This window comes from Spea bombifrons, chromosome 6, assembly GCF_027358695.1.
Source record: "Spea bombifrons isolate aSpeBom1 chromosome 6, aSpeBom1.2.pri, whole genome shotgun sequence".
Classification (NCBI taxonomy): Eukaryota; Metazoa; Chordata; class Amphibia; order Anura; family Pelobatidae; genus Spea; species Spea bombifrons.
The window spans coordinates 7,133,378-7,421,735 of record NC_071092.1 but is presented as its reverse complement, the minus strand read 5'-3'; the positions used below and the strand labels follow the sequence as shown (position 1 = coordinate 7,421,735).

The following is a 288,358-nucleotide window of genomic DNA, read 5'->3' as shown; positions in this document are numbered from 1 at the left end:
TTTTTGCACAAGCTATATTTTTGGGGTTCAGTGATTATACTCTTGTTTACCCAGAGGACAAACGTCCTGTATTATCTGCATTCACTTTTTAGCATTGTGGACACCATTCAGGGATAGACTATTTCGATGTTTATCTGCCGAAGACATGTTAGGATGTTAGGCCCACTAGTGATCAAGGTGAGTAGGCCGTTGGAAATAAGTTGATGTAGAGTTATGGTAGCCATGTACAAGATAAGAAAGTAAAAACCACACTTGCTTTGTGTTTAAAACCCCTACATTCTATTAGGGACAAAACAGAGATGGGTGGGTGTGGCTACATTTACGCCCCACCCAGTTATGTTCATATGCAGATTTGGGCCATGGCGAGTCTGGCAGAGAAAAACGTCTATCTGTGCAAAAGTTCTAGAATATTCAAAAACCCCAAGTAAGCTATGCTAATCCATCTCCAGCAGGACCTCCCCTGGCACTGGAGAGGTTAACGAATTATCTCCTAGAAACGTTGCCTCGGTGATACGCTCTCCCGGATTTTGTGATCTTGGTCGGTTACAGAGGGTGGTAAGTAACCATAGAAACGGTGTTATAAAACAGCATGTTATCTGACGTTTAATAAACTGTGCCGGAGAGTAACACCTAAGATGAACCCGGCATTTCTGGTAATTACTCCAAGCTCGTTACAACTTTAAACAGTGGTGGTTTTTTTTCCTCCCTTTGGGGGAAAATCAAAGTCGCCGATAGTCATAAAAACTGCATTTCTGGCTGCCCAGACCCCAGGAACAACATTATTTTAATTGCCCTTCGATTTCATGGTGTATATAAATTTGAATGCGCTACAGTTTAACCCAGTAGCCCAAAGGCTTCCTTGCAACTCAAAACATGAGACAGTTAGATGCGATTTTCTTAAGTTAACCAGAAATTCAATAATGAATACAACTTGATGTCAGACACGTCTTTGAAGGATTTAGATATTCATAATAAATCCAAAATTGCTAGAGTGTATATCTTATGAACAAACTATATAATCACATAATAAAAGGAAAAAGTACATAAGTTAATAAACAAGAAAAACTTTAGGTAGCGAAGCAGAAGTCACAAAGGAAGCATCTATTCCATAAACCTATTCACTAAATTTGGATGATAATCTAAAAAATGTACAAATCCAGGCAATACGAGTCATCTACTACTAAAATCTCCTGTTTCAGTTCACAGGGGAAAAATGCTTAGTTAGTTAATTATATTTATTAATCTCAGGTACGAGATTCCAGCCTCTTGGCCCGGCAACGAGACTCACCAGAATTCTGGACTGTGATGAGTTCATTCAACGATACTGAACAAAGAGAAGGCCAAAGGATCAAGGAATGATTTAAGACAGAGAGGTGGAAGAAGTTCTTCTTCTCTACCATAAAATATGAAATTTAAAAACATAGAACGTAGAACTTGATGTCAACCCTTTGGTCTATCTAGTCTGCCCACGTATTGCTGCTGTAATAGACTTCAGTATATGTTAGACAGTCTCCTCTCTGTATTAAATCAGCGTCTGTAATCAACAACTCAACAAAAACAGGACACCAAGCCCACTCACTATTTAGCTTGGTGTTTTCGAGTGGAGAGGTTACTGGTCCACGGTGATCCAGTGGAACCCCAAGCCACCAAGGCATACAGCGACATGAGAAGTCTCTTAAATGAAGCATTATCCAGAGCCAACTCAACCTTCGTTGCATGCATAGTGACGTCATTGAGCATTTTTTATCTTATAATTTACCTAAAATTGACTGGTGAATAAATGGTGATTCGTCTACCTATTATCATCGATGATGTCCTGGATGTGGTGGTTCACTGTTGGGTGGCCCCTTGTAATTGCAACAGTAGATCAATGACGTATTTCAGTAGAATAGAGGCTGAGGATACAAGCAGGCCCTAGTCAGGGCCTAGTCACTGAAAACATTAATTGTATTCTCCTGTATGTGGTATAAATAAACCTTAGTACATCTATCATTTTTATTCTTTTCTCTAAAAGTATCACATGTCAGTTAAGTGGTCCCAACAAAATTATACTTGATTAAAAAATAATTTAAAGGGCATTCGACATTAGTAGACATCATGTTTCTAATGCTTCAAAATTACCTTAATGACTTAAGTTTAGCTTCAAATGTGTTAAATTCAGCAAATAGATGGAACGGCCCCTTTAACAAGGCTTCTACTTGCAATACACTAAATTTACTAACTCAGCGGTCTATTTTTTGCTCTGGCCCCGGGCATTATCCTGAATTGCCTCGGGCTAAATCTGGCTAAGTCAGAGGGCAAATTTATAATCATATACTGGCTTTTTTTTTAACAAAGGTTTATATTTTTCACGGACAGTGAAGTTTCAAATCCATTATACATTATATGCAGCGCAGGCTGTCGTGACACCTTCTGTGTATATAATACGGTCCCTAGAAAGTTAATAATACACTTTGTAGCCAGGAACAATAGCCCCAGCGGTTAACATCCATGCTGATCTTTTCTAGACACACCATCCGAGCCCGTGCATCCGATAATTGACTAATATGTTTATATTTTGTTATCAATGTGAGTGATCAGCTTCCCCTGGTGTGAACATCAATTCAATTTAAAGGTGGCAGAAGTACATATCCTGATATTCTTCCATAACCATAGAGGAATCCGGACGGACGCTCCCGAGGGATGTATGTAGACGACTGGCATCATGCATGGTCCAGAGTCTGGTCACCTAACCGATGCGGTGGCATTTGCTTGTAGAGAAGACCTTCTCCGTCTGGTAGTACATGGCACAGTGAGATCATGACGGATATTATGAGTTGCTCATAGCTTTCAGATCCCGGCGAATGCCTCTCTAATTCCTCCCGCCTTACCTTAATTAGGATGTAGAACACAATCTTACAAGCTTATGGCTGTGGAAGACATTGTTCGGAGCCGGGCTGCTGTCTGTGCATTTCCTTCATTTTCTCATTAACCCACTAAGGAGCGTCTCCAGCTTTGACTTTCTGTATTTCATTACATGCCGGTGATAAAGGCACAGCCTCAATCACTGTTCCAGAGGACCCGGCTACCACATACTGACACCCTGGTGCAATTTCACCCTCATCAATATTCATCATTTAGCCCCAGGATCAGCCTAATTTATTGTGAGTCCCATTGACAGGTTTGTACAAGGCCAGCTCAGCCCTTCTTGCAGGAGAAGCTTGCTGGAGTTAACCCTTTATAATGCATAATGATGTCACTACATTAAATCTTCTGCGTAAACTCACGGTTTCATGCATATACCGCAAATTCTCCTTAGCAAAATTGGCTCTTGGCACAGCACATAATTAGTCCAGTTTCACGTTATTAATGATGTCTTCTCTTGTCAGCTCCATCCTTTCACCTATTTGCGTTTGATATAATTTTCTTGCTAGAAACAAATGAAGAAATTGTTCCATGGGTCTTTGTTCTAAAAAAAAAATTTCATGCAATGGTTAGAAAAAAAAAAAAGAAAAACAAAAATTAATTAAGACTTTACTGAGATTTTACTGTCTGGAATACCTACTGCCATCCTCCACTAAATCAGGTGGGATTCCTGAAAAATTCCTGTACAAAAGCACACGCTGGCTTCTAGAAAGCCGAGACCGAAGACCCACAGAGAGGGAAATTGCAAACACTAGGATCGTGTGGAGAGATAACGCCCTGTCTCTGTGATCGCTTGTGTTTATATTCGACTTCCCAGCATTGTCATGCCTGAAACCCACTAGTGTTGTTTTCCACCTTCGCAGTTAGCCTGACCCACACTCATTGAGATGACACAGAGATAACAGCAGCTGGGATCACCCAACACTGCCGCCAGCTCAACAATTTTAGGGTTACTGTATGTCTGCTTCATAACGACTGTGAACGGCAACGCAAACAGCGTCTACTGTGTCCTCCGCGATCTACTCCCTGGAGCTCTCCCTATCCTGCTTCTTATGGGAGACATGGTTCTGACCATTATAAGAGGGGTAGAGCGAGCCCCAATTCGATTTTTAAGGGCTGGACCATGGGTAGGATTGGGCAGAACCTGGGTGGAGAATGGGCAGAACATGGGTGGAGAGTGGGCGGAACCTGGTGGAGAATGGGCAGAACATGGGTGGAGAATGGGCATTGACAAACACCGCTAACCCCTCCGTAAATTGAACAGCAAACCTCTGGCTGTATTTGTGTTCATATCTATCTATCTATCTATCTTTAATCTATCTATTTATTATAAAATCAAGAGTACGATATTGTATTTCTATATTGATCATTAAATTATATAGTCCACTCTAGCCTCAGATTACTGCAGAGGCATTATAAACTTGTCACCATTAAGTTAAGATAACTAGTCAGCCTCTGAAACCAGTAACACCAGTAATAACACACATATTGTACAAAAAAAAAAAATAATAAAGTTTACTTTGTGTTAGACGATAATACAGGGTTAACTTCCCAAAGATAATAAACCAATGCTCTGTTTAGCTAATCACAGAAAAAACATTCTATAATTTTCCCTGAATTCTCATGATAATGATGATGGAACGCTATGAATAAAATCAGATTAACATTCTCCCTGTCATAGCGTGCGCGAAGCCCATAATCTGAATCAAAAGTTCACATGAAATGATTACGACCTGCTCTCGTGTCAGCGCCGAGAATTTAATACCTATTGTGCATCTCCCAAGACAACAGAACGGTAACGGTCCTTACAATTTATATGCTAGATTTAGGATGATGTGGCCTTAGCGAAGTATACCTGCTGGCAGAGAAATCCTTGAGATTGGCACTTTGTATCTCATATCTGATCTTGCTTTGGCGGATTCTGTATTTATTTTGTTGTTTTTAGAGCAGCCTTTTATATAATGAGTTTTTTCCGGTAATGGAAAAGAGATATTGAACTCTTTTTGCTATAAAAATACGTGTGCAAAATGTTTGTTTCGTGTGTATTCTGCAAAGGAAATCATTATTTTCTTCTTTTTTTTGGTCTTCTTCTTTTCAAGATGGTGGTTTTTGACATATTATTTGACTCTTTTACTTTTGGAAGTATTCGAGTTTCACTCTAGTGTCATCTGCAGTCCTCCAGTACCAAAGTCTGAAGACCAAGACCAAGAAGTAAGGAAAGGATGGAGCCGGTATATCTGAAGTATGAAGTATGTAACCTACCAACTTTATGTTTAAAATAACAAAGCTATTGGTGCGTAGGGGTTTCTCTAGACCATTGAGCTTTTTTTTTTATTATTAAAGGAGACCATTGAGCTTTTTTTTATTAATCTGATCTTTAGTACTTCTGGATTACGTCATTAGGCTTTTTCCATGTCCTCTGGTTTAATTCTTCAGCCCTATTGATATTTTATTTCCTTCTACAAGGAATATTGTAGTAATATTTTGGCGATAGAATCAAGATTGTAATTGAATCATTTTTAATGAGGAACATGTTACGATCAACAGTGTAGGTGCCCAAATAAAATAAAGTGAATTAACCAAGAGACTAAAGCTAGTGGAGATCACCCGTAAGTCAATGAAAAGTGCCATCAAGTCTAATGAACAGGACTGGGACATAAATAAACCAGACAGTGCCAAAAAAAAAAGTTTTTCAGTGTGATTTTAATAATGCCAAGTCTAAGTGCCGAGCTTGGTCTTTAGATAAAGGTCAGACCATCCATATTTACAAACATAACATAGAAAGAAAGAAACATAACAAAAACTGAGCTGGTAAGCTGGAAAGGAAGCCATTTTGAATCTGCTGCTGTCAATCACCTGGTGGATAATTGGACAGTAATTAAATATTCATAGTTGTACCAAATTGGAAATATTTTTGGAAATGAGTGCTCCACTGGGTACCCGGTACCCTTAAAACATCCTTGATCAATAAAAAATATGTTTTTTACCTATCTTTTTGGGGCATTTACAACTATAGCCTCTCACATACATACATCGGGGGTCTCCATAACTCCGGGCACATACTTCTGTTGGTAAAATAGCTAACTTTCAGCAGGTTTTTTTTTTTTTCCTTAATGAAAACAGTTTCTAAATGAAATTGAACTGTGCGGAGAAAAGAACATTCATTCTTTTTATAAACCCCTGATTCAGATGAGTTCCAAGCTTCGGGGGAACGCGCTTAATTTGTTTCTTTACATACCCTTCAAGACGTTTCTTAATGGAAGTAAAACTTCCTACAAGCAGCTGCTGCCTGGATTATTTTTCCGAGGTTTTCCCCTGTGAATCGCGCATTCTCCTGTTTTAGTGCCTCAATCCTAAATTAGCAGGTTTAATAAACTTCCTAAAATGTGTTTTTTTTTCTCTCTTTCTCTGCCATTTCTTTCTCTCTCTTCATTCTATACCCCTCCCCCATGCGACTCCTGGGAGGTTTGGTTTACTAGACTTTAAGAACCTGTTTTTTTAACCAGTTCTTGGCCCGTTGTTTGTAGGAGGGCTAATTAAAATTACAGCTATATATAACATTTTTTTTTCCTGATTTACTCTACCTCCGATTAACTCTGGCTTGAATTAATTAAAAGCAGTTAGAATTTTACCATCAATCATGAAGGCAAATGTGTGTTTCATGCGCCAGTCCACAAGACTGAAGTCAGTAAGCAGCTAAGAAAAGCTGATCATTTTACTTGAAGACGGGAACCACCAGTTTGCTTTACCGACCCTTTAAAATGTTTGAATCAAATTTTAATAATTATTGTTGTAATTTATACAGCAGGGTTAGAATAGAATAAATCAATGTGTCCTCGAACTGCACTTAAGTCCAATGCCAAGCTTAGGCTAGTTTGACCGGAGCTATGGAGCCAAACCAGCTAAAAAATAAGGGATGCCCGTGATGATGTGGTTGAGTGTCATGAATCTGGCTCACCCCATGCAACCACCATAGCTGAGTTTCCTACTCCTTTGAAGGTTCTTCTGTACTTTCTGGAGAAGATGGTAGAGGGTAATACAGTGAGGGTATTAAACATGCATGGGATAGGCATAGGGCTCCTGAATCTAAGACGAGGCCAACGATTGATTAAGATCTGACTCGTTACATGATTCTTGTATGATGTGCGTGATTTTGGATTCTCATGACCTAAAGCCCATACAGAACCTGGAAATCTTATTCTTTCTGGAGGAAAAAAAGTACTCAATCTATGACTTCTGTTATAAAAGATCAGCTTAAGCAACCCTACGTTTGCACCAGAAACAGTAAAAAAAATACAACTTTTGACCTTTTGGAGAAGGTTTGACGGTGTAAGCACCTATAAAACCGTATCTTCGCCTGGCTCGACTTTGATGAATCAGCCGGAGGCTTGCTTTAGCACTGATGTAATGAGTGTGTTGGATTGGAAAAAAAAAAAAAAGAATCACTGCAGATATCTCTGCATTCAATTTTTCATGTTCGTGCTACACATAAAAATTGAAAGAGAAAACAAAAACACAAAATTACAGACAAAAATCTGACTTTGATGAATGGATACCATTGAGGTTTAGAGATGCACTCTATTATAATTGGGGCTGATGCACCATTTTGTTCCGCTATACAGTATTTTTAGAATATCGAATATGACCACGTGAAGTCATTAGACTTTTGCATGATTGGTGCATAACTCACGGTGAATTTCCATGAATCCCCATATACACAAAAACGTTCCCAGATACTGCTACAGATTTATACTGGCAGTCACTTTTTTTGGTGTATCAGCGAAATTGTCAGGAGATAAATTGGGGTCTATTCAGTGAAGAGAGAGTTTACAGGAGAATATTACATTTCTTTGCCCTGATATCACTGTGTAGTATCAACCCAGCAATCTTCTCCAACAAGAAGTCAAAGTTGGCCATATATAATACATACTGTAGGTAATGCATAGGTCAAATGGATAGTAGCCCCGTCTGTGGCCATAGCCACTGGACAACAAGAAGGGTTGGTGTCATTTGGAGCAACATTGAAAATGACATGGACATTTTTGTAGCCATGGTCTTACCCTGATTTGCAGTTTGACCAGGCATAATGGAAGTCCTCAAGAGCTTGAGTTGGGTGATGACTGAACCAGTCTGACACTGAATATGCCATATTTTATAACCATGTTCCAACATCATCAATGATCATAACACTAACCTCCATTCAGCTTGTGTAACTCAGGAGAACCATGAGAAGGTCACAAGAGCAAGACCAACCATGACCATGACCAACTAAAAACTGTCTGAGATGAGAACCATTGTAGTCATCTTTTATCGACACATGCAGAGCTACCTCTAACCTAGACACTCTAGCTACAGGTTTTCCGTCAGATGTGGATAGGCTAGCAGACCACAGAGAAACAGAAAAGTTGCAAAGTCCTGAGAGCTGACCTGGAACATAATCCCATGCTGTGCTCCTTGGGTTACTTCTCACCCTCACAATTAAATCATTAACTCCCGTCTCGCTAATCCTCGCTCTACACAAAAAGCTAATCCTTTACATGTGTAAATTCAGAATGTTTGGGCAGCAGGGAAGATCAATCAAGCTTTGTCAAAGATCGCTTTTATCTCGTCCTCTGAATCATCAAGCTGGATTTACATATGGAGTTAACTCACACTGTATGTACGAGATGTTTGTGCATAGAAATCCTGCCAAAGTGAAACATCTGCTTGAGTATTACATTCCCAAAGAATTGTGTGCACCAAACAATGAAGTCCCAAGATCATTTGCTAATGATATTTAACCTATAAGTAAATGAAAGAAAAACAATAGTGGGTGAAGGATGATTTTTAATCATAAGTATTAGCTCAGTCTACAAAATCAGCTTGGGCATGACCATGCCTGTAGATATAGATACAAATATTCTTCCCAGACAGCCATTACTACTCACTAATATTCAAGTCACTTTATAGAGGTATCCCGATTGAATAGACAGGCCGCAACTAGATTCATGTTTATTCAGACCTTGAGGGTCTCCTGTCAAGTTGTTCCAAGTTGCTGTCACGTTCAACTCGATCGCAGTAAAGATGTCAATTTAATCGGAAAAACCCATTGAGCTGATCGTTGGGAATTGAGTTGTTCATAGGAGTCAGCAGCCAAGCCATTCTGTTGAGCCAACTGTTAAGTTGGTCATTGTATTGGGGAGTGTTTTTGAGTTTAATGGCATTCTGGGTCAACAAGCCTCAACTGTAGAAGTTGAGTGGATTTTGTCAAGTCCCAGTGATAGAATTTGACTGCCAACTTGATTTAAGTCATAATTCAGTGAGGAATAATAGTGCAGATCATGAGAACAAGTAGTTAAGATGGCTGTGCAAAGATAAGGTTGGTTTCTGATATACATACAGCACTGTGCAAAGGTTTTAGGCAGAATGTGAAAAAAATGTCGATAGTTTATTTTTATGATTTAAGAAAATGCAAAGTGATTGAACAGAAGGAAAATCTAAATCAAATCAATATTTGGTGTGACCACCCTTTGCCTTCAAAACAGCATCAGTTCTTCTAGGTTCACCCGCACCCAGTTTTTAAGGGACTCGACAGGTTGGTCCAAACATCTTGGACACAGTTCTTCTGTGGATTTATTCCACCTCAGTCCCTTCTCCCTCTTCAGGTAATCCCAGACAGACTCGATGATAATGGAGATCGGGACTCTGTGGCGGCCACACCATCCCTTCCAGGACTCCTTGTTCGTCTTTACTCTGAAGATGTTCTTAATGGCTGTAGCTGTATGTTTGGGGTCATCAGAAAAGTGACGGATCTGTGTTAAATGTATAGTTATCCCTACTGACCTCTCTAGGATCTCTATGGTCAGATCCATCATAGCCTCAAAGGCCATCAATCCTCCAAATACAATAGGATTAAATACTTTATTATGGCTATTATGGAATGTTGGGTCTGTTACAACACTATTGATAGTTCACTTTATTTGCATTGACCCAGAGAAATATGAGACATGTTAAAAAAGAAAAATGTCTACGACGCTGATTTTATTAATATTATGTTAAAAGGTATATAAAATGTAGAAATTTAAACCAGCAATAACATCTGATTTATTGTTAATCAATAACAATGAAAACCCTTTTAATCCAATGTTAGCATTTCAGTATTTTCACCATTTCGCTCCTTTTTGAATGACCGTAGAAAATGTTCGCTTTCTTCTAATAAATGGTAACAAAGGAAACTGTCAGGATGTTTTCTGGTCATTCTGAAATGATTTTGTATTTTCACAAACCATCTACCATCATTCAATGGAATGGAATATTTGGAATTTAAGTATTTTTGAAATCATTCTTATTTTTTTCCTGGACCAGCTTGAACAAAATGAATCCAAAAGATTTAATGATGATTAGAACATGATTTTATTGTACATAGAATGGAATATTAATCCAACCAGGGGCGTAACTAGAAACCACGGGGCCTGGTACGAAAAATTGCACCCCTAACTAACTCCTCACACATACACACAAGTACACATGCATGCTCACTCACACACACATACTCACAAGTACACATCCATGCCCATATACAAGTACACATGCATGCTCACTCACACACACTCACAAGTACACATCCATGCCCACAAACAAGTACACATGCATGCTCAAACACACACAGAAGTACATACATACACACACATTCATGCTCACATACACACACAAGTACACATGCATGCAAACACATTTACATATATCCTACCTCCCATCCCCGCTTACCTTTCATCGCTCCTGCAGCTTTCCCTGTGGCTATTTGCACACAGGGTGAGCAGACTTGGTTTCACCTTGGGGTCACGTGACATCACATGACCCAATACGTTCCTGTTTCCCCGTGCCGGTGCTTTAGAAGAAAACCTTACAGAAATTATGAAGAAGTACTGACATATGTAGCTTTCCGAAAATATAATGCAATGTTCTCAAGTATGCCATAAGCATTAAATACAGAGTTTAGTGTTATTTTGGAATAACTGCTCACTGCCTAAAACAGGTAGAGAATTTATTTAAGTAACTTATGCGTTGAAGGATAATATAACGCTTTCAAGTCCGTTAACGTGTGTTGTTGTGTCAATAGCTCTAAATGCATTTACCTGTAGAGTCCTCCTTATTCTCCAATCAGCCAGCACTGTAGCCTTTTTGTCTCTGGCATTAATCGTGAGCTGCCAAGGTGTTTTAAATTAAAGAATAATAGAGCTGCAGAGGCATAAGCTTGCAATGATGGGGAAAGTGTTTGTCTGTTAAGAAGCAATTTCAGTGAAAATTAACTCAATTTCATGTGAAATAGCAAAGCTCGCCATAAGCTGTCAGATCCCTGGGGCCAGTAAAATTACTTCATCAGACTTGACTTGCTTAAATGAACCAAGTAAGCCTCCCATGTTATTGGCAAGATGCAGGGTGACGCTGGGATTAATAGCTTCTTCAGTCTAGAAAATGGGTGCCAATATTTATAGGGAATACGGATCAAGCAAAACATGGAAATAATATTATAATATCGCTAATATAATATGATGTGTGAAAATTGCATGCATTTCAATGCACGTTAATTGTATTGACTTCACTGTTAAGCATAATTATGAAGACCTCATAGACTCAGTATGGCTTTTGCAGCACCGACCTCAATCATAGCTGCTGTGTGGCCATCTCTTGACTTATTTACTTGGAATACTGGGATATAACATCATATCCTAGAGTTCAGCTTCAACGGATTGGAAGATGGTTGCAAATGAAGGGTAGGTTAATGGTCATGCACCCCAACCCTCCTCTAACCATGCCTCCAGCCCCTACTCTAGCCATGGCCCCCAGCAATAATATGGAACCTGAAATGTTGGGTGGAATACCTACATCTACAGCACAATAATCATTCATTACCTTCTCTTTTTACTTAAATAATATATTTTAAATATATATGTTTTTCATATGTTAAATTGACATGTGACCCTAGATTTTTGTTAGTAGCGTTACTGATGAACGGCATGATTAAAGGCTCATTTGGCTACCACTTGGATATTCTCACTGAGTGACTAGGCCATCTTTCAACGTAATGAGGTCCAAGGTAATGGTCCCCCCTTGAGTACTGCTACAGAACTCTTCCTTAATTCCTCCTCCATGGTGCCACCTGCTGCTGGGTGCGGAGATGTGGTGTCACGTTGTGGCACCATCCAACATTGTATGGTGTTCAGTGTTGGCGGGGAGATCTCTGCTGGTAGATGCCAACACCTCCTGCCACAAGCTATTAAGGACTGCCATTGGCTACCAAAAGGATCCTGGATCCAGCTGCCCCTTTTGCCCTACGTTGAAGATGTCCTTGCTGGGAAACCAAGGAAAAATGTCCACTGGCTAAACTTCTGAAAACACAAATTCTGAATAACTTAAGAACACCTCATTAAATAAAAATAGTACAACACAGGTCATTAATGACTTTCAGCAATTGATACAATAAATGGTTACCTCGTTCTTTATTACTCAGGTAAACAAAGCGGTTAAAACGATGGCAGCTTCCCAAAATTCTACAAATCATGGCAGCTCGATGAAAAGGTCAGCCCATCATGAAACAGATTAAGATAGATTTGGAGCCGTAAAAACGTTATTCAAATGTGTGCGAGGTGTACTCTCGAAAACGAAAGTCCTTTAGCTGACGCGTATTGTAGATTTAGACCAAATAATTATAATAATTGTACATTATGCTCAGGAAGACACCTGCTGCCTCAAAATGAGCTGTTTGCGAGTACTTTGTGCAGTAACTGGGGAATATTGCTCTTTGTTGATGTTGATAGGATCTTTGATTTGCTCGCGGCAAAAGCACCTTTAGCTGCTATCAAACACTTCCATGAATCACGCGACGCACACAATACCCAAAGCCCTGGATTCCGAGTGTTCTGCAGAACCTTGCTGTGAGCATTTAATTACTAGCTGTATAAAATATCAGCTGTAATAAAAAAAGCATGTATCTCCGAGCCTCCCAGAGCAAGACGCAGATCTATTGATAATTACTTCCACGCAACGCTAGTCATGAGATACCGCGCAAAAGGTTCATCCTGCTCGTCCGCGGGATGCTGCTGTCTCTTAAAGGTGTAAAGTCTCCCCCTCAAAAAAATAAATAAACAAATAGAAACAGTAGAAACGGAATTACGGGCAAACATTTTCAAAACAATGTATTGTGGGGGGTTTTCCCCTAATTAAAAATATAATATGGAAGCTATATGTAATTCTTGTGATCTACGGCAAGCCCGGTATGATGATACGAGTCCCCCCCGTCTAAGCAGTGATCTATATATTAAATGTCTAGCTGACGTAGTATGTAAGGCGCTGGGCACCAGGCAGTTGCACATACTTACATGCATTGCTTAAATCATGGGGTGTCCAACCTGCGGCCCTCCAGCTGCTGCAGGACTACATCTCCCATGCTCCTCAGCCAGCCCCTTAGCTGAAAGAGCATTGTGGGAGATGTAGTCATGCAGCAGCTGGAGGGCCGCAGGTTGGACACCCCTGGGCCTTAAATCATACACTTACTTAGAATATATTGCAAAAAAAAAAATAGTGTTGTGCACCCTCCCTCTAGTTGTCCCAACCAGAAATATAGACAAATAAATTCAATCAATTTAGGAAAATTTCAATTAAATGTGGGCAATGGCAACGCACTCTTTGTTGAGCTGTCCACTGCTCATATGTTTCGCGTGGAGACCCTTGGGGTTGCTGTATTCTTCTCTTTCCAGATCCAGTTCCTTCAAGTAGATCTGTGTTCAATGGAGGCAGAGAAGGGGTTTCATATATGGTAAAAATGGCATAAAATGACAATGTCCGCCAAAGACTTCATGGTCATTTACGCCATGAACAAATAGAGTTGCCAATGTTCTAAAGCTTCCATGCTACCTTCACAGTTGTTTGATATTCCAGCAGGATCATTCATGAAACGTCAAAGATTTACAATGTATTGGTGAATTCCCCCAGTTCTGATTTCTGGTGCACGTGAAGAATGGACTTCAGTGGTCCTGAAAGCTAATGTGACTCTACTGACAGTACTTACAAAATCAAGAGCTGGATCCTTCTTTTCTGAGGATCCATCTGTTAGATGGAACAGTTGCGTTATAATTTAACTTCAATATAAAGTTTCAAATGTCCACGCAAGAGCAGAAAACAAGTATTTCTACGCCTGCTCAACCCACAAGTCCACCCCCTGCTGAACAGAGAAGGTTTTTCTATTGTAAACGGCACAAAAATGTTAACTGCACTGAATAAAAAAATAGTTTACCAATCCATAGCATTCTGCAGCTTCTGATGTGATGTCATGGTAACTTGTCAAGAAAGACTACAAAATTGTAGAAAATGACACGATCAGATGAATTATCTCTTATGGATTCAATAAGGTGTGATAGAATACAGACAACTTTCCCCGCGGAGCAGAAATCGCAGTAACTACAGCATAATCGTTAATAAAGATAGCAAAAGACAGAAGTCTTCTGAGAATTGTTTCAGTTTGGATCAAGATGCAAGGACATATCTTTGAATAGCGTTCTTCATACATGGTGATAACCTGATGGCCAATATTAAATAACGCTGTAATACTCGTACTAATATACATGTTTCAAAAGTTATATATTATATATTATATATTATATATACCGTAATATTATATATTATATATACCGTAATATATAATATTTACCCCAGATTGTCTTATCCTAACCTAATTGTTCCATCTCATGATTCTGCACTAAATAGGCATTTTTGGGGTATGTATTTGGGGTATGTATGATGGGTATGTACGGTGGGTTTATCTATAAATTTAGGGGGTTATATACTACAATTACTTCATTGGGAAAACAAGTCATGACAGGCGCAGTGTCGAGATAAGGGCTTATGAAGGAACACCAAAAACATATACCCTACCATGAACCCAACAGATATGATGGAAAATAATTGTCCACAGCTTTATTATAAACCATAACAAGATAAATATATATTAACATATATATATATGATATAAACATATATACAACATACCAAACAATAAGGCATTGTCCACAACAGATAACATACAATATAGCCTTCACACATTCCCCACATGTCAACACATAGACAATGACCCCCAAATTATAACACATAAACCTCACCATACCACTAACACACCAAACCAACAGTAGGGGCATACCGAGATACCCCTACCACCCCAGGTTCTGAGTCACAGACCAGCTCGAAACCTACCAAACGAACCAACCATACAACCACAACCAACCGAAACATCCCCATTCTACCCTCCACCTAACCAATCCAGCCCCGCCGCTGTGACCAAGCGAAGCCAAAAGAAAAAAAGAAAAAAAGAAAAAAACAGGGAGGGAGGGTGGGACAAAAACAGGTAAGTGGCTCAAATTAAATGTGACAGGAATCTAAAATGTCCGCCCATTTATACCTCTCACAAAACCCCACCTACTAAGAACTGTCACCAATCCCCAACCATTAACACTCTAAAGCCCTCCTCCTAGCTCTGTCAAGGCCTGTTCCGCTAAGCTGCGCTGCTCCTCTGGCTACAATTGAAACGTTAAGAGAAATAAATTATATTTCATAATATGATACAACTGGACGAACTTTCTACCGTGAGTAGAGTTGGGCGGACCAGTTTGGTTTTTGAATTATTATATAACCTAAATTGAAAACCACACCGTTTTTGCTGTTTCTATACACATTTTTGAGACTTTAAGAGCAGTAGAACCCTGCGATACCCTCATACCCGGCAAACATTCTGAGCGCATAGAAAAGAGGGGCATCAGGAGAGGAAAGAGGGAGATGTGTGACATACGAGTATCTATTAGACCCACCACCTGGGCATTAGTAACATTTAAATGGTTATTCCAGGTTCTAGAACATGCGGCTTCATTTATCGGGGAAAGGAGATGGTTAATGTGGGGGGATCCTCCTTTTTTTGGCAGTTTTGATGTAAAATTAGGTGTCTGCAGAATGTTTAATGAAGCAATCGACTGAAAGGTGACTCTAGACCTATACACAGCAAAGCTGGCAATAAATGTAAAAAAAAATCATAATGAGAACCAATTTAAACCCTCTCCAGAAATAAAATTATTATGTTTCCTTTTTAAAATGTTGCACGCAAGATTAGTAAGCAAGCAAGCAGAAAAAGATCATCTAAGTGGAGGGGAAAACATTTAAAGCAATTAAATGCTGTATTACAAACACATTGGAGGCCTAAAAATCAAACTTGTCAATAAAATGAAACTTGCCATTAATTATTTGATTATGATCGTGTGTCATCACAGATGCCCCTCATTAAACCCACCTACCCCATAAACATTTAACAAAATACATGGTTGGATGAGTTTGGGGTGGAAGAACTTGACCGGCTGCACAGAGCCCTGACCTCAACCCCATTGAACAGCTTTGGGAAGAACTGGAACGGAGATTGTGAGCCGGGCGTCTCGTCCAACATCAGTGCCGGACCTCACAAATACTCTACGGGATGAATGGGCAAAAATTCCCACAGAAACTCCCCAATATCTTATGGAAATCCTTCCCAGAAGAGTGGAAGCCGTTATAGCTGCAAAGGGGGGACCAACTACATATTAATATTATATGTATTTAGAATGTGATGTCATCAAAGTCCCTGTTGGTGTAATGGTCAGGCATCCCAATACTTTTCTCTAAATAGTATATATGTGAATAGCTGAAAAAAAAACAGAAAAATCTGTCCAAGCACTGAAAGAGCTTTTTATTTTATTTTTTTTTTTATGCTAAAAGCAGTGAACAGAACAGTTTTCTTTAACATCTTAGGACCCTAATTCTGTAGTCATTCATTAAAACGGATTCTGTGAGTTAGGGAATAAGAATTAAGTGGATCCATTTCGAGGCAAGTAGTATGTTGTTTCGTCCTCCCCCCACCCCCCGTCACAAATGCATTTATTTTAATTTTTCCGTAATCTACAGAAAAGCAAGCAGAGGCTTTTACATATATTGTACGTGATCGAGACAAAATGGCATGTTTTAAGCAAAAAACACAAAGCTTCCCTCATCCACGCGTAGCTGAACAATGTATCTGGGCCGTCTATTTAGAGGAAGAGAAAAGTTCTCCCATTAATGTTGCACAGAGTGTACCATTGACTGCTTTTTTTTCTGTTCAATATCTTTTTATCACCAAAACTGCCTAATCAAAGTCTCTTGTTCAGTGGCCCCCTGCTCGCATTGGCCTGTCATTGATTTCAAATCGAAGAAAAAAAAAACAGAAAAAAAGGGAAAAAAAAACAAGTCTTTAGAAAATGTGAAGCAATTAGCACCCAAATTGCTTCATTTCACGGTGTTTTTCAGCCTTGTCTGTGTTGGTGGCTCCTTCTACATCCTTGTTTCTTTTTTGCTCCTGCTCACGCTTTTTTCTTTTAAGGAAGCTGTTTACCAGCGGGGAAGATTAAACTCCCCGCGGAGAGAGAAATAGGGTGCCTTTGTGTTTTGCGTCTTTAATCTGCCTTATTAAAATTGTTCCAGGGATTCTGAGCCTCTTGTAAAGTCTCGGGAAAGTTTAGCAAGCCACACAGCCCACGCGAATAGAAAAACAAGGGCACGGCGTTAATACCCGAAAAGGTGCCATTGTTATTGTGTATGCGCACGCCGCTCAACAAAACATCACAACGTATCGCAACTGACGCAAGACAGAAAGAAGGAACATTGTTTGATTATGTTTTTGATGTTTCTTGATATGTTTGGAGGACCCTTGACTTGTGTCTCATCCAAGGCACATTCTACATTTCAGTCCGTAGCATTCTCTGTTCTGAATTGAGAGAGTTTAGGGGCTTTTTTATATATATATATATATATATATATATATATATACACCCTTGGTGGGCGATGGAAGGGTGTGATGGAAGATAAGAACCATTCGGCCCATCCACATAGTCTACCCATTTTCCTCTACCTGTTGCGGGCTATTTATGTATTTTGAAGCACGCAGAAAATGAATAATGTCATTCACACTATTAAATTTGAAAACATGTTCATTGAGGTCTATCTTAAATGTTGAGGATCACGTGTTTTTCACATATCATTGAAGCTGATAAACATTCTGTAAATGCTGTAAAGTAACAGCATTTAGCAGAATGCAGGAAAGTAAACAACCAAATTTGTGCGTAAACCGTGGATATAATTCTTAGATGCCAAATTTAAATGGTCACCCTTCTTTGGCAAAGGTGGAGATAAGAAGCTGAGTCATTTCAATTAAAATAATAGAGAAATTTAGGGTGACCACACCAGCCATTTCATATGTTTCTCACCAGTATATGTAAATGGTTTTCCTGCCATACATGGGTAACTGATTGCAGTTAGTTTATACATTCCACATACTGCGGGGTCATCAGCATGTAAAATGTATATAAATCCCGGGAAAAATGGTTGATGTGGTTACCTTATTGCAACTGCATAGTTGCCAACTGTCCTGAATGTGTCAGGACAAGGATGAATGCATGCCCTCTATTTTGTTATATCGTAAACAGTGAAGGATTTAGCAACTCTATTAGTGCGCAATAAAAAAAATATAGTATACAATATCCACCCCCAACAAAGTATTTTGGTCAGATCTGTCATAACACCACACCTGCCCCATTGCCCCAGCGTGCGACTGCGGAAATGTCGTAAGAATGCAGAAATCCAGTATTTTTCGATACCGTATATTAACACACGTGTTCCTTTAAATAGAGACATATTAGTTGTTGTGCAGCCGCTAGCATTGAATTAACCCACGTCTATTATTATCCCTCTTGGACCAAGTGCTTGAAGTTCCCGATGCACGAGACACAACTGCATACTCAGCTGTATAACTTATCTCTCGCAGCACACACAATTGAATTTAATGGATTGTGGTGATTATGGCAGTTTTTGAAGTTATCGGAGAAGGATACAAGTCAAAGTAGGGGCAGCAGTTCTGTGTAATTAAATCTTATAACACATCATTCCCTTTTTTTTCCCCGCTTGAAAATAAAACCCAGCAAAATGACATGTACATTTTCGCCAATGCTGATGTATTTTAATGACCTCACACATGCCATATGCAGGTTATGCGTAATTGGGACTTTTTTCAGCTTAGGTCCGCTAATAATCATTCGGCGCTTGGAGCAGACACAGCAATGTTTAAATATTTACTTACTTAGGGAAGGCACGTCTAATAGGACCTGTCGCCTTTATTTCTTTTTTTTCTGGAATGCTGTAGATGGACATTTATTTTTTTTTTAGAGTTTTTTATTAAATTTATGCAAACCTATTTTTTTTATATTTTCTTATATATATATATGACTTCTTTTTTAAAGTTACTCCCCTACAACAAACTAATTAGTGCATTTAAGTATTTTTTTCCCATGTAAGCTCTTTAACTTACAAAAAAATAAAAACTGTATCCAATTTACATAAATAAATGTTGTTATTTCCACGGCTGTTAAGGTGACAGTTCCCCTTTAAGTCGATGTTGTATCTCTGTGGCCCTTTGCTGTAAATTGTAAATGTTGATCGTAATTTATATTGTGGATCATTATTGGGACGGTCTTGCATTACCAGGCAAGTATGGTGGCAGTAGATGGGCTCAGGGCCCAACAGGGCCACACAAGGGATCTTGAAGTTAGTAGATCTGGTTGGCATTAAGTGGGACTGAGTTTAGAGAAAGCGCCCACAATGCCTTGTATTGTTTTTCATCAAATTGGAAGATGGCAGATTTCAAGTACCTTGGGTTAATTATATCAATAATGACCGTTACATACAGTTTAATACACACAGCTTGGTTCTGAGCACAGAACCTTATGGAAAACCTCATTAAACCATAAGATGCTGAATTCCTTTAAACTTCATGACCGTTCTATCTATTAAATTCCATGTCGAGGATAATGGGATCTTACCTTGGTCTGGATAGGTCTAGGACCTTAAGGACTAATTGAAAAAGGAGAAGAAGGCTCCATGAGGAGCTCCGTTAATACCTTCCATTCAGAACGTAATGTTGATCTGATCCCAAAGGTAGGGTATGCTATAGGATTAAAGTGACAGGACCCATCACTGCCCAGACAGATTATGGAGTAATGGGATGACCCCGCTGCAGTAATGTTGGCTTATCTATTGTTATCTATTATGTTGAGAGCTCAATCATTAACCTTGATTTATTGTACACCATTGCAGAACTTGTTGGTCCCTTCTAAATGATAAATTACGATCACCGGTGTTAAGTAACTTTTTATAGATATGTTTGTCAGGAAGCGTTCGCTTTATGAGTAGGGTTCTTTGTAGGTTAGTAGGGGCTTTCAGTTATGAAGAGCCATATTTTCAGAAAGTACTCTCTTTGTTTAATGGCTGTTTACAGAAAGGCATTTTCTGCTTTATAAAATCCGCTCCAATTGTTTCTGTCTAAAAATCTAACACAGCCACAATGGTCAAAAATGAGAAAAAAAACCATCAACAAAGCAGTGAATGGGACACAGTCACACAAATGTCGGCCATCTTGGAATCAGCCATGTAAAAAGTCAGCCATGTTGAACTGCCAAGGAAAGATGCAACGGTATCCTCCACTGAACCAGGATCGAGCTGCATGCTAAAGCCAGTTTTTGATTTCCATATTCTTACGTGACAGATGAAGATAACATTGTTCTTGGTTGACTGTCTGTGTAAACTCCACAGGGTGCTAAGTCAACATCACAATATGAAAACTGAAGATAGCAATTCATTTATAATATGTAAATCTCCGCTAACATATGCATCAGACGCTCCGAAATAATGAATATACTCTGTAATTACTGGAGTTGTCAGTGATTTGAACAATTACACTATAATATCTCACAGTAATCTCCCGTAACTATGTTAAACTCACTCATCACAATATATGACATTAATTGCAGGGTTCTGAGTACCAAATGGGTTAACGGCTTCATCATTAAGTTACTTTTTTTACCATAAAAACCCATTTAGTTGCATTTAAAGACAGATATTCTCAATCAATGCAGATAATTAATAGATCTGGAATGCCTGACCTCAGCTTGTGTCTATCACCAAGGTTTGTGCATTTATTTTTTTACCCGATTAATAGGTCTGGAAAATTGATTGACAAAGTACAAATGCGCAGAAATATTATGATAAAATTCAATAGGTAAATGTTTTATTAATTTTTTTAAATTAGGTTTCTCAGATTCAAATGTTTTCCTTTATGTGGCTCAAAAAGTTGGTAGAATATTAATCACTTCAAAGCTGGGATGTTCTTGTTTCTGTCTATTTATGTTGCTATAACCTTACTCTGGCCACCACAACTTATACAGATCAAGGGCTTCATAACATTAGGTCCATATCTGCAGAAGAGTTTATTCCATTGATAATGAAACACATTTGAATTCATATTGTTTTCCTCAGAGATGATTTTAGTATGTTGGAGTTGTTATGTAGTAACTCTTAAGAGACACCATCTGGACAGCAACATTCTAGATAGAACCTAGAACCCAAAATATAAATGTACATACCAACAAGACTAGTGGAGCTGGTGATGCCCTACCTAAAGCATAGTTCAAGCCATGAGACAATTTAAGAACTATCTTAGATGCCTCCACAAAGAGAACTCGTACTTGGGTTGGTTCTTATAAGGTAAAGTGAAGTAGATGAGTGGAAACCACAACTCTACTGCAAGCATTCTTCTTTAAGTCTTTAAGTCTCTATGATGTCCCGTGTCTCCCAAATGCAGTAGAATTGTAGATGACCCAGCTCTAAAGCATTGTTCTTAGTTGTAGGGAGAACTTTTTTTTGGTATGGAATCAAATCACCCAACTGTTTTCCAAAAGTCATGTAGGCCCAATCAGGAGTCATGTTTTTCATTCAAGACCCATGAAATATTTACAGTAGAACGATTCCTAGAGTTTGATAATTGGGTCCATGGGGTTGACCTTTCTCCTTGGGTGCCCTTATCAGATTCTGTCCCAGTTTGCCCCCACTCTAATCTGCTTCTGTTGTCCATAATCTATATTCCTGAAATTTTCCAAAATATTTCATCCTCAACACTTGAGCTTTTAACCGCTCAGAAATCAATTTTTCTACATAAGTTTGCCTTGTGTACTCTTATTATTGTGTACGTTATTATGGAAAAAAAACGAAAAAAAAAACCTGTAGGTTTATATGAAGTCTGATTCGCTATATCCTGACTGCAGCCTCAGCAGGGAGTAAAGTCAACATTGCATCTTGTAAAGAAAAGACGCCAATTAATACATAATATAGAAGGTGTCCCTTATGCATCAAAACAACAAAGGATTCACTTCCAAATTAAAGGTTTGTCAAACATTTAAGCCAATTATGCTATCACATCTCTCTCCCTCATAATTGTAACTATGCCGACATGTCATATTTAAGAATAATTACACAGTATTAGGCGTGTAGCTACAATGTTATTATAATGGGAACTTCATATGGGAGCTCAGATCCACCGACACCTGCACCCTCTCTCTGCACGCTCCTCGTTTAAAGGTGATGGGCTAATAGAGATTTAGTCATCTTTATTTATTTTATTTATTTATTTTTTCACAAAGACCCCATCCAGTCGTGTTTTTATACCATTTACACCAAGCCGTGAGAGCTGTACTTTGCCATGGAAATGGTCTTTTTTTTAATCTTTAATAATTTGGAAATGTTGAGGCTTTTTTTTAAAATTCTACCCTCTGGAGTTTTAATTTTGGGGCAAAATAATTGTTATTGCCAAATCTAGGGAAACAGGTGAATATTTTACTTGTATAACACAAGTTTGAGGTTTTCTGGCAGATAATTTACACACTTCTCACTTTATATCACGAGCCCAGGAGACATGGCACATGCGGTTGGCTCCCAATCTTTATGGTATTTTATATGGACTGCTATGGATGAATTGTCTTCATGGCTCATAATATAAATGCGTTCATCTATGCATAACATGGATCTTACAGTAAATAGAAAGCATTTTCCCCATCTAGACAGGGGTGTAACACAAGACCCTGCAGTGTAAGGGAACCCAGGTCTAAGGGGGCCCAAAGCTTCTTGGTGTAGTGGTGGGCCATTTGAAGACTGGTCCTAATCTTCGGTTATTGACATTGGTAATTTTTTGTTTTGTTACCAATCAACAAGGTGTTTGTTAACATATGGATGGCTCGTATATTGAGCAAAATGTTTCCTTTTTATGTTTGCTCTGTAAACACATTAGCAAACACTATATTAAGCAGGAACAATTATAACTCATTTTGGACCAATACATTCTTTCACAGGAATCCCATCAGCTAGAAGAATACCGAAACCATTTATTGAGCTGTTTGGTTTATTGAGAACACTAACATCACTGTTTATATCTCTGATTGGGGACTGCGTGTAATCTAATTCGGTACCGGCAGTGAAAGAGTTGAAATAAATTCAATGACGGCTTTTGTACATTTGAAATACAATCACCTTCAAAAGCGCCATCCAGGGAGTAATGGGAATCAGGTATGTTCCAATCTGATACAGGGCTCCATGTGGAAGCACAATGGCTGGCTTCAGATCACAATCTCTACACAGAAAACCTGAGACTTCTTAATTAGATAGAGATCTGGGGAGAAAGAAATACAACGCTGTTCCATTGTAGCCTCCGGCAGACAACTCAACTGACCATTATCTAGGTCATAAGAAAGCTGCTGCTACCCATAGGTGGCGCTAAGGTATAGAAAATACCTAACACTGTTCTCTATCGTAGATCAGGGGTAAATTTTCCTGGCCCTCAACAAGCCACTTCATATAATCAATTACTATTCTTAAAGTGTTGCTTTTGCGGGGATGCTTTATCCAATGAAGTATAATAAAGGTTATAGTGAATATATATATATACGATTTAAGATAAATAGGAACAGAGTAAGCAAAGAACGAGTTTGTAAGTAAAAAAGAAGGAAAGAGAAAAAGAAGGCACGTTTATCGGCAAAGAAAGAAAGAAAAAAAGAGGAAAGGAGAAAAAAAAGGAAAAGAGAAAAGAAGGAGAAAAAAGATAGAAGGAAATAAAGATTAATTAGGTTACATTATGAAAATGTATCTATTATTAGTTGAAAAACCCAAAGCTGAAAAATATATTCTTTAAGTAAAAAAAGTATTTATGAATACGGAACAATGCTATGTAGGGTCAACTTGTATTTGACAAACGGTTTCTGCTTAAGGTTTCTAAATGGTAAAAAAAAATACCAAGACTGATTTTTAAAGATTTGTACATGAGTTGGGTCACAAATAAATGTAAAAAAAATAAACCTGTTAGAAATCAGAAACTCTCTGGTTTAGATTTATCAATATCACTTTATTACGGAGAAAAAAAGAAGAAATCTCCGCTATGGTTTCCTATCAAGCAGAGAGATTTTTTTAGATGCTCTGCAAATCAGCCCATGGAATAACACCGGCTCATGAGGGCTGCTAGAATATTTCTTATTTTGGGGAAACTAGCAAACATTATTATTTTAAACTTTATAATACAAGTAGAAATATGCCAGATCTAACTTTTCAGAGAAGCAATAATGTATAGATTTTACTGTAGCCTTAATGCGTTATCAATATTTTCAAACTAGTCTAAATTTTGCAGCATTACTAAATTACATCTTTATGTTCATGCCATAGAAAAGTTTTGCACTTGTAAAAACATAATCTCTGCAATAAGAAACGCAGAATATTCAAACACAATATAATAAGAATTCATCGTTTAACTTTTGTAATTGTCATATTACACTATTGATATTTTTACGAAACTACAAATATGTTTTGCTATCTATTTTGTATTATCTGTCATTTGCTGACTTGATGGTCACCATAATATGCTATGATTTGGTTACTTTTATTCTAAAACAGGCTTCATAGATTCTATTGAGTCTTTACAGCCTGTTCCATCGGTCAAATGGTCCTTCCTTAGAGAAGACAGCAATTGGACTTTTTCCCCATTAGTCTTCTCAATAGCAACGACTATTTGCTATCAAGGTACGTCAACATGAAGACCACAGGTGAAAGTCGGATCTTCTTCTTTGTCTGGTTTGTCTGGTTTTCTGTTTTAACTTAAAATAATGCATTTAGATCACAAATATACACAGGTAAAGTATTCTTCTCTTGTATATTATTGTACTTTTTTATTTAATCAGTCACACCTCGTGTGCAACTCAGTACTTTGACTATTTGTTAATCAGGGATTCTAAAATTAATTCAATTACTAGAGGTTTTGGAAGTATTTATTTAAAATTCAACTGTTACATGTAATCGTTTTGTCATCTTCTCCTTGAAGCAAGCACCACCAGACTGACCAACTGCTCTAGAACGCTCTTCTAATCAATACATCCGCTCAGCGTTCTATAGAAGACATAGATAGAGACACATACGGTTTCTCAGTATTCCTAAAATGATATAATGCAACTTAAAATATCTATTTGTATATCAATATATAACATAATTAAGATATCATTATTGGACTGAGAGTCTGATTTTCGTATCTGTCCCAGCTTCTACATAAACATAAGGACTGAAGGCATCGGGGGTTATGTAAAATGTACAGTTTAGGTAAAAGGGGAACAATGAAACGGAAGAAATGTGATGGTACTAATTTGTACTAAAATTGCTCTTACAAAACCCCTATTGTGGGCACTAGGACAAGCTAAAATGTATCTATGCTGGTAAAAATATGTTTTATAGGACACTTGACCTTGCTTAGTTGTCCTACAAGGAAAAATAAGAAAAATTGGGCTAGTTTTGACCTATCACCTTGCCAAATACCTGTTACCAAAATGCCTCAAAATGCCTCAATTCCCAAAAGGATAGAATAAATCGAGTTCATCAAAATAAACCTAATAACTCATTGTCTCGTCTTGTGGGATGTTCCGGTATCTGTGCAGGAACTGGATGTTCTTCTTCTGTTTTTTTGTTTTGCCTTGACCCAAAATTCAGTATCATTCAGATGAGCCCGCTGTTTGCCACGATAACCTGTCTTGTGTTCCAAGCGGACAAAATACCCATGTTCTTTAACACAAAAAAAAGAGAAGCCGTTAAAAATAATTCTAGGCCTGACAACCTGCTCGATGTGGAAGTGTTGGTAAGAATCACGGCTTGTCTCTGGGAGAGATAAGACGCGGTTAGTTCATCTTCGTAATGTTGTGTTTTATTGTTACGAATACGTAGCCCGGTCTTTGCAATCACCGATGTCTGTTTTCCTGCTTTATGGAGCTCTGATAATAGGAAGGAGTGAAAGGTACGATGCTTAGACAAGACTGCTCTCTGATACTGAATTAAAATATACCGTGTCAGGCTCCCCAGATTATATGACCGCATCAAAACCTGTGAAATATGATGTTCTCATCTTATTGTTTCAGATTATTATCAGTGCTGGGATTCTTTCAGACATCATTTTTAAGAATTTGCTCGGTTTCAGGACAGTAAGATGCATGAAAAATTGGCTGTTTAGTTTATAACCTGGGAGCTGTGTTCCCGCTGCTCAGAAGTCGGAATAACTCCCTTTCCTCTGTCGGTACAGATAAAACGATAGGAGGAGAAGCTGCTATATAGATATGGACAGCATTACATTTTAATATCCTGCATCTTGAGAGAACGTGCGGGAACTTTATTCACTAACTTCAACGTCGCCATCTTGAGATCCTTGGTTACATCCTCCTCCTTCCAACTCACTGTGTAGCGATTACTTTATAGCGGGTGTTTGTTTGGTCCTTTCTTGATAGACTTCCTCACCTTCTTGGTCATTTTAGAGGTTAGCCTTTCATTATTTATAACAATCCTGACACATAGAGAGTTTATTTACTGAACCAAGCATTCTGTAATCAGAAGTGTTCTCTGATTGGTGTTTTGTTGAAGAAGGCAGCCAGCGATAGTCCAGTCTTGAAGATACAAGAAGAAGGATTTTGACCTCACAATGAATATATAATGCTAAGTACCTGTATTGTAACTAGAATGTCCGTGACTAACCCAAAGGTACTCAAATTGACCTTTAGTCCATTTGACTCAAACACAATGGAGGCCTTCAAAAAGGGTCTGGATATTTTTTTTAGAAAAAAAAACAGAACCTACAGTGCTCTAAATAATAGAATAAACATTAATATTTCCGCATTTCTTGATCCAAGAAGAAATCGGATTGCCTTTTCAACTGAAGAAGGAGTGAGAAATAGCTTATTTGGGTTTTTTGCCTTCTTTTGGCTCAAAACCAAGAAGGATAGGTAGAAGGGTTGAACTTGATGGACTTTTTTAAACCTAAATTACTACTTCCAATAGGTAGGCGCTCTAGAGCCCACCATATTTTGGGGAGTGGCTTCAGTGGGAGGGAACAGGGCAGGGAACTAGTAAAAGTGGGAGGTGCATGGGTGGACAGTGGGCGTGGCCACACACCACTCCCCTGTCCAGTGAAAGAAGAAACTGACCTGAAGACCCAAGAAAGCAGAGCTTAACCCAAAGAATTCCCAGGTATATGTCACTGTTTTAGGAGTTACAAAGACTTATTTATCACTACACCACATTTACAGTCACTTTCCTGTAAATGGCTCCTTAATCATATGTTTTCACTTTCATCTGAATATTTGAGATATTTATTTTTTATAATTTAAACTGTATCGGCTGATATGGCGGCTGTTATTATCTGCATGCAACAGATAAATATAATTTAACAGAGTGGTAATAAACATCACACACACAGTGACTGTACCACTTTTCCTGTAATGAGCTTCTGCTGTGGCAATGACCTGCATTTCCATGAACTAGATGTTCCCCTTCAATGTTATCATTAGATGTGGAATCGGATCACTCTACGCTGTGATTGTGAGACAAATGCGTACCTGTATTTGAGCTAGAAATTGTATTTTGGATTTCTGCCCTTTTTTGTTAACACGTTTGAAGAATCCTAAAAGTACAGATTATGGTCAGTGATGATCAAGATTGATCAGTGACAAGGTTTTAATAGAAAAGAGATCAGCATTCTCCGTTGAAATAAATATATTTGGTATTTAGAAAAAGCTTTTTTTCATTTTTTTTGTTCTGTTTCTTTCTGCCCTTATGAGTTCAACTTTTGTGGTTATTTAAACCTGATTTGTTGCGGTTGTCTCTATAGTAACAGTATAGGTATTTTTCCATATTAAATATTGATGTAGTTTTGACAAATTATTGCGGTCAAAGTGTGAAGTGAGATTGCTATAGTAACTGTCTGGGCTTTGCTACAATCTGTGTTGATACATGTTAGCTAATAACATTGTTATACTATTTTTGACAAGCACCAGATTTCACTAAAACCAGTGAAATTTATAACAATGAATGCTTGTTGAAAAAAAAACTTCATGGTATTGTATCTAACCAAAACCAGAAACTTTGAGGGGTCCTTATTCTGCTGATATGGCAACATGAAATAAAGCCTACAGCTATTTAGTTCATATGACACGACTATAAACAATCCACGACCAGGCTCTAATTATTAGTTTATTAGTCAGGGGAATCAGATGTAATACAAATGGAATATTCATCATTTTTGTAGAAATAAAGCGCAGAAAAGTGTAAGCGTGTAATTTTGGAGGAATGATGAAACATAACAAGTAAAACAGTTAAGTCTGAAATTGTATACTAAAAATGGTACTTCCTACAATTTTATAAAGAGTGCATTTTTTTCAGATTTTCTACTTTATTAAAGTCAAATGCCCTCTGGAAAAAAAGACATAATTAAGTAAGTAAGTAAAATTAAGGAGAAATGTTAGAACGAGACGTCATAATGGAAAACTAGAGGGTCAAAGGCTTAGATGTAATGTAAGGAAGATTTAATGAGAGGGTAGTAGAGAAGTGGAACGCCCCATCAGCAGAAGTGATAGAAGATAATACAGGGGGGAATGTTAAATTGCATGGGATAAGCGTATGCCTATCCTGAGTCTAAGACAAGGGCCATTAAATGGGCCATTAAATGAAACGCATTTTGTAGCCCAGAAACCGCCAATACACTGACCCGCAAATAGTTAATATGCATTGCAAGGTTTTTAGAATTCCAATTACCCATCTAACGCTATCACTTGATATCATGTGTTTAACGAATTAACGAACTACTTGGCTCCAGGCGAAGCATCTCATTGGGGTGCAGACTGGATCCCTGAGCGAACGCATGGCTGCTTCTTAATTTTGGAGGAAACACCCTTCAGGGCAATTCTTTGGTCTCCGGAGGAAACTTTTCTTAACACCTGCTGTGTCTTAATGCTCAGAAACATCCTTAGCATGCGGAATGTCTCAGTAAAGTATCCCCAACCCAGCAAGTTTGGACTAAAGTGTCCCAGTGATCTTCCCGAATTTGACATTCCTCTTCGAGTTTACTTTTACCACTTTCTAGCAGAATTCTGAAGACCAACCCCCTGTTGACAAACACCAAACAAAATAACATAATACCCCCATTTTTCAAATATAAGTTCACATTTTATAGCTTCTTACCATCCCAAAAGAACACCAGTTGGTCTTTGTAAACTCTCTTGCAAAGAGGGAATAGCGAGATTTGGGGGATTTTAGATCATCTTGTAGACCCCCATGCATATTTATCCATCTAAAAGGAACACGGACATTTTATTAAATTGTATTGAGCCAATATGGTAAGAATTTGTTTAAAGTAAACAAAAAATGTGTAGGGCACACAGCACTCACTAACTGGCATCGTGTGTCCTTTTTGTCCACTTTGATCGGCAATAGTTTTTGGGTTTTTTTTGCTAGATAGGAGTAATATGCATTCTGTCAGTTTCCATGGTGATTTAGAACTTTGTTCCAGACTAATTTTTCATACATATCCACAAGAGAATGATACCCAGAGAGCAATGGGGGGGGGTTGGAACATGGAGGAACCTTCTAACTAGACTTGTGTATTCGTCTTCGGGCGAACATAAAAACGAACACGAAGAGTGCGTTTTCGTGTTCGTTCCAAAGACACGCCGAAGAGAAGACGGCGGCGGTAAAATGTAAGTGAAGACGAAGACACACACCATGAAGATCTTCGTGATCGTCTTCGTCTTCGTCTACCATTCTCCCCCCCTTCCAACTTACCTTGTCTTCGCGGCATCGCGGGAGTTCACGGAAGTGGAAATCCGCAGGTTCGCCGTCACGGGTTACAGGGCAGTGCGAATGAACCTATTGGTCGCCTACAGGGACATCCTCTGGCATCAACCGATTGGTTGATGCCAGAGGAAGACCCTGCAGGTGACCAATAGGCTCACTCGCACGGCCTTTGTAACCCCCTGACAGCAAACCTATGGATTTCCGCTCCCGTTAACCCCTTTGATGCTGCGTTAGATAACGGGAGCGGAAATCCGTAGGTTAAAGGGCCGTGCAAGCGACCAATAGGCTCACTCACACGGTCCCTTAACCCCTTAAGGAGCAACAAGTGCACCAGGAGCCTAAAAGTCTGTACGAGCGACTCTGTTGGTCCCTGAAGGAACTCTGAGGGTCGTAGTTTGACCATCTATATAGTGGAATTCAAAAGACATGGCATCAATCTTCTAAATCGTCTAAAGAGACAGGAGACATCCTCAAGCCTTTATGGAGAAAAAGCAAATATTACCCCCGTCTATCACAAAACACTTAGTGAGGTTTAGTAACAGAATTTTAAGTCTAGCGATTTGAAAGAACAGCAAGTGATATTGTTCATCTAAAACGTCTCCAAATCCTTTAAAAATACTTGTAAAGCTAATGTTTGATGTGCATCTACAAAGCACACCGTGGTGGCTTTTTTGTGAGGGCCCCGCATAAAGGAAACCGACTGATACAAGTTACAAAGCCTGTTGCATAGAACAGTTAGAGACTTTCCCTCCCGAAAGCCCAGAGATCCGGTTCTCATCACGCTAGACCTCTGGAAAGCTGTCACCGTTTGTGCCGAGTGCTTTTCGGGACCTGACATCTGCTCCTCAGTCTCAGGCTTGCCTCGGGCTAAAAAGCTAAATTTGTTATTCTCTGTGGCAACCTTGTCTTCGGGACACATGACTGGTTAATTGGAGCCTGAATTGTGTCTAACAGGATGCAAAGCAGCGAGTGAGGTGAATGATAAAAAACGATACTCAGCTGCCAATAATACGAGGGATTTATTCTCCTTAACTATTACAGGGGAGGCTAAAAGTATGTCAGTCGTGGTTAAAAACAAGTAACACATTAGCAATATAGGACAAAAAGGTCCGTTAGGTATACATTATACACTTTATGAGTATAGGGTAGAAAAACCATGAGTTATAACATGGCCCAGTGCACCCAAGCATTGCTTAATCCTTCCACAAGGTGGCGATGTGCTTTATGTATAATATTCATTGCGTCTGTTTACCTGCACAAGGAACCAGGTGGGCCATAGGACATCTAACAGACTGGGCCAATATGTCCGTCAACAAAATCAACAATGGCTATAACCATGATTTTCTTAGCCAATAATACGATTGCCAGTTAATTGCTGGTTTATACATAAAGGATATGTCTATTACTAAATAAAACTTGGGAAGTTACTTTTGGTGTGTGTGTTTCAAATAACATTACAGAGCAAAATGTGTTTCACCTAAAAAGTATAGACCAGGGGCGTCCAACCTCCGGCCCTCCAGCTGCTGCAGGACTTCATCTCCCATAATGCTCTTTCAGCTAAGGAGCTGGCTGAGGACCGCAGGTTGGACGTCCCTGGTATAGACCAAAATACATGAGTTTATTACCATTTACCGGAGCAATTAAAATACTACTGAAGTTTCCCCAGGCTCGCGATTTTTTTAATAGCATGATTTCATAATAAATTGGAAAAGGACAGGCCGGTTCCAGTCAATCTGTGGCCTACGGTACTATATATATATATATATATATATATATAATTACCAGCCTACGATCCTGATGTCTCTTCTAAAGAAGAGCAGGCTTTCTCGATTTCCTTTATGAAGTTACGAGCACTATTAATTATATAGAAACTTGTTTGCATTAAATGAAGTGCGCTTGCATACCGGCCCCATAAGGAGAACGCACAACTGAAATGATGATATTTTAATGACAGCGAGAGCAGATGAAAGAGACCTTCATTAATATTTCACATAACTTGAAGGTATGCAAAGATGAGATAAAGACTGGGGTGGGGGCCGAACACGAGACACATGTATTCCCACTGTTGCTCTTCGAGAAATAAACGGCCGCTCGGCATGAACGGCAAATTATAGGAGTTCCAAAGGCATTTCAGACATAGGTAGCATTAATTACTTAAAGCCACGGAGTGATTGGAAATTAACGGGATCTGCTACACACCCCTTAGGGCTCTTCCGTTGTATGTGTTATAGATAACTCAACATCAGGTCAATGTTTCTGCCCCCAAAGCGATACCCGCTGAAGACAGAGGTAATTGCACTGGTGTATCTTGGCTGGGAGATGTCCTTGGTCCTGAATAGCTTTGTCCGCCAAGACACAGTCCTCCCTGGTGTATATGCCCTGGTCACAAGAGAGATCTCTGATCTTCAGAACTGACCCACCACCATGAAGCCAGATCGCCCAAAGACAATCTACCACTGTTACGCTAAAGAGGGGCTGCCTTCCCCCCCAGAACTCCTTCCCCAGGTAGTTTGTTTTCATATGCATATTATTTACCCTATATTTTTTTCTTACGCATTTTCTTCTTTCAACGTTGGTTGATGTCCACTTCCAGGTTTCCAGGTGCCGACACGCCTTTGTCTCGGGGTTGTGACGTAATAGAAAGGTATAAAAAGATTATTTGTGTTTGTGTAGACCTTGTTTCTAAAGTAGATGGAATTGAAATCTGCCAGGAACACATACAATTTCAAAAATGTAGTTACAAGAGTGGGTATACAGCATTAGAAAGGCATTATCTACACATAAATGTCATTTTTAAAGTATTTAAAAAAAATATAAAATAATTTACCTTTTTTTCACTCTTAATTAGTTGAAGCTGATCTTGAAATCTCCCAACTGATAGTTTAAATAAACCTATATAACTTTGTCTACTGGTTAAAATGTCAATGTAATAATGTATATATATTTTAAAAAAATAACGCTCTATGTGTTTTTGAGTGCTTTCCGAATCTGAGTGCTTCTTCTTCCAGATTGTTATTCCTCCCCTGTTGTTAAACTGATATAAAATAATCCCTTAATTTCAAATTTAAATACCTCCAAATTTGCACTGGACGAAAGGCAAAAAAACAGACGCTGAAAGTCATTTGGATTAGTGCGTTTAGTTGCGTTAAAAGCTGCGAGTGTCTTTTGTATTTGTATCAGCTCAAAAATTGCGTTTGGAAAAAATTTAATATTTAACGACGTAGAGGTGCTCTTAAAATAAGAATGCAACGTGTTGAGAGCTTAGTTTGTCTCCTCTTTGCAGATAGAGGGGGTACTTCTTACTTTGCATTTAGCTGCAGGCATATACTAATATATAATATATATATATATATATATATATATATATATATATATATATATATATATATATATATTAATAGACCATTATATATTAATATATAATAGCTTGGCACCCAACATATTCCACACTTAATCCCAAATTCTGCAATTCCAACAGATTTTATTTCCAGGCTTCCTTCTTAAATTGCATCGTACATACACCGTGTGTCTTTTAATGACCTACATTAAATGTATGGGTTTTTTTTATCATGAAGTAGGCATTTAAAGGGAATTATTCAGCGCACCGCTGTAGGGAGAAAACCCGCATAATCTATATAAGTGTATATGTTTATTTATCAGGCTGGGAATAAGTGTGACAGGTGAGACTGGCACGCTCGGTCCCCACTGATTTAATTGCATAAAATTTATTTTCAGGGGATGTGTTTCAGCGGAGCTTTTAAAGCACCCATAGCGAGAAAAGTTCTTTTATGTATATTTTTTTTTTCTATTTATTTTTTTAATGATGGCAGAGCACACAGGGGATGTGAGAATTATGCTTGTAACATATTCAGTTCAAAAAGAAAAAATTCCGCCTAGGAATAATATTTGAAGAATTGTAAAGATTTATTAAAAAAAAACAAAAAACATGGACCGCCACGCAAAAGCCATTATTGGCATCTTCTGCATGTAACTGTCCCTGACCCATCCTGTTGCCTTAAAAATAATCAACACTGACGGCACTGGGATGATTAATGGTTAGCCACCAACTTGAAAGACCAAGCCACCAACTTGAAAGACCAAGAACATCTGAACAGATCAGCAAATTTACATTCTGTGTTCATTTGCAACCGGATTTAGTGTTCCCAGAAAAAATAAAAATGATCAAACCAAGAGAATTCATTAAAAAAAAAAAAAAGCATCAAACACAAAGGCCCGGGAACGCATAGCTCTGATCATTGGTGTCCACAGAAAATGTTCTGTTGAGGGAAAATACAAGATAACGTCCATCTTTCCTCCAATGACTTTAATTATCACTTAATTTCTCACCTACATGCTTGCCCAAAAACTGGGCTAAGCTGCCCCCCCCTTCACCTGTCTATAAAAATGTTCGCTTTTAATCATAACGTTGATGTTGCTAATAAATATAGACGTTCCTTGCTGTAAATATAGTTTATTCAAGTCTTTTTTATTTGATGGCCAGTGTCAGATTTCTCTCGCCAACCCACTAAACATCTATTCATCCTGACAGCAAAAGAACAATTATAGCCATAGAAGTATTCTTTTATTTATGATATGGTCATAGAGAGACTTATTACCCATAAAAATACGGCGACCGTTTTCTGAAAATGGAGCTTCTACTCGGTATCATCTTGGCTTCCATCAGATGGGATTTGGACGTCTGAGGCTGATCGTTGGCCGCGTCATTTGGAAGATCGTAATCAAACGGCTCTCTCAGTACAATGTTTTAATTTGAAAGATATAAAGCTGACATCGACCTCATCATTAGAGCGAGAAAAAAGGGAGTAATTGGTATCTACGTTAAGGATAATGCTCTGATAAGACAGACAATGACCTAGTTAAGTTTCCCTGTTTCCACAACCGTTTTTCCATTTAAGAGATGCACTTGTGTCTCATCATGTAAGTGATGTTTCTTAGTGATTTGTTAATGAAGCTTTTAATGACAAGGCAGATGAGGGCAAGTACCCTGACCTTAATTATAAAAGCAGTCCTGAGAAAATGCTATTGGCAGAAGAAGTCTTATGACATCTTATTGCAAGTCTCATGAGATTCCAAAACAATTACGTTTCGTCTCCTACTTAAAGTACCCGTCCCTTCGCTTAAATAAGACTCTATTTAGTATTCTTCATTAGCATCTCCATTCACCCTTGGTACACATTTTTGTGCCTATTGTTTTGCTCCGGAGAAATCTTCATCTGAATGTCACATCCTTGTAGGGTTTTTAAAGATGGCTGCTGTTATTGGCTCCATGAATGCGATCCTTCCAAACTCGACTTAGAAAAATCGTTATCTTATAGGTTTGGGTATTTTAGAGGCAGCATGGTACGGGCATTCTGATGGAATGTAATTCCGTGACTATCCCAGACAACGAGATATGGGACCGATCATTCCTGCTAATGTTGAGTTCAAGAGTTAAAACAAGAGTGCAAGCTGGAGCTCCAACTCAAAAAATCCGTGTTTCCAAACAATATTCCATTGCCATCTGAGGACTTTAGGACACAGTTCAAGGCCACCTGAATGCCCATTAGTATACGGGTCAATCATTACAGTTTACTTGTTGATAGTAAACAAGTTGAATGCACGCTGGACAGGCGCATACCAATGGTGCTTATTGCCTGCTTATCAGTTTCTTCTAAAATCTTGCTCTCTCCTTCAGAAATTCTGTTGCTTGCCTGAATCGAAATGCTGGGAATATTGACAACATTGTGTAACGTTCTTCTTTATTGCTTTATACTTCACATAATTCTGCCCACCTACCTACCTACCAACACAATGGAATGTACATAGTTTAATTTTTAAACACATTTTCTGTGTTATGTGTTTTAGGGCTGAGATACCCTCTTACCCAACAAACATTCTGAGCTCCAAGGAGAGATGGACATCGGGGGAGGAAAGATGGACATCAGCGAATCTGGCCCAAAGAAGGATTCATAGAAGTTATGAATTCACTCAGTTCCATTGCTTAAAAACCATATACAGCCGTTTCTAGTGTTTAGCTCTTTTTAGCAATGCAGCAAATTTCAGTCCATCCATCTGCTGACCTGTGGAATAGAGCCAAGGACCGGCCTGACTGCACCATTCTCAGTGATTAAGAAGAGAAAGGTGGAAATAATTACTTACAGATATACTTATACCTGTTTATCATTAAACTAAGTGTGTTTAATTACACCGAGGCATGCGATTCACCAGTGGCTGTATCCAATATATCGACGACTAACCTCAAAATTCATTTTGATGAAGGTGTGGCAAAGGGTATACCCTAAATCAGCGCATTGTATTCCGTGTTGGTGAATATGGTTAATAAGGGTCCTTCAATACAAGATAATGTGTCATTTACTTTCAAAAATATATCATAACGAACTTAAAAAGTATTATTTGCCTTTAAAAATACACCACAATAACTATAAAGACTGTGTCAAATATATCTCGTTTAGGCAGGTTCCAGTAATCAAGGGGGTAATTAAGCATGCATTGTGATTAGACATCCATTATGAGTGCTATATGGCGTTAACTATTCATAGTCTGATTATAATATCCTGTACACAGACAATTATTACTTTTTTTTCCCATAAAATGTGTTAAATACCACAAACGTATTAGGGGCTTACGAGCTTTTCTGACAGTGACGGATTTGACGAAAACAAGAGAGAATGATTAGCTAATAAAGCTATAGGAAAAACAAAAACCCAGTAATTGGTGATGAGTTTTAGAAGAAAGGCTGGATTGGCAGATAATTACAGGGTTAAATTGCCATTGTTTGATATGATCCAGTTTGGCGTAACAGCGATAAGGTGAAAGAGGGCATTATTGTATAGGTCAGACTGGCAACAAAACTATATTTTTCTTTGAAGCCTACACTAATACACTATAAATTACAGCATTGGAAAATGGTTTATCCACCAAGATTCTATATTTCAAAAGCTGTTTTTGTGTGTAAGAAAATCCATCAGTATGGTTAACCCTGTCCAAAACCAAGTGGCATCATGTCCGAAGATATCAGACACAGTGATTACCAAGTCATTTATTTAGTTTTTTTTCTGGATTTTAGGGAGTAACTCATATTAACTTCTGTCTGGAGATTGCTTTCTTGCAATCTACCCAAAGAGCACTGAAACGTATCTTGAGCTGCATGAAGGACTCAACTGGACAATTTTCTTATCAAATAAAAACTAAAGTTTTAAGTTGAAAATTGTTACAGTGGACGCCTAATGCTCCTGTCTTATTAATTGGTCACTCCCCCGAGGAACAAAGACAGGTGTGAAAAAGGGCAGAAACTGAAGCCTAAATATATTAACACTTGTGAAACAAATGTTAATGAAAAAATTAAAGTTTCCTCCATTTTTTGGATTTTAGTGACTCTCCCCCGCTCCAAGCTTTAGTAGAATCTCATACTTGATTTTCAACATAGACACATGCAAAGTCTATATATATATATTTTAATTCCTACTCACCCGTGTTGAAAAGTTTATCCAACTGCTCTTCCATGAATCCCATATATTCATCTGACTCTTCAGGCAATCAGTTTTCCCACTAAAAGAACCCTTCAAACCTGGTAATAATATAAATAGTCCTAGATTAAAAAAAAAGGGATGTACTTAGTGAATAGACTCCTTTTTAAAAAAAAATCCTTAAAAACTAGCATGGAAAAGAAGTTATAGGCCACAGGTAGACTGGCCATCAGGCACACTAGGCCAGTACGCGATGGGCCAATGACTGATACCCACTGACTGGAGATGTGTGGCCCTTATATGCACTAGGAGATTTGGTGCCCACTGTCCTTAAAGGGCCAGGACCCCTTATTCAGCCCCAGTCTGGCTCAGGCATAGAACGTAACAAGTAAAATCCTTCCTACTTTGTGTCTATAGCCTTCATCGGGACCGGCATAGAGACAACGGTTGTAGGACCACCAAAATATATCCCATATGTTGTCATCCTCAATGGTTTTTAAAAATGCTTTAATTTTCTAATTATTTTTGTTTTTGGCACCCCTGTACTAAAAGTACTCCAGTTACTGGTAATCTGTTTCTTCTAGAGGTCGGGGTAGATTGTAGTGCACTTATGATGGATTTCAAGCTTCACCTGAGTCCTGGCATATGGTAGCTTTCCTACACCCACCTCCCACTGACCCTCCTTCTCATTTCCATGCATAAAGCCTCGCTTCACAAATTTAATTAATGTACAAACAAGTCCCATATGTTTGATGCTGGCTTAGCAAAATGCACCATCCTGTTAGCCTGGTTTCATACCGTCGGTGCTCACGATTTGAGCTCTTCTGCTAGAAATCAGACCAAATAATATAAAAAAACAGAATGTCATTAACTCATCGAGCGTGAGCGAGACATTTTACATTTTATACCAGGAGTCAAGCTATGTATGAATTGTATCTGTAACAAATGTTAAATTGAGAAGAATAAGTAGCTTTCAATTGAAAAAAAACCCTGTTTTATTTAAAGAGGCATACGAGCAATATGAGCTTTCCTAATGTATCGTAGACACCTTTACAACGTGCGGTCCGAGGCTAAGATTGATTAATGCTTCAGTTTGAACATTAGTAAGAACAGGTAGACTAGGTGGTGTGAATGGTTCTTATCTGCCCTCAAATTCTACGTTTCTAAGCTCTATGTGATTTAACCCCTTAAGGACAATGTGCGGTCCCTAAACCTATTGAAAACAATGCATTTTGAGCCCGTACATGTACAGGCTTTGTCATTAAGGGGTTAAAAGCGGAACCGTATTCTAAAGATTTAAAGATCCAAAAGGAAAGTATTTATAAATTGATAGTATATGGTGTTCCTCTACTTTTAAACATTATATAGAACATATAGAATGTATAGAGTTTCATGAAAGTGACAAGCTCCAAAGCCAATCAGAGGCCTCCCTCTGAAAAGCTGGAGGAGCGTCTATCTAAGAAAAACTCCTTTAATGTGGGTAAGAACAGCAGTATGTTGGCTGCAAAGGTTATTTTTCCAATGATTTTAGCAAGCCTTGTCGCAGACATTGATGTCCTAATACTGACACTTTTCCTACCCCTGATGATAATCTGCCTGGTCCCTTCCCCATCTAGCCTACCTTATCTACGCAGCATAGCAGGGGTTAACGGGAGCGGAAATCCATAGGTTCGCCGTCAGGAGTTAAAGGGTCATGCGATTTGGTTGATGCTAGAGGAGCTAGATGCTAGAGGAGGCCCCTGCCGGCGACCAATAGAGTTGCTCTTATGGACATTTAACTCCTGGCGGCGAACCTACGGATTTCCACTCCATATACTCACATGCTAACACCATATGCACACACACTCTACAGTCATACAGTGATACATTCACACTAGCACATATATACAGATACACTCTCTAACACCATACACTAAGATTCACTCACTCTAACACCGTACACTTACACATACATACATATACACAGACTCTCTACCTCTCCAATAATCAGTTAAGTATAGGTGGAGAAAATTACAATCTTTTTTAAGCTAGTCTATGAAATAGAATTTAAGAGGCAGTACGAAGTGGAAGCATTCTAACTTATAAAATAAGTAGTTTTGGTTTTATTCATTATCTTTTACACATGTTAGGCAATTCTGGCTATATGTCCACTCCCTGATGCAAAAATATAGGAGGCAAATCCAGTCTTGCCCCAGAGAAGTAATAGAACACACTAGCTGCAATAATAGGAGATTTAAATACTTTTCTGGTGATGATGTCACTTTAAACCCCGTCAGCAACTCACTGCAGCCTTTAGCGACACTGATCAGAGATGACCCATTGTTCCTTCTTTCGAATCTTCTTACGCTGCATTATACATAAAACATCGGACAGCATGTAGAATTGTAATTAGTGATAAATGATTCATTTACTTTAATACCAATTAGTGTTTATTTAATTCAGAAACATAACTCAATTAAGTGGATAGCCCTTTACTACCTAATTACTGTTTGCATTGTTGGAGTAGCAATGATGCTGTTTATCTGTGAATATTTCACCATTGCTATGTACTCAACCCTCTGCTTGGAGGGGGTTATGTCGGGGGTGTTATAGGGTAGGTTGTCCCTGGCCAATGGTATTGAAAGGGATAGTAACAAGTTAAACAAAAATAAGTCATATTTCTATAGGTTTGACCTGCAAGTCTTAGATGTAATGTAAGGAAGTCTTACTTTACTGAGAGGGTAGTAAATAAGTGGAATAGCCTACCAGCAGAAGTAGTTATATGAAGATCCTATGGCCATACCTCTGGGACCCTATGGATCAATAGGGGACATAAGAAGTATCTGAATCTCCCTAAATTGTTAAACTACCAATGCACAGACAGGCTCAAATGCATGGAGTCATTTATCCACTTTGTCTTTGTTGTACATGCACCTGGGAACTTCTGGGCTCCGGCTCCCCGGAGCCTTCCCTTGCAGGACGCGGCCAGGACTGCCCACTGATGTCAGCGGGCCGTCCCGTGATGTTGGTGGGAGTTCCCCCTGACATCAGTAGGAGTTCCCCTGCCATCAACGGGCAGTCCCGCTGACATTAGTGGGCGGTCCCGCTGACGTCAGTGGGAGGTCCAGCTGATGTTGGGGGCATTCCCGCCGATGTCAGCGGGAAACACCCCCATTTAAATGGTAAATGAGTGGGGCGCGTCAAGACCCCGCTCCCGCGACCTGGAGGATTCGGGTCTTGACCCGGAAAACCGGTGCTTCACTCGGCAATCTCTGGGCAAACCCGGAGAGTTCCCAGGTATGGTTGTGCATATATATATATATATATAGTTGTGAAACTGGCAAAATGAAGACTTTCAAAGAAATGAAAAGAATTCTAATCCCCGTGCAATTATCTACATTATCGTTATTGTGACACACATTACTGGTTTGTATAAGCAAACAGTGATCTTGCAGAGCAGAAATCGTGTATAATTATATCAACAATTCAGCAAAGCCTTAAAGGTGCTGTTCCACCTATTGTGCAGAATTAAACACTTTTGCAACTAAATGTAGCATTAGAAACATCATTCTAAATGCTGCTGAATGTCCAAAACCCTTTTGAAATAATTCTGTAGTCATGAAAAAAAAGGGAAACATTTTTTGCCTTATTCATTCTTATTTTTTTGCCAGGAGCCCTTATTTGTCATGTGACAGAAAGTTTGCCAGGATTTGGCTTCACATTAGATGCTATACTTATTCATAGTAAATATTAAATATCTAAAGTGAATACAAGAAAATTAAAAAAAATAACTTCTTGAAAGTTTCTTTTTTAATGTGATTAAATAACAGTAATAGTAATAAAATAAATCAATAATAAAAATGTTGCATCTCATATGTAATGGAGATCATATGATATAATTTAGATACAGTACTTATTATATATCTGCACTTATTGTACCAACACTTTCATTACACTGTAAACTGTAAAGCCTTAAGTACATCTGCTTGCGCTTAATAAATACAAATATTCTTATATATATACGTACTGATTTTTTACACCATGTTAATAATGTTATATAAATATACATAAACATCTTAATAATGTGATATATATATATATACACATAAATAAGTAAACATGTTAATAATGTTAACGCAGAATCTACTTAATTTCTCTTATTTAGATTGCTTCAGCCACAGTGTGATATTTTTCCAAGAAAGCTGAAATAATAACGTTATTTTCTGATTTAACGCATATAAACACAAGGTAAAGCATTTAAAAGCGTATTGTGGGAGAGAAACTATTTTACAAACATAATTAGAAATATATCTTTGTAAGATATTTTCCCTTTAAGCAAAAACGCCTGTTTAGCGGTGAGGCGCATTAAGAAGACATTGGCCATTCTCCTTAAGGTGCTTCATCTGAGCACTAATAATCTGTTATACACTAAATTCACAATTCTCTCTTTCTTTTTATGACCCTGAGCAAATGTGTGCAATGTAGTCTATCCTGGTTAAGGCTGTTCTTTCAGCAAAGCACAGATATGTTAATGTTTTGTTTAAAGAATATTATCTATATATATACAGGGCTGCGAAAAAAAGCATTATCCCCCCTTTCCCAATTTCTTCGATATTTGCATATTTTCACACTTAAATGTTTCATATCATCAAACTAATTTTAATATTACACAAATGAAACTCGTAAACACAAAATGCAGCTATTAAATGATGATTTCATGTATAGAAGGAAAAAGCTATCCAACCCTACCTGGCCCTATGTGAAAAAGTAATGGCCCTCTTAGTTACTACCGTATTTCCCCAAGTATAAGACGCTCCTTAATTTTGGGGGCCGAAATAAAAAAATATATATATTACATAAAGTTATTGCACTGGCTGCCTGGGCATGATATGAGTGTGATTGATGTTAGCTGCTAGCAATTGTTAGCAATCACACTCCTATCATGCTCAGGTAGCCAGTACATACACATCACTTTCAGCCTCCCTGTGCCCCCCTACACACGCATTCATGCTATCACACACACATATATTCATTAATTTACTCCCCCACCCTTACCTGGACTGCAGATCTTCTGGTGCCGCTCGCAGACTTCCGTGGAGGCCGCTGTTTTCCTCTGCGTTGCTCAAACAGGAACAGCAACTGAACGGAGTCATGTGATGTGATGTGCATTCACGTGACTCCACTGGGATCCTATGATGCCGTGACGGATCAAGAGACGCACCCAATATATATATATATAGCGCCAACAGATTCCGTAGCGTTTTTACAATAAAAGGAATAATTTAAAGTCACAGACAATAACAAACTGGTACAAAAGGAGAAGAGGGCCCTGCTCTGGGGAGCTTACACTCTAGGCAGTAATTTATGGGGAAGTGAAACAATAGGATAGGACAGCTTGGATGGGGATGAGTATATGGGGTCAACAAACAAGAAACAAAGTAATTGACATCTGTCAGTCTGCAAAGGGTTACAAAGACTTCGGCGAACTATGGTGAGAGCCATTATCTGCGAATGGAGAAAACTTGAAACGGTGATGAATCTTCCCAGGAGACACCGACCTACCAAAACTCCTCCAAGAGCACATCCAGGAGGTCACAAAAGAACCCAGATAACAAGTAAAGTTAGTATTTACTATTCCACAATAAGAAATACACCACAATATCATATCAGAAAAAAGATCCATGCAACTCCTATGAGCGGAACTGAGTGATAGTACCAGGGGTAATAAGTAAGCAATTAGAAAAAGGTCTTGTTCCTGCAAACACAGATTGCTAACACAAGAATTCTTAGCGTTTAAATAATTGAGAACATAATTTGAAAATGGAACGGGCAGGATATTTGGCATTCTAAAATTGTAATCAACCTAAAATTGCAAATTGAATTACAGTATTTCAAATAATCGTTGCAAAGTACATATAACTTATACAGAGAGTACGTCGTACATAAAATGAATAATACTATATTCATGGCTTAAAATATAACGGTTTTCGGGTGCCACAATAATACATGTGGGGACCATCCTTTAGCTTTATGAATGTTTTTGGTATCTTGATACTTTAGTCATTATTTCACTGATTTGTGTACATACCAGGTTGACAGATCTGAATACCCCCTCGCAGGTTGTAGATTTTCCGAATAATCCTTCTGCTTCAATTAACATCGTGTCGTTCACTGCTCCTGTTCTCTTTGTAGCTTGGTTCATTATATTATACATACATTATATAAATAAACAACATGCTTTATGGCTGCAAGGGGAGCTCTTTAAACAAATTACAGACGACATTATTTTCCAAATCTGAAAAACAAGTTTCACGCAGTTTCACTCAATTGGAAAATAGCTCTTAACAACTTCCTCCTTGGCATTGTGTTAACACACACCTGAATGCTCCAAACCAGCAAACCACTAAAACTTCAACTTTCATAGAGGTGGTCACACTTGCTGATGATCGATTAATCAAGGGCATTTGATTAGCAGCACCTATCTGCTACTTAGCATCTTAACGCCTATGGAAGCAGTAAGGGTGTACTTAGTTTTTCACACATGGCTTCTCCATTTTGTCTTTATTTTTGTTGAATAAGTCAAGACAGTATAAATATGTCATGTGTCACTGTTCATCTGAAGTTGTTCATCACCATACACTGAATAAGAAATTTAGCCTCCTACCATATAGATTAATGCACCAACCAACAGTTTCTGTAACAATATTTGACTGAAGTGTAAATAATGCCAAACCCTTTTGCAACGGGTGACTTAATTGTTACCAATTGTTACTTCACCCCTTTCTATGCATTTATGTGCATCTCAATTGCCCCTAAGCTTTAAATACCAAAGATGTTTCTTCTCAACTTGATTGTGGAGGATCAAGTCTGGAATAAGAAGGCTCTTCCTAAACTGTTCTTCTTACATTAACATGTACAATGGTCTCACAGGATTGTGAATATGCCCCACCTTAATATTATATTGTGGCCCCCATTTCACTTAGGGCTATAGGTTCCCCTTGTGATCCTAAAAAACAGTTATTAAGCTTCTGGGATTTATGTAGAAGTTAATTTTGTAACTTATAACTGCACTTCTTTGGTAGATTCAGTATTAAATGGTCAACACAAGGCTCGCAAAGAACACCTACCTCTTTAAATGGACTGCGCCCAAGCGCTTTTAATCATTTTCAGTGCAGGTGTATCCGTAATACACGGTAATGAAAACAGATCAGTCTTAATTTGCGATTTATTATGTGACCCGTTCAGGCATCTTTCTTTGTCATACCATAATCTTACCAGAAGATGTTTGCTAATCGTGTTTATTCGATTCGTCACACATTGTTAATGTAGAGTGTTTCACACTATCTTGTTTTGACACTAAGTAATCCCGAACGGCAACAAAAGTGTAGGCGGCAGGATTCTAGATACATTACTAGTATGAAATATTATATATCCATGACCATCAGTATGCTTTATTATTTTTATTATTATTTATTTTTACCTCCATTGATCAAAAACCTAAGCGGTGGAATATTGGATCATGGCAACATGTATTTAATTGTGTTACTTGCTAAGTTAGATTTACTGATCCCCCCTTTAAGTAAAGCCAAGCAATGCTGTATTGGACCAGAAGCAAATACAATTTATAACCTTGACCTCTTTGTTGTCTTTTTGGGCAAAGATGGGCTATGAAGCTAATAGTTTAAATTCACTGTCACTGAGTTTGAGGATTCTCAGATATTTAATACGAATTTAGATATCCAATTGGATGTCCAATTAGATTGTCCTGGACTCTCCTGGACCAAGTCAAGTATTGTAAACTTCACGTTTTCACATTATTTTTGTTAATGCTTTAAGTTGCGGGTTAAAGCTGTCATCTTATTGAATGCCGAGGGCATCCCGTCTAATGCAGATCCTGGTCATTGAATATTCTCAGGTCAAATTATTAGCCAATAACCACCCCAGGAAATTCTGAAATAGATCTAGTAGCAGTCCTCTGTCATACCGGCGGTATCACTGATTGCGTGTCTCACTTACACGGTAATGACTTTCCAACCCCAGTCCAGTAAATATAATTTATTGAGCATAGCTGTCATGATTCTCTATTGTTATAGATACATTAAGAACATATGGAACGAGCAAATGTGTGTAAAATCTCTTTAACGTCAACACAACATCTGGAAAGAAAGCATTTCTTCTTGTATTCAATTTGTTATTGTGATCTGTGAAGTTCTTTGTTCTTTGATAGCACAAATTACCCCCTAGGTAATGAGATAAGTCTATAGGTAGCTTTCCAGAGGTTAAGGTATTTGTTGGAGGTCAACCGAGGCAACCCTCCATCACGCAGCCGTTTAACAGGCATGGATGATACCTAACATTACCGATTTATTAAATTTCTTTCTTAAATTGTTTTAAAGACGGGAAGCTTATCAAATGTCAAAAGCTTACCAATGACCTTAAACTTGAGCTCATTTGAGGCTTAGACCAAACACCCTTTCCTGGCTCCAAACCTTTCTTGATGGTTCCACCATCTTTATGATGATTTTAATGTTGTTTAACTTGATCTATCAAAAACTTAAGGGACTAAGGGCATGAAAAAGTCTGCACTCATGGACTAACAGACCATGTAGCAATATTATACTTCATTCAGGATGCTCAATGTATAAAAGCCAGCATTCACATAAAAAATGCAAATTAGCGAATAAAAAAAACACAATACATTACATAAAATGGGGAGAATTCACTTGCCAGGCACAAATAACTTACTCCCCTTTAATTTAGGCTGTTGGAAGCAAGCAGTAGATGGATTTATATATCAAAATGCATAGCGATTTACAATATTATAATCAGCGGCTTGCTTCATGGATTAGATATGAATTATCAGCATTGTTTCTGAGTCAACTGAAGTAACATAGTGAATTGAAAAACAAATGAACAATACACGGAAATAAACAGATGGTTACGGAAGACGTAGCAGTTCACATATGCTAATTTCTGTGTATGACAACAAGAGTGGTGAATTATTTGGTGTGGCTGTTACATTGGAATATTTAACTCAAAAAACGTAGAAACCCTACATAAGGTGTGCAGACGGAGTGACATTAAAAGTACCCCATCAATATAGAACACTCAAAACTGATATTAAGCCATAACTGAATCTAGAGCTGAAGAACATGTACCATTTGGAGTTCCCAGCTTGGGCATCCACCGAAGGCTTAGTCAAGGCATTTCAAGCCAACTCTCTTCATTGCCAATGATACCTCAATGAATGTTGATGGCTTACTAGACCAACATTGTGCAGAAACCTGTGGGGCTAGAGATTGTTTACAACGACGAGGTTCCTGTGTAAAGCTATTATCACAAATATCTTGGATGAGGCAGAAATGTAATGTATCAATACGATAATATGTTATATATATAGGCAGGTCCGGCCCAAGACTTAATGCCGCCTGGAGCGAAGTTTAAAATGACGCCCCCCCCCCCCGGCAGCATTTTAAACTTCGATGAAGGCATTATCTACCCTTAACCCCCCCCTTTGTACTTACCTTTAAACAGTCCTGCGGCGAGTCTCCCTGCTCTGCCATGGTGCCGGCTTGTAATGCTGAGCGCCTGAAATTGACGTCACTTCCGGTGCTCAGCATTACAAGCCGGCACCGAGACCGAACAGGGAGACTCGCCGCAGAGGAGAGAGAGAGGGGCGCCGAGCGGGTAAGCGAAAACTCCCTCTCTCTCCTCCGCTTAAAAAAAAAAAGCGCACGTTGCCGCCCCTTCAAAAGCGCCGCCTGGGGCAATTGCCCCACTCGGCTCCATTGTAGGGCCGGCCCTGTATATAGGTGAACAATTAAGAATCAAGCATAATCTCAAACCTTATCAGTTCTCCTTGTGGAGACCAATCCTAATACATTTCTGCTGCACAATGGCTTAAGTTGGTAATTCATAAATGATGTATCACATTTTTGTGTATGTTACTGAATCTCATCTAAAAATCTCTCTTTAGTGAATTGATCCCCAAACTGTATATCTTAAGAACCAGGCTCCTCCTAGCCCAGTTCTTCAAACTTCATTAATGATATATTAACTATTCTTCCTAAATCGAAGGGGCTTAAAAACGCTCCTTGGATCATTGCGACATGAAGAACGCTTCCATTGTTCAGGACCAAGCTTGCTAAAAATGTTTTGGTTTCACGTCTCTACATTTTATAATGACTTTCTAACTGAACTTAATCTAAATGATGTGAAATGTGGTTTCTATAATTGTATTAATTGTAATAAGCCTGTGAATTCTGTTACAAACGTATCCTTTTGCTGAAGCGCATTCATTAAAGCAAATTTAACAAGCACAAACCTCATTTTCAATAAAAGAAGTCATGGATCATATTAAGATGGTAAGATTACTTTGTTCTATAAATAAGCAAAAATCTTTCATTTGGTAATGGAAATATTTCTATAGCCTGCAAGATATTCTACTGTCTTTTTGTGTATTACTTTTTAAATTATTTTTCCATGCTATGTAAAAAAAAAATATATATATAATATTGTTTTTTAAATGTTTAAACCAAAACATTTTATTCCTAGTGCTGATCTCCCAGAATGCTAAATCTTACCAGCATGTTCTAGAGTGACCATATTGCCCGTATGGTTTCCAACCTTCACACATTGCTAGCCAGCACACGGGAGGTGAATATTACCTATATTCTTCAAAAATAAACCCTACAAACATATCTTGGGAACTTTTAGAGCCCTACTGCTTCTGGTCTCCGGGTCAGTTTGTTCATTTTCCAGGCAGAGAGTTGTTTGGTCCCACCCATGCTTAACTTACTCACGACCACTTCCCACCCACTAAGGGCTGTCTGGGTGTATCCACATGCTATAATTATCTAGCCCCACCCATACACCAAGCCACCCAGTTAGCATCTACTGCTGCTCCATCTTTTTCCAGGATTTTCCCTTTTGTTCCATATCTCTGGAACTCCCTGCTTCTGGACTTTCACCAAGATGCATCTTCCCACAACTTTAAAAGCAAATTATTTTTTTTTCTTGTAGCAACATCTGTTTAATTGCAAAAGAGGGACAATTTGGAGTAAGGAGGATTAATCATTGAAAAGAAGAAGACCCTCTTCCTTTTTCACTCAAGGAGAAAGGGGAACACATCAAATCAAGCAAATAGTATGTAGTTCAATATAGATTTTTTTTTCTGTACTTGTTCCATTTACGCAAGTAAAAAAACAGACTGAACCACGTCCTTCACCAAGAGCAAAGGAGGCCAAGGACAGCATGTATCAGAGGAGTGCAAGGAAGATGACAGTTTTTTTATGATGTCCATGAGACATTTCGGTGTTTGAGGTACCTGCAGAAACATAAAATATCTTTCCTAAACAGCTTCGTTCCCCCCTTCCACAAAAGAATGTTCTTTCTTGTTTTAAGATTACCACTTCTGATCTTTGCAGATAGTCTGTTAGATGGAGGCTTATAACACAGCTTGTTTTTATTTTATTTTTTACATTTTTGCATCCATCCCTTTCCCTTGCCAGGAGGTGACAGCTCCGATTGACTGCTGCATTTGATGCCTGGATGGGCAGAGACAATCTATTGTGATCCCTTCCCTAGGGTACGGTTCCTGATGGAATTAGCGGCAGGTGGTAAGGAAAAAAGCTGCATACAGATAACATATTTTTTTCAGGGGGATTTATAAAAAGAATGGAAGAAAAATAAATATAGTTCACTTAGACAAACTGGCATGAAAATTCTTAGCTTGAAAATTCTTAGCTTGATTATTCCGGTGGCATAAAAAAATGATGTGTTTATTAATTTGTTATTAAAATGAGTTATGAAACAACTGTCTTATGTTGTTGCCCAAGGGTAACCCACAAAAAGAATTAGACTACCCCCTTCTTACACGCCAAGATGGCAAAGTTAAAGTCTCAGAATGTCTTTTTGGCCCCTACAAAACCCTCACCCGCATTTGCATCTTTCCCAGACCCCCAACTACGCGGCATGCATATCTGGTTGAGCCAACGTGGTCGACCCACCACCAGCCAGCTCCAGGGCAAGGGTTCCGGCCAAGACCCAGCATGGGCATGCGAAACGGGACACCCCACTGATTCAATAGAAGCGCTTTCTTTCCAATGATTGGCTGTTACAGGCAGCCAATCAATGATGCGAAAATGGGACCATTGAGGACACCTTTACTAAGCCTTCTTACAGTCAGGTGGCAGAAAACCCAAAAATATTAAATTGCTAAACCCTTTTTTTTATTCAACTGCTATAGACTACATTTTAATTGTTTATAAACCCAGAACCCTAACAAAAAAAGCAGCAGAAAAATCGATATTATCTATTTCTCATGAGCTACTCTGCAAATGTTTACTCGCCTCACCCCCATTACTCAGGTAGCTCCTCGCACAGTTTTGATCTAACGCACCAGCAGAGGATTAGCGTTGCTTTGTTCGGATTACACTTGCCAATCAAGTTCAACTGCATTTTTTAATAGTTTAATTTGTGGCGGAGGGTTTCAAGTAAAATCATCAAGTGCAGTCCATTAAACTCATTAAGTCCTGAAGGACGGCCTGCGCGCTGGAGTTATCAGATTCCGAGACATGAGAATTAATTAGGCCTCTGTTATCTTTTGTCCGGATTAGGTTTTGAAGGCCCAAAGGCCTGGTCCTTTCCTGTGAATCCATAGGCTTGTAATCTCCTTACTAGCGCTATCCAACGTAGTCCGGGCCTAAGGAGATTTCAATAACATTTTTTTTATTCCACAGATCAAACAACGTGCATGACAGCCCCTTTGAACATTTGAGCATCTAACTTCTTAGCAGACGTTCATTAATTGAAAAAACAGTGGTTTGTTGTGACAGAAGCGCCTCGTACGATGTTAAATTCTACTTATTTAATTCCCTCCGTCGCATTTATACAACTTCCAACGTCGGAAACAAAAAAGTGTGGGCCTTCCAGCTAAGGAAGCTAAACACGGCCATTCTTTTTATTTTCTTAGTTGTCGATGCAGGGAGAAAAGAAAAAGTTTTCCCATTTCTCTTGAGATATACTTTGGGATTTATTGAGATGATGAAAACTGTTCAGAAACTATAAGACTTCAAAACAAATTGTATAAAAAGAAAAATTAGATTTGGAATTTTAATTATTTTGGAAAGCTGGACGGTGAAATATTTTAAAATTTCACTATTTAAATAAAAAAAAAAAAAACACACGCAGGACATACCATTTTTTCTGCTTTCATGACAGAAAGTTTCCAAAACTGCAGATCAAAAGTGGTCCAAGGAAGGCAAAGCGGTGAACCGGCGACAGGGTCATGGGCAGTAAAAGGCTCATCGATGCAGGTGGGGGAGAAGGCTGGCCTGTGTGGTCAAATCCAACAGACGAGGTACTGTAGCTCAAATGGCTGAAAAGTTAATGCTGGTTCTGATAGAAAGATGTCAGAACACACAGAGCATCGCAGTTGGTTGCCTATGGAGCTGCGTAGCCGCAGACCAGTCAGGGAGCTCATGCTGACCCCTGTCCACTGCCGAAAAGCTCCTACAATAGACACGTGAGCTCTAGAACTGGACCACAGAGGGATGGAAGAAGGTGGCCTGGTTTTGCATAAAGTTGCATCGCTTACCTGGAGAACACATGACACCAGGATGCATCCATGGAGGCCGCACCTCACAACTTACAGGACTTAAAGGATCTGCTGCTAACGTCCTGGTGCAGATACCACAGCACTCCTTCAAAGGACTAGTGGAGTCCATGCCTCGACGGGCTGTTTTGGCGGCAAAAGGGGGACCTACACAATATTAGGCAAGTGGTCATATATATTATACGACTTGCTCTACACCTTTCTATTTGAAGTTTTTAACCCAGTGCCTTAACATGTACAAGATGGGGAGAACAAAGAAGAGGAGTTCCCAGATAATCTTCTCACATATTCCAATTTGATGGTAATAGACGCTGTGAATTTGAATAACGTGATAGACTTAAATGAACCCTCTTGCTAAACAAAGAGTGATTCCTCAGTGTTCCTCATTTTCTGCCTGCGAGCTGTATCTGCCCTTTGGCTTTCTCCTATAAAACCCTGTTTTTGGAAATAATACAAGAACAGCTTGTAGTGTCTGATAGCAGATGCCAGTCCATTTTAATGTTCTATATTTTCCCTCTTCCCTTCGAGCAATATGGGCATTCGTGCTTCTTGGCGCGCCGTTTGGACTGAAATGATAATTGGAGAAATTTGGCATCGTTTAACCCCTTTCAGCCTGAATTTACAGTGCCAGGTAAATTGGACGACCTCGAAAAAACTGACACAAGAGGGAAACATATGCAGTAAAAACTTTGTTCACTTGTCAAAGGTATCTTGAGGAACATATATACGAATGGCCGTGATATACCAAATTATTTAAAGTTATCTCGTGCAACTGCGTTAATTTCAAAATAATTCTTGCATCCCTACCGGGAATTTTTGCTTGTTGAGAAATATACATATTTTTAATATATATAAAAATATATATAAAAAATATAAATAAATATAAATATATAAAAAAAGCAAGCTGATACAGTAGCCCTATGTAAACCACATCTTTTATTTTACTGTCCTTTTTACTCCTTATGTATTTTTAACCCTTGCGGATCCTGTAATATATTTCCTAGTTAGTCTGTACATATATAAAAAGTTATTGCCAATCGCCAAAAGCAATGAAATTTAACAAGGAAAAAAAACCGTATTATTTTCATTAAAAAAAAGAAGATCTTGTGAAATTAACTCAGTTCTTCATTTTGCATCAAGCCTCTGTGCGCTGTTTAAATCTTACAATATTGTGAACATATTAAATGGGGGTTTGGAGGCATTTTACGTTGTTTTCCAGGGGCAAAGTTCACTTGTCAAACCCTGTTATAGATGCACTAATCAGAAACATATGCAGAACCCATGCAATTAACCTGTGGTCCCCCAGCTGAGTGCTTCGTATACTTCTCATTATTTTACCCTAGACTTTATTTTTTTCCCATTAATTGATGCACGTGCTGTATAGGGACATGGTGAAAGAAAGAAAAAACACCCACGTTCCTTTTTTCCCCCCTTCTTTGTTTTAAGTTCCAAATAAGCGTCTACGTGACTTCTTTGCTAATTGCACAAATACATTAGGAAGGTGGTTGGGAAAGTGTTTCGATTAAACCGAGACACAAATTACCGCAGAAAGGGTACAGGACTATTAATGTTGTTAGCGTGAATTCAGAAGTATTAGATCGATTGCAAATGTGGAATAAATGGCATTATTATTAAGCCTACTTGTTATCTGTGACCACATCTGTCGTGGTAATATCTGTTTAATAAGTTACCAAGAATTCCTATGGGGAGAAAGAGATAAAAAATAATATATATATATATATAATTATTTATTTATTTATTTATTTATTTATTTTTAACCCCTTAAGGACAATGGGTTGTCCCTAAACCCATTGAAAACAATGCATTTCATTTTCATGACATGCACGGGCTTTGTCATTAAGGGGATTAATACTGGGTAGTGTTGAAAACAGTCATATAAAATAAATCATTTCAGTGGTTAAAACACATAACGCTGAATTTTAGGATATTATAAATTGACTAGCTCCATTACAAATGTGTAAGAGTAGCTATCTGATGTCTAGCTTGTTAGTCCAGAGGGCTATAAACTCCCAATTAATAGCTTTTTCTAAGCTATTTCTTTGAGACTCTTTAATAGGTGGTGTGGTCGTGGGCATGGTTTAATCAGTGACAGCTAAAATATTTAGTTTAGCTAAAAAAGAGAAAAATGAGAAGAGACAAGAAAGAAAGAAAGACAGAAAGGAGAGGGGAGACAGAAGATAAAGTTAAAAAAGAGAAAAAGAGAGAAGGGGGAAGAGAAAAAAGAGACACGTGGTGAGAGAAACAATAGAAGGAAAGGAAGGGAAAGCATAGAGAAAGGTGATAAGATAAAAGAAAGGTAACATGGGAGAACAAGAAAAAGGACAGGAGAGAAAATGTTAAAGGGGAGAGAATCTGGAGAAAGAAAGGAGAGCAAGGGAGTGAGAAAAGAAAGAAAGCAGAAAAGAGAGACAGGTGACACAAAAACATAGGAGGGGAGGAGTGAATGGAGAAAGGAGAGAAGGAACAATAAAGTTTAGGAGAGAAAAAGAAAAGTGCCTAAACCCAAAAATGGTGTTCCCAAAACTGGAACCATGAAATACTGGCCTGGTTTTCAATTATTTCCAGGGAAGGCTTTTATTTCCAGTCTGGCCCTGTTGGAAACCCTATGAGTTAGAACCACATATTCTGGTTGGACATGGTTATCAGACGGCCCCAAAGTCATCAGAACAGCACCAATAAGTGAATTGTGTTCTGAGGGTACACAACTTGATCATAACATGTGGGTTCTCACATTTGTAATCCATGAAAACTATGGATTTAGAGAGAAAAGAACACTGTTTTTGACTGACCAGTCTGTTGACCCTAACTCCAGATACCCATTCTTTGGTCTTAAGGGCTATGTAGGGGATGAGTATAATCTCTTTTTTGCTCTTGTTACAGTGTTGCTGAAAAGGTGAATTATAAAAACTATTTGGACAAAAATGGAACTTCGTAAACATCTTATCCTTGGATCTGATTCTACACTCACGGCGGTTGCAGAATGCCTTTTTAATGTCTGTCATTTGCACCTTGACTGAACTTCCTTGTAAATCAGATAAGAATCTGAAGGATCCTTATCTTGGGAGAGATGATTTAATTGCACTAAATGCTGTAAGTGAAAGGGGCTTTTATCACTTAGAAGAAGCAGGTGCAGAGTCTGTTTCCAATGTAACCCTTTCACAACTATCTTTCTTAGTTAACAATACAGTTCCGTTCTTTGCTGCTCAAATCTTTTCAACATGGTATTGATCTGTGGATACATTAGCACTAAGTCTCTGGGTTCCTTACTACCATCAAGCTGAGAAACACAAACATACAATCTGCAAACACCTGATTTTGAGTCTGTAGGTGATAGGAGGGATATATTTTATAGACAGAAAGTCAAGTTAACGCAGAGTGCCATAACGTGGCTATGTGGCTAATGTCACCAAATTTAAGAGCAACCTGTAAGGTCTAAACCTTTATATATTTCAAACAGTCATATTGAATCAATGTAGGTTATTCCAGTTTTGATTTGATAACCATAGGATAGAGCTGAATGAACATGACCTAGAAGGTAATTGACCATCATAAAGGAAGATGTGGTTCTGGACCATACTATCATCCTAAACAATGCTGGAAGTGGGGGGCAGTCAATATGGCTTCACATATTTCCATGTATTTCCAGTACAAAGTGCTAAGAGGTTCAGAAGTTTGATGGTCTTCCTGGTTGTGCCTTAAAAATTTACAGATATTTGGACAACAACCCAAGTGATAATTGCCAGATGGGTTTCTTTTGGGTGTATTGAGTCCCTATCAAGTCCCTATCAAGTATATCGCAGAACTGTATTCCGGACATTAGCACTGTCCTCAAAATACTGTTTCAATATTTGCTTCTTTATAAGGAGTAGAATAATTTAATTACGATAATCTTGTTTTAATAGGAGTAAGCTTATGGGATGAATAAATGATTAGCTTGGAGGGAGCTTAAGATCAGTGACTTGGTGAAAGCTTTATAGGAGGTATTTCCTCTGTAAGTACAATGGCCATGAGCTCAGAATAATGATTCGCCTAGAAAGAAGACTTCTTTGGATTAACATTCTCAGCCCTGGAATTATTAGCCAGAGCAGTTTAGGTAACACTACTAATGAAAGATTAATAATTTGGGAGATATGATGCAAGATGATGAAATGTACTCTCCTCTGATAAAGAAATAAAGAACAATGTCAGAATATTGTCTAGCATAGAATTCCATTCCAACCATTGGGTTAAAGACACAAAAACAAGAACTTGAATTGGATCTGTTACTTTTCACAAAACACATGTTTTTTTTACAATTAGGAGTTCTCAATAAACTATTTAATGGGGCTTACAGGTTAAAATAAGCACGTGTATCTATCAGAAACCCACCACCTACTGGTTGCTGTGTGTGTTTGTATTTATTTTGTTTTTAAACATGTGTTTTTTTTTTTACTATTTGGAAATAACTTACAGTTTGAGCAAAAGAAAAGGAAACACCAAAGATACATAACCTACCCCACCATGAAATTGCAAGCTTATTCTTCTAATCCTGAACGCTCAATGGCCGTCTCTTGTGGCCCAGTCCTTTCCCTGTACACTTTCACCCTAACACAAGACTCAATCATTTCACGCACAAGGATTCAATGCGAATTACGTCCTGGCTGGGTTACAAACTGACGTGTCATGTTCTAAGTTACAATTACAGTATTAAAAGCAAACATCACAGCGGCAAGCTAGAACCTCATACCGTGAGGCTAAAGTGTTGTGTCACACGGCAGTGTTCACTGTGAATATATTAATTACATGTAATATTCTGCAGAGCCGCAACGCTGACGCCGTTTCTTCTTGTCGTAGCTCCTAATTCCTTCACAAGTCTTAAACCAAATATTTTTGCATTGTTTATTGTTTATTACCAATGATATTCAAAGGAAAATAACAAATGATTATTATTTATTGTTCAAATTAACAACATATAACCAATACTTATCCTAAAAATGTTACGTTGTATTTTTTTTCTTATTTACTTTAGGCTCCCAGAATTTCCATTTCAAGTGGGGACCTCTATTGCTCCCAAAAGCCTAGGGTTAGATCACGTTCAATAATAGCCAATCTTCTCTTGGACCATCAAGAGTATTTTCTTATTATGCATATTTAAGATTTAATATATTAAATAAGAATATTATTAATTAATTCATATTCATTCATTTTAACTAAATTTAGAAGAGTAAGAGGTGCTTTCCGGTACATATGAATAAGTTGCAAGCACAAGGAACGTTTAATCCTACAAAAATGTAAATGCGTCATTAAATAACTTAATGTGTCAACAAAAAATCTAGATAGTTTTTTCTATCTCTAAGTGCGCGTGTGGTCAAAAATATTTACTCCAGAAAAAAAAATCAGTGTGTGCAAAGTCAGGGAGTGCCTGAGATTCATCTGACACACACACTAATATTATTTGGAATTTGGTTTATAGGTGGTAAACAGACAGTTATCTTTCATAAGAGGTTCTGTGTTATGATTTGCGATACTGGAATAAAAGCAGACAGGTTTATAGGTATAGAATTCTATCTCTGCGTCTCGTACGTTTCCACCCACAATGGTCCCTTTCTAAAGAGTTGTATATTTTAAACATTAATAATGAATGATATTCCACACTTAACACCAGTGATGCTTTCAGCGGGGATAAATCATATAATATCCTAAGAGAATCAAATTGATTCACAGCGCTTGGTATGCCCGACAGCTGACTATAACGCAGTCCCTTTCGGAAATTGTCTGGAATAAGCAAGCAGTGGACCTCCAGCAGACATGGAGGACTTTACCATAATGCTTATCTAGCAAACCAGCCATCCATACCAAACATATTGGGGGTATTAGAGTCCATACTGGCAAGAGTGCAAAGATGTTGGCCAAAATGCTGGCAATTAATTATGCAGCTGGAGTTCCAGAGATGGCCAAAACAAGGACTAAGTTGGGTAGTCATCTTCGGCAAAAACATCACTCGGCCTCAAAGGATGCTTAGGATGTATCAATAATGCAATAATATGTTACCATCTCAGATTTCAGGAAATCCAATGCGGACCACAACCCAACCTATTAATCCCAACATTTTCTGGGTTTCTGGGTTGGGGGCTTTTTTTCTTCTTCACTTTTAAAGAAAATGACTCTTCTCACAATATTTTTTTCCTTAAAAATCATGGCTTTTCACCTAGCATGAAATGTATGATGGTAAGTACGGCAATACTATATTTTGTGTACTGTCGCTTTAATAGTTCCTTAAACAAACATTCTATGTCGTCATATATTAGGATGTTATTAACAGGGCTGACCTTTCTTTGGCAACTTTTTCTCCAACACTGCCTCTGCACTTGCATGAGACCCTCGTGGCGGCACCCCTTACCAGCCCGTTGCCCTAGGCAGCTGCCCGATTTGCCTACATGGTAGGACCAGCCCTGGTCATCAACTATTACACACAGATTTAGGTATAGTTTTGCCAAAAAGCCTTTTTCGTACACTACAGGAGTCATACTAAGAACAGATAAAATTAAGTGTTATGAATGTTAATCATGATAAAGAATTCTATAGAGTTGACGGCTTTTATATGTGCTGTGAGTACTGAGATCTTGTCAGGCTGTTTAGTGGAAGAAGAATGAATGCTAATATACCCAGTCATTAACCTAGTGCTACTCTTATACTGCTTGGAATGAGTCTGTTGGGGTTCCGCATTGCCCCATGGGATGTCAAAGACTAAAGTATAGCGTGACCCTATTATTTTTTTATCCGTAGACGCCAATGACAAAAATTATCAGCTGCCGAAGCGGTGCGGAACATTTCTCAGCGGGAATTTATGCAACGGAGCAAAAAATTACAAAAAAGGATTTATTCTGCTATTGAATTAAAAAAAAAAAAAAAACTGAAATTCAATTCCAATGTATTTATGTAACATCTGATGACAATGTTATATTTGCAGGTTTTTTAGAATTTTTTTTTCTTTTTTTTGTAGACTCTATTTAGTCTTAAAGTACTTGAGGTCCAATATAGTGAAATAGAGAAGGCGCTTGAGCGTACGAATCCTCTTCATATTCCTATATGCTAGGCTTAGCCAACTATTAGGCCCGACCTAGTTTAAATTCCGCTTCTATAACTTTAGGGTCCCACAATATGGGGTAAATTAGGGTAATATCTTGCTGTATCATATATTTCCTTCTTTGTCTTCCAGCTACATCTTGCTCAGTGATACTTTGAGAAGAAAGTACAACAGAAGATTGCGTCCCCCTTGCCGTAAAAGAACACCTGTTACATCTTTAAACATAAAATTATTTATCTATGAGCTATTATGTATATTGCCCTGTTTTTATACATTAAATCACTCAAATGAACCAGGTTCAGATAGGGTTGATCTGCGTAATTCTCCCACCAGCCCGATGTAAACACTAAAAGCCTAAACTCTAGATGACGGTTCTTAACCCCTTAAGGACAATGGGCGGTCCCTAAACCCATTGAAAACAATGCATTTTGAGCCCGTACATGTACGGGCTTTGTCATTAAGGGGTTAAACCCGGGGATATTCTAAATACAATTTTTCCAGCAACATTTTTGAGCATAATAAAAAAAGACGAGTCTAACTTACGTAATTACGTAACATTAATGTGTCAGATTTGATCTATACGCGTGTGACTCATTGATTGCGCGTCGGCATAACTGATTTATTGCTTGACTAATAAGGGTTGGCTGACCCACGAGATATCGCCTTCAAGCTTGGTGAGAATTTAATAATTGCGGAAGACCGCTTTTCCGCCGCAGTCCAATAAAACCCGCAGATTGGTCTGGATTTCTTTGGATGCGGATATGTCAATCACTTTCTTTCTTCATGAAGTGGGTCTGCAGCTTCCTGGTGAACAAAATAAACGTGAAGGCTTTCTAATGTGACACTCTAATAAGAAATAGGCTTTCTCATAGCTCTGGAGTTATAAAAAAGATTTTTAAATGTCTTTTGTTTGTGATGGGAGTTCAAGCATCCGAGATTTCATTTCCTGTAGCGATGACTTGTCGATGAAGAATAGTAGGGATACTTAGTATCCCTTATAACAAAAGTTGCTAAGTAGAAGGTCCTTGTATTTCCAATCTCAGGGCTCTGCTGTAATAAAGAACAGCTCAAATGAATACGTTCGAATCTGGTTTAGCACAGAAAGGTACTAATGAAACACCTCGGAGATATGAGGTCATAGCACCCGGGGCCTGGAGGCAACTGAGCCCAAAGAATTCCAACCCGTACAGGACGGGCGTTGGGCTCGGCAGGTTAATGTGACTATCGGCTTCTGACAGTGTGTCAATACAAAGCAATTTAGGAGCTCGTGAAAAATCGACCTGAGGTAACAGGCAATTTCTTCGCTCCGTTGCCTCAATGAGAGGAACCCAGGACTGGAAACCGCCATAGATGAGCTGGGTGGATTGACTCCTCGCAGGGCTGAAAAAGGGGACATGGAAATGAAGCAGGCTATCCCAAGGGCAAAGAAATGTCTTTTTGTATGTCCTTCATAGGCAGGGAATTTAGCAGGTACCTTGAAACAGTTAATGATGTTGTTAATACGCACAACTGCTTTGAAGCAAAGTAAAAAAAAAAAATCCCAGTGAGACCAAAGCCATTGAAGGTTGACTTTCGGAGTTCATTGTGACCTTGGTTGTTTCAGACCGAATGGAATACTATATAAAACATTTACTCTGCACATAAAGGTTCATTTATTGTCGTCGTTAAAATTATTGCATTTGTAATATTTAAGCAACATGCATGTATTGTGCAATTTATGGATATGATCCACCAGTGAAAAGCACTTTCCCAAGTTAACCCATGAAAGAGACCAAACGAGGTGTTTCTTTACAGTCAATAGGGTACTAATAACCTTATGATGTAATAAGGTGGGACGTCTAAGGTGGGGGCACACACACAAAGCTTAGGGTTCCCATTCAATTAAACATGTGGTTAGAATACGGTGATGTTTTGGGTGTCACAGAAGGCAGATGGGAGAAGCTTAATGATAGTCCTGTCCATTTATGTGTTATGCAAATCGGGTTGGCCCCCTACAACCCAAAAAAGACCTTAGAGGCTGCCCTGCCTCATTGACATGAAGATTCTCTGATGCATTTTTCTATCTATCTCTTTTTTTTCTTTCTTATTTATTCCTTTCTTTCTTTTTTTTCTTATTCCTTTCTTTCTTTCTTTCTTTTTCTTTTTTCATCCTTTCTTTCTTATTCATTTCTTTCTTTCTTTTTTCCTTTCTTTCTTTCTTTCTTATTCATTCATTTCTCTTTCTTTCTTTTTTTCCCTCTTTCTTTCTTTCTTTCTTTCTTTCTTTCTTTCTTTCTTTCTTTCTTTTTTTCCCCTCTTTCTTTCTTCCTCTCTCAAACTCGGATACATTTAGCATTCTAAACCTCTGCATTACCCAGTATATAAAATAAAACATGTATATAAAATTTCACATAAAATAATTTCCGTGTAAATCTTCTGGCCTTTTACAGCCCAATTATTTTCATTGTGCTAGACAGGAACACAGAAGAAGTTCATATAATCGACATGCCGCTGATGTCTGATTAGATATCTAATTATGCAGTGCGTTTTCCATCATTAACTAAGAATTAATGTATTCTGTGCAGCGGCACCAGACATATTAACAAAAAATGATATTTAAATAACATTCTGACTTCCAGCTATAGGCCTGAAAAAAGAAAGTGACCATTCACATGCACGGTGTCCTCACACTGAATAATATTTTTAAATTATAATAATTTAAATAAAATAACACAAATTGGGACTTTTAGATCTACATATATGATTTTAATACAAAGCAAATGTCTTATTTTATACTACTTTTTTTTTACATTCACTTATAAGTTTTTCTATATTTTTATATATCTTTTTTTGTCCAGAATGGTTTTCTATCCTCCTCACATACCATATAATAACAGATCCCCGTGGTTTTCTATTATGAGTAGACATATCTGTAAAATAATATTTTCTTGGATGTGCGAAATAACCATTTTTGTGATTTCTTATATAAATGTATTTCAGGTTCCTTGACCTAAAAAAAATGGATAAATAAATAAACGCAATAAAAAAAAATACACAAACAAAACTTAAGGGGAACTCTGAAATTCAGGTCTAAAATTAGAAGAAATTGTAGTTTTTCCCAAAAAAAAATTCCCCTTTCATTTCTGCGGCAAATAACACCAAACATGCAGCTATCAGCATCAATTCCTCAGCCTCTCCAGGGAGTTTAAATGTTTAAATGAGATTGAACTTGAGGCTAGAGCACTTACGAGCCTCTTTGTATGGAGGACAAATATACAGTCCACAACAACGTATAGTACCCCACCAGCCCATCTCTCTGAAAGGCAGAATAAATGGCGTGTACATTGTGACATTCTTGGAGGACACACGACGTATATATATCAAAGGCATTAATCAGGGTGGCAGCAATGTTTAATCATCCCTGCATTACGCATTTTACAGGTGCCCCCCTGATAAAAGAGCCCCATGCTATACTAAAACTAGAGGCTCCGATGTAATACAAGGAAGATAAATGGAACAGCCTCCCAGCAGAAGTGGTAGAGGCTACTATAATGAATTTAAACATGCATGGGATAGGCATATGGATCCTGAGGACCGAGGACAAATTAAGGTTTGAGTCTTTAAAAAAAAATGTCAGTTCTTATCTGCCGACAAACTCTAGGTTTCTATGTTTCTAGAGGATCTCTAGGGAAAACTACCAAGTCCCTTTATATATATATATTTAAACTTAGAAAATGACTGGTTTTAAGCAGCATTTTAGTTATTGAGTTTTGCTCTAAAGAGCTTGCAATCAATTTTAGGTAGATCAATACACTATTTAGTGCAAGTGCGATGAAGAAAAGAGATTGGCTCGTGACCCTTGTGGCCGGCTTTCTCTGTTTGAGCTGCACTTTTGTATTGCAAAAAACTCAAAATCGCTCAGCCTTGAATCAAAATTTCCAGTTGGTTTCCTTGTTCATTAACTGGCACTTAAGGGATGCAGATCTAAATGGTGGACCTTTAGCAAAGAAATAAAGGCCTTTCTTTCCCAGACTAACAAGGTCCTGGGGAGCTGTCAGGGATGGATTTAATTCTTGAAGCGCCTATAAATAAATATTTAGAGAGATCTGTCTCTAACAAAGCATGTGATGTGTGTGTTTGAAATACATTTGTGCTGATTCTTGCTAAATATCAGTGGTAGTGACAAACAAACAAAGCTTGGTCGTTTTTGGACAACAAATTTCATTTCTGCCTTTTTTTATTCAGAAACAACCTTTGTTGCCAAAACATAACATCTCTCTGTGTCCTAGCCCTCTCCCTCGGTCCTGTCTGTGGCCCTGCACGCTCCCCTTAGGTCACTCTATGCGACCTGCCCTTATTCCTCTAGTACTCGCTCTACCCGTTCCCCACAGACTTCTCTGCCCTCCATGCCCTGTCTGTGCCCTTGCCCTCTCCCCCTACCCTGTAAGCAAGTCAGTGTGTGAGAGAGTGTGCAGCTGCAGAGAAGACATGGACAGGAGAGATGGGAAGGGGATCAAGAGGCTGGGAAGGGGAGGGTGTCAGTGTGTGAGAGAGAGAGAGTGTGCATCTGCAGAGAAGACACTAGCAGGGGAGATGGGAGGGGTAAAGTTTCATCAGAAAACATTATAGACAAAAAGACATTCATATATGCATACCTGGGAACTTCTGAGCTCCATCTACCAGGAGCTTTCCTTTGGGGGACGCGGTCATGACTGCCCACTGATGTAAGTGGGCGGTCCTGCTGACGTTGGTGGGTGTTCCCGCTGACGTCGGAGGCAGTCCTGCCAACATTGGGGACGTTCCCCCTTATGTCAGTGGGCGTTCCTGCTGATATAGCGGGAAACACCCCATTTAAAGGGGAAATGGGCGGGGAGGGGTGCGAGTCAAAACCCCGCAACCCGGAGGATTCGGGTGTTGACCCGGAGAAGCGGTGCTTCACCCAAAGATCTCCGGTTCAAACCCAGAGAGTTCCCAGTTATGCATATATATAGTATAGGTATGCATATATATGGTATTATATTTATGTTATATTTATGTTATATTATAGTATATATGGCACCCTCATACCAAACAAACATCTGAGAGCCTAGTAAAAGGGTTTAGGTCCCAATGGGGGACTGTCCCCCTTAAACAGCTAAAGTGGGTGATTGCTTCAGACAGAATTTGTTATTTTTCTGATTTTTGTTATTTCCACATTTGTTTATTATGCTTCTAATCTCTCTTTAACATCAACACAACATCATTCTCGCGGCAACTCTCAGTAAATCTCAGTAAACGTCCTAAAGATGGACCCTTTTTTTTTTTTCAAAAGGCCTGGTATCCTTTGTTCTCCGTTCAATTATTTTTCCAGGGCTAAAAAAATGAAAAACAGCTGCTCTTTAATCCTGTGCGGCTTATTAAAAAAGAATTAGATAACTCGAAGAGAGGCAAAGGGACGGGGAGAAGAAAAAAAAAATAAAACGATCCGAACGCTTTCTCCAAGAAATCATTTCCATTTATTCTCTTAAATCCCAGAAGGCGCAAAGAGCACAGATACACAAGAGGTAATTACCGAAGCTTTGGAAAAAGACAATTTCTCTCATTCCTCTGCAGATGATAGAAGAAGCCAACGCCGTGTCACCAGTGAAATATTTAGATCATTGTGATATATCACTATTGCCTCAATATAAACCACCTTGGTCCCAGTCGCTTGGTCTGTAGAGTACGTGATTTAAAACCCATTTCATTCCGCCATCTTTAGGACAACAGAATTCATTGGGGGAGCTCGTCTGATAACAGAAATTGTTTTGTGTATCAGAAGTGAAAAAGGAGGAGAAAAGTCGCATTGGCGTGGAAGGGCTTTTAGAATTTAATCCGATTCAAAGTAGACAATGTGTTGAAAAAAAACTGAATTTTTAGTATAATACATCCATTCAGTGCCGAAAGCCTCTTTAGAGCACCTGCTAAAAGGATTCATTGATATTATCAATTCATTTAGGGATAATAATTTTTCTATGTTCAATATTTTGTTTTTTAAGAAAAAAAAGCTAAGTATTAAAGCGATTCTAGTTCAGAATTTGGGAAGTGGTCTTATAGCCATGGCAACCAATCTTTTTTACTAACCAAAGCCTAGTGTGATCCCGTAGCACAAATATTTCTCTTCTGATCCCCTGTTGGATGAAAGCGTCGGCGCTGTGACCTCGCCAACATGTAACACAGAGAGTAGTTAAGATATTATCGAAGATTTATACTCTTTTAAAGGGAATCGTTAATTGTCTCGGCCATAGAGAAGATTCTAAAGACCCCATCAGTCCCACGGGCCACCAGATGGACAACCTCAACACTTACCATTAAATGCTGCATTTTATAGACTGCAGGTAGACATCTTGAAATTAAAATCCATCTTCCTATGTTTATCAAGAAGAGTCGAGCCATGATCGACAGCAAAGGACACGCATTAGGGTCTCCTACTTTCCCGTCATATTTGATAGAAAAAAATGTCTTTCCGTTCTCTTTAGTGACAGGTTAACACAGCCAGGTCAGGAAGCCAATCTCTTATTATGTGACAGCATGTCACCTAATACTGCCAGATACTTTGTGTCAGTTCCCAGAGAGACAATAGACGAAGGATTTTATTGTGTATTAAACTCTGTGGCCAAACGCAGAGGAACTGGAATCGGAATCAGGGTAAAATAACCAATGTGTGGCAATTATTGAAAAATATATTGCATGCACATTAATTAACGGTATGGCCACAAGTTGTTATGTATTGTTACGAGCTGGCGGAATGTCCCCGACCATTTGTATGATTAATTTTGTAATATCTACGGAAGAGCTATGCAAGCGATTTTCGTAAACAAATATTGCATGCGCAAAAACACAAGCCTCGGAAGATTTCATGTCACAAGTTCTGGTCAATTTTCTAGTATTTTATAGGCCGCTGGATTCAAGATGTAAAAATCAATTTGTTGATGATTGGTGGATTTCCCATCTATGTAATGAAGACTAAGGTCACCAATTGAGGTTGATGTCCCAAACATGATTAATGGTGACCAAGAAAAGAAGTTGAGGCTCTGCACTGCTGCTCAGTAGGTGCATTCGGGAAGAGATTCTGGTGATCAAGTGGGGAGAATTTAGATCTATGGTTTTTCCGTTGCAAATATTTCAACCCCAGTGTGTCACGAGTGGGTTACTGTATAGTAACTTGGTTCTCCCTGTGTCTGGTTCTTACACAAGGCAGCTCCATTGGTCACGTTCCTCTTCTTTGGCTCCCGACCAACCTTCCCCGGTATAGAGCATGAACATGCAACTTTCTTCCAGTCTACCGGTCACTAAGTCATAAACCTCCCAACAAAATGGCTCCTTTTATTTATAATTCCTTCGGCCAAGGATAAGCAAGCACCATGGGCCATGAATGGTGCTTCTACGTAGCATCAGCACCTTCAGCCAATCCATAGACAATTATGAATGTATACATTGGTGTACATCTAAGTATCCCTGAACGTAATACAAAACAAAGATCAAGTAAGTTTTAAAAGTCTTAGAGAAAGTAGAGAAATAGGCAGAGTAGATCAGCCATATATCCCACTTACCTGGCATTAAAGTCTATTTGTGGAATGGGGGCTGTTTATAATTTGATACAAAATCTAGAGTTTGAACCCAAAGGACGTTTTATGCACCCCCTGGGCTAGACTTTAAGCACAAGTAATAATGCCTTTCTATAATGTACAGAACAGCTGTAGGGTTTAATATTGTTTTAAATGCTGTGTCTGTTTTTAGAGGCATCTGAAGGGCCTACCATCTGTAACACAATTAATCGATTTAATTATGCACAAATAATGCAAATCAGGATCTTCACAGGTTTGTTTAAAAATATATACACTTTCATAGTTTTCTGCACTTGTGTTGGTTGATGAAATATGTCTAAAAATAATGATATCTAAGTTTATATTAACAAATATGTTGAAATTAACCCAAAGTGTAAATATCTGAAAGCTTCCATGTAGAGAGTAAAAGACCCAGGGGGGGAGGCGGAGTCAGGAAAAGACAAGATGGCTGCCTACTAGAGAAGAAAAAAGAATGTTTCATCAAGAATGTTCAAAAAATCCACAGTACTGCAGGATAAAACAAAGCAAATGCCAGCGTGCCCTTACTAACTGTATCACTAACCTTTATATTATAAGTGATTCCCTTGAAGTAGAAAACATAAAGCAAATATTTCACCTTTAAATGGCAATATTGCTCTGGCAGCCACTCCTGTAATGTGGCAGTTAGTTATTAGGCTGGGATGTGACAGGGTTAACATCACTGTGACCCCCCTCATCCTTTTTCCTGTTCCCCTAGAAAGCTAGTGTTGAGGTTTTTATTTTTCATGAAAGGCTCTAGTAGGTTGAGAGGCATTGAGGCGGAAACGAAGAAAGAGACAGCAATCTTAGAGGTTCACAGAAAATGGCAGATCTGAAGCTTCGGTGTCAGAACGGGAAACACCGAGGGGGGGAAACGTGCATCAACCACTGTGTCAGGAGATATGGAACAGGGCTCGGCTGCAAGAGGACATTTCATAGACCATTATAAATCGCATGACAAGGTCTACTGTAATATTTGGTTACATTATTACTGGTCAAACATAGGCTGACATCAGATCACTTGGTATCTCTTCATCCAGCGCCTGTCCAATCGGAAATATTATTATTCGTTATCCGGAGTAATCAGGCTTGCCGTAGTCCCTGAATCTCGGATAACCAATAATAATGTGACTCCAAAACCTGAGCACTTCATAACCTCAAAGAACTCATTGGGTCGTGTTTATAAAGTACCGTTCTGGGACAAAATTCTAAATGTGGAACCAAATGAATGTTCCTTCAGATTAGTTATAATTAGCACTTCAGAACCGCTGTTTATAAATATGTTACATCATGCTGATGTCATATGAGTTTAGACAGATTTTAAAAGCTCTTTTGGAGCGTTCTCTTTAATGTTGGGTAGTATTTATGGCATGGGGAGACACTTATAAGATCTCTTACGCACTGAAGGTACATCTGCAAAAATTCTATAATATACTGCAAAGTCTCCCTTTAGTGAATAGATCTCAGTGTGTTTCAGGGATCCCACTATAATAGTTATGTCCAATTAGCTCATCAAAGTACAGTTCACATACAATGAAGTGAAAATCTAAATCCAACTAGTTAATGGTTATACTGTATTTTTATTGTTTTTTGTTGTTTTTCCTGAAAAATTGTCTTAAGTGCCTAATAAAGCCAAACCATTTTGTCCAAGCTGTTGGACGTTTTGTACAAATCTAAACTCTCACAACTAGTTTGGCTCCTCTGCTTCCTAACTCTATGAAGACGATAGACATGATACCGGAAGGATTTAGACAAATGATGTGTCAGAGGTAACAGTATCAGTAGACTGTGCAGGACATGCGCGCAGCTCGATGTCACTAGACATCAGTACAAGACAAGTACCGTCCACTGGCTTGTGATAGACCCCCCCGGGGTTATGTGTTTTGGGTTTCACTTACTAAAAAAGAACCTGACTGAGAAAGATGGATGGGATGAGCCAACTTGACATGTGATGCTCGGGGGCTCCAGGCGCTTGAGATCATAAGTATGTTTTATAGTTTATCCTACGATATCAACGTCGATATTTTGAGAGCTTCTAGGGGATTTGGTTGGTTGCGTGAACTGAGTTCTATCAATCAATTAGAGAAAAGTTGTCACCAACAGTTATCCGGGGTCACTTCACAAACCAATTAGAAATTCTGTGCCACCTTAACTGGTTTGAGAGAAAGCGTGTGTGTGTGTGTGTGATGGTCTGGAAGTGGACTGTGGAAATTAGTAGGAAACAAATATCCCTGAACCTTTTTTTAGTTATGATCTCATACGTCAAGTTCTGGGAGGACTGTAACAGGTATTCTGTAAGCGGCCTGTCGGTGGCATATGAGGCTATAATGGGGAGGGAAATGACGTTCTGGCCAAATTGGAAATAAATAAAAAAAGATCAAAGAGCTAGAATGCCACAGAATGATAAAGGCTTCTGCTTCTCATTATTCTACAGTTACTGTCTCTCATCCACTCGTGTTTGAGATCGGCAACATGTGGATACAAACTGTTACCATTATCATTCTTTCAGCCAACTAAATAAGCAGAAGGAAATGGTTTTTTCCCCATCACAGGTAAACGTTTTCATCTGATCGTCATTAATGACTGAGAAATCCCTCTTTAACCCTTTAATGACAAAACATGTACGGGCTCAAAATGCATTGTTTTCAATGGGTTTAGGGGCCGCCCATTGTCCTTAAGGAGTTAAACAAGTCCATCCACATAAAAGACTGATCTCCCCCAAAACTGGGGGTGCTGACGCCACATAATTGTTACACATAACTAACATCAGCAATATCAATGACAAGACAACATAACAAAATAATGATTTCATTGTGAAGTTTCTCGAGGGGCTGTAATTTCCTTCCATCGTTTCTAGTCACGCTGGGTTGGCTTCCATGTCTAAAAGACATTGTCCTGGACATGGGGGGGGTACATTTGGGCAAATAAAGGAAGGTTGCCATGGCACTGGGTTGGTAAGGGGCTCTATCATGATTTTCTTTCCTGTTACCAAGCTAGTGGATGCTGGCGAGGGGTATTAGAGAAATAGTTTGCCAAGAGCCGGCCTTGTGTGTTGATCATGGTTGGGTTGAACAATCAAGCCTCGTAATATATTTTATATAGCAATCTGAGTTAACAAGTACATAATATAATTACAGTTTGATACAAATCTCCTTAATTAGGTTTATTTCTGTTTGCAAATCTATTTTTTTAGCAAATTATATTTTATGTGTTTTGCCGCAACAGTCAAATAGATGTGATGGGAGACACAACGTGCTGAAGGAGGAATAAAAGAAAAAAAGAGATTTATCTAAGTTACAAAGTGCTGTCATAGCAGCAAGACGACATTTGCGGGATTTGAATAATAAAATGAAGAAAGTAGTCGCAAAGCCATGTAACGCACCAGCAGTTCATTCTTGGTTTGGTGAGAATCTAAAATATTTTGGGTGTTCAGGCTGTAGTGTACAAACATTACCGGAGGACACTTACTGCCTGTTGTTTAAGTTCAATTAAAGGAATTGAGGCTTGGGTGTTGGCTGGTCCTGGATGGTGGAAGCTGGTGGGGTACGGTCAGAATGGGCTACTATCGGGGCCAGACTGGTGATCAGCAGCCGCCTGGTGGTGTAGATAAGGGCCCCAGTCTATGTTTTTATGCTTACTGGGTATATCCAACCGCATGCAATTGGGTTCTGCATGCGGTTGGATATACCCAGTAAGCATAAAAAAGGTTGAGTGAGTATAGGGTGGCCAGTGGCCCATTAGGCATTTGCCTGAATTGCAAAATGGCCGTTCCTGGCCTCGCTACTACTCACTTCTTTTTTCTAGTTTTTATTGCGGGTTTCTACTGGTGTACATTTTTAATGGACAGGTGCGTGGAACAAAGACACAAGACATGAAACAAAACTGAAATGCCCCATCCGAAACCACTCATAATTCTCCCTTTTTTTGGGACAGAACTGTTGTCTAGGGCTCCTGTAATATGAATTTCGCCTTAAGTACATGTGTTTGCCTTTTGCCGAAAAATATGAATGCAAAGATGGGGAAGGTATTGGTAAAGACAAAAATATTTCCATTCCTTAATTTCACGAATAACACTGACGTTCCGGTAACAGCGAAATGTATCCACTTCCTATAAACTCATTTGCACCCTGAATTGGTAGAGGTTTTGTTCACGAAAGTCTCAGTCCCTCTTCTCAAAATGAGCGATGAATTATGACATTGTCAGCTTTTTTATGCTGGGGAAAAAAAATTGGATATTTTGGCAGAGAAGGGACCAGTTCCCACAGCTGCCACTCATACGCACTCCAGCTGTCAGGAGCTATAGATCCATCACCGCTCTAACAACAACCTAATAATCACCGCTGGCCAGGAAGGGTTTTGCCGATTGACCATTTAATGGTTGTCAGAGTATCTATAACCACTTCCGCTGTCAGCACTATTTGTGCTGAATCCACTGGAATGAAATATATATTTAATTGTGAAATAATAATAATAATAATAATAATAATGTGCATGAATTATTGACCTTACATAACCCAGGTGACTTGGGTGCATGGGTAGCGGTATTAAGATTCTTCCACATTTCTAGGTTCTTCAGGCTCCTCATTGTGTATCAGAAAGTATTATTTTTTAATTAACCCAGAATTTGTAATTATTGCATTTTTATCAGGAATTATCAACATTTTGAACAACCCTTATTGAGTCGATGAATTGCAGGACCCCCTACCAACCTTTTGGGTCGTTCATAGTTTATATGGTCATTGTTAATATTTTACTTTAAAGGAATACAAAAACATCTGCTGTTATTTAGAATCCATAATTGTTTTGTTTCCGTCTTCTCTTTGGGTCGTTTAAGCAGGTTGTCTTCACATTTCAGCTCAGCCTGTAACTCTTGAGAAGTTCAACGTGACCTCCTGGTCTGCCTCGACTATGTCAGACACTCAAAATTCGTGAATGGGTTTAACGAGTATGGAGCTTTCTTAAATATCCTTTTTCTATGGTCTGCTTCCATATCAAAAGAGTAAGAATTAACAAGTTTTGGATAAGTGGCTTTCAAACTTGTCAATCAAAAAAGATTTCTTTTGAAGGGATCTTGTTTGCGTGACGTGTTCTATAAGGCTGAGAAAGGAATGGGCAAAGAACAACATCCCCAAAACATTTTGTATTCATGCATAGACTTATACACATTCATTCTCACACAAGTATAGAAACATACATTGTCTCACGTAAAGATGTGTGATAGGGTGTGATCTCTAGCCCCTCTACCCTGAGTCTACCACCCTGTTTTAATTGAAGAGGCTTAAAGTTAGTGAAGTAGGTAGAGCGTTAGGGAAGGAGAGAGGACTTTGTTTTGAGGTGGAGTACCTGGAAGAGGAGTAATTTAGAGAATAAGAGAGAGAGACTGATGTTTTGGGATGGGAGAGAGATAACCATTAGGAAAGAGACTGCTGGGCAGCTTCTACCATTTCTCTTTGGAGACAGTGACCGTTTTTTATCGATACGTTTTCTCAATCCAGTTATAGAATTCGTGTTTTGTTTTTAGTTGGAGGATTCCTGGTCTTCTACCAAACACCTGCCAACCATGTTGAAAAATGGTTTCCTAACACATTAGATTCATGTTAGTTTAGGAAACAAAGTAAAAGGAATAGATTTCGTAAAGGAGGTTTATGGAACCCTTGCGTGAAAATGGTCTACTCGGTTTCTAGGTAGTCACGTTTTGGCTCAGGGTGTCTCAAAGGACAAAAGTACGGCGACGTTGAAGGGCCGTTTAAAAGCCATAGGATTTTGTCTTTGCTATATTTTCTTTTCAATGTTTCACCTGAAAACCACGCGCAGAACATGTGTTATTCCACTGCCCACATTCAAATGCTCTTTCTTAGCCTGCGGTGTTTAATAACAAACTTTTTTTTTTTGCCTTAATTTGCTCGGTCTGCCTGCGTCACCACGGGAATGCAAAATCCAAGAGCCTAAATTGTATAGGAGCACGTTGAGAAATGTTTCTCTGTCGGAGACGCCCGGTAATGAGACACATTTTAACAGCGTAAATTGTTTCTTTTCCTCTGTTCTGGAGCTGGTATTTGACTTGTATTTAAGCAACCGGGAGGGGGAAAAAAAAGTGTCATAAAAGTAATTGTTTCCATTATTTTGCCATCATTCTTCCTGGCGGTCCTGTAGATCCAGAGTATGCTGGTTAAAGAAATATAATGGAATGGTCCAGGAACCATATGGTGGCGTTTAAAAATCACATTGTGGTACATATTAACCCTTTCCCCACCAAACTGGCATGTGCTATAAAGTTATCTCCCGTACTCTATGTCTGTGCTTTGTCATCCAACGTGGTCATCCTCCGCATTATATAATGTACTATACTATGTTCACTTTCATTCGGATACCAAACTATACCTTCCTAAAGGTATATTCTGATTAGGTCTAGGGTGGCAGTTCCCGAGAAGGGCGCCAGCCCCTCTGTGCAAAACATGGAGTCAATCACCCCCCTTAGGTGACCAGGCTTCCTGGAGCCCAACTCCGTCACTGGTCTCCCCAAATGGCCCATTACCGCTACAAAGGACTACGCCGTGTCGGCACAGCCTCCAAAGCTCATCGGGCTTTACCATAATAGCTACTTATGTAATTGTAAAGCATCTAGAAGAATTTCTTTTCGCTGACGCTTCATAAACACATCCTCTGCTGTTTCTATACACGTTTTTAAAACTTTTTAGATCTATAGAACCCTGCAATACCCGGCAAACCTACTGAGCGCCTAGAAAAGATGGACATCAGGGGAGGAAAGAATGACTGGGATATCTAAGTCCCAAAAAAGGACCAACGCTTGGGAGTCATGGAATCTGGGTTGGGAGGCTGGGTTGATCAAGGGGCACATGGAACCATTTCATCGCGGGGCCCGGAGTGGCAGGGGGTCCGGATTCCCCCATACTGTGGTTGATATGTAGTGGTCTGAGCTGCTCTGCTGCTGTCATAACCTGCGCTGGGTGTGAGTTCTGGATTAGTGTGATGGGCGGTCAGACGGTGACAGAGAGGAGCCGCTCTACAGCAGGTATATTACTGAGTAACTCAGCGGGGAGCCGGCTCCTCTCTCCCAGCATCCATCTGGGAGGGTTTAAGCGCACTAAGTGTGTTTTGATTGGCTGTTCAGTCTCCCTCCTCCTCCCTTGCTTTACTGCCCTCCCTTTCCTTCCGTGGGCTTGTGTACCGCGCCACAGACTGCGCAGGAGCTCGCCGACTACAGAGGAGAGGACTGCAGCTCCGCACAACAAGAAAATGTCTTCAAGGGCAACGGGTGATGGAAACTCTAGAGGAGCTTAAGCACCTATATTTTTCCACCCCTGTGTTGTGTGGTATATATCGTATTATCTTGTACCCAACATTATATTAACCCTTTAAGGACAATGGGCGGCCCCTAAACCAATTGAAAACAATGCATTTTGAGCCCGTACATGTATGGGCTTTGTCATTAATGGGTTAAATGAGGGTATAACGGTCTGATATATTGGTACTATTACTTATAGTTTTTATATAGCGCCATCATATTCCGCAGCGCTGTACAATGGGTGTATATGAGTAGAATATACAGGTGACCATCTACCCGTTCACCCTGACGCTCGGGGGCAATGTACCTGCTTCAAGGTACTGACTCGATATTTAGTTACTGCAAGCAGAAGCTTTGCTCCAAGCGTGGACTTAAATCCCATATGTTTTTTTGTTTTAGGTGAAGCCGTGAAGATTTTAATATGAAATATTCCGAGCCACGAGTGCCTCGACTATAAAGCCGCAGCGGGGAACCGATAAAAACACGTTAACTGCAAAATAAAACCTTTATGATCTGTTGTTTCGTGGTGGCAATCGCGGGCGAGCAATGAACATCTCGACTTCTCTATTCCAATATATGTAATTCAATTGTTCCCTTGCAATTTTTTTTCCTCCCCATTCACATACAAAGGTTTCATTGATATTAAACGGATACGAGGTACGGGTTCAAATGATGCTTTTTTATTCTAAGGTCGTTTGGTCTGCTTCCAAAAATAGAGAATAGAACTGCGCTTTCTGTTTCTTTCTCTGGGAGAAGGGTCCAGGCCGCAAAAGGACGATATCTAGGATGAAAAAATACATTCCTCTATAATTATAGGTGAATTTATACAGTATATATATATATATATATATATATATATATATATACACATACAGCCATATTCTTTGCCTGGCTGCATTTCAGTTTAGCTACTCTTAGCTCAACTGAGATTGTAGCTCAACTGATAGACAGGATGAAATGCAACGGACCTGTCTCCATGTAGCTTCATCTCATTTTTCATTGGTTAGCATCACAAGTTTGTCTTTAAAATAAAAGGGGGGAGGGGTTAATTTCCATGGGGCAAGTGGGGAGTAAGTAAGCAGAATTTAAGAAGTGTTCTTCCCCGCGTTCGATGGTTTGCACCGTTTTGTTAACTGTACAAAATCCTTTCTTGGGTTTTGAAGGGGTTAAAAAAAAAAATTGCATCCATGCATGTTCCCGAGGGTCTTAATGCCCCAGCTATGGGCCATGAACGCGTACCTACAACAGGAGCAGATGTGGATACCCCCTCGGGCACCTGCTGACAGTCACCTCTTTGGCTGGGAATAGCGCAGAACAGAAATAATTAGATCCAGGGAAGGTAACAAGCATGAAAGACATTATGTGACACAAAAAGGTTATTAACCCTACGGTTCCCTGGCGTATGTCACCTTCACAGGCCATTCATGTTGGATTCCGCGTCCCTTATCGCCGTGACGTCTGAAGGTGTTTGCAATATAATAAATTAACCCATTACTCTTTCGCTCGTCCCTTCTTGGACTCGAAGGTCAAATGAAAACATCGACATTTTCCGATGCTGAATGGCAAGCAAATGCATAGATCAAAAGAACGATGTTTTGCAGCTTTACTACATATGTTAGCGAACTGCTGGGGAATCATTCATTTGTATACCAAGAAATTGGGTCAAGACGCAAAGGGGAGTAAAACCAACGCGTAAATCGTGCGGCCATATATTTATGAAGACAGAACTGGGGCAAACGCGGGACAAACTGCTAAATTTAGTCATCATAGAATTCTCCTAATGATTACATTTAATTTTACAATATAAAACGGAATGACCACATGACTGCATAGCTCCCATCTGTCCAGAACAGCCCCGGAGGGAAAAGAAATTGGACGGAGGGGCCACATGAATTTAGTGCGGACAAGGTACCCATGGTCAGGCCTGTTGAAGGGGTTAAGGCATGACTAAGGGAAATTTTGGCACTGAAGGTGTTAAGCTAGTGACACGTGCAGGGCCAGAAGGGAGGGGGTAATTACCCTCCCTTGGGGGTATATAAGGAAGGGTCGTGGCCTATAGGGGCAACCATTTTAAAGAAAATTTTCCCGCCCGTCCCTCCCCTGATTTTGGCATTTTGCCGGGTACTCTGGTTTTGTTAAGCTGGTACGGTGCAGGAGTTAACCATCTAGGTATGGTTACTTGTGGTGCACAGAGGTGTAAGTGCAGGACACTCCAGGGGCATGCGCCTCTGTGAATCGTAAGGTCATGTGACTGCCGCGCTGGGGGACGCCGGCAGTTTCAGCAGGGCTACAGGTAGACACGCCCATACCAGCAGGTTACTTATGTGGTTATTAATTTGGTTATTAAGTGGTTATTAAAATGTTTACAATTGGTTATGTTATTTATATATATTGTGTCAAATTGGTTGTGGTAATAATATTTGACACTTTGTAACATGTTAATAAAGGTTGAGTGTCGCGGTGCTGAAGTTATTTCAAGTCCGCACCGCGGACAAATAATTCCATCTCTGACATTAATAAAGCTTTTAAAATAAAGAAGTGTCTCTTGTTTTATTTGTAAAGAGGTACCGAAACTGGACGCTACTACATTCATGGTTTAAACAGGACTGTCACAATTTGGCATCCAAATCACAAATTAAGGAAAACTGTATTTTTAATGCAGTGTGCTGGAAATGGGGTTGGTTTCATGGGCAAAAAATATTTCCAGTATTAATTAGATTATTACATACCGTGACGTAGTTAATAAGGGAAAAGTTGGTTCCAAAAACTCCCTTTGTTGCCATTGTAGGCGGCCATAATGTATTAGGGGTGACGTTTCCTACACAGTATATTGAGTTATGGCCAGGGCCGGCCTTTGGGGTGTGCGACCTGTGCGACCGCACAGGGCGCCACACTCCAGGGGGCGCCGCCGCCGCCGCCGGGTCCTCCCCCGCCGCCGCTGCCGCCGCCACGGGGTCCTCCGCCGCCGCCGCCGCCGCGGGGTCCTCCTCCGCTGCCGCCGCCGCCGCCGCCGCCGCGGGGTCCTCCTCCGCTGCCGCCGCCGCGGGGTCCTCCTCCTCCGCCGCCCCCTCTGCACCTAAATGAAAACGTTGTTTTTTTTGTTGTTGGTTTTTTTAACTTTATTTAACATGGAGGATGTTAAATAAAGTTAAAAAAAACCAACAACAAAAAAAACAACGTTTTCATTTAGGTGCAGAGGGGGCGGCGGAGGAGGAGGACCCCGCGGCGGCGGAGGAGGACCCCGCGGCGGCGGCGGAGGACCCGGCGGCGGCGGCGGCGCCCCCTGGAGTGTGGCGCCCTGTGCGGTTTGAAGGGGCAGAGGGGGGGTAGTTTGAAGGGGCAGAGGGGGGGGGGTAGTTTGAAGGGGCAGAGGGGGGGGTAGTTTGAAGGGGCAGAGGGGGGGGTAGTTTGAAGGGGCAGAGGGGGGGGTAGTTTGAAGGGGCAGAGGGGGGGTAGTTTGAAGGGGCAGAGGGGGGTAGTTTGAAGGGGCAGAGGGGGGGTAGTTTGAAGGGGCAGGGGGGGGTAGTTTGAAGGGGCAGAGGGGGGGTAGTTTGAAGGGGCAGAGGGGGGGTAGTTTGAAGGGGCAGAGGGGGGGTAGTTTGAAGGGGCAGAGGGGGGGGTAGTTTGAAGGGGCAGAGGGGGGGGTAGTTTGAAGGGGCAGAGGGGGGTAGTTTGAAGGGGCAGAGGGGGGGGTAGTTTGAAGGGGCAGAGGGGGGGGGTAGTTTGAAGGGGCAGAGGGGGGGTAGTTTGAAGGGGCAGAGGGGGGGTAGTTTGAAGGGGCAGAGGGGGGGGTAGTTTGAAGGGGCAGAGGGGGGGTAGTTTGAAGGGGCAGAGGGGGGGTAGTTTGAAGGGGCAGAGGGGGGGGTAGTTTGAAGGGGAAGGGGGGGGTAGTTTGAAGGGGCAGGGGGGGTAGTTTGAAGGGGCAGACGGGGGGTAGTTTGAAGGGGCAGAGGGGGGGTAGTGAGGGGGGGCGCCAGAGGAGTAGTTCGCACAGGGCGCCGGAACACCTAAGGCCGGCTCTGGTTATGGCAATGCAAATGAAGTCCTGTTTATGTAATGAAGTCATTTCCCTCAATAGACCTCAATGAGTCTGTGAGTCTCTCTGGGTAAATAAGACTGAGATATTCTATTATATACCATAAGGCAGCATGATAAGCAGTCAGGATGTTTGTCTCGTAGATTTGGCTAAGATAACAGAGTGAGAACTCATACCCGTGGCTAATATTCAGCAAAAAACATAGAATCTGGAAACTAGAATGTGATTGTTTCCATCGCAAAGCAGAAATTTTAGATGTAATGAACCCAAAAATGTGAGGGAAGCAAATGAAGTTCTGTGTATTTTTTTTCTGCTCAGCAGCTTAACTCTTGGGGAAAACACACTCCAGCTTTAAGTATCCAGGGAGCAGATTGGGGTGAAAAAACATCTATATGGGTTACATATAAACATTAATTATGGTGTAAAGTCTAAAATATAGTCTTATCACCCTGGCAACCGATTCAATACGAACATTCATTCTATGACGATAACATCAATATTTGCACAGAAACAAGTTCTTGTGGGCATCCTGAGTGTAGAACTTTATATTTTTTCAATTGCTAGAGAAGAAATGAGAAATATTACTGATATCTATGTTTTAGTGGCATTAAGCACTTTAGATTGGGCCATTTAATATATAATTTAATCAATGTGATGCGTTATCGTTCTTTTAACGCACTTTATTGGGGTGCGGAGGATAAACGGCACGCAGAGCTAGTGAGCGTCTGTGCCCGACTTCCGAGCAGATACCCCACACACCGTCATGGTTGGCACGTGGGCATATATGAACATTGTGTAGGCATTATTTGGGCCCTGTGCAAAGCTTACAGTCACTGAATTGTTCTGTAATTTCCAGCGATTGTTCTGTATGTAGATCCCCTCTAATAGTTAAATTGATGTCTCTGTGATACATAAACCCAACGCAGACCGCATCGTACAAATAAATATTACTCCTGGTGAGAATAAGAGCCACAGCACGAGCCCCAGATTTATCTTGGAATAATGAGGGTCTTCTTGGATTGATTTTTTATGCTGATAAAAGGACGCATTGAAATATTTTGAAAGCCCACATGCAATTTATCCCTTCGATAGCCACATTGCTAAATGGGAAGCAACGCAACTCATTGTGGTCTTCGTCATGTGTTGCCCACCTTGAATGCAGCATATTTGAGTTGGGGGGGACGGGAAGTATACTTTCTTACATGTGAACGTTGTCCAAGGAGCTTCATCTCTGTATATTGTTATCGACAGCAAACCCAAACACAGAGGCTGTCTCACTTTTTACCATATGTTTGGTTCCAAGTCTTGAACCCCAGGAATCTGGGCATCAACAGCTAAAAGCCCCCTTTAGTGAATAAACCCAAATGTCCTAGATTCAGTGCTTTCTAGCATAGACTTGAGACGTCATTTTCTTTGCCCACCTCTTATAACGCCATTTCTGTTGGTTTTATTCTGTATTTCACATCTCCCGTGACCCACTTACCGATTCAAATGTATTATCGTAAAATCACGATTTGGTTTTCTTTGTCCCGTTGGATAATCCAGATATCATTTCTGTAGGGTAGACGGCATACAGGGTAGGTTCCGCACCAACGTTAATTGTAAAGTGTATAACGAAGAAGAAAATCATGTCTTTTTTACTTTTTTTGTTTTTCTAGTGACAATGGCCAAAAGTGTTTTTGTATAACGAGAAGTCGCTTAACAATCAGTGACCAATAATTAAGAAAGCAAACAAGCAGATATGTAGCAAAAATATCTATTATTACGCCAGGACTTTATTTACGGGCACTAAATCTCATCAACATTAAAATAGCAAAATATATTTCCAGATCGCTGCTCTCCAGAACGTTGAGCGAGTCGCGGGGCTTGGTTTTGCCATTGAATTGCTGCTGCGATGGTCTTAAACAGGTGGGTCGTAATCCCGCTCTTTACAAGAGGGAGCTGAAATTCATTGCAAGAGGAGGTGCGACAATTGGGCTACAGCGTCAATTCATCTTTATTTCAAAGAATTCCATTTGGGAGTAGATACATGGATGGAGCATCTGGTCACGAGAATGTAATTGACGGGGAAAAAACTCTGCTTTCTGGGTAAAAAGGATAAAAAGACTGTTCATTTTGCAAAAGTACATCTGTCTCCCTTCCATTTAGGAGTTTATTCACTAAACGGCGAATTCAGCTTTCCCCTTGTTAACTCCATACTTAAACCCATTAAACCGTGATAGCAAAAATATATCGCCATCCTCATAGGAAAATCTTACAGTACATACAATAGAATTCTCACCGTAGCAAGCCCTGCATAATGCATAGTTATATCGATAAGATTAAATGGCTCCTGAAGTCACGGTCTATCATAATTATTTTTTTTTTTTTTTTAGGAATAATCTCCAGTATGTGGAATTAGAGCTTGAGTTATGGCGTTATATCTTCTAGCACAATTCCAAGGCTCTCCACCTATGTTTCCTTATCAATAGGTGCAGAATTGGCCCATAAAATCCATTAGTGAACATTACTTGGCCCCTCTGGTTCTGTCGGTATCGTCCAGCGCCCTCCACAGCGTGAGGATGGACATCTAGCCGTCCAAACATGAACCGCGAGGAGCAACTCTCGTTCCGAACGCAAAGCGATATATTATTTTCTGTTAGACAAATAAAATAACTTTGCACGAGAGGCACCTTTAGGACCTCTGCTCCTGATTTGTTTCTAAACTAAAGAAAATGTGCAGCTTGTGTCAAAAAATAAACACACCCATTTACAAAATAACAAGAAATTCTGCAAAAAAAACCCCAAAATTCTACATTTTTCCTGCAAATATCCTAAAGCGTTACATGAAAAAAAAAAAAAAAGAAAAAAAATAAGCTTTCTTAAATGTTTTTTCCCCTCCTCCTGGAATAAAATTCGATGAATTTAGTGACACACTGGGAGCACTACAGGGATTTCTCTTTCCTGTTTCATAATTAAACCACGTTCTTGCAACATGTTCAAAAATCTATATTCAACACATTTATATAAAAAAAATAACATTTTCTACACACTGGCTGTCGAGGCAGCTGTTGCCTTTCATATGAATGATAGAAAACCTCAGATTAGAGATGCTGCTTTTACAACAAAGAAGTGGATGAATGATGTTTATATTTTGTCAGAACGCGTTATTGAAGGTCATCGAGGATTAACTCTCCGAGCGCCGAGGGGCACCGATACTGGCGGTTGAGAATAACTCAATCTACTCGTTAGAACAATCTAAAACTTGGGCATTTCTCTCGGTCAGTTGGCTTGTTTCGGAGAAAGCTTTCACAATGTTAATATTTAAATGAGATGAGGTCAGTGGCAGCCTGTGGCAGAGCCAGCATTATCTGATTTCTGCCATGATCACCCCACCCCCCAATACTTTTACAAAGGCTGTCTGAACCAATCAGAAACTTAAGAATGAGGAATAATCACGCAAATCCTTACATGGGTTTTATTTGGTGTATATAGTGAAACGTGAGATTCGGAAAAGGTGACAGATCTATAAAACGACGCAGTCGGAAGAAAGCGAGGTTGGTTTTTGCATTAACACGCGTCACTTAGAACACGTCTCCTTTTTTTGTAGACTGCATTCTGGGTTGTAAACCGGTTTACTACGTGTTGGTGGCCATAAATCTCCCCTAAATCCTCTGAGTGGATTGTGAAAAGGCGCGAGCGACTCTAAAGTTATCCAATTGTTACGTGAAAACACATTCCGCGGTGAACGGTCCCACCGGTGCTGAGACACAACTATCCAGCTGAGGAATTATATATATGTATATGAATGAAATCAGTAAAAATGTTACGTTTCTGAAACTTAAGACAGACGCTTGGATCTCCATGGAAATGGTTGCCTATTTTTGAGAACATTCCTTATTTTCCAGTTTTATGTGAGGGGCTTTCTTTAATGCACATGGCACCCTGTAGCCCTTGGCTTTCTATAGGTTGGTAGCGCCAGTAAGCGATCAGCCAATAGCTTTCGGACTTCTATAGGAAGTGATGATGACAAAACAGGAAGTATCTTAAAGACTTCTTATCCCAAGTGGACATAAAAACCCTCTTTTTTTCCAGAATGAAGGTATAAAATGAGAGCACAAGCAGGAACATAGTTTGTCTTTTTTTTTGCATCATTTTCAACATGCTAATGTTGTGCTTTTCAGCAAAATCGTCACTTAGTTCTCAGGTTATACTTGGATAATTAAAATACGCCTCTTAGAGGGGGCAATAAATTAGCTACGCTGGTATTGAAATGGGATTAGGAATACAGAAACTAAACTTTTTCAATGTTGATGGACAGCGTGAAATGCTTTTTTTTTTTTTAGTACTTTTGTATCTACCATCTAGCAATAAGCAACCTTAGTTGACCAATCGCACTTCTTGAATAACAAAAATTGAAAAATGTGTACAATTTATGCAGTAGTTTAATTATTATACATTCAATTTCCAATAATCAGTTTCTACCCAATTGGTTACCTGGTACACGGCAGCAATAAAGCCTGTAAGGGGCAAGGGATTATAGGAACTGCTGGATTACTGGGTAGATTGTACCATTTTTTTTTCTGTGAGTGTTCATGGTGAGCAAGATTGGCTAATTATGTTTTACTGATGCAAGAAACCCCACCAATGGAAGTTACAAGTGGAATAATCCAAATCTTACTGGCTGCCTGGAAACCGTTGGAATTGGACTGTTCCATTCAGCCAAATACTCAGGGGTGGAGAGGTTGTTTCCTTATTTATTTATTTTTTTGCCATTGGATATACAGAATTCTGTCACTCCCAAAATAAGGGTCCTCATTTACAATAAATAAAAGGATAAAACCATGTTTTGCTGCATTTCTGTGGATCCTAGGTTAAAATGCCTACGGATAAATCATGGTCATAGAGGCGCCTATGTGGAATGTAAAAACCTGTTCTAGCAAAGAAGTGTAAGATTGCTCCTAAACCAAACCATATGTACATATGTGTGGATATGAATGTCTGCTAAATGTCAGATTTTTTCACACACTGCTAATCTAATTAATTAAAAAAAAATGTAAAAAAACAAATCAAACAAAAAAAAAAAATCACACGATTCATTCCGAAACAAAATACAGGGGTTTAGTAAGAAACTTGAAATGTATTTTCCATTTCTTCACCCTTTCAATGACTGAAAGCAGTCTGCACTTCCTTTTACATTTTTACATGTATTCCCTAGCCCCCACCCCCCCAACATCTTGCAATTATATGTTCCTTCTCTTTCATTTTTATTCACTAAAACAACATTCAAATTAAACATGGCACAGAACAGAAGTCTAGAAAAATATCAAAGGTTCCAGAGCAATTCATTCTTCTTGCAGGGGAATATGTGGAGCAGTTCTTCCTTGTTTTTTTTTCCCAAGAAACACCTATTTTTTTCTTCTTCCAGATGTTTTTTGTTTTCTTCAATCTCTCTTTTTTTGTTTTTAAAATTTCTTTAAAAATCACGGATATTTCAGTAAATTGTGCAAAATGTAGCAGTAACACTATTGGCAGAAAGCCAGCCAGAGAGAGGTTGTTTCAGGTAACAGGGCTGCCCTGGGGAGGAAAGGTGTGTAAGGGGGGGTGGGGGGGTTCATGGTGAAAACATATTGTTGTTCCTAGCGCATTCCAAAGTCCCATCCAATCATGTCATCACTGTGACATCATAACAACGGGCAAACAGTCTTTCCCCTGGAACATACAGCAGCTTCCCATTGTCTTAAATCTATAATTTTAATTTGTATTGAAATTTAAGCGTCCCTTAAAACTGTTTATTTTATAAAGGTTTCTATGTCATTCTTTGAAATTTTCTCTAAAGTCTTTATATATATATATATATGTACATTTTTTGTTCATTGTTTCATGAAAGTTCCAAAAACAGTTTATCAGGCAGCCTTTTTTCCCTCCATGGCCACATTTGATGGAGCACGATATGTCCTCTGGCTTCCTCTCTCTCTCTCTCAGTAGCCACTGCTAAGAGACCCATTTGCCCATAGGCCTTTGATTTCAACTGCTTAGAGCCATTGTGTCAATGACTTGTTCCAGTTTACTTCTTAGTCGTTGTCTCCTTGCTTGTTCATCTTTTTCCAATGCGGTTAAAATCTAGCAAAGGAACAAAAAAAAACCCAATGTAAATGCTTTGTAACAGTAGGGACGACTGTTCTCTAGTAGTGAAAGTGGTGTAGATGATATCCACATGCGAAGACAGTCTTGTGAGACTGACCCCCTGATAAGCGAACTATTACTCCCACCAAAAGCTATACGATGAAGAATGGCTTTACCTGTAAAAGTGGCAGCTCTTTCATATTTTCCTCCCCGCTTCCCCTCCCCTCCGCATATGAATATGTTTAGTTCGTCTAATTTGCTGCCCCTTTGACATTTAACGGCATTCATAGCTCTGACTAATGTCCCATTAATTACCAATACAATTATAATCTTGAGTTTAATAGCTGTAGCTCAGAGTTTGCTTCTAAAAATAATGTTTTAACTTTCCCCATTCTGCATAATTCATGGGAAAAATAAGTTCATCATCATACTTTTAAGTAACTCTTTTGATCTTGTGGCCAGGGTCTTCTATGCCACCTCTTGCTCGGCTTTTAATATATATAAACCTCATTGAGAGGTGCTATATAAACTTATTACACGCATAGCTCTTCTTACCTCGTCTCGGTACTTGGTTATATAAGAATAAATTTCGTGCAGAGCACTCATACTGTTGAACTGGCTGAGATGTAACCTCGACTGCTCGGCCAGGTAGGCGCTCATATCCTGGTCACTGATGACTGGCATTTTGGCGATGTCTGAGTAATACCTGGATTGGGGAGAAAAAAAAATCCTGAGTTTTGGGAAGCAGACAAACAATCAAAATGGCATCAACGTTACATTCCATATTGTGATCTATGGGCACCGTTATATGGGTTAATTCAGAGAACAGAATCATCCGGTTCGAACAAGAGGTCAATATTGCACCCTTCACAGTATGGGAATGTAAACATGCGTAAGAATATAGCTGCTGTATCTAAGATGAGACCAAGGACAGCAGTAAAAAGGCAGACCGTTGTATTGAAACACATTGGAAAGTCTTCTCACCGCTTGGCTGATATAGAAGGCTTGGTTGAAGTCAGCCACATACAGAGAGATACATTGTAACCCCGAAAGCACACTACATCCGAGTCTTACCTCTCCACCCAGCTCTTGTAGTTGGGAATGTCCTTGGCGTAAAGCAGCTTGTTGCTTGGGGAATCTTTACCCAGCTTGTGCTCGGACGTGGAACATGAATCCATGAAGGTCTGGGCCACCACCGAGAGGCAGGCGTCCGTGATGCTGTTCTTGTGAATGTCAAACACAAACTGTGGGTTCTTGATTACATTCACCCAGAACCTCAGCGGTAAACTGGAAAAAAAAAATAATAATATGAGTGCACCAACGCAAAAGGTTTATCCACCCACCATAAAAAGTGGATAAAGACGTTTCAAAATTAATAACTATGAGATGGACTATGAGAAAGTCATTTTGATGGAGAAAATAGAAAAATAAAAATAAGATATGTATGTGAAATGATAAAAATGTGCCAGAAAAGCACAGTTCAGGTCGGCTGAATAGAATTTGGAACAAAACAGAGATGTGTTTGGTGGCAGACAGTTAAACTAAGTTCATATATTCCTCGTTCTCCCATGCTGATTGCCATGGCTACTGAACCATACAAAGCAGTTTGTCTGACACATTATAAATGACATACAGAGGGATCCCGCCATTAGCTGGGAATAGCCCAAAGAGAATTAAAGTGAAATGATGTGTCCAGAGCACTGGGAGTGAAGGAACTCCAGGTGGACGGGGGTTTCGCATGAAGGTGACGGGAAGGTGGGAGACTCTGCTGGAGGACAGACCTTGAAAAGTTTAAAGAAACAAAGCTGAGAATCTGAGAGTGACTTTCACATGACCTTCTCCTACACACACGCGTCTTGAGGAAAGGTTTAAGGATAAATTCCATGGGAGATGGGAAAAGATTCCTTTCTAGAAGGCTCAAAACGTAGCAGGCCGTGGCACAGAGTCAAGGACGTTTCATACAACCCAAGACATTTCTTAAATCTGTCTTTCTAAAACATGCCCACAGTTTCTCTGTAAAATTCTCCTGCTCAGGGTTTGGCCATAGATTATAAGGGATTGAAATGAAAGGAGAATAGGGTGGAAGGTGTGTAGTTTTACGATGAGTTTCAAGAGATCGTCTCACGTAATCCATGCGTTATGCAGCGCCAGATCAGGCTCACTGGAGTGGCCCGTCATAGTGCATGGCAAAGCCACAACGGGTTTACTTACCAGTTACTCTTCCATGTGTGCCGTACGTCGTAATCTGTGATCTGGTGCTTGTCCGCCTGCTCGTCCAGAAAGTCAAACATGTACTTGATGGCGAGTGGTAGCGCGCTGCCCCGGTGAGCCGTGCTGAAGATTGTCTCAAACAAATCGTCCACGAACTTCTGCAGGGTGCCCTGGAGAGGGAAGAGATCTGGGGCTTAAGCCAAGGAAACGCTGGACACCATCACGTGGTTCTAAATGCAGCGAGCTGTTGGACACTTCTTAGTCCCATGGTCCTCCACCAGCACAAATATATAAGGCCAGGGCACAAGTTTCCAACTTATGGCCCTCAAGCAGTTAGAAACTACGACTCCCAAGATCAATGGCGGAAGAAAGATTGTGGTAATTGTAGTTCACCAACAGTTGGCTAGATGAAACTTTTGAGCACAGAACAAAAGCATGCGCCAAATCATATATATCGCGGTCTGTGCCCACAAGTCTCAAAAGTTACTTTAATCATTTACTACGAAGACGCCAGGCAAAGCTGGTTTCAAAGCAGCCACATCTCCCACAACTCCATGCATAAACCAAAAAGATAAACACATTCATATATGCAGCATCGCAGAGCGGGTTCAATCAGCTTCTTAACGCTCCGCTTTCGCTGCAGTGACAGCTCAATTTTATGTAGTTTTACAGATAGAAGATACTTAAAAAAAAACATGTCACCGAGAGGGGGAACTGAACTCGGAATTTCCTCCGGGAGCTCAACCACCGAGACGGGAATCCTTCAGAACCGCCTAAACATTTTCCTCTGCGTTTGCAGTTAAATTTCTTTGTTTTTCCCCGGCAGAATCCCCTTAGAATTACAAGTTATTAAGCAGGGAGAGACGTTATGCGGAGTAGAAGGCTCAGAGTCTGCGGAAAGCTCGTTAAACAAGAAAGAATCATTCCTTCCGCTAGCCATTAATACCCAAAGCAACTCATAAATACCAAGGTCTGTTAAATAAATATACGTCCTGCTAATGGGCCGGGAGAAAAAACGAGGGCACATAAATAACATTGGAGAATATTTACAGCTCTGACAATGTGCATTTTCATATCGTCATAAAAAGCACTAGGACTGTACTGAAGGGCTTATTACATATTTCTCCTAATGCGGCTATCGAGAAAATAATACATGCATAATTTGCGTCATTATCCATCCAGCCCAGCTGCGACCCCCGGCTTTCCTTTTGCTGATGCTAAGATGCTAAATTACTAGGAAAATCACTGCCATACAAGTCACCCTGGGAAACATGCGCGGGGTTAGCAGAAGGCAGAGATGCATTTTTTTGCTTTGTCAACATCAAAAATGCAAAACCAATAATAAAAAGTTACAGCTGTTTTCTTGGCGACACGCAACTTCTACACTTGGCGTAATCGCTTGGCGGGTTGGACACGAGTTGCAGCGTAGGAAATAATTGTTCTAAGACGGTGGATTTGGCTATACGTGCCACACGTTCAACATATAGATAGCCGGGATGCTCCACATCTGGCCGCGGTCAATGCTCCCTCCATATACCCGAAGACCCAACACTAAGCTGAAGGCCCTAGTAATCGGCTCTAAGCAAAATACACAGGGGTTCCTAGGTATGAACATTAGGTGACCTCTAGTTTCTTACCTTCGTGGCCAAGAGACGTGTTAGGTAGATCTCAGAAACCATCTTACTCCCCCTGTCACCTTCACGCTGGTCCAAGTGATCATGGTTCTTTACCAGGTGCCAGAGTTTGGTGCCGCTCTCTAAATCAGGGGTGATCATGGGAGTTCGGGACCGAAGGCTGTCTGGACTCGAAGCCGTCCGCAACATGCTTTCTAAAAGGGGAGACCGGTTTAAGAAAAAAGTTCAGCTTCAAAGCAACACTTCAACGGGAGATGCTACTGTATTATCTGCGTACATTAGGCAGACATGATGTCATATGAGGCGACAAATGTAGACATTTGTAAAATAAGTAAGCAACTGCACCATGAACTAGTTAACAATCTTTAAGTCAACACTAAACTGTCTCCTCATCAGATTCCAGCCTTCAAAGATGTCTCCTCCAAAGCGTTAGATCCGTTTAATGAACATTTCCCAAAAGCTTTACAGAATAATGTTTAATTTCTATGCTGATTTTTTTTTTCTTCCTAAACGACACCTACAATGCAAATTGAGAAGCTGTAGGCTGCCGCTCGTTCCACCGCTGACATTTCAAAGCCAATTATGTGTGATAATTAATTTTTGCATCACTATCAATTCCCTTTGATTTGAGATAGGTTCTACAGCTTTAATTAGTTACTAAAACGAGAATATTGTGTTGACCTGCAGAGTTCTTTATTAGAAAGTAAACAAAACGTACATACAATGACTTCTCCAGCACCCGGGCCTACAAAAAGTGTCCTGGTTGGGTATCATAGCTGCATTCACCCCAGAAGAGAACCCATGAGTAAACCCAAAGGTGATAAAATGGCGACCATGGGTTTTCTGGATGGAAAGAATGAGTCTCAGTTTACAGGAGAATAATTCTATACAGGGAAAGCTGTACTCACCATATCTACTTAAAGACTTTGTAAAGGTTGAGGAGTTGGAAATGTTGTATGCAGAGTTCTGTTTCGGCACCAAAGCAACGGAAGATCCATCTATCACCTGATGTAATGGAACAAGATTAAAGTCACCCGGTCAATCTAGAACCCCATGCCAACATCTAACCATCAGAAAGAAGTGTTAAAGATATTAAAGACATGAATACCTGATAATGGGCCAGAGTGTTGAGACGTTTCCAGTCGTTGTCTATCTTGGTTGTAACGTCCTCATCTTGCAGAATAATCCTGGCCATCCTACCCTGACGCCATTCTAGAGGAATAAGGAACATAAAACGTTCTTAATTTACACATGGACAACAAAAAATACTAAAACTTAAAGACCATACCAAGCCCAAATCAGCTAATTTAGGTCAAACCAGTAAACATAGAAAGGATTTAACGTTAGACACTAATAGTGGTTTAACGCTGTAGAGTGTAAGCATTGGTATAAGGTTATCTTACCGAGGTCCATGTCTCCTGCCTTGGGTCTCTGGGAGTACGGCACTCCTTTATACACCGCGTCCAGAAGCTTCTCCTTTACTTGGGTTATGGTGTCGCAATTCAGAACCTTCACGGGAATTTCGGGGGCATTTTCGTTTTCAGGATTCACGCAATTCAGCGTCTGCACAAAAAGAAATAATCATTGTGAACGGTTGCAACCATTGACCAACTATTTGAATTCCATTTTTATTTTGCTAATGAACATCAGCCCAACACGAGAAAAAAGTAGGCAATGGAGACTTTTTTCTTTGATTGAACCTCTAACAATTTGCCTGCTGAAAGCAAATACACCGTACAACGCAAACCATCGCAGCCGGTAACTTCACAGCCAATGCCCAAAGTTATGCAGGATGCCAGCAAATGACACACTTTGTGAGATGGCAATGCAAAGCAGTTTTTGTGGAGGGCACAAAGCATTCTAAAGCATCTAAAACTCCCCTCAAAATGAGGGATTGTGTCTACAACAGTTTAAAAGAAGGGGTAAATTCATGAAATGGTTTGAAGAATCCAGCCAAAGGCGCACTTCATGTTGGGGGGAAAGCCCTGCGCCCACAAATGTGGGAATGAGGGATGGAAGACGTTGCGAATTAACTTACTTGAGGCGAGCGGTAACATGTTTCATCGCTCAGCCCAACGTCTTCAGGACAAGGATTCTTCAATCCATTACATTGGCAAGCCATATTAATAAGAGACACAAAAGGGAGAGAGAGAGAGAAAAAAAAATACCAATGAAAACCAAAAGGCTTGCTGCTGATGGATGTGCTTCCCTATAGCAGAATGTGGGATTAGGGATATCCACAAGCTACCATGGAAATAATTTGGACTACTGCCTAGCATTGTCTGAACGAGAATGGGTTGCCATCTGGGAGCGATTGGAAGTAAAAGAAAAGGACCAATTAATTAATAAAGGGCAGGAGCAATGACAACGATGTGTAAAGTTTTACGTCTTAATCTGATATTTTAAACAGCAGGCACTATTTTGCCGGCAGACCGGGGGAAGCGGTTTTCAGCTGCACAAAATGATGAGCACTTCCTTCACAGGAAGTGAACACTATCGGATAAATATCAACTGTTAGGCCTTTGTTTGCTGACAAATGATGAGTGAAAACACCTTCATTACAGCACCGTACAACACGTAAATAATCACTAGTATGTGCCAAGCATTTGTTTGATCAGACACTTGTTTTATGACATATCAGTGGACGGATCAAACGCAAAACAAACAAAAAGATTGTTGAATATTTATAGGTTTTAAGTCCAGGAATTGTGCATCCCTTTTGCTTCTATCTTGGCATCCAAACCAAAAGCACAAAGTGCTTCTTTTCCCTTTATTGTCTCGGTGGAACTCCCTAAAGTATACAATTATGAACCCTCAAACACCGGGGTTAGACCTATTCCCAAAGGGAGAGGTTACAGTGAATAAAACATCCCGAGCTCGGTTTGGTTACCGTACGATAAACTAGATTTTCTCCACGAAAACCCGTAAAATGCCTTAATAGCCTCTCTCTCGTGTACTAACCAGCATCTTGTAGTCGATCTGTTGTCGGATCAGCTTGTCCTCGCTCAGGGAATAGCGGGCTTCTCCGGTGATGGCGTCTATCGGTCCTTTTTCCATCTGCTGCTTGATTGCGCAATACAGCATAAACAAGGGTTCACCGGCACATTCCTACAGATACGAAACAAAGCAGGATTACCGTCAGGGGTTCAGCTGTAAACATGGCTACAGGACCAGCATGGTGGCTTTTTGCTTTTGGTGAGTGCCAAGAGACCAAGTTGTCCCCCAGTACAGAAAACCGCATTAGGACGGTCGTTTTACGGCAGAGTTAAATGTTACCAGTAACGTTGTTTCTGACATTGTTACGAAGCAAAATAGAGATTGACACTTTTTATTAAAAGCATTTTTGGGCTTAAGGAGCTGGCCGCACGGCCCCTCTGATGAACGAAGTATCTTCTGGATGTCTGGAAGATTGACAGCCGATAGAACAAGCTGAACACATATGGTTTCCTCTGACCTCCATGGGTATCGAATCTGAAATCATCTCAAATAGTTTCACATTATGATTGATACTTTAAAAGCCACCCCCACAATCCGCTTCCAGCATCTCCACTCCCGCAGCATCATTTGCCGAGAAAAACAAAAACTGCCGCAAAAAAAATCCCGCAAAGTTTTAATACTCGTAAGAATACCCTATTCCGGGGAATTTTAATTGCCGAACTCACCGGCTGTCGGGGGAGTTTAAAGGAACAGGACCATGCGGTCAACGTCGGGACAACTTCTAAATACGCCCGCGCCCCAAAAGCACCTACATGTGTTCCTCTGCCACACGCATAGACTTTGGTGCAAATGCTTTCATGTCACCATATGCTGTTAGCATCTCGTTAGCATCTGCAGTAATTAAAGAGACAGCTGCTAACGAGCAGAAGCGGGCATACATCATCCCCAGACCTTCCAACAACGCGCTTGTCTTTGAAATTATGGTTCATTTGCAAACTTAGCTTCATTAATTCAGTTTGGGGAAGGGAAGGAGTACGGATCTGAGAGGAAGCAGACTGTGCTTGGCTAAAGTATGGATTATTAATGGTTTCGAAAATAAAAGCATCAGGATTTTGGGACCGATCGGCGGTTTGAGCGTCTAAAAAAAGTTTGCGGGCCACGGGAAAGCTGGAATAAACAGTTCGCTTTGACGCTGCTTAAAGGAGTCCACGGGCTTCCGAGATGGCTTTTTATTAAAATATCGGACATAATGATAAATGCCTGCCAGCTTGGGATATCAGATCTTCCGTAGAAGCCATCATTCTTTCCCAGGACAATTTTTTAAAAAAACAGTAATTTGCAAGCAATATTTTGTTTACGGACACAAAAACATCAATCTTGGACTGGATTCGTTGCACGACTGTGCGGAGAGCTGTTTACTGCTAGAGAACTGGCTTTAAATTCCAATTCTTCTAATGATCCGCATGAAATCTGCTCAGAACGTGTTTTTTCTTCAATCCACAAGTTGATTTTCCACTAATTAATTTCGGTATTTGGGGCACACGCACAACAGTAAGCCTTGGGGCAAGTAAGCCTTACAGCAAGTCTGTAAGCTCTTGGGGCAAGACAGGGCTGCGTCTTCTGTGTGAAGGTTTTTTTATTGTATTTCTTGAATGCCTACGCAGCATCAGGTGTCCTGTTTGTCTATTTCGCATACCCCTGTACAGAACTCGCCAACATCGCCCCCCCAGGAACTTGGATAGGTTATGTATGTAAATAGTTGGTCGCAGACACCTGTACAAAGCACCGCTTTTGCTTAGGCTACACACTTGGCCGCCATTCCTGCGGCAAATTAGACCGCGTTGTACGGCAGAGTTGCTAATGAAAAAATTAAACCGCGGGCGCTCGGGAAACCTTTCCGTTACGAGCGTCTTGCGTACGACCCAAGCAGAGACACCGGGGTCTTCAAGCGGAAAGCTGCAAATATCCAAAGAGCATTATTGACGAGATTTAGCTCATCAGGCAACTAATACTGTATGTTTTTCAACATATCAAGAGTTTTCTTCTCGTTCCTTCGCAGGGAATGTCTCATTAGCCGACTGATAAATAACCGCCAGGGCCTCGCGGTGCGTTGGATGGATGAAAGCCAGTCCTCAGCTAAGGTCCCTAATATTTTAAACATGGCCCAACCGCAAAGTAGGCATAGAGCAAAATACACACTTTCCGGGTTTCTGGAGAGACGGCATCTCGGCATCTCAAAGGGTTAAATAGAACTTTAATAATAATAAAAAAACAACACATATAACAGTTGCTTAACCCCTTTTATACCAGGCATTTCACAAAAGGCTTCTAACTAAAGGGTTAGAAAGAAACGGCGTGTGCATCTGGGCTGGAAGTTTGAATTCGGGGGGGGGGGGTTTAGGTTGTTCCGGCTGCTAAGTGGTTAATCAAAGTGAGAAGACCAACATTCACTCAATGTAGATAATACTTGGGATTCCAAGCCTCTTCCTACATGCAATCAGAACGTCATCCTAATCAAACACACCGGAAAAAAAAATACCCGCAAAACTGATTTATACCAAAAAGACAAGACAAGAAATCAAAAATGTACACCCAGCCCTCCTAAAGTATAAGGCTCTGATTGATAGCGTATCTGATTATCAGCGGACAATTCCTGAAACACTTACAAGCCGGTCTGGGCACCGAGTAACGGGTCACAGCCACGGAACCCCCCCCACACAGATTTCTGCCTTTGTAAACGTGAAGAGTTCCGATCCCGGCTGGATCTCGATTCATGAAGCCCCAACTGGCGGGTTATATTAGAAGAGGTTATTAAACGTGAAGTTTCCGTGCTTCGTAGAGAAGCGAGTGGATGGAAAAGCCCCGACGCCAAGCTTGTTTCCACCGAGCAAGATGCAGATTTAATTATTTGGCTGAGAGTGTTAAGAGTTGCATTCGATCAAACGCTGCAGAGGGAAACGTTGGCTGCCCCTCTCGAAGGGGAATTTAAACATTTCCGTGATGCTCTCGGGGGGCATAATGAATTTACAAACAAAAACCAGATGGATGGGGGCTGTTTTAACGGTCCGTACAGACAAAATATACAGGGCGGGGGGGGGCATGCGGTATCCGCTGCCATTAAATTCCATGTTTATCGCAAAAGACTGATCGTGTTTTGATTGCTCGAACGTCTTAATATTTCACTTCTCCCCATATGTTCCAGAAACCCACAGGAAATACAAGTATTTAGAAAAATATTTGCTCCGTTTGATAAAGCGGCATCGCCATCTGCATTTATTTTACTGTTAAAATCCGTCGCACACAGTCCGTGGCAGCCTTCGCTGGTTATTCAGTATATTATTCCCTGCGCCTGAGATGTCAACGACAGAAGACTGCGATTTTGGGGATCATAAAGTAGATCAATAGGGTCAAGGTGACAACAAATGGGTTGTCATCTCCGGAAAGCCCGACCTTTCATTTGGGGAATCCATACATGCCAAATAATTATACTATCACTCGCTAAAGTGACTAGGAGTGTTAGGTTGTATATCACCGCTACACTTTACCTATACATCGGCTTGAAGCTACGATAGGGTCTGGACCAAAAGCTACATTTTAAACTAATGGAAGCATCCATAGACCTTAAAGGAGTCAAAGAGGTTCTTACCTTCAAGAACTTGTACAGGAGAAATGTAAACCAGTTTGTCAGCATCTTCTCGGCTACCGACTCGGTTCTAGGGATGCAAAGAGAAACAGTTACTTTTATACACAGAACCGTCGGCTTTACGTATAGAAGATGGCGCACGGAAGACGAGAAGAGAGTTAAAGAGTACGGCAGGAGTTCTCAGAAGTTAACACTTATTTTTGACCCCAGGGGCTCCAGTCAATGTCCAGTTTTGACCCTTTGGGTCCAATAAAGCTGGCAATCCCTGGGGTCAGACCAGAAGGTAAGCAGAATAAATGGAAGATTCAGGTAAAGCTGCGTAAGAGACAATAGATCATTCTGCCAGCTGTAATGTAGTCGGGATATATTTTGCGGAAGCCAAAAAGAATGAAGAGAGTCAGTTTGCTTGTTTGCCTTTGCCAGATAATTTATCCACAAGATGCAAATTTGAAAACGCATGAACAGATGTTTCAGAGGTTTGACACAGAGTGCAAGCTCTTGGGATGAGAAGCGGCATTCTTACCACTCGGAGATTCATTTAATGAAGGCGTAATACAAACAATAAGCATTTTAACAACCAACGGTGGAAAGCGTAAGCGTTTCATTGATCTCGATACAAATTACATTCTCTCGCCTCCGCTCTGCCTCAAACACCCCAGGGAGCCCGAAAGAGCGGCCCGGAGTTTTTGTAAAAGCGAGGATGGATTCAGACATCAAAGGGAGGATCACTTTAACCAGCCCGGGAACTCTCTAATGAGCTGTATGCATGAGCCATTAAACGGTGTACTAGTTAGGGGCGCGCGCAGACCGCAGCGTAATGCTTTTTAGTCTTTGAAACCTGCAAACAAATAATACGCACATTTTCCCAATAATTGGAGACTTCTGGGAATTTAACTCATTCCACACAGTGCTACCTGTCTATTATTTTACATAGAAACACAGAAATTGACAGCAAATAAAAACTATTCGGCCCCGTACCGTCGGCCCGTTTCTGCAAACCTAAATCAGTCGCTGGTCTCGTCCGCCATATTGCCCACTTCTACTGGGAGGCTGCCCCATTTACCTAGCTCCTTTCAAACATCACATTACATTTAAACCCCCCCGAACCTCCTATGAGGCGATGGCACACGGCAGCGTTAGATTTTCGGGAGCACGCAGGCGTTGAAGGGATAAGCGAGTCCGTACTGCAGTGGTAGTAGCCGACACAGATAGGCCGGGAGAAAGCAATAAATAAGCGTTAAGAGCTTCATTTACAGCCAAATACGACGGTCACAGAGCCTTGAAGTGCAATTTATGTCACCAGCCTGTGATCAATAGAAAGAGGATGGCAAGGTATTGAATTAATGAAGATAATGTATTTTTTAGCAGAACCTCTGCTTTTGCATTCGGAAATCGATCTGGCTGCGTTTAATTCTTTCAGCACCGGCTCCGCGCGGGGGGATTGATTTTTTTCCCCCCTCTCTCTCTTTTTAATCATCTTCGTATGTGCAAAGCACTGTAGTCAAATGTTTGGGATGTGGAACCACAGAAGCGATGGGGTCTTCACGACGGCAACGCAAGCCTCTGGTGACGGTCTTGTGAGTTCACCACACGGGAAAACACGGGTACTAACGCCAGACCAAACCCGTGTTCAGGGTGTAAAATCCAAGACACGCAGAAAATCTGAGCACATGCGTGAATTAGGAACGTTCCGTTAAATTACAGGATAAGGGCAACAGTGTTGCAATCACTAAGTATTATTTTGTTCACCCTTGATAATGAATAATTAGCGACGATTAATGGTAGCGCCTGCGACATGAGACAACCCAGTAGACCGGAAGAATCGCCTATCCTACAGGAGACTGTTATGCCACTAATTAGAGCTAGTCTGGTGTAGCTGGTGGATCTTCATTCAAACCAATGAAACATAATTAGTGGGGCAGCTGAAAGCAAAAAATGTACCCATCTAATTGAAAACATGTATCTGGGGGTATAGGAACTTACCGTCTCAACAGTAGCTTAGGGTGGTTCTTGCTCTCGAGATTCTTCTCGATGAGGTCAGAGAGCAGCTGCTTCAGCACCCCTGTGGCGTATTCCATCTCGCCCTGCAGGGCCGTCATGATGAGGGAGGCCACGTTTCCACGGTCCCTCATGGAGAAGCTGCGCTGGGCTTCCAGAGTCCGGATGAAAGTGAGTAGGAAGTGCTTCTTATTCAGGAGCTGGCCGAAGAGGTTCAGGGCTTTCTCCACGTTGGCCTGAACCTAACATAAGGAGGCAAGGAGTGAGGAAGAGAGCCTTGGAACATACAGAACCAAACAAGACATTCCCATAATATGATACAGCCCAATGAACACGGACATTCCATGTGTAGAATGATACATCTGACGGCAGATCAGAACCCTTCGGCCCGTCTAGTCTGCCCAAGACTCAAACCTTAATCAGTCCAGGAGCTCTATGCTTATCCCAGCCCGGTTTAAATCCCCTCTACTACTTCTGCTGGGAGGAAGCGGACTTTTCAAACCGAACCAGAACCACATTTTATACACAAACCTTACTGTATCTAATGATGGATCTAACAAGATTCAAACGTTCACAAGAAAACAAGAGAAAAGGGGTCAAACAGAGGGAATAAAAACCTGTATTTACGCAGATTCGGAACCCAGGATACGTTTAATTATGATGGCGGAACGTTCCTAGAACAAACCACTTTGCAGCGCTTGCTTTATCCCACTCACATCCAGCACCTTTTATTCTTTCTGATTAATACAACTTTTAGTCAAAATTATCACTCAGGTTCATTGTAGTTCAAGAGCCCTCAGCCCATGCAAAAAAAAAAAAAGGAGAAAAAATATTCGACTAAAATCCACCGGCAGCTGGGATATTAATCACTGGAGTATTCATAATATATTCATTGGGCATTAAAGCCTGGATTTTCAAAGTGGGTTTTTTTGTAGGGTGCAAATTGCACATAACAGCCACTCCTGCGGAGTTCAGAAAAACGTAGCTTTTGGATCTGAACACCTCCAGCGCACCGGCACGAGGCAACCTCATTCAACGGGCTCTGATTGCTTTCGCGGCTTACAAAGCCATTGAATTGTTTCAATGGGAAATCCAGCCGTGTTTTCAAAAATCAAAAGTGCAAGTTTAACCCCGTCCTTACTTCTCAAGGTCACGGCAGGCATCTAACGCAGGATACACACTTGAAGCCATTACCCGGACTCCTATTGTTTAGAAGCACGGCGCGGCGCCCACAAAGTGCTGAACACAATGGAAATAAGAGGCAGCTTGGCGCTGCGGGCTTTAACGTAACCCGTGTCAATCCAGGCTTTGTCACAGAAAAGGTCCTCATCGGGACTGAAATGCTGTGATGGTGCCATGTGGTGCGAATGCACTTGTGGAGTTAGGGCCCCTACAGCTGATTCCAACCACCATATCTCACAACGCCCTAGCAATACCTAGCAATGCTGAGGTCTCCCTCTCTCTATAGGAGACAGAAGGGGTAGATCCAGAAGACGGGCCAAGCCTCTGGTTGCAAACTACAATCGAGCGGAGATTATTATCCTGCTATGTCTAAAAGTCGATGGAGCTGCAATAAAGAAGGAATGAGCACCTGCTAAGGGTCCCTGCTTATCTGTAGGACCCCAATAAGATGACAAAGGGCAAGGAAATATGGATGATCTAAGTATGGACATGATGTCATACTGCTATAATATATTTGAGGTCACAAATGCCTTCGGCTCCTAAAAACCTCAAAGTGTCCTTAATGATGAAGAAACTTGGCTCCAAAAGAGCCTAAATATGGCCATATTCTCTCCAAACAGGTGCTTTAATCAAACACATTCAGAGATTTGTTTCTTATGGGAATTGTTAAAGTCCTTGTTTTTGACGACACGGAATTCCACACTGGAGGATCGACACTTTCAATACATCCCGTTCCGCAGCTGAACGAGTTGGGGCAAAACACCGAAAAATCCAAGTTACAGTAGTATGCAGAAAGGCGATTTCTAAAGAATATATCGATTTGGCAGTGAGATACCCGTTACTAATCTATACACAGAATAGACAAACAGGGCCAGATCTACATGTCAGGTACCCCTAGGCTCAGAGGACTTAGCAGCCCAAAAAAGAGTTAAATATTATTTTAAAGGCTTTGTAGGAGGGGCATAGGCAAAATGGGTGGAGAATAAGTGGGAAATAGGCAGGGATTGGGCAATGTGGGTGCGGCTTGGACAGGACAGCCCTAAAACCATGCCCCTCCCCCTTTTGTCTCGCCGCGGCACATGTCTCAGCTACCTAATAGAAACTAAGCCCCGCAGAACTGACTGTTTTTCGGATAAGCACAGGCCATCCGGAAATTTCCTGAAAAGATTTAACTATTCCCAAATCGACAAGCAGTTTTTATGCAAATTTTACAGCACAGAGGCAGATTGAAGATTATTTAATCAGGGGAATTTGCACTTTGTTTTACAGGCTGGAGTTTGAAAGTAAATTTGGAAAGCTATTAAACATATCGAACTATACAACAAGAACAGAAAACGTTAGGCACTTAATCGCGTCCGTCTTTATGGGAAAACCTATTGACGTTACAGTGCGGAATATTAAGGAGACGGATGCCATGGCTGTAAAGATGCGCCCCGAACCAATCCATTAGGAGTTTAACCCCTTAACCGTCAGCGAGTCCACGTGTATCGCGCAGTAACGCACTGCTCAGCGATAAGACAGTAAATACAGAAAATAAGCTGCAAGCAAGCGTGCTGCTCAGCTCTCTGGCACTGAAATAGTTAAATATTTTGTATCTGACACAAACTTCTCTTTGGCAGATCACTCATAAAATCTGCCTCCAAAAACATTCTTCCCTTTAGTTTGTAAAGCAGACATTTGGGCTCCATATGACCAGCGAGTCATTAAGCAATTTTATGATAAGGGGGAAAAAATGCTCTAAAAATCAAACATGCCGTTGTTCTGGAAAGTGGAACCCGGGTTTAAATCTGCACCGAATCGGGTACATGAGGTGACCAGGACTTCCGTGTCCATCAAGGCATCTATTCTCTGGGGTACTTCTCATACCGAGAGCTAGAATAGCGAATACTGAGCTTACAGTGAGTTTAGAACTAATAGAAGAGGGGCAAATAACATCAGTATTCAACATTGACCATTGGCGCTTAAGGCCCCCCCCCCCCGATTTAGACATGGGTAATAATGCAATCACACGGAGGCTCTAATCTAACACTACGGCCCTTCATAATAATAGTTAATCCTGAGCTTTATGTTTTGTGCTGTATACTATCGTGATGGCACTTCATTGATCCGACAAATAGGTAAAGAGGAGGCTATTTCTTAAGTTACAGATTAACCCTTTAGTATCCTTAGTTTAAGTGAGAACAGAATGTTGAGTGGAGATTCTGAAAACAAAGATCCTGGTTTCGGATGCGGTATCTCAGCTGCATTTATTTTCCCCAACAATAGGGTTTTAATGAGCACAATATTACAGCCAAAATGCACAATTTAGGCTCGTTCTTTTTTTTCCTCTCTTTAAATTCAAACCGACTATTCTTATCTCACGGCTTCCTAGAACAATGCGGGGTAATATGTACGCTGCATTTGGGATGCCGTTCAATACAGACTGACGATTGACTCGGTGACTGTACCTCCATTTCTTTTAGCACGGGGTGGTCTTCTATCCCAGGGAAGAGGACCCTCATGGCGTACGTTCGATATTCGAGGAACGGGATGCCGGCTCCGTCGAGGTCGTTGGTCAATTCGTGGATGTCCGTCTGCAGCTCAGCAAAGGCTGTACCAAAAAGAGAGAAAGAATGGGGGCTGAGTTTGGGACAATCCTCAATACTACTAAATGTTTAGGGAAGACGGAGAAGAGATACATGTGGATACAATAACAATATGTAACAAAAATGAAAAGATCAAAACTAGTAACGTAGGATAGCGACGATGTACATTATTTTGATACATAATACCCATTATATCGATACATAATACCCATTATATCGATACATAATACCCATTATATCCGCATCTAACTCCGCTACAATCCAAGAAAGCACAGATTCGATGTTTGTATAGAGGTTCTGGTCTCCTGCAGTGCTGGGGATTCCATATCAGCTTCTGCCCTAAACAGCTTACAATCGTTTGTCGTCAATAAAACCATATTTCCCATTTTTCCATATCTCTAGGACTGATATGCAGCTGTCTATGGGGGCAGCCAGGGACCCCTAATGAAGCTTTGGTTTTAGGCAGTTGCTCTTATCGCCCACTAGCAACGACAAGCCTAGATGAGTTAACATTCGCAGCGAGCCATCTTCACCGTCACTGTTGGGTAAATCAATGGCTGAGTTATAAGAGGACCCTAGAAAGAGGGTCTCCTAAGCAGGCGTTTTGAATAAAGATATTGTGCAGCAGTTATAACGAGAACATACTATCACAACGGGGCTTAACGCCCCCCCCCCCGCGGCTTGTCCGATTACCTGTAGATGTTATTAAAGCCATATAAATATTTTGCCTGATACCTGGCTAATCCGAAGCGCTGATAACAGGGCGAGGATTCCTTTCCTGCTAATAACATAATCCTGAGCTTCCGGACGTAGGATTTGTGGGGGATGTTTTTTTTGTGCCTCGAATACGCAGCCCCGGCTTCTATACATTGAGATCCTAATTAATAGCCTAGAACTGTTCCACTACCCACAGTGTTTGTGTTATATCCCATCTGTGCATTTGGACAGCGAGTCAAAAGAAAAATATTCCAACTATAGGGGTTACGTGCAAAAAAAAATGTTATTCTGGTACAAAAACTTTGAAAAGTTCCTGCTGATTCGACTGTTCCATAGGCTGCTATGGCAACAATACCAGTTTTTATTACTTTTTTTGCACCAGAAGTACTTTTTATATATAACCCATTTGTCGGTGATTAACTAATCTTAGCTAAGACCTTAACTGCTTTGAAATAGTTGTTTTCCTTAAGCAACAGCATCCATTTGGAGCAATCGGCTGGCATTATGGACATATAGAATTTTATGGTAGATAGGACTCATTCGGCCAATTTTTCCTGCTGTAGGCTCCTTGGTCTCATCTTAGATTCAGGATATCCATGTGGCTACCCTATGCATGTTTAAATTCCCCTACCGCATATGCTGGGAGGCTGTTCCATTTATTAACCGCCCTCTCGATAAAACTTAATTCATAGGCTTTTGGTTTCAGTTTGGTTTCGCCTATATTAACTGCTGCCCAAAATACATTCTGACCCCCCTAAACTAATTAAAAATATCCGTAAGAATGTACGGTAAACGGCGAACGCAGTCGCAAATTATGAATAAACCAGCAGCCTGGCGTGTTTCTCGCTGCTCCGAGACTCGATACCCCCAGGAAACGTGGGTTTTATGATAATCCTCGTACCCAGTTATTTTACTCTCCGGCTATATGCACGATCACCTGCCAACGACAACCCGGCTTCAGTTTAGCGCCAGCGAACGTTTGCACGTCGTCGGCAATCTCCATTATTAATAGGGTTGCAGCGGCGCGGCTCCTAAGGACGCGCGGGCATCTCGTGACTCGAGCTGGCGCCGTAGACGCACATCTAAGCGAAATTCAATTAAAATAATACCGCAGACCAGAGACGGCGAGGGGAGGACTTTTTCGGAGCCGTCAGATGCTTAGAAAGGTGCAGCGAGAAGAAAGAAGCCAAGGAGAAGGGGCAGCCGGCAAGCGAAGAAATCCGAACGTGGCACGATTCAAAGGCACAGAATGGGTACAGATAATACGCTGCTTAATTAAAAAGCCTTTTCTTTCATCTGGCAGCTGTAGAATATTGCAGATGATCTTCCCGGTAGCTCGCCTGTCTCTCTCTCTCTCTTTATATATATTTATATTTCGGATTTTTTTTTTATCTCCTTTGCGGTGCCAGTCTTCTTCCCCACCTCTGGACCGGCTGCAGTGTGTTGGGTCGCGACCCCACGTTCTGGCTTACAGGAATAATGGGTAATTAGACTTTCTCTGCGGGATCTTCACAGACTGCCTGTCCCAATTCCGCGGACGCTTCCGTTCAGATAATGAGACACCCCGGGCTTCTTCATCCTGCGCTACCCGCACTCGCTAAGCTTTTATTTTTTCTTCTCTCTTTCATTTGGTCCAAATGGTGGCTCGGCGCATGACAGTCAAGGTGTCATATAAATGAAATGACAAGATCGTTTTAGTTCTCCTTCCTAGGGAATCATTCCCCCCTTGAGATATCAGAGAATAGCTTCTATTGCCATATATATATATATATATATATATATAAAATATACAGCGGGTGCAATTACACTGCAACCTAAAAAGCCCGTCAAACAGACCGTGACAAATTCACTACCTGCTTTACAAGTGACGGATGACAAGGAAACATGCAAAGTGGCTTATGGGTAAAAAAAAAAACTTGACATGTCGGGACACGAGTCACAACCACTCTTACAGCTTACATTAAATCTAATATTTCCAAAGCACTATGCAACAATTATCTTATACTAACAGCAGGAGGCAAGAAAGGGTAGACAGATATATATATATATATATAACCTGTACACAATCATGACTATAGTTCCCATTATCCACATTTGGATGCAGTTAAACAGCCTTTCCTATACATAAGAATATCCGGATGATGTTAGAATAACCAGCAGTTACCCCCACGTATGTTTTTCTTCTGTGTTATGAACGGACACTCACTCACTTTATATATCTAGGTAAGATCCTCTCTCTAAGATCCTCTCTTACCTTCTTTGCACTCCAGGGCCACACGGGATTCTAGATTGTCCATCTGGAGCTGCAGGCGCTTGAGGGTGCGATCTGCGTCCCGCGACTTGCGCTTGTACGCAATGAGAACCGCGATGATGGTAAGCAACAGAAGACCGCCACCTCCACCGATGCCGATGATGGCTGGTAGAGTCAACAGGCTGTCGGAATAAATCTGCAGGGTGCCAGGCGAGAATTCGAACCCGCCAGCTTTGATCTGGGAGACAATGGAAACGTCCAGTAACTCTTTATGAATAAAACACATTCGGCGTAACGCACACAGAGGCGAGGAATATTAAACTCACGGTGACTTTGTGCTGCCCCGTAAGGTTAGGCGACTCGCACAAAAGCTGCGTCTCGGAGACCGTCAGCGCGCATGGAGTATCCCCGATCAGCACCGTGTAATTAAGGCGAAAGTTTCCTGGAGCTGCCGGAATCAGATTACGACCCTATAAAGACAAGTGGGGAAAAGTACTTTGTTATACGCAGACACAGTTCTGTGTATAAAGTTCATGGCTGTAGTGACAGTCATAAGTAATTTTCTACATGACCTAATTTGAATGGAGTATTCTTGCTGACTTACTAGACTACGCATTAAAAACCATAGACGGCTCTGCCCATGGTTTGTTAACAGACCTAATCCAGGACGGGTTCCCATTAGACAATCTCAGATAGAAGACCACTCACTCACCTTAATGATCAGCGGGGAACTGGGCTTCAGTTCAAGGTTACCAGATGCACTCAGGGGCTCAAACACGGGATCCGGGTAATAAACGAAGTTGGTTGTGTTCACAATGAGCAGGGCTTGGACATTGTCCATGACAAAGCCGATCTCGTCCGGACGGTCTCCGTTCTCAGGTGGGATCCTGAAAGGGTTTTCGATGGAGGGGGCTAGGCACATCATGGTGGTGTCATTGTACACAGTACAGTTCTAGAGTGGGAACAAAGATTGGGAGAAGATTGTTTCATAAACTCATAGAAACAAACATAAGCTCATCCCTCACGACATAGGATGATGTGGCTCGCTCCTTAAGCTCCCGTAACTCTCATCCAATTTGTCGATATTAAGGGAATTGTAAACGCAACCAGATTCCAGACCCGACTGTGCTGCTCGCTCGGTGCCATTGCAAAGCTCACGAAGAAACCACACTCATGCCATGCGTTGGGAAATGCTTACATTCTCCCGTTCCACGTCTCCATACTTGGCCCGTATCTTGGGTTCCCGAATGGTTGCCAGGTTCATTCCGGTTACAATAAGAGGTGTTCCCCCACTGCAAAATAAAAGAGACAATCTGCATCACCCGTCCTGATGAAGGCAACAAAATCATTCGAAATAATCGCCAAAGCGCCTGTTTATCCAAGGAATCTACTAAATGATTGCTCTTATGAAGATGCTTCTATATTTCAGTTACTAAAGCTGCTGTTCCACCTACTCTGTTGAATGCTTCTCTTTTCAACATTTTTTGTAACTAAACGGAACTGGATGGAGGAATAAACGAATGAGTCTGCCAATGTCTGCTTAACGCATATAATTAATAATGAAATGCAAAGTGGAACAGCACCTTTAGAAGCATTACTGTTGTACAGCCGGAGTTTACCTGGTGATGCTCCATTCAGGTTCTAACTTGTGTACGGTTGGGTCTTCCGTATAATTGTACAACACATCCTTGTTGGTGAGCATCGCGCGGTTGATGTGGATCCGGATTTCTGCGCCTCCCGGGTTTTGTCCTTGCGGGGTCTTACAGCGGATTTCGTGAGCAGTTCGCCTTGGGGAACAAAATAATCACAATTATAACCCCCTCTCTCTTTTCAAAAAACCAATAACTCACCCTAAAATGCTATTTATCATAAAATCAGCATAAAGTATATATACATACATATATACACACACATTATATATATATATATATATATATATATATATATATTACAATATCCACAGACTGTTACGTTATATAAATAAAATGATGATAATTGGATCTTGTGAAGCTTGAAAGCTTACATTTTAATCATAATTATTTCTTATTTTGTGGACAATTTAGTCTCTATAATTAAAAGTAATGGAAACTAGAATCACATTAACTCATTAAAATGCACCAGCACCTTATACCAGCGTGTTATATACAGTAATGGTACTCGGGTTAAAGCCCTGTTAAAAAACAATTGATTTAGGTATTAACCAGAAATTAGCATAAATATCGGAGCCCAAAAGCTGTTTGCGGGGCCCGCAGATGGACAGAATCATTGCGAGCGGTAACAGGCGCCGCGGTGTCAGATGGTGTTTTCTATTAAGCGGCCGTAAAAAAAACGCCGGATAAAATACCAGCAGTTACAAAAAAAAAAAAAAGCAGGAGCCGAACTAACGCTCTGTATCACACTCTCACCCTGCAAACGGCAGCTATTAGCACTGATAACCGGCAATTACCACGGGGAAATATTTAAAGACCCGTTCTATTATCATTCGTAATCTAGAAATTATGCACTTGAAATCCTATGGAAGGAAGATGCGGGGAGAGAAGAAAAGGCAGATCTGGAAACGTGAAGGATGCAGCCTGCGGGCAAAAGGGAAGATACTTAACCCCGCGCCTGCCAGACACAACGCTGCGACACGGGGCATTACCGTAACACCGTGCTTAAACCCTTTGGATTCACAAGAGCACAGATATATCTCTCTCTCTCATTTTGAAGGCAACGTGGTATGCTGTTTGGTCACTCTAATTCAGGGGTAGCCAGCAAGCAACTTTCCAGCTGTCTCCAAACTTCAACTCCCATCAGTGTCAGCCAGAGCTGCCCGAGAATCAATTCTGCGTCGGACCAAGAGAAGATGTAGACTTCTATATCTTTGAGAGACCTCTAAACACCAAGACTGTCCCAGCCGTGCTTGCCTTTTTTTACACAGAAAGTCACAGAAAGATAGCTCATAATTTCTGGCATTAATTGTGTTAAAATACAATAAATCCTTAATTTTTAGCATGGATTCAGTATTGATATAAGCCGCTGCTGTGACCCGATTAACAACAATCAGGGACAGAAGTGGGTTACTGATCTCTGATCCATATATAAAAAATACATCTTTAAAAAGTGCATGAAACACCCAGCTTTATCATAAACCTTGCTTTAACTAAAATCTGCTTTAAGCATAAAAAGAGAAAGAGGTCGGCGAGGAGAATGTACAGCGATAAAGCAGCGGATAGGCTCCGCAGCACTCTTACCACGAGAAGGCACAGGGACGTCCGCCAACGTCAACCGCCACATCGCTGCCAGCGTTCAAGTTGCTGCCCTCTATGGATATCCACGTTCCACCTGACACCGGCCCGCGAGCCGGAACCACGCGGTTAAAAAAAGGAACCTGAAAGGTGGACAGAAAACATGAGATGGTGCTCTAGATAAAATACAAGAGAACTTAGGGTTCCTAACCCGTGGCTTTGCCGTTTTAGTTAGACTCTAATTCCTATTATCCAAACAGGGTGCTGAACATACAGCAATGGATGAAAAGCCAAAAAACGGTTCCTATCTTTGTAATAAAGCCTATCCATTGCCAACGCTGCTCGATGCTAAGCTGAAAGGATTCACTCTCTGGGTCTTAAAAACATGATGAGTGAGTCAGACGCCATATGTGATCACGCAGACATCTGGGCTACACCGTCTAAAGGGAATCCTCACTTCATCTGCATAACTCATCACTCGACGGCAAAGTTTTTGGGATAAAAAAAATATTATAAATTAATGTTTAAGGAGTGAAAAACCTCAGTCCTCCCGAGAGCCTAAGTGTTAGATTACTTCACACAAGCTGCAGGTACTGTTAATCTTTTAAGTGGTTACGGACTCACCACAAACGTGAAGGTCTTCGGGGAGAGCGCGCGGTAATCCTGCGAGCAGTCTCGGACACACACTTCTACGGGGACATCGTGGGTCTGGGTACTGCTGGCGTCTCCGATCTCGCACACAATCCTGCAGAAAGCCACAAAGTTTAACTCAGCGCCTCGATAATCTTGTGGGCGGCCAGCGGTTGACACATTGTTACAGCAGATCCCTTCCAGGTAGCAGTCCCACATTGTAACTCCCACCACACGCAGGTCAGCCTCTGGGGCCGGACATACATCTTGTATTCGCACTGAACTTTTGGAAGGCGCTAGGACAGAGTACATACAATCATCCTCTCTGTCCTCCTAATTCCGGAACGCCTTGCTCACCAGCTTCTGTGGACTAAGAGTTTGATGATGTTCCCCCCAAGAGGTTTCTAGATTGCCCTAATTACTGGCGACTGAGCTTTCATACCCGCTAAGAAACCCCCCTTCCAACATAACCAGTGTTTGTATAAGCTCCATGATGCAGGACGCTCGCTCAGATTGTTATTGTTCTTCCAAGTGTTCTTCCCACATTCTAATGGGCTGCAGATTGTGTTACCACTTTAAAGATATAAGATAACAATCATTTGTTGATTACTGCCTTGTTTATCAGTATGTACGGATAACAGGCAGTGGGTGTTGCAGAATGGAGCTGCCTCCAGTCTGCCAGAGAACATTTAATAGCCGACAGCAACAATCTCCTGGATGGATTTTGGGAGCTTCATCTAAACGGAGGCAGAATGGATTGGGCAGACTAGATGCCCCATGTTCAACAGACATTGAGTGATCATCTCAACCATTTATTCTTGGTGCAACCTGTCAACCCAAAGCTGGACAACGGTCAGACTTACTGCTCTGCGCTGATGTACTCGCTCTCGATCGGGAAGCACATAACTTGGCCAACCCTCACTCCGACCCGAATGTCTTCAAACCTCAAGCCCAGATTTTCACCGGTGATGGTCAGGCGGGTTCCACCTTGCTTAGGGCCAGTCTCGGGAAACAACTGCAGAAAAAAAAAACAACAACGGGAATGAGACGTTATTAAACCAGACAGACAGCAAAAAAATAACTGCCTACAATCCCAACTGCATACTGCCTGCCAACCATCATGGCGGCCATAGGCCTGGTTCTGACTTACATGACAATTCACTATATCGGGAGTCCTTTACAGAAAGTGGAATCAATGTTTTGGGGCCAGAATCCCTAATATTTATGCACTTAGATAGGCAGGTTTGTTTTAATGGTATTCACTGGGTATGTGCTGAATTCTTGCTTTATTTTGTGAATTGTTGGGTTGTATGAAAGGAAAATACTTGGGATAGATAGTCAGGGTAAAATATAGTTAGGTTCACTTTCTTTTATCTCTTTCTTTTATCTTCTTATAAGTCCCTAAGCAGCTGTTTGCGGGGTAGAGCCATGAATAAGAAAAATGTAAAAAAATAAAAGTTACTCGAAATGAAAATTGTTGAAATTAAGTCATTTTTAAGAGTTTTTTTTCCTCCTATCAGGAGTCGGGACGTGACAAAGTGTACGGGAAGACGGAGTTTAGCGCGTCTGTCCTTTGTGCTGCCGCAGAGACGGTTATGGAGGATGTAAAGTTCCCGCTGAGTGCTCTTTCTTACTGCAGGCTGCTGTGTTTTGTACGTTAATGTAAGCAGGCGGGGGGCTCCTTGTAAAACCACGCACATTCCTGTTGAGTTTGAACAGCAAAGTGAAACTGAGTCGTTAAGCCCCGGAACCCAAGTGAAACTGCAAGTACTTTACAAACACGAACCCAACTGTATCCATGAATATTTTACCGTCTGTGAAATTCACGAAAGCCATTTGCAAACGGAGACTGAAGCAGAATCCGGGATGAGACTGGGCTGAGCCGACATGCTCTAGGAATTACCAAATAGTGCAAGAGCGGAGCATCTACACGCAAACGGAGTGTAGAGAGAGAGATTAGGAGGTATTGAGAAGAGAAATAGATGGGCGCTCGGCACCCAAACGGCGCATACCCGGATCAATAACCAACAAGAGTATGGGTGAGTATTAGAGGACATCCACGGGGACACACATTGTGCTTCCGTGTGTCACTAAGAACGCGGCAAGCGGTTCCCAGCCAGGTCTCTGCTTTCTCCTTGGTCAGATCATCATCTCGTTCCGAGGGGAGACACCGCAGTCTGATGAGACCCATTTAGCAAGATTATTTCCAATAAGGCGGACAGGTGCAGTGTGACAAAGGCAGCATTATGACTGATGAGCAGAGGGGAGGTGGCTCGGCAACACCAATAACAAGCTAATTACGGGCAATTTCACACCAGATTTTGCTTGCCTTCGGAGCGGCCCATCACTCGTCACACACCTGCGGGCACTAAATGGAATTAATGTGTCCCCACGCTGGCTGCAGAATCTCATTCTCTGGAATTATGGGGCTCGTTACCGATTTGCCGTTGGGAGCAGGAAGAAGGAAGGGCGATTTATGAGAGGCCTTGCTTTAATTATATTTCACTTTGTCCTTTTCTTTTTTTGTATTTCTCAGAGAGCATCACACGGGTCACCAAGCAGAACCAACCCAGTGGTGCGGAGTTTCAGTTGCTCATTGATCTAGAACCCTTTCTCTCCCAAAACAAATCCTGGTTAACAAAAAAAACAAATCTTCCTCTCCACACAAGCAGTCTCTGCAAGAGCTACACAAGGCGTTCGTGGGGGACCCGGATACAATGAGTCACAGCGGGGTTTCTTTAGAACAGACGATAAGATCTAGAGGAGGTTGCAAACATTGTTGAATTCATTATCTTACCCTAAAGAGCCTGCAATCTTTAGAGACACTTCCAGAAGAGACGCAGCGGTCTAGCACCCAACAGTGAGACATTTCATGAAGCCTAGAACCCAAGCATCTCCCGCAGTGGGGTCAACACGTGCCCTGAACCTCCACTCCTCGCCTGGGCTACCCAACCTGACTTTCCCCCTGCTATATCACAGACAGACCTGTTTCCGTTCTGAGCTTTCTCTTTATCTTGCTGTCTCGCTCTCTCCCCCCCTCTCTCTTTCTCCCTTAATTGGTTTCACAGGGGAACTTTTAAATAAAACAACGAACATCTCTTCTGTAAAAAAAATCGAGGAGGAAAAAAAAAAAAGGGCTATGCCGTTAGTTATGCAAAAAGCAGGAGTAGAGGAGAGGATATCAGAGTTAAAACACAGGATTGATCTGAGCAGCGTCGGAGATCTTTGTTCGGTCTCTCTCCGCTTTACGTCTCAGATCTGCCCCCGTTACCATGGCAAAAATAAGATATCAGAACGAGCTAGACCACTCAGGTCACCGTGCCCACACGCCTCCATTATGGGGAACAGAGACGTGCGGTGGATCATGATGCAGGCATCTGCTTACCAGCCTACAAACAAACCTGAGAACATTGGGACTTGGAATATAGACGCACCCAGCATACCTCCAAACTATTTAAATGGCCAAAGAGGGGTGTACTTGTTTTATAGGGTGTGGTGAGAGGTGTGTCTAGGGGAGGGGCTTGATCAATATATTTTGATTTTCTGTTGTGACCTTTTAAGAGCTCTTTATGTTACTAAGACATTCTAAAAAGGAATAATGTCTTTGAACCCATATCATGATTTTACTAAATACATTATTGGGGCTTTTAGGGCTGTAGAATCCTGTGATGACCTCATACCCATCCGTGATGACCTCATACCCATCCGCGATGACCTCATACCCATCCATGTATGTGTTTGGAAGGTAGAAGCATTGCACGCTAGAATACATATCAGTTACCTTCGTGATCTTGGGATCCGTGCAGCGGCTGTTGGCTGTGCTGGCGTGCATCCAGGGGCTTTCATACACGGGGCAGTTTTGGCGTAGGGTGCATTTCTTTTCGTTCACACACCATCCACATTCAAATCGAGGGTCTGATTTCAGGCAGAGTCCACAACTCTCCCGTAAGGCGGAGCATTTGTACAAGTGGGCTGCAAGACACGATGATACAGTGTTACGGGTTCAATAATTCATTGTTCTAAAAGAACAGGTCCAAAGCATATGGAAAAGTGCCCAATGGGTGATGTTCTCCAAGCCGCTCACCTTGAATATTTTGTGGGTTGTCGATAACAAAATGTCCGTTCCACACCACAGACAAATTTACCGGAAGGTCACTGATGTCATTACCTTCATAGTTGTACTGGAAAAGAAAAGAAAAAACACAAGGGGTTAATCTTACAGGAACCAACCTGGAAAAAAAAACTCAATGGAAATACCCAAAGCATGAACTGCACATCACATCCAAGGAAAAATACAGAAAAACAAAATAAGCTTCCCCTTTAACGTACGTCATATTGCCCCAAATGGGGTAAATATATGTTCAAAGCATACAGAAAAAAACAGATTATACAGAAATAGTCGTGACGTGAACACAAAATGAAAAATATGGACTTTTGCAAAATTATGTCCCCAAGCAGTCAACTTTTTTGTAATTTAACCCTTTGGGGGGTATCGATGGTCTCTGGTTTCTTGGGTACAAAGCAAGGCTTTGCATCTTCTTATTGCAAACCCCTGTTCTCTAGAGCAGTCAGTAAGTCTGCGCATGCGATACCGTGTACTCTGGACATTTAAATGGAAATCACGCCGATGCGGTCTCCGGAATATCTGATCTTGTGCGAGAACACACAGCCCGCTATTACCCAGCCCAGCTCTCCAAAGAGGTTAGCAGCGGTGGCAGCGGTGGGATTTATCTGTACGGAGCCGAGAACCATCTTAAGTGAAATTGACATTTTCAATTTGTACCCTGACATGTCTCCATTGGGGCCCTTGCATTTCGAAAATGCTCCCCCCCCCACTCTGCATCCGTCCGCAAAGTTAATGTTCATCTCCGTACCGAGCTCTACCCCGCTCCGTGAAAAAAGAGGGCGCAGGTTGTATTGAAAAAGTTTGTCTAACTTATAGTATAATAGGAGTATCTGTTTTAATAATATACAATGTTACTACAAGGTGAAATAGTAATTGGGCAGCACCATGAATAGTAAAATCAATAGCCCTGCAACGAAACATACAATTCACTTTCATTCATCGTAGCCATAGGCTGCTTAGATCAGTAATGGACTAGTCGGAGGGCAATAACCCCCTCTGCTGGCATGATTTAAATAATTACCCTCCGAGAAAGCTCAAGACGGACGCCCCCCCCCAAAAAAGCTCAAGAGCGGGAACATCAAGAGGTTCTGCAGCAGCTGAGGAACTGCAAGGGGTCTTAGACATCTTCCACGGAAAAGGAAAATAATAAAAAAAAAATGGGATCTTTGTGATTTATGTAATTCCCAGAAATATAAGTGTTTGAACCTGAGATTAAGAAGTGAGAAAATATTCTAGCCTAGAGGTAAAATACCTGTCGCCGAGCAAATCGCAGCATCTAATTAAACCGTTCTTCATATAGGAGACACAACCTCCTTTTATATAGAAGTAGCATCATTTTAACTCTTTGCGTTGCGTTGCGTTGTTTTTTGTAAAGGGCACTAGTAATAAGTCTTCCATTTATAATATCTTTTTCCCCCCCATTAACCCATCGTCTACCGAGATCAGCGGTATAACTTTAAAAAGGCTTGCCTTCAAATCGCATTATTAAGAAATGACATGCGGTAATTCCGGGATAATGATGCTGAGAATTACTCGCAGAAAGACTGAGCGGGGCATTAGGTCGGAGCGCATCCCGGAACCGCGTCTCTCCATCGCGCCGGCTGCAGCGTCAAATGAGATTACAAACCTCCCGACAAGAACCCGGGGATTGCCCTCACTGACACGCGGAAGCAGGCAGATTAACACGAAAACGAGACCGGTTTGCCGAATATCCCCGGCTCGTGAGCAGACTGAAAAGAGGGAGCGCGGCGACAAAGGATAGATTGGAAGCCAGCCATGCTTAAGACTGGTATTTAATAAGAGCGCCAAGCATCTGGGACCGCCGTACAACGCAGAGGAGCTCAAAGCAGCGAGATTACTTATACCGAGAACAAGAATAACATTTGTTAGGAGCTTCATGCTTTTATAAATTGCTGTTTCTGCATTTTTGCCCGAATGTCCAACTTTTATAAGTAAATATAGCACCGGAAGCCACTTCCTTCCTACTGATGAAGAGCCGAACCTTGGCCAACAGCGATTCTCTAAACACGTTTCAGCCAAGTAGTATTTTTCAGGGAATGCTTAAAAAATGTCTTTGGTCACGTGACACAAGAGACGCCGCTTATAGGTTTCACGTTGCCAAGGGAACAGAAAAGGCTTCTTAATGTCTTAAAGTGATTAAACCTTCTAAAAAAAGACTCAATCGCCAGCTTTGCTTTTATTGCTTAACATGTTAAGAGCATCCAATTAGCGGTAATGCTTTCTCTTTATGGATCAGCACCTTTCAAATACAATAGTGATGGTTACGGGGAATCGGCGCTTTGCCGGAGATGTGGGCAGGCAGCTGTACATTAGACTTTCTGTAGGAATAATAGGAGTAGCGGTACCAGAACAGAGGATCACGCGTCTGCTTCCAAGAGATGACGGCATGTTCCTGAACGTGCCAACAACGCTCCGTACGCTTCGCTCGCTAGGGTAGCCATCCTCGCTTTTTTTTTTCTTTCCATAAGATTACTCACCGCAACGTTCTTTGACTCTCCCACAAGAGACAGAAAACTCACACACCCCACGGCGTGTCCTACAGATGGCTGCGATTAACACGTTTCACTTTCAAAGAAAAATCCAAGCCCGAATAAAGCTTTTGGCCCGAAAAGGATGATTAAAACCTGAAAGACTATAAATGGTTTCCAGATCCTTCAAGTATTTGTTTGTTACCCAGATCGCTCTTGCCAGTGTCTTCCGAAAGCTCTCTTTGGGGTTTCATGTTTGATAAATAATGGCTGCATTAAAAGTCTTCATGTTGCTGATTTTAGGTTAGCACTTGGGATGTGTTATGGCATGTGAACCAAGTGTCTTGTTATAATTACCATAGTCCTGTCGATAGCACGGTCTTCTACTGCCACAAATGTTGTTCCAAATCCCTCAAACATCCGCTCTTCAGGAAAACGAGCAGCATGAATGCGCAAAGTGGGCATGGATGGAACCCGAGACACATGAGAGATGATGGCACACAGCATGGGAACTCTCGAGGTCTGACTCAAAGCCTGGAGCTGACTCCTATATTATCGACTCTGATTTAATGATATACAAGTATCTCAACTGGTGCTGTTCTCATTTCTATAAACACAGCTGAAAACTCTGCTTGAATACAGGTGACTTCAAAATACCTTTACCTTCTAGGGGCCAAGGTTGTAACAAGGTACTGTTATGAGAACCACTTGGCTGCCACCATCACCGAGTCACTAGAACAGTATCTTTGCAATGATTTAGTAAAGGGTTGATAGCTCCAGAGTCTGAGGATCAGTAAGCAGGGATGACTATGACTCTGGCACGAGGCCAAGGATGTCTAACATGAGGCTGATGGCCCTCATTTAATAAGTAGAATTAAAAAAAAGTCTCCAAATGATTTGGCGTTTTGGTTGAATTTCCCACCATTCCAAGCTGAAAATATCTGCCTCATCTTTTATTTAACCCAAGAGCCATAAATCCAAGTAACCTTAATAAATCTGCTGTTGCGTGCCCCGGCATCAGCCTGCAGCATATGGCTAAATATCAGCCTCATGCTTTGAAGACATTCCGCAAGCCCAGCAGGAAGGAATAGTTTCTCCCCAGCACGGTCCATGTCGAGCGGCTCAGGAGGATTTCATTACGTTCCTTGTTTTACATGTAAAAATGTCTTTTAGTGCCCACCCACGGTGTATAAACATAGGTATGGGGTCAACGAGGCGGCCAGGTGAGGAGGGCAACTCTTCCCCGGGAGACAAATGGGGAGGGCATTTCTGAGCTACATGTGGCACCTCCGTGGCTCATTTGGAGGTGTTTTAGGCACCTCTTGGGGGAGTAGGTGGGGCTAAAATTAGACCCCACCTCTCATCCCATCTCTCATCAACAGCACCCCTCAGAAAGAGGCTCTCTACACACAGGAAGTGTGTTGCTTGACGAGTCCAGCCTTTTTTACGCTCCCCTGTAGATTCTGTGGGCAGTTCCCTTTCGTTCCTCCTCAATGTTTGATGAACATTAACAGCCACAATGTATTAATTGTTGTAGCAAAATCTACGTGTCACAATGTAGCGGGGAATAAAGAGGTGTCTGTCCGGCACGATATAATAAAAAAATAAAAAATAAAAACAGGCTGCCCCCTGAGCGGAGTTATAGAAATAAGAAGGGTTGTGTAAGACAAATACTTTGAGGGCAACAGCAGGATACACCAAGAATAAAGCACTTAACTACTAAACAATCTGGTCGGGGAAATACATTTCACGTGGCCAATGAGATGGGATGAAAGCTTCCAGAGAGGCTTCATTAAAATGGCAAAGCCGTACATTTTATTTATTGATTTTTACTATGGAACTTAAATGGTGGTTGTCATCAGCAGAAATGCAGCAAATGTTCCTCTGGGGAGTCCATCCTTGGAGAAATTTACTTGCTTAGCTGTCAGTGACCTCTAAGGATATCTCAAACCAGCATCCAAGATTACCAGGTTAACTATCACGTCCCACCCTACCTGTAGTCTGCGAATCCGGGTTTCTTTTATATGCGACGATAGCCATGGGGGTTTAAAAAAATATATTAGAACCTGTAACATAAGACATTCCGACCAAATAATAAATAAAAAAATCTTATTTATACAGTGTGGGTAAAACATTGTCTTCGGACCGCCTGAGCCGATACGAAGCCTGCGCCGGGTAAATAAAGGGTGCCAAAAAATATCAGCAAATTAAATCCATTACTTTGATTTAGCAGCTCTGTGTCAAGTTTCACTAGTGACGACTGCGGAATTAATTTTACGATTTATCGTGGCAGTGTTATAAAATCAGATAGGTGCCAGGGAGGATTTATCTGTGCGCAGGAGCCGCAAATATATTTGTCTTAAAAAAATAAAAATGCAAAGTAACAAAAAAAAAGTACGGAATGCAAAACACAAAATAGAAATATGTACATAATCTAAATGTGTTTCTCATGAATAGTTACAGCAAACACAACACGGTAACTTCGCCTCCTTCAGCTGCTGGTGGATTGCATTATTATTATTATTATTACTATCTTTTATTGATATAGCGCCAACAATTTCCGCAGCGCTTAATACAATCCATATATTCAAGGGGTCTGACAAGATGAGAATTGACAGACTAAGGCAAACCGATACATTAGGTGGAGAGAGCCCGGCTATCAACCACAACTAACATGTGGCTGAGGGTGGTGGGAGTTGGGGCTAAGGGTGTTTGGCAGGCCGCACAGTTCCCAGACCCTGATTTAATGATGTTTTTGGGATGGAAAAGCCGCTAACATGCTGCAGGCTCCTAGCCAACAAAGGAAAACATGATTCATATGAACGGCTAAAGAAGCTCGCGTTTGGAAGCCACATAGCACAGCCTCTGGCCCCTGCGGAAGATGGCACGAAGGCCACCATGGTGCAGCTGAGACCCTGACACTTTTGCCCTAAACCCCTCAAGGCGCAGTTTAACATTAACTCTTTCATTGCAGGTAGGTGTAAAAGACATTGCAAGGCAATGCGTCTCTTCTGTCATTTTAAGAGTTAATCTTGGAAGGCACTGGAAATTATACGCTATATATCCGATTTGGCTACTAAAAAGATGCACAAAATTGAGCATTTAGTAAGGACATACTTTTTATTAAAATATGTTATATTTTTCCTCTTTTTTGAGACTTAATTGGAAAAAAATGTTTTGTTTTCTTTTTGCCTTCTTCTGGATAAAGGTTTAATAAACTTGTGTCTTTTTCAACCTAGATTACTATGTTACCGAGTTACTATGTAAACATGCCACGGAACGTGAATATATTTGTGTATTAGTTATCCAGAATTCAGGACCCGTGGCCAAAAGATCCCTGCGGCTGCCGCAAGCGCGGTGCGGATCCATGCAGCTGCGTCCTATTTTCTTCTGCAGCTGATGACCTGAGCGTCTCGCGAGCTGTACGGGGCTGCCGGTAACGTACACCGTGTCTCTGTGGAGCAAGGCTGCAATTCATCATCATTTTATCTGGACCATTTTAATTGGATCCTATCAAATTCTCCCGATTCCCCCTCCTCACTTTAAAAGAGGCGGCTGCAGGCAAAAGATAAATGTGACACCCGGAATGGAAGAAGAAAGAGAGAGAGAATAGAAGGAGCCGGGGAGGGAGAAAAAAAACGGGGTCTTTGGTGGAATATTATGGGGTTACTTAACATACACAAATAAACAAATAAAAAAGTAAAAAAAAAAAAAAAAAAGATAATAAACAGAGAACTGGGGTTTTAAAGCCAAAAAAGTATTGAATTAAACAGTAAAAATGTTTAATTCATGAGGGTAAATTATATTTGCTTAGATGTAATATGTAAGATTTAATTATGTTCTAAAGACCTTTTGGGACATAATATCATTGTCCACCTTAAAAAGGGGCAAATTCTAGCCAGAATGGTACTTATTGCATTTAAATAATAAATTAGGATGACGTTGGACAGAATGGTTTTAGGACCTCTGAAAATCTCATTGTGCTGAAGCACGGAGTAAGCAGAGAGAAGGGGGTTTAACATACATGCAGGAGGATTAATCACCAGTATTGGTCGTTGACCCAGATGATCCTCCCATCAATAAAGGGAAATGGACGAGGATTAGGTGTTTATTCAACTATAAGGGGCGTCCAGGATGGGAGGCGAGGAACGCGTCCAGAGACGGCCAGGGAGGGCAGCGCAAGCAGCAATGCGGCTCATCCTTAGAGACACATTGTCCATCAATACATTGGATCTGTAACGTCTTGGCTGGAGAACTTTGTAAACACAATTAATCTACTCAGCTTGAATCTGTTTCAAGGATTTCACATTTTCATCGAACTGCTCATTGTAGTCTCAGATAGAGACGCCATCGCACTAATGCTAGCATATCCGTTGCATTAACATCCCTACCTACTCGGCATCTGCACACCATTCACCACCGACCTCACATACGCGAGATACAGATCTAAGCATGCGCTCTACAAGCAGAAGTAGCGCAACAAACTGGGTTTCAATCTCATATGAGATGTACTAATGTTTCATAGAATATTCCTTTACGTATGAAATATTATACCTGGGGAGCCTCTGAACGAGCTGATCCTGACGCATTTCACATTATTGATGCATTAAAACGCAGTCATGGCGATTTTATACAAACTGTAGAAGCCAATGACCCGTTCTTATACCATGACATGTCAGGTCACATCCTTTACTATGTGTTACCAGGGACAGAAGTAAGCACACCCTGGGAACTCGAGGTTTTTGCCCCAATCTCGGGTTCACACCATCTCAAGCAGATTTCTTCATATTCTTCCCCACTGTGAGCTTATATAAAACTCCCTCCCAGTTGGTGCTTCTGCTACCAGTATGTTATGGTTGGTATCCCTGCTTGAATGCAGGTGACACAAGTGTATCTTTAAATAACAGCAATTCACGCTTTCCTATGAGGAGCGGTATTAGAGCCATCTTATCAAATCACTACGTAAAATTTGCTATTAAAGGGTTAATACTGCAGTCTTGGGGGGTCAGCTCATTTAGACAGTTCCCAGGTATGGAGGTCAGTTATTTAGCTTCAGAGAATCACTAGAGCAAGTGACGGAGCGGGCTTGTTCTAGGTTAATGTGCAGAATCAGCGTGGCCTAACCACAAAAATCTCGCCCCGTGCGAGCAAACGGAAAGCAAACCATTACCGAAAGAGATTATTCTCATTTTCACAGCCCCCGACCAGCCTGGGGAGGAAATTCCGGGCTGCGTTTGGTTATGCATACGACGTTTATGAGTTTACAGTAAGATATGTGGAAGTGTTCTGCGATCTGAACATAGAATATGTATGAAAATCTTTTTGCTCTGGTATTTTCCTGCTTTTTTCATCTAAACTAATACTTTTCCTTCCAAGTCATCTCCGATTACCAGGACCGATTACCATGAGACCACCGGTGAAGCATCTCCTTATCCGCCATATTTGTTGTGGTTAAGGTTAACCATGGTAAAGGTTGGCAGAGCCTCTTACCGAAGTGTTTTGACACTGGATGCTGGTGCTGTTGAAGCGCAGGGCGGTCACCCTCGTCACGCTACCCGGGATGTGGAAGATACACTCGTAGTTGCGCTGTCCAGACTGGGGCTGAGGAAGGTTCTTGGCGGTCAACGTGATTGGTTTTACCACCCCCACCGGAATGTAGATCTGAGTCGAGGGCAGAATCTGCGGGCAGTCCTGTAACACAAATCGTACACAAAATGATTTAGAAATACAAAAATGTATACATATATTCTAAATAAACACGCATCGCAGCTACATCTGCATTACCGAGGAATACACAAGAGCCCTGACTTGGCATGAGGGATATCTAGACAATTGCCCATCTTTGGCCATTTAAAACATAAGGCGGTAACCTTCGATCACCCAATGAGTGTTAAGAATTTGATCAATTAATTCTTATTGGCTGCACAACGATCTAATTTGAAAAGAATGATGTTCTACCTCGGACTCCGTTAGGTTTTCTGATATGGAAAATGTAACACACACAAAAAAAAACAAAGAGAAGAAAAAAATCCAATTCGCAAACAATAGCGGCCATTTCAATTCAGATCCAGATTAATGCAGAATGTCAGTGTTGTATAAACAGAGTTAGATGGCAGAGAGACCCCCCGCGTAGAGAGAAGCCGACACGGGAACTCCTGGGGTGTCACCAGTGGGGAACCATCACACGACCGGAGGGGATGCAGCGGATGCGTTACTAAAGCGTATTACTGGCAGAAAATATCCTCGGGCAAATATTACTGCATACATGGGGGCAAAATCCCAGAAATCAGGTTTATTTAGTATTCTTCTTCTCAGAACACAACCGGTTAACAATTTCAAGCACCCAAAGAGTTAAATTATGAAGCGTTAAGAATATGCACAAGAAACGAGCCTGGGAATGTATGACATCGTACGTGCGATGTAACACAGAGGCCGGGGGCAAGGACTGTGTCAGCGAGCGCGGAGCACTGAATTCCAGCTCGGGAGATCACGGCTCCATTCGCCAAGTTCAAGGATAAGCTGTCCTCGTGCGCGGGGGGTCACGTGATTAGATGTGCGACTCGGCTGCTGTCCCTTATGGCACATGAGACAGATGTTCCTGAGCAGCTACAATTTCTGCCAACAGCTGTGTGTAGAATTGGCGTTCTCTTAGGTGCGCCATTAACTCATTTAGTAGATGAGCCCCTGCATAGTGTTACATTCCACGCAGCTACCTATAGCACTAATGGCACCAAACTATTCTGCCCGACGCTCCTCACCCCCCCCCCAATTTCATAACTCCGGGACCCTCGGGAGGAGAAGGGGTTTATGTTTCTCTTGTGCTCCTTCGCCTCCTATCCCTGCCGATGCCTTTATCAATACTGTGTTCTCATCTGCACAGCGGCGAAGCACAACATGATTAATCCTTTCGGACAGGGGCAGAGCGGCGGATCAAACGTGTGATCGAAGAAAAGTATGGAAACTTGGAGTCCAAGCAACGGAACTTCCAGAGCAAGAAATCCCCGACTGAAAACTCAAAAGGGTCATTGCAGCGCCAGGGCCGCAGGGGGTAGGAAGGATATTTCAAATTAGCGTGGTTTATTTTCATCTTTTATACTTAATTATTTATTCTAGGATATTCTATGGGTTAATAACAGGCAAGACTCCATGGACCCACTCAGCGATTAAATATCTTTCTGAACGGATTTGCATGGAATTCCGCCATGTCCATTTTTAACCATTACAGCGTCCTTTGGATGGATACAACTTATTAACGGAAACATCGTTGCGTATTTCGATATTGATCTGTACTGGTTTATAGAAGTGCCTATATGAAGAACAGCATGGCGACCTGAATAATATTTAAAAGACGGCAATTCTAATCTCTGCAGCCTTTGCGTTCATTTAAGGAGACTTTGCTGTGGTGGAGAATGATAGGTGGTTAATAAGACATTAATTAGCAGATAGTGTCAAGAATGGCTTTTCTACTTATTTGAGATGATTAATCAGAAAGAAACAAAAGTTGTTTATCAGCAGCTCATACTACGCGAGGCACCGGTGGTAGAACACAACAAAGCAATTTATCACATGGTAGTGTTCCTTTAATTAACGGCAAAAAAAAATGCATACATGTGAAATATTGGCTACTGGATGATGTGGAGGTGGGCGAAAAAATGAACACAAAAGAAAAAAAAAACAACTCTTATTCATAAGCCTGGAAAGCAAGTCAGCAGAGCAGATGGCGCGGCTTACAGCAGGCACAGTCAGCACATTTCTAATGGTTTCCCGTCCTCAAGGCTGGCTCCGGCATGTAAGGAAAGCGGAGAGGGGCAGGAGAAGAGGTCCAGATGTGCTAATGCCCTCTGTGTGTACTGTGGATCAGACGTATGTACTTTTAGATCTGGTTAGTGGACATGTCCATCCGGGATGTATACGTACATAGGGATGCGCTATTATATTGAAGGCCATGCTCACAGGGCAGGATTTAAATGGAGTCCTCCCTACGCTCAAACTCCACTGCCCCTGGGGTATTAAAGACTATGAGGGGAAATAGGCATGAAAAGGGTGGGCTTAGCAGAAAGCGGGCAGAGCTTGGTCAAAATGGGTGGGGCATCAGTAGGGTCACGCCCTCTTCAGCTCCCACAGTAGCCCCAACAAACATGGCGCTCTGGTGCACAGAAAGCCTATCCGGTAGTCCAGACCCTTATATTTACCCTCACAATGCGTGTTTCTGTAGCCATGTAGAATATATTTATGTATAAAAATCACACATACAGGCAGTTTTAGTTGACAAACAAGCTATTACAGTAAATGCAGGTGTTAGTACGAGTTGTAGCGTATACACTGCACATTTGAGTTGTGTGGGGTTTTTTTTTTTATAGTTTCCCTTACTCAGCATCTCTCTGCGTGTGGGTGTTTAAGAAATATAAATAACATTACCAAGCATCTAGACCGCCATGTATAAAACACACTTAGACTGCGTAGCTGCCGACAGTCCAATGTTTCGATATTCTATTTTTTTATATATTTTTGTACATTTTACATAAATGCCTGGGTGATAATGGAATTGCTTTTTGTTTCATTTTTGTAACATGCTGTATTAAACTGATGTGATTTTTACATAATCTCGCACTGTAAAGACCAGGGGTAATTAAAAAGGGCACAATTTAAACACTGTCAACTCTACATGGATGAGGGTGACAAGAGTCAGAGTTCAAGAGCAGGCAGATGGGCATCCAAGGAAGCCAGGTGTCTGGAGCTCGTAAGGCGATATGTCGAGATGGGTGCAATACCAGCTCCCTGACTCTAAATCGCACAAAAGATTGAGGAGGGAGGTGCAGGGAATATGTATAAATACATTCACTCCGTGATAAACACAACTCCTCGCCTGGGATTAACAATCAGCAACAATAAAGCCTGATGCAACCAGCAGTGCCTTATTGCAGGGTCAACCCAATTGGGACAAGGTCAGGAGAGACCAAAAAGACCTCCAGAGAGGTCCGGGGCGGATTGCTCAAGTGGAACTAATAACATGTTTTTGAAAAGAAGGCCTGAAGGTAACAAAATCAGATTCTTGGCTGCGGGAGAGCAAGTTCCCAGGGGTCTGTTATTTCAGACAGGACCGCCCGCCTCGTATTGATTAACCGAGTCCATGGAACAGGAGGCAGATCAAAATGGGATGTGATTTCTAGTTATTTGTATCATATATATATATATATATATATATATATATATATATATATATAAACTCTACAAAGATACATAATAAACATAAGAAGAAAAACAATAACATAAGAAGAAAAACAATAAGTATTGTTGTGAATAAAAAGGAATTCTGGTGGAAACTTCGAAAAGAACTCTCATCACCATAGCAACCAATGGCATGGCCCATCAGCGAGAAGGTTGTGTGGTTGGTATGGCGACAGGACCAATTTGTACCTGGTCACTTTGTTGAACATAAGTGCCTTCGTTTTTGGCATTTTTGGACTACAGTTTTTATGATGTGTTAGTAGTAAAAAAAAAAAAAAAAAAAATTGTTTTGGGTGTCATTTCGTCTTTGCTAAGATTTAAAATAACCGTAAAGTTTTGCCCCAGCAGGGCTGAAAAAGAGTAGTCTTCAGAACCTAATTCCCTGAACATTCCACGCTGCAAAACAGTTCCTGACACAGAAAAGACCTCAGCTTCTGCAGAACATCTTAAAAGGGCAGAACTCTGAGTAGTTGCCTCTTTGTAACGGTGTAACGGTTCACCAATTCATGGTAGGCTGTGCCGATCTCTATACATGTACATGTATCAGAGAACACACGCTGCGCGTGTGCACACACACACACACACACACACACACGCTAATCCTAATATGCTGTGATGCTGATCTCACAATGAATTAAAATATATAGAATTACGATCCAGCGGGTAGTGGATACCTTCTAGGCAAAACTGTCAGGGACACCCAAGAGGGATAGAAATACGTAAAAATCAGGACACAGACACACCTCGGCCCGCTGGGATGACATCTAATGACAGAAGAAAACCACAAGGGGGTTTGTAGAACTGCTGACAGAGCACAATACCCAACAGCACCTGGGGCCGGCAGCATCTGCGTGCCAATTTAGTGCCGGGGAGCTGAGTACACTCGCACATCACAGCGATGAATACCAAGCAGTGCTTCTAGAGAGCAGCTTCATTTATAAAGGTATCGCTACTCAATGTCGCTTTTTTTGGGAGACAAATCCCTCCGCCCTTCTTTCCTCCCCTGATGCCCCTCTTTTCTAGGAGCTCGGAATGTTTGCCGGGTATGAGGGGATCACAGGGTTCTACAGCCCTAAAAGTCACAATAATGTGTATAGAATCTTTACAAATAAAACTGTGTAAATACATTCCTTTTCTAATAAACGATATGGTTTTATAGTGTTTAATTATACCCGCCGTAGCCATGACGCCTACAAAGGAAACCACCCTTTATTTCTCTGTATAGAAGCCAGGCCAGGGGGGTGGAGCTAGCTGCTGATTGGTCGAGAAAGCAGGAAGTGGTAAAGGTTAACACCGCCACTTCTCCCACCATCCAGAGTCCAAAAGGACTGTCCCGGCAAGCAGCTGTCATACCGAGGATGCGCATGTTATGTATATACTGAGTCCGGGCTCTTGGGTTGCAGCCTGGTGTTTCTATGAGATCTCGGGGGAATGTTGGTAGAAGTCATCTCGTTTCATAGTAATTTAGCTGTATTTTTACTGCATCGTCAGAAAACACAGAACAGCATATTTTGCTCTCTAATGACTTTGGCCAGTCCCAGTCATAACATCGCTTATTATGTCTGCCATTGCCAGAGAGGCATTGTGCGGGTGGTGGCCCTTATCACCCCGATTCGAGCTCCTAGTAAAAGTGTCACAAGCCGGCATTCATGTTTGCACAGCGTCTCATCCCAAAAATATGTTGTGTCAAAGCCAAAACAGGAAACATCTGGGAGGAAGCCGCATACCGCCACCCAGCATCCGCTGCCCCCCGTGTACTCCGAGCAGCACGACTGCTGCACTCCACATTTCCAGGGCAAATAAAGTGGGTATTCGTGTGCCTGCTTTTATTATATCACCCTGGTCTCGTAATTGTTCTTTTTTTTATTAGATCCACATGTTTCCTTTGGGTGTTTTGCACGTGGTGAGCGCATCATCCTGGAAAAAAGGCACATAGCAGAACCTTCGCTTCATACTAACCTTTCTGAATGTTTCCATTTCACTATATCCTGTTCCCCGGGTGTAATATAAACCCTAAATGACAGAGGTCACTCCTTTTTTTCTGCCGCATTGGAACTGCAGCTTCTTCCTAAGTACCTAACCATTATAATATATTTATTACCATATTTTCCTAATATATACATACAATAAGATTTTAAGGCACTCATTTGTATTTCTCTTTTTGCCAAGAAGGACCAAATCTGTGCACTTCTGTTCTTCCTTTAATGTAAATGTGGCTCTATTTTCTTACTATTTTCATACTAATAACATGCAGGACAGCTTAAGACTTTGGACTTCTATTGTTCCTATTCTCATCGAGTCGTTATCTATTATGTTTATTGGAAGTGTTGCCTAGCGCAGGATACATAACAGGCCTGGAAATTTGTTTTCTACATTAAAATGTTTAAACGATCTGCGTTACAGCGCTGCCAGAGAAAAGGTTAACTTAGAGTTATTCCCGGACCAAAATAGCAAGAGGGGTCACAGGCTACGTGGAGTTGGCAGGGATCTGACACCACGTGCTTCCTCTCTTCTGTTTAAGCTTCGGGATTTTTTGTTTGGGTTTCCAAGAGACAGGAGTCATCCAAACTCCACATGACTTGTCAAACACACAAGGAATACACCCCAGCTCCCCTCGGTATTTCACCAAGACACGACACGAATACCAAGACTCTGAAAACTAAAATAAAAACGACCGGGGCGTAGCCAGGACGCTGCATGCAAAAGCGCCCTTCACTTCGCATGAACCCAAGGCGCAGAATGCCTTCCGATCCGACTATCAGCCCAAGACTCTACCCGCATTGTTTAGCAGATCGTGCCTCTAACGCTAGAGGCACGATCGGAAATGTTTCCGATTTAAAACATACGATGGCAGATCTCAAAGAAAAATAAATGACATATCAAATCAGAAAAATATCTAATAAATTTATTTTGAATAATAAAAGTTATAACAAATTATATTATTCTATAAGACTATATTCAGTAGGGATTTGACAGTTTTCCTTTTCGCTACAGTTATCCTTAAAATGAATGTATAAAATATGTAATCTTTGTGGCAATATACCCCGTGAAGCTTTGAATTTAATTTACTGCATTTATTTTTCCCAAATCATGCTTTTCTATGGCCAATCCAATAAAGCAGAGCGCCGCGTATATAACCGGTCCTGCTTATATGAAATAATATTCCTAAGTGTCTCAGGTGATAAATACCATGGAACTGTCACATGCCCCAATTGCGATAATTATATGTATTACACACACAGCCTGTGGGTGCACAGCTGTTAACACAATTAGCAGGGTTACCATTTCAATTTAGAAAATACATTCAAACGCAGCTTATCAAGAAAAACATATGAACGGAACGCTCCTACCATCTTATTTTCCATCTATTTGAGAATAAAGAAGTCTTAAGGCACTTAAAACAGGCACTCAGGAAAGTAATTCCCTTTCCGAAGCCTCCGTGACAGTGACGGCCGACGTGCCTACAACACGGGAAGGTCAGAGTAAGCCGAAAGACAACATTCTCACCCAAAAAAAAAAAGGTACGACGCAGACCCTCTGCAATGCTCTGCGTTTAATCAAACATGAAAGTGGAACTGAAGTTAAAAAAAATGACTTAGAATAAACAAATGCCACTATTCCGGTTGTTCAAAGTTTTTCGGTTTTGATCACTGTGAAGCCCCACTCCATTATGTTTATTCACAGCTTAGTGCTGGCAAAAAAAAATATTGCCCCCCTTTTATCGTTAAGCTTAAGTTTACTTTGATAGATACAGAGAGCTCTGCAAGGAGAAAGGTCGGCCATCTTGAACCTTCTGTTCGACAAAAAAAAAAAAATGCCAACTACGCCATCTGAGAAATTATTCACTAGGTGTTCAGGGCAAGTTCGAAAAACGTAGCCCATAAAGAGCATGGAAAGTCGGAAACCAAACAGGGACAGGGAATATTCTACAATTATTCATAGACGCCTGGCTTTATGCAAACACAGCGATGGTTACTGCCCGTCGAGTTCCAATACATATACTCTAGAGCTGTGACGGGGGTCCTATGTTGTATGCGGTCGAAGCACGGACTTCTCTATCATTCCTCGGTGTTGGTGGCTTCATTACTTTAGTCGCCATCGTGTTGAAATCTCAGATATAACGTAAGGAGCTGAGGCGATTTAAATCTCTCTCAACCCTTACCATGGAAGCAGCATAAATTAATCTTGAGATGCTACCCTCCCCAGAGATCGTGTTTCCTTTAGTAAGCCATGTTCCCGAGCATTTGTTTTCTTCCAAACGGATGGGAAGAATGTTTCTCTTACAGCATACCCCGTATTAAACCTCTTAAGCATATAATCTAAACTCCGCTGTAAACTATGACCTAAGACGGAAAACACTTCTCAGGCTGGGAGCCAAAATCTGACATTCTAAAAGGGAATCTTCGGGGGGGAAAAAAAGTTGTGTCCTCCGTTAATTACATACATTACATATATGCCTATGTTAATTAACTCAACCCTGTAATCTATAATAACATAGCATATGTGCCGCTTCCTCTGGTGATATGAAGGTTATTCATAAAAAGCTGGGCTATAAAAACTTCAGAGGTCTTCGGAGCATCCAGCTTCACGCGTGAGATCGGAATTTACATTCTACAGCCAGCCACATTTCACTAAATATTAAGGAAAGCGCCCAAAACGGAGCATGTCGAAAACTTGAAGACAATGTCACGAACGTGAATGTTTTTTTTTTAACCAATAAAGGATTTAAATAAAAAGCGGTCAATTTTTGTGTACATGATGAGAGTTTTGACGATTTCAGAAGCAGTGATTCTTATTATAATAAATTGGATTAAGAGAACATGGAAATTATTAACGAGGGGTTGGAAGAGGTAATGAAGAAAGATGGACTAAAATCACAGAAGATCAACGTATGTGCAAAAAGGACAAGATGTGCAAGCAAAGCCGATGGAGCTAGAAGCTTGAGTGAGAGACAGAGAGGACCAAGAAGAAAACAACAGTATAAAGGGGAGGAAAAAAGGGGTGAAGGTGGTGTTGGGAGAGGAAGGGACAGATGAGGATGGAAAAGGCAGAGTTGGTTACAGATCTGGTTGAAATAAACAACTTCTTATGATGAGTGAGGTCAGACCCAGAGTTCGAAAGAATTTTAAGTATTACCTAAATAATTCTAACATAAAATAAGTTAAATAAGCTTTACCATCACCTTCCCCTGAACCCGGCCTTCACTCCGCCAATCAGGCCAGACAATCCAATCCACCGAGATCAACTTTTTATTAAACCATAATTCATTTTTAATTGCAGGCAATCCGGAAAGCAGCAGAGGGAGAGAAAGAAATACGCAGACACCTCTCCTGCCCCCTGCCCTGCCAACGCGGCGGAGAGAACGTCTGGGGGAAAATCAAGGTGGATTTACTCGGCGCGGCAGCTGAATCCGGGCCCAATCAGCGCATCCTTTTATTACTATAATCATCATCTATTTATTGTGCAAACTCAACGGGACACAGAGATACAAAGTACTATGTGTATAATAACAGGTGCAGAACAAGCCGTGCCGCCGGCCTGCTGCGGAAAGAACACAGAAAAGGGTTCCTTTGTACCATAAAACAACCCCTCCGGCTGATGAGAATCTCAATCAAGTTAAGTCACAGCCTCTGGAACTCCAAAAGTTGCCTGCACCTTGCCTACAGCATCTTTTTTTTTATTTCCCATAAATCTCTCCCTCAAAACACAATGAAATACATGTATATATCGTTAAAGGAGCAGCGGACCTAATGCAGTCGCTACCTGAAGCTAGAAACGCACTTTATGGCCACGCGCCATACTCTATGCTGTGGAGCTGCAGGGGTTAATGCGAAGACCCTTTTCACAAACATGGAGACCCGAGAGGTGCACTCGGACGTCAAGACCGTCTCTCACGTTCTGGTCTCCTCTGCGGAGGAATGGGCTTGTGCTGCCTCTTTTCATTCAGCCTTCATCTAATCTATAGCCTGCTGAATCCTTTATTGCCGGCACATTTGGTCATCTGCAGACGCTGGAAGAGCCTGTCAGGGAGATGAGCGGAATAATGGCACAGAAAACAACCAGGAAATATTTCTACGGATTGGTTCTGGACACATCATTAATCACCGCTGAACCACTGCCTCTTCCCAGCAGTCCAGAAGGTCTCTTCCATGTAATGCATAGATAACAGAGGGTGTTCTGCGGCTGCTGCTTGCTCAGGTATACAGAACGCCTTCCCTTTCCACCCTCTGCCATTAACACTATCAGATCTGCTGTGGGCCCGGTACGAAAGGGGTTAAAACCCCTCCCTAGGTCTCTATTCTCCGCTATTAAAAACATCCAGAACAATCTAGTTGATTCAATATCTATTCTGACGAGTGCAACAAAGCAGCGCATGTAATTCTATCCACAGATCTGGAGGCAGATATAGGATTAACCCTTTTATTGACAGAGGGGACTGTACAGTGCTGTGGCACTGAGGGGGTTAAGGAGGACCTGATTACGGTTTAGCTGTGTGTCGCTGGTAACTCTCCCCTTTCTGTAGCTGTCAGTCACCATATATCTAACCAACATCCCCAGGACACAGATGACCTATATATTCTCCAGCGAGAGAGAAAGCCTAAGGTGTAGGGGGGTTTCATGCAGTGATGGGAGATTTACATTTAGAAGAACATAACAACTCGGTGGCTCCCAGCCCTTACTCTCCATTTGATGATCTATACTTTTTTTTCTCAAACACTTTGACCTTGAACCGATCAGCATGTAGCTTCTTCAGTGTAGACACAAGCCTCTGTATGAAAAGCAGGAAGTGAAAAGTTGCATTTTCCTTGGCGCATCATTGTAACTGCGGATCCCTCTCGCCTGCAAAGACTTCTCCGTCTTTTGTTACATTGTATGTGCCGATAGAGCGTTTGTGTGCAGTCTCTCCGCAGTCTACCTCTGCAGAAAGGTGTCTGATATTGGATTTCATGGCTAACCAAGTGTCCTTAAAAATCTACCTGCAATACACTAATCCCCCACATGCCTCCCGGATTGATGTCACAACTTTTTAGGAAAGCTAAAGTTTTTCTTTTACAAGTCACCTTCTCGACCTTTCTTCCTCGCCTAAATTTCGATTTTTAGGGTGAACCCATGAACTGGGCATTTTAAAATTAATGGCAATGGGGGAACAAGAACCAATGCGTATGTACTAGAAAATACAAATTAATTATTATATTAATATTGTTATTCATAACCTTTGATGGCTACAAATACATACATTTTACTCAGATATGGAAACACACACTAATATTCTATAAATATATATAATATACAAACACATCCGACAAATTAACAGGTCTAAGACTTACCTCCGACATTTTTACTCTTCCTTCTTGGAAGGAACAGTCATCTGCGTTGTGGGTACAGACATGACGATATTTGCACCAATGGCAAGGGAAAGATCCATTGACACAGGAAAGACAACTGCAAAGACAGACAGACATAATTAAAATTAGAATATCTGATCCTCCTTTCCTAAAATCAATTACAAAAATATATATGTACATCTATCTCAATAATGTTAGAACTCTTTAGTCAACAGGGTAACTTTATCCCCTCACTAGTCTTGCAGTCTCCAATTCATTACCTCTACCACTCAGATCGATTGCCCGACTGGTGGGGAGATGAAAAGTTTTGTTAAGGGTGATACAATTCATTGCTAGCCCCACCCCTGAGGATGGTTAGCCCCACACCCTCGTGAAGCCACTCCCTCGAGGTTCCCAGGAATGCAAATGGCATCCTCACAAATTATGTGAATGTCTGTATATAAACACTGATAGGTATGTGTGCTTTTCCTTAAGAAACCAAAGGAAACTTTGGCATATTTCATTCCATCTGAGCGCAAGCTCAATACAACGTCCCAGGGTTCAACCAGTAATCAGAGAAGATGATGGATTAGAGCACTTTGAATGGCAAAAAGGTTTTGCTGAGATGCACCAAAATTTAAGAAATAGCAACTAAACACAATTAGAAGGAACTGACAGCATTTCCAGGCTGTGTACATGTACGAATGAACCAAGCTGCCTTGCCTGCATTGGAATAATGCTCCCTCTTGACCCACTCCCACAGTCACCGGCAAACTGCCACCCGCATGCCTCAAGAAAACACAGCTCTGGGTCTGTGATCTCTGCTTCCCTCCTGGGTGAATTAATGATTTTTATAAACAGTTTTTTATCCAGCGGAGAGAGAAAAAAATGAAAAAGCTGTCCCACGTCCTGAACAAGAGCCCTATTGGCAGAAAAGCTCTGCATTAATTCCGATCCATTCACATGAAAATTATAATTGCACAAAGGTTGAAAAATTTACATTTGCTAAAGCTGGCAGCCCGATCCTTTTGCTCACAATAAAGAGAGCGCTAATCTCTGTACTGTATGGTACTTTTGGCCCATTATCTTGCAATAATTTCAGTTAATGACTTTTTTTTATTCTTGTTGGTAGTTGGAAGAAAATTTGGGAAAAAAAGCAAAATAAACAGAAAAATTTCTTTACAAATACGTGCCATATGCAAGCGAATGATCTTAAGTGTGATTTAGTAACGTGGAAAGCGGTACATGAAAAAACTGCTGAGCGTGGTCGGAAAATTAACCAGCGAAGAGCGTGTGCAATGTGGCCTCTGAAACAGGATAAAATCTTAAAAGGGATCCACGTTACCAGGGCTTAAATATAACTAAATAAATTTACTAAAAGTACTTAGAGCTTGTGCTTTTGGTTAATTGTGGAATTGGTTTGGAGATAGTTAGTATACACGTTTATTTTAAGAATCCCGTCTGTGGCAGAGGGTGGCACTGACAGCATATCTAATCAGGTCCGTGTTCTGAAGTTCTCTCCCTTTTACTCGCTCCACGTTTACAAAGGTTGTCTGAACCAATCAGCAACAATCAGCAACCACCAACTTCACAATGTGGGAGAGATACTTAAATCTCGTTGCTTTACTCTGCTATATTATGGATTTGTTTGCTGTTCTGAACTATAAAAGGTAGGTTTGGAAACAATGGCAGATGGGCTTTAAGGGTGATTTTTTTTGGGGGGGGTGCACAAGGCAAAGTCCAATCTCCTCTCCAATTGTTAGGCTAAGGTTGACTACTATGAGACCTCAGTTATTATATTACTACACCAAAGAACCCCAGCCAGCTCAGATACCTCCAAAGATAGCATAAAGACCACAGTTGCCACTGCTATGGGCAAGATCATTAAGGCTACACACTGGTTATCTGAGGGTCATGGTCATGTAGTAAAGTAATTATACACTATAAGCTAAATTGCTATATTATAAGCATAGGGTGTACAGTATCAATATAGTCAATGCCTTGTACGCCACTACAGCCAACGTCGGCATGACCTACGAGCAGAAGTGTGGCTGCTTAACTCAGTTGCCTTTTACGTTCCTTAAATTCCTTCCTGCGTGCCTGTTCCACTATTTGAATATGCAGATGTCATTAGTCATTTTAATAGAAGCGGATATAATTTTATTTACACTGGAGACTCCTTAAATGAACAGCCTTGACATTTGGTAAATGCGTTCGTTTAACGAATACGTTGTAGCTATTACACAAAGTAAATGGAGAGTTAATAAGGAGATGCATTTACAGCCAGGGATATTTCGGTGCAATGCTGACTGCAGCGGTATGGATGCTTACTGAAGCCTGCTTGGAACGTGGGATGCGTGATAGCCTTTAAATAAATAGGCTCAAACTCGAATGGGCAAAGTTAAAGAAATCATTTTACTAACACAGTCCAGATATGTCATCAAATATGGATTTCCCATAGGCTGATGGAAGTATGATATTCTGGATACATGGTTACCGGCAACCATTATGCTCAAAGGATTTTTCATGGATCTGCTGACATTCTGCTGATTTATATCCCCACTACATTGAAATCAGCAGCAGTTCATTCTATGAGTCGGAAACACACAATAAAAAGAAATGGCTTTCTTTACAGAAAGTGTGCATTCAAGATATTGCATCTGCTTTGATGACCACAATATACAGGTCACGCTCCGTCAGTAGCCACTGCAGGCGGTGAGCACCATAAGAAACCTTCTGTTCACTCCTTAAAATCATATTCAAGTAGGGCCATGATTTAGAACATTCAGTGCTCATGATGTTCTTCACCATTAAAACATATTACACGTGATCCCGTCCTCCTCAAAGAAACTAATACTGAGGGCCCCCATACTTCCAAATTATTTGGGGAATCAGGAAATATTACATCTTACCTTGGCTGATTTCCAATATAAATTGTTGGTTCGTTTTGGGGACAACCTGGAGAAGGCTGCATAGACATGACTACCTTTCTGTGCTGTCTGGCAGCATCAAATCTTACAAAAAAAATTACATATATATATTTATAAGCCACAAAACTGGTCTTCTGGAACCCTTCAGCCGCAAACATGATCATATAGATTCAGGTCTATATGTCTAATATTTTGTGTTCCTAAGATAACTGACACTTATTAGTTAATAGTAAATGTCCAGGCACCGGCTTGGACTCTTTGCAACCACACAATAAACTCTACTTTTAACCAACCTTACTATTTGAAGTTTAAAAAAAAAAATCTCAGCCAGACTATTCCATAAGGTCAAGCCGCAAGTTTCAAAATAACATCAAGGAGCTCAGGAACGACAGGACAAAAGTTCATCAACATAAGAGCTTTTACAACCCACAGGTCTTCTCATAACGAGCTGTTAAGTGCAATTTGTAAATAGTGCTCCTTAATAAAGCCGACGATTCTTGGTGTCAATTAGCATGCGTGACTGCTAACAATAATAGGCAATTAGCTTGATAACTCAAGTTCATGTTAATTTGTCTACTAGGTAATGGAGTATCTCGCCCATGAGCAAGACCCAAACACGGTCAAAGCACGTTAAAGTCAAAGGAGTCCTGTTGGTCTATTAAACGTCAACTTAAAGAAAAGAACAGACTATGGGCAAGGTGTTGGACTTTGATGACATATTGGGACTGGTTACATGCAAGCTGTCTAACCTGAAGTTGGCAGAAGTCTGACTGACGGCTGAAGGTGTTAACAAGCATTTTTGATTCAGTAACTGCCAAAAAAACAATCCTTAAAACAACTTGATAATACTTCTAGTATTTTAGATTATTATTGTAATCACTTTAAACAAAGGACCAGTAGGAGCTTTAAGAAAACCAAATATAAGGTATTAACAACTTAAATAAATGTTTTAAACACTGAACTGTAAATCTTGCAGCACGGTAATAAAAATAACAATAATCGAAAGTAACTGTTCAACAACACCTTTCTACTGTGAAGTCAATAATTCCTGGGAATCCATCCATACACATCTAATCTACGCCTACAGTTTCGTTTTTTCCCCCCCAGCTCAGGGGTCAGATCCCACACTCCAAACATCTTAAATCTCTTCTTTGACAAACCACAGGGAATTTGGACATATGCTAATTACTAACCATAGCAAGACACTGCCCTGACCCCCAACCCTGACTCCTTCCATCCCATAACAAAATGAGCCATCTTCTTTGAGACAAACAGCTCTCTGTGTTCTTCCCAGAGGTTGTTTTCCTTCCAAGAGAGAAAGCTACGGGGTAATCGCTCTTCCCAATGCTATTTAAATACTCAGACACGCACATCGTAACATTGTGTCTGAAGTCACTCTTGGAACCGTTGGCAATGGGAAATCCAAGCCACGTGATCATAAGCAGGTTTGAAACCGCGTCAGGTTTCCAGAATGGAAAAGTCCTTTCTACAGTGACAACAAATGGCAACTAAGACTCAAACCAAAAAGGCTGGCCCTACGAGGGCTTCACAACACAAAAGCAATATAAATCTTTACATGGAGAAGTGAGAAGCTACTGTAGACCTCCTTATGTATGAATTAACACCTATTTTGAAGAAGTGAACTTTTTGTAAATACTTTCATTAAGATAAATAATAAATTCAGTTCATAGCCTTTGCCATAAAGCAATCACCTTGCGTAGTTTCGGAGTGGTGGTGGGATTTTAGCTTTCCAATATCATGGAATGAATGCTCTTGATCAAGTAACTGACAAGATGGGACAAAAAAAAAGAAACCTACAAGAATCAATTAAAACCATGGAATAAAATGACCTCTTCTTCTAAAGATGTTCTAATTTGATGTTCTATTGTTCTTTGATTTGCCCAACGTACTCAAACGAGGAGACAACAAGTCTGAAAATCAGGTCACAATCACATTCTAATCAAAAAAACAAATTCCATGCTCTCGAAAACTCATCCAGAATAATAAACTAAATAAAACAAAATAAAAAGCTGAAGGTCTCCAAGGTATTGGAGGAAAAAGTCCTGGATGAAAAACTTTGTAAACAGGCTAAGAATTAACTTTAGAACGAAACGCAGAGTTACAGAGATCTGCATTTTAAATTCAAGGAATCTTTTCCAGTTCCCCCTCAGACTTTTAATATACCAAGGTAGGGCACTCTCGGCGGAGACGCGGCTCCGCAGCCTAAGGTCCCCCTTTGAGGTAGACGTTCAGCAGCCATTAAATATAAATTTGTATTACGCGAAAGACAGCAAAAACACACACACACATAACAACATTGAGGAAATGTTTAATTAAGCTGCACGCGCAGGAGAAAGAATTCATTTCCCCGTCTATGCAGATTCCTTCCCCGTGCTTCAAAATGAAAAGCCTTTAGCTTTACCTACAAACATGTTAATTGGCGTGTTCCGTATGCAAATTTATGCAGTTTGATTTCGACGGCGGATATTAATTTAGGGATTGCGCAGAGCCGTCACTCTCTGGTGGGTTTGGAAGGTAAGACGAGCGTGTGTGGAAGGGTAGGGCTGGCAGCTCCACCCTCTATGGAGCTAGCGGTTTTTCGGGGGAAGAACGCTAGACTATGAAGTATAACTTATTTATAATAAGCGCCGTGCTAGGTTAACTGGTCTAAATACCTAGACTTATGATGTAATGTAAGGAAAAGTAACTTTACTGGGAGGGGGGTAGATAAGAGCAACAGCCTCCCAGCAGAAGCACTACGGGTTAATATAGTGACGGAATTTGAACATGCATGGGACAGGCATATGGCTCCTGAAGCTAAGACAAGACCAACGACTGATTAAGGTTTGAGTCAGGAAAATGGGCCGAAAAGATGGGCCATATGGTTCTTATCTGCCAGCAAATTCTTTGTTTATATAGAGTAATTGGTGGAAAAAAAAGTTCTATGCTCCAGCAAGGAGGGGGGCTATAGCTTCAGCATTAAAGTGAGCAGCAATAGAGTCGCTGAAAGGCTTTTAGGTAGAAAGAAAGGATACCAGGGCAATTGTCAGCATCCCCTGGGTTTAAACAGATAGAAATGGATCTCGAACAGCCCCGTTTGAATGGAAGATAGATTGTCAGGTCTATTTTACATAAACAATATAGGTTCCATCAAACACTATACAACAAAAACACCCCCCGCTGACTCCCGCGGATCACAAACGCCTCCGGCAAGCTTTTCCTTTACAAGAAGCATCCCAAGGCAGGCAGGGCACAGAGACGTTCCATTAGCAAGTCCCGAATACGAGGCTCAATCACTGGAAAGGAAAAATCATATAGAACATACATGTTTATAAAGTAACAGATGTACAGAAAAAGCTTGATCACTCTCACACGCAAGAGTCCCCCGGAGCTGATTCCGTGTCCTCTCTCTAAACAATAACCGAGCACATTCCATTAAACCATAAATGGGCCCTGTGGTTATGAACAGAGACAGTGGCTTCCGAGGGATTGCATGAAAAGAGCATCCTCCGCTCGTGAGGACACGGTCACCAAAGCTCCCACGTGCCTTTTTCTAGGCCAGTGTGTGGAAGAGTCTGCGATCAAGAGCAAATTTAGGGGGGACACCACTAAAATAACCTTTTAAATCCCAAAAAGGACTGCAGTGAACCACGCAAGAGATTACACGGCAGTCGTCTTCTTCCCCAAACATACAGTTGTTTGCTAATGCAATGGAGACTTGTGTCAATTAAGTGCATTTAAAGCTGAATCTGTAACTTATTCCAGCAGAACACTGATGATTTAAACAGCAAACACCCCCAGTGAACTTCTCTTACAGCAAGGGCCACGTCAGCCCTTGCAATATTTTACTGTATCCACCGAGATTAAAATGATTATTCTTGTGCCGGTTGGGTTCTTGGGGAACAGACCCTGCAGTCTGCTTTTGGAAGTAGCTTACTACGCGCAGTGTTTTGTTTCTGCCATTATTCAAATTATCACACTAATTATCCCATTTAGGCACAGTAGTCTTTTGTGATGGGTAACAATTTAATTCATTTGCAAGTCTACGCTTCTGACTGTTACACATTTGGAATAAAGCCTTCTTTGTGAATATTTTCAAATTCTAAGGCATCTCCAGGCTTTCATTCAATGGTAACAGATGATGTCAATGGATTAATTTATGTGCCAGATAAGCCATGACTACTTTATTTATTTATAAGAAAAAAGGTCCTGCATCCCGAGCAAGTCATGCCTGGGATGATACCAAAACCTACCATTTTGTTGGACTGTTCTAGAACCTGTTGTATTTCATAATTAATTGTGTCTATGCCCAAAATCCATGCACTTTTATGTTAAGAATATACATAGTTTCTCCAGGACAACCTGCCATGCTAGGGCAATGCTCAATAACATCCAAAGTGACTTAACCCTAGGCCATATGATCTTGGACCAGCTCCTTAAAGGCGGAGCAGCCAGCTCCCCAAACCAGACCCGGACTGTGAGAAATTAAGCTAAGAACATGGAGATTTCCTCTTATAGAGCGTTTACAAGGCGCATGTTTCTGCTGTGATCAAAGTCAACAGTAAAGGCAGAAATCCAAAAACTTACGATTGATGGACACTGCAGTTATAGAAGACAAAATCCACGCTGGCAAACTTCTTTCCAGTCTCCTTGGATTTCAGGTAGAGTTTCACCACTCTCTTGTCACCTGGAAGATAAACCAGACAGGTTGAAAGCCAACGAATTGCGTAAAACAATCAAGTTCTAGGATCTGGAAGCTCATGGACGTAAAAAAAAAATGGCGAGACTTGTCCTTTAAAAATAAAACAAAAACACTTGAGGAGTGGACGTTGAAAATAAAAACATAAGAAGCTTCTGTTCTCCAACAAAAGCCGGTTCTTAAAACCAAGAATTAAAGGAAAGAGCATTAGAGCTGAGTGGGAGTTTTATGCCAGACTGGGGTCTTTTGTTGTGTGACTGTAGCAGCTATTTATGAAGTGGGAACGAACGACGCAAACAGATCGGCCCCTTCTGTCCCTTGGCTAAGAGAAGCCAATGCCTGCGGTTACTCACACTGAGTCATGTGTAAGGTCTGACCCTTTCTGATGGCCCGATAAACTGTGCCATCTATGAGGAGGAGGGTCCTTCGTTAGCATGGAACAGTAAACAATGCTTATCCTAGCACTACCGGGCATAAAAAAGGTTTTCATTACAATTGTTTTATATGTTTTATATATCACTTTGAAAATTAAAGTTCAGTTTGTGTCAATGAAAAGTTATTGTAATTTCTCCCCAATTCAGTCAGTAAAAAAAAATCACACATTTCTCTCCTGTGTGAATTAAATAATCTGTAACTTGTTTAAAAAAAAAAAAGCTTTACAACAAAAAAAAAAAAGCATATTAGAGTATAAGGGAGGAACTTACCATGGCCTCGTGTAATTGGGATGACATCCCTAGCCGAAGGTGAGCTGCAGTAAATCCTCCCATCCTCTAGGTGTCCCTCCATCTCTGTGAAATCTTCGAAGGAGCAATTCACCCCAGCAGAGAGGTCGGGGACATTCCAAGCTTGTAATACCATCTGAACAGATACAATAAGTGCAAACATGTTATCTAACGTTTAAACACTGAATGGAACCTTTGGGAATTCTATGATCCACGGAAACTATAATTCATTTTTTCCCCCCAGCAGATGTTCATGTTCTTTTTAAATCCCAGATTACAGTTACTTTCACTTGCTAACTAGGAATAAATCTATTTTATAGCTAGGCGAGTGTTTTTCGCTTAACCACTTTTAATTGCCCATAAACTGATCATTTTATACTATAGTTGAAAGCTTAAAATGTTATATATAAAACATACTATATATATAGTTGAAATTTAAAACTGTGAGCTCCTTTGAGCAGGGCCCTCCTCACCTGTTGTTTATGTAAGTCATATTGTTATGTTACATACTACTTATTATGTCGTGTCTACCCATTGTACAGCACTTCGGAATTTGATGACGCTATATAAAACAATAAATAATAATAATAATAATAATAATAATTAAAAAAAAAACTAAACTCCCGGAAACATTCTTAATTAGTTATGGTTTTGACCTCACTCACCGGGACCTCAGACATTGTAACAGAAATGTTTTTGGGATGCACTGTAAGCTGAACACACTGGTGCAGGTCAGATGTGAAACGATGAGGCTCATCTGCTCGCTCGCATTTATCTTTCCTGGAGCAACTGAAAGGAGAAAGGAATAATTTGTTGACTAGAGGAAAAGAAAGGGAAAAAGGGGCAGAAAAGAACTTAATACAAGTTGGAGTAAAGCCTGGACTGCTGGCGGAGATGAGGTCCACAGACACGGGCAAAAATAGTCGATGGGAAATCTACATGGAGAAACCCAGATTAACAGACCTAAGTATGACCCGGCATTTTAAGAATGCAGTGCGCCCATAAACCTTTAATAGGAAACAAAATAGCTCTTGAGTTTCCAAGACTTCTGTTTCCTAACGACACGCAACATTGCTTCCTCCTCAACCAAAGGTCTGAGTCAATCAAACATCCTCATACGGAAAGCAATAAACCAAAATATGAGAAAAAGAAATCATACGTAGCACAAAAATTGTTCTATTTTCCAAGTTCATATAGAGTCGGTAAGAAGGAGGACAAAAGGTAAATGTCCATATTCAAACTACATAAAATATATTAAGACATAGGAAGAATCCCAAATGTAATTGGCAACCATTGAAATACGTATGCTTTAACTTGATGGGGGAGATTTAAAGGTGGTAAGAATATTTTCTATAATTCGCTGAGAGCTCTGCAGGAGCGCTGACAGCTGAGAAATATGGCAGTGGAGGACAGCGGAATTAGCACTTAAGACTGACAGGTCTCTTGTCCCAAATATCCACGATCCCCTCTCACGCTGCGGATCAAACGGGGGCTCTCTGCCAGACCGGACACATGAAACGTTGCTTGCTGGAAAGATTGGCAGACGCGTACCTTAGAGGACTATCAACCCAATGGCTGCCAGACCTGTCCAGACATCCATAACCGAGGGGTAACCGCACCGACTTGGATGTCAGGGGTCCAGAATGCAAGTAATCAGGGCTACATTTAGCTCAGCAGAAGAAGTGGCAGAAGGAATTCACATCACTATTACCCTTAACACATTTATACCTTCACTGACCATACACCTGGGACCAGGCAGAGAACTAGAACAGCCCTTTTTGAATCTAACATTTTCTCCATAATATGGACTTAATTCTTCCTAGTGTTGTGCTTATATTTTATGAAAAGATTTAATTCCGGATGCATGCGGAGATTCACAATGCAAACCAATGCTATGCTGTACTTTACCTTTATGTGTCTCAGGACAGTTGGGTTTAGGCCATTCTTTCTGAAGCTGGAACCCCATAGTGTCCCTGCATGACATTGTTACGCACCCTGCTTTACCAAGTGGTAAATTATTTTGAACTGAACTCTAAAGACCGTGTGGGCATCTAACATACCATCCCATACCGTCCCTCCGCCACTTCTTCCCAGATTGCTTCTTGCGCAACACAGAGACTGCGACCCACATTGCTCATAAATCCAATAATGTAGGATCTATTCTCTAAACCAAGAGTTGAGGTCAGCTTTAGCCTACGTCAGGTGTCGCTGGGCTCAGATTATTTGTACCTTGGCATTAATGTTTTTGTCTATTCTGTAGCTAATGTAATAATTTAGTACTTGTACGCACAATATCCTCCCTAAACCTGGTCTAAATTATTATGCATGGCTTTTCTATGTTTCTAGCGGCTCTCCTGCCGGGCAGTGGATGCTCACAGGAGACAAACTTCTGAATTCCGTGCTATTTAAAGCAGAAGACGAACGGCGGCTGTCACCGGTGGCAGAGACAACCGCTTCCTCGGGATCCGTTAGTTGTACTCACGTGTTGTGGAGAACACACCATCCGCAGTGAGGGTCTCTGGAGCCAAGGCAAGTGTCACAGCTCTGGTACTGTTCGCAGCTCTCCACCGGCACACGTGTAACCTGGAAAAAAGTACAAATAAAATAAAGATTCTATGAACAAGCCATTAAAAATGATATCACCTTAACATTCACCCACCACATACGCATATATTATGAGAAACTGAAGTAGCTGTTGAGAAGTAAAGTATAGGAATAACTCTTTGACTGTTTTGGTTTTTTCACCAAAGAACTGCTACTACAACCTTTACAGATTACTTTTTATGATAGAATCCCTTTAAATGAGAAGAAATAGCCCAAAAAACATCAATCCTCTAAGACGTTTAGTGCAGTTGAAGTTCTGCAACGAAACAGAACAGTGCGTTCCATGGCCGCTCGCACCAGGAGTCACTGGCCCTGTAATCAGTGACCGTCGGTCTAAGCGAGAGCGTCTTGGTGCCAGAGAGAATTCCACAAGTCAAAGCCCTAAATATTCAAATGTAACGCACCAGAAAGGGGCTCATTAAACCCTTAATTCTCCACCTCGGAACAACATGTGCAGAACACTCTGATAACAACTGCAATGTGAATTTCAAATGGGAGAGACATGAGAGAGAGAAACACTAAGCGTATGCAGAGCGTGTTTGGAAAGCTGCCTAAGCACCGTGTCTTTAAACAATAGGTCTTGCAGCTCAGTTCTGCAGCGTGATCTCCGTTGACCACAACGGCGGGAAGGAGAAGCACAGGCGAAGAAGAAAGAAGGAATATTCAGAGAGTTAATGACAACATTAACATATTTAATGCACATCATGGATGTTATCAGAAATATGAATAAAGAGAAGATCTGGGTCTGGGTATAACAAAGCACTTTGAGTTCCTCAACATCAAAAGATGAGCACAAGGGATGTCCAACTATGGTCTTCAAGAGCCGCAAACCCACCAAGCTTTCAGAATAAACCAGAATACAAAGACCAGTAACGCACAGGGTTATCCATTTCATTACTTGGTAATTGGAGAAATCCTGAAAAGATTCTACTGCCATAGAACAGATAATGGCACCACCATGGAACATGCGCATCTTAACATAAACCACCAGCATTACTTAAGAAAGCCCCTGTCCTAACCTCAAGAAAGTGTTTGAAGCCCAAAATACCAGTGGCATAAAAGTCCATATAGTTTGGGTACAAGGACTCACCTTCAACGCCTTCCAAAACACTTCAGTTATAGGCAATATGATTAATAATAAATATACTAAAACCAACCATTTGTGGGCAGATAGCTACAAAAGGCATCAGTTAAATAATTAGGCGCGAATTATTACAAATACAGAAAAATAATTCCTTAAAATTATTCCAGTTCACCCAGAACTAAATGCTTATTTATTTTGCTTTGGGTAAAAGAAAAAAAATCCCCAGAGTGGCCGGGTAATTAATTATACATCCTCCTTAATATTAGTTAAAAAAAATGTTTAATGTGCCAATTAAACAAGAAACGCTTGAACGGCAATATCTAGGCAGGTGATAATTACATATAATGTCATATAGATACACATTACGAGGGCTATTAATACTAGATAAGCGGTAGTTTTCCAGATGCTACTGTTACAACACCCCCCCCCCACTCTCAAAGACTGGCTTTGAACTATGGGAGTTGTAGTTCAATAGCGGCGGACAATATTTCAAGAGTAACATCTTGAATGTTACTGTAATTCTCTGCAACTCTAACATACAGAGAGTGAAACGAACCAAATCTTCAAGCATCCTTTCATTTTCGGGTTGCCAGGCAACAGCACGGTGTGTTTGCAGCAGCACTAGTGGTTATTGTAAAAGGCTTTTAAAATATGGTTAGACGACAGAGGACTTTTGATGGAACTCAAATTCCCAACGCAGTTTAAAGATCCTGTCACTTTTGAGATTCCGCGCTCGTCACATTAACATGCAGAAAATGTCTCGATAGGATTTTGCTTTGTTCCAGAAGTCTTTGTCTACTGCTTGTAGTGTCTTTGTGTCCTAAATCTTGCAACATTTCTTGTGAGCTCACCTCGTCACTCCTTCTCAGGACATTATCGGTGTCCACCGCTGGAATAAATTAATCACCCAAACAGAATTGATGCCCCTGACCAAGGTGACCATTAGGGAAGGTCTCTTTAAGGTTGTCTACTTAGCTTTCATAAACCTGCGTCTTTTTCATTGTACATGGCTGAGTGGAAAAGATGTGTCAGACGGAGGTTGGAGGTACTTCAAGGAGTTAAAAAATCAAACAATTCTCAGAAACTGCTTTAAGAAGATAGAAATTGGCCTCGTTCAGCATCCGAGAGAACAAGAGAACGCAGATGCATAGCCCAAACATTGCTAAGATCACGGATCTGCTCCCCACTCAGCGGCATGATCAGGAACACACGCTGATTGCATTAGCATGGAGACTAGGAAATTTCTGAAGATGCACAGTGTCGTAGGTGCAGAACCTCTCCGTGTGAAGTCTAAGCTCCAGTACTATGATCTCTAAACAGCCATAGGGCTTCAAAGGCTTCTATAACCTACAGAGCGTTCCGATAAAGCGAGTAAACACCAAAAACGTTTCGACATTTACTCCAGTAGGTTTCTGCCAGCACTAATGGAAATGTCAATGGGGTCTAAAGGTAGAGTTGGAAGGAGGTGCAGCAGGTGAGTGGTGGTTTTTTGCACCCTCGAGTCACTATTCATTATGAAGCGCCAACGCTGGCATGATTCACCAGCAAGAGAGACAGAGCTGGCCGTGTATCATGCATTATCCATTGAGCGAGGAGATCTTGAAGACGTCTCGCTGTTTAATAATACATTATACGGGGCTAGTCAAGCTTTTCCTGCAGCAGAAGCTCACTGGGCTTGGACCTTCTTAAAGTATAGTGAAGGCAAGGAGCTGAAAGCACAACTCTCCTGCCAACTCAAATGTTTCCCAAAGGATACCTGTCCTGAAACACAAGTAATTAAAATAAATCAGGCTAAGTAGTCAGGAGTCTCTTTGATTTTGCTAGCGTTAAATTCACATTATGACCACGGATACCACGACACTCCATCCGACTGTAAATAAGCAAATTTGCGACAATGAGGGGCAACCTTTCAGAGAGCCGCCTATATCTTTCACAGAATATCTCCCTAAACACAAAGAAGTAAGTTCTGAACACCAGATGCTTTCATCTGATACACTAGAGTCAATGGCATTTATGAAATTTATTAATATTTGCCCGCAGGCCAGCAGGTAATTAAATTCCACATTGTAGGCTTGTGAACTAGACAGCTGTTTTCCCTTTAAGTTTTGCAGCTAGAAATCTCGCTAACACGGAGGACTTTACATGGAATTAAAAACAGGCAATGATTAAACCGCTGTGACCACGAGGCTCCCCCGTCTATTACCCTGAGAATCCTGTCCAAAGCCAATACAGACAGCAGAAGTATTTTCATCAAAAGGGCAGTAAAGGGAGCGCACCATTTTTAATGACTAAAAAATATCTAGTAGTTTTGGGCACAATGTGCGCCATGTAACACATGAGAAGAAAGCTGAACACGTTCGAGCACCATGAGTATCCTGATTTCTGATTGCAATTCAAAGCTTCGAGTTGACCAAAGATTCGAAAGGAGAGCAACTCAATTTTTACACCAGTATTTCCTTTAATTGATACAATTCATTTTAAAGAGGCCCTTTTTCTGGCCCTTTATGGACTCGGCCTATGAAGGTGTTCAGCTGACTTTCCATGTGAGATTGGTGCAGCGCACGCTCCTGTTTGCCTACATAACGTCTCTCTCACCTGCATAGAAATGAAGGATGGCATTATCGAGAGGACAACAGATTACCGGGGCGTTAGAAGGACTATTTAACGAAGCATGGGATGCACAGAAATAGAGCACACAGCTGGAGTCTCAGCCTTACTAGATACAGCAACTTCAATGCATCAGTGGTCCACAAAACGAGGCTACATCATCTATCATGTAAAAGACACCTTGCGCAGCCACCTGTCCCCAAAGCCAAGGGCATCACCTGGACATTATATTCCTGCCTCGGGACAAGCAGTAGACAGCCGTAATAATCAGACTGAACCGGTCGAACTATTAAAAGGGTGTGAAGATACCCCGGGAGACATTAGTTCCAAGGGCAGGGAATAAAGGACAGTAACGTCGCATTCATCTCAAACACACTGGAGAGGTAAACTCGAATGCCGACGGATCATAGATGCAGAGAACGCAGGTAAACCGGCAATAGCGGCTAAAAATTAAAGACTCATAAAAGGATTTCTAATGATATTAAAATGTTTGGCACCTAAATTTCATATCAAAGTTCCCCAACATTTAACTTGGTTGAACCGATACATTGTATTTAGGCGTATGAAAGCCGATAGGAGATAACCTGGAATGGAGCAGTCCCCTATATGAGTTTATTAAGGTCCACCTTAATCTGAAGAAATGACATCTGGAATTATGATACAAACAGATTAAACTATACCATACTTTTTTTTTTTATACGTATTCCACAAAACAAAATTGTCTGCACGCGACAGGGATCTAAAAGTATGACCGCATCGCCAAGTTAGTCTTACGGCTGATACCGTTCCAACAGCATCCTCCACTTAATCCGACGGAATTGGTCACTTTCCAAACTCCTCTCGGAGGGAGATAAGGAATTTCAGAGGAGTTTATTTCTGAGATTAAAATCAATGCACCGGCTGGCAGCTTTCTTCAAGTTACAAAAGACTCGGGGAAGGATGGGAAATCCGGCAAGGAACCCAAAACAGGATTAGGAATGTCTTTTCTACGGCGGTAGATAGCTGCGGCATTTATAATCCGCCAGGTTTACGGCAATTCAAACATGAAATTAAGTGTAAAATCTGTCCACTTACGTCAAGCACGCCTGGTAATTTTGCTGAATTAACACAGGACAACATGGATGGGGATTATATTGTCTCAATGTAAAGAGGGGGGGGGTAAGAGAAGCACCGACGGACAGGAATTAGTCGTTTTATTAAAAGAGACTTGGATGGAAAAAGCAACAACATCTACAGGTAGTTTTAATTAATAAATACAACTATAAAAGAGAAACAGACTTGGATGGCAGATCGGCCCATGTAGTCTGCCCTTTTTTCCTGCTGTAAAGACTCAAACCTTAATCAGTCCTTGGTCTTGTCCTTATTATTCATGATAGCTTTATTCTTACCCCATGCATGTTTAAATGTTCTTACTGTATTAGCCTCTACCATGTCAGCCAGGGTGCTGTTCCACTTATCTACCACCCTACTAACGCCAGTGTAGTTGCCGTTTAAGCCGTTCTGGCATTGTAGGGGTTTCTTACATCAGACTTGTCTTGAAGTAGCTTTTCATTTCAAGGTGTTGAACACACAGGAGTATTAGAGTGCATCATTCTATCTAATGTTCCGAGCGGACTTAAGACGTATTGGGAGCGTGCTGAAGAAATCTGTTTGGTTGGATCGATACCTCTTCCAACAGGCAATCCTATTTTCTTATTCCACCGGGAACCTCGGAAGATGAAAGGATATCTTATATCTCCCGCTATTCTCTGCACTCGGGGCTCCAGAGACCCAAGGTGCAGCAGTCAGTGTGTTAGGGTTACAGGCGGTTTATTAATTGCTCCCCTATGCTTGATTAAAATCCTTCATTTTTTTAATAGGCCTTCCAGCTCACTTACAACTGTGCATTTAATTACATTCTCTGCTGCTCCAAGATCAAATATTTTACTTTATTAACACAAGTTACGTCGTTACACGTGAATATATTCTCTCAATCCAAGCACCTTCAGGAGAGGTCCACACGAGACGTGAGGTTCTCCGTCTGGAGCAGCGACAGCTTCGGCAAAAACTCACATCTTCAAACCTACAGGCAGGGGGTGAAGGAATCCAGCCAAGGAAGAACAGACCGCAATGGGCTGTCACACACTGGTGGAAAATAGGTTCTTGAAACTTGTGATCCCCCCCAATCCATCACGTCCCCGTCAAGACGTAAACCAAGGCAGGGAGCTGTCACCCAACTAGCGTCTCACCAAGAATCTTGCATGCATGAATAAATAGAAGAAGCAAGAAATTCTCAGGAAGGATCCATCTCACACGGCGTCTTGTTCTCATTCCACTCTCGTCATGAGAAGAGACACCCAATCATGCCACACATCTTAACGATGTTCCCCGTGCTGACATTACCCTGTCACTTGCTTACATAGTATATTTGGTATCAATATTTTCCTTTTCTTTTTTTGGAGACAGCTCCTCCGCAGTGGAGGTGTTCGCTGGAAGCAAAGCTTTAATCAATTGAGATGGTTCCTCAAGCAGAAAGACAATAGGCAAAGTTCTACAAGTTTACAAACACTTGCAGAAGAAGTGTGTGTTGGGGGGGTGCCGTGATTTAATCTGTCTATCCGGGTTTGTTACTTTCCTAGGCTACTTCTAATCCATAAAAAAGTTAGAGCTGCAAAATATTTCAAATGTAGCATTTTTTTGTTGTAGAAAAGTTATTGTTTTTGAAATGCACAATATATTAGCTTTTCTGTTTTGAATAATACTTTGTATTAAAGTCTTGAATAGCACATACTGGATATAACAAAAAAAAGAATGGAATGGAGGGATTAAAAGAAAAAAAAACTGTTGCAAACACACAATGGAGGCATTTAACCAAACAATTCTCTAAGGCTGTCATAACCACAAATATGCAAAAGAGTCGCCAACAGAAATAAAACAAATTTAAATGCTCACATAATCCTAACAAAACATGCTGTTAAGAACAAAAAACACATTTAGCTGGATAGTCCCTACTTCTAAAGGGGCAGTAATGATTTCAAGGGAAAAAATATATATTATCATGCCTTCTACCTCTGAGAAGAAGACCGCACGGCCCTTTTCCGAGGAACCATCACTTATAATAATGTATGATGCTAAGACGGATTTAATAACCCGAGCTTTAAGCTGGCCCTGCAGTTTGCTCTCTCTAAGATAGATATAATCATATAGAAGCTATTTATTATAGTATTATTGGTTGCTATTTTTGTAGATGAGGTTTGATGAGCTTTGTGTACAAAAGCCAGTAGATGTCTTTGTCTGCTAAAAGCCACTGTTCTCCACGTGCGGACTGCGGAGTTTTGTTAAAAACAAAATACCCACGGTGCATAAAGTGCATTAGCAAAATACTTCCTTCGGCCCTGATCGTTTTATGCCAGTGTATTCCATCATCGGGATGAAATTAAGTGAGGACAACGTGAATTTACATCCGTCGGAGCGGCTTGGCCAAGTGCTCGTTGTTCTGAGGTCTAGCATGTCACCTATACATTTTTAAAACGTTCATTCCAGGATTTTGCCTCTTTGGAACCAGAATAATATGGATACAAACCAAAAAATAATGACATCAACCCCTATTCGTAGCTTTAATTGTACACCAGAAACCCTGAAGAAATTGTGTCTCTATCTATCTCCATCTAAAAACTCCCCGGGATCCACAGGTAGGTTTCCCGCGTTTGGATTATTTAATCACCCAAGTGGCAAAAGGGTGAAATATGCATTTTCCTATTCTGTATAGCTGGTGCCATGGGACCAGTATCATCATCTGCCGGGCAGCAAGCAAACCGCACATATTGGTATTCAAAAAGCAACAAAAACGTAAAACGTAAAGCTCATAAGATAAACATGTAAACAAACAGCTGAACGTTCGTATGAAGGTGTCAATGAGCTGTTACATCAACACTCCGCGTTAGAACGTTTCCCTGAATTCTTATCCTTCAGTCAAGATTCCTTCATGTGAGACTGTTTCTTATTCACCTGGCGACAGCACAAAACTGATAGCATTAGCATGACAAAAGCCAAGCGCAAGACAATCAAGGGAAAGCAACAACCACAATGTCCTACACATAAACTGATCCTACAGAGCCTGCCGTCCCTAGCAACAGTGAGCGCGAGAGCCAAAGGTCTCTTCTAACTACCGGCTGTATGAAAAAGACCCACATCACAGGCAGAAATGGGGGGGTTTACTAAAATATGAAGGCTTTTACTGGATTTATTTTCCTGTTTTTTTGTCTGTCCTGCTCTTACATCCTAACCAGGGGAGAATTCACAACCTAGACACAAACGGCAATGGCTTCAGTCATTAAATTCATGGTCTAGCTTAACCTTCTTGACTCCGCATCTACGTCCTCACACTACCAAAACGACCAAATATTGCTGCTTAAATGGCTGGAAAAGCACTCTCTTAGGAGAACGGCAGAATCAGACCATAGAGTGTGAGAGAGAGAGCGTGCGAGAGAGAGCGTGCGAGAGAGAGCATGCGAGAGAGAGAGCGCGCTGTCGTCATTCAACAGGGGGATGATGGCATCTTCTTTACCATTAAAATATTTGCTCTGATTGTGCTGGTTTGACTGCTAGAAACCATATAGATCAGCCTATACATCTACATAAGTGAGGAGGAATCACAAAATGACCCTGTATCATTCACATCCCATATCATAGAGAGTTTGCACGGTTTCGTTCCTTACCTGTTTTTCTGTCATAGCATAGATATATTGTTGGTCGGGACTTAGCACCAGGTCGCGCAAGATTGCGTATCCTTCATGAACCACGACGTTCTCGTATTGCTGGGTGGCACGGGACGGTCCAGAGAGGTCTATCAGAATCTGCGGAGAGAGGAAAGCAGCAGTTAGCAACCTCAGAAGACTACCATGGAAAGATATGACACATCATATGGATAATATATATATTAATATACGCTTTGTTATGGGTTCTAAAAGAAGAAAAAGGCAGACTAATAAATTGCAATGCATTTTCAGAGATGTGAAAGTCTTTGGAGCCAAGACCAACTAGAGGAAGGAGAATTTAAGCATAGAGACAACAATAGCAGAAGTCTGGATAAGGTAATGTAGGGTGTCTGCAAACGTTAAACATTTATACAGGTGGACTAGAAGGAAGTAGGTCGTTCAGTGCAGATCAGTCGGCCGGTGAAGCTCACATAGTACACATAGTTAGGCCAACGTGGTCTTATGAAGCATAGAGATGTTGGGTGATGTTGCCAGGGTAACAACAAATGGATAACCCCTATTGAAACCTGCACATGTGTTCTGAATCCAGATCTGATCAATGATCGATAAGAGGGAAGTATATCAAGAGGGAAGTATATCATGAAGGAAAATGCAGAGATTCAAGAGGAACTGATAGGGTGTAAGCGAGGCAGGTTAGAGAGGTGGAGAGACATGAGTGTAAAATAACAGACACCAAAAAGTGGGGGAAGAAACGGGGAGAAAAAAAAAAGGGCAAAATTCTGAGTCTGGTAAGAAATGTCTTGGAGATCATGTCCACCGTCTTACTCTTCTCAGTCACAAGTGAGTTATAAACAGTCCTTAATTGCATTTGGTTCTAGGAATAAACATAGGGATTTGGAATGAACTTTTCCACTTGATCAAATATTAGTTATGTTTTTTCGTGATTAAATCCTATGTGGCAACATGTACAGAAGGGGATAATTACGCGTAAGCCCGGGTTTAACCCTTTTCATAATCAGATCTCTTAATGGAACCAAAGCAGAAAATAAGGGGGCCAAAGGCAAGGCTGCACCCCCTTAGAAAACCGCTCTTGCAAAGCACCCCCGAGGGGTCCCGGAGATCATCCTACAATTGGGAGCAGAGAGCAGAGGCTCCCCTGAGCTGCTCATTAGGATGGAAATATATGCCAACACACAAACAAATCACAGGCCTCGTTTAATTAGAGCCACGGCTTTGATTCACCGCCAGCATCCCGATAACATCATCTGAGGATTATTTTTAGGCAGTTTTACTAAACAAATGTACTTAATTAAGGGAGAGGACTCAAGCAGATTTAAAGAAACAGAGACACTGTTTGCAAACAATTCTCGCTTACACAAATACTTCCTGAACTCCAAACATTCCAATGTAATTCTCTGTGAGCCGAGGAATCGATTTCATTATTTTAGTCCAAAATCTTGCATGATTTTGAAGAACCCTTTAAATATGGCCTCTACCCATCTTTGACCTCATGATCAACGCTCTATCGGCCATCAAAAAGCTCCTTACATGCCTAAGTCACTGTACAATAAGAGGGGATAACGGGACAGGCAATTTAAGGCCAGTGGCTGCCTAATGCTATATGAGCAGCCGACAGCTGGATACCACAGACTGCACGCTGCAGCACCCGATGTTGTTGGCCAGCAGCCCAACAGGCATTTGCCCCACGTATCAGACGGCCAGTCCAGGCCTCCCCGGGTCTCACGTTTCAAAGGACAGGGATGGGGTTATATAATTTGAACATGGAAAACAGGTCGGGAGTTGAAAAAGTTCTGAAACCCCAGAACCAATTCCGAATTTCTGCTTTTCAGAGTGTTTAATGCTCCACGGCAACATGTATATAAAAACTATACACCTTAATATCTTTATATAAGCATTGAGGTTCCAAAAGAGAGCTTAAGCCATATTGAAAAGGAGGAACGTATGGTTTATAAGTCGGTTCTGGAGTTTTAGAACTTTATTGAATTCTGACCATTTTCCATATGACGTAAGAATGTTAAAAAAAATAACACTGCTCCTATTCTTCGGATCATGTGACCCATCTAGAAGACCATGAAGGGCTAAAGCGGCCAATTAACAACTAATAAACAGACACGGCATCAGAATTATGTTCCAAACGGCTCCACAAATGAATTTTCCCTCAAATCGCCCTTCTGCGAGAAAGACATGTGTGTTTGTTTTTTTCCCCAATTACAGTCAGGATCAGCACAGCTGATAACAGAATAAAATGTGTCTATTAAAATACTTTTTTTCAGGCTGTTTGTGGTATGCTCAAATTCCGGGGTAATTATATAATTGAGCTATAAAAACTGCCAGGGAAAAAAAAATAGAGAAAAAAAAAAGAAACGGGAGAAAACAAGACTAGAAAAAAAAATAAAGTAACCCTTTGGCAAGAGCTGTCAAATTACATGTCCTAATAAGTGGAAATAAAGCATTTTTTAATGTGAGCAACTTAGTTAAGGCCTGAGATGTAGGTCAATATAGAATAGATATTTCAGAAAGAATGTTACAGTTTAAATTGGGATGTAATAATCTGCTGAAAAACACAATAGTCAGATCAAAAACATTCATTGGCCAAGCCATGATGTATTGGAATATACAACACAGTAAAATATCACCAATAACTCAAGACCGAGCTAGAAGACATCTGTGGTGGGACTTAAGTGTCGGACTGAACCTCAGCAAGATCCTCAGCAGGCTTTTGTTGAGGTCCAGTGTTTATTGGATGGTTAAAAGACATCGAAAAATAAAGCAACGCACCATGTATGGCTCAGCCTATAGACCTTTTAAATTGTAAAGCTCTACTTTCCCTCCAGTGTTCTCAGTGATGCCGCCATCTTTGAAGATGACCTTGCTAATGGTGCCATCCCTTCTACCTCCGTCCCCAAAGCATTTCCTACTCTTGTCAGTTTTGATTTGGGAGATCCAGGGCAAAGCATTAACTTTTAGTGACCGTAAGAAGAATACGCAGGCTGAACAGTGTCCTTTAATACACATTCTGTATGTGTAATGCACCAAATGAGAAAAGAAAAAATGAGAATGCACAAAACCTACACCAGCCGTTACCTAAAATAATCATAACCTATACGTCCTGTCCCTAAATGCTATCTCATTCCTTGTCTTCTCTGTATCAAAAGTGTACATATTAATGGAACAATATTGTTAATCTATAAGGGCTTGTTGAGTATTGAGTGTTGAGAATATTTATTTAGACTACATTTACATCAGTGCATAAAACAAATGTTGGACAAATGATTAATTTTATGTCTGCCGCCATTTTACAGGCAGCTCCATATGATTATGCACCTGTTATATCCCTTTAAATCCCACTTCAATGGTATGGAAAGGTGGATTTGATTCCGTGCTGGAACGTTCTATAGGGACAGGAGGCAAAGAAAGTTCACCCTGTTCCCTTGAAGGGCCAATATATTAATTTTTGGGGGCCACTAGCCAATGGTTTAAACTGGAGGAGAACAGAGTCCTTCTCCATGATCTCACGATCATGTGTGCCCGTAAGCATGAATCAAACCTTTTGTCTGTTTACCATCAATTAGTAAATGGAACATAACCCAACAGACCCAACACTTTTTCTTTCCGAGGATCGCCCTCCCAGATGATAGGCGCATTATAATACATACAGACTCATCCAGCTGCGCGCTATGGATTAGTTCAGGCTTTTCCGTTCTTCAGCCCCCACTTGGGCATCATGCCTGGTAATAATTCATTGTTTATTAGTTTTTGGATGTGTTGCAAACTCTTGGAGTCTACTTAATTATGATTAGCCGAAATGACTGAGATTAATCGCAGTCATTAGTAACGCGTCTTTACAGTAGGAATTGGTAAAAATGACGGAGGAAGGGTTTGCAAGTGTATGGGAAGAATACAAGAGGCTATCCTGCATCAAGGTGCCTTTTTATTACTCTTTCTATGATGGCGGCTAGGTTCCACCAACAAGAACCACTTAGAAGTACAACAAACTTATATCTTGTCATAACATAATGGTTGTTCACATGGGGCACTTGTTATACATACATGAAATACTCTGTATCCACATACCGACCTACTAAATTAAACCACTACGCAACTGGTGGTGGACACATGCTGGGCAGAGGCTTCATCTTCCAATCTAAGCATATCGGAAATCAGTCTACGCCACAACGAAGCTCTCCAACAATCATCTTCTAATTAGACACATATATATATAGACTTCTTATAGACTTCTTTTCTCGTACAATGATGGAATATTTAGATTTAAAAACAAAAATTTCAGCATTCTTGCCAAGCCTAGGTCACCCCAGCGTTCCACATATGCTGCAGAAGAATTGGGCCGGTAAATAGCTGAAATTCTGGAATATTAAGAGCGTAATTTTTTTTTTTTTTTGAAGGTGTGGGGTGGGCCGCCGTGCTTTTGGTTACTGCGGTGGTGGGAGGGGGGTCTGCATTCCCCCATCCTCCTGCGTTTACCAATACTTCTGCGTCCTTATCTCTCTGCGGAGGTGATTAATTCTCTGTGACTGGCAGCAGCAACAGGAGCGGGTGTTCAGGGCGGCCACACTTCAAAGCCAGGGGCTTATCTGTCTCGAACACACGCCGCAACCTTTTCAGAAAAACCCTTCACCGTTCTACAGGCAGGGAGCCGCCACAGAAAAGCGCAAGAGAAAGGGGGCTCTTGTGTGTCTGCAGCACAGCTCAGTTCCACCTACTTGGGCCAGAGGCATTTTTTGTGTGAACATGTATGTAATTCCATTTTGCCTCCACTGGGCACCTGCCCACTGTGTCTTTTGTCGTCAAACCTTTGACTGCGATGGAAAATATTTATACTTTGTGTTATCGCCCCAATGGGTACACAATAGACATCATATTAGTCCTGTGGGGAATTAGTGTGTGCTATAGGGAAATATGGGGCTTCCAGGCGCTGACAAAACGCTACTTTTATTTTTAAAAAAATCAAGGGTTTAATAGTCCACGAGTACTAGTGAACCAAATTGGATGAATTTGGTCCTGGTTATTGGAACAGCCAATCCAAGGTGGATGATAATTATAAAGAGGAGGTTAGGAGAAAGAGCGGAGAGTCGATGCAAACAGCCCGTCAGCCGAAGAGGTTGATGAGTCATATTAGGGTAATTTAAATTGGGGTAGATGATTATCCAGGGAATATGCTGAAGGTGAAAGTAGTGCTGAAAAGAAAAAAAAATGTGGAATTTCTAAGTGACCCCAAACTTTTGAACAGTAGCATATAAAAAAAAAATACCTGGTCAAACAGATCCACAAAATAAAAAATGATCAATGATTTACCAGCAAGATTTCTGGGGTGCTCCAGGGAACGTTGCCTACACAAAGTAGGTACAAAGGAAAGAAAAAGCAGGTATGGCAAAGGCTATAGCTTTGGACGTTTACTAGATTGGGATTTTTAATGGTTTGCGTAATCGTGGCACCCATCGCTCGGCACCTTAGTGGCGTTACATATGGTTATTTACTGCTGGCTGTCACGGGCAGAGAGGGACGCAGTAATGAAGAGTATGGCAGCCCGCGAGGGTCAGGCAGCCAGTTGCGGGACAGCTGTTGAAGCAAATGTTGGTCGCAAGCCACGGGACAGATGGAATTCCTTTGAACAGCTGGTGTCAGGAGGACAGAGGGTAAAGAAGCCTTAGCAGACAAGCACCTTTCCCTTGTACAGATCCGACTCCCAGCCAGGAGCACATACTTGGCATTTAAACGCCACATTCCTCCCGAATCACAAGGAAAAAAAAAAACCGCCGGCCTCGCATGATCCTCTTAATAAACTGTTTACTGGAAAAAAACACACAATGTGAATAAAAGGCAGTTTGTTCTGCGGATTTTTTTTTCAACTTTAAAATGTATCTTTAATATCTCTGATGAGTATAAAAACATAATCGTCAATAAGGATACACAGGACTCATTGGCCTCCTCTTTAAGCTCCAGGCAGGAAAGTTTGAAAATAAATAGTACTTTGTGTTTCTGCATGTTTGTCGGAGATATTTTAGGTCTGGTGAAGAATGTTTGATGTTGAAGCAGACAGCGGATAACACAAAGAAAAACCACAGGAAAAAAATATATAAAAAGATATAGACTGTGTCACGACCAGGAATGGCACATAATGACCCAAAGTAATGGCAGACATTGAGGTTTATTCACTAAATTCACACAAGCCATCTCAATTGATAATTCGTGATAAAGGGTAATGATCATAACACTTTTTGTGACTTTGTGATCTATTAATAAATAATAATAGGAATAAATAATGAATAATGAACAAAGCCTAGTTTTGTTAGATTCTAATATTTACAATAAAAAGCACTCCCCACCAAAACATTATTAAGCACAAATTAACATATAATTGTTGGAAATAATAATAAAACATATAATATAAAAAAAAAATAAAGAATACCATACTATGCACCAGGAAGTCTGGGTAAAATGCAAATGAGGATAATACTCAGAGATTCCATTTTTTTTTCTACAGTGTATTTAGCACGAGAGCGCGGAGTATTTGTTGTGTTAATAATGGCTTTATTTGACATCTCTTGAGTTGTCTCCAGCAGACAATTCCCAACGCAGAGCTGTGAACTCCTGTAGGAAGGACTCTCACTGCATAAATCCTGAGAGATCATTCCTTGTCAGAGAAGCTTAGCTCAGTAACATATTGATTCCTGAACATAACATCCAGCACCACGGTAAAAGGAGGAGAACGCAAACGGTCCAGGCTCGTTTCACATCTTATCACCGAAGTGCAAAGAAGAGTCGCTGGACATCATTTTCGAGCCTCCCTGATTCCGCTGTAGATAGGGCTGCATTCATCGTCATCTGAGAAAGTTGTTTACCCTGTTATTCTGAATCAGATAAATAACAGGTTGGTTCTAACCTTTTGTTGTCTTTATTTTGTTCCCTCGGCATCTGTCATGTTCCAAAACAGATAAAAATATTTATCTGTTTTCCGAAACAAGACACAAATCCTAAAATATTCTCTAAAGCAATGGAAACCGAGAGCGCCTCTGATGTCCGTATAAAAATCTGCGCTCTTACGGTAGGCCTGGCATGTCTTATGTATGGCATTAGGTCACAAGGTCTTGAGGCTCTCGTTTCACGTGCTTGATCTCCGTTTCATGGAGACATCACTGAAATCCAGAGTTCTGGAAAATGCATTTCCCCAAGACCTCCACAAAAAGATGAAAGCTTTACAGACCTCCTAAAAATCTTGACCCCCTCAAGAACATTTATCATTTCTGTCTTTGTTGGTGGAGACAGCGGAGAACCTTACAACAGGGTTGAATCTCCACACAAGTCTTCTTCTGCTTTGCCCAAGTGCCCAAAAACTGCAATGAGAAACTCTATTGGCTCCGAGCAAAACGATTCAGAAGACAAAATAGTTGTGCTCTAGGTCTTCTGAAACTTAATAAAATCAGCCTGCTGGAATAAGAGAATGAACTTTGCTGTATTTAAGAGTATGAGCCAAACATTCCAACACCTTCAGTTACTAGAGGAGAATACAATCGTTGATTTATTGAATAAAAGCTTTGGGTACTTGGGGGTAGATTCAGGACATAACAAAAACTATACTGACAGGCTGATTGTAATAAGGGCCCTAAACATATATTTCCATGTGAAACTGGCCCTTATAAGCTCTTCCATGAGTGTAGGGTAGAGGAACATATATATTTTAGAAAACATAAGACTATAAAATTTTCTAGTATTATTCTGTATTCTGGATGTTGCTTCTTTATAAATTATACCTAATTCTAGTAAAACTGCATCAGTAACCAGTCCTCAATTGGGTATGCGAGGCAGAACCTGCTAATGAGGCCAACAAAGGTTTCTAAACCTGATAGCCCCTCAGAGGAGGAGTCAGGAGGGGAGAGGAGCAGCCATTGGTTGTCATCGATTAAGCAGGTTCTGCTTCTCATAACCGAGATCGGCTAAGGCAACCTAGTCCCTTAGGTACAACAGTCTCTAAAGTTTAACCCAAATATCTCAGGCTGGTAAAAAAAAAAAAAAATATAGGAAAAATGTCCCTGCGGAAAAACGATAAAGATCCTGGGATATGCATACGTTCCATAAAACCATATTCGTTGGAACAGTAGTCCACACTCATTTTAATGTAAAGCAAATCCATAGTGAATAATAAACTTAACACGTCTCTATTTCTAAACAGCGTGACAGTCTATATTCACAATTTAGACAAAGGCTTCTTCTTAAGAAATAAATCCTAAAAGTAATGCCATGGCTGGCAGAGAAGCAGCAGCTTTATGGATCTTAGATATCCTTCTCTACTTCCAGCAGTGAAAGTGTCGGTGGAATGGGGGGAATGAGGCCAATATTCCGGTTTAAGACCCTATTAGTCTGTGTCTCCTACACCAACGAGAGGCGAGGAATGTAAATATGACAGATGTGGATGAGAAGCCGGCGCATGGAGAGAAATTCTGTTTACTCATGGAATAGGGGCCACATTTACCGCTAGATATGATCTGGTTTCACACCAACAAGTTGATTACAGAGAAGAGAGAGCTATAAATGATCATTTCCTTCGGTGCGGCACTCAGAGCCAGGCTAGGCCAAGTGAGGGCTATTTATCCCAGCCTTAATATCTTCTAGCCAGATTTAATGAGCCATTTAAGGCAATTGGACCTGATGGACTGAACCTTTTTTTCGTTAGTCAACAGCCCTTTTAAGCAGCATCCGTCCTTCACATTCCTGGAGAAAAATAAGCGGCTACAGCCCAATTCCCTCTCTATCTCCAGATACAAAGCGGCATAAACTCAAAACAGGCCCACATCACCACGAATTGCCCCCTACTGTGGCTCGCTCTCCTAGAGTCATTCCAACCCTTCTTAACCTTTTACATTGCTAGAGGGTCGAGTCATAACTGGGAGATCTACGCGTTGATCCACAACGCTGACCTCATTCTTTATTGGCTTTCATTAGTCAGGGTGTCCAGCTGAGCGCTTAAGACTGAGCCATTCTATTGTTGCCCCCAGGAAGTATGATAAGGAGTCATTACCTTTTAACCCTTTTTCTTCTTTACGCCACAACAACAATGTGGAATTATTAAGGGCCACGTGACTTTGTCCTGCGGAGACAACACGGTTGGAGAGATCCCCACAGCCTGCAACATTAATATCCCTCACTCCTTGCCTGCTCAGATTACAGTGTCAGAGCTGTCAGCGGCCGGGAGATGCTGTACGTTAGCTGGTCTCTCGAACATTGATTTAGATTAAGTATCTCAGTGTTTCCGCTTTATTATGCGGATATAATTAAAATCCCAATATTCTCTCGCTGGCGGCCACACTAGGTCCAACGTGGAAATCCTTTTTATATTAATCTTTATTAAATAGAAATGAGTGCTCTAAACACTGGGACACTTCACCCCATATCCAGAATTAACCCTTGCCTCACAGGCGTCACTCTCTGTATCAGTACTGTGTTAGAGCCCTAGGACATACTGGAGAACACGGACATCAGATGTCTAGGCATGAAATCAAGACTGGCCAAAGTAGGCTCTCATCTAGGAGAGAGACATTTTCTACTAAATTAAAACATCAGAAACTAAATTTTGGACGTTTTTTTCCCTTTAAGATCTTCTTTTAGATTTCATAGGAACTACAAGGTGTAGCGCTTACAATTGTTTCAACGATTTACTATTGTAATCAGACGTTCCACAATAGAACATTGGGGAAGCCGTGAAGATAAATGGCACAGTGGACTTCATCTAATAAAAATACCATCAAAGAAAAACACGGAGTATTTTGCTACTTTAAGGCCAGCGGAGAAGGTTATATAATCATTAATGGTAGGGGAGGCTTTGACACGTAATCATACCCGAGCACTAACTTTGGAACGGATCCTGTTAAATATGCTCCGCAGAGAAATTGGCAACAGCCGTACAAAAATCCTTTCACAGCTGCTTTCAGTCCACGGGCCAAAAGTTGGATAACCCTTACATGAACCATATTTATTCGGGCCTCACGTCCTTGTACCCTGTTAATTCCCAGCGAGGAGGGGGCCACAGGGAGTATGGAGGGCTCTGAATTCCTTGCGGTGACAGGCAGCTGGCCCCTGAGCTGTAGCCAAAGTTAACGTATGCTTCGTTGACTACTCCACTGATCTTGGTAATGCTTCACGGCGCAGCTCGTAAAAAATGCCGCTACGTTATTTATATTTTCGGGTATTTTGCGGCCAAGATTAAAATCTTTAAGCGTTTTTTTTGCTTCCCCTGTCAGGCAGATGAGGTTGAGGGGTTACATAAAAATGACTGCTTAGGACTTGAATTCTTCTCTATCCAGTGCTGGATGGGACTCTGCGATGTCTCCTCATTTTGACCTGGGAACGTGTTTAAGGCTCGAGGCATCGCGATCAGGAGTTATTGTTTACTCATATTACGAAAGAGCAGGGAGGCATTCCTGGACAATGTGTGTGTGTGTGTGTATGTGTGTGTGCGTGTGCGTGTGCGTGTGTGTCGCTGCGGATTCCCGTCTCCACTAATATCAAATTAGAAAACACACTGGTATGTACGTATCTGCCAAGAACGGATAGATAATGCGATACATCTCTTAGGCTCTTGGGCCAGGATGTTAAATTGTTGTTTGGGTATTTCGCCGAATTGCTTTTCATCACTCTAAGAGGTTAGAAGAAAGCTGCAGAGCCTCAAAGGCTACGGTGGAAAAGAGCGATGCTGGGTGACTATCCGGGATGCGGTGTTAATAAGAACACAATTTAATTAATAAACACAAAATATTGTAGAACTGGGTGAACACTCATACCCGGCAAATATTCTGATTTCGCTAGAATGGAGGGATATCAGGACAAGAAGGAAGGACAGAGGGGGGGGGTTGAGTCCCAAAGAACGACGGTCCTCCTTAAACAGGAACCCTTGGCAGGTATGGAACCCACGGAGGATAATGTATAAATTATTGTGCTTTGACAGGACATAAGATACTTGAGAATGACATAATGGATGGTCAACTTGTTCCTAGCTGATGGTCAAGGCCACAGGCTTCCTGACCTTGGATGAGACCCTGTAAAAAATTTGATGAAGCTTTATGGAGTGCTGATTAATGGACCTCAGATCTTTGTGAATCTATACAAAGATGTCTTCCAATGGCAATCTAGGAGAATTTTAATGCTTCAAATGCTTACAAGGGTTTATTAAATGGTTAAAATATAGCTTAGAATAAACAATGTATAATTAAACGTATGTACAGAGGAACAAAAGGTTTATTTCACAGAAAATTGGGGCTAGATTTAGTATACACAGATGCTGACTACTACAGACTCTTTCCCCAGAGGAGCTTGCAATCTAAGCTGGCCCTGCGCCCAAGCTCGGCTATTGTCTGCACCTTCTCAATTTCCCAAGACATCGCTTGGTATTCAGTTTTGAGTCATTGATTTCTCTGCCCTTCAAACTCCTCCTGGCTTTCTGCCTGGCTCATATTGTCTAGTTACTCTAAGCAAAGATCTCAATTATTATTTCAATTATTACCCAATCAGAGGTGCTTGAGCCGAGACAAATTCATTGCAGGGAGTCCCACAGCATAGAAATCAATGCAGAGCCAACCAACCTGTGCCACTAAATTGGAGGCTGCCTGAGGTCACGTACTAACAAGCATTCGAAGGGAGGATGGAGGCTTTGTTTCTAAAAAGCTTTGAGAGCCCATAAGGACTGTGTTCATACTTCATACTGTATGACGCTGCGAGAAGACATTCCTCTTACATATAAAAATACCTTAAAATTCTAGAGAGATCTGCCCTAGACCACCCATGGGGTGCCACTTAATTACCAGGCCTCTGGTCAGCCTTTTAACCTCTAAGAGGTGGGAGTGTCTTATAGCCCCACCCACTCTCAGCTGTTCTGCTTACATTCTCCATGTCTTTTCTATTAAAACCCCTCCGACCAATGTTGGCTCCACCTTTAACAGCTTCCATAAGAAATGGGAGCGAGGAGCTATGGGTGATTCCTCATGGGTGGCTCCCAGATTTGCATAAAACTGACCTTTTAATTAATTAACCCAACAGAGGGTCACGATTTAAGTTTAAATGTTAGCCTGCGCTGTATAAATCACAAAATATGCATTTAATTCCAAATATAACTACGATCTGCTAATGTAGTGCTGTATTCAGCCAAAAATTACCTAAAACTACCCTAGTGACCTACAAAACCCCAAACACAGAAACACAAACACTAATCATCATTGTTTTATGCAGAGAACGCACCAGATGTTTTCATTTATAGGAGGAAAAACAGGAAGTTGAGGCTTTTTAAATAAAAAAATCTATATATATTTTCCCTTTGCTCCAAGGCGAAAATCCTACCAGAATTCCCACAAGGACCGACTTGTGTATTAATTCTAACGTGTTACATCACGAGAAACAGATGACAAGCCCACTAACTCTTCCGTATTTTCTGTGGTCTCTTAAGGAGAACCATCCTACTCCGTCTGATTAAATCATAATACTGAATCTCGTTCAGCGACTCCATCTCCGGAGAAGCCCAAGATGCAGGCTTTATAAAAATAAATGAAAATAACTCTTTATTGTGACTTTACTTTCAGAAAATGCTAACATATGACCGTGAAACAGTCAGAATGAACACTGTATTTACAACTATATCCGTACCTAGAAACTCTCCGGGTTTCACCCGGAGTCTCCGTATAATTCTGCTCTTTCTCCGGGTCGTGGGAGAGTTGTTTGGTCACACCCACTCCTTGCCCAATTCTCCTCCCACTCTATCTGGAGCTATCCCTGCCCCTATCAGTGGCTAGCCCTGCTGTGAGCCCCACCCCTTGATATGCCACTGCCCCAGAAAGGGAAGGCAGCAGGACACAGAAAGGTCAGTATAGCAATAGTCCAAATGATTTAAAGACACATTGGTTTTAGGGGGGGGGGTTAGAGGCGTGGCAGGGGTGGAGCTTTCCAGAGACTATTTAAGGGACTCTGTGATTTATTGATATCTATTCATGGATCTGAGCAACTTATTTGATGTGATATTCACATACCCAGCAAACTCTGAGCTCCTGGAAAAAAAGGCACATCAGGGGAGGAAAAAGGGACACAGGCATTCGTAGGTATGCAGCACTTTTTTCCCCCTTCTTTGTAAGACGTGTATGGAAAGATTAAATTCTACAATAAAGTGGTGCACTTTATAGAAGACTGATAACACCCAAATTGCTAGAAAATGTATAGATCAAAAGTCAACTAACTCACTCAATACACATCTGCTACGGATATCGGTAGCACGACACATGCCTTTTTTTAACCTGTTCTAAATTAAATGGTCATCTCCAGAAGGCAAGTCCACTTTAAATGAGATATGCCTGCCAGCTGCAGCTATACGGCTATATAGCACAATATACAACACACATTATGGCAGATCCAAAGGAACAGAGTCCATGTACCGGCTATTAGGGTAATGATATCCGCCGTCAGATGGGAAATGTTTCATCTTTCCAACTCAACCCAATTTCTTCAGATCACATAAATCAGGTGTTTTCCACGACTTACATAATTACTACCAGTTCCCCGAGACTCCGAACCAACTGTCACTCATCTGGCCGGAGTAATTAAAACTTTCATTATCGTTTGACTCCTGTTGTTCTCGGGGAACATCTTGAATTTTAAACGCGAAAACAAAAAAAAAATGTCTTCGGAAAATGCAAATTTTACGATGTTAAGAGAAGACTGGTCACCAAAACATTCACCATTAAAACGCGTGGACAGACAACAAATATAAAAATTTTAAAAAAATGCATAAAAAGTACCAATCCCCCCTTAAATTTAGCAGCCAATTAAAATCAGCTTACTTTAAAAACAAGAAACTAAAAATATAAGGAGTCAATCAAGAGTAGAAAATAGGTAATGTGATAAAAAAAAACCTGTAAATTCTATAGATCTGCCCCAGAGGATCCAAGGGGTGCCGGGTAATTGCCATCAGTCAGTAGGGAATTATTAAATATTAATTTTTAAAAAGTATCAAATAATAACGATCCTTCTCCTCCTCTACCTGGAACTAAAACTTAAAAAAAAAATTAAGAAAAAAATTAAAAAGACGATACGGCGTAAATGAAGCGTAATTGCCCAATCAAGGTTAAAGCAGCCTATGTGCGAGAGCAGAGAATAGCAGTACATCATCGCCACAATTCATATCGCCGTCATTATTTATAATTAGGAGACCTGGTTTAAAAAACACATAAAGACGCCCGTGTAATGCACTAATTCTTTCGTTACGACTCCTCGAGGGCCCATTCGGAGCCTTAAATGCAAGCGCTCGTACGCAAAGGATCGAGACAAAGGCACCTCCATTAGCGATATAAAGAAAATAAAAGCGGGATCGTTATTGCCGTGAAACAAAAGGCAGAGAACGATAGAGAAGATTAGGGCGACTGAGTGGAGGTGGAACGCGGGGCTCAGAGCCGCTTGGACCGAAATTATCATCTGGAACGTTTTGTGCCGGCATAATTGCGTTTTAGCTTTTATTTCAATTAAGCTCTCTTCTACCCGCCGCTCGTCTTGCTGGGTTGCCCATCACGCTGGTCTGCGACTGTACTGTGGGAACGGTAAAAGACGACGGGGCCGTCAGTCTCCCCCTTATACGTCAGAGGAATGCCAACAGAGCTCTGAAAAGAGTTGAGATTTAATAAATCCTCATGCTAGGGTTTGTCTCCAAGTTCCTGGGTTTTTACCCCAATCTCAAAGCTTTGGGGTAAATGGTAACCCCTTCATAATATACTTTATTATATATAATGTTTTAACCCCTTAAGGACAAACGCAGGGCGGAAGACGGGTTATTAACGATAGGAGAACACATTTAAGAATAAAAACGTATATTCCAGGGAACCGCAAAAGTGATTTAGTTAAATCACAATGTAGAAAAAAATAGAAGCCATTAGTACCGGTTTTTAGAAGCACAATTAACCGTTTCTTGAGGCTTGTGGGAACCCCAAAAGGAGTCGATGTGCTGATCACGATTTAAGGCAATATGAGTAAAAAGGGCCAAAGTCTATTTAATGTGCAAAAAAAAAAAGGCTGGGCATTTCATTACTGGGATTCTAAATAAAATGAAAATTTATTTTTTATGCAAAAGAGTGGAAAAAGGTACGTTTATTGATTTATTATAGGACCTCGCTGGGTTACCTGCTTTTACATCATAAAAAATAAAATGACTTCCGGATTAGTCTGCCAAGGAAGCGCGTACTTTATGTTATGTCAATATTGTGTTTTCATTCAGGTTAAGTGTCTTCCAAATTACCAAACGGAGTCAGACGTTACGGGGAAATAGAAAAAAATTCATAAAAACAATATAAAGAGAGAATCGGTCAGTAGAAAGTCACATTATACACTATTAGAAAGCCAGTGGTGCGGTAAAATGCCGTGACTGTCCCAAGAAAAACAGGACACTCGGCACGTCTGCTTTTCCATTTTAATATGATAACTTATTGATTTAGCCGGCGCAGGCATCTCAGATGCTTTGCAATAAAGCCACGCCGGGGTAAAAACGACACCGACTAATCCCTCCGGCCAACACATCCGCGGGACAAAGAGGACGTTCTCCCGTCCCGGCTTCCCTTTGTGGCGCGCGGTAATCTCTGCTGGCCATTTGCTGCGGGATTTGCCGCTACAGCGGAGACTGAGGCATTTCATAGTCCAACGACTTCGTCGGCAGCTGGTAAACACAGTTTTTCGGATCAGCTGCCTAAACATACGCATAGAACGGGTCAAGTGCAGTCTACGCTGCAGAACTAACCGCCGGAAGAATGAAACGTTTCCACGGTGATATAAAAAAGCTGCCCCCTTATAAAATCACCCTTGCCATTTCCATACCTCCCAAGTGTCCCTCTTGTCCACTTTGGGACCCAAATGCCTTTTACCCCTCCCCTCCCCCCGATGCCCCCTCTTTTTTAGGAGCTCAGAACGTTTGCTGGGTATGAGGGTATCGGAGGGTTCTACGGTCCTAGAAGTCACAATAATGTGTTCATAAACAGCAGGAACTCTGTTTACAAATTAAAATATTCTTCTAAATAAACTACCCGATTACACAAATAGATACATGTAAAACAAGCACCCCTATCGAAAATGGCTACTAAAATGTTGGAATGTTTAGACGATAGACAGGTTTCAGCGGACAGACCCCATGAAAGCCAATTCCGAAGCATACCGTAAAGAATCCTTAGCTGAAAAAGGGATGCCTTCCGTTTTAATAACCAGCTAGTCGGTTTAATGGCTTTCACGATACCCGTGTAAAGAATGAAAACCCCATGTAATGAATGAAACGCTCAGGTACAGATGGCGAATGAGCTTTATGGCAGACAAGGAAATCGCCTTTCGGAGGGCGTGGAGAGAGCAGGGAGCTGGCAGCGGGATGCACGCCGTTTGCCAAGAGGAGACAGAAGGGGAATGGATTGTCGCTAGGTTTTGTGATGCTGATTACTCGCAGGCAATGACTTCATAAATAATAATAATAATAAAATACACATTTTTAATAAACAGTTTAATGTACAGAGCAAAAAGCAGGTGCAAACAGGGGACAGTTCCGAGATCTCATTTTAAATGATATAAACGGACAAAGCTGCAATGAACGGACATGCTGGCCACTAAACCCTCAGTCCGACCCCTAAATTCCAGGGTGGGTAGAAGTGGAGCTGGCGGCGAGGCATGGTTACAGGCAGGAGCATCCACTTACATCGCCACCGTATATTAAGCAGAATGCTGGGATATGATGTCATATTTAAGGGCTCTGTTTCAAAATACCCCACGATATCATGACAGTCCCTCACAAAGCAGGGCACTTGGGAGATATGCTTTGGGGTGCATTTACTAGACCATGAGTTATCAGGAGAGTTGAATACTTCCTTGACTTCACTCTGCGTTACGCCAGTGAGTGCGTCCTTCAAGAAGCTGCGCTAGCCCTGTATCATGCATAGTCAATATGGGGAAAGATCTTTATGACTTCAAGGCATTACACCAGTGGGTGCGTCCTTCAAGAAGCTGTGCTGGCCCTGTATCAGGCATAGTCAATATGGGGAAGATCTTCATGACTTCACCGCATTACGCGGGGCTGGCCCAGCACCTCCCGCAGGAGACACTCTCTGGCATGAAGCGAGAGCTGAAATTTTCCACTCTCCTGAAAACATCCTTTTGTCCGTTAATAGTATTTTTTGTCCGCTACAGAAAGCTCAGACGGCCGCCTCTCTACCATGTACCGCTAGACAACAATACAACAATTGAAAAAAGCAACAATTGCCTAAAAGCAAGCAAAAAAGGGGGAAACACAAAGTGCGGCACTAACAAAAAACCATGTTCAATTGGAGTAAGACCTCTGCCGCTTGGTCGGAGCGAGGTCAAGTTTACCAAACACTCTTGTTGTGTCGATCGCTCACATGCGACGTGTTACAAGTCTACGCTGTGAGTGTATTAGCCCTGTTATTTGCCCAGGTCCCCCACGGGGTCCACAGCTGTGCTTTTAACAATAAGCGCAGTCACACAGACGCACAGTACTGAGCACACTGGTTATAATCAGCGGGGCTGGAGACAAGATACAAATTACCCCCAGGCAAAAAAAAAAAAAAAGGGAGGATGTTGCTTGTCGGAGCCAAGGACAACACAAAGGGTCTGAAAATTGCTGAACCTTAAAAGACATTTGTTTTTTAAAAAAAAATGCAACAGTAACACGAAAGAGGGAAAAAGGAAAAAGAAAAAAGAGGAAAATTTTAAGCCACCTTTTAAAAGCTAATTTTTCCCGCTTTTTTGCATTTTTTTTGTTCTTCTTGCCAATATCCACACCTACAGGAAGGTCAGGATTGCTTCTGCAGTTGGGGGAATTGGATTTAGCAATTGTGCGGTGAAATCATGCAGAACGCGATATGCATGCGGGAGGGAGCGCACAAGGAGCAATTATACCCAGCGCTCGGTTGTCCGGAGAAAGAGATAATTGCAGTGTGTGTGACCCAACATCACAGTCGGCCGGACCCGCTCCTTCCTCTCACATCCTCCAGGAGAATGCAAGACCTGGTCCCCGCTTCCTCCTCACACTGAGAAAAGTACAGGGCTCAAAGCGAGCGCTTAGCGGCAAAAAGAATCACCTTCTCATTTCACGAACAGCTGCCGGCACAAAACGCAAAAAAAAAAACACCAAAAAAATCACGGCTATTCAGAATTTGGTTTGTTGGAAGGTTCTGGATACAATACCTGCCTGGAAATTGGGCTTGTGCTCAGAATTTCTTAATTTGCCTATTTTTACACCCAATCTTCACATAGAAGGCAACGCCATTTTTTATAGCATTCTAACATAAGAGAAAAGAACGTTCATGGCGTTTTCTAGAGATGATCCAAATGTTCTTCTGCTTCGCGGACTCACTGTATGAAAAAAGTTCAGCTCTCCCACTATAGCGTATGAAGTCCATGGTTTGACCCGAGTGGGAGGCAGATACGTGGAACAGCCTCCCGGCAGAAGTTAACATGCATGGGATTGGCATAAAGCTATCCTGAATCGAAGAGACCGGCAGCTCATTAATGATTTAAATCATTCTGTATTGTTACCTGAACTCAAGCAGAGATGGTAACCAGTAAAAAAAAAGCAGCAGCTGGAATGCTCAGATATGAAGGAGTGGGTTCCATGCTAGGTGACCCATTTACCGCGGCATTCGGGTGATGACGTACGCAGAGGATGCGCACTATTACGTTGTGTATTCGGTGGGTAATTGGAAGGGGGTGGGATAATACACACCGGAGTTCATTCATTTCAATGACATCGAGTAATCCGGAGACGGTTTGATGCCTGGAAGAGCGGGGCGCGCTGACACAGCTACTGACAGCAGCGAGACAGAGGAAGGTTTCAGAAATGAAATACAAGCCGGGGTGTAAGCGCGGCAGATAAACCTCTCCTGCGCGAGAAAAAATCCAATACCCTGCGTCTCGGAGACAGATGCTGAGCTTCGGGGAAGCGCGGCCACAGGAGAGAAATGATGTATCGCAGACAGAGAAGCCTCGAAACGAGAAACGCGTCGGTAACACCCGGCGTCCGCTCTCGCTTCCTATTCCGGGGCTATACAGTCCGTAATCCCATTTTAAGGCTCGGGATTTTGGGGGCCGTTTTCAGTGTATAAACGTTAAGCAGAGGGGCAGTTTATAAAATAATGAGACATTAACCCCAACTTGTGCTGTAACAATGCCGCTTAAAGGTTGTTGGGATATAGAATATCGCGGCACAGTCTACATGAAAATGATGTCACAGTTGGGACCTTATCGCCTTAGTGCGTATATATATCTACATCCCCAAGGTGCAAAAACTGTACATTAAGCGACCAATGGTTGCATCGGCTTGTGCTACGGACTAATCAATCAAAGTGCAGGCGGATGATTAATTAGTCAGCGGGTATTGGCTTACCTCTCAGGGATTTTAGGACAAGCAGAGAGATTAAAAATTCTGCCTGCGTTGCAATTAACACTTTCCTTACCGGCTGATAACAGAAAAAAAAGTGAATTAGGGATCGACTTCTTTGTTCGATGATCCAAAACCTCATTTTCCAGTTATGGGGGGTGGGGGGGGGCTGATAACCTATATCTTCAGGCTGGGCCAATATGCAGCACCGTGGAGACATTAACAGTTGGCGTCTTGTTAACAGAGAAAATGGTATTTTCACTGCATAGCCGCCGCAGCGAGCGTGCCAGATAGTTCCATACTGGGTCTGCTTGGCATGTCTTACCTCCCCTAATTAAACCCTCGACTGCATCGGCAGATGAGGCCGCAGGGAACAGAGATCCGGTTCTTCGGGAACATGTTTGGGCCTCAGCTGCCGGGTCCTGTTTGCGAGCAAAATTCCAAGACGACGGCGGCGACGAAGGGAGCGCGCCGCAAGCTTGCTGCAGCAAACAGGAGTAGCGAGTATGGTGTAATTATTGTCATTAGAGCGAATAGATTGTGTACATTAGACACAGACTGTGGGCATTATCTACTCGACAGAGAAAAGGGTAGTCATTAAATCCATTCTAGATGCTTTAATGAATAATAACAAGGGCTTGAGTCGCAAACATTGACCCATAATCATTGGTAACATACAACGGGAGAAAAAAAATCAAATGCAGATACAGAATAAAAATATGTAATAAACCCTTTGAGGGCCAGAGGAGTCGGTAACTGCTTTCCACTCTGGTGCACAGAGGGTTACTACACACAAGGGCCAACAAGGATACATTAAATTAAAAGAAACATCATTATAATTAATGAATATAATAGTAGCAATAATAAAAGTACTAACAGTAACAATTCTACTCATAATAATATACTGATAATATACTTGATTAAAAGAATATTGATGCATCAGTATACTGAGTATAATTTTTTAAGATATAAAATACATTTTTATTGTAAATGCATCTCAAGTTTTATTTGCGTTGAATTAATCTGATGTGATATTGTGGTCTGGCTCATTGAAGGTTTAAATACCACTGGGGAATAGCCAACTTATTTTCTGGGGGGGGGGGGAATATAAATTTTTGTAAATTAGTTAATTACACTAAATAAGCAAAGTATTAACCACTATAGCGGTTGACTAGTAAAAAACTTGAAATGGCAAAAACAGTCCGAGCCTCTGGATGAATTGGCAGCCGGCGAAGGTCTCGGCCGAGGTTCGCTCATACATCACACGCCTCTGCGGCCTTCAATAAAGCTGCCCTTTTAGGAAATTTACAATATCGCTCATAAGTGGATCAATAGCCTGACAGATGGAAACCTGCAAAAAACGGAGGGGATGCGGGACATCGGATGCTTTCGCCAACTCAGCAGGGGAGACAGGAAGCGATCCCCGGCCGCCGCCGGCGGACATTCAGGCTCCACGAATGTCACGACAAGCAATATTCTGCTAACTGCAACATTGTTTCACAAGAAAAAATAAATACATTGTTCACCCCGTGGTACTGCCCTTGTACTCCAATACTTGGCGTTCTACATTCTAGAGAGGTCAGAGAAGAGCGGCTAAAAGGGGGCGAATGGTTTGAGGGGTAAAAACGATTTATTAAAAGTACAGGAGGGAGAAATGTTGGAACAAGAGGCCATATTCTGAGGGCCAGAGGTTTAGGTGTAATGTAATTGTTACTTTACTGAGAGGGTAGTATATAAGTGGAACAGCCTCCCTGCAGTGCTAGAGGCTAATACAGTAAGGGAATTTAAACACAAATGGGTAAGCCATTCGACTCCTGAATCTAAGACGAGACCAGGGACTGATTAAGCTCAGAGTCTCTATAGCAGGAAAAATGGCGGATAGATGGGCAGAATGGCCGTGAAATTCGGTGTTTCTGCTGCGCTAGAAGCCCGTTGGTTACCAGTGATGGGCAGAATAATAAAGAGAACGAACACTCGAGTCTCACGCACACTGCAGACATCAGGGAGTTTCATCTCTTCTGATTTTAACACAGAAGCAAATCCCAGGTTTCTCCGAGCTTCATTTACACCCAACACTTTAGAGCTGGTAATTGGAAATCCACAAAAGGCATTAGAAGCACCTTGTGCATACGCCGTAAACCCTGAAGGAATACTCCGAGACCTAGCTGGCCTTTTAAACTCTTAATGGTGATAATAGGTCCCGGAGGAAGTTAGGCAGAGTTACCATGTTGCACAAGCTGCTTTACAAGTTCACGCCGGCGTTTCCATCAGTTGTCGGCACGCGAGAACCAGCCCAACGAGCTCAAATAAAAGGGGGATACAGCTTCGCTTTCTCAGTATACACAGCATGATACTGATTAAAATGCCAGGGTGCCATCGCTTCTTGCAACATGAGTGGGAGAGCTTGCAGGGGATCTCTGTGGTATCAAGGGGAAGGGTACACAGCTCTCCATGACACATATTGCATATTGAAAGGGTTGACTTAATAAATCAAAGAGGAGGCAGGTCCATGTAGTGATATGTGAACTTGACAGCTTACAATTGGTTAATCGGAACATAAACCCAAACATATAATGCAACCCACCACAAATTAACCCTTCTGAGTCCAGAGAGTTCAATATTCCAATGAGGATTGCCAGTAATCTGTGTGAATCACTAAAAATCGAGTCGTATTAATAAAGAAAGCTTCAGCCAGCATATTCACACCTGTTAAAAAAAAAACCTATATAGGTACCGGGCCCCTTAAAAAGTGAGCCAATCTCCTGTTCAAGCAACAAATGGCTATTAGCCAAATTGGTGTTCATTTCTAAAAGCTCTGTTGCCCAGAAGATACGTCGTCACGCGGCACAACGCCCCAGCGTCTCAATTACTCGCTAGATAGAATGCATCCTGGACCCATCATCAATCATAATCCAGGGGCATATGCAAGCCTGACATCTGATCATAAAGTGTTTTGTAATGAGAATCGCTCCTATAGAAAAGGATTTGTCCGTACGCTTTAATAAGAGAGCGCCAGAGCAGGAGGCTTAATTTATAGATCTGCTATTGGGAGTCGCAGTCTATTATTTCCTTACGTTTATGAAAACCTATAATGCTCACCGACCGCAACCAATTCTCTCCCTGTGTGACCCCTTCAATGCCTAACGCAATATAATGGATATCGCAGTGTTGGTCGCAATGAAACCCAGACAGCGGCACGCTCAGCCGGAAAGTATCCGCAGTGATGTCACTAACTGTATCCCAGCCTACAGGAAGGAAACAAGTGACATCACAGCGCCCATTCAACTGCCCAGCATCACAACAATGATGGAGAGACAAAGACAATATTAAGATCTTATTGTGTAATCAAGCTTCCGGGATTTAGTCTTTTTTCCATTATTTTCCATAATAGTTTGAGGTCACTCTTAAAATCACCACCTTTAATAAGACTGCTCTTTTGCCTTATTAAAAATGCACTGCGCAGGGCAGTATGGAGTCGCTATTAATCATATGCAAAATATAAGTGTGGCCACCGCGGCTGTTTATTAACTACTTCAGCGCTGAACCGCTCACCTTAGAGGGCTGCACGCTGCTAATTACAGCTTTGTTGGTTATTAGATCCGAGGATACATTGCATTCTGCTGCAACATCCAGTACACCGCAAGGATTCTTACAGGTTTCCTTGGCAACCAGGTTCCACGAGTCAAGCTGTCCATCAGCATCCACTAGTAGTACATGCACGGCTCTCAGGGGGGTAAAGCTGGCAGGAGCCCAATACCCTGGCTGCAGCGAGGTGAGAATGCGACTGGGTTTCCCCAGCGCCGGCTCGGCAGGTTATTGGCACGCTGGCTACAATTTGCTGCATCCTCTGCCATACACAAATCACCTCATTAAATTTCATCAGTTTCATGAATTTAACATTGTCCCTGGACTATTGTTTTGCCTGAAAATCAGATTAAAACAACTGTTTTTTGTTGTGTCTTTTTCTTTTTTCTTTTTTTTTGACGTGCTCACAAATGGCAAATCGACTCATTTAACCATTTAGCTCCTGGGCTACTAGAAATAGCCAGATTTACCACCATGCAGTAGAGTGTCAGCTCTTGGTGGCAATCAATAAGGACAAAATTGATATACGAGGTCAACATCTTGAGGTCTCAGGTCATACTTCCTCCTGTCAGAACAGAATTCTAGTACTTAAAAAGTTAAATCGCAAGCTCTTCTGCTCACAAACCGCTGGTTCCCAGAATCCTACACACAATGTTGCAAGCTAAATAAAAGTGAAATTCGGCAAGAACGCATGGATAAAGAGAGCGGAAATGAGTTAGGGGCTCCCACCGCAAGCAGCACGCAGTCTAGTCTTGCTCTGTCTATACTGATAACCTTAGCTGAGCATCCCTGCAGGGAGAACCCATCAAACCTAGAGGCCGGACGGATGCCGTTCAGATAGATGACTGTAGTTTTACGGTCTGCGCAACAGATAAATGAGGTCAGAGCTTCAACTTCTCCTGAATACCCTGAAGCCACAATCTCAACACTTCATCTCTAAAAGCGTTCATGGTCCCAATCACTCACTGTTTCTTGCCTTCTGCCATTTCCTTAGCGAGTCTGAATCGTTAAGTCATCCCGTTTTAATTACGAGGCCTGAACCACGGGCAAAGAGATTCTGGAAAAACTGACATTTTTGGCTTGTTTAATCCGACTGCTCCCATCATCCTCAGCAAGCTATCAGCTGGCTACAGTTAAGATCAGTTTGGTAGATCTAAAACTTGACTCACAGGAGACATTATTAAAAGCCGCTTTCCACGAACGGTTGAAACATCACGCTCGCCTTTTCCTGCTGGGGTTGGAGACAGGAGAACATCACAAGAAACACAAATTTGAAGCATCAATTAAAAGACAACATTGTTTCTATCAAGGTTAGCCACCTTTACAAAACGTCATGCTTTAAAACACTTAAAAAATCAACAGTCCTTTTCTAAAGCAGGTATTGGCAACCTTCAAGAGCCGGTGAGCCATCCCGCTTGTAGCAAACATTTTCGGTTCGGTGTTATTAGAAGATAAGAAACACAAGGCTTCCCTGGTCTCTGAAAAGCAGGTCGGTTCCTACGAAGTTTATTCACTACCAACATTCTACTCACTTGAATGATTGATCCTAGGGCATAGAGATCTCTCAGATGGGTAGAGTGTCCCACGCACACCGGGATTAACCTCTGCACTCTGGAACATAGTCTTCCAGAAGCTGTCTAGCTTGTCCAACTGGAACAACTGCCAGGACAACTGTTCTACCCACCCCCCCAAACAGGTGTTCCTCAGATTAATCTGTAAAATGGGTCCTATTGCACTTCCACAATCACCCTTTCTTCATGCCGTTGTGTCCATGCATTATGTGCTTCTCAATTTGCTCTCTGCTCCTTACACAACTAAGTCCCTGTTGTCCTGGATTCAATTTTCATTTGCACCTGTTCCATGGTTCTTCCGAGAACTGACAAATCTCATTTTTGTTTCCAGCTTCGCACTTGGAATTATGTGGACAAACATGGCTTATGCAATATGTAATATGAAACAAACCAATCATTATTTTTTCATAGCACACATTTCTTGACCGGTCAAAAAAACAGAGCCACCAGAAAGGTTGAAATATCTCTTAAAAGTTCTCCGGTCTAAAGTTGGTGGAACCAAAAGATAATTTGTTGTAAATGTCGTGACCAATGCTTTTAAGATTTAAAGTACCGTATTTGCTCGATTATAAGACGAGGTTTTTTCCAGAGCAAATGCTCTGAAAAATACCCCTCGTCTTATAATCGGGGTCGTCTTCTCAGACCCCCCAAAAAATGTCTGCTGGCGCCATGCTGCTTACCGGTCGCGTGCAGCGTCTCTTCTGTTAGAAGCAGGAGGACAGGAAGCTTGCAGCGTCCTCACAGAGCTCTATCTCCCCCTCCCTCCTCTGGGGGCGGGGCCAGAGAAGTTGCTCTACAGCCGGTCCCCTGCAGAAGTCTTCGAGTGAGAGATCTGCAGTTCAGGTAAGGGGGTGGGGGAGGGTTTTTGGGTAAGTATGTGTGATTAATGTGTGTTTAATGTGTGAAGTATGTGTGATTAATGGAATGAATGAGTATTTAAATGTTTGTGAATGTGTGTTTGTGTGTGATAGCATGGATGTGTAAGGGGGGTGGGGGTTGTAGCATGGCATAGGGAGGCTGTAATCCCACTACTATCACCCCCAGGTTCCAGCATGTACTGGCTGCCTTGGCTTGATAGGAGTGTGATTGCTGTTAGCAGTTTGATATATATCTATATCAAACTGCTAACAGCAATCACACTCCTATCAAGCCAAGGCAGCCAGTACATGCTGGGTTAAAAGGCATATCATGGGGCTGAGTGGCATATAGGGGGTTAAAATGCATTTCTGGACCTCCAGAAATGCATTTTAACCCCCTATATGCCACTCAGCCCCATGATATGCCTATATACCTCCAGAAATGCATTTTAACCCCCTATATGCCACTCAGCCCCATGATATGCCTTTTAACCCCCTATATGCCAGAGTGGCATATAGGGGTATAAGGCATATCATGGGGCAGAGTGGCAAATAGGGGGGTATAAAGCATTTCTGGGGGCAGAGTGGCATAACTGGGGGGGGCAGGTTGGCAAATAAAAGGAAATTTAAAAAATATATTTTTCTCAATCATAGCTTTTATTAAACATGAAAAAATAATTTACATGAATTAATATTTACTGGTAAAACTTTTTTCCTATAGGGTCGTCTTATATTCAGGCTTTTTGTTTTTTTCCTAAATTAATATTTTGATTTTGGGGGGTCGTCTTATAATCGGGGTCGTCTTATAATCGAGCAAATACGGTATTTATATTAAGCCCTCTGTTGTAAGAGTCTTTCAGAAGTCAAACTTTTTTAATATAGCCAATCATATGTAAAGGTAACATGAAGTTCTAATTCCCACATTGAGTTTGGAATAGCCACTTGGCCTTCCACTTCTGTAACTGAATCTTTTCTTTTCTAAATGGTTATTGGATTTGACTTTAAACCAGCAATTGTTACACTTCTAATGTAAAAGGTAGCCCAGCGCATTCAGTCAATTCAGCCTGGGGGTTCCAGGACCAGATCACTCAAACCCGGAGCTTGCCGGCCAAAAAGGTTTATAGATTGCCAAGTTGGAAACGCAGCTCATGGCCCCCGGAAGTTAACTATCCCTTCATTGCCAATGGGGCTTACAAAAGGATGTGCCAGTAGCACATCAGACAAATGCCTTCAAGATACAGTTCCTGATTAATGGGAGCTCGTCATACTCTCCAGTTCCTTGTGGCTGAAAATTTCCAATGGCCGGTCATTGTACAGTACATATTAATTACAGCCCGTTCTATTGAGCTTGGAACAAAAGTCAAAGAGCTCATCCACAGAGCAACCCCCTTGCTACATTAGCATTGATTTTACTCCTAAATTAATTAAGCCATATGTGACCCTCACTCCACTGTTATTAATATTATATTATTAAGGTCACCAAGAGCATAGGCTATTGTTAACACAAATACCGATAAATGTTCTAGTGTGTCAGCTCCATGGAAAATTAATAGTGTGTTATCTGTAATACACATAAGGACTTATAAACAGTAAGAGGGTGAGGAACATGCCTCTTCCCACTAAACATCAAACGGAATTTGATGGCGCTATATAAAACATTAAATAATAATGTTACGGTCACCTTCTCGCACCATATTACCTGGTTGACCATTGGTTTAAGCTTCTGTTTAAATGTTTCAACCAATATTTCTGTAGCCACCATCTTCAAACCCACGTGATTCACTAAGGTCAAAAGGGACACAAATAAGGGAAAAAATATCCTATGCTGTCCACACGATGGGACACGCGCACCAAGAAGACCCACAAGAGATTCACAAGTGTCATACGGGGGACTTGTATCCCTAAGCCTAAGCAGATCTACCAGCAGTGGGTAACTACTATTCCTAGGGGTAATTATCTCTGAGGCACTCGCACACTACATGCTCTCTGCATTTGTGATGAGCTGATGGAGGAGATTCGTGAGGCAGGATGATGTATGTGGCTGCAAACAGAGACCAGCCTCCCATTCCTTCTGCTGATCACCTGAAGCTCATCAGAAGAACCAGCACAGCATAATTCTCCCCAATTTGTCAAAGCCACTCTCCCTTCTATTCTACTTTATACCTTCACCCCCTCTCCCCACTAACACGCTTCGAGCGCTGCTTCTCTTCACCTGCCTACATTGTGCTTAGCGTAGAGCAGATGGGGAACTGGGACTGAGACAATGTATCAAAACCACATGTCGGGATGAACCCTCGCTCACCTACCCCGTCCTGCTTCACAGGGAATCATTTTGTTCGCAAGACAGCTGCTCGGGGGAAGAGGAGGGGGTCAAATTTAAAAAAAACAAGCTAATAAACCTATGAATTAGTGTTTTACGTATATCTACGGTACATGTACAGCCTATGAAAAAGTAACAATTCTGAACAATTCTGGAGAATCGGAAATGCCTACAGTGCTATAAACATGGAGAATAAGGGTGAAAACCCAGATCCTGCTCAGGTGAGCTTACAGTCTAATAATCATCAGATCTATTTCAGTATGAGCCCTGGATTTTTAATATAAAGTATCTCTCCTGTTCAGTAGCAGACACTCAATGAACAATGATGTAATATAATAGGGGCTGTTCTTGGGCAGACCAGGTAACACATCTGGCCAGCGTTCTTGGAGTCGCTCCGTCGTAACGTAGAACATCGTAAGACTGCGCATTCCAGTACTGTTGCCAAGTGATCTTCAGACTGAATATTGCCCTTGAATATACACCCTGCCGATTAAAGGCTCCGCTCTGTGCCGATGTGCGATATATTAACACCTAGACTCGGGGCATTGCCTGTGTTACCAGCCAGGAGTTTAGAAAAAGGTAACTTAGCCATGTTCATTTTATCAATCTACATCCTGATTCCCCAGCAACTTAACAAAAGCCCGTCCCAATAAAAATAAGCAAGTAAAACGTCCAGGATTATTAAAAGGGCTGAGCACTTAAAGGATTCAGAGTCAGCCCCCCGGGGATATTAAGAGTTAAAGCCCAGGGAGGGGTTATTCTAGCCAGGCAGTAACAAAAGCTGCTTGTGTAAAGCACACAGCTGTGTTAGCAAAAATCTCGAGTTTGCTGTCTCGTTCTTCTCCGGAACAAGTCATCTGAGATTTGCCCCACGTGACAACTTCCATATGACTTGGTAAAAGTACAGAGGATAGGCAATCTTTCGCACAGAGGCTACCACTGTCCGGGAACAAGGACTTAGGAGTCAAAGTAGACAGCTGTCTGAGAGCTCGAGACGTGGGGTCATCGCAGATCGGGTTCTGCCACTGGGCTATCATGTAAATTAAAGGAGAACCAACATTTGGTTTCAACAAACGAGGCTGAGTATTCAGCAACGCAGATTGTATACATGTTTTAATTAACACTTCTGCCCCACCTCTGCACTTCTACCCTAAAAAGAAATCCCAATACTAACTTTTGCTCCTTATCTACCACCCTATCAGTAAAGTAAAAGTTCCTTACATTACCTCTAAGCCTCTGACCCTCTAGTTTATGGCGTCTTGACAATAATGAATGAAATAAATCTCAGTTTCTAAATCCCTATATATATATATATCAAAAGCAGCCAATTAGTGGCATGAAAGTGATCCCGCTGAAATCCATGAGAGTCCTTTCTCAGGGTAGGTGGGTTAGACCGTTTTGGAAGAACACTTCTGCTGCATGGAAAATAGAGGGGCAACGGGACAAATAAACACTGGTGGTTACTGCAGAATCCCCCATTGCAATTGCAAGAAAGGGGCGCATGTCAGCTAGCATATACATTAATGTGCATACGATGGCTGGAGTGTCCCTTTAAGAGCCCAAACAACATGACTTCATACTGAAAACCACCGTCTACAGCAGAACTGCTTTTCTGCTACATGAAGCAGCAAACAAGTTGTTCGGCAGGGCGCTGAGCTGTCACATGCCTACCTACAATAAGCTTTATTGCATCTCCAGTGTAACTTGTTAAATGGGGCTGGTGCGATAACCAATTACCCTCCCGGAGAAAGGCTCATTGCAATCAGAGAGGGATATAAGCCTCAGATGCTTTGTTACATGCCAACATTACAAGATGCAGAATAATGTCAGAGTGATTCAACGTTGCCACTCTATACCTGCGCCAGAAGAAAGTGCCGCATGCTAAATCCCAGCGGGCTGCTTTTCCGGCTGAATCTGTGCTATTAAACCGTTAAGTGTGCGTCTTAAGTCTAACCCCCAATTTTACTCTTGCGGCACAGTTAATCAAGACTCCAGCTCCAATTCAAATGATGAAATAGAAGATTAGTGGTGTGGACCGGTGTATGTTTCTATCTGTACGGGAGATGCAGAAGAAAAGAGCAGAACGAGTTTAACAAAATGCTGCCACTTCTTCACAATTACCAAAATTGCAACCATGAGGCTGTGGATGACAATAACTAAAGCGGGTATGGATAGCATTTTAACAGCGATGTGCACTTTCAAAATGAGTCACGCACATAGATTACAATTAGTGCTACACAGACTCTGTGCTTTCCGTACAGCTCCTTCTCCAGCGATGGTCTAAACCACAACCAGCTTTTCTCAGCATAACAATGGATCATTACGGATCGAAACGCTGAGGGAAATGCCACAGACATTCATTTAAGTGAGGGTAAGGAAAATTTACATTTTTTAAAGGGACAAATGGCCAAATGGGGTCTCTAATACATTTGGCACCCAGAATACATAAACAATGAACAAGACCACCTTCTACTGTCTCGAAGGCTTTCGGTGGGGATCAAAGATCTTTGGATCTTGCCACTATCTTTCCTAGTTCTGCGTTGAGAACTTGGACAAACTGGCCTTCCACACAATCATCTCGCCCAACGGAACCCAGTTCCCGCTTCACCATTTATCCAACAGATTAACTCTCAGAAAGTTCAACAAAGTATCACCTTGTTGGATACGTTTATAACAGAAACCAACCGCACCCCTATCTGCAAACAACTGCCGTATTATACAAAGTGACATTGGCAAAGGCATCACAAGATCTCACATCTCACAGGCGCCAAGATCACAATGTGATAATTCCATTTCAAACCAGAATTTATTTTATTGCACCCTGGTAACAGTCGAGAGGAATGCGGACTGGGAAGAAACTCATCCAACAACAACAACCTTACCACCCGACACCGAGCATGAACGTTACACAGTGCACTACAAACTCAGAATTCCATAGAAACTTCACAAAAAATGCCTACCACGGTGAGCTGGTAGGTACGTGTCTAAAACTATCAGGTATGGCTTCATATAGAAACAGACAAGTGTCATTGAGGACCAAAAAGGCCACACAGTGATCTCCAGAGGTAGTTGAAGACATGCAAGGAAATCCTCAGACTGATTAGAACACTAAGGAAACTAGTGCCAGATCAGCAGAACACTAAGGATCTGCTGATCTGGCTTTCATAGCACAGCTATTCTAATCCTTATGGGGTCTTGCTGACCCTAGTCCCTTGTGCTTGGGCCAAGCCTTGGGGTGTGTGCATAACATCCCAAACATCACCAGAAACATATATGTTACAGATAATGTCCGAGGCATGCATATTGTAATAGGCTTCTCTTTCCATTTAGACAAACCTTTAGTATCAGAGGTGTAGGCTCAGCTTTAGGCTTAAACATCAGGATTAAATGGAGTACCTTCCACCAACGCTTTTGGTTGTCTAAGCTGCCCACGTGGAGCTCTGGGACATTAATGGAGGTAACTAAGCTAATTTTGACGTCTGGCTAGTATTATTTGTAACAAATATTTGCAATCTGATCATTAGCACGAAAAGTGTTGGTTAAACAAGACATTTATTACACAACATTCAATATGAATCAAGAGAGAGAGAGAGAGAGAGAGAGAGAGAGAGAGACGGGAGAGAGGAATAAATAGACTCGTGTTATTAATCAGTTACGCTTCCTTCTTCTGGAGAATTTCGGAAGAGGAAGAATGATAGATGAAAGTTTTATTTTGGGAGTTTTCTAAATTTGTGCAAAATTCCATTTAAATGTGTATGTTTTTAGTAAAATTACCCTTGTAAATGAAACTAATCCACAGGATTTCATTTGTAAATGAAACTAATCCAAGTTGTTACAAATGCAAAAAAAGTTAAATTATTAACCTATCCCACTCCAATTGCCGGTTTGGAGCTAAAGGGAAAAATCATAGGATAATCAGGCAGAGCGAGTCGATATAAAGGGCTTCCGGCTTCATTCATTTTTAATAAGGGAGAGAAATCAGAGGGAAAGCGAAGAAATTGCGTATCTGTTTATTTTGATGAATTAATCACAAGTTGTTCAGCGGCTGTCTCTCCCTACAAAAGAAACTCTGGGCGCGAGGAAAGGCGAGGGCTGAAATCTCCGAGCCCGTTCACCAGGGAGGCAGGAACTCGAACTACGCCGCGTCTACGCTTCTTATTCAGAAAGAAACCGATAAATAAATAATGATAAATATGCAAGAATTTTAAGAAACTTAAACCGTACTGAACTTTGCTGTAATAATAGTGTAATAATCACACTGATTAATATGATCCTTAGCCATACTGCAAACAGCCATATACTGGAAGAGGATAAGCTCCAATTATACCCAGGGACATGTTTCAGCCACATTTGGAAGGTCAGCGGATTTTCTGGGCACCAATAAGACCCAGGGAATGGGGACGAGACCCTCGTTAAGCAGCTTAGGGGTCCTGGCCCAGCTCTTACTGTCGTCGCATGGTGCTCTGTGCTGCAAGTAGACATGGGAATCGAAAGATTGTGTATGTAAAGGATTGTTGCTCCCGTCGTCCCTGCAGAGCTCCAGAGACAACATGCCATGAAGGGTGTGGGCAGCGGCATGGGGGTGCCAGGCGCCAAACAGTATTTTAATACATCGCTACATCCCACCTTGGCTTTGTACCTCGCTCTGTGGTTCTGAACAACGAGGCGTAACAGCTTCGCTGTTGCAGGAAAACTAGATAAATTCTATTACCCAGCAAACTGATACCGGAGCGTTTACTTATGTAAATTAGTGCACAGTAAGCAAAAACCGTGCCCACACCAGTAAGTTTTGTTTCACTTGAGGTCCCCGTTTCTCTTTTTATCCGGGGGATGTTTGTTTTGTACACTGTCTATATTCATAAAGAAACGGAAGCCGGTATCTGGAGTAACTGGTTTTGATTGTTATTACAAGCTGCGGGTTCTATTGAAGAGAAGGAATGTACCTGGCCAGACCAAGGCTATGCTGTCCCACCGCAAGGACTGATGGTGAACACCATAACGAGCCCGTATGGCAAACACCAAGACAAAGGACACAGCTAAAGAAAAGAAGGCTGGGGGGGTCTAATTTCCCAAGATGTTTTGCACTATAAACCTGAGCTGAAACAGAACTTAATTCAAATTAAACCAGAAATAGTTTAAAACTGTTCAGTTCCAGAGAGCGTACGACTCCCAGGAGCTTATTAAAAGAGAGGCCTGTGAAAAATAATTGATTTCTCATAAACCCCAACGCTGTATACAGCAATGTCGTTCGGCATCGACAAAAACCTGGTTTTAAATCATTTTGTTCCAATAAATTTGCTTTATCTGCGAGATTTAGGGTGACTTCCGCAGCACCATCACCACACCGAGCTGATGCTTTATGGCAATGCTAATGAAGTCCTTCCTCCACAGACCTTCATTAGTCAGAGTATCAAGCTGAGTGATTAAGACTGAGCCATTCTATTGCAGTATGATAAGGAGTCAGGGCTTGGATAACAGAGCGAGGAAACATTCAAACTGCTAATACGCAGCTGGCTGAAAACATTATATTCTGCAAAAACGAATCAAAACAATATTTTTGACAATTTATTTTTAATCCGATACTTGGAATAAAATAAAGTTGCCCTTTAAAGCCATCGTGGTTGACTATAGGTGTGTGACCTTACGTGGCTTGTTATGCGACACTGTGTGGCCCCAGCTCGCTGTCAGGGGCCCTAGGAAACCGGCTAGATGTTTAAATCTCCCAATGCAGGAAGCAGAAACGCTCCGCTGTCCCCAACCAGCCAGGGTGTCGGATTTCTCTTATGAGAAATGACTGTGTGAGAAATTATTAACAGCAAAGCAGATGTATAGTTTGCTTTTCTCTTTGTCTCTAGCGACATATTCCACTTTATTTATTTTGCCGCATAGTTTTCCAACAAAAACATCCCTTGTTTTCTGAGCAGGGGTGCAATGTGATGATGGCCGGAAAAATAGAATAATATTAAGTGCCAGCGGCAGACAGGAAAACTATGCTTCTTCGGTTTTCACCCCAAAATTGAGCCAGGAACACATTTTTTTATTACCCCAGTTACCTCCAGCTTAAAAAACAATTGGGTATGTGTAGAACACATGGGGCATTTAGCGCTTGGACCCCACTCTCCTGGGGTGAAAAGATTTGTACCAGCTTTGAACAGGTCTATTCTTGTGGGGAAAGAGGAGCGGGGGGGGGCAATAGTCAAAGTAAAGAACTAGAAGCCAAGGGGGGAAGATAACATGAACCTCAATTGTGTGTATGCCATGTAGAGAAATGAAGCGTGTCCCAATTTGTGGTCCCTTTCAGCAAGAAGCAAGTCTAACCGCGAAGTCATTCGTAACAACGGATCATTAAGACTCACAATTACAGCCAAGGACAGGTGGCAATCTGCCCACCCTGGGGGTGGTTTGATTTCAATGTCTTTGGCAATTCAAATAAGCGATGCAGACAAGTACTCTGTGTATTATGGGGTCTATTCTCCAAAGTGGGAGTTACACTATTAGATATGATAAAATATCATCTCCTGCAAGCTGGCCCTGTATAATGTATGGGTAATATGAGATTCCTTAAAACTCTCTTTACTGATTTAGCTATGCAATATACAGGGCCAGGTCAGACCTTCTTGTAGGAGAAGCTTGTTGGTGTATCTGGGAGCTTCCCAGGGTAGACTATCAAGATCTCTCGCTCTCCTGGGGGAGTGGCTTTGTTTAGGGGCAGGGCTAGTCCCTTAAAAGCCTGTGGTGGGAGAGAATTGGGCGTGGCCACATATTTCCCTGCCCCTGGAAAGAAGAAAGTGATCTCCGGGAAAGCATGGCTTCGACCGGAGACTCTGGGTTAAACCCAGAGAGTCCCCAGGTATGTGCATAGTGATGGTGAATTTCAAACAAACTCCCCTGCAAACTCCTACCTTAGTGAATAGACCCCTACGCAACGACATAATATTCCAAAAAATAATTTATATAACACGGTGGAAGCAAATTGGAGGAGCTTTAATGTAATTCAACCCACGTTTTATTTTGTTTGTTTTTTTATTTCGAAGCTGTTACAAGTTTGACAATTTTGTGTATTGTTAATTTTATCTCTGTCCCAATTGTAATCTCAATTACAATCCAATCCAAATAAAATCTTCTTTGGTATGCACAAGGCTATTTCTCATATGAAAGACAAGATGTTTTATATAAAAATATTTATAAAAAAAATAACTTGACATACAATATTAATCTGCGAAGGGTGAGCTAACGCGTAGAAGAGGTTCAAGGTATGAGAAAGATATTTGGGCGCAGAGGTATGAAGCTAGCCGTGCATTAGTAATAAAGCACAGGAATGATAAAGTATTTTCGGCCCGGGGCCCACCGTATTGTCAGCCCGAATACACTGCTATATATAGGAAAAGAAAGGCAAGGCTGTCCTCCTTCCAAAATATTTACATTCCGAAGACAAACTCAAGGGGTTACCAGAGCTCCGGGTTGGCAGTGATTCATGAGCTGGCTTCCACTGGCAGGTCCTCAAGAGGATGCAGTCCTGCTGACTGTAATTCTCTTTAAACCACATTATTCCGGCCATTCCCCAAGACCGGTCAGGGCCGATTTGCCGCATCTGAGGTTCTTCACGTACTTCCGCAATTCAAAAAAGGGAATTTTCACCATCAAAGCTTTTTACTATAGGATTGTTTATTAAAAAAGCTTTTTTTAAGGTGATTCTGGAGCCAACATCAAGAAGTGGTCACCACAGCCACCGATGGAATAACGCAAACAACAGGAAGAGGTTATTGGTTGCTATGGCGATAAAACCACTTTTCAAAAGAGTTACCCGTACCCACCCCTGTTTAAAAATTCACCTCCTCGTGTAAGCCCAGACCTGTGTTTCAATGTATCAGGACTAGAACGAGCTAATCAATTCCCGTTAGAAGGGTCACCAGAACCAATCGATAAAAAACCACAGATCCGGGCGCCAAGATGACTACCCCGCGACATGTATTTTTATAACCATATAATCGCTTATATTAATCCGTGAACACAATTTTATAAGTGTGTAAAATATAAGATTTACCCCTTCACCCCAGATCTGCTCATCAAAGTACCCCGGTGTTAACCCTTTCTGCACGATATAATAAGCGTGGCCGCATTGCATATGTCCTATCCGTCCAAGGACAGGTGTTTTGGACGGAGCTAGGTGTCCTGGTTAAGCAAGTAATATGTTTCGTATTTTTAATTGCTGCAGACAATAGGCTCGTGCGTAGACAAGGGAAGATACAGATATTAAGTGTGGATGCCCCTACCCCCCCATCCCCCACCTGCTCTCAACTGCCCCCCGGCAGGGGCGCAAAAGCCCTACCGAATCTGCCTGGTGACTCAGGAGCTTCCCTTGCAGAGGCAGGTTAGTGAAGCACGGATTAATGCACAGAGAAGCTTGAATTACTGCCAAATCATTTCATTCTAGAGTTCAGTGACATTATAAACGGCAAGAGAGAAACTCAAGTGGGTTCTGTGCTGCCGACAAGCCCTGAAATGGAATTAATTCCACGGCATCCACTTACAAAACATTTATCATTTCATATATTCAATGTTATTTTCCCTGCGCCGTCCACTGCAGGAGAAGCAGTCAACACGTAAGCGGTGGGGGGGTGGGGGGGAGACACGCTTACACCAACAGGGGAGTAACCATTTCACCGCCACAGACTCTCCGCAATAAATTAAGAATTTTTCACATATGTATTTTTATTTTTTATTTTTTTCTGGAGTAGTGTTTTATTTAATAAAAAAAAAACAAAAAAAAAAAAACTGTCAATAAACCACGGGAGACAAAGAAAAAAAAAAAGCCTACAGAGAGATACGGCCAGGAATAAATTTAATGTATAGTTTGCTAAATAAATCTTAAAAGGGAAATTAAAAGCCAACACATGAAACGTATCCCACACATTAAAAAAAATATGTATATTTACATATCGATATAGATTTAAGTGATCGGTGTTTGATGGAGTGACTGGTTTAGAAAATAAAATTAGGATTCTTGCCCTAAGAGCTTACAATCTACGCTGTGCATATATGCAAAAGAGACTACACGGAGGCATTTGCTGGTTTTCTTTTGTTTTATTGTTTGTTTGCTATGAGGCATAACGAAAAAAGGTCCCAATTGCTGCTTCCTAGAATAGGACATTGTGACACATTCCTTGTGACCCAGCTGCCTACGTGTAATTTCAAACTAAAAATATCATATGGGGATTATCTTGCTGGGGCAGCCCCTGACTCGTGGTCCGTTGTGGTCACGGGATTTTTTATTTTTTTTTATTTTTATTGCAGTACTTGGGTGCGTGACTAAGGTTTATCACAAGTGCACAATTACTCGTTGCGACACACTTCCACAGCAATTATTAAATAATTACTGCAGACAACGTTAGTATCACATTTTACAAAAAGTAAGCCAATCTACTGAAAAGGCACGCTAATTTGTAACGGGTACAGAGATAGACTGCGTAAGCTATCCGGGGATCTGCAGAACCAACAGGAATAATATTTATGAAGTGTGCAGACAAACAGCTCAGCATTGGAGGCTAATAAACCGTTCACCGGTCCTCACCAGCTGGGAGTCAAGGATCCTTTAATAAATGAATTATTAGCATTCCGCAGAAGGAAATGATAACGGAAAACACTGAAGACCCGAGTGCCATCACCCATCGGGCTCGCCCTTAAGGTAACCCTCCAGCCAAGAGGTCGGGGTACTAAATAAGGAATAATGACATCAGAATTGGCAGGAAATACAGCAAAGAATAACGTCCCTTTAAGCACAGGGGGAGGGGCAAACTCGACGGTGTCAGCAGCTGTATGGTATGAATACGGTGCCATTGTTTGCTATTTTGGCATAAAATGGGCACGGCGCAGTCACCGTGACCCGAGTACGTGAACCCATCATTTCACAGCCACAAACAGTCTAAAAACGGAAAGGAGACCATTGAGACCTCTGAACTGTAGAGATGGGGAGAGAGTCTGCAGGCAGCGGTCAGGGGGCTATTAATATCTTTTAACCCTGTTGCTGCTGCTGCTGCTTTGGGTAAATTCACTGCCACTAGATGTTGTCATACGGTAATTACCCCCTAATTTCAGAGAGTGTGAGATAAAGGGTTAAACTTAAATTCATTGCAGCTTTATTAAAGGGCCACAAAACTGTTCACGACATAAAAATCCACGGTAAATTGTAAGCCTAGGTGGTGACTTCAATTATTTATTAACGTCGGAATGTTTTTTGTTGATAATCACAGTATGTGCTTATCGCCCAGGAAAACCACCTTGGCCTTCATCTTTCCCAGTGTAAGCTTAGATAAATTAGACCTGGAAAATGATCATAGCCAAGTACACGTCATCCCTGAAACCCACCGGCACCAGAGATTGTCCTAAAACATCAAAGACAGGAACCAGGGAGATGGGAAAACCAAAACAGAGATGGACCAGGGATTAATTAGAGGACCTTCTTAGCTTTTAACATACTTCCAAGCCCATGGCATCTCTGTAAACTAATCTTCCAACCACAATTAATCCAGTTAACCTTTAATCAAGAGAAACCAAGGCAGCAAACCTTCAACGCTAGTGGCACTTAAAATGATGAGCATACGCCAAATGCTCCCCAGAACACGTGACAATTATACAGAGAGAGTGACCACACAGTCGGTTCCTTACAGCTACACGGGAAGCCATGATATACTCTAAAGACCTAACAGACAAGAGGACAATGCAGCTCAAACCACCATGGTCAACGTGCCATGGTCCCCATTTCAGTGAGGAAACCTCTGCCCGTTCTTCTCATGTTTTGTCTACAGGAGACACGTTGACATTTTGATGCTTACATGGGGGGGGGGCAAACTCCCTACTCATTAAAACTACCACCTTGGGGGCAGAAGTAAATCTTAAAACCAACCCTAACTAGTATCATGTTCTAAATCCTTAAATTCAACTGTAATCAAGATTCCGTGTGCCTGCTTCACAACTCCAACCTACCGCTTTCCAAAAGAAAGGGCTTCAAGTCCTTAGAAATGCTTGGGTTTTACGGCTTATAAAAATAGCATTGGGTTCAAAATAAATTTAAAACCATACAATATTTTATACTGCGTATTAAAAATTTCTATGGTATGGATCCTACATGCAAAGTGGTTAATTACAATAAAACATATCTAAGTATTATAAAAAATAATAAAAAAAATACTGCACAACAATAAAAATACCTGGTATAATTGGAGACATATGAACGCAGCGATATCATCTGCACAAGATTAAAAGTAATTACTGATGGAATGAAAACTAGCTGGGGAAATACAGCAGAAAAAGTAGAAACAGATGAGTATAGAAGATCCACAAACAAAAGTATACATATAAGGGGTAAAAGACGGGAAGAAGGCAGACCGCGAAGTCCGGGGGAATCACACATCGAAGGCATCGGCGCAGAAACAATGCATGGGACCCGATTTTACGAGGACACAAAGTGAGATGAAATGGGCCCATAAAAATTCTTGACATTTACGGTCTGGTTGTAGAGGCTGCAGTAACATCTTTAAAAAGGCTTTTCGGGAGGGGAGGGAACGCATCCTCTGCAGTGCCGATCCCAGGCATCTATCGGAGTCCACATGGCTGGATAATCTTTATCAAGCAGCGCAATAAAACCTAGGGGGGGTCCTAACCATCCTAAGCCATAAAAGCCAAAGAGATTTGACGCAGCAAGAAACTAGGTTAATATAACGTGTGGCTCCAAGAATCAGCTCCGACTTGGTGGACCTTATAAATACCCGAGACTTATCTTCAGCTTAATAAAACCTCTAAGTGCCCCGAAAGACAACGACAAAGGGACAAAGCATTCCTTCCGATCGCTTACAGAACTGTAAGAATTATTAGTGTTTCCCAACATCCCAATGAAGTATTGTTTGAGACCCAATTCTTACAGGTCTATGACAAAGTTTTGGCAACAACTACAAAAAAAAAAAGACATATAAATAAGCCTCGTCAAAGTGAAAATGGCCTACTTATTAAGCGCTTGCCACATTTATCACTGTTTACCATGCAAGCAAAGGCTTCATTAGCAGCGGAAACATGTAAAGTAACTCCGGTATATACCCATCATTAAGCACGCCTGATAGAAAGGTCAGACGGGGACTTAAATGTTAATAAACAACCTGGTCCAGCTTGAGATGCTTAAAGTACTAGAATTGACACCGTCGGCTGTAAATGTCACATTTTATACAGAGAGAATGGCACGGCAGCCGTGACTGGTAAAAAGAGTTACAGAAGTATAAATATTTGTGTTCCTATCTTAAACAAAATTTGAGAATTTTCTCTTGCCATATTCAAAGGTTTTAGCGTCGGAAGTTTGTGTAATGCAGGCAGCCCTCTATATAATGACAACCACCACCGTTCAAAAGTTTGGGGTCAATGTTGTAAATGACTATTGTAGCTGGAAACGGCTGATTTTGAATGGAATTTCTTCATAGGCGTACAGAGGCCCTTTATCACTCCCATCACTCCTGTGTTCCAATGGCCCTTTATCACTCCCATCACTCCTGTGTTCCAATGGCCCTTTATCACTCCCATCACTCCTGTGTTCCAATGGTCCTTTATCACTCCCATCACTCCTGTGTTCCAATGGTCCTTTATCACTCCCATCACTCCTGTGTTCCAATGGCCCTTTATCACTCCCATCACTCCTATGTCCCAATGGCACGTTGTGCTCGCTTATCCAAGTTTCAGTTTAAAAGGCTAATTGAAGGTTAGAAAACCCTTTTGCAATTATGTTACAGCTAGAAATTTCCTGGTTCGCCATGAAAACAGCTGAGTGACCCCAAACTTTTGAACGGTAGTGTATATTACTGTAAAACTATGAAGCAAGAAAACCATTACAATGACGACCATTGACCGCATCCATTTCTCTCAATATAAATCATCGCAAGCCTACAAAAAGTTAAAAAGACCGACTATTCTACTTTAAGCAGACATTTCCGGATGCCTTCAAGATGTATCCGGATATCTTTTCCCACCCTCGTTCACGACAGTTTTCCTGAATAGAACTCGCTTCCTGTTCCTGAATATCCAAAGTTCACTAGATCTGTGATTCACTTCCAAATTCTTCTTGTGACGTCACCGACATGCCATCTATAGATCAGATGTGGCCTGGAAATGTGTCATGTTTCAGGGCCACGATGAGCAAAAAACACAAATTAGCAGACATTTTCCATCCGAGAGCGAAGTATGGGGTAAAGGTGCGGTTCCATTCAAACAAAATAATTGTATTCTCTACTCAGATCTGTCATAAACCTTTCCAATGGAACAATACAATCAGAAGGAAAAAAAACATTTAAGAAGCTTTTTTCAGTTTCTATGGAAACAGCCTACCAGTGCCCAGATTTGTGTCACGTGACAATTAAGAGCACCCAGCAAAAATGGTAAATGATAATTTTTTTTAAGAAGGAATGGGTTTGATTGTTCAGCGGTACTAACGATGTTGCAGATACTGCGTTTGGTTATAAACCTGTTAAATTCAGCAAAGTAAGTGGAACAGCAGCATTAGTATTCCAGAAAACCTCTGCAGGCCACTTAGAATCGCAGCACACGGTCAGATTCTCGGAAAGGAACTGCTTTCTGGGCTTCGTGAGATCAATAGAGAACAAGAACGAGGAAGGGGGGAGGACTAGGTGAGCAGGCATCTAATGCCAGTGTCAGGAGGGCAGCACACAGACCGTCCACACTCCACCGCACTCCGTCTACTCTTCTCCGTAGGACCCTGGAGTCCAAATAACTTGGGAAAAGAGTGAAAAGGAAGAAAAAATAAAAAAGGTTTGTTTTACGGAGAAGCGCATCCGTAAACTGAGGCTCGTTCTCTCGGGACAGCCTTACCATATAACCGTATCTTCAAACGTCAGTTCACCGTCTCGCTTGAAGTGCGGGCGAAACGCGTTGAAAGGAGAATGCGGCCCCATTTCCCATCTTCTGTTTTTAAACTAGGGAACACGATCTGCATTTCCAAAGCGCACTTCGAGGGCACAAATTATTACCCGCTGTGCTATATTATCCAATAAATAATAATCCCGTTACCCAAGTGTTTAGAGGAAGGGGGGAAAAAACACTTAACTATTTCCATTTAATATATTTGTTTTTTAAGGTTATTTGTGCCGTGTGACATGTTAAGGCATACTCCCTCGATCAGAGGGACGCGCGCCGCATGCCGATTCCTTCCCACTTGAGCCGCTTTGCAACAAGGAGGACGTCGATATTGAATATTCTACGGCACCCTGATTAGATTTTCTTTGAGAAAGGTTGTATAGCTTTTAATAGGAGCTGCTAATGGACAGGAGCTGTGGATAGCACCAAAGATAATTAAATCGGGTCGCAACCTCCTCTTTCGTGAGAGAGCCGGGCTATACGTGCCACTAGCACAGACGCGGCCAATGAAAATAAGGCACCTCTGGTGGAATGAATGGGTTAAAAAGTAATCGTCATACCTATAGCTTGTGCTTTGTTGTTTTAACGAGTGGAATTTCTCTGGAGATATATAGGAAGCTTCCTTAAAATCGGAGCATTAACTCGGGTAAGGGAGGGTTAATCAAGCAGATTCTGAAAATGGGAAGTTACGTTGGCTGCTCTTAGGGTATATGCATAGGGCGGGTATATCTGTAGTGTTTATTTTAACCCATTAAACTGTCATGACGTTCCATGCCGCCATGGCACAAGTGGCCCAAAAACCTATCATGGCCGTATGGAACGTTCCCAAATAATTTTTAAGCTGCAAAACCTCAAAAACAAGATACTTAGTTTCATTACCTGAAATAAAACCCAAACGCCTTATTGTTATTCTCCATACGTTTCTTTCTATCGGGTTCCTTTTGTGTAACCGTTTGGGGAGTGCCTCGCGATTCACGTTTGCAGATGTCTTAGAAACGAACGCCTCGTGTCATGATTTTTTAAACAGCCCGACCGCGCAGCATGTAGGTTAAACATCCCACATAATACGGTTATATTATTTATTAGATATTGATAGGGTTTTTGGTTGTAACTCGTAATAGCCATATTGTGAAGAAGCGATATTAATGTTTTCAGTGCCGGGTAATGCAAAGAGCACTTCCGACTAATGTAACCCCCCGGCACAGAGAGGGTTAAACATCAGCCGTCACATAGCCCAGCGCATGGATAACACCTGTTTATTTAAAAGAAATGTTAGCCAGGGCTCCTAAGCTCCTATTACTAACAAAATGTGTGCCCGTGCTGCCCATTCCGTAGAAGGATCACAGTAAGGCAGACTGTCGCAGTAGCTAGCTATTAGTGATTATCGGTTGTAGTAGATATTGTAGAGTGATGGGAGTTGCCAGCCAACGGACACAAGAGATGCATAGACAGCCAAACCCGGCTTTGGAGAGCGAGAGACAGAAAGCAACAGCAGAAAAAAAAAAGACAGACATCAGCTGCCCATTCCTGCATTTAAACGCCCTCCTGGCCCATCTCCAGTTGTTTTCCACGTCTTCGGTTAGAGACATGACAGATCCTGGTGATTGATTAATGTCCTTGCGTAGCTTAAAAGTGTGAACAGACATTTGTTCATCACATAATGCTTGCATTGTACCCAGGCTTGCTCCTAAGTGCTCTGTCTTGGCACCACGCTAAACATCTCGCCAGGCCTGGGGAGGGCATTGCGTCAGCTAAGAGAGATTAGTATACCTGCCCCAGGGATATAGAGGGGTTCCTCCCCCCCAAAAAAGACTGCAGATAGTTGAGTTTTCAGCTCCGTTGGGGGACTTTGGGGGAAGAGCAAGTCTCTACCGATTCCCCAAACAGCACTATTGGACAGACCGCAATAGTAATAAGACATGTAATACAGGTTATTAAAAAAGAACTCTGGAACAGGGCAGGTTCTAGGCTTCATCTCTATGGTTTTTCCCAAAGAACTACATCGGAATTGCTGAAAGATTTCATGGTTCCAGTTTGACTTTAACCCATGTCCGGTAACGAAAGAGTTTGACGAGTAGGTACTGGCTGCCAATGCATGGTGTCATCTTTCTGCACAGACAACGGGATGACCCCTGGGAGGGCAGCAGAAAGGAAAAAAGAAGTTACACCAAGATCCTCAGGACTATCATATAACTGATGAGCCAGCAAGTAGCTCTTCCTCAGAAGCCGTGCCTGATGCTGGCCGTCACCCAAAAACGAGAGGCTGCATCATCAGAGTCTCGGAGAACTCGTGCTCTGCCCATCTTCGGGTCGAGGCACAAACCAAGAGCACGTAAAACGTAGACGAGCTACAAAGGAATCGGCAAACAAGTCCATTAGGAAAAAAACTTGACGCCATTTTTTGCCGATTGGCAGGTCGGAAAGGCTTGGGCAGGGGTGCTTCTATTTTACGCTATGCTACAGAGGGCAAAAAAAGTAGATGAAGCATCTAGAAAAAATACTGAATCTGTGATCCATCGAGGTATGGCAAAGCATCAGATTTCTTATCCTCATAATTGAAAGCATCACTCTCCCTCTCTCTGGACATTGATCTTGCCGCCTGCCCCCCTTCTCTTTATATCCCCCACTGACACCAGCTCAGATACACTAAAGACCTATTAAAAACCTGCTATTTGGAGTTCAATAGCTGGGGAAAGAATTGGCGAAATGTGAGAAGAGTCACTGCTTGTCACTTTACATCACTTATCGATCCTTCTGTACGACCCCCTCCTCCCCCAACTTATTCTCTAAACTATACAATCAAAACCATCTATCACACCCGCTGAGAATACATTATATATATATAGATATATATAGATATATATATAGATGGCAATTGCTTTTTCAGATCCAACAGTTCTTTTTCTTTTTATCTAGTAAATATATATTTAAGACCTTTTTTTTCTATAAATAAAAAGAAAAAACCCTGCACAAATACCAGCCTAAAGAGAGATCCAAGTGCGCGTGAATACTCTGTATCTTACAAATTTACACACTCGCAGATTCTCCGGTGAAATTGCCTGAAGTCTTCTTTATAGGCAGGAAAAGCTATTTCTGAACTAGGTGCAAACATTATTTGTAATGGCCTATTAACAATAAAAACACAGTAGTATTAACCCTTTAATAGCAGCAACAATTATTATTATTATTATTATTATAACAGCAGTCGCGTAAAATATTTTTCCATGCTTAACCATAAAGGAAGAGCGGCTTCTGGACCGGACTATAATATCTGGTATCGCCGGACAGGCAGGAGAGGAAGGGCTCAGGACAACATTTTCCATCCGCAGCTTACATTCCTAGCGCTCCTCTCCGGGTTAAATGCCAGTGCTATATTGAGATACTGCCTTCCTGCTACGTGCAGGCTTCCTGGCAATAAAAAGAAGGGGACACGCTCCTGTCTCGACACGGGCCACGTTAACGCTTTCGCGGTCGGGAGAATGGTGAACGCTTGGTAAACATGAGCCTGTTCCAATTTAACAATCAAAAGGAGTATGGATTTCTTTATTGGTGCACCTAGAACGTTCTAGGCAACCTAGAACACTATATCGGTAAAATAACGCTCTCTGGACGCTATACCACAGGAGTTGTCATTCATCCTCAAGAAACAAGTGTCCTGGTATAGAAACTAACCTAGGAAATGTATTAGGGTTCTAAACAGTGCTACTCAAAGAACACTGACATCCCGACACCCCCTCAAAGTCCCATGTTCAGCAAACAAACACTCAGTTTGAATAACATAGGGTGAGAATGCATGTTTGTTCCAACATTAAGCATATTAACGGGATGAATGTGCTACTTTAAAGTCCAACCTGAAATAACATGGATTGGGGGGGTTCATTCCCAGGGTAAAGTCCATGCCATCTTGGAGAACATCAGGGAACTTTGCACTGAGCTGCGCAGAACCCCCGCCCCCCCCCCCCCCGCGCAGGAAAGGGGTGTGAGAAACGCACGAAAACCAGAGATGCGACAGAATATTTAGGAGACAGGTGGACAAAAGAGGAAGGTGGCAATTCTTTCAGTTTTTTTTTAAAGAGTGAGTGATGAATGTATTGTTCTCAGAAGCCTTTACCTGTCACGGGAAGAATGAGAAGTGACAGGCGATGGATTTTTTTTTGAAGTTCCATTGTTACATCCCAGATCTGATTAGTGGAAACGCTATGTGCTGCTCAAAACTCAACATTTTTTTTAGTTTTATTTCCTATTAATGCTAGAAAGAACTGTCAGAGCGGGTTTTCCTGCTAGCGCTGGCACTTAACACTCTCAACACCAGGGTTCAGCACGGCTTTTAAGGGCATGAACGGGTTAACACTTTAGAGCCCTAAAGGGAACAGGAGGTTAATATATATATAAACGCATTTTAAATGACACCCATTGCCACTTTTTAAGGATGTTTCTTTATCAGGAAGTGCTCTTAAACCAAATTAAAAATAAATAAATAAATACATTTAAAAAAAAGTTAATTCCCGGGGGGGGGGGGGATCTAGAAATAATTTAATTCAAACCCCAGTGTAGTTGCCCACAAAATCTCACACGGAGAGCTTTAATGCATCTCCAACCACTTGATATTCTATGATGGCCCCCCCACACCTTAGTCCTGACACAGAACAACGATAAAACAAACCAAGCATTTTTTTTTCTTCTTACCTTTTTAAGTTTGCCACTGCGGGTTCCAGTAAACACGACCGTATGTCCGTGGTAATCGTAGGCAGCCACCGACGTCATGCCATCGTCCTTGTCAACGAAAAGCGGCGTCCCTTCGATGGTGACCGTTCCACCAAGGGGTTGGTTAAAATCCTGACCACAGAAGTTGTCATCAATTTGCAGGGGCTGTAAAGAACAATCGGAAAACAAAAATGTACATTGTTTAAACACACAGTAACAATGTCGGGTATATCCAATATAAAATGTATCAAACGACCATTTACGCTACAACAAGGAGCCTCATATATTTTAACTCTTTAGGCTGGTATATAAATATTTAAGTTTAAAATATTATTTGCTGGTTTGCTAACCTTAGGGTATGTTATAAACTAATTATTAGCTGACTGATACTCATCAAAAATGAAATCATGTACACATCGTTAAAATGCATATCATTTTTTTTTAACGATCCGTCGCTATAAGGAAAGAACAGGGAGGTGAAGAGATTAACACGTGGGGGTGCGTGCCGGGTGGCGCCATGGTGTTTAAGACAAGAAGAAACAGATGGCGCGAGTCAAGGGTCGGAAGGAGTTAAATATAAAGATGGGGGAAGAATCAGGTCTGCGAGGCGCTATAGGCAACATCTTCACTTTTGTACGCTAGCAAAGGAGAGAAACATGCTAAAAGTGCAAGTTTCTGATTTTTTTTTTTCTTACCCTAAATAGTATTAAATGCCACTTATGACATTTATCATAAAAACTAAACTCTGTGGAATTATGCAGAACAATTTGGGAATATGTGCAACTAAACCAACCTAAATACAACCTTTGAGGTCTTATCAGCAGGAATTATTATTTACTGTCTTATATAGCGCCATCATATTCGCTGTACGATGGGTAGTCAGGACGTTGGTACATAGCAAAAAATCTAGAGATATTATCTAATATATTGGTTCGTCTTAGTCCTCAATTCTAGTTTTGTCAGACCCCGTTGAGTATACGGCAGATACGCGGCGCTATATAAATAAAAGATGCGCACGTGTAAAAAGTCATGCCGGGAGAGTTAATACCGGCGTTGGCTTCCCCGTCTCGTCCTCCGACCAAAGGAGCTTTCTCCAAAAATCCCCAGCTGCCCCGCCAGCCGGCTTGGCTAATATTTATCATGGCTGCTGCAGTATAAAAGCTGCCAGCGGGATCTGGCATGATTTTTTTTTTTTCCGCTGACAATCTTTTGGTAAACCCAAAGGGTCTCTGGCAGGTGCAGAATGGGGGGGAGAGGGGCAGGTCGCATGCTCCCGGCATGGAAATTTGGATAAGTAGCTCATTTAACTTCCGATGACACAGAATATTCGACAAGAATTTTCTTCTATTAAAGAGACAATCAACGTGTTGGGTAACTGATCGGAATCGAACATGCACTTTTTTTTTTTTTTTTTGATGTTGTGATGTTTGGCTTAGTGTGATGGGAGTTGTAGCGATAAAGCTACACAGGCTCTCGTGCGCTGTCATTTTCCATCACAGACGGGGGAGCGGGGGGGGTACTGATGCAGCTTGGCTGGCGAGGTTCCCTATATCCATCTTGTCATTAAGTGCTCTGCTGACTGTATTAATATTAGGACATCAGTGAGATTGGTGGGAACGGCTCCGAGAGCCTGAGTGCCATAAATCACAATCCCCGAAGTGAAGTGACCCTTTGAAAGGTGCCAAAGGGAGCCCTAGAGGATAACGCATGCATTATAGTGAATAGTAAACGGGACAGAGGCTTCAAAATTGAAGAACACTGCCCAAAACATCTGTGACCAAAGAAGGGGCACCCAAGCCACCTCACGCCACTAATAAACCCCCAGCCGCCATCATACTGCTCAAAGCGACTCATTTACCAATTGTGTCCACAGGCCAGCACATTCCGGATATATGAATTCTTTCAATAAATAATGATAATACCACAACTAATAATATTTATATCACCGTAATATAGAATCTCAGCAACGCCTGGTGGACGTAGCTCACTTAGTCTGCAATCAGCATTTATAAATTGACCTGTACGTAAGGAACATTTGTCACAGCCGCACGAGCACAGCCTCTCTTTACTGCCGCTGAAAAATAATCCACTGACACGAGCAACGGGGCTGTAAAGCGAGGCTGAGAGACAGGAAGCAGGTACTGCGACTGCATGCAGACAAACAGGAAACGCTAAACACAGGTAAACAGGAAAAAAAAAAAAAACGCCAAGGTAGATCTCATTAAACAAAAAACCCCAAACTTTTACGCAGGTTTCTGGTTTCTAATATCGGTCAAATTGTCTACACATTGTTATTCTGTTAAAGTATGTTGTGTCAAACACTCGAGTGATACATTGTACTGGTTTCTCTCGCACCTCTGAGGCTCTACACAATTCCCCCCGCATCGTTTTAAGCCCAGGAGTTAATATTCGGCACAATCTCCGCTATAGCAGAGCTCCGAGCGACACGAGCTCATCCAGTCAGTGTTAAGAGGGGATGGCAGGAATGGAGTCGGGAGCTGGGAGATGCTGTGAACCGTGAAATCACTTTACATCACAGCCACCAAGGGATGAGCGATGTTGCCACAACAACCTCGGCTCCCATCAGCACCATCCTCTTAGGCTGGCACTTCAAAGAAGGGCTTAGGGAGCGGGTGAAGTGACTGAAGGAGGGGGAGAGAGGAATCGGGCTACACCAAGGGGTTATTCAAAAGTTCAGGACGTACTTAGAAGAAGAAAAAAAACATGAAGGGCACGTATGTCCCACCAGTGTCTGAATTCATAACTGAATTGAGCAAAAAAAAAACAGCTAGGCAGAGATTTCAAACTGTCGGTAACTACAGCGTACAATACAATGGTACAAGGGTGGTAGATAAGTGGAACAGCCTCCCAGTAAACATGCATGTGCTCTAACACAGGCATATGGCTACCCAGGATCGAAGACGAGACCAAGGATTGATTAAGCTACGAGTCTAAGGAAAAAACGGTCAGAACGGCCCTTCTCTGCTGTCGGATTCTACGTTTCTATGATTTAAAGGTAATCTATTGGAATGACCCTGCCAGTTGCATCATTCCACCGGTTGTTATGGTGATAAGACCACTACCGATATTACAGACATCATAGAAAGTGGCGATTTTCATTCACCGCCAGTAACATATAATTATACAGCCCCCAGTAAGCTTACAGCTGACACCGCAGTATAGCGGAGGTACGATAAATGCCGCTATACTCCTGCAAGGCATTAGATAACACCCCGGACGTCACACCTAATCTCTGCCTTCATCCGTAAATAAATGCAAGGATATTTCCGCGGTTGCACCACTTTTTTTTTTCTTTTTTCTATATATCGATTCTGTAAATGGGGCAGACATTCGGCTTAGGAGCTTACACTTATACATGCAATTAATACCAAGCAATGGCGTCAGTATCTGGCAGCGACGGAGAAACAGGATGCGATGAGGAAATCAAAGTCCTAAAAATGTGCCGTCCCAGGTCAGGGTCCCCATATCAGATTCATTAAACCGGCAAAATGTTGAAACGTATAGCAAAGCGTAAATGAATAGCTTAGAATCGGATGGTTGGAACGCGACCAGTAAAGTTATTTAAGTCTGGCAGCGCTTCCCACCTTGCGGCGTCGGAGCCAAAGTGAAATCATATCATCCGCTCCACGCTTGTACTCGGCAGATCAATTTTGAGTCTTCAGATTCCTCCCCGGCTCGTGCATATGCAAGAGGAAAAAGCGGCTGCTTCTGTTTACTACGCTCTGCTTTGTCTCAACAAACTCGCTGGGAAATGACAAATACAGCTGCACACTCGCGAAAAACCTCCACAGCAGCGAGCGCTTCCTCGCTGTCAATAAATAATTACACTGACAATTAGCTCATTAACAGGAAACCGCCTCGTTAGGGATTCTCCGGCTAAACATTCATACGGTTGCTATACCATCGAGGTCGGGAAGGAAAGTGGGATAGGGCTCGCATGGGAAGGGGGGTGAAAGATTGCTTTTTAACACTGTGATTGCACTAAGTATAGCTGCCAACAGTCCCAAATTTGCCATGAGGGTTCTATCAGATGGACTTGTATCCCTGTTGGCTATCCACGCCAATCTTCCCATTATCAGAACAGTTGGTAAGCCAATAATGAGTACAATGCATGAGGAAGGAACAAGCGTAATGACTCCTTCCGGGTAATCATTGGGGTGTATTCACTAAGTGCAGAGAGTCCAAGACGAACATTTTTTATCTATGGGTATTCATTAATATTTCCAGAAGACAACTCTGCTCATTTACCGGTAAAATCGCAGATTAAGCCTTTGTGTGTCCGACTGAAATGCTTCTAGAGCACCATGGATGGAGAGGGAGCTTTCAGAAGCCAGTGGATGGGAAATCCACAGAGCACTCTTCCTTTGCCACTGGTGTGCTTCAACAAATATAAAGCAGGGAAGCCAACCCTATGTTTAGCTCATTAAACACTTGAAAGAACATTCGTGTGATATAAAACATTCCAGGGTTTTCCGCTCAGAACAAAACCCGTGGATAGCTGCCACTACGGTTCTAGAGCATTATACCGCATATGGGCCATCACTACGCCACGTTCTAGAAACGATTTCAGGGAGCAGATTCTTCAGGGTGGATATGATTACGGGGTATTAATTGCTCTAATCAGCTTTCCTCTGTGCCAATACTACGCAGAAAGACAAACGATATATCTGCATTGGCCAGAAACTGTGTCGCTGCCCATTCCAGACCGGTGACAGAAGAGAAGGTCAGCTTCATGCTTTTGCAGGTTCTAGAAGCCTTACTGCAGACACGGCTCTGGAAGTCCAGCCCCTCCGCAACGGCCGCTCCATAACCCCCCTGTATTAGCATTTTTAGAGCAGAACGTCGCTGGCAGAGAACGTATTATCTCTGTTTATGTGCATTTAATGCGATAAAGGTTTACCCAATATTTCATCACAATTTTGTGTGTCAGGACATTTACCGCATGGCTTCAGTATTATTCTAGATATTAACGGTTAAACGGAAAATGTTTTTGATTATTTACAACAGTCTGCTTACAGCCTCAACAGACCCCCAACCTCCCCCCAATAACACTTCATTATTAAAGGTCCTGATTAGCAAGAGGGTCTCGGGCTACCCATAGCCCCCATATCCTTGTCTCCCTGATTACTGCTCCTATTTCTTTTCCTTAGCTAATTTCCCAGGGGGAAGCCCGCTGAGTGACAACATAAAGTTAATAAATGATAATTAGCTCCAGGAGAGAGAGAACACCACGAGGCTTTCGGTAAATCCTTCAGACCTCACTAATGATGTCCTAGCAGGAAAAGATTAATCCCAGCTCCAACAGCAGAGTTGGCCCTTCCCCACCGGCAGTTCATGGGGGCCCGATCCAGACAGACAGCTCTTAGAGCGGGAAGAGGAGTAATCATCCATAATATCATCTATCTACAGCTTGTTTACTTTGTAAAATGTATTACATTAATATATATATATATATATATATATATATGTATATATGTATATATGTATCTGGTTTTGGTCAGCATTGTCTATACCGCTCCATAAAAATAACAATTAATAATTATTTTAAGAAAAAATAATAAAAAAAGCTTGGATTGTGACATTCCAGAAGCCTGTTAATCCCTACAAAATGAGCTAAAGGTGGGTCGGTCTTTGTAACAGTGGGCTCTGAGTATATACCCTATACTATGGCATCTAGATAAAGCAACCTTGATTGCATGCATATTGAAATACTAAGATTCCCTCATTCCCTCCCGCGCTGATTACTGCAACAATCAACCTCACTCCGCTCATCCGCATTTGATCAATCCCGCAGCTAAAGGCAGCTACTGTTTTTCCCGACGTGTACTTGACCCGGACCTTCTTAAACCTGGCTTACAAATTCTCACCGCATAATTCACAATCCAAGTGATTGTCTGAGCCATATACAGCCCTTTTCTCAAGCATCTCTGCTTTCTTCCAGTCAAATCTGTTCAGTGCCAAAAAAAGGCTGAATATTTGAAACCATCACCTTGGGATTTAAACATTGTGGCTTTCTTCCAGCTATATATATATATATATATATATTATTATATATATATTATATATATATATATATTATTATATATATATTATATATAATTCATTTACTTTTTTTTTTTTTTGTTTTGTATTTTTTTTTTTTTTTTTTTTTTTTTTTTTTTACAGATGGCAGTCTGCTTTAGCGACAGCACCTCTCTTCTTTGTAATTCTGCAAAAATGGAATTTCATTTTTCAACATCATTAAATCCTTACTTAGTTCTAAACCATCTGATGATGTGGTGATAAATTAATACGCCACGTAACACAGGTCCACCGTCTGCGGCATTACTGGTGGGACTTTTAATTTTTTTTTTTTTTTATTTATTTATTTATTTTTTAATTCTACCGTTGGCATAGAAATAATTAAAACATACTAACTCAATTACAAATGCAAATACAAAACTGCTGTTATTTTTAAACATGTAATGGAATTGTAAAAGGTTGATTGTGAATTGGCTGCAGGGCTAACGGAATTCAAAATGAGAAAATATTAATTTGTGTTAATGGTTAATTTTACAAAAAAATAAAAAGGATATTACTAAAAAAAAATATGTTTGCCATGTGTTTTTCTCAGGGACAGGATTAAGAGGTAAATCTCCAGACGTGTGACCAAGATCAACGACGGATGCCCAGTCACAAGTTCTACAATGGAATTTTACGATCGTAATGCGCAGCCAATAAGAGTCGGGATTCTGGAAGGTTGCCTGGCTTTAAAGAATTTTCTAGATAAGCCCAGAAAAGCAGGATCTCATACCAGTAGTCTATGTGCCAAATAAGCGTTTTAAAATTATATCATTAATGCTATATAATTTATAGAATTCTATTATACTTTATAACTTAATTTAACAAATATTACATTAAATCATTTAATATATAATATAAATTATATATTATAATGACATCAAAATTGTTATATAACATTAAATGTATTACATTACATTAGGATTATGTTCATTTTTTTATAGCGGTTATATACATACCTAGGGAGTTCCTATGGTAGGCTATGGCTCTGCGTAAGCGGCTTAGGAAGCAGGTATGGATAGCCCCAGACAGCCTTAAACAGGCTAAGAGTAGGAGGAAGAACTGGACTGGAAATGGGGTCGACCAAACGCCGCTCCAATGTAGAAAAAGCGGAAGGTTAACCCTGAGACGCCGGGGAAGCATCACTTCGCCCAGAGACTCCTGATCAAACCTGGAGAGTTCCCAGATACCATCGTATATGAGAATTAAAATACTTTTAATAAAATATTTTAACAGATGTTGTGGGGTTTGGGTCACTCTTCAAAAACTGTCCCTATGATCCGTTACAAAACATGTTAAAACTATCTTAAAAAAAGGTCGGCAGTAAGCGTAAAACTTCTTTTAAGCAGAACTGTCAGGAAATCAAACTGTCGCAGGTTTCATTCTGGGCGTAAGCGCACACATAGTCTATTTGTGAAGGAACAACAAATAATAATTCTACGTCCACAATTTTTTTTCCTTTTTGTTATTTTTTTTTTTTTACCAGCCACCATATACCATGCACAATTATTATTGGGCCCTAGATAACTCAGCTGGACTATAATTCCTATCACAGCTAGCCACCATCATGAGAATTATAGTTCATTACAGGTGCAACAGGTTGGTCATCACTGACCAAGGGCCGCCGGTAAAATATCGGCTTGACGGCAGATAAGCCCACTTAGTCTTCACTATAACCCAAACCCGTCTCCTCTTCGTAATCTTCCGAAGCGTTTTTTTTTTTTTCCTAAACGTCTTTCGAGCCTTAGCGATGTTCTGCATGTCCAGCGGACAAGGAGTTAACGCATTTAAAAGGATGTAGCCACGGGGCCGCCCTGAGAGTTTCAATGCTTTCCGCTTGTCCTCCCCGCTCTGCCAGAGCTCATGTAACGATTCCATCATTCTCCGGCTAGATTGAATTAGTTTGAGAGCAAAATCAGATCTGGGAGCCCATAGCCCCTGCAGGATAAGTCCCCTTTAGTGTGTCAGCCAGCTGTTACCTGTCTGAGCGCACGGAAGGAATTGTATTCACAGAGAGGAGATATTCCACAGAGAACGAGAGAGATGCTAGAAAAAAACGGCCATCTTCTAAATACAACGAACATTCTATCCACCTATTTATCAGTAATACTAATACAGCTAATAAAAAACATTGCGAAAGGGAAGAGGCGCAAGGTGGAGGGCAACCAATAATACGGAATTATCTTTAATCAAACAAAACCTTCTAAATGAGCCGACCCTGACAATCTTAAGGTATCGACCCTTTAATAGCCCATGGGGAGGATTCTATGTAGTCTAGTTACCCAAGGGGCTCTAATAGGGGTCCTCAAGAAAACCTCGACTTGTCTTAATTTAAAGATACACGTAATAGGGTGACCTGCGCTCAAGCATGGATATCAACCGTAACATACTGGTAGCAAAAGCACCAATTGGAAGTCATATTTCTGATCACAACAGTGTAGACTGGGAAGAAGTCAGATTCAGTCTGAGAATTTGCCCCTTCACACGTACACCCTGAGATTGGGGTAAAAGAACCGTATCTGCAGGTCAGAGGTCTAATTTTGACCAGCATTCATTGGGTATTTCGGAAAGGCAGGGATCCAGTTGCCCCACTGACCAGTCTACCGAAACCCCTGTTACTAAAGACCCAGCAGCTCCAGCAGTGATCGATTCAAACCAGAAGATCAACAATTCCAGAATATATGTTAAATGTATATACGTATGTACGCACATATACATAGGAACGTCTATCCAGGCACATGCATCGAGCCGTTAATACTTTGGTGGACAGAAGAGGGATTCGCACAGTGGCAGCCCGGCACAATGCCACCTGTCCTCTTGAGATACAGCATAGAGATTGCCAGCGACACGGCGGGTAATAAGTATAAATATTGCTCTCTCTCATTGACAGAGTACTGGCCTCCTTCTAATCCCAGAGTCTGAATGCAAGGCTCTCTCAAGTATGTTATTACTGTGATCTGCAAAAAGATTATCGCTTCTGATAACTCCCGAGAGTGAATTAACCTGAGCCACAATCACAAAAACAATGAAAAACAAATAAGAGTGAAATCTAACCACCAGCGACTCATACCCTGACAGCAAAATAAAAAAATAATTAAAAAAAACCCCTTACGGAAATTATTGGAAAAGAAAGTCCATTTACCGGAATTTCTTGTGTTTTTTTTTTTCTTTTCTAAAGTAAAAATATTCAAGCTGTAAAAGCATTCTCAATGTGGTTTGAAAAAAAAGGAAAAAAAAAGGAAAAAAGCATATTAATGTGATTCAGGAGATATTATTTTGGAAGTTACAAAAGCCAATGACTTCTGGTGTGCAAGAATTCATCCTAATGGCGTCACGTAATCAAACCTAAATTACAAGATGTAGACGCTATAGATCTAATGACATAGAAATAAAAATTGTAAAGGCAAAGTAATGCAAAAATCTAAAGTTTTGCAATTTTTTTCAAGTTGTATTACATAATGTATCAGAGTTTGAAGGGACAGTAAATGATGTAGGAAATTAGCTATGAATGACTATTATTGAGTGGTTTGAAACAATAATTAACAGTTTACTATATGGTTTTTTTTAGACAGCAGTAACAAATGTTTTCAAAATGTTGGGTTTAAGTAAAATGGTTACATTTCAAAACCTAATTGGCTAAGTGGTCCTCAGACATTGCCTACTTAGAAATCTGAACAAGTTTAAGTCTGACGGGCATCTTAAATGCCTGGTAGAGGGTTTTTCCTCTTTCCTTTAAGTTTATTCTCTTGCTTGCAAAACTCTGTTACAATATGTTTTAGTTAAAAACAGGACTTCCACAGTAAAAGAACTTACCGAATTGATGCACCCCAATTCCTTATTTAACAGCCATGGAAGGGAGAGTTTTCCTTCCCCCCTATAGCAGGACTGGATGCGCTCCTTAATTTTGTCCTTGATCTTCTTTAAGGTGAAAAGGCAGAGGACAGACTCTTTGGGCGGTTTGACCCTATTTTTCTGACCCTGGGCAAAGACCGTGAACAGAATTTCATCCGTTTCAGAAATGCCCAGTTCTTTGGCCAAGCGTTTCCCAGGCTTGGCGAGGTAAGCATCCTGAATGAGACGATACTCCACACCATCCTTCATGCACCCAATGGGAAACTCCACATAGGAATAAAACTTGGGGTCATCTACACAAAGACGGACAATTTTGGAAGTGAAGAACTGTTCTCCGGTGGAGTCAGGTGAGGTTAACTGGGTGTCAAGCTGTAAGGTCAAATAGTACACAAACTGTTCGCTGTTGAAGCTATATATATAGTAAATATCAAATGCAGGGAACTTGGATAAAGTGTCAGAGGGGATCTTGAGCTGTGAAGATACAAACTCATCCTGGTAGACAAAGCCAAACATCTCAGCTTCTTCTTCATCTTTCAAAAGTTTACGACTGGAGAGGGTGGGAAAATACTCAGATTTGCCGTCTATAGGGGTTCCGACGAAGAGTTTAATTAGGCCATTGGGAACTTCGATGATGACTCCGGACATGGTTCCGGATTCGTTGACGCTGGAGAGATAGTGCTCTTTACGGTGGTGGGGTTCACCCAACTTGAACAGATCATCAAGACGGAGGAATTGGCAGATCCCCTGGGAGGCGCTGCCGCACGCGATCAGCCGATTGTCAGAGTAATCCACCAGAAGCAGTTTGTTAACGTTATTGGTGGTGATGAGGCCATGAGGGCAGGACTGAACACTCGGAGGGGGGTAACATTTCTCATTGTCATCCACTGGACCTGTGACGTGAGTTCTCAAGAGAGTCAGGTTGCTGGAAAGTCTAAAAATCCGATTTACTGCTCCCAAGTACAGCTCCCCCGTTACATTGTGTACCACCAAATGGGTTAAGCTCCAATCACTTCCCGTAAAAGTCCTGAAGGTTTTGGGGGATCCATTCCCTGGTAACATCCAGGAACATCCCAAAAACAAGAGGGTCCATAAATGGAGGGGTAGAGGCTTCTCAAGTTGAAGCATCATCTCCAAAAATATTTATAACAATAATAAAATTACGGAAAAAAAACAAAAATAATAAATTAAGGGTAGGGTTCCAAGGCAAAGGGGGATGGGCTAGAGGAAGGATATATCCAAAAAGATATCTGCTGAAAGCCTCATTTAGTGCCTGGTCCAGAAGGTCAGCAGGAAAATGCCTGTAAAGCACAATAAGACATGTTAGTATATTGCACAATTCATCATGGGACAAATTTTTCATTACTTTTTTTCTTATAAAAGCTAAAAAAAAACAGCATAAGCGAAATTTCTACAGCACAGCTATTGAAAGTTACAATAAAAATACTCAACTGAAAGCCTTAAACTCTAGTCTGTGAAATAAATTTCATTTATATGGACCATATGAGACCTTTCCAGCAGTCGGTATTTTCCATACATCAAAGGGTTCCAGAAAGCGATGTATTTCACATTAAAAACGTACTACTGCCCCTACCCCTAACATCTTTACACCTCTAAAAGTAGCACCAGGAAAGCAGAGTGTTCCATTTTGGGGCAGAGCTTGCTGAATATGCTGAATAGTGTTAAAGAAGAATTTTTGGATTTCCTGAGAATGTGGGACTTTTTGACCAATGTTTTGCAACTCTGCTCTCTGAGCTTAACTGGTTATGTTCACATAACCAAGAGCCAGACCATAAAAAATGACATTATTTGGAGAGACATCACTTTTTCAGCATTGAGTTATTAAGGTCAAGGTTCTCTACTCTAAAACATCTACTGTTGTGAATGCAAGGAACAATGTTTTCTTTGTCACGGCACAAACACAGAACAGCGGCCATCCCTTTGAAGCCAACGACTTCTTGTACCAAGGCCGGGGAGCCGCTCAGTCTGGTGAGATGAGCAGTCACACAGGAGCCACCAACGCTATCGGAACGGGACAAAAAAAAACAAAAATCGGAGAGCTTCCCGTTTGGAAAGAAGGCTGTCCCCACGGACACACGTTCTGCAGCCTCCTCCACGGGTTCCTCTCATTGTTATAACCGAACGTAGATGCTAAATGTCCAAAGACAGAATGGCACAGGAAGCAAATCAACAATCGTGACAACTAGATTTAAAATTTTATATATCATATATATATATATATATATATATATATATCATATATATATATATATATATATATATATATATATATAATAAATCACTCGTCGTATGACTCATGTATTTCTCCTTAATATTAGGGGACCACTAAAGGCACTTTTTTGTTTCCCTGGAAGTTTGATCAAAAGCGTACTCCTACATAAACACGTGACAGCAAGAAAGAACATTTACTGTTCCATGCTATTCTCTTACAGGTATCTGATATTTAATAGATTTTCTATTTTTTTTTTATTTAACTAAATGTCTAACCTAAAAAGTCCTTTAGCAAAAAGAATACTACTATAGTTTTTTTAAAAAAAGTCTAGGGTTCAATTAGTTGGGGTTTTTTTCTTCTTCTAAGTGGAACAGTGCCTTTAATAGGGCGACACATTTGGACCATGTGTCCAAAACGAGCATCACTTTATACAAAACGCCGATTATAAGTACAGGGAGTCATATTAGGGCCCCGTGGATGAGTGAAGGCACACTGCGTCAATATTTCCCTAAAAAAAAATTTAAAAAGGAGAAAGCGATATTGCATTTTCCACTCATTGGTCCTGAAGCTTCGCTGAGGAATACGCAGCTTTACCTTCAGATAAATGCCAAGAATTAAAATACCATCGCCTCAATCACAAAATAAACGATTTGAATTGAATGTAGAATTTATGAGAAGTTAAGGATCCTTTGAATTACATTTGAAATATTAAATCATATGAAGCAGTCTGCAATTCTCGGGAAAAGCGAAGCATTTTAATACCGAATCATTATCCTAACGGCGCCCCTTCCAAAGTTCCTCGGATGGGATGAGAGTAATAAAGAACGTATCACGTCGAGAAATTATTTCAATTGCTCTCCGGGTTTGCAATGGGTCCAATTACTCGTGAAATGGGCTTCCACCACACAAAAAATGAAAAAGGACCAATGTTTTGCCTAAACAAATAAGAATTTGCCGGCAGATCAGACCCATTGGGTCCATCTAGTCTACCAGTTTCTCCAGCTTTAAAGACTCAGACCTTAGTCAGTGGTTGGTCTCGTCTTAGATTCAGGAGCCATGTTTAAATTCCCCTACTGTATTACCATCTATAACTTCTGCTTGGATGAACTAAACTTCCCTCCTGTACTTTATGTATTTAAATGTTTCTATCACATCTCCCCTCTCTTCTTTCTTCCAATCTTTACATCTGGGGCGAGTCTTCATCATGGGTTATTGTAACAGCCCATGGTTTTAAGGTCTATAGAACGTTCACAACTTGTAACACTCTACAACGTGAACAATGTTACAGTCGCATCATTGTCATTTAAGTATGGCTTTCTCTGTTCCTTCTTTCAGAATAAAGCAGTTTAGATCCTGTCCATCATAGATCGCACGCATAAATAACGATAAAGTCCGAATTGGAATGGGTTAGCAATGAAGTGCAGGATACGGTGCAAACCATAAAGCACCAACCGAGATAAAATTGTGGAATTTAACTGTACAGAATTTTTTCTTTTTATTAAATTTTATTTTTTTTTACTTTAAAAAAAAAACGAAAAAAAATTTGAGAACATTAAATTTAAAAAAAAAAAAAAAAAAAAAAAAAAAAAGCGCTACTGCTTCTCCATGTGCTCGACACATGCTCTAATTCATGGAGATTGCAGAGGGATACAGAGTTTTCTGTAAAAAAAAAAAAGTGTCACTTGTCAAAGTGCAAGATGTGTCACTGAAGACAGCAGCCTGGAGGCATGTATAGACAGGCTCTGTACCCAAGGCTTAACTCCGGCAATTATACGAGGATGTGGAGAAACTCAGACCCGGCTCCCAGCTAATCATCAGCTCGACGTGTGGCAGGTAAAGCCACATCAGCAAACAAGCGCCAGCGCTACGGAATAAGATGGAAGCTTTATCAATGAAGCGACTATTCAATGGAAGAAAAAGGAAAGAATATGCCAAGGAAGAAGAGAGAAATATATAAGACAAGAAACTGCCAGGAAAACACCTAATAAGCCTGATATATATATATATATATATATAATGTGTGGCTTTGCGGTGCGTGGCCAAATAAGACACCAACGCACATTGATGCATTGTTAGTAGGTGAAATACAACTCTGATGACTCCCAGCTAGTATTCTGCTGGAAATCGGAGGTGAGGTTAGGTTTAACAATAGCCGAGCTGCTATTTATTGGCTATCCTGCTATACACCAAACGCTAAAGATCGTTGCCCTAAAGCCTATAAATAAAACCAAAATCAATATGGAAGGAAGAAATGGAGACAGCCATCCACGGTCTATACAGCATCAACGCGCATGTTTATTACTTGGTACTATCACTAGCTCCTGATGAGACCAAAACCCAGCTCCAGGGCACCCAAAGCAAACCAGATGCACTTCATCTCCATCCCACCATTCACTAAACTAGGCAGAGAATGTGACATCACAGATGAAACAGATGACCTGTACCAATTTATGACCCAAGCCAAAAGGCAATAGTAAAGGATTTCTATGCGCCAAGCTGGCATGGAAGCTGCGTAACGTCCCAACCTGTATGGCTGTCATGCCAATGTCATCGTCCACCTTTCCAGATGGGGGCAGATAGGTTATGCCCTTTTATTTTGCACATGGACGGGCTATGTCACTTGCTCCCAGCGGTGCCCACATTAGCCTAATAAAACAAAAACAGCCTAGGTTCCCTGGATCCTGGGGTTTGTAAAGCCCTGTGTTATGGCCGACTTCGGATTTAAAAGCAACTGGTTGGGAGGAGGTAATCCCAACCTACCTTTTAGGATTTAGGAGCTCAAACTAAGTGACGCTGCCAACACACAAGTTACTTTAAACACGGTTTACTGGAGCGCAGCCAACGTGAAACGACGGGCACAGGGCTCAATCCCCTTTTATAACCAGTATCCATTAAATGACTTTCCTGAAAGTCAAACATTCTTTTTTTTTATCTGGGTTGTACCCCTACAGGAAAAATAAATAAATAAAAAAGTTGATCACGTTTTGGTTTAATAATTAAATGTAATTTTGTTTACAAACTTGGAAACAGGATCTGCGATTAGAAAACAATTGGTATGAAAACCGCCTCTTGTAATAAAGGATTAGAGGTGCTTTGCCGGCTGAAAAGCTCTTAGCACACGATCATTTCCTGCTTTTGGGCTTATTTTGTGTCAGCTGAGGTCATGCCTTAAGTCTTCGCTCACACTAGGGGGGTGGAGGAAAAAAAAAAGAGGGTTTAAGTTATTTGGACACAAAAAAAAAATCAAGAGGAAAATTTATAAAATGTATACACATTTTATAAAAAAAAAAAAACACTACAGTAAATTTACGGTAAACAACAAATGAAAAAAAATTCATGCTTTAAGTCCCTGTAAGTAAGAGCCGCTGCGATCCGCTAGGAGAGACCTGGAACGTACAGAGAAAACGCGAATCCAGCTGAAAATTGCCACTCCCTGGGAGGTGTCCTACCGGCCGCGAATTCCACCCCGACGCTCGCTGTGCAATTACATGGTAGCTAGTACTTTATGAGCAATTAAAAAAATTAAATTATATAGCCTTGAGGGGTGAAAACATGGTTTTCTTTAAATAGATCCCGCCGCCTGTAACAGTTCCTTCTCTCCGGTCAGCTGCAGGCGAGCGGCATCATCAATCATTAACCCTCGACTGACAGAGGGCCTTGAAAAAATATTTACAAATACAGAGGCCGCCAGCGAGAACGACATTCCCTTACAGGAGCCCTGACACCCACTGCTAATACTGTTCTGGCGGGGGAAAATGTTAAATGCTTGCGGGGCAAGCAATTTCTACACTGAGGTGACAAACTGAGGTTAGGGTATGCAACTGCTTGAAAACAGTTGACCCAAGCACTCATTTTTTAATTAAAAAAATTAAACTCGTTGTGTGGCCTAGCGCGCGATAGACTCCTAACTCTAGATTCAAGAACGCCGCGAGCCGTTGCCAAGCGCACAGAACCGAACCATTTCCTATTGGCTGAGGGGACATCAATCTGACTCCCAGGCTACAAAATACCATAGAGATACTGCTGCATTGGACAGGAGACCTCCTATGTCCTGAACTTTGTCGTTCTCACTTGTGGCGCAGGAAACAAAGATTAAAATACCAATAAATATTTTCTTTTTTAAATAAATTCTTTAAAAATGCTGGTGTGTTTAGAGTAAACTCTTAAGGCAACAGCCTAGAGGGGTCCAATTTCACCGGGCATGTGGTTGTAATTTCCCCAAGCTGAAAACGTTTGATCCAGCCTAGATGTTTTCAGAGCCGGCTCCCCGCTGAGGGGTAATGGGGAATCTGCAGAAGTCAACCGGGTGATGAGGAGAGGGGGGAAGGGGTCCCAGGGCCCATGTGTCTCCTTTATCCTGTAAACCATTTGCTCGTTCAACTACCCCTTGTAATTTCCAGCGTCCGCACATCGTGCCATGATGATAAAAACCTCCAGCTGCCAAATCATCTTACAAACCAGCACAGCTGGCATGGAGACGCAACCGAGGCTCCGACACAATGGCCGCTCGCCGCTTTGACGTTATGGCCAGCGGAGTCGGCGGTGCCCCCCAAATCGCTCTGTCAAGGAACTATTGATCATCTCTGTCCCTGCTCATTAGCAAAAGAGAACACAAGCAACCCGATTGGAAAATCTAATTAATATTTCTCCAGGATCTAGACGCTCTGTTAATTACCAGATCTTCATTAATAACTTGGAGGAAATGCTGTTAGACTGCAAAGACGGGCAAAGGGGTTTGGACTGTGATGGAAAGGCTTAACCCTTTGAAAGCCAACAATTTAAAATGTACACAGCTGCCATATACCCCAGCCAAAAGGTCTACAGCTATGATTGAACTACAACTTCCATAATCTCTTTTAAATTGCCTCTAGCCAAAGATTAATCTGAGAATCATGGGAAATGTAGTTCAACAGCACTGGAGTGGAACCTGTTGTTGAAGAAGTCCGGCATAAACGAGGAGGTTTTGCCTTTCATCATTTTAGCTCTCAGTTTCGAAGATGCCCATTTTTCATGAGTTTTGTTCGCTGTTTGAGAGAGTTTACAGATTTTTGGAGTACCCAAATTACCCTGAGGAATTCTAAAAAGTATGTAACACATATTTATTACAGTATACAGTCTGGAAGAACTAACAGTCGGCACGAATGTATCACCGCCATGCTGAAATAACTGAAGAGCACGCAAGTCGGGTTAGCCAAGGTCCACATCCTCAATCAGAGGACCCGAGTATAAAAAAAAGAGCTAGACCAGGAGGTCAAATTTTAAGAGAAACACTACGTGTGATGACGTGGGGGTGAAATACCGCTGAGAAGCTGGATACCGTTACATGAACTAGTAACGCAGTAAATAAAACGTCTGGGTGATTATACGGAGACCCTGTAGGGCTGCCAGTTGGACGTTAGAGTCTGTTTTCCACAATCGGTTAATGATTCACGCAACAGCCCACAACAGAGGTGGCAGTGACTAAAAACAGGAATTCGTGTGGTTTTGGAGCCCTTACAGAATAACACATAGATTAGGTGTTATATGGGGTCCATTCTGCCAGAAGGTCAGCAGCGCCAGGGGTCCTTCGCCGGCGCCAACGTCTAGCTTTCCATTTCAACATTCTGACGTCAGCCAACGGCCAACAGAAAGACTGAGCATCTACGCATCATAGCCTCCATTTCTGTTGCCGCCGGTTACATTTAACCCTTTGCATGGAAGGGAATTTTAAAAAGGGACATAGAAACATAGAATTTGATGGCGGATAAGAACCATTCTCCCCCCATCTAGTCTGCCCCTATTTCCTGCTGTAAAGACTCAAACGTTACTCATCTCGTCTTAGATTGAGAAGCCATATGCCTATCCCATGCGTGATCAAATTATTAATTCTAAACTCCTATCAGTCTCTACACTACGATGCTGTTCCACTTATCCACCCCTCTCCATAAACTAAAACTTCCTTACATTACATTCAAACCTCTGACCCTCCCAGCTTTAGACTTCATCAGTTTTATCATCGGAATTCCCAGAATGCATTAACAAGCAATAATAATAAAAAAAAACCTGAATTCACCGAATTAAATGCAGCTTTTAATCCATTTTCCCTTTCTTATTTTTGAAACCCTGTTTCGAAGGCTTTAAAAGACTTTATCTTAGTTCCAAGAGCAAGTTTGGAAGCGGCGTGAATGAACCCCCTTCCAAACCTTAACGTTTAATTCCAAGTTGGGGTCATGTGAGGATTCTATATTGGTCTACATTTATAGCAAAATACTTGCTTAAAATGTTTTTTTTTTACATGTTTTATTTGGAAATGAAAATAAAAAACACTAAAACGTGCGTAACACAGTATCATATGACATTAGGCAGAGGGGGCGAGGGCTGGGGGCTACATAGTACCTACAATGTTACTCCTCTTTACGCTTACTCAATGCGTTTGTCAGGATAGCCTCATCTCCCTTGAACTGGTCAGTATGCTTTCCATATGTTCCAGGGGGGTATTTTTTAGTAACTTTGGGCAATCACCATAGTTACTTTCCAGAAAACCTCTAAAATTAAATAACCCTTATAGAAAAGAAACCCCCCCAAGACACATACAGACCTCATATACCCCATCCTAGAGCCCAGAGAATAAAGGCTGAAGCGGTTTGCTATTAGAATGTTATTTCTGTTAACTGGTTTTGATGGTCACCCATACACATCAGCCAGTTGAATTTGGAACGGACCTGGAAGGTTTCGATTCTAAAACGTGGTACAAATAAAGAGGGGAACGGGAAAGATAAAAACGACTTGAATAATGCATGTGGACGGCCGACAAGGAGCCGTACATGCCTCGTATCGGCACATTCTGCCTGGCGTGCGAGAACGGGAGAACGTCACGCGAGCTTCAAAGTGATGCTAAATATTTGATATCTCTAGCAAAGCGCAGCCGTCGCTTCACAAAATCTCTTACCCAGGACTACGGCTGTAATAAGGGGAAACGGCAGCATCGCCGCTCCCTGCCCGGCGACTTCTACCAGGACACCCCATGACCTGGTAATAAGGCACCCCATGACATAAGGAAATCCACACGTTCTCCATGGGCGAAGTTCCAGCAGCAGAAAATCTTTTTTGGGTTTTGTTATTTTTTTTTAATTATTATTATTATTTATTTTATAATTATTTTTTTATTTTTTTAGAAGCCACAGAAAAGTAGATGCACCCAAAGAGTCTTCAGAAAATAGACCTAAAAAGTTGAGCATTCAACTAAAAAAAACTAAGTTAGTGGCGCATGTGACAGTTTAAAGGGTTAACAGGTCACATGGCAAACGCACGGCCCTGGAATCCAAGAGCTCCCGCTACAAATTAGAAACAAACCGATCATGTGATTTTTATTAAAGTATTTTTTGGATTTATTTTTACTTTCAGTAAAAAATAATAATAATAAATAAATCCTGGAGAAGTGGGTCAGTAGATGACCAAATACTCACAGTAGTGAATGCAAGTTAGTGAACTAAAAACGTTAATTGAAGTCCTTTGAAGGTTTAATCACATAAAAACAACTTGAGCTTTTAAAAAGCTTTTTTCCTGTTTCTACGGCAACAACCTACCAGTGCCTGCTTTTCCGTCACATGACAATTAAGTGTTCCCGACAAAAAAGTATGCAGTATAATACACAGGTGTGGTTCTAACACCTGTGAGACTGAACAAAAACTAAAAGGTGAAGGCGTCTCGAGGCCATGAGCGAGCTGGGCAGGTGGCCGATGAATAACACGGCACATATTTTCACACGCTGGGTACACGCCAAGCAGGTGCTCCGTCTTCTGCTACTCTGCATGGAAAAGGAACGTGGTGGATGACGAAACAAACCTAAATATACCACCCAGGTGTTTCTTTACCTGATATTAAAGTCAGGTACAGAAATGTCCTATCAGCCCAGGAGAAGACCATTGATTGAGCCATACTTAAAGAGCATGTAGAGTAATATTAGGTCTCGAAGCCTCGGAGGTCTCTTTCTCACATGTAAAATCACTTGGATTCTGAAATTCTAAAGATACATTCTAAATGGAGTATTAAGTTGTAATGTTTCATCTCCCTGCAGCTTCAGATCTCGCTAATGAATGTAATGAAGATTGTGATTAATCCCTTCTTCGGATTTTCAGATTTTGTGCCTATCCTAAGAACGAAGAAAGACACTAAGGGCACTGAAAGAGATCGACCCGCTTAGAAGATGCCGCCATCCAACCACAAGCATTTCCTACAAAGTGGGTTTCTTCTCGCGGGGAACAAAGACAAAAAATGCCAAAATCTGCTATCTCCAGGACAAACCAAAACCTACGAATAGATTCTTCATAAATTTGCATCAAAACCATACATTTTATTTGGAAAACTAAATTGTCCAAAGGAAGCTGTGATTGTCTGTTCATTTTTATATGACTGTACATCTCAGAGGTTTGGTTGTAAGCTAGTTTTACTTTACTGGGAGAGTAGTAGATACCTGGAGAGCATCCCAGCAGATGTGGTAATGGTTAACACCAGGGTAAACCCATTGAATAGCCATATGGCTCCTGAACCCAAGACCAAACCAACAACTGATTAAGGTTTGAGTCTTAACAGCAGGAAAAACAGGCGGACTAGACGGGGGCCGAGTGGGTCTCCAGTTAAATTCTATGCCTTTGTGCGTTTCTTCTGTATTCCCGCTGTGAAAATGGGGTATTTGGGCAAAATAACAGCAAAGTGTTCATTTAAAAAGTCGTGGAATGCAGCAATACTATTGTCTTTAATGAATTAAAGAAGTAAAATAGGGGCTCCTCTCCTAAATAAGTCAATGGACGTCCCTGAACTTAGGGTCGCAACCCTTCACCTCTGTGATAAACAGGACTCTGCCCATTCAGGTCACACATGGTAAAGCTATCAAGAACCGGCGGGTAGGACTTTCCCGGTGACCTTTAACCTCCTCCATCAAGCCGGGACAGAAGTTAATTGCTTCGGTTCCCACAGTCACGCGGAGCAGGGGTAACAGACTGCGTGGGACAAAAGGGCCATTTAAAAGCCGGCGCGCAGGGTGGTACGATCAACCACAAAACCCAGCGCCGATACCACGTGGCGGCCAGATTACCGCAACCTGGAACAACAGCCATAAATAAAGATCATTCGGCTCAGGTCCTCCCCGCCTTAAAGTCATAATGCCCATGTCTGAGAGACAAAATCACTACCGAACACCCTATTGTACATCGCCACGGAATATGATAGCACTACATAAATCAACAAACGTACAGCGTCCCTAACAAATAATAATAAAACGCCCCCATGATGGCCGGCACCGTGCGTTTATAGGTACAAAACTATCTTACAGCGAGAAAATATATATATATTGTGTTATTTGAGAATTATTATTATTATTGTCCTTTATATATAAAGCGCCAACAGTTTACTCAGCGCTTAACACAATCCATATATTCAAGGGGTCTGACAAGGCGAGAATTGGCAGACTAAGACAAACCGATACATTAGGTGTTGAGAAGATATTATGTAGATATATTCACACGTGCGGAAGCAGGCAGAACACGGTTACACGTATGCACAAACAGCAGGCAACAAGCACACGCAATGGTTCCCGGTTACTCCGTGTAATGACTCAGAAGTCTATAGATGTCTGGGATGTAGAGCAGACTTTCCACCCGGTGCCCGGCAGAGCGATAATGCGTCTACGATATTAACTATTCATGGAGATATTCAATAAGATTTCCCCCGCAGGTCCAAACATGGAGAATCCGCCGGCTGGAAGTGGGCTTAATATGATTGGAAAGGGACCCCCCCATCCCTGGGCTGGGGGAAGAACACGTTAAATAATATAAACAAGCTTTTCACGAGTCAACCTCACTACTCAACATAGATACGGGGGGTTCAAACACACGCAACCCGGGTATATTAACAGCACAACCGGCCCGCTTCTCCATACTTACTATACCTAAAGAAACACGTACCCCCAATCCACAAAGGGGTCCCAAGCCACTAGGACATGCGTCACACGGTATTAAAACAAAAGCCCTTCCAACCATCGCCGGACTGCGAATACCATCACACTCAGGACAGTGAAACGCGTTGCCGCTGCAGAACCTCTTGGGGTTTTCAGCCGCTACGCCCATCGATGCATGCTGTAAGAATCAATTAATATCGGAATCTGGTCGAAGGATCCAATCGCATTAGATAAAACCACATATACCCGACGAAGGTACTTGGTTGCCATGGAAATGCAAAGGTTAACCAGAATTTGAGAATATTTCTAAATGAAACCCGATGTGCCTTAAGCGCGCTCATTAACTTACGAGCTAAAATATATCCCTCTACACAACAACGCGAGAGATAATTATCGATAATAATCCAGGACGTGCTGCACAGCCGAGCGCTTTCTCCGAGGGTTCCATTAACATCTAGTAATCCAGGCGCGGAGAGCGAGGCGCCTTCATCGCGTGTATCCCGTTCCACAGCGCCCGTCACCCGAGAACAAGCAAACACGTCGCAGGCAGACTTAAGACGAGGAAGGCTCGGTCACTCAGCCTAGTCGACTCTTTGAGCCGCAATCAACGTCGGTCCCGTGGACTTCTCTGCCGGTTGGACGGGCAACCAAACGGCTTAAAACTCCCCAAGCAGGTCAATCAGGTACCACAACTGGTCAACCCAAAGCCCCCTGAACTCAAAGAAAGAAAACGGCTACAGCTTGCCCTAGGGGCGTTAAACCGGTTTAAGAAAACACAGCTAATATCCAGAGCGGACCAAGTGGATTAAAAGCATAATGATCTTTCTACAGCCCAGTTCTTCTTAAAAAGCCCAAGACAGTTGGGAGCTATGATTCCTGAAATGATATTCGGAGTCCAACTTCATTGTTCTGATTTCTGTGAATGTATTCTACTAGAGGCGCATTACAGAACACCCAACGTTACAAGGGTCCCCGAAACGCAAGCGGAGACCCCGCTATCCCATTATCCCAAATCAACAAAAACACTTACAGAGCCCACAAGCAGAGAGCGTTCCCGGCATCTGTGTCAGGCATGGAAGTTAAACAGTCGCCATGTTAAATTCCTGGGGGGGAGTTAAGCGATGAGGGATATTATGGTCCAGAGCTCCGTGGCAGGACGCCAGCCGGGGCTATCATGTAGACAAATGCATTAAATATAATAACTCAATACCAGTAACGTAACAACACGCAGATCATCAAGTAATGAAAGCACTGCAACTCAAAAAAAAGAAACAGAAAAACTGATTTCCAGGAAAACATGGGAATAAAAACAAAAAACAATATATATATATATAAATACACACACACACACACACGTGTACATACACACACATACATACATACATACGATCGATCACTTTCACTGCTGCTGCTGTTGAGTCGGATAGCAAGGTGATGCATCCTTTCACCAATGGGAACGGTATTGGACTACAACACCTATCACGCTTATCCGCAGATTGCCAGCCATGGGTTAAAGCAGACATGCCCCACGGAGCCACGGTTTATAGAACAGACCATTATTCCGCAGACAGACAGAGGAAGAGACTCAGAACCTTGTGTCTACATGCCTCCCCGGCTTCCTGCGACGACGGAAAAGCAACTACAATTCAAACACAGCCTGGATTAACCCACTCGTTACTGGAACCCGCACATTGGGTTAAGTCTGCCACTCGCAGATGGGTATAGACTGCCCGGGCCATCCGCTCTGTGCCCTTCTGGATACCCACCACCGACTTCAAACTAACAGTCATCATTATTCATTAAGAGATCTATTAAAGTTATGTTAATTAAGCAATTAATAAATGCTTACAAGCAGATGCATCGAACTCCGCAGCCCGTCGGGAAATGCACTTTAACTCTTTAAAGTTCTCCTTTCACTCTGGTTTGCAGCGTGACTGACGGAGGTGCCCACTAGAACACACGCAGCGGCCACGACAGGCGCAGTAATGCTGTATGCCCGGGCTGTTCCTGCTAATAATGCTTTGCTCCATCTGTACAGCAAAGGGTTAAAGGGCACCGGGGGTCAGCCACCGCAACACAACAGCTGCGGATGGTTTGAGGCCAAAACATCCATTTGTCAGATAACATGTGAAAGAGTCCAGAGACCAACGACTGCCACACATACCCCACCCCGCAGATACATATGTGGGGTAATTAAATGCATTCATGAAAACTGCATCATCTGTGAGCCTACCAGGCGTTTTTTTTTTCCCAGGGAAGGCGGACCGGTGCATATTAAATAAGAAAAGGTAAAGAATGACATAAAAATAACTAATTTACCCCATTTCATAGTCATCTAATCCTTTTCTAATAGCAGCGAACATAAAGAATGCCCTATTATCCTGATGCAGCAATCCTATCTGCACCTGGGAGACGGGGGGTTAACATAACCAATACCAGGTATACACACATATATAATAAAAATATATATTATATATACACACACACGGAATAACGACCAATACGCTGGCCCAGGGCCCCAGCGCTGTCATCATTCTGGCACTAAAAGTGTTAACACACCGATGCTGTGAACAGAATCACAATATTGTGTAAAGAGACTTGTGTGCCGCAAACAATACTTACTGAAATGGTTCTTTTCGGACTTTTTTTTTGGGCACGGAGGTGAAAAAATAATAGATTTCAGCATCTTTCGCAGTTTATTTAGAAAACCGCTATGTTCTGCAGCATCATAAAACAAGCGAGGGAGACGGAGTCAAGACTGAGCGCGATCCTTCTGGCCGTCAACGGGCGAGAGCTGCAAATTTGGGAAATGTCACTTTCTTTATGGAGACCCCGGCATTAAAAGCCACGAAGGCATCAAGATTAAAAGGTGCCACCGAGTAAATCTATCCAGACCTCTCGCCGCGCATGGTTAAGCATTTTATTACCGTGCAGGGGGGGGGGTGGTTTTACTTTATTTACTTCCCAATAAAACCGGGAGGTGAAAAACGGAATTTATTTTAAATCTCACTCACCATTATAGATCTTGTCCCTTTTCTGATAACCTCGGTTGACCATTTGCCAAAAAAAAAAGAAAAAAAGAAAAAAAAAGAGTCCCTGCTTATTCAGGGGAGGAAAAACAGAAACTTAAATCTACCCAAGTGCTGAGAGATGCATCCACTGCAGAAACCCCATAGCTCTTGGATCTAGCAGCAGAGGTGCTATCGGCGGCGCAGGCAAGAACAGGTTAATGTTTCAAATTCCAGCAAATCATCCAGATTGCGAAAAGAACACTGCATGCATGTACAGCCAGCGAAATCTCCTCGCATATATATGTGCCGCCAAGTGAAGCATTGAATCACAGCTTATTATTTTTTTTTTTCTTTTCTTATAATTTTTGGCTACCGGCGCGCGTAGAATTAATGGGTTTTTTTTTTTTGTTTTTTTTTTTACAAGCCACGAATCGCAGGTGTCTTATTTACCGGATCCATTTACATGCAGGTCGTCAGCAGCGTCTCTATGTAAGGATGCTGCCTTCTATTATACGATGTTCTCTGGCCATGAATCCAAGGCTGGCTCCAGAGAATTACAGTCCTAGAAGCTTTGTAGCCGAATACGACCTACGGGCTCCGTTACACGAGACTAAATGGGCTTCGGAATTCCAAGCGCTACCTAGCCGCCTAACCCTGTCCAAAAACCCAACACAAAAGCATTCTTGTCTCAGGGTGAGATCCAGAATTCTCATCTCCGCAGTGGTCGGAAGAGAAAAAAAAAAAAATATTTCCACTCCATTAAAAAAAAGCCTGTTAACACCTTCCCTACCAGAACGCACACGGTAGAGTTCTATATGCCGCAGGGAACTTCTGGCAAGGTTGGGGTTAATGAGGCAAAAGAATGCAGATTTTCAAAAGCAAAAGACGGGGAGAAAGAATAAACACACCGGCCAAGTTTAAGGGATGTCTGCGGGGGTAAGGATTGGGGATAACGCTTTCTCAGAGGGAGGCAGAAGGGATATTATAACGATCACAAAGCCAGTTAAACTGGCAAAGAATGCAGAGCCGTGCCAGTTTCAACTATGCCACCGGATAAACTGGCACAGTATGTAGAGCCGTGCACTGGAATATAATATATAAATATATATTATTTATACACATGTACATACACACACGCATACACATACACATACACGCATACACACCGTACCAATGCCCAGTTGCATAGTATAAACTGGCACAGCTCTGTATCCCTTCTGCCTCCCTCCGAGCTTTAGATGATTGCATGTTCATTAATGACCATCTTTTATTGATGCCACAGAAGAAAAAGAAAAAAAAGCACAATTTTTGGGAATTTTTTTTGGGGAGGGGGATGAAAAACCACACAAGTTCTGTGCTTACATTGCAAGCACTTTGCTGAAGTGGGTTCGCTTGCATTCATGCCCCCGAGCGAGCGATCACCCAGACTCTGTGCTGGAAATCTCATCTCTCTGCTCCTGGCACAAGCCAGACACTTAAATGCAACACAAGTGAAAACCGGCGAAGCCTCTCCCAGCCTGCCAGCCCACTGCAGCATGATCAGGACCACTGCCGAGGGGCACAGCAGCCCTGCGATCTGCCCCCTGATCAGGATGCACTCAGGGGGTACATCTCACCAGCCCCGCAGCGCACCCCATAACAAGGGTCTCTCCAATACAGATATATACTGCCTAGTATATAGGTATCCATCAAGGGGTTAATATGTTAATAATCATCCCTGCGTGCCAGCCCTGAAACAATAATATTTTATAGATGTGTTTATTTATATGTAAACAATAACATACCACATGTAAACACAGAAGGGTCGCACAGCCCTGGTCCCTGCTCACTCTCTTTGGTCATTTAGAACCGTGATCGAATTCCATGCAGGCTTTCAGGAATAAGCAACATTTCCAATCTACCAATTAGTAGTCAATACAGGGCTAGGCTTACCAGAATATCCTGTAGCTGCCTCTAAATCTGAAATGAGCCCGTGCAGGACACGAGGTAAACGGCACCCCTATTCGGTACCCCCCTCTCGCCTCCAATCCAGTTTCTATATAGATCGTCAGCTCTTGGGGTAAGAGGTCCGCATTAAGGAGATTGATCGCTGGCTGGCAATGGAAGCCCACTGCATACCCACCCTGTGTGATCAGCCCCTGTGCCTACCACACCTCCATGCTCTCCAGTCCAAGGATCTCCTTGCTGGTGGAGGGAATGACACCCCTACTTCACGATCAGGGGAGTAAAAGAACCACAAGAGCCGCCCCCTCCCAAAAAAAAAGCCGCAGGGACCCGGGTGCCCCGATCCTGTAAGCAGGGAGATCCGATTCACCATAAAATCTCCGGATGCGCTCGCAATGCCGAGCACGTTGAAGCCCTCCGCGGACAGAGACTGCATCAGAGCCGGGAGACCTGCTTAGCCTTCCCGCTGCCCCTTTCTCCGGAGCCCGAGAGGGTGGAAGGCAGGAAAAGTTCCCCGAGAGACACGGACCGTGAAGGCGGGTTACTTACTGCGGGAGCGGGCGCTCGCTGCCATGGCTGGATCCCCCGAGTCTCCGGCTCAGTCCGCCCTCCTCGCTACAATGTATCCGCTCAGCGTGAATGGGATGGAATGCGGCGCTCGGTTCCACTGGAACTCCAGCCTCGATCTGACTTCCCAGGGCGATGCGCGGCCGGCTCTGAGCGGCAGAGGGCGCTCCAAGCGAGGAAGGGCGGGGCGTGAGAGGAGGGCAGTGCCAGCAGCCAGCAGTAACTCCTAATGTGCCAGAGCTGCAGCTCTCTCCACCAGCCGGCAGACCCTCCTGCCCTGTACTCAGGGGCAGCAGCATTCTGTGTCAAGGGCATTTCATTAACGCAGCAATAGCTCCCATAAGACTTGCCATAGACGCTTTTCCTACTCCTACCTGCTCTCTCTGCCCTGTTCCCCCTGCCTGCTCCCTCGGCCCTGCTCCCTCTGCCCTGCTCCCCAGCCCTGCTCCCTCTGCCCTGCTCCCTCTGCCCTGCTCCCTCTGCCTTGCTCCCCAGCCCTGCTCCCTCTGCCTGCACGCTCTGCGAAGCACCCTCTGCCCTGCTCCCCCGCCTGCACCTTCTGCCGTGCTCCCCTGCCTGCACCCTCTGCCCTGCTACCTCTGCCCTGCTACCTCTGCCCTGCTCCCCCTGCCTGCTCCCCCTGCCTGCTCCCTCTGCCCTGCTCCCACTGCCTGCACCCTCTGCCCTGCTCCCACTGCCTGCACCCTCTGCCCTGCTCCCACTGCCTGCACCCTCTGCCCTGCTCTGCTCCATTTGAAAATACTTAAAAAGTTTTTTTTCCTGCTGTAAAGACTCAAACCTTAATCAGTTGTTGGTCTTGCCTTACATCCAGGAGCCATATGTCTATTCTATGTGTGTTTAAATTCCCACACTAGTTTTAGCCATTAACGCTTCCGCTGGAAAGCTGTTCCAGGTATCTACCTCCCTTTCAGTAAAGTAAAACTTCCTTACTCTACATATAAGCCTCAGAACCTCTAGTTTTAGATTATGACCTCATATTCTAACATTTCTCCTCCTTTGAAATAAACGTCCCTCCTGTACTCTGTTAAATATTTCTGTCCCATCCCCTCTCTTCGGACATATTGAGATCTCTTCACCGTTTGAGCCGCCCTTCTCTGCGGCCGTTACGGATAATCAAGGACTCGGCACCAGAGGGGGGCTAGTAGCCAGAGAAATGCATGCCATCCTGCACCGTCCAACATGCATTTCCCACAGGGGTTTACGCAGAACGCTCTAGAACCGGCTCGGAAGCAATCAGGGTGTGTATTTTGCTCTAGACCCCCTGGTGGTTGTATATGGAATTACAATTAAAGCCCACGAAAGGCTCAGTAGATGCCCCATGCCTTTAAATTGTAGGAATCAAGGGGGCAATTGCGTCCTTCCCAGAGCGAACGGCTTACAAGACTGGCATCCGGAAAAGAGTGAAAATGATTTTAGGTAAAATGGATAGAATGCCAAAAAAACTGAAACATAACATGGATAATTTTATATGTATGACATCACACCGACCAGAGAGGGACACATTTTACTGTGACTTTTAGGTGACTTTGTGACCTACTGTTTCGGTAACTGAGGCATGTAGAAGAACAATCATGTATGTTATGTATCAACTCATTTCATGTTGTTTATAAACACATTATTGTCACTGTTAGGACTGTAGAATCCTGTATTTATATTGAATAGGGACTGGCCCTCCAAAAACAGGGATATTTGGGAGGCATGCCATAACAGATATTAGTGCACATGGGGCATTGGTGAGCAGGGGGGGGGCATAAACCTAAATGGGGAGCGCGTAAAACGGGTTTTTTAGATAATTAGCCCTGGGAGACCCGGCGGATCTAACTCAGAAAGTGCTGGATTTAAGTGTGACCTTTGCACCCCCCCCATGCGCTATTGTGAATCCCCCCATTCTATCTCATTGATACATTAGGCTTTGTTATGCTAACGCGTCTCTGTTCTTACTCAATGCTGGCAGTGAACGCAGATTCTTCTTCTCACAGCGGGACCTGACCCTTGCAAAGCCTGTATTTCAATCCATTGTTCTTCACGCCTCAGGCGCAGGTAGGTAAAGCAGTTAACGGTTGACTTAAAGGGGAACTCCCACTATTTTTTTTATATTACCTGTATCAGATAAAAAAATATATATTTATCTCATTTTATTCCAATAAACTGGAGGCGGCCATTGTTTTTGGTCATGTGATTTTGTGGGAGACCGACACCACACTGAGCTGATGCTTTATGGCAATGCTAATGAAGTCCGTTCCTCCACGGACTTTTCTTAATCAGAGTGTCAGGCTGGGCGATTAAGACTGAGCCATTCTATTATTTACCACGGGCAATGTTATAAAGAGTCAGGGTGTGTGTCTAGTTAGACTGGGCTCAGATAACAGAGCGAGAACAGACCCGAAAACATTATATTCTGCAAAAAACTAGAGTTATTTTAAAAAAAAAGGAAACAATTAACAAATATATTATTTTTAATCTGATTCTGGTAATAATAATTATAATAATAAAAACCATTGTAGACCCTATGGCGTAAACTGGGCTTACATTTTTTTTATTGAAGATGGATGTTACTAAGATTCGGATTGCAAGCTCTTTGAGACAGCGTTTCAAGTCATTTACCTTGCGGAGGTCACCTTACTGTATTGTGTTTTGTACTTTTGTTTTATTTAGCGCTCTTTTTATTTTATTTAGCGTTTATTAGCTAGTTAGCGCTTCGGGACACATTGATCTTTCCGCGGCCTTCCTGTTAACCCTGTCACTGCTGATTTCCAGGCCACCACAGGGTCGGACACGTTAATTATATGTAATTGCAGATGTTTACTGCACTGAACCAAAATTTGCAAAGTCAGCAGAAATCCAGCTTCTGTTTATTTAGCAAAATGGGGCCAGAGGCGACTGTTTTCAAGTTAAAATTCAGCTAATTGCAGCTGGTAAATACTCCGCTTTCAACATAACCTTGAAATGTTCTCATTATCCGTTTTCGCTTTGATATTTGTTTTGAATAAAATTAAAATATCATGTTTTTCACCACCAACACCTTTCCCTGCGGTATTTTACTCAAAATGCTGGATTTATATTATTTCTTCATTATATTTATTTTATTTTAATTTCTTTACAATCTTTAGCAAAGCAATAGGTAGACGCTATAAGCCGCTGTTAAACAATGACTCCATTTACTTTTAAGGAACTGAATTTGATGGCGTTATCAGCGGCTGTTAGAAGGAAACACGCAGGCAACCAATCAGAAACTAGACAAAAACATGAACTTTCACATCATTGGTTTAAAGGCAGGAGTCCCTATAACGATACTGTTTATTGCGTATTTCTCTTCTCGGTGCCCTGATTAGACATCATAACCCAGCGCGCTCTTTCTAAAGCATCCTACTAGAGGCTGTGGCTACTTGGCGCAGTTCTCCATAGTGTTAATTGGCCAGTTGGGGATATCAGTGATCTCCCTTTTACCAGCACATTGAGCAGTGGCGCTACAGGGGGTTTATAGCCCAGTGGTGGCAATTGGCTCCCTGTCATGAGCCATCCCTCTGGACATGCCACCCTTGGCCATACTTGTGAACTCTCCGGGTTTCGCCCGGGGACTCCAGGAGAAGCGCTGCTTCTCCGGTTCTCCAGGTGGACACCCCAATCCCCTGAGTCCCCGCCCATTTCCCCTTACACAGAGGCGTGTCCCATTACATCAGTGGGAACGCCTACTGATGTTGGCCCGGAACGCCCACTGATGTCAGGGGGACCACCCACAATGTCGGCAGGTTGTCCTGGCCTCGTCCTGCAAGGGTAGGCGGAGCCCAAAAGTTCCCAGGTAGGCCTAGGTCAAAAACATGCCACAGACTACTACATGCTCCCCCCAATGTGCCAAAAAGGGACACTTTTGCTTTAGGTTAGAGGCGTGATTAGGGCTTTGATAAGGTTTTGTGTTAGTATATAAAACATTTACAATTTTATTTACCTAATTTAGAAACATAATTTATGATGTTTGTAAACACATTATTGTGACTTTTAGGGCTGTAGAAAACCGTGATCCCCTCATACTCAGCGAACATTCTGAGCTCCCAGAAAACAGGGAGATCAGGGGAGGGAAAAGGAGCAGAGGCGTTTGGCCCCCAACCGGGGACTTTCGGTCTTAAAGACTAACACCTGAAAGTATGCTATAATCATGTATTTACATTCCTCCAAAACATTAGTTAAAAAGAATAGGGATAGGCATATGCACTCCTGGGAACTCTCCGGGTTTGGCCTGGAGAACTCTGGGAGAAGCGCCCCGGGTCAACACCCGAATCCTCCTGGTTGCGGGAGCGGGGTCTTGACACGCCTCACTCCCCACCCATTTCCCGTTTAAATGGGGGTGTTTACCGCGATGTCATTGGGACCACCCACTGATGTCGGCAGGACCATGCACCAACTCCAGCAGGCAGTCCTGGCTGCGTCCCGCAGTGGTCGGCTCCGGGTAACCGAAGCCAACAAGTTCCCAGGTATGGGCAGATGGCTCCTGAATCTATGACGAGACCGATTAAGGTTTCACCCAAAATCTGTGGACATCCCTTTAAAACACTCTCAGACTTAGTTAGAGTCATCAATCCTGACTTCTGTCTAAGATTTACCATTTCCCAACCTAAAATATCTATTCCTCAAGATCGTTTATTCGTGGTCCTTCTAAGAACCCCCAGCGTAGACCCAGGGACTTCCGATGACACAATGTGGATGACCAGTGGGGAGAAGGCGCTGGAAATCCATTTGGAATGTTTGGTGTATCGATGCTTAATCTGTGGGCAGGGAAAAATCTCCATTACGCTCTCGGAGGTTGTAGCTGACAGTTCGAGCCGTTTCTATGCTCCTGGGGAGGTGTAAATGAATCACAGGTTGTGCTACCTTTTAATTAACCTATATCCAGTTACTTCCGCAGAGCAAATCATTGTGAGCAGACTTTTGGGTACCTAATGTGCTTGTGAATGTTCTGTCCTCCTAATGTTTCGCTCTTTATTTTTTTAAATGATCAATTAATGTTGGCCAAAACAAAATATTTTTTTTTTTTTATACCAACCGCCACGAACGCACCCCCACAATTCCGCGTATTAAAGAAGAACTGACTAATCCAGCAATACTGTGTTCATGGTAAATAATTGATTCTATTAGCAATGCTTTTACCTTTTTCTGAAAAGAACGTAAAATGTATGTGCAAGCAGGGCATCTCAGCAATTTGCTGCATCACGGTTATCCCATAATGTATATGACGCACAGAGAACTATAACCCTGAATAACGGGGATCGGGAACCCCCCAATCTTCAGCCGCTGTTAAAGCACAGATCGCATGATCCGGTGCCAGCTGTTTGGTTTTCAGCTGTTGGCTGGAGAAGGATCATGGGAATTGTAGTTCAGTAAAGGGTTGAGGCATGGATAGCCCAACTTCAACTGTTAAGAACTACAACTCCCAGTACACCCTAGCCGACAAAGAAGTGTCACTTGGCATGGCAGAAGTTGCCTATTTTGGTCCGAATTCCTGAGAACCTTAGTAACGTAGACCACGTGATAGTGCTACTAAAGTTCTCATTTTCAAAAGATCTTATCTTGTTCTTATCTTTTCTTGATCTCATCAAGATGCTGGTAGGATACATTAAATAAAAATTTATTATACAAGAGATCCTATAAGATTCTCAGACAGTGCTGATATTCATTAATATATATATATATATATATATATTATATTTATTAATATATATAAAATATAAATATATATTATATTTATTTATATATATTTATATATATATCTATATACATATTATTTTTTTGTGTTTTATGATATGTCTTATATGTCCTGCAGGTAGGCAATGTGGCAAGTCAAGCTTTGTACAGTTATGAAGGTATTTCTCATTGTCAGCTACACTCGGGCAGCGAACAATAGTGAATGTTACGGCTGTTCCAACATTTAATACATTTAATTCTTAAACTCACTGTATGTGTTTTCTTTGCTGGAATTGCGTAGTCAGGTACAAGCGCCAGGTGTTAGGAAGTCGAGGTGTCAGTTCCAATCTCTGTAATGTATATATTTCTGATATATACCGTTTGGAATGCTTTACCCCCAGGATAAAAGAATACATTCCAGAGACGAGGGATAAAACGGTTTTAGTAAATCACTGGAATTATGGAAGTTATTGGACTATAATTCCCATAAACATCTAACCTGCTACAAGAATGGAAGCGTTCACATATAAAGGTATGAAAAGTCCTGTAATATAGAGGCTGGTCTCGTTCTACAGAGAAGGGACGGGCTGGTAAGTTATTAAACCCAGGTAAGTTTCAAGCAAGTCCAGTCATAGAGCCCAGGTATTTACAAAAAGCAACAAAAAAGACACATTTCAGGCAACGTCCCACAGCAAAATATATCTTGCTCAATTCTCACTAGCAACATGATGGAACACAGAAAGGATCTACAATTAGATAAAACAAAGGTGACCATTGTGTCCATGAATTACACCTGAAATTAGTCTTCAAATAAAAACTGTGGTTTTCATTCCTGCTTCCTTTGACAGCCCGTGGAATTTACCCATTCACCCCGATACAAGATATGGGCGATGAGATAGTTCCCAAGTATGTGAATGAATGTAATGTTGATGTCCCCTTTTTGTGGTTTCTGAACCTCTACTGAATCTTCCTGTTCTTGCAGATCTTCAGAACAAAGTTTGTGGTTGAGAATATATATATCTGTATATATACAAATATATATTATATAGATATACACATATTCATATACATAAATTCTCAATGCCGTAACGGTAGAAAGCAGGCATTGATGGTATTTGCATTGTAGAAAGCTTGTATGTATACAGTATGTTTAGTAGACATACCGGTAATTAAGAACTTCCTAAATTACCTTATCTACTATTGTTGCTGGAAACGGCAGATTTTTAACGGAATATCTTTATCACTCCCATCACTCCTGTGTTCCAATGGCCCTTTATCACTCCCATCACTCCTGTGTTCCAATGGCCCTTTATCACTCCCATCACTCCTGTGTTCCAATGGCCCTTTATCACTCCCATCACTCCTGTATTCCAATGGCCCTTTATCACTCCCATCACTCCTGTGTTCCAATGGCCCTTTATCACTCCCATCACTCCTGTATTCCAATGGCACGTTGTATTCCAGGTTTAAGTTTTTAAAAGGCTAATTGATGGTCAGAAAACCCCGTTTCAATTATGTTACAGCTAGAAATGTCATTATTTTCCATGAAAACAGCTAAGTGACCCCAAACTTTTGAACGATAGTGTGTATATATATATATATGTATGTATATGCATGCATTTGCTTTGCTTTAAAATAATAGCTACCAGCCACAGTTCATTTTCATCCCTTAATACGATCTCCGCTGATAGGAAAGAAAACATTATCTGCTTGAGTAAAAAACAAGCATTCAAGAGCAACTGAAAAAATTAGACAATTAGACTTTCATTTCATAGATTGCATCTTATCTATAATTTAAATGATCCTCTGGCGATCCTGCGATTGGCTTATTATTTATTTATTTATTTATTTGCGTTTATTATTATTGCTGCTGTTTGCTGTTCCGGGTATTTACCGGAATTATAGGAAATGGAATTTGTAGGGCGATTATTTCGGGGGGGGGCACATAAAGGAACATGGGTAAGAAGAGACGCAGCCGGGGTGGGGGCAATACTCATTGTGTGCTTTTATTACTTACCACTGGTTTATGTATATATGCCAAGTTTCTCTGTTTAAGAGGGGCAGTCCCTGGTGCCTTCCCAATGTCCCAGGGCCAACTCTGGGAGGTTCCCAGCTAATCTGAATGTCCACCGAGCGGCCCTCCAGCTGTTGCAGGACTACATCTCCCATAATGCTCTGGAGGGCTGCAGTTTGAAGACCCCTGTGTTAGACCATACCCACAACCATACCTGCCAAAAATCTCCAAGTGTCCAATGTTTGGAAGGAAAGTCCCACTGTCCTTCTGTCTATCTTTCTTATATGCTCGATGCATTGCCGTGGCTGGGTGAGTGGCACCAGACACCTGTCATGTATGGATATTTCTTGTGTGTGTGTGTGTATGTATGTAGTGTGTGTGCATGAATGTGTGTTTTTTCATGCATGCTTAGGGGTCCCCAACAGCTTTAGTTTTGCCTTAAATAAGAGGCCTTATGATCACTTCTGCAACTGTTTTTCTCCAGGCATTAGAAGGACATTAGTATATTGGTCATCATAGGGTTGGTATAACACTTTCTCTATAATATATTATACTCCTAAGCCGAGTTAGAAAAGCAAGTGTTAGATCAGAAGAATTACTAAGAAGAGAGGTCGCGATCTCTGGACAGAAAGAGGAGCGACGAAGGTGAATCTGTCACTGCAAAGAAAGGGACTCAGTAAATCACAGTCTATTTAAAAGTCTAAAAATATATTTGTTATATATATAGATTTATATTTATTGAATTGATGATTGTCATGATAAAATGGGGTCTTCTTCAGAACAAGTAGTTTGTGTCTTGCCCCTTTCAATTCCAGGTACTGACACTAATTATAACTTTCCCGCTGCTGACTCGCGTTCCGAACGACTGATTTTTATTTATTTTTTAACATTTTTTTATTTTTGTATTATTAGTAATAAGCCTTAATGTTCTTTGCTACGAGGCATTCCAAAAAAAAAAAAAAAACGAGAAAAAAAAACAAAACAAGAATGCGGTCTTGGCCTTCAAAAGCAAACAAACATACGACTGAATCCAAGGACATCTTATTTTCCTTTCTGCACAAATAAAAAAAAATGGCATAAACATGTAACAAAGAAACTTATTTCAGCAGCTTTAATGACATAACAATGCTGTTCCTTTAACCCTTTGGGGAGAGGATGGGGGTTGTGATTTGCATTATAGTGATGTGCAGAACCATGGCACTTAAAGGGTTAATCCATTGTGTCTCACGGTTTAAAAAAACAAAAACTATACCAGCTATCTCTTATGTCCAACACCACACACATGCACATACATACACACACACACGCACATACATACACACACGCACGCACGCACACACATTCACATAAACACATGCACCCATACGCACGCACATACACATGCACACGCACACGCACACACATACATACACACGCACACACATACACACACGCACCCATACGCACGCACATACACACGCACACACATGCACCCATAAGCACGCACATACACACGCACATACATACACGCACACACATTCACACACTCACCCATACACACACATACATACACGCACCCATATGCACGCACATACATACGCACACACATACACGCACACATATACACATACACACACACACACCCATACACACGCACACACATACACATACACACGCACACACATACACCAACACACATACACACGCACACACATTCACATGCACACAAGCACACACATACACACACGCACGCACATACACACACATACACGAACACACATACACACGCACACACATACACACGCACATACACGCACACACACTACCTTAAAAACATCTGCAAGCATGAAAGGAGAGGTGCTGCAGCCATAACCCATTAATGGGCAGCCATCTCCTATTACTTTATGATTAACGACGGATTCACTTTCCCAGGAATGTAAAAGGCCCTTTTGTCTGTGTCCGCGGGATATTCAAAAGCGATCTTTTTATGACCTCATAACGCCTCTGACATAACTCGCATAAAGGTGAAAAGCCTAAAGCGGTAACTTGAGATGGAAGCGAACCCGCCCTCCCTTAGGGTGACAGGTATCGGAATTCACACCGGCAGTATAAATCTTAGTAATGCATTATCCTATTGTCCTTACACATTTGGGTCGTAGAAGAGATTTATAACCCACTTGTTATGGGTGGCTGGTCGCCTCTTTATTTCAGGGGGGGGGGTTTAACAGAGGCGCCAAGGCTCCTTCCAATTAATGTGTCTGTTTAATTTTACAGGAAGTAACGGGGCAACTTTAGCTCTGTAAAAGCCCTACAAAACAAGTTGTAGCATTTTAGATGGCCCTGTTAGCCAGAAGCGATTGATTTACATGTACCCAAGCGTGGCACAGCACAGGGTGGTATTCTGGGCAAGTGTCTCATGTAAAATGTACCACGGATGGGTGTTGTCCTATGCCCATACCTGGGAACTTCTGAGCTCCGGCTACCCGGAGCCTTCCCTTGCAGGTCACGGCCAAGACTGCCCACTGATGTCATTGGGCGGTCCCGCTGACATCAGTGGGCGGTCCCATTGACGTCAGTGGGAGTTCCTGCTGACGTTGGGGGCGTTCCCGTCGACCTCAGTGGGGAAATACCCCCATTTAAGGGGAAAATGGGCGGGGAGCAGGGCGCGTCAAGGGCCCGCTCCCACGCCCTGGAGGATTTGGGTCTTGACCCGGAGAACCGGAGAAGCGTTGTTTCACCCGGAGATCCCTAGGGCTAACCGGCCTATGCCAGAATACCCCACTGGTGTTACGGAAATCCAACCATAGCTGGCACCGGCAGACTTTCACCAAATTTCTTTTCTTATTGCTTATTAATCTAAACCCGTCTTGCGAGAAAACATCCTCAAACCAAAAGCAACCTTACGAGAACCTCCGCTTTTCCCACCCAAGTCACAACAATCAGAATACGGAGAGATGCGCTATCACCGACTGCCGCGCCGGGGAAATACACGTTAAAGATGAAGTCTCTCCGCTTTACACCCGCAGACATTTTCCATTCGCGTTCCCCGACTTTCATGTGTCATGTTTGCTCCGTTTAGCAAGCAAAACAAGTCATTTTGTGGCACTTTGCTCCGCCGGTAACTCCGTCACACATTATCTCTTCCAATAATCGGGGTTGGGGGGGGCAGGTCGAGTTCTCTGCTCTCTGTCATCCGTTGACGAGGACGTATGAAGCCACGCGGATTACACGCGCGCGGGGAGGCGAGGAGAAGCTCGCTCTAAAAGCCTCATTTTTGGCCCAAATCGCACGCTGGCGGGGCAGAATAAAGTGGCAGCGAGGTGACCTTGCCGCGAGAGGCACGCGCATTCTAACAGACATCCGGGGGGGGGCCCACCAGCGCGAGAGGCTCCTACCTTATAATTAGGCTCTTTTATTTCACTCAAATAGCTCCCATTAAGTGTTAGTATGTGCGGCGAGTCACATTAACCCTTTACAAGGCTCTATAGCCTAAAGCAAAAATGAATATTATCCGCCGGCTAACGGCAACTACGATTTTACTGACAGACGTAAAGTGCTATATCATTAAACCTTTGTGCTCCGGATTAAGCAGTGTATCACAGAAAGGAATCTTTTGGTACGAAAATGCTTTGAATTTGGACAAATTACCGTAGAAATTGTACTATTTGAAATCTTGACCAAATCTGCTGGGGAGCCCTTCCACGAATCCACTACCTGCTAGGCGGTAATTTGGTTGTAATATCGCATTGTAATATTTTCGCTTTAAGATAAATCTTTATACGCCGGTCTGGAGCCCGGATGAGTCACATTCTCAGAATAATGCGATGATTAAACGCTCCGGAATTTCCTGGTAGAACAAGGTTCTGCGCGAGAGCCATCGTGGCCCCTGGGCTACCAGCTAGACAAGCTCTCCCTCTCAGCGGTTACTCGGTGTAATATATTCTTGATTGCCAACCGGATCATACAGCGTTAAATAAAATGCGACCAAACCTAAAATCCTGTCCTATAGGTGCCATGTACCCCGCCGCAGGAGAAACATCCAGCCACATTCCGCAGCCACAGACAAAATACTCGGAATAGTTTTCTTTTCAGGGGCGATGATAAGGAGGGCGTCACGACATTTGGGATCACGTTACCTTCTCTATTTTTTTTTTTTTTTTCCAGAGCTGTTCCCAGCCTGGCATACGATGCGCTATTAACCCTTTCCTACCCATTTACCGTAAACAGGAACTTCTGATCCTGCTGGGATCGGGAAAACAGCTTAAACTAACGGAATAATCTAAATATACGTGAATTTGATTTAAAAAAAAAACTTGCCGCACAAATCTTTTTTTCTGGTTTTTTTTGTGTGCAAAAGACAGTTTAAATAGTTACATAATAAAGAGGTATAAAAGGGCATAATATTAATATCGCCCGAAACCCACTTAATAAAATACCTTATAAGCCATGTTAACACAAATGTATAATATAAAGCATCCATCACTCTAATCCATTATAAAACGGGATTGTTGCTTGTGGCGATTTCGCAGGTTTATTTATCAATATGAAAAATTTGGAACTAAACGCATCACAAAGTGGGGAAGGGAAACCCCATACATTTTGTAAACAAAATTAATTGTAACTTATTTTGTTTTTCAATATTTTCAGTAAATAGAATTTTGCCGGAAACATAGAATTTGACGGCAGATAAGACCCGTTTGGACCCATTTAATCTGCGGGAAATATTCAAATCAGCCGTTGGTCTCGTCAGGAGCCATATGCCTATTCCATGCATGTTTAAATTCCCTCGCTGTGCTAACACCTACCACTTCTGCTGGGAGGCTGTTCCATGTATCTACCACCCTCTCAGCAAAGTAAAACTTCCTTCCTGTTAACCCCTTTAAGCAGAGCCGGCCTTAGGCATTGTGGCGCCCAGTGCGGACTACTCCTCTGGCGCCCCCCCTCACTACCCCCCCTCTCTGCCCCTTCAAACTACCCGCCCTCTCTGCCCCTTTAAACTACCCCCCCTCTGCCTCTTCAAACTACCCCTCCCCTCTACCCCTTCAAACTACCCCTCCCCTCTGCCCCTTCAAACTACCCCCCCCTCTGCCTCTTCAAACTACCCCCCCCTCTGCCTCTTCAAACTACCCCCCCCTCTGCCCCTTCAAACTACCCCCCCCCACTTACCTTGTTGCCGGAGTCCTGCGGTAAGAGCGGGAGGCATCCGTCTTCTCGCTCTGCCGGCATTTCATGTTGAGCGCCGGTATAGTCCGGCGCTCAACATGAGATGCTGGCACCGCGACGGAGTCACGGAGAGTAAGGGGCGCCGAGCGGTTGCCGAGAACTTCACGAGCAACCGATCGGCGCCCCTGACCGGGACTTAGATTAAAGCATCGTTTGTTTTTTTTAAACTTTATTTAACATCAATGATGTTAAATAAAGTTTAAAAAAAAAACAAAAAAAAAACCCGATGCTTTAATCTAAGTCCCGGTCAGGCGCCCCTGCAACCATGGCGCCCTGTGCGGTCGCACAGGTCGCACACCCCTAAGGCCGGCCCTGCCTTTAAGTAATAAGCAAACGCATCTCATGATTAAAAAATTATAATAGAATAATAGGTATTTTTTCTATTATTGAGATAACCAGGGACTGAATCGACTAATCTGTTAGATGTAGCAAGTTTTAAAAAATGAGGAGATGACAGAGAGGGAAGATGCGATAGAAGCGTTTAAATACTTAAAGGGATTTAACAAATTACAGGAGGGAAGTTTATTTTAAAAGAGGAGAAATGTTAGAGCAAGAGGCCATGATCTAAAACCAGAGGGTCAGAGGCTTAGATGTGATGTAAGGAAGATTTACTTTACTGTGGGTGGCAGATATGTTGGACAGCCAAAGGACAGGCATTTGGCTCCTGGATCCAAGACCGCTTAAGGTTTAAGTGGAAAAACGGGCAGACTAGATGGGTGGAATGGGCCAAATTCTATGTTTCTATGGAAAAAAAAAATCATTTCTGTATTAAGGATTATGGATCAGAGGTCTTTTGTATTCTCAGACTCATCATAATCTTTTTTGTGTCTCTAGCTCAGGGGGTGAGTGTTGATACTAGACAGTTAATTCTGGAAGATTAGATGTCTAACAAATCCGTAGCATAATTCCGTGAGCGATAGCGAGTCACGCAGATAGATCACAAAGGTCACCGGTGACAGCTCCAATATATTTACGAGCCTCTTCCCCTCTTGATCTATACACTTTTAGGTCATTTTTATGCTCTACACCCTCGTGTCAAGCGCTCTTTAGGTGGCTGATTGCCTTCAACAGCTGACTCAGTCATCCCGGTAGAACGTTGCCGGCTGATATTAGCGCTAACTTACACTTTATACGGTGTTTTCTGTAATACAATAAAACCCAAAAGATATTATCTAATGTACTCTGCGCGGAATTGTTCTTTTTATTCTGTTTTAGCAATAATGTTGGCTCGGGAAGATTCGGTTAGGAAGCCAAAAAATGTTTTTTATTAAGGGATTTCAGGGATTGTGAATTCTTTCATATAGTTTTATAATAGAAGTTCATAGCGCGATATTAATTCTTCATACTAGACCAGAGACAAGGAACCTCTGCTGCTCCAGCTGCTGTAGATATACTAGATGGCTTGGTTGGCTGAGCATTATAAGAGTCATAGTCCACGGGAGTATTTAGATCAAGGGGGTTTCTGTCCATGGGCTTTAAATCTTTCTTTGGGGTATGCGTGTCGGAGGTCCCGCTGACATCAGTGGGTGGTCATGCTGAGTTTGCGGCCCCGCTCGGACCCGGAAACCAGGAGAAGCATCGGGAAAACCCCCGGAGACTTCCCAGGTATTATCTGAATAAGCATAGGGGGCTAGGACCGGGCTGGCAATGATAGGGCAGCCTTGGCAGTTTACGGCCAATGGCTGTCTGATGATTTCAGTGCGGCCATTGGATATGCGCGGTGGCACGCTATGTTTTTATATGGTGTGGCCAGGCATATCCAGCATTGGCACCCGGGTAAGCGTGTGGAGCTATCAGCCAGCGGCCTACATGGCATTTGCCCGCTGTGCCAGATGGCCAGTCCAAGCATGATAAAGGCTGCGTGTTGAGTTGCATGTCATCATTGCATAACGTGAACAAACATAAGACATTCTGATAAAAAAGACAATGAGGCTCCTGGTCTTGTAAGCTTACAATCTATTATGCCGTTGGGAAATGGTGTCTCCGCTTTGTTATGTACGTACGCATGGAATGATAAGTTTCCCTATTACAAACTTGACGGGTAATCTGCAACGTCGTTTATTACACACTAGTTATTTTTTTATGTGCTTTTCCAGTGCAGAGCTTTAAAACGCAGAACAAAATCGCTCAAAATGGGTAAAGTCAAGAGAAAGCGTGTTGCAAAAGAGCTTAACGCGTTCCCAGGGACAATTTGCCACACGCGTATATAGGTTAATCTGTCTTTATTGTCATTAGTATTGTACTCAGTGTAAGTTATGCATCATTTGTTAATTTCCTCAGCCTCACATGATTATATATTGGAATTAATTGCTTTTATTACAATTGCGCTGTGCAAAGTCATGCTGGTCAGGATGACATTTAGGACTGACTGTCGCCTGTAGGCAGAGGTGAACTTGGGTTTGGATAGCTATTAAAGCCCTTGGAGACCCATATGCCACCTATGGCCAGGGGCCAACAGCCTGGCAGGGTATTCATCAGGCTGGATGTCTTCATGGAACCCTGCTGGAAACTCACGATACCCCAATACATGCATCACACCCTAGTGCGCATCGTGTGCATAGCGTCAGTAAGCAGGCGAGGAGAGTAAGCCCATAATCCGATGATCTGGGACCTTATGGTACTGAGTCCATGCCTTTTCTGTTATTAATTAAGTGTATGGTGGGTCATTCCTTGGAGTCCTCATCTGGCTCAGATAGGAACATCGAATTTTAATGTGGTGGCACATAAGAAGGCGATCTACTCTTTCCGCTGGGTTCCAACATGCCATCATATAGTATGGACAGCTCTGCATAGTGAAGAAAAGTTAAACAATGAGATTGTGAGCAGGCGCTGGAGACCTGCTGTGCTTCAAACAATAATGAAAAAATATCAGCAAGGGAACTTCTTAATGTGCCCTATGGGCACGTCGGAGTTTCTACTGAAAACTCCAGGTGGCCAAGAGTAATACTGGCCCTTTCGGACATCTCTTTCTTCTCTGGGTGGGGGAAGAAGCATTAGGGGCAAACCATGGTCCGATGATGGGATAACATCACCTTTGAGCTCCAACGAAGCTGGAGGAGGAGCGCTCAAGGAGAGTCATTCGATCAGATCCTCATATATGTGCCACTAAAATGATTTCTTCCTACACCACCAGACTTATAGAAAATACATGGTGCCACAACGGCTGGATCTATTTTACAGCCAAAGTACCATTTTTCCAACAAAGAACTTGGAGGTGGAGGGGCTGGCGTCTTGCACATCTCTTTGATCTGCCAACGTTAAATAAGAAGGCATTTTCAGTGGCAAGATAAAATTCATCTTATTTCAAGAAAAAATCATTAGGATCTAAATGCGATCATGGGAAGTAATTTGATAAATGTTCCTATTTATTACAAAAGACATTTTATTTCACAGCAGCAGATGGGCTTCTGGAAGTCATTATCCTCATCTTGTTAAGACTACGGTGTGGAGAAGGGGTTAAATCATGTAACATAACCATATTATACACACAGATTACAGATGGGAATAACAGCTCAGGTGTTTCTACAGAATGGAGATCGAAACATCAAAACTATGTGTTTATGCATCTACAGGAGCCGAACGCGATACGTTTCAGAGACAGACCCGAGACAAGAGGGATCTAACCAGCTGTTATTGGACTACAATTCCCATCATGATTACAAAACCGGAGCAAGAAGACTTCTTACTCTCAGATTCAAGTTAATTGGATACGCCGCACATCCCACACCGTGAATGCGATACAATTCAAGCCCTATAAAGTAACTGAACATGTTTGTTTAATGCAATAGTTCCATAAAGGTCTACTTTACAGGTTGTTGTGTTTATTTTGGAGAACAGCTCGTACTTCTGTACGTGACCTGCTTACATGTGCACTGGATAGGATAAATAAATAATAATAATAATAATAATAATAAATTGCACTGGATAGGATAAATAAATATGAATAATAATAGTAATAATAATAATAATAATAATAATATTAGAAGTGTGGTCTGTATTTGGAGAGAGAATAATTGAACATAATAATAATAATAATAATAATAATAATAATAATAATAATAATAATAATAATAATAATAATAATATTAATAATTATAATAATATTAGAAGTGTGGTCTATATCTGGAGAGAGAATGATTGAACATAATAATAATAATAATAATAATAATAATAATAATAATAATAATAATAATAAATTGCATTGGATAGGATAAATAAATATGAATAATAATAGTAATAATAATAATAATAATAATAATAATATTAGAAGTGTGGTCTGTATTTGGAGAGAGAATGATTGAACATAATAATGATAATAATAATAATAATAATAATAATAATAATAATAATAATAATTGCATTGGATAGGATAAATAAATATGAATAATAATAGTAATAATAATAAAAATAATAATAATAATAATAATAATAATAATAATAATAATAATAATAATAATAATTGAAGTATGATCTGTTTTTGGAGAGAGAGAGAATGTTGGAGCATTAAAGGGTAGAATCAGAAAATGAATAGATGTTATATTATTACAATCAAGTTATAATGTAACATTTTAATCCACGGGAATCCTTATGTAGAAATTCTGGTTGGACGGACACTTTATTAAATGAAATCATTTTCATCGCATGAGTCGAGTCCTAAGTGTCGGCTGGCTTCATGATATTCTTGTTAATGGGAAACCCAAATATAATGCATCGCGGTTTCTGCATGTCCTTCCTGGGAGTTGGAGTCCAAGAGCAATTAGAGAGCTATCATTACCCTGATCTGAGCTTCAATCGTATACCGGTCTAACACAAGCCGGGTGTTACCGCTATACGTGCAAATAATAGCCTCATTTGTGTCACCATCCAGAAAACGCAGTCTATGGGTCAGCGAAGAGCTATAGGGGGTCTAACAGGTTTTTCTCTTTCTTCCCAGGGAGCCTCACATAGAGGTAATTAACTAGTAGGGGGGCTAATAATACTTGCTTGTCTTTTGTCCTCATTAATGCATAAATCCAGTAGGAGGGGTTGCTGGAGGTACTTAGTGGCCACCAAACTCCTAACACATCAATGCAACGTGGCTCCAGGGTCATTATAACCTGGGTGGAGGTTTTATTGGCGTTAGTATGTGATGCTACAGGTGGGACTGGCGGGATAGGCTTCTTTCTCTTTCATTTATTGCATTGTTACAAGTCAAATGGAAAAGGAAACCAAAAGGGCCCTTAACAAGAAGGAGGCCGGGGGTCTGGCTTCCAAACCGGCCAGCGGTAGCTGGAGGAACGTGGCTGAGATCAGACAGACTTAACTTTGTCGCGGATACCGCCGAACTAAGTTCTAATTTAGATTTTTAACGTATCTAAGAAGGAACGGGGGAGCAAAGCCCCGCTAGCTCCAAGTAAGTTTGTCGTATTGGTCATTGTTTTCCGGGACGCATGTAAAGTGATGCCCCCTACAGTATGTGGGGCGAGCATGCGGAAGACTCAATTGCTGAATCTAGAGAGTCATTAGCATTATGTTAATTAAAAATGTGGGGTTTTTTAACAGTTTCTTGGCCCTCATATCTAAAGCAGCATGGATTGGAAATAATAATAATAAAAGTAATTATTATTATTATTATTGGTGATCGAGAGCTTTGGTTCCCAGTGGTCGTGAAGAAGCTTGGGCCAGGGACCTGAAGTATGAGGGTCTCACCCTGCGTCTCTTGCTATCTTTTCCGTTATACCGGTTTATAGCGCCTCGTCCTCTTCCCCAGCCTGATGAATATGGATTATGCACGAAGCATGCGCCTGTAAATTCTGTGGGCTGATTTCTGTCACTTCTCGAGCTCTGAAGTGTGCAGATCAAGAGGTTTTTGTGAGTGTGTTTTGTGCGTCACACAAAGCCCTACTCGGCTCTCTCCGCGCAGGTTTTTGAAAGGGGGGGGGTTGAAGGTTGTCATCTGTAGCTTTTACTTTTTAATATCGTATTTAGGGTGATTTTAATTTACTGAAGCTCCATGAGAAATATTGCCTCTACAGTCCAAATAACGCTTTGATCATAGCTGGGACATTTCCCCACCCTGCCAAAAGAAGTATGAGCTTCAGAATGCATTAGCCCTCGGAACACTAACAGGGAGAGTAACTTCTTCACGGCGGCTGCACCCAGATGCTACAAGTCCAAGGTCATACTTGCCAACTGTCCCGATTTGGCCTGGATGACCAGATCTTTCGAAAACAGTCCCACGATGGACAATTTTACCCCAGTTACTATTTATCCCCAGAAATGTTCTGAACCCCTCTTTGCATCATAATAGAAACATAGAACTTAAGGGTAGATACGAACCATCCAGCCCGTCTAGTCTGCCCATTCATCCCGTTTTGAAGACCCAAACCTTAATCGATCCTTGTTCTCGTCTTCCCTCGCTGTATTAGGCTCTACCACTTCTACTGGGAGGCTTATCTACCGCTCTTACATGACATCTAAGCCTCTGTCCCTCTAGTTTTAGATTATGATGACTTGTTCTTGTCTTGTACTGTAAATAGTTTAATCCTTTTATGTTTCTATCCCATCTCTTCTCTCTCTCTCCTCCAACTATTTCTATTGAATACCTATCTACCATGTTCTATGTCATTATTAACAGTCATAACATTTGGGAACACATCCACGTTCTGTCCCGACACATCAAGACAGATTGTTGGCAGCTATGTTTAACTTCTACGTTTACATCTATAACTGCGACAAATATCCTAGGGCCACCAGACACACGTGTTTAGCATGTGTCCCAAAAACTGATAGCAACAAACCAGACATGGTGAAAATAACCCCCAATTTGCTCTTTAACCCTGTACCCCTAAATACAAAGCAGGATCAATGGTTGCAGAAGCAAACATTTTTTTTAATCAAAGATTAGGCAGCTATGAGTAAAGTGATTTCAAGACATGAATTAAATTATGAGGTCACTAATATAGAACATTCACACTGAACACTGTTTAGAGGACAGAGACTGTTTAAACCCCTCACTCTTTAATAGTCCGGTGGAGCATCGGAAAACTATATTTTGGAATTGCTGTTATCCAAGGAAGCTTAGCGGACCTCTAAGGAGTGAAGACGTAACTAAAAGTGAGAATTCAAAGACATTTTAAGTCTAGGTATAAGGAGTATCCATTCACAACACACAGGATTCTGTCATTCCGAATTCATGTAACCAGAGATGCTGTCGCAGTCTTACACGGGTTTGTAACTGCGAAGCAACACCAGCTAATCTGGCTCCGGCGTGCATCTCCGGCAGCAACCGCATCGAGGCAATAAACATCTCGCTTGATAAAGTAGCTTAATCTCTTTGACACCCCTTCTTACCCCGTTCCACCGCCATGGTCTACCTTTCCCAATATCCTGTCTACCGAGTCTCGGTTCCTGCTACATACAGAGAAAGCAGGGCCCGGCGTTGGGGGCCCGAAGTCAGATGCCATCACGACCATCCGTGGACAATTGCCAGTTGTAGATTTTAAGTCACGGGGATATAGTTTTGGTGATATCGTTTCTCAAGAGGGATGATGCTCAAGGGCGTTTAATGAAAACGTTGGCTAGCAGAACATAACGCAAAATTAATATAAAGAGGGAGATTTTGTTGATCGATTATCTCCCCTGTGCTTTTTTAACTGTACGTGATTTGTGTTAAAATACAGAAAAACTTGCATGTCAAATATGGAAGATGAATAATGCATAATAAGTCGGACACCACTGGTTTTAGCTTCTGGACTGGTGGTCTATCATAAAGCATTTGTTACAATTTATAGAATGGGCCGGTAGCGAAACACGATGATGGACGAGGTTAACAACCCATTCCATTGGCCAATAACTTTGTTTTGAGTAGTAAGAAACAATTGAGGGACACAAAGTAACATACGATGTGATTACAAGATCTTCCTCCCAGAATCGGAAGCATATTCGTCCCTTCGCAAGAACAGTCTAAAAAGGAGAGTGCATATAAAATAATATGGTCAATTATTTAGGGAAAACTAAATATGTCAATTACTTTCAGCATTGCCCCCCCCTACAATTTGGGCTTTATAAGTGTCAAACTATCTCCATGGCCCCCATTAAAGGCTGGTAGAGAGACCAATAGATACATTTTCACTCCGTTACGCAGTCTGGGGTTCCGAGGCTGGAATTCTGTTCCGCAGCTTCTTCTGTCCATGGACTTTTTTTTGAAACCTTCCCAGCCTCTCGAGTGACCCTGCGGTATGAAACAAGGCACTAGGGGTCAGTGTGGGAAGATCCAGAAATTACTTCAATTTTTTTCTATTTTACCATATTCCGCAATCAAGACGCGATGGGATCCTTGACTAGCAAGGTGAAAAATAATTATGCGATTTAAATTAAAATTATTAGGTCTAGGCTAGCGAAAACAGCACGGCAGGAACAGACTGTATTTATTTTGTAACTTTTTTTAAAAAATTAAATTGGAGAATTCGCTAAAGGAAACATAAACGTTACATTGATCTATAGAGCAAAAATACTTTGTTATAAAAACTCTTTCAAATAGATCAATAGATTGCAGCTCTTATGGAGCTTGTTATGATGCTATTCCAGACAAACTTGAGTAATAATTAATGGTAAGAATTCCTTGGTATAATTTAGCGTATATTGTCTTAAATTATGCTATTTAACCTAAAACTAGACCAACTGGTTGAGGTTTGAGTCTTTACATCAGGAAAAATGGGGGAACTGGAGTGGTTCTTACCTGACTCCAAGTTCTTTGTCTCTATATCATCAGTAGATCTTAAAACTAATCCTTCTCATGTCTTATTTTTTATGTGTATGAATGAGAATATTAGCTTAACTGAATATTATGGCTATTGGAGATATATATATAATGTGTTCTCAATTTCATGTTTGACAAGCTGCCGTGTTCCAGATGAGTCAGAACCCACCAAGAACACCAACAGGACCCAGCAGAAGCAGCTGTCAGTGGGCTGGGACTTATGTATGTCCAAGTAAACTGAGGGGATCCATTTGAAAGTGGGCTTTTGGAAAAGTGATAACACCGTGGGTTCTTGTTTGCATGAATCATGGGATGCGCTGAAAACACAGATTTTCATATGTCTTTGGGTTAGTGAGTTGTTGCGTGAGTGTGCTGCAACGATGACGGCGTAGCTAATGAAATCTGGCAAGATTTTTTTTAAAAACTTTTTTACATGTTATTCCAGCAAGTTACAGGCAAAGGAGCAGAAAGTATACACTTTGACAGTACGTGTGTTAGTGTGTAAGAGTGTGTACATATGTGTGCCAGTACATATGGCAGGGGGCAGATGGGGCCACTTTGCCTTACTTGCCCCTACCCCTAGGACAGAAGGTGCCAGTCCTCCCCTGCCTTGGCACAAAGACTGAGGTCCTTGTACAAACACTCTGCCTACCACAATATTAACTTGATTTTTTTTCTTTTCTGAACTTCATTTCTTCTTTCTTCTGTTCGGTGGCTATAAGGTGCACCTGCCAGGATGCTTGAATCCACATTCAGAAGTGGAGCAGAAGGATCATTTATAAAACTTGGAACAAATCTCCTTAATTTGCTCGTGTCACTTTAGGAGCCTGGTATCATATGCTGTAATGGTGCTTCATTTTTTTGAGTATCGAATAAACTGCCATGTGAGAACCAGAAAAAACCAGAGCCGTCTGCGGGATTTGTGTTGGATACATTCTGAATGCCGCCTGTATGAAGACAGCATTGACCAACTCAGCAGAAAATCAATGCTTACAGAATGCTAGAAAAGAGACCGTATGATACATTGTAGCCTGGACTCTTTCATTCTTTTACTACTTAAGAAGACTCTACATTGTTTTAAATGCGACATTGTGCATTGAAACTGTGGAACTCATGCCCCTGTACTTGGATTTGTTTGGAGGCTTCAGGCGTTGTGACCTATTACAGAGCCTTTGATGGAAACCTTCTTCTGGCATAGAAAGGACTGAAGGACTGTTTTGCTCCATGCATGTTCTGCTTCCAATCCAACCAATTAAATACATCTAAGCGGCAGTCCCCAATGTCATCCACCATTTGACGAGGAAAAGGTAGGACCTCAGACAGGGCAAGAGTTGGCTTGTCTAAGCAGGCTTGACACTTTAAGGCCAAGGCCATCAAATAATGTATATGCCCAGTGTGACAGATTGCCGGTCCAGGCCTGGCCCCTTCTAAGCAGATTCGACATCCTTCTTCCTTTTATTTATTTTGTATTTAGCCATGATAATTCCTGAGTTATAATCAAGTTCACTCAGTGTGGCAACTACACTTGTTCATTGCGATTCATAATAAATAAATATTTTAAAGAAATTTGGCAGTTAATTCATAAGAAAGTCCAAAAAAAAAACGAGGAACAGCTCTGAATTTTAATTAGCATTTCGTTGTTTTTTCCACTCTCTCTTGCTCACTCTCTCTCTCTCACACTCACTCCCAACACTTCCATGCCCCCATCTCCTTCTCCGCAGCTTCATTTCTTGTCTTGCCTCTTTTTAGTTGTTCTGTCTTCTTTCCTGATCCTCTTCCCCCCGCCATCCGCTCCGTTTACCTCTGAGCACAGACTCTCCTACGATTGGAGGAATTGGGAGAGGCTCCCCCCTTTCTTAAGAAGGATTTCAAGAGGCCATAATAATGTAGATGGATTCGCAGAGAAAGAGAAGTGTTTCAGCACCTCTCTTTCTAAGTGAATCCATCTGCATTATTCTGACTTCTGCCGCACATCAACTAAAGGGAGGAGCCACGGCATGCCCCACGTGGACAACCTCTTCCCCATTCCTCCAATCAGTGTGCAGGGGCTCCGCCCGTTTGTGGGAGTGCTCCAGGAGCGGGGAGAGGCAGACCGATAAAAAAAGACAGAAGAAGCAAGAAGTGGAGCAGCTGAAAAGGAGATGGGGACATGGAAGGGGTTGGCGGAGAAGGTAGGGAGACATTGACAGAGAGCGAATGAGGGTTAGCGACAAAAAAACTTCCGAATTGAAAAAACCCTCCAAACCGAAAGGGTAGGAAACGAACGGAATTGTCCGAAAATGAATAGACCAAAAACGTAATGAAATATTCGTCTAGATCGTTTTACGTCCATGTGCACCGGTCTAATGGCAACCCAACACAAATCAACAAACAAAGTGATAAATAATTCTCATTAATAAGGAGAATTCTGCGTATAAAATATAAAAGAAACAGAACAGGTTAGCCCCAAAAACAACCAAATCCGTAAAGAGTTTCACAGTAGGTGAGTTAAACTGTTTTAGAGAAAATATGTAAAAAACTAGGCCACATAGGTTCTTTGTTATCTTCTAGTGATTTAATGGCACGGTCATTTTCGGGGACAGATCAGCTTTAAAGAATTGTATAAACTAAATAAACACTGTTACAGAAATGGTGACTATAATTGCGCCTTTTATGAGATCTTCTTATTAATGTTTTTATAAAATATAGCGGCATAATTGTTTACATTAAATGCCAAAAACTAATTATTTACATCAACATTGGTTGAATTATTAGATCGTATAACTGCCCTAATACCGTTTATCCTCTTGTGTTTTCTGCTTTATATTCAGGAAGGTTTGCTGGCTCGCTTATTATCTACTAGCCATAAATTGCTTCCAAGAACAAATAATCGTGCCCTATTAGTTCCCGCTGCAGGACCCAGGTTTAATAACATAAAAAAATAACACATTAGTCCTTTCTATTGTTTCTATTTCTATTGCGACAACCTATCAGAGCCCACTTTAACAGATGACCATTAAGCTTTCCCTGAAAAAATACGGATAAAACATTTGACATCATGAAATAATTATTTTAGGTGGGAAAAAAGAATTTTGGAACGTCCCATTTAATTATAAAAAGTGTTTCTTCGGAATAATAGAAGGGAATAGCACCCGTGAAAGGTTATCCATGGTGTCCATCAAGGTACGTGAGACATGGCACCCATAATAAAGTCAGAGGTGCTTTTCTAGCCACCTCTTTCCAAAGCCCGTTGAGCGGATTTTGATGTAATGAGCAGTCTGAAGGGTCCAGAAGGTTTTTAATCAGGTAAATAATGGGCTTTGCAAAAGATGCATTAACTGTTCTGGACAGAAGTGAGCTCGGTGATAAATCGGAGATGAACGGGAGTAAATCAGACTAAGTCTATTCAGGCTGGAATTACTGTAATATAACCTTCACATTCACACTGTCAGCGCTGTCACGTCAAACTCGGCTATTCCCTGGCAAAGCCCATCACATATACGCTGTCTCTTGGAAATTGCTCAATGCCCCCCTGACCTTAAATGAAACCTATCAATAAAGGGATGCTTTAGCGGTCCAGGCGTGGTGCGGCGGTGTCATGGATTCCCGCGTTACTGCGAATAGAAGCGCCGGTTTATGACTTTCAATGGTTTTATGGATCTGGATTCCCCTGTCGCTGTGCCAGTAACAGCCAGTTTCCCGAAACGCATCCCATTTTGTTTTTTGTTTTTTAAAAAGAGCAATGCATTTAGCTGATATTCCCATATTTGTTTGGCTCAGATTGGCCCGTGAGTGATTTTTCTGGCCCGTAGGTAGGAATTCCCATTTGTCTCAGAGCTTTTAGCGTAACGAAACGTAAAATCCCAGTTTGCCCATTCCTCTCGTTGCGATCGCTCTGGCTTAATGGTTAATGCTTTCCTATTAAAGAGTTAAAAGATGCATTGGGTACTAAAGAATGGCGCAGGCCCATTTTCTAAGCGGGTGTAAAATCCTTCATTTATTTGGCCATAAATAATTCCTGTATCATGATTCTTTGAGGGATGTGTGATTATACCGGTGCCGCTTTACGATTCCATTATGCTTTCCGTAGGTGCCTTTCATGCGCGGTCCTCGGCAGGGCATCGCATTGACTATGAGGCACGGGTCCTGGCGGTGAAAATGTGATCCTCTCTCAATTTCCGCTGCATTTAACTAGGTTTACTGCATTTGGCTCCCATTCTGACATTTACTGCGCGAGGTAATTTTCCCTTGAATTAGTTATGATGGGTTGTAAATGCCCAAAATTATTAAAAAAAACTGCAGCATTTCCCACACAGCAGGGTAACGGGATGATATAAGGGCTGAAAGGTAACTCAGGCCAGATTCAGTACAATGCGTGCGTCTCGTTGGCTCAGTGGGAGGATAGAAAATAGGAAAGAGAAGCCAAAGCTGGCACCGAGAGCGCAACAGAGAGACGTGGGCTGTGATGGAGGGTAAAAAAAAGATGGCTTCGAGAAGATGAAGTAAGATGAAAATGGCCACTCGGAAGGGGGAAGGGATATAGAGCATGACAGGGTATGGGGGGAAACATTAAAAAAAAATGACCGGACAGGCGCTGGAAACGCACGGATGTCATATTTGGTAGATTCGCCATTATGCATGGGTGGCTGAGGAAGGAACTTTAAATCTGCATTGTGTGGAGGTATTGCTAGCTGATGGGTATGAAATTGGGAGAGGATACATCGGGAGGTCAGTATTCGGAATTTAGAATGTCGTGAAGGCGACGGGAGATTCCGTTTCCCACACTCTTCTACTCTCAGTCCCGGCCATTGAGAATACCGCAATCATCACGAAACCATTTGAAGTTTTTAGTATTTATGTAGTAACGGAGAAGTGGGCGTGTCATTATCTTGAAAACAGAAGACTGTGTAGCCAATGAGAGGTAAGCAGAGCAGAGGTGTCATCTCCTATTGGCTGCATTCAGTTCATAATCTAAGGCCTATGCTCCATATCATGAAGGCACAATAGGCAGTTTATGTTTGTCGTGGACGTAAAGCAAAGCCAACCATCAGATGAAAGTTGAGGGTTTTGCTGTTGGAGGCCATATTTGATCGGCTTTTAGTTACTATCTAATTAGATTTTCATTCCTAACCAGGTCCAAATCTACACCTCCTTGTAAGGCCTAGGCACAGAATTTAATGCTGTATTTTATACTCACCAATTAACACAGAACTTAATAACCAAGCCTTGTTTAAACTCTTGTGAATAGAAAACTGCAGAACTTTACATAAATGAGGTGCTGTGCGATATGAAGGGTTAAAACGATAACTTTACCTAAATATACCTAAACAGAAAAAAATATTGTATCATAATTCCTTACATTTTAAGTCAGATGCCCTGGGCCTGTCCCTCTATCACGTAACGGGAGCTCTTGTCCTGTGTATAGCGATTAGATAGAGAGGAGGCATAATATTAGTCAGAGAGGAAAATGTTGGTTCAGAAATTTCGCAGGCAGCCTTTCCCACGACACAGAAAATGCGAAGAACGTCGGCTCGGAGATATTTCACTCATTCTGTCACCCCAGCCCTGTCCATTCCTGTATTCGGATCTCTTCGAAACTCTTCAATATTTACAAATTGCCAAAGTATCCTGAAACATTGAGTTATTTACATCTGACAGTACCCATTATATCGAATTTACCCTGAGAGCGATTAACATTACCTTTCTTCTAGATTAAATTCTTAAATGTGGGCTGCCGATAAAGAAAACTAGTTAAACAATTACTTTAACTATTATTTTATTATAATGATTATTTTAATGTTTAAAAAAATGGAATATTATGTTTAGACCTGCTTGTGCCTTTTTGGACTAAGGTTTTGGATAAATATATAACATCCTCCTTTATTTATCCTTTATTTAAAATCAAATAAATTAAAATCAATTTAGTAGCGGTTAATAGTGTCATCTAAGGGTCCCATCTCAAATTTCTGACCCATTTCATTAACAAAATATATATTTTTTAAGAAAATAAAAATAAACAAATTAGGAAAAAGAGATGTTGGGAGGTGTGGGTTTTTCATTAATGTCTCTCAATACCCCCCTGCATCTTTGCAGTGTTTCACTCATTTAGATATATATATATTTTTTTTTTTTAATATATATTGTGCTATTGTGCATGGCGGCCCAGATTTCCACACAGGCGCATGAAATTTGGCACAGATCAAAAATTCAACTCCATAAAATGAATCTGAATCACATTTTGATGACTCGCTCACTTCAAATATTTTATTGATCTGGAACAATGTTTTTTGGGATGCCATTAAATCTTTATAAGGACCATTCCGCTTAATTTCTCTTTTCTCTTTTTCTTGAGGGTGTTCTTGGCTCATCAGAAGAACCTCCTTTGGAAAAATTGTGCAACCAGAGCCAGACTGGTGTATCCAGAAGCTGAATATTAATAAGTATTAATAACATTAATAAGAACAATATACAAAACTGACAATACGTTGACACACGTTAAGATGTTTCAGTAGAGAAGAAGAGGAGCTTACAATCTATTCTATTAACGTCTAATCTACATTAATTGCTTGGATTAAAGTTGCAAGACCTCAAAGACAATGTTTTCAGTTTCGACCACGAAAGGTCTCAAAGCGGTCAGCCGTTGGAACCATAATGGAGCGTCCCATCCAGGATGAGAAATCCCCAAATATGCTTCCATTGTAAAACAGAACCCCATATAAATTCTTTTTAATTTCCCTTCTGATCCGGGAGGAATTAGACGACTTGATACCCGAGGTGTTGAGTGATTCATTTACGATGACTCAAATATTCTGTTTGTTCGGAACACTCGTTAAGTTCCCCGGAGAAACACAGCTACTGACAGCTACGCAAAAAAAAACAACAACAATTGTTTACTGCTTGTGACATGCAAAATAAATTATTGAAGAAGACGTTATAAGAGAGACAATGAGTGTGCAATGTAGTAGCGCCCAATGGAAATTTGTATTTTTTAACGCCCTCCTCACCTGTCAAATTGTTATTTTATATACTACTTGTTATGTCATGTCTACCCATTGTACAGCGCTACGGAATATGATGGCGCTATATACAACAATACATAATAATAACTTTTTTTTATTAGGATATAAAAATCTACACAGCTTCTATGGCAAGCAACCCTTATAATATTAGACATGTAATTATCTCCTTTTTGAGCATAAAAAAGTAGTTTCCAGCCATTAGGAATGAAATTCTGCTTCTTTTTACTTTTTTTTACGTAGTCCTGTTTGGAGCGTAATTAGCAGTTTTAATTATTTACTGGAACCTTTTTATAAAGCGGTAGTAATGGACATTGTCTCCTTCTTCAATAGCTGGCCGCGTTATTCCGCTTTCACTTATATTATCCGTCAGCTCTTTCTGGAATAGTTAGCAGATAAAGCCTTTTCTGTGGTTCCATTTCCCACATGAATCGGAAAAGTCAGTGGTCTGCAGAACTAATTCCAAGGGAAAAAAAACACCAAAAAGCAACAGAAAAATCACTATATGAGATAATACAATTCTAACATATTTCTGAATTATCTCCTTATATTAGGGACCCCAAAATCACCTTTCTGTTTAGGAAGCGGAAGCACAAACTATGTCGATCTGCTCAAATATTGTAGCAACTCAAAAATGTATATATATTTTTTCCAAAGGATAGGCAAAAATCCTTCTTAACTGAGACAGTAGGTTTCAGGGTTAATCAAAGCTTTATTAGGTGTTTTATAAGACTTGGCTTTTTAAAACCAATACAATGTGTCACTATTGGATACTTGAATGTGTTATATTCCAATTCCAATAATTATTATAGTAAATAAGACAAAGTATACATTTTCTTATATTTTATCTTATCCAAAATGTATCAAAAAGAGAAGATGTTTTGGCCTAAGGATATTCTGGCTAAAGTTATAAATCACAGTGGGGTTGTCTGCAGAGTACCCTCGCTTTCCAAACTATTCCCGTGTTTTATTTACAGCGTGAAGAATAATAATTATGCATTCTGTATTTTTATACATTTTATTTTGTTTTTGTCTGTGGCATTTAACCCCTTAATGGCTAAGCCCGTACATGTACGGGCTCAAAATGCATTGTTTTCAATGGGTTTAGGGACCACCCATTGTCCTTACTTGAATATCTTAAAGGGGAAAATCATTTTCTCCGTGAGCATAAAACCTGTTTTTATTTCACCTTATTCCAATAAACTCCCTTTATCCGCTGACCCGGTGGCGACCATTGTTGTCAGCAGGCCCGGACTGGCCATCGGGCACACCGGGCATTTGCCCGGTGGGCCGGGCCACGGCAGGGCCGCATTGACTTTAGGGGCTGATGGAACTGCAGCTCCAGGCCCCTAACCTACCTACGGCCGCAGTAACGCAGGGCATAAGGGGCACCTGCCCCTTAAGCCCGCCGCAACTGCGACCGGGTCCGCCACTCTAAGGGGCCGGGAAGTCCCCACCAAGGCCGGCCTTACGGGTCTGCGGCCGCACAGGGTTTAAATTAAAACAATGGGGGGGTTTTTTTAACTTTATTTAACATCCTCCATGTTAAATAAAGTTTTTTTTAACTTTATTTAACATGGAGGATGTTAAATAAAGTTGAAAAAAAAAACCCCGATGTTTTAATTTAAACCCTGTGCGGCCACAGACCCCTAAGGCCGGCCCTGGTGGGGGCTTCCCGGCCTCTTAGAGCAGGACGCCACACTCCAGGGGGCGCGACGGGGGGCGGTCCGCACCGGGTGCCGCCAATTTGCGGCACCCGGCACTCCTCCAGAGACGGACAGTAATGTCCGCCGCTGGAGGAGCAGGCTCGCAAGGGAGCGGTATCGGAGGTCTTTAACAGACCTCCGGTTCCCTTGAGTGATTTTAAGCCGGGTTCAACCCGGCTTAAAATCACTCAAGGGAGCCGGAGGTCTGTTAAAGACCTCCGATACCGCTCCCTTGTGATCTGCGCGACAACAGCTGTTGTGCGCCGGGGTTTGCTGTCAGATCCCGGCGCACAACACTGAAGCCGCGCCCACCGACCCGGTGACCCGGAAGAAGACAGAGAAGACAGAAGAACTGAAGAAGAGGAGCGAAGAGGAGGAAAAGGAGCTGTAAGGAGAAAAGAGGAAAGGTAGGAAAACATTCAGTGAGAGTGGATTGGTGTATATATGTGTGGATTGGTGTATATATGTGTGGATTGGTATATATGTGTGGTTTGGTATATATGTGTGGATTAGTATATATGTGTTGATTAGTATATATGTGTGGATTGGTATATATGTGTGGATTGGTGGATATGTGTGGATTAGTGTATATATGTGTGGATTGGTATATATGTGTGGATTGGTATATATGTGTGGATTGGTATATATGTGTGGATTGGTATACGTGTGGATTGGTATACGTGTGGATTGGTATACGTGTGGATTGGTATACGTGTGGATTGGTATACGTGTGGATTGGTATATATGTGTGGATTGGTATAGGTGTGGATTAGTGGATTGGTGTATACGTGTGGATTGGTATATATGTGTGGATTGGTATACGTGTGGATTGGTAAGTGCGTGAGAGTGATGGGTGTTATGCTGTACCATTTCCAATGTCTTTTTCATGATCTAATTATGCTCTAAAAGTACATCATAACTCCCATCACTCTATACTGTTCCATACAGTGGCAGAGCTGGGAGGCAGAGGCCTTGCACCCCCACCACAGGACTCCTGAAAGGTAAGTGAACTTCAAAGAGGGAGAGGGTAGATAGTTAGGAGGGGGTAGTTGTGGCAGGCTTAAGGGGCTCTGCGTTAATGCGGCCATATAGTACCAGTCAGTCCGGTCCTGACTGGACCTATTTTAAGGTGGGGGCCTGGAGCTGCAGCTCCATCAGCCCCTAAGTCAATCCTGCCCTGGCACAGGCGCGGTCGCTGTTGCTGCTTGCTCCGGCAACAAGGTAAGTAGGGTGAGGGAGGGGGGTGCAGTGAGAAGGGGCAGAGGGGGGTTAGATAGTGAGAAAGGGGGAGAGGGGATAGATAGAGGCGGTACATATTGAGAAGTGGGGAAGGGGGTTACATAGTGAAAAGGGGGAACATAGTGAGAAGGGGCAGATAAGATGAAGAGAGGGGCTAGTGTGAATGCGTATGAGAATGAATGAATAAATGTGTGGATGAATTGTGTGAATGCGTATGACAATGAATTCATGTGAGGATGAATTGCTTGAATGATTTGTGAGACTGCATTAATGAATGTGTTAATGATTTGTGTGAATGATTTAATGCAAAGATGGTACGGGTGGGCTTTAACAATAAATAAATAAATAAATATGGGCTGCTCAGGCTTAAATGCCCGGGCCTATTTTTTGTCCCAGTCCGGGCCTGGTTGTCAGTCATGTGATATATTTGGGTGACTTTCCCTGATCAAACACCACACTGAGCTGATGCTTTATGGCAATGCTAACGAAGTCAGTTTCTCCATAGACTTTCATTAGTCAGAGATAGTGGCTGGGTGATTAAGACTGAACCATTCTATTGTTCTTGTTCACCACAGGCAGTTTGATAAGGTTTCCAGGTGTTTGTTTAGTACAGATATCCAGATCTGGGCTGATACACGGCTGTCTAAAACATTACATGTTTTAACCCTTTAATGACAAATGGGTTTAGGAACCGCCCATTATCCTTACGGGGTTAATAAAGGACAACAGCACGATATTTTTGAAAACATATGTTTAACGTGATACTAGTAATAAAAAGACATGGTGAGAGTTTTCCTTAAGTTGGCTCTGATACCATCCAAGCCTTAGACCAACCGGTAAATTCAGCAAACGCTGTCGAAAGAAGAAAAGTGGGATCTTTTAGTTGGAACGACTAAAAGAACGATTTTCTTATATTTATCTTTTTTTTTTAAATTGAAAATTGTCCGATTGTAAATCATAGGCAAGAGATGGCGAATGATTTTAGCAGAATAGCTTTCCTGACCTCTAGCAGAAGCGTTCTTCAGACTAAATAAGCATCTCCTTTTAATACAATTGTGTTATCTTCTTTTTTTTTGCAGAATTTCCAGCTCCCCCCCCCCACCACAGCCCTTTTAACGCCTACTCTCTGGACAATTAGCATCAAGAATATAGCAGCAAACACAGCATGTTATAAGTGGGTAGCCACACATAACAATCGGGGGGGAAAAAATATATATCCAGACACTACAGTAGCACAGAGCTTCTCATCCACTTCATTTAATGACTTTAGAGAAATGATTTTTAAAAACACATTTTCAAGACGATAATTTGCATCGGCAATTTGAGAGACCACGCCACGTCAATTAGGGGGAATAATGATAATGGCGAAAATATCAGGATGGAATAGCAGAACAAAGCCTTAAGTACATATACGTACTGTTCAGCCAGAGCGGAAATTTATGACGGCAGCTGTGTTGAGAACAATCCACGATCGGTCATTATTGGAGCCTTCTGTGTCCTGTTATTACCACCCTTTCTATTGTGACTCTTATTGTGCTTCTGGGTTCAAGTACACGTTATAATTCAAGATGGCAAAAAAATCTTTTTTGAGTTAGTTGTGAAAATTGTCCAAAACCCGCCCCCCAAAAAAACCCAAAAAACTATTCATACTCATTCATTTCAGTTACTTTCTAAAGATGAAACTATCCAGAAAACCTCGACGCTGGAACAAAAGATGGCGGTGAATACATATTGGGAAGACCTGGACTTGGAACCCACCGGTTCCTCACATTAGTGTTTTAACCCATTCCTGTGAGCGTCCGGTTTACTAGAACCAGAATGTATTATTCCAGATAAATTGAAACGGCAAGCTCTATGTTGTGCGTTTCTATGACGATGGATTGTTGACAAACATGTACAAAGTCATGAATTCCAATTTTTTGGGCAAGTTGCATTTTTTAATTTAAGTTGCCAGACATGAGAACATTGGTGAGGAATATCCCCAAACAAGAAGGAAGGCATTACGACAATGAAATATATAAGAAAATAATAACTTTGGTGGGTCTTCGATTCTAAAATCTTATTCCGGACAAATAAAGCCCAAAAGTGATCTAGCCAGCTCTGAAAGGATCACGCGGAATCTTACAAAAACAGAACAATTCTTCTTCTTGGTCTCCCCAAAAAATCACAAGAACAGTCAGTAGTCAGAGAAATGGCAATGCTGCCTCAGAGTGTTGAATGTTTCGAAATCCAATCCAGTACCAATATTTTGGGTTGTAGTTTTATTATCCGCAGGTGAGGTTGGCTCACAAAGGGTATTATTAAAAATGTAGCTCAGCGGGGAGGTAGTTTTGTATAAGCGAGCATGAGGAGCGTCAGCTTTCTGCCCAAGCAGGACGCCCGGTCAAATCGAAGACTAATCTTATAGCTCAAAACACATTTATCCCTACAGGCTGCGTTGAGAGACCCTACAAGCAGCACAGAAAGCATCCGTGCCACCTAAAGTTGCTTCTCTAGACTGGTGAATATTAGCACTTTTAGAGCACCCCGTCAGGTAATTGCCTTCTGCTCCCCTTTTCTGTGAGAGTATGTTTTTTCTGTATGTTGCAATGGAATCATTATTTTTACTGGTTTGATTAGTTTCATAATCATAAATCACAGGTGAAGCATTTGGAGTTCTTAAATGATTTTTTTTCTGCCGACGCAGGATATATTATACAAAACAGATCAGAGATGCTCACCAAAGCCAGACCGCCGCTTTACAGCCCGTCCTATGGTGAATTCCCACTTGGGGGCATCTCAAGTCCTAGCTTATTGTGACATTACAGACGAGGTCAATGAAGGCCGAAACTGAGGTTGTTGGTTCTCTCAACGTATATTTTTCCTCCATAATGGCACAAGAGAGCTAAAACTCAAGATGCTCCCAAGAGGGAAGGCGCAGTAGGGCAGGCCATGAAGCGGCCGTCTGTTCTTGGTGACCATCTGTGAACTGTTTTGTATGAACTGTTTGCATGCCTGATATAAACCACATCTGTAATATTGGATCCGAACGGTGCTTCTAAAACCCAAGTATACCGGGAATGCTTTGTTGATGCAACGGAATGAATCTTCACTGCATGCCACAAAGCTGCACATTGTTCGGGTATCTCCTGGACTCCATAAGATCTCCGGAGATCTCTCTGTGGTTGTAGGACCTCCAAGCTATTGGACGTAGATCTGGAGACTGACGGTCAAACGCAACAATGAACACAAAAGTATCTCTGCTGCTAATACACATCAGAGAGATGGCTACCGCGGAGCTTAAAAGAGGGCCTTGGACCTGTGGACTTTTAGCAAGACCAAGGAAAATGCTTAACCTATGGCCCAGGTAATATTTATCTTTCTCGTGCAAGCAATGTGTAGGCAGTGGTCCACTTAGAGTTAACATCACAATAGCAAACAGTGCTTTAGAAACTTAAACAAGATTTACCCTAGCGGCATAGAGAAATATAATAGGCAGGTTTAATCCTCTATAATTCTGCTCTTTATCCGACCTGTACTTGTATAGCAGAAAACAAAACAAAAAAAAAACCGGCATTGTAACTGGCGCCAAACAATAAGGCAAGCAAATGAAGCATCCCCTTTGCCCTTTCTTTCCCGGCGTGTCTATTGTGCTGTTATCACCGTGCAAAGCTGTATTCCTAAAGAAAAGGACTCAGCCTCTGCTTATGCAACAAAACATTGCCTATTTCTATTCTAGGTCCAGAGCGATAGGAAGAATTCTAAAAAAAAATAGAAAAAAAACAACAAAAAAAGAAAAAAAAAAAAACAAGCACAATTGGGTCTACAGCTCACTGAGTTCACGAGCCGCAACAAAACATTCCCGTAATATTGTTTAAGACGTCAGGGGGAAAAAATTAATCTCCATAAAATAAATCCCTAACTTGTGTAGATGTAATATATTCTCGCGCTGGAACTGTATGGGAGGATGTTTTGCTTTTTTTTTAAGACAAAGGAAAAAAATTATACTTTTGTGATTTTCTGCTCTACTGGATTCTGTCACTTCATTTACATGTGTAACTTAATTAACATGATTTTTAATTTTTTTTGCTCTAGCATGTAATTTGCACTATAAAATAATGATTTCAAAATAACGAGTCATTCCGATTTCACAAAGTCCCAAACTTTTTTTTTTTTTGTAAAAGTGAAAAATAACAGGAAAAGTTCCGCTGCGGAATTGAGAGATTTGCAGAGCTCTGCTACTGATGTTTGTGACATTTTGTCAATAAGCAAAGAAAGAATTGGGTAGGACAATGAAAGTGGTTACATGATGGGAAGCGGCAGGGAAACCAGAAGGAATGTCAGGGTTGATCTCAGCATGGAGAGATGTAAGGCTCCTCCGGCTTGTCATAATTCTGATCAGGGGTCTAACAAAAAAAGAGATTCCCTCCCTCCATTCGCTCGCACGTACAGACATCAAAGAAAAAAAACATTTGAAATCTTATTTCTTGTGGAGACCGAGGGTGATGTACACCCAGTGTACTTAAAACCAAACTTTAGTTTTTAGTTCAGTACTTTAATGTTGCTATATATAAATCTCTCTCTCTCTCTTTAATGTCTAAATGACTATTGTAGCTGAAAACGGCTGATTTTTAATGGAATATCTTCATAGGCGTACAGAGGCCCTTTATCACTCCCATCACTCCTGTGTTCCAATGGCACTTTATCACTCCCATCACTCTTGTGTTCCAATGGCCCTTTATCACTCCCATCACTCCTGTGTTCCAATGGCACTTTATCACTCCCATCACTCTTGTGTTCCAATGGCCCTTTATCACTCCCATCACTCCTGTGTTCCAATGGCCCTTTATCACTCCCATCACTCCTATGTTCCAATGGCTCTTTATCACTCCCATCACTCCTATGTTCCAATGGCCCTTTATCACTCCCATCACTCCTGTGTTCCAATGGCCCTTTATCACTCCCATCACTCCTATGTTCCAATGGCTCGTTGGACTCAGATCAAAGAGTCTCCGAATTTTAAAGCAACAGTGTATAATTTTGTTATGTTATATTTATTTTTTAAAGAATACACTTAGTTTTGATACATTTTCCATAGGTTTTGTTTATTTGTTCTTGTTGTTAGTAACACACACATATATATATATAGTGGTCACAGATACATCAACCCTTTCAGAGCGCAGCCCGCGAAGAACTTTGATGGTGGTTGGCATGGATACAGTTAAGCGTTATTAAAGGGCCTTCTCTATAAATAACCATGTGTTCATTACCAATTAATTAGGCCATTCTGGTAATGGAAGTATTAATCATGATGGATTTGTTTGGTTTTCATGAGGACGGGACATTTGAATTCGATAAGAACTTCATTACTGTTTAGGAGTTCATTATTCTGCCATTATGGGAATGACTTTCTCCCTCATCATGCCGCACACCGCGGTGACAAAGTCAGTCAGTAAATCATACTTATTTCCTACAAACATTACTGGCGTTTCTGTTTGCCAAATGTTTAGAGGATCCATGCGAAAACCCAAGAGAAAAATCACGTCCAACAGGGCCAAGAGGGTTATGGTTTCCATCAAAACCGAATGGTTGGAACAAGATGAATGGCGCCACGAAATACCTTTCCTCCAGAAAAGTTTGTTGAAGCTTGGAATGCTCTTCCATCAAAGGTGGTCTACATTGGCACAGTCCAAGAAAGCATCCGCCGGACACACCATCAACGGAGGTTATGTTATTGGACTGGTTTCACCATTAACTATAGAAATAGGGTCTTTAAGCTGTATATGTTTTATATGGTGCAGTGGCGGAACTACCGGGGTCGCAGGGGTCGCGACTGCGACCGGGCCCTGGAGTTCTCCCACTCAAGGGGGCCCAAGCAGGCCCGGACTGGCCCACCGGGATGCCGGGAAATTTCCCGGCGGGCCCGCAGATTTGGCCGGCGGAGCGAGATTGGGAGCCGACTCCGGCGCCAGGGGGACAATTGCCCCCCAGGCTGCCCGAAATCTAATCTAAGCGGCCGCTGATGCGGGGTCTGTACTTTTATGCTTGTCCGTGCTATCGTTAATTTTATCAGTTTCCACGTTATTGTAAATTTTGGATTTTGCCTTAATTGTAATAGCTCGTCAGGTCCTCTATAAATAAAATGTAAAAAAATAATAAATCCAAAGTACATGAGATTTTGATGATGTCACACTTAATTTGCAATAAAAAGATAAATTAAATAAAATAGATAATAAATAATAAATTATGATAAAATAATAAATACAAAAAATAATTACATTAAATAAAGAAAAAAAATGTCACGATAGATATCAGGTCGGTTTTGTCTGATCCCTTAAGCCATCGTCTCGTTATTTGTTTTGGAGACTCATTATGGAAAATGATTGCAAATTAAAATATAAGATCAGGGATCAGATGAGGCTCGGATTTTTAAACCGGTTAGGGAGTAAAAGCTCTCGTCGTTGACCAAATTATTCCTATCAGGGTTTAAGCAGCATGTGAATAATTCGGTCTGCAAATTGATTCCATGTTTTTATGATCAGCACACGTAGATTCTACAGCTTTGCGGGGGATAAATAAGAGATATTTACATGAAAAGCAAAGCTACGGTTCTGTTTCCACCGGTTTGCGGGGTCATGCTGTGATTATCTGTATAAAAACACCCGTCCTGTCTTTCGTCCACCATCTGTAATCTGAAGCTGAAAACCTGTGTTTCTGATGCAAATCCCAGCGTCGCTCCCCCGGTGGCACAAACTTGGCTTTTTATTGTTTTTTTTTTTCTTTCTTTTTCTTTAATATATATCTGCGAGGAGATCAATAGAAGACATTATCATGTGAATAAGCCATTTCTAGCGGTTGCTCTGACTTCAATCATTCCGGCGAGATGAAGGCAGGATTAACCCTGACATGGTGGCGGGGCAGTATTGAGTCCTGCTCTCCCGGCACAGCGTGTATCTGAGAGGCATGTATAAATCAGTAGGGGGAAAAGGCTCCTGTCCACACGCCGTCTGGAGATTCCATCTGTAACACTTCACAGTAACATGTCGTGAAAGGAAGCTAATGGGCATTCTACGAGACGCCACGGGTGCCAATTTATCCATAGCAATAAATCTGTATAATGCATATACTGAGTTCCAACCGGACCGGGTACCGCCTGTCTTCTTCCTTTGCGATGGATTGTTTCCCAATTTTATGTCAACTGGTAACTAAGCTTAGAAGTTCGGGGTATTTTGAGAAGACCGTCCCGATGAGTTGTTGTCCCTAACTATTTAAGAAGTGATTGATCTCAGAGATACAACTCAGAGACAGAAACACTCCACGTGTTTTAAAAAGGACCGCAAAGTCTGAGCTAAAGGAGGGACAGTCGTTCTTTGGGTCCTAACTCCCTGATGCACCTCTTCCCTCCCTGATGCCCCTCTTTCCTCCCTGATGCACTTCTTTCCTCCCTTATGCCCCTCTTTCCTCTCTGTTGCCCCTCTTTCCTCCCTGTTGTCCCTCTTTCCTCCCCTGATGCCCCTCTTTTCTTGGAGCTCGGAATGTTTGCTGGGTATGAGGGGATCGCAGGGTTCTACAGCCATAAAAGTCACAATAATGTGTATAGAAACAGCAGACAGTGAGTTAATAAATCGTATAAGTAAGATACACTATCCTAATAAATACTTTACTGCATCAATAGCTATAAGTAGGTTACAAAGTCACATAAAAAGTATTGATAAAGTCCTGTCCATGCCTGAAGCTACACCCTTAAAACAAGAGTCCTTCTTTGACCATTTGAAACACTGAGAGGTGAGAGGCATGATAAAAGAATGACCATCTATAATAGATAGATAGATAGATAGATATAGATAGATAGATAGATAGATAGATAGATAGATAGATAGATAGATGGATAGATAGATAGATAGATAGATAGATGGATGGATAGATAGATAGATAGATAGATAGATAGATAGATAGATAGATAGATAGATAGATGGATAGATAGATAGATGGATCGATAGATAGATGGATGGATAGATAGATAGATAGATTGGTAGATAGATGGATCGATAGATAGATGGATGGATAGATGGATAGATAGATAGATAGATAGATAGATAGATAGATAGATAGATGGATGGATAGATAGATAGATAGATAGATAGATAGATGGATAGATAGATAGATAGATAGATAGATAGATAGATAGATAGATGATAGATAGATAGATCCAATGTAGAAAAAGTTACCAATTAAAATAATTATACTTAGCTGGATGGGGAGAACTTACATGCATCACAAAACCTGACCGTATTTCTAAACTAGCCTTTATGATCAATAATTTACAATAAATGAATAATAAATATTGTTTCCATGTTTATTGTACAGTAACCTTAAAATTAATTACATACCGACGTCAGCTTTAGTTTTTCAAACACAAATCAGACAGATGTGCGCCGCAAAGTGACAAATAATTATAACGTCTGGAAATACCGGATTATTCTTTTTGTAATCACATTATTTTCAACCACTGAACGGTTTGGGGAAATATTAGAGCCAGATGTACGGCGCTTTGTTAACCGGCCGGATTCATGTCGAGGTTTTGGAGGCGACAGGTCCACTTTGCTCAGAGCTCCTATACTTTGCCGTCGCACAGGGCTGGTGTGACATAAATTTATATAATTAAGGGGGGTTTTTTTGTACGTTTCCGACACAGAGCTGCTTCCTCCATGCCCCATTACCACTGGAGAAGTGAGGGCTGAGAGTCTGATGCCGATCTCCTGGGACCCACTTATGAGCTGAAATGTGTGTTTTTTGGCTACGGGCATTTTTCCAAGACTTCCCTCCGGTGGGGACCCAAGTAACGTTCAGCCAGCTCCGAATAAGCCCCTTCCACTGTAACTGCCAGAGGTCCCTTGTTACGCTAATTGCCAGGGACAGGTCTCGTCTGGATCACCCTAGTTATACGAGAACAGGAAGATATTTTTACTACGGCCCTAAACTTTTTTCCCCACCGGATGGAACTGCATAATATTACCATTAATCCACAATGTGTCAAATTCGTCCTGACGTTTCACAAATCCAACGACTAACGGGAATAATGTAACATTCATACAATCGTCATCGTACTTAGGTGATAATGCCCCTAATATTTTACCAATGGTGGCCAACATTTCCTCCCCAAAAAGATTCTTGAATAATAATAAGCAAGCATAAACTTCAGATATAAGCTATTAAGAATAGAGATTTAGGAACGTCACACAATATATTAATTTTCACAAATATTGCAGATTATTTTATTATTTTATTTATTATATAATTATTAAATTTGAAATCAATAAAAACAGTAAATCTAAAAAGTAGCATATTTTTTTTATTAGACTACAACTTACTCGGTGTATCCCAACACCGAACTTTTCAGGGGGAAAAAAAACATTCTATATGCAGAATATATATATATATCTACTTTTTAAAGGTTAACATCTTCTTTGAGATCTGCTATAAAAAGTTATGTGAAAAGTATTCAAAGGAGTATATATAACAAAAAAGGATGACGACGGGGAATAAAATGCGAAAAAAAGAAACTTACTTTTTTTTTATTCTTCTTTATTAGATTATTTAAAAAAGAAAATTATAACACACAAATATCCATAAATTACAACATTTCATCTCATTAGGATTAATGACCATAGAGCATTGTTTTATTGATTTTTAGTAATTTATGTTAGTCACTAAAAATGACTATTGTTTGTTGTCTATGTTAAGTTTGACTCATATATTGATTTGTAACTTACGTTTTTCTTAACTTGCACTAAACATTTATTTCTGGATAATAAACAGCTGTTTCCGTGTACTCTGCAGTTAATCTCTGCCATAGTTTTAGGAAAAGGCTTAGGTTGTCCAGGGGCGACTAAGTGGCCCTGGCGCTTTATGGCAAGCAGCCGCCATTGTAGCCGCTATGCATACCCAGCGTGTTACAGGACCGGATCTGCCGGAGCGGAAGTACCGCTGAGTACAAGACCCTATTGGCCACTGGCCCAGGTGGCATTTGCCTGGGGTGCAGGACGACCAGTAATACAGATCGTATGAAATACAGGGATCCTGAAAACTGAGAAAACCGGCCAATTTTCTTTTTCTACAGTATCGTTGAAAAATGGAATCTTTACCCACATGCTAATGAAGTGGAGAGCCGGGTTTTCCATGCCTTTAAAATGTTCATTCATTGTGCGATTGAACCATTAATTATGACTTTGGAGGGTAGATCATAACTTCATTGTATTTTTTTTAGTCATTGACGACGCTGTATGATATGCGCCGCTCAGCTGCGGTTTGCTTAAAGTTATAGGAGAATGATGATACTTCGTTCTCTGAATGATTTCTTCAACGAGTAAAAGTTTTCCTCTAAGCATTGGCATAATCGCTAGAGTTAAGTCTTATTATCTACATGTATATCTAATAACTCTCGGTGGAAATGGGTTTTATTTGACGGAAGTCACTCTTTTGGTACGGTTTGATTTTTCCCCTGGGAACGTTAATCTGCATCTAATTGCTAATTATTCAGGGAACAAACTTCGCAGGTTTAAAACGAGGTCCTTTGTTTCCTAAATGTATGCCGGAATTCTAATGATCTCTTCGTGCGTTCGGATTTATTTGTACAATATTCTTAACTTTGCCCGGCCGCAAAGATCCGAGGCGTTCGTTCTAATTAAGTGAATAATTTAGGTTAAGATATAAGGATGATGTTATTCATCATACTATCTGACTAATAAGTGGAAAGTTATTTTGTCTTTAAGTTTTAAGAGCATTAGACATTAACCCATTACAATAAAATGGATTAAAGTGCTGCTTACATCGAAATACATTAAAGGTGTTAGTATAAATATGTGTGTTTTCAGGCATGGACTGGATCTGGCGTGCGTCTGCCCCAGCGGCAGATCATGTGCCGTACTGTTCGGTCAGCGACTGGATATGAGCATAAAAACATATCACACCATATCCAGTCGTTGTTTTATATATGTTTTTGCAGTTTAAGCTTCTAGATTTTGAGCTACTTTGAACACTGCCCTCCTCCAATTTTGTTTCTGTAAATCCAAAGTATCGTGTGATGCACCACCGGACCGGTTTATCCATTATACAGCGCCGCAGAATAGGATGGCGCTATGGAAATCAATACATAATAGTGAGCTAATAAACGTGAGCGTTTAAGGCAATTACATCACCAAAGGATAAGACTCGGAAAGTCATATTATTTCTGAACTTTTTAAATTTCAAGAAGAGCACAATAACATTATTAATTTAATATCAATGTAATTAATTATATCAATGCAGTTTGTCGGGGATAAGGACTGTCCATATGGGAAGAACCAATCTTGGATTATACGTAGATGGAGACTCAAGTTTCTTGAGTGTTGACTCATCATAGGCCAAGCTATTAAGTGTCGCCTTTCTTGGCTAAATTAAGTCTCATACATTTGGTCATTGATTTGTCTTAAACTTGGCTAAAAAACAATTGCTACCTTTTATCTAGATTTTGGAAATGGGGTGTCAGATGCCCAAAGGCTAATTGGTACCCATGACCCCCTGCTCAACAGAACAATGGGATGCAAATTACGGGGAGCTCCTGATATTCCCATCAAAGGACTTTGAAAATGTAGTCCCTTCACTGTCCTTCTCTCCATAATAACTGATCAAAAGGTATACACCAGTTATTGTTTTTATGGAAAATGACATCACAAAGCTTCTAGTCTTTAGCTCATGAAATATGAACAAGTGACCTTCTCAAAGTTAGGTGACCAAAGTTTCTTTTAAAGAACACATAAAAAATACATATGTCAGGCATTCAGTGGATCCTACAGAATGAATTTTTCATAAGGGTAGTACATTAAAGGGATTGTAAAGCTTTGGAACACATAAAATAGAGTGTGTGTGTATATATTATGTTGTAATTTTGCAACCGAGGATATAATTGAATTTATGGGGCAGGGTACAGCTCGAATCTGCTGCAGATATATTTCACGATGCCTGTAGAGCATACACTTCCAACTGCTTTTTAATACGCTGATTACGGGGCATGCCAGCCTCTAGTCTGAACTTACTTTTCAGGTGGATGGTGTGCTGCACCGTGGTATTGATTTTAAGCTTAATTTTTTTCCAAGATAAATGTTGTAAAAATGATTTTTACGTTTTCTTATGGAAGGTGGGTAGTTGAGGGGTTCATTGAAGGACTTCAATAAGTTTCACTAACAATGGAGATGTTGGACGTCCTTGAATCTGAGAAATCATAGAGCTCATGAGAAGGTTCAGATGGCCAGATGTTGTTCTAGAGATTGGAATGGGACCATCAGCACTGTGATTGGCAGTGAAAATTGGGGGCATTAATGGTAATGTCAGGAGCAAGTCTATTCTATATCTATGGATAGCTATTCCTGGAGGTAAAAGCTGGGAGGTTGACCCAACTGAAAAAGATCTTAAGAACAAATAACATTTCTGGCTTAGAGAGCTTCAGATGTCCAGCTTTGGTCTCAAAGACATATTCATCAACCCCTTATATCAACATCATTTAAATCTAAGAGTAATGTTACCCGAAGATGGGTCCCACTACATTCTAGAACCCAGCATGCTCATCACATCTTATTCTTGACCCCCCACAAACCAGACATTCATCCATGATGACCATCTTTGTTATTAATGCACACAGTGTCTCGTCATGTAGCTGAAGAAAATGTTGGCTTATTATGAATAATAATAGCAATATGGTAAGTGATTCCATTGCTGTCAATATTCATATTCCAGGTTTTAGCCCAAAGAATTTGAAAAATCTCAAATGTTTGTTGATTTATGCATGTAAACCACAAGCAAAAATGCATTTACTTATCTCAGGGTCCCCCAAAGCCTCTAATTATTAGGTGCCTCTAGGCAAGAACTTACGAAACCTAGCAATGGAGAGATGTAGAGTTGAACATCTAACATCTTCCAGAAGCAGGTCCAGAGTAATATCTCTAGGCAAGAACCCTTCCAGCCTCTGATCTAGTCTAACAGCTTGGAATAAAAAAAGGCAAACTGTCCCAAAAGATATGTGACATTGAAATAATTGATCATTTAGCAGTCTTACAGGTATCTGTATCAAACAAAAGCCAACTTTTAATCTTCTGAAGATTGTGATAATGAGGACAAATAAAGACGCGATAAAAGTTCCATGCTGTAGGTGATCTCGGTTCCTCTGTTATCCTGCTGACCTTGCAAACAATATTAGTCGATATTATTATGCAGGTACGAAAGACTAAAGGCTAAAACAGCTATAGAACGGAATCAAAGCCTGAGATATACGAGAATAGTCCAAAAACACCAGGGACTTCCATGTATCAGCCAACAGGCATTATTTATTGAAAACACCATCGGAATGATATTCTACTTAGAAAGCATTGGAATAAGAAGTAAACAAATTATAATGTATGAAGAAAAGTGGAAGATAATTAAAAAATCACTATAAAATGAATAAAAGCAGGGGTCTGGAAAAGATACATTCCATTAAAATGCTTTAACTTTCATATATAGAAGAACGTGGGTTTCAAATATTTTAGGGTAGATTGACCATACCAATCTTGGACCATTTGAAATGTTGCGAGGTATTATGGATCATACCACCCTTTACATTTGAGAAACGTCAAAAAATGCTATTATTCTTCCTAATGGATCGGCCGAACAGTAAAAATAATGTACAGAGCTAAGAGGAGAGGCTCTTTGGTCGAACTCACAGCAGAATTAATTCTTCAGACCCGCGTAGGCGATAAAGTCCCCGCAATAGATATTTCAGAGAGTGATATGTTGGTCGTCATCCATACACTCATTTAGTAAATTAACTGGCAATGGAAGGAGGGTTTTGTGCCCAAGTCTCGGTTTCTTCATTCTATATCCCCTGGTTTGTAAATAGCAGATTGTGAGATATAATACTCCACACCATCGACCATTGGCATGTCTTTCCGGCGCATGTCAGCCAAAAGGTTACAGTTTGAAAGATTATGTAAAAAAAAACTAGGGAAGAAAGCAGTGAGTGAGCGCTGAGGAGCGTCTATGGAAGGCTGAAGGAAAGCCGTAAGTGAACGCCGTTACAATGCCAGAAAATCCGCGTGACAGATGGCACAAGCATATGTCTTTATCCTGGATATGAGTGACAGCCCAACATGGCTATTTGCTTTCACTAGCTTTATGCAAATGGTGCCAGCCACGTGGCGTGTAACCTGCGCCGTTACAAGATGTAGGAAGCAATCAGCCTGTCTTGTAAGCTTCATCTTGGGCTATTCTCAATTAGTGGGGCATCAGCAGAGCTGACAGATCCCTGCTGTAGCCCGGTCGGCCATCTGCTCAATGAGCTCCGAGCGTTGGCCCAGGATTTGTTCATGTTGGGGTTAAGCAGGCATCATTTGGCTACATCTCTTTCCTTTTCGCTGTTTAACCCTTTCCTGTTAAGGGTTCCGTGTCTTTCCTTGGCAGCAGGAGCTATAATACAGTATGTCATGATGGGCTACAGCAGGTGTACATGGCGAGGTTCTTAAACGCCACTTATGTACTATGGATGGGTAGCTGGACTACAGTAAATGTATATTTATATATAAAAAATATAATATATGTAACATATAATAACAAATATATACATATCTGGTACATATGTAACAACACACCTGTTGCATAATGCAAATTCCATAATTACTATTGACAAATCTCATTAAAATGTAAAAGATTCAGTAATGATTTATGGAAATATATTGGTTAGCAAGTACTATGTCACACCATGTTTTTGGCAAGTCCTACCTAATCCTAGTCAGGGGGTTTAATTATAGGGTAGTTGGCTGGGAAGAGTGCCCTGTTGGGCTCCTTGGTGCGCTGCTACTCCATGGACCAGTTGGGGAGATTAGAGATCTCCCCTGTGATCTACCTAGTCGCACCATGGAAGTCTCTACCTACCCAGCCTCCAGAGTACATTTACACAACGATATGAAGACTTATCCTGGCACTCAGCAGAGATGCCGGTGGCAGCAGAGGAAAGTTACGCCTCCTGCGGCACCACTGATGAAAGTGAAGTTCTTGGAATGTATCTTGACTTATATGGAATCTGTCATAGAGAGTATAATAAAATAAATGTATGCTTTTACATGGAAATCCCAAAATTCCAGATGTTCGTTTAAACGTCAGTATGCAGAGCCGTATCTTAAAGTACTTTATTAAATCCTCGCTGCCTTCAGACCCAAACTCCACCGCGCATACCCAGGACGTCTTCTGCAAGGGCAGGGAAAGACGGCCGATTTCATTCTCTCTACTTTTGCATCGAGACTTACTTAGAACAGGCAGATTTCACTTTGGAATAATGGGATTTAGTAGTTAATGAAGATTTCAGCCTCATCAGCGTCTAAATCCCATTATTGCCCCTGTAGCTCATCCTATTAACGCATTATCCCTATAAAAAGAACACAAAGTAAGCTGCTATGTAAGAAGGACCCTGACAGATCCTGCGCACGTTATAAGATTTGTGAAGATGCTTTGTGGTCGCTACGTGTTATCGAGTCTCGGGCCTCTGTGTTAAGGCGCAGACTACTGAAAAAGGACTTAATTAACCTGAAAAATGTAGCCGTTCTTACAGTAATTACAGTCTTCAGGAGACTATTGACAACCTTTCCAGAATAAAGGCTACAGTGTAAGAAACATCCCTCGTATCGCCTGCCTCAAAATAATAACTTAATAACATCTGTACGTAGATAAAGGAAGGCATGTTCACTAGACATGTCCAAATGGGCCAAAAACAGTACGGAGAATGAATCTTCTTTCCTGCTGTTTGTTTTGGATGAAAATCGGGGGACATTATAAATGTGGGAGGAAAATTGTTTCTCCTACTCCCACATTTACTATCACTCACTCTCTCAGACTCACACTCTCATTTTTGTTCACTCTCTCTCGTGCTCTCTGAATGTCTTCCTGCCTTCTCTGCTGACCACTTCCTCCGCTTCTGTGTCTAACATCTTCTTGTTCTCCTTTCTCCTCTCTTCTCTTTTTCTCTCATCTTTCTTCTCTCTTCTTTCTTCGTCTGGACATAACCTATCTGTGAACGTCCTCCAAAATGGCAGAGCTTCTGTTGACATCCTCTCCCCTGACCCTCCATTCGGTGAGAAGTTGACACGGATACGGAGCTGCGAGTCGTGGAAGTGGTCAGCAGAGAAGTTAGGGAGACGCCATTTAGCCATTCAAACTTTCTTATTGGGGAACATCAAAGAAAATACTGTTTGCATAGTTGCCAACATTCTGATGTAGTCATTAGTCAAAGATGATACATTGTAACGAGCCAACATAGAACATATGTAGTTACATAAGGTTTCTGGAACTAAGAGATCTCTTCAGAAAGACTGAAGAAGGGACCTTGGAGGTCCGAATGCTTTTGTGACACTATATGTTTTTTTAATAAAATGCATCATCTTTGACTCCATCTTCACTTTTTTATTATACAGAACAAGTACAACAATGAAAATGATTTCAGCAGCGCAGATAGCAGCTTCAATGCTCATGCAGTGTTCCTTATTCATCACCCATCCATAAAACGCCGTGTGATTACTGGATCTCTTTAATTATACCATTTTTATTTATGTATAATAGACTAAGGGCATCTTATTTATTCTCTCATGCTATGGCCTCTCACTCCTCTGCCGAGAATCTGATCCATCACTCCACCACACTTTCAGTAAATTGACTAATGTATTTCTCGCACTTTCTTAGAGTGTGCCAGCCTACAGTCTCTCAGCGGGGCTTCCTATGCTAACATTTTACTTACCCTGTCCTAGAAATGTTTTTTTTTTTGTTAAATTACATTTTTTTATTTTTTTTATACAGTAATGATGTAAAAGAGACGTTAGCAGGTATCATAGAATTGTCACGGTAACAGAGTTTTTATTCCTTTTTATTCTCCCTTCCCTTGTTAAATTTCCGCAGCCATTTAAACCCGGCCTTCGGACTCCGGGTCTACTATTCACCTCCGTTCCGGGGAGGCTCTAGCGCCATCTACTGTTCAAAAGCCTGTAAGCGCCATCCGTCACATCACTTTTCAGAATGTTTGATCTGGTTTCCGTGGAAACTGATTCTTTAAAACCTCTTTTAGCACAGGAGAGGCCATCAAACACACATTTGTATTATAGTCTCTCTTTTTTTAATTCTTTCTGTGAATAGACACGCATAGCCTTGAAATGAATGCATGTCTGTACAGCAAAAGGATAATTGTAAAATATTCACCTAGTTTGGCTTTTTGACTGTTTTTTTTTATCATGCAAATTATCATCATTCTTTGGCTGATTAATATTCCTATTTTTTTTTATGTTTACTATAATAGATAAAGAGGGCTCCGCTCTCAATTGCCACCAGGCTCAGCTGTGCCCTGGGGCCGGATACCTTCATCTTGAAAATGCAATCTCTCCTGTAACCTATTTGAAATATCTGCGATTTTTATATTCTCTGTTATCAGATACAGCGTTACTTTCACTAAACCAAACATTCTTCAATCCATAGCTTTTCAATATATATATATATAAAAATATATATTTTTATATATATGACTGGCCATTTGGATCATCGGGCAGACGCTGGTGGGCCGGTGGGGCTGCATACTTCCTTAAGTAGTAAATCAGGCGGATATATGTGGTTACATGCTCCGTTAGTATGAAAACATAACATGCAGCCAGTCTGGCCCTGTTTTAGCAGAACAAACACATATGCACTGCCCTTCCAAATACCTGACCATAAACACACGCACATTCACACCTTCCCCTACATCGTGGCTTACACTTGCCCTTGCAGCCACACACTTGCTGTTAGACATACTTACCCTAACATACAAACAGTTTCAAAACACAAACACTCTCTCTCTCTCCCCTTTCTCATAATTTACCCCAATCTCATTATCTATCCTCCTTTTCTGCCCATCCCTCCCTTTTATATAAATATATACATATATATATTTGGGCAATGTAGTGTGCCTGTTGGGGTATTATTACACCTAAAACATTTTGGGGTTTTATGGCACATTTGTGGGTACACATGTTGGTGAAGGTCTTCACTGTTGGTCTTCAGTGAAGTCGAACCCCGTTTGAAGGCATCTTCACGCACACACTCGCTGTGAATTCTGACTCTTTCACGTTATAAGCCGCCTGATGCATGCCATCCAATCTTCAGTCCTTGAAGTCACAATTCTATCAAAAATGTCATATTTTTTTTCCTCTTCTGAGGTCCAAAACTCTCAAATCTCATTTCTCTTGGATTCTCCGACCTTGACAGCTGCATGAGCTCCTAGCGGCTTCGAACAAAAAGAAAGGAGCGAACAGGAGATGATACAAAGAAACGCAGAAAGAATAAACCTGACAATTAACGCTTCTACCTCCCATTATAGTCCAGAACCCGTTCCTATTTTGCCGCTGATTAACCCTTCACAGTCCAAAGCCAAGCTGAAGTTATTTTGACACCATACAATGTATTATAATTCAGCCTTTGTAAACTCATAAGCCAACAATAAAATTACCGTGTCTTGTACAAATTTTTATCTTACCTCCTCGGCTGTAATATATGTATTATTCACGGGAAACACTTATTAATGCATCCTCGTGTTTCATTTGCAAAGCAATGTATGTTTATAATACACAAACCCTCATCTATCTGGTTTATAATTTTATGCAGATCAGTTCGTATTTCCAGCATCCCGAATAATGTTTGTTAATGTACCAGTCTGGGCTTTTATTTTTTTAATGGAATATGAACATCGGCGTTCCTGCTTTAAAGAGAAGAGGGATGTGGAATTGATCGAAGGCACTCAGGTGTGTGATACAGCGATAAACAGTCTAAAAAGCTAAGAGCTGAATGTAAAGGTAATAACCACCATAGACTTCTATTCAGCATGGCAGTGATGATGACGGTTCATCCAGGTATCATGTCAGATGATTTTGACATATTTTATAACAAAATGGCGCCATGGCCCTAATCATGGGGGTAGAGATATTGCAGCTATATGGGGCCAACCTCTGGAGGGGTACAGGGAATCCCAAAGTCTAGCACTGCTGTACTCCCAATACACCATTAACTTGAACATGAAAGCATCCGATGGACTTGCCATGGGGAGCTGTAATCATGAGGAACCCTGGAGAAAGAGGGGCCTAGAAGAAAATGGGTGGGCCTTTCTAACAAAAAAGGGTGAAGTCCCTGTGAAAGAGGCATATTTAGGTTTAAAAATGGGGATAAAGGGCACCATGAGGAATTCATATGATGGGTCCTGAAGGGATGGGAAATGGACTAAGTTTAAAAAGAGGAGAAATGTAGAACACTGGGATACACTCATACCAACCAACCGTCTGAGCTCCAGGAAAGAAGGAACGAGGTTTGGGGTCACAAAGAAGTACAACCCCTGCTAAACTGGGCTATTTGTGATTGTGAGGTAGGGTAAGTGATTACGATAACTCTCCATTAAGTCCTTCATTGCTTTAGTAGAGAGGATGTATAGGTTTGTAGGTTGAAACTCGAACCGTTGGGGTCTACAATACTCACCGGCTTTGGAATGGGTAGGAACTGTGTCAATGCTCTGTCCTTCTCATTGATTCCAACAACTGAGGCAGTTCCAACAACGACGCTTATGCCAAGGAGACCCAGCAAGTCTGCGGACTAAAGCGGCATTTCTTTACACCTGAATAGGGTATTTTCCTTTTTTGTCTCCAAACAATATCCCCCTGGCCCAATAAACGTATCATTTATGGTTAAATTTATGGGCTTTTAACCTATCGTGCAGAGAATATATCTCCAAATCCAAGCGTTTAATAAGAGTATTCTTCATTTTGAATTTATTGAGGGATATCCTTAATTATTAGAACACTCAGATGACTTCGCCTGGGAGCTCTCCCGTTATATATAGCCCTTCCTCCGCAGGATTTAAAGGTTACAGATAAGTTAGTCAGAACAAGCAGGCAGAGGATCGTTAGTAATTCACTAATTTGGTTACCGCTATTAATGAATATACCAAATGGTATCTGACTCGGAATCCATCTGCTCTGCTGCGGGAGCGACAGAAATCAAAGGGAAAGGGGATGTTACTACCTCTCGGGATGTGATAATATCTCCGGCCCAGACAGCAGCTGAACCCAATAGATGGGACCCCAGAGATCAATGGGATGCACATTATGTCTGTGTCTGCTGGCGGATCCACGCTGGCACTACGCCCAGATTGGCAGAAACTATGGGTGGAACTGGCATTCACAAAGAGAGTCCTGAATGTATCATCTGCTTTACTGCCCCAGTGCATCCTGGGACATGTAGTAGACTCATTATGAAAGACGGACATCAGGTAACCTCCCAGGATACAGATTATTGGAACTGACCATGTAGCACGTGATCGCAGAAGAACATATGCCTGCTCACAGACATGATCGGTGGATATTAATTGCCTGCATACAATTAGGAGCTAGTGATACGCTAACAGGAGAGTGCAGAAATGTACTGTTTGGAAGGTACTGTATCATTCAACGGAGCATCTCTCAACATTTCATATGCCAAAAAGCTAAATGGAATTTGATTGACACAATTTCATTTATAAACCAATTTCCTGCTGTTTCTATACACATTATGGGGGCTTTTCTGGCGATACCCCTATACCCAGCAAACATTTGCAGCTCCTAGTGGAAGAAAGAGGGATTTCGGCCCCAAAGGGTACAGTCGGTACTTCCTGGACAGGGACACTCGGGAGCTATGCAATAGTGAATATTTTAATTAAATGGCAAACTATAGATCTAGCATTTATTAATATTAGCACATCTTTTATAGTTATACTACAGGGGTGGACTAGCCTGGGAAGCAGGGGGGCAATTCCCCTCAGGCTCCAAAAATACCTAAAAATGCTTGTGGAGACTGAACGTGGTGGGGTCACGTAATGCAATGTTAGCATGAGTGCATATGTACAAGTGTGTGCGTTAAATCAAGTGTGTAAGTGTGTGTTAGCATGAATGTAAATGTGTACATGTGTTTTAGTATAAGTAAGTGTGTGTATTAGAGGAAGTGTGTTATAGGATGAGCGTGTTTGTGTTATCATGAGTGCATGTAAGCGGGTACACTTACCGACCCCCCCTCCACTCCCCCAACTCCTGCTTACAAAGGATGCCTGAACCAATCAACAACAATCAGCAACTTAGATGAGAGATAACGCAATGGGGATGATAACCTTACAGACATTTGGAAAAAAGAGGACTATGATGATACATTTCTCCATGGAAAACACATAAGGTCGGTTCTTATTACATTTATATTGTGTATTTCAATCTACAAACAGAGCTACAGGGGTTATTTAAATTACATGGAACTGAACATTTGGGAATTTGGGAAAAGTGACTCATCTGCTTTAAGGTCGCACGAGAAAATATTGATTTTTCACATTGAAACATTTTGAGGTTTAATAGAAGGTTGGGTTCATCAAGCAGGTGTTATACTCTGGCAAGGGCTAAGCCGTGTTATCGCAGTCATGTGATGACGCGTAACGTTACCTTTGATGTAGATTAAAGCCAAATAAAACACTGGAAATATGACATCAGTCAGGAAGGGTTCAACATAACGGCAAAACATTGTTTAGATTTTCTCCTGGGTTAAACATTAGCTATTTCTGGCAAGCAGTGGTTAAGCAAGGGCTAAGAGTTCAGAAGAAAGTCTGAGAAGCTCTTTATTGTTACAGTAAGGTTCATAGCCCCAACTGTCCTGGGTTTGGCAGGACTGAGACAATTTGGCACTCGACTCATGTTGTCTAGGACTCGGGGCTAAAAGTTTCATTACTCATTGGTGTCTGCCACCCCATACCAGCTCGCTCACACACCTTCTTGGTTCTAGAGGTCATACAAGAATAGAGAAATATGAAATCACCTATTTGTAAATATTTTGGAATTGCCAGCAAATATTTAATTTTTGGAGCAGTTTTTGGATAAAGTTCTAGTGGTGGCAATATCTCATGGGCAGCACTAGGTCCAAAACCCTGTGGAGACCAGCGTTGAAGCATTTTGTTGGTGTTTATTCCTTGCAACTTTGTACTTATTTGTTTCTTTTTTTAACACAAACAAGCAGACGCGGCCCACGGGACGCCATATTAGACTCCCGCGGGAAATCTTCATTTTAAAGTTCAGTAAAAATTACTTTCTATTTTCTTCCGGCATTTTATGCTAATTTATATGGTAATTATGCTTCTCTTACCACTATTATCTTTCCAAACTAATTACATTGACATCATTAGCCATAAAAAAATAAGACGAGGAAACAATGACTGGATGAAAGGTCTCTCTGGAGGATTGTGACATCCGAAGTTCTAGACTGCAAAAAAACTAAACTTTTCCCTTTTTTGAATGTGCCAAACTTTTTATATCATACTTTTAAGGAGCAGAAGAGTATCCTTTACAGATTATCATATTAAGCTTTCTGAGAATAGCCCTTTTCTACTGTGATTAAGTCCCAAGTGGATGACATCATAGTTGTTGATTGATGACTCAAGAACCTGAGCCAACAGTTATATTGCCACACACAGTGGGTTCCACAGAGTGACCTTCATCCTTGAATGTTCTTAAATCTGGAACATGACAAGTACTTTGGATGATAAGTAGATAGAAAGAAGTACTTGAGCTGGTTACCAGCCATATTGTGTGTAGGAACCCTTGAGATGTTACTTGTGGACTCCACTCTTTCATAAACCACAAATACACAAGGAACCTCTCTGATTAATTATGTGGTCTATGTGATTGTTCAAGGAGGATCATCAGAACCACCATCCAGAAGTGAGCGGTTCTACAGCAGCAGTCCCATTGTAACATTTTCTTGATGGTCTACTCTTCTCTTGGGTGGGTTTCGTTGGTATAACTAGAAGGCTAAGCAGTCACAATTAAAACCTGGCTGAATTTTTTTTTACTTTTTTTGGTTCAATATCATGACAAAGAGAATAAAACTGTTTGCGGGTTTACGAAGGAGGGAGGGAAAGCTATGAGAGATTGGAGCAAAGCACATTTTTAACAAAAGGAAAGAGAGGAGCGTGGCAGGAATGAATTCAACATTCAACAAAAAAAAATCCTCTTACAAAGCGATATTTGGTGCATTTAATTAACCTTTTTAAACCTAACCAGTAACAATTAAAAGGGAAAAAAAAGAAATTGAATTGTTTTGTCTGTTCCGAGATTAAATTTACAGAGAGACTTAATTCACAGCGGTGTAGAAGTAAAAGGGGAAAAAAAGATTCTAGCAAAAAAAGGTGGCTCACTGATTTTTAATTGGGTATTTGCTGGAAAATATATATAAAAAACAGTCTAATAAAATGCTGGTGACTGAATAGGGTCTCGCTAAACTAAATTATATCAACAGTTAACCCTTATGCATTCAGATGTACAGAAAATAAGTCTTACTATATGTCTAATTATTTTTCTATTTTTTTTCTTCATTATAAACTGCTTTTATCAAGAGTTAGTTATTATTTTACAATTAAAATAATTAATTAAGTTATTAATTAATAACTTAAATTAACTGCATTTTCATAAATGATAGAACATTGAGGTTTTTCATGCCATGTGACCAAGGTCTACGAGAAAGGGGTGGCCAAGCTCTTACATTAAAGAAACCAGCACCATATGGATTGTGAACAAAAAGTAAAATCAAAATTATTTTTTTTAAAAAATATTTTTATACCTAAAGCCTTTTTTTCATAATAATTAAATTATTATTATTTTTTTTTTTTAAATATCTCACTGTAACTGTAAAGCTATCTGGTCGAATTAAGTCTCATTTTTAATATGTGATAAATGTAATTTATTTTTGATATCTGTTCATAAAAGATTCTAAATAAAATATTCTCATGTTAACACATTTTGCGAATTCCCTGCTACCAGCATATAAATAAATATAAACCTGAAAACAGTAGACAAAACACATTTTTCTTTGGTGTGAATCTAAACATCTGTATATTTAACACAGACATTTTATTTATTTTTTTTTTTTTTCTTTACCTAAAGAATTCACTTTTTTTATGTAACAAAACTTAGCTCTTGTTTCTTTTTCTTTGTTCCTGCAGCCATAATGGTAAATTATATTGTTCTATTAAGCTGGAAAGTTTAAACCTTTTAGTCCAAAAACTTTTTAAAGGTCAGACCACTTTAAAAATCAAAAGTGAAAATGGATACATTATTGATTGAGGTTCATAGACATTCTGGAACAAATAGTTATGATCTGACGGAGGAGGGTGGTGAAAGGGGGTTGTAGGAGACCTTTTGGGGGTAGAGCTGCTTTATATGAGTTTTTGCCTAGGGTCAAAAATCAGTACCAACCCCCACCAAACCAGGATACCAGCTTTTCATCCCCTAGCTTACCAAGATACATTTTCTGAATTGAGAATGAATTAAAGGACAATTAACCTCTTTCCACATTAGTGATATGTAGGGGTGGTGTTAGCATGTGTAGTTGGGCAGCTCGCCCCAAGCAGCCTTTAGTGGGTGGGAAGAGGGAGGAAAGAGGGTGGAAGTAGGCAGGGAGTGGGCATGGACAAACACTGGTCCATTGCCCATAGAAAAAAGAAACTGACCTGGAGACCTGAGGAAGAAGAGCTTCACCCGGAGACTCTGCATCAAACACAAGGACTTCTTGGGTAAAGAATGGTCCACCTTGTGCGCATAAAAATGTGACGCTCATATATGGGATAACCTATAGGTATCCGTGCTTTGTAGTTCTTTATTCACCATGTGTTAAAAAAATTTATTTACATTAAAATCCAATAAAAGTGTTTTTTAAACATTATGAACGCAGCAGCTGCCCTGGCAGCACAGTTAGCGTCCAGTTCTCAACTATTACAAAGGCTCCAAGTACCAAGCAGCGTCTGCCAAGGGTGACATATTTAGTATATAAAACAGTAAAATGGGTTTGTGAAAATAATAAATATTTAAATAATAATCTTTAACGAGCTGCATAACATTCCTAAACTGTATTATAGGAATGGGGGGGGTAATGTCTGCTTCCATTGGATGACCTGAAGTGAAACTACATCACTATTTGATATGGCGATCAAAATAGGTGTCATTAATTTCTATGGAACAGCAAATAAAGGTCACTAGATGGTAATTATCTGCTGAATAAATTCCTCTTTGTGATGGGCATATAGATTGAAATGGAGAGCAGATATAAATGAACCCATTACTCATTAACTGTGCCCGCAAGGCGTTCTACGGAAAAGGTTGTGGGCAACGATCTGAAATATATGGGTTAATTTAATGGATTTTAAGACTACTTAAGACATATTTCTATTAAATGCATTGTCCACCATGTTGATCTCGATCGGCTAATTTTTACTTATTTACTGGCTGCTGACATTACTCTTCTTAATTTTTTGAGAATGATGTTCTTTGAGGAGCTAAATGGGGGCTTTTAAAATCCTTCCAAATATTGGGTGACTATAGGTCTTTCTAGAGGCACCTTCTTTCAAGCTATTCATTGAGGAATGCAGACAGGTCTTGTTAGATACAAAAACAGGGGACCTGGTCAATTAACGAGACACATCTGGATATGATCCACCTCAGTAGCTCCGGTGTAATTGCTTCGATGTCTGCCTGAAAGGTTTCTATTCACTGGGAATCTCAGTATGTATTGTGTTGACTGGTATTGTCACAAAGCCTACACTGACCATTCAAGGAAGAAAACAATTAATCTCAAAGATACACCATGGGGTAGGGTCCTTGATGCATTCAAACTTGTTAAGTGCCAAGGATGTGTCAAAGGCATTAAGAACCAAGCTATATTCGACCAGATGTTTCCCTTTCTCTAATGGTCTGATCAGATGGGGCATCCATGTTGCCCAAAACACTTCACTGTTCCTCTCTATTGATGTAGTTCATCATTTTGAAGGAACCTGACACACGTCAACTTAAAGAGAAGATGAAGAGCTGGAAGGAAAGGTGATGTCACAAAATGTCAAGTATATTGGTATATTGGTAACTTCAATATACCAAGGTAACAAGTTCTAGGAGTGAAGAGGACAATACTATAGTCCAATACTATAACGCCCGGTGGTAGATAAACATGTCAAAAAACATTGTTGCTGCTGCAGATCCCATGGACCTGATGGTGCCAACGGATATGAAGATGGACGTGGTTCAGGTTCTCAGTTCTGCGAAACTCATTTGGTGGTGGGTTTCTCTTGATTTGAGCTCCTTCTCCAGTAGATTGCCACTTGTATATAAGTAGATATGTATATATTGGACAGGTTAGTATGTTCTAAGTAGGTCCAGATATGATTTTAGTAAATAACCTCATGATAACCCCAAATGATCACATCTTTCTCTTTGTGGATAGAATTTGCTGGGGGGATGGAATCAGAATAGTGGGGTATTGTTACTGTTTCAGTGTATGACCTTCGCCTGTTCTAATCTCCCAAACTCAACTCCTCATGGAGATCTCCAGCTCACCTATCTCCAAGCTGCTGGAGCGAGATGAATTCCATGTTCATTGAACCATTTCTAATCTGTAGTGCTAGAAGTGAGCTCTGTGTACTTCCCATAAGGCTCATCCGCGCTTTCACCGTCTGGCACAGACTTCACTGCTTGATACACCGTGTTCCTGTTAAGGGCATAGAAAGTCGCTCCCCTAAAGAGCTTGCAATCTAATTGCATGTAATAAGACAAATCATTTCCACTGTAAACTTAGTAAAGTAAAGAGATGCTCTTTTTCCCAATTCTAAGTTTAAGTCTTAGAGGTTTAGGTATGGTAATTATTTCTCCATTGAGGGTGGGAAAAGAGGCCTTACACATTATTGAATATCCCAGTTCTGGATAGACAGTTTTACCTCGGGAACCCAAAATTCTTTGCCCCTTATTTCTAGGAGATATTATTTTATGAACACAAGCCCCGCTTTTATAAATGTGCAACAATATGTGTTTCAACTGCAACAAAATAGTTTTTTTTTATTTGTTTATGCAAATAAATTATGTTGGTCGAAGCTTCTTTACTGAGTTCCATAACTAGATAAGGAAGTCGCATTAAAAAATTTCCATAATGCCCCATAGGGGAGGGTTGGTACTTTCTGTCCCAGGGGGCAGGTACAGCTGAGTGGCCCTTCTGGCCCCTTTCCCCCTCCAATAACTAACTTACACACTCACTCACATTCACTATAACAATAAAACATACGCACTCCATCATACCCCACTTTACCTCTCAGTCGCCAAACATCACACAGTCAGACCGATCCCTTTGGAGAATTTTGGACCGGCAATTGCCCCCCTGCGGGGTGCTAGCCAACCTCTGATGCCCCAGCTCCACAGCAAAGCCAAAGTTTTCCTCTTACGTCATGTGAAATTGGGTATTATGAGGTGCTATGGACGGGACTGGGGTGGAACAAAAATAGTAGCTGGAATTTAACGCCCCCCAGGTTAATAAACTAGAAACTGTTCTCTAAAACTAAAAAGTCACTTTAGGCTTGGCTTAAAAATACTGATATTTTCTGTCGGCCCATGAAGACAGCAGGGATTCCCTTTTGCCAACAACAGATCTTTTAGAAGTAAAATATTAACCATGAATAAAATATCAATGTGATCTTTGTAGAAAAATAACACTTTAGGAGCTGGTGGTGTTACAAAAATCCCCAAGAAAAGAGGAAATTAAAAGTTACTGATGCTTGGGAGAAGCTTTCGTTAGCTGTGCACCGATAAACACCTCTCTCCCTCTCTCTGTTGTTATTTTTCCTATTCATTTCACTATATTTCCTTTTAACAAATTTCACCCGCCGCTGATTCTCATAAATAGGGAAGTATTTTAAAGCTGGGAGGTGGCGAGGGACCCGGTTGCCGTAGCGGATACCTCCGAGTCCTTGAGAAGGAAACAAGTTCTAGGAGTGAAGAGGACAAAGCGTGGAATTAAAGGATGGCTTATAATGGAATGATGTAAATTCCCAGCGGTTTGGGAAGGACAGTCTTTTCTAGTTTGTTTTGGGCCCAAATTATCCGTCCCTTTTTCCTATAGACATTTGATTTTTGAAGGAGCTCAAAATGTTTGCTGGGGATGAGGGTCTCAAAGGGTCTACAGCTCTAAAAGCCAGAATAATGCCACCAGTGGCACCCGCCGTCTCCTCCATCCCTCCATCCCTCCATCCCTCCATCCTTACGCTCAATCCTCATCCCGACGCTCTACCTTTTAATGACACACTGTGCTTGGTGGACATTAAATATGGTGGCCGACACTGCACAGTGTCTAACATAGCACGATTAATCAGTAAAATTAAAGTAAATTGCCCCTGTATTAACCGACTATTACGCAGAACCAACTCAGCTCGTCTCATAGCAGAAGCTCACTGGGGTTGGTCCTCTCTACTGCATCGTGAAGTCAGTGGGTCGAAAGTTCAACACTCCTGTAAACCTGGTTTAGTGAATAATCCCCTATGTATCTTCCTCATATATTCCTATCTCTCTATCCATATATCAACCCCCCCAGCACTAGTCTCATTCCCTCCAGCCCTTTTCCCTCTGATTGTCCATCCTTTGGCCGCTCTGTATTGGCAGAAGTCCCTCCTCGACGTCCTTCTGGGTTTTTCGGTGCCATGATACGTAGTCTCGTCATCCAATTATTTTTACCAGCATGTATCAGGCTGCTTCCTGATTGGATGGCTCAATTGTTCATTTGTATATTTTCATAACTCACCTTGATAAAAAGAGGACATTTTTTAATGGTAGAAAGATCTTATCATTAGATGTAGGCCGCAAATGCCGCCACAATATATAACTTTTATCCCAGATGGGTTTTGAGTTTAATCCTAGAATTTTAAAAATATATATTTTTAATAAATACAGATAAATGTCATTAAAATCATTTTAGCATTTAGTTAATATATGGGTTTTTGCTTTTGTTTGTTTTTTTTTGCAACAGGTCTACTTAAACGTTGAGTTTTACACCCAATAAGTAAAAGTAGGGCAAACCAGGACTAAATTGTTCAAGGATAACTCAGTTTTTTCACCTAATGTGTTACAGACACAATAGGCATCACTTTTTGGCAGATTGCGATTGACAGGAAGATTTTAAATAAAACATTTGTGGAAAGTGGGTTAACTTTATCTTTCTTTTTAATCTTTCTCCGTGTTCTGATTTTGTAACCCTTGTCGTTCCATTTAGAATTCTCACGATTTCCTGTGACATAGATTTTTGGGGATCATTATGAAGACATACAAAGATGCACCAATCACGTGGGGTTTTGAAATGTTGGATAATTATGTATTTTCGACTTTGCTTTTTCTGTACAAAGGCAGCCTGGTTTCTCGGTGTAAAGAGAGCTGTGTAGTTTATGAAATCCAATTCGTAGAGCAGGTCCCCCTGCCAGGCATCCCCAATTATAGCTGCCTCCTGCTATATCATCGAGCTTGTTAGCTGAGCTGGCCAGGGACCGCTATTGAACATTGATCTGTACTGGCTGGATAGGCAGCCTTGAATTTTTCGTTCAGAAGCTAGCGCGGGGCTTGTTTGATGTCTGAGGGATACATTAAAAAAAAAAAGATTGTATGTTCTTCCTCGCCTCTCATCAAACGTGCTTAGATCCTTTAACCCACCAACAAAAGGGAGGCCTAATCATTCCCGGATATGGGTCACGGAAAGTGGGGTGGGTGCCGTGTAACATGGCGGAGAGAGTATTTGTTTATGAATTTTTTTATATATTTTAAATATTAGACCCCCAAGGGTTCTACAGAAGCAACAAACTTCTCATGGCTTTTGACAAAAAAGTACTCATGGGTTCTTGCAGATAGTGACAACCCTTCTGATGGTGTCCGATCGGGCAGATCCTGTATGTTTTGACTATTTTTTTTTTATTTTTTTTTAACATTTATTTCTTTTTTTTAGAATATAATATGTGGATGATGAGAGATAGGCGTCGGGGTAAATGTCATAAGGTGAATAGGAAGAAACTTATTTCCAAAAATGTTCCAGTTACCCTTTGTAACATGTCGAGGTGACTTGTAATGCAATGCCAGGAACCATCAAGGTGGTCTTCAGAAGTCCACATAGACTGCGAAAGAGGGATCTCTGTGTGTCTTGGGAATGTGGCGTGTACGTGTCTTGGGAAACTGGGGACAGGAAAGACAAGTTTTTTTTAACTAGAATGACGGCATTTATATGAAATTCAAGCTTTTATTATATCTGCCTTTTAAAAGAGATCCTCAAAAGTAAAATGTTGGGGAGAAAACCAGTGGTCTACATCATTGGAACACATTACTAGACTATACCACAGAGTTAGCATGATTATGGGTACTCAACGTAAAATCTGATTGTATCTTCCCCCTAACATAGCTAAACTTAATTCTTATTATTATTTATTGTTTTATATAGCGCCATCAAATTCCGTAGCGCTGTACAATGGGTGATCTGCTCTGATAAACAGCAGCGAGAGGATCTTGGGTTTACCTTGCAGTCGAGATGCTTAACATTAGACGCATGGCATGCAGCTCTCCAGCCATTTTACCCGGTCACAGCAGGTCATGACGCATCAAATGAATATGAGAATAAAATGCGTCGGGGGTTTCATGCGGACTGCCCTCTTTAAAATAATTGAATTGATCTCGGAGGCCATTGAGAAAGCAGCCTCGGGGGGTTTGGTCCAGGGAAGTTATTGATTACCAGCCGGAGGTCACCCAGGATGAAGGCTGAGAGTTAGGGGCTCGCATGCTCGGGTGGGATTCAGTAGCTGGCGTAGGTTGGCAGCAGTTGAACAGAAGCCCAAATGACTAATTCTGGCCCAAATCAGAAGTCATCAGCGGCTTCCTCATCCACCGTATCATAAGAACTGCTTATAATGAGCAATTATTATTATTTATTATTGACGGTTTATATAGCGCCATCTCATTCCTCAAATACTGTTATCAAGTTTTAAGATATCAATCAATGGAATGTTCCTACTGACTGAACCATCCCTTTTGTTGCCATGGCGATAACACTGGTTTTATCCAGTGAACACAATTAAAGCTAAAGGGTAGCAATTTCCACCATGTCCTCTTGTCATTCACACACACACACCATTTCCAGGTACGTTTCCTTTTCTGTTTGTCTGTTTTTCTTGTTTTAACTCTTATTTTTAGAAATGTGTTTGATTGACTGTGTGCAGATGAGGACCAAAGAACTAGGAGGTACCATTTTAGCTCATTTTTAAATTATAGAGCACATCGGCAGAGAATTGTCTACAGACGGGCCCTAACTGTCCAGAGGATGATGTCATCCCTGTGAGGTTCACATATCTTAGCAAAATTACAATATGATGTAAGAGGAATTGCTTGAGAGTCTCACTGGGTTAAAACGAGGTGCAGTCCCACTGATTCAGCTCCTTGTTAAGCTATATAGCCATGAAAAATTAGATAGGACTCGTCAAACTTGGGGTACTTTGTTGGGATAAGCAATAAATGACCATATAGTGTGATGGAATCCCCAATATTTATGACTTAGATAGGTGTTTTAGGAATTGTATTTGCTGGGCATGCGCTGAATTCTTGCTCTGTTATGATTTTTTTGGTGTTACGCGATGTAGAAGCCAAGTAAATACCCAATCAGAAAGGTTCCAATAAGCCAAAGGACGGCTGTAAGGACGGCAACCATCAAAAAGCAAGGTTGCCAGACTTTGTTCCTCCTAATTTCAGTGGCTTTTTAGCGAGCATCGTCTCAGCGGATACGACGATAGCGAAGGACCCATGAGTTTCTCTTTTCTCCAAGCTTATATTATATTCGATGAAGCAAAGAAAATCAAACTTTACTGTGTTCTGTGCCAGATCGGTTTTATTATGGGGCACAGTCGCATCTTCCCTACGGCCACTCGTGAGAGCAGCCGCGGGAAATTCTTTGTGAAGTCAAAGCCAAATATTGGTCTCTACAAGTAATTACAATAATCGGTATCTCCTTCTGCTTCATGGCCACATCACGCACTGTTAGGAACCCTACAACCTTTGTTTCACTGTAAGATGGCTTATAGGCTTGCCCCTGATTCTGTATGTGCCTAATAGCTACAGAAAATAATAGTATCGTGTAATAATATAAAATGAGGTCTGACATTTGAACCATTTTTTATTATTCTGTCACCAGTTGTACAGAGCTGTGGAATATGATGCAATGTGCAAGAATATAACTTGAAGAGCTTGTTGGTGGAATGTTGCTCAATTCACAGCAACGTGGACTAAGTGGTCACTGATGATCATTCATAAAACAAATAGTCGCTTGTCATGCCCCATTTCCACCCTTTACATCAACGTGCATTTGTGCTTCAGCAATAATTGCACGTGACCGCGGACACAAAGTCACGTTACTGATTGACCTCATTGGAACCACATAAATTCTCAGCTCAACCAAAGAGAAGCTGCATAGTCTAGAGGAAGGTTCCATAACAATCGCAGAAACCGATGATCGCAGAGCCTTTGGGGAATACTTTTTGGTTTTGGTTGATAAAACTGCTAAAGCTGTCCAGATGTTCGACAACGGGGCAGACTTACATTTGGGGAAAATGTGAATATATTTGACTTTGTGGTTGGAACACAGAAGCCATATTAGACTTGTACATAATATTTACTATCCCCTTTCTGATTATAATCGCTTGCGAACAGGTCCTTCTCCTCCCTGGGTTCCTGGGTGTCTCATCTTGTTTTCTTGTCAATAAACTGTATTCTGTGTTAGACCACTTATGAAGAATATGAAGAATATCATCGTATCTACTCAGGGCTCATGGCGTTCTGGTTACACATTATAGGAAATCCATTGAAAGGGAATCTAGACCATCGCCTAGGGGTCCTCTTTGGGGCCACAATATACATTATAAGACTACAAGGGGCAAAAATAAATACCCCTGCTGAGGACATGTCGGAACGTCAATATGGTGCTAGTTGGAATCGTCTCCTTTTAGCTACAAACTGTTGTTACATGTGGATTAAGGGGGCAAGAGCGCAGAGGGGAAAAGAGCGTGTTTGTCCACCCCAAGAATGATTGAAATACCTTTCAGGAACCAAAATAAGTATTGGAATTTATTTTAAAGCATTCTGTGGTTATTGAATTTGAAATGTATTACTGCGCTAAAAAGCTTGCAATCTATTCTATCCAGGAAGGGAGTTCATCCACTAAAAATGATGTAACAGAGGAAAAAGAATGACACGGATAATGAGGTAAAGGGACGTTGTGAGGCATATCTGCGTTAGCCAGTCCGATATCACCATTAAATGTGAATGATTTTGGCAGTTTCAGAACAGAAGTCCCTCTGGATGCCAAGAACTCCTAAAAAGCTTTGTTTCGGGACAGTGTGAGTGGGCTGTGTGTGGAATTTACGAAGAGAACGAACAAACCAAAATCAATAGCCATCCAGCTGGGCAGCAGTCCCTCTCCTAATGAAGCTCTTCTTTTATTTCCCCTGTGGGTGCTTGTGGCAGACGTCGGGAGGGTAAGATTAATGTCGGAGTTACAGTGCAGGATGTACATGACTCTGCTGTAATTGCCCAACTGTCGCATTCAAAGCCATTCAACTTTTAGGACGGGAATTAACCTTTTCCGCACCTACGTGAAACACTTTATACAAATAAAATTCCCTCTGTACCAGAACGGACGCTGCTGCCTTTAGTTAACTAGAAACACCGATGTCGTGAGACTGCGTGTCAACAAGGTTAGCGTTTACAGATCTCCCAGGGATGTCCCGATTACGGCACTGAAGGCAGCGCCGTTGACTAATGGGAATGGTTTGAACAAGGTCTAAGGCCTAACTTTTATATCGTCCATCCAAACGTGATGGAAGTAAATTATTTTGGGGGTGCTTATGAGGGCATCTTAATAAAGCCGAATGTTAGATTGAGATACAAAGTTTCAGTGCTGTTTGTAATAAAGAAAATGTAATAAACCCCAATATACTGGGATGCAAGAAACGATATACGTGTTAGGCTATAGCTGCTGTTATCGTACTGTGGTTTACGACTGATTGACACCCCGTGTGTCAGCTCATGGGCTCAGTTTAATGACCCGCCCCTTCTGCAAGCCACACCTCTGATTATGCCCGTAAGCCATATTATTTTTCCATCTCTTCCATCCTAAATTGGCTCGGTATAACACTGCAGACATTCTGTGGTTAAATTCTCAATTTGTTGGCCTTTTCTTT

General features: G+C 41.3%; 1 protein-coding gene across 2 annotated transcripts; it reads right to left on the bottom strand.

Annotated features, from left to right (window-relative positions):
* Positions 1-82,117: 82,117 nt before the first annotated feature.
* PLXNA1 (plexin A1) lies at positions 82,118-222,745 on the bottom strand. 2 transcript variants are annotated; one of them, XM_053469448.1, is made up of 33 exons: positions 222,640-222,745; positions 204,933-206,269; positions 195,021-195,203; positions 148,671-148,808; positions 140,161-140,261; positions 138,344-138,467; positions 137,661-137,814; positions 136,845-136,944; positions 129,331-129,445; positions 118,265-118,465; positions 110,244-110,340; positions 109,941-110,131; positions 107,023-107,174; positions 106,154-106,274; positions 105,536-105,672; positions 103,922-104,089; positions 103,501-103,594; positions 103,015-103,254; positions 102,629-102,772; positions 102,306-102,540; positions 99,197-99,339; positions 95,553-95,809; positions 93,573-93,639; positions 89,951-90,097; positions 89,028-89,084; positions 88,393-88,552; positions 88,098-88,201; positions 87,898-87,994; positions 86,993-87,183; positions 85,356-85,525; positions 84,219-84,431; positions 83,700-83,850; positions 82,118-83,141 (listed from the first exon to the last, which is right to left on the bottom strand). In XM_053469448.1, exons 2-33 carry the CDS (start codon positions 206,097-206,099, stop codon positions 83,046-83,048), a joined length of 5,715 nt encoding a protein of 1,904 aa, XP_053325423.1. In that variant the 5' UTR covers positions 206,100-206,269; positions 222,640-222,745; the 3' UTR covers positions 82,118-83,045. The 2 variants fall into 2 exon arrangements, with proteins under 2 accessions (XP_053325423.1, XP_053325424.1); XM_053469449.1 differs by lacking the exon at positions 89,028-89,084 and having other exon boundaries at positions 222,640-222,744.
* Between the last annotated feature and the right edge of the window lie 65,613 nt (positions 222,746-288,358).

Bases quoted from the DNA above. Each gene is read 5' to 3' on its own strand.
- PLXNA1 (XM_053469448.1), bottom strand. From the start codon at position 206,099: ATGATGCTTCAACTTGAGAAGCCTCTACCCCTCCATTTATGGACCCTC. The intron at 103,595-103,921 runs GTAAACTCCGGC...TTTATTTTGCAG, and splicing joins CCTGAATGGAGCATCACCAG to TGGGGGAACACCTCTTATTG. The intron at 99,340-102,305 runs GTAAGAGAGGAT...TTTTTGGTACAG, and splicing joins GGCCCTGGAGTGCAAAGAAG to CCTTTGCTGAGCTGCAGACG.